Here is a 288,358-nt window from a genome sequence, read left to right as displayed (position 1 = left end):
AGAAACATTCTAGGTTTAACTTGAAATTTCTCCAATAGTTTGTCAGTCCATTTTCTGAAATTATTATCAATACCAGAGGCATAGTACTTTATAAAGAAGAGAGATTTAATACATGATTGATTCCAGTTTTGTATGGGACTTGGGGGAAGGAGGTTCCAAGAAGCATGGCACTAATGCCCTGGAAACAGTTATATCCCAGCACAGCAGACATGTCACAATGAAAGTAGAAAGTATATAATGGGATAGAATGCTAAAGGAATTTGTGAGTCATTTTTCCTCTTTTATAACAATTAATTCTCAGAGAAACTAGGTTACTCCAAAAGACTCAAATTAATCTTTACTGAGAAGAATGCATCTATGATCTAATTGTCTCCTGGTAGTCTTTACCTATTAATTTTTTCACTACCTCCAACATTGTCACACAAATAATGAATACTTTAGGCCATTAGACTCCAGGGAGAACACACATTCAAACAATATCCAAACTGTAGCAGCTAGTTAACAATGTGGTCTATGTGGAAAGTGTCAAAGACCTCCAAAACCTCACTTTTTAAATATATGTGATTTAAACTTTCTTGATGGCAAAATTTCCAAATTTAGGCCTATTTTGTTAACATCGAACACAAACAAGCATGCACATAAATGTTAATGAATCATGATATGCTAATTACTTTGGTTGTTATATACAGCTTTTATTTGATAATTAAATATTTTTCAAACGGAGGAATCCAAATTATGAGAAACATAGCCTTTCATAGTTGTACTCAGACTAGTAAAATATTTTAATGAGCCATCACTAGGGCTATAGTTTTAAGTGAAAATAATTATAAACATTAAAATCAAAATAGCTTAAAGAAAAAGGAAAATGTTGGTTTGTATAACTAAAAATTCCAAAACAAGTTAAAAGTCTTGCAAGTCATTAGACTATGCACCTCATCCGTACGTGTGTGTGTGTGTGTGTGTGTGTGTGTGTGTGTGTGTGTGTGTGTGTTTTCACATGTGTATACACTAGGGATGAAACCTAAATTTTCAGTGGCATGATCTAGGCTTACAATTTAAAATAATTTCAAATGGTATTTTAAAATTCAAAAAATTGTATATATCAATGGGGTACCATGTGTATATTTCAATGTGTAAACATTGTATAATGTTTAAATCAGATTAAACATATTTATCTAATCAAACACTTATTTTTGTGGTGAAACTTTCAAGATTTTTTTTCCAGCTTTAAGAAATGAATACTCCATTATTTCTATCTATATTCACCCTACTCTACAATGACACAATAGATCTTTTCTCTTCTTTACTTGTAAGTACAACTAATCAAACTTACCTATGACCTTTATTCTCCACCCTTTAATAAATACCATTATATTCGCAACTTTGATGAAGTTAACTTTTATAATCAATGTATAAGTGAGAACATATGGTAATTATCTGTCTATGCCTGGATTATACAACTCTGAAAAATGATCTCTAGTTTAAACCATATACGAAAGGAATTTTTTTATTCTTCATATGACCAATAATATTCTATTGTGCATATGTACCATAGTGTCTTAGGAACTTATATTCCCTAAGATGACACGTCACTTTCTAGCTTCTGTAGCCTAGCAACTTGTTCATGAGTAGTCATTAAAATGGCACAGGAAGGTAGATTTCATCCAATATAAATATGCATTCATCTAAGCTCGTAGTTTACCTTAAAATATATAGAAAAAAAGGAGTTGCAAGTTGTTATACTATTTAGTCAGGCATAATTTGTAGCAAAAGTATTAATAGCTAGGATAACAAAGTCATTATGAGATTGAAGTGAGTTAATTTATACAAATCCTTTTTATTTTACTTTTTTTTCATTTTTCTTTATTAAGAAATTTTCTACTCACTCTACATACCACCCACAGATCCTGCCTCCTCACTGCTCCCACCCCCCAGCACTCCCTCCCAAGCCACCCCACATCCCCACATCCCCCAAATCAAGGTCTCCCATGGGAAGTCAGGAGAGCCCAGCACACTGAGCCTAAGCAGATCCAAGCCCCTTCCCCCTGCAACAAGGTTGCCCAAGGTATAACACCACAGGCCCCGAACTCCCAAAAGACTGCCTATGCACCAGAGACAGATCCCGATCCCCCTACCTGGGTGCCCCACAAACAGTTCAAGCCAAACAACCATCTTCCATATCCAGAGAGCCTAGTCCAGTCCTGTGGGGGCTCCACAGCCACCATTCCATGTGGTTCCACTAGTGTGCCCAGTTATATCTGCACGTCTTCCCATCATGATCTCAACGTCCCCTGCCTATAGAATCCCTCCTTTCTCTCATCTGTTGGATTCCCAGAGCTCAGCCTGGTGCCTGGCCATGGATCTCTGCATCTGCCTACATCAGTCACTGGATAAAGGTTCTATGATGACAGTTAGGGTATTTGCTAGGCCAGGCACCAGAGTAGACTAGTCCAGGCACCCTCTGGACCACTGCCAGCAGTCCAAGGTGGTGTCATCCTTGTGGATTCCTGAGAGCCTCCCCAGCACCCTGCCTCTTCCTAATTCCATGATGTCCTCATCTATCATGGTATCTCCCTCCCTGCCCTCCCACTCTGTCCCTGTTCCAGCTCAACCTTCCCATTTCCCTATGGTCTCATCCCCCACTCCTCGCCCTCTGCCACCCTCCCACATCCAGTCTGCTCATGTAGATCTCATCCACTTCTCCTTCATTGGGTCATCCATGTGTCCCTCCTAGGGTCTTTCCCTGTTAGCTAGCCTCTCTGAAGCTGTGGGTTGCATTCTGGCCATCCCTTACCTCACTTCTAGTATTCACTTATGAGTGAGTACATACTGTGTTTGTCCTTCTGAGTCTGGATTACCTCAGTCAGAATGATATTTTCTAGTTCCATCCATTTGGCTGCAAATTTCATGATATCATTGATTTTTACTACTGAGTAGTACTCCATTGTGTACATGTGCCAAATTTTCTTTATCCATTCTTCAGTTGAAATGGATATTCAATCAATTCAAACAATGGTTGTTTCCAGGTTCTTGCCATTATGAATAATGCTGATATGAACATAGTTGAGCATGTGTCATTGTGGAAAGATTAAACATTTCTTGGGTATATGCCCAAGGGTGGAATGGCTGGGTCTTAAGGAAGATTGAATCCAATTTTCTGAGTCAGCACCATATTGATTTCCAAAGTGGCTGTACAAATTTGCACTCCTACCAACAGTGGAGGAGTGTTCCCCTTGCTCCATATCCTCTTCAATTTAAGCTGTTATCAGTGGTTTTGATCTTAGCCATTCTGACAAGTGTAAGATGGTATCTCAGGGTCATTTTGATTTGCATTTCCCTGATGACTGAGGATGTTGAACAATTCCTTAAAAGTCTTTCAGCCATTTGAGATTCTGTTGAGAATTCTCTGTTAAGCTCTGTAGCCCATTTTTTAATTGGACTGTTGGGTATTTGGAAGTCTAGCTTTTTGAGTTCTTTATATATTTTGGAGATCAGCCCTCTGTCAGATGTGGGGTTGGTGAAGATCTTTTCCCATTCTGTAGGCTGTCATTTTGTCTTATTAACTGTGTCTTTTGCCCTACAAAAGCTTCTCAGTTTCAGGAGGTCCCATTTATTAATTGTTGCTGTCATTGTCTGTGCTACTGGTGTTATATTTAGGAAGTGATCTCCTGTGCCAATGCATTCAAGACTACTTCCTACTTTCTCTTCTATCAAGTTCAGTGTAACTGGATTTATGTTGAAGCCTTTGATCCACTTGGACTTGAGTTTTGTGCATGACAACAGATATGGATCTATTTGCAATCTTCTGCATGTTGACATCCAGTAATGCTAACACCATTTGTTGAAGATACTTTCTTTTTCCCATGGTACAGTTTTGGCTTCTTTGTCGAAAATCATATATTCATAGGTGTGTGGATTTATGTCAGGGTCTTCAATTCGATTTCATTGGTCCACATGTCGGTTTTTTATGCCAGTACCAAGCTGTTTTTATTACTATAGCTCTATAGTAGAGCTTGAGGTCAGGGATCATGATGCCTCCAGAGGTTGCTTTATTATATAGGATTGTTTTAGCTATCCTAGGTCTTTTGTTTTTCCATATAAAGCTAAGTATTGTTCTTTTCAAGTCTGTGAAGAATTGTGTTGGGATTTTGATGTGGATTGCATTGAATCTGTAGATTGCTTTTGGTAAGATTGCCATTTTTACTATGTTAATTCTACCTATCCATGAGCATGGGAGAGCTTTCCATTTTCTGATATCTTCTTTGATTTCTTTCTTCAGAGACTTAAAGTTTTTATCATACAGGTCTTTCACTTGCTTAGTTAGAGTTACCCCAAGGTATTTTATAATATTTGTGGCTATTGTAAAGGGCGATGTTTCTCTGATTTCTTTCTCAGCCCATTTATCATTTGTATATAGGAGGGCTACTGATTTTTTTAGTTGATCTTGTATCCTGCCATTTTACTGGAGGAGTTTATCAGCTGTAGGAGTTCCCTTGTAGAATTTTTTTGGTCAGTTATGTATACTATCATATCATCTGCAAATAGTGAAAACTTGACTTCTTCCTTTCCAATTTATATCCCCTTGATCTCCTTTTGTTGTCTTATTGCTCTAGCTAGAACTTCAAGTTTGAATAAATATGGGGAGAGCAGACAGCCTTGTCTTGTTCCTAATTTTAGTGGAATCACTTTGAGTTTCTCTCCGTTTAATTTGATGTTGGCTGTCGGCTTGCTATAAATTGCCTTTGTTATGTTTAGGTATGTTTCTTGTATTCCTGATCTCTCTAGAACCTTTATCATGAAGGGGTGTTGGATTTTGTCAAAGGCTTTTTCAGCATCGAATGAGATGATCATGTTTTTTTTTTTCTTTCATTTTATTTATATGTTGTATTACACTGACAGATTTTCATATGTTGAACCATCCTGGCAATCCTGGGATGAAGCCCACTTGGTCATGGTGGATAATTTTTTTGATGTGTTCCTGGATTCGGTTAGCCAGTATTTTATTGAGTATTTTTGCATCAATGTTAATGAAGGACATTGGTCTATTATTCTCTTTCTTTGTTGTATCTTTGTGTGGTTTGGGTATCAGAGTAACTGTAGCCTCATAAAAATAATTTGGTAATGTTCCTTCTGTTTCTATTCTGTGGAACAATTTAAAGAGTATTGCTATTAGCTCTTCTTTGAAAATCTGGTAGAATTCTGTTCTAAAACCATCTTTTCCTGAGCTTTTTTGTCATTGCTGTTGGGAGACTTTTAATGACTGCTTCTATTTCCTTGGGGGTTATTGGTCTATTTAAATAGTTTATCTGGTCTTGATTTAACTTAGGTATGTGGTACCTATCCAGAAAATCGTCCATTTCTTTCAGATTTTCCAATTTTTTATAGTACAGGCTTTTTGAAGTATGACCTGATGATTCTCTGGATTTTCTTGTTGTCTGTTGTTATGTCTCCCTTTTCATTTCTGATTTTGTTAATTTGAATGCTCTCTCTGTGCTTTTTGGTTAATTTGGATAAGGGCTTGTCTATCTTGTTGATTTTCTCAAAGAACCAACTTTTTCTTTCATTGATTCTTTGTATTGTTCTCTTTTTTCTATTTTATTGATTTCATCCCTCAATTTGATTATTTCCTGGGTGAGTTTGCTTCTTCTTGTTCTAGAGCTTTCAGGTGTGCTGTTAAGTCACTTGTGTGAGATTTCTCCAACTTCTTTATGTGGGCATTTAGAGCTATGAATTTTCTTCTTAGCACTGCTTTCACAGTGTACCATAAGTTTGGGTATGTTGTACATTTGTTTTTATTGAATTCTAGGAAATCTATTTTTTTCTTTCTTTATTTCTTCCTTAACCCATCGGTGATTCAGTTGGGCATTATTCAGTTTTCATGAGTTTGTAGGCCTTCTGTAATTTTTGTTGTTGAAATCTAACTTTAAGCCATGGTGGTCTGATAAGATACAGGAGGCTATTTCAATTTTTTTGTATCTGTTGAGATTTGCTTTGTGACCAAGCATGTGGTCAATTTTGGAGAAGGTTCCATAGGGTCCTGAAAAGAAGGTATATTCTTTTGTGTTAGGGTGGAATATTCTGTAGATATCTATTAAGCCCATTTGAGTCATAATGTCTGTTAGTTCCCTTATTTCTCTGTTAAGTTTCTGTCTGGCAGACCTGTCCATTGGTGAGTGTGGGGTGTTGAAGTCTCCCACTACTAGTGTATGGGTTTTGATGTGTAATTTAACCTTTAGTAATGTTTCTTTTACAAATGTAGGTGCTCTTGTATTTGGGGCATAAATATTCAGAATTGAGCCTTCATCTTGTTGGATTTTCCCTGTGATAAATATGTAATGTCCTTCCCAATCTCTTTCAATTGATTTTAGTTTGAAGTCTATTTTATTAGATATTAGGATAGCTACACCAGCTTGCTTCTTAAATCTGTGTGATTGGAAAGTCTTCTCCCAGTCTTTTATTCTGAGGTAGTGTCTGTCTTTGAAGTTGAGGTGTGTTTGTTGTATGCAGCAAATGGATGGATCTTGTTTATGTATCCATTCTGTTAGCCTGTGACTTTTTATAGGTGAATTGAGACCATTGATATTAATGGATATTAATGATCAGTTATTGTTAATTCTTGTTTATTTTGGTGGTAGTGTTGTATGATTCCCTTCTTTGGTATTTGTTGGTGTGGGACTATCTATTGCCTGTGTTTTCATGGGTGTATCTAATTTCCTTAGGTTGGATTTTTTCTTCAAGTGCTTTCTGTAGGGCTGGATTTATGGAGAGATATTGTTTAAATCTGGTTTTATAATGGAATATTTTGTTACTCTGCCTATGTTGGTTGAGAGTTTTGCTGGGTATAATAGTCTACGTTAGCATCCATGGTCTCTTAGTATCTGCATAATGTCTGTCCAAGACCTTCTGGCTTTTAGAGTCTCCATTGAGAAATCAGGTGTTAGTCTTATGGGTCTGCCTTTATATGTGACTTGGCCTTTTTCCTTTGCAGCTCTTAATGTTTTTTCTTTATTCTGTATGTTTATTGGTTTCATTATTATGTGGCGAAGGGACTTTTTTTTTTGGATCCAGACTATTTGGTGTTCTGTAACCTTCTTGTATCTTTATAAGCATTTCCTTCTTTAAGTTGGGAAAATTTTCTTCTATGATTTTGTTGAATATATTAAGGTTAATTTCTTCTGTTTCTTCTGTGTTGGCATGTTTAGATCTTGCTGATGTAGGTTCTGATGGAGCCATATTGGTTTTTTTATTGTTGACTGTATTTTTGCACTGGTGTCTACCCATCTCTTTCTCCACTTGGTGCAAGTGGTGTCTGTGTCTGAGGGAGGCTTTCGTGGTCTGATCAATACTCTTAGTTCAGTGGAAGCTCTTGGTCTAGTAGGTGCTGATGGACTCTTTGTCTCTGGGAGCAGCTCTTAGTCCAATTGGTGCTGGTGGGCTCTGTCTCAGGGAGTAGCTGCAATCTTGGCATGTGGGTGGGTTGGGAGGGGTGGGGCTTGTGGGTTACAGGGTCTGATGGGGGATGGTGGTAATTTGACCTGTCTGCAAGAGGTCTGCCTGCTGACTGGCCTGAAACTGGGACTGCAATGGGTGGTGGTGTAGGGGCATAGGGTTGTGCCCCTGGACCCAAAGCCTTGGGGCTGGGGTGTTTGGGTATGAGGATAAAGACTCACCTCTTAGTCCAATCAGGTGCTGGTAGGCTCTGTCTCAGGGAACAGTTGCAGTCTCTGAGGGTGGGTGGGATTTGGGGGAGGTGGGGCTTGGGTTACAGGGTCTGATGGGGGATGGTGGTAGTCTGAACTGTCTGCAGGAGGTCTGCATGCCCACTGTTATACAAATCTTCTAAAGAAATTGTGACATGCAGAAGGCAGTTAAAATTTTTCATCATTGCTATTCCTCATGTTATCACTAATTCTTGAGATAAGTGACATATAGGAGAGATTAAAGTTTTTAAACCCTATAATTCATTGGAAATTGAAGTGATATTATATATACTGTGTTTAATGGATATGATAGGGAGGATAACACCCTTCTTCAAGAGATGCCTACTTCCTAATCTCTGGAGCATATGAAAATGAGATGTTACATAGTAAAGGGAACTATATTTGAAAGTGTAATAAAAGTTGCCAATCATCTCACCTTCAAATAAGGAGACTTCTCTAGATTACATATATATATATATTACTCATATATGAGTATATATATATATATGTGTGTGTGTGTGTGTGTGTGTGTGTGTGTGTATACACTAAACCATATTAGTATATTTTCAAGGTTCCCTAGATATTGAAGAATGAATTCATGTCAGAATGATATAAATATTTGAAACCATGGTAGGCAACTTTGATAAAGGAAGTCACCTTGGACTAAGGGATGCAAATGGCCTCTAGCAGGTAGAAAAATGCAAGGGGAACACATTTTAACATATATCCCCCAGGAATGACTATAAATCTTGCCCACACTTTGATTTTAGTCCAGAAAGACCCATATTTGTTTTAAGACACCAAGAACAATTGGATAAATTAATGAATAGCAACAATATTTTATTTTAAAATTATTTATTTTATTTTCAGTTATGTATATGTGGAAGTAGAGTGTGTTTATAGAGGATAGAATTTGGTCTCAGATCTCTTAAAGCTGTAGTTCCAGGTAAGCCACCTGATATGGGTGCTGAGATGTATTCATCAAGTCTAGCAAGCATTCTTAACCACTGAGCAACCTTTCTATGTGTTACACAGTAGGAACTCAATAGGCAATTTCCTAATTTTCTTTCTGTTGCTATGATAAGCACCATGGCCCAAAGCAAAATGGAGAAAAGGTTTATTTCAGCTTACAGATAGCTATCTATCACTGAGGGAAGTCAAGGCAGGAACCCAGAGGCAGGAACCAAAGCTGAGATCATGGAGGAAATCTTACTGGATTGTTTCCCATGGATTCACCAACCACTTTTTGATACATCCCAGGAACAACAATCTAGGAATGTACTGCTCACAGTGACCTGGGTCTCCTGCATCAATCAGCAATAGGGAAGCTGTCCCACAGGCATGCCCATGAGCCAATTTGATGGAGAAAATTCCTAAACCAAGGCTCTCTGTTTCCAGGTATGTTGACAACCAAGATTAGCCAACATAGCAGTGAAGCAGAGTGTTTTAAATTACTGTGTTACTTTAGAACTATAGAATCAGATAAGTTGGGTTTGAATATGGATCCACTTAATAGAATATTACTTTATGAGATTTGATCATCTCTGAGTTTTCATTTATTTTCTTTAAGATGGATATGTAAATAATAGAGAACACCTTATTTAGTTATTGGGACTGCCAAATATAAAGTTTTAGCTGAGTTTCTGGCTCATAGTAAATAGTCAAAAAGTATTAACTTTAATTTTATCTACATTTGACAAGTGAGGATCTTGAGTCACACAGAGGTGGTGAGGTCACCAATGAAATAAGGTGTCATGAAGAAGAAAGATTTTAAAAGTAGTTTTACCTTCATTTTGATGAGTAATATCCAGGGAACATGAGAAGTCATTTAGATAGCACTCAACATCACTGATTCCCCCAACAAAACAGAGTCGATGAAAAAAATCATGACTACTGTGAGACATGTATAAGTCTATGACAGCTATTATAGATCTGTTTTACCTTCACATAAATAACTTCTGCATTTTCATATCTGTGGTTAATATATTGTGCACGCCAATAAACTTATCTGGGGGTCAGAGAACAGAACAACCACTATATTAAACATAGAGGTTAGGCTGCCGGGCGGTGGTGGCGCACGCCTTTAATCCCAGCACTCGGGAGGCAGAGCCAGGCGGATCTCTGTGAGTTCGAGGCCAGCCTGGGCTACCAAGTGAGCTCCAGGAAAGGCGCAAAGCTACGCAGAGAAACCCTGTCTCGAAAAACCAAAAAAAAAAAAAAAAAAAAAAAAAAAAAAAAAAACATAGAGGTTAGGCAATGGTAGCACATGCCTTTAATCCTAGCATTCCAGAGGCAGAAATCCCTCTGGATCTCTGTGAGTTCAAGGCCACACTGGAAATAGCCAGGCATGGTGACACACACCTTTAATCCCAGCACTTGAGATCTCATGTCTTGCTTGGGAAAGACACATGCCTTTAATCCCAAGAAGTGATGGCAGGAAGCAGAAAGGTATATAAGTCATAAGGACTAGAAACTTTAGTTTTTTAAGCTTTTAGGCTTTTAATCTTTGAGGCTTTAATCAGCAGTTCAGCTGAGATCCTTTTGGATGAGGATTCAGAGGCTTCCAGTTTGAGGGAACAGGATCATCTGAGAAGTTGGCAAGGTGAAGTTAGCTGTGGCTTGTTCTGCTCCTCTAATCTTCTAGCATTCACCCCAATACCTGGCTCTGGGTTAGTTTTTATTTAATAAGACCATTTAGAAATTTGTCTGCACATATCTGCACAAATTTTGTCAATAATGAATAGATTTATAATACTCAAAATTGTAATGTGTAAGTTTGGTGTAAAGTAATATATGTGACTGCAACAAAAATAAATTCATAGTTTTTTAAATGATAAATAACCATGTATAACAAGCCTAAAAGAAAATATCTTAGAATTATAATCTGCCATGGACAATTTGCATTTTTCTACATTAAATCCAGGGTCTCTAAAATAGGACATATGGTAAGTTCCTACTCTATCATCCAAATGAATCTTCTTACAAATCTACTTTGTAATCATCAATGGTTCCTCAGGGCTTCAGAGTATTCAATTATAAATAATCTGCTAGATTGCATTAGATACTATGTATTTTTTTAGGTTTTTAATATTAACCAAGGAGGATCCATACAGTAATTCTAAAATGTAAGCAGTGGGTGTGTTGAGAAAAGTTGAAAAACAGAGACTGTTAGATGGAAAATCTTAAATTCAAAGCTTGAGTATGATTTATAAATTGGAAAGTGGGCAAGAACTTGGAACTGTGTAGGAAAAGCAAAGATGAAGTAAATCAGAAATGAGCAAGGAAGGACAAGGACAACTACTAAAAGCACTGTTGAGTAGTCTCAGCATAGGTTTCATGGCCTAGTCACGTGTGTGTGTGTGTGTGTGTGTGTGTGTGTGTGTGTGTGTGTGTGTGTGTGTGTGTCTGTCTGTGTGTCTGTGTGTCTGAGTGTGTCTGTGTCTGTGTCTGTGTGTGCATGTATATTCAGTTGTGTTAAATACTCAGGATCAAAAGAGAAACACTTTGTATTCAACTTTCTTTTATTTAGAGAGGAAGGCTTACTGAGATTCACGTGGCAAAACATATGTGCATTTAAGAATATTTTTGATACAGAACCACTGTTCTTTTTGTGTCCATTCTGCTGTTCTGCACACTTCCCTCTGGTCTAGATACTTAAACAAGAAAATTGTGGAAAATCTGTTTCATCTTCTGTGTTTATTCTTTCTTCTTTCTCAAGCCATCAAAGCTAATTATGAAGATGTCAGAGAAAGCAAAGAATACAGCCATGATAAATAATATGCAGTCAAGACAACTGAAATGACAGCATTAACTATTTTTGCCACTTTGAATAGCTCTAAAATATGATCTTGAGCTAAGTACATGGAGAAATTGTCCAACTGTTTTAATAATAGAATTATAGAGGTTTGCTCAATTGAAGAAGTGTCATCTGGTTTGTTTTGTCTTAACAACACTGATTCTCTATATATGTTGTTTTATTGTGGAAATTGTTTCACTTAACATAGTTTCCTCCACTTCCACGGGTTTGATTCCTTTACATGGATAATGTTCTACTATTTATATGCAACCATTTTATTTGTCCATTAATCTGCATATAAGCAAGTAGGATGAATCCTTACTTTAACTATAGTGAATAACACCACAGTAAACATGGAAATAAAGGTATCTCTTTGGTATGATGATTTTATTTTTTAGATATGTACACATAATGTAATTACTTCCACAAAGTCCCATAAGTTCACAAGCAATCCTTTAACACATGCACCATCAGGAATATTTCAGATTGAATCCATAACATCACAAAACCAGTGGTCAGTTCTTTTAAAAGCTATTTAGTGATTATAAGGTTTTATACACCTATGTATTTATCACTCAAAATGTACTTGTGCTTTTGTGTAGACCCAGCTTTCCATATATCTGAGGCCACCTTCCTTCTAATTTAAAAGATTATAATTTCTTATGGTTTAGAGTTATTCTTTGAAATTTCATATGTCTGAAAAATTTTTCATTTTTATATTAAGTAATTTTATACAGTGAATCTTTTTTTTTGGTTTTTTTCAAGACAGGGTTTCTCTGTGTAGCTTTGCACCTTTCCTGGAGCTCACTTGGTAGCCCAGGCTGGCCTCGAACTCACAGAGATCCGCCTGCCTCTGCCTCCTGAGTGCTGGGATTAAAGGCGTGCGCCACCAACGCCTGGCCCTTATACAGTGAATCTTGATCAGGTTTTTCTATCCCCCAAATTTTACATTTTGTCAGGTATTCCACACCTCCTTACCCACCTAACTTCATTCTCTCTCCTTTACTTATTCCCTTTCACTCTCTCTTACTCTCATTCTCTTTCAAAACAAAACAAAATTGTTTAAAAATAAAGAAACTAAAAAAAACACAAAAATACAAAAACAAAAGTCAAAACAAGCAAAATATGAATAAAACAATAGATGCCAAAACAAAGCAAAATTAAACAAAAAAAAAGTCATTACAAACCATGTAGCCTATAACAGCAACCCCCTGAAAAATATACTGGTACAATAGTGCAACTTATGTTATGGGAATAACCAATCACTTCTTAAACTGAAGTGAAGGACTACTCCATGAGCTAGAACCCATACCTGAAAATGCTAAAGTGGCCAAGAACCTGAGATTAGATAGATCATGGGCCTTAGGGAAATATCTACTATTATTATTCTGCTAAAGGAACATAGCAATAAAATTACTCCTAATGACATACTGCTGCACCCATATATCTATGCCTCACTCAACACTCATCAGAGAAACTTCTTGAAATAGTTGGGTATTAACACAGAGACCCACAACTTAACATTGTACAGAGAATGATACTTTGGAGTACTCAGAATAAATGGGATATCTTCATCAAATCCCCCCCATGCAAAGCTCAGGAATCTAAATGGAAGATGAGGCAGAAATATTTTAAGAGCCATAAGCGTGGGATGACTCCAGGGAAACTTTCTTCCAAAGTAGAACTGTTGTGTATACAAACTCACAGAGTAGAATGTACCAAGGACTGCCTAGTTTCCAACCAGATGGGGTCTCAGTACCAAGAAGAGGAAGTAGGTATGGGGGGTGGGTCTCACTCCTAACCAAGAATCTATATACAATTGTTACCCTCTGGCAAAGGGAAACTCTTCAATGCAGCATCACTGAGTATATCAACCACAGTCCAGGGCAGGCCCCATGTTCAAGGGTAATTAGCTAATACAAAATAAGCTCAATGGTATTTTGTTAACTTTTCATCACTTCAGCTTTAAAAGGTGTTTTTATGAAGTGAAAAGCATTTAGAAGAGTCATATCAAGAAAGAACTGGAATGGAAGGTTCCAAATGACACACACTTAAACAATAAAATGGACAGCATGCATAGCATAATTGCAAGTACTTTGGTATCTGTGGTGGTTTGAATGGAATACCTTCTCCATAGACTCATGTATTTGAACACTTCATCCCCAGTTGGTGGTGATATTTGAGGAGGTTGTAAGAACATTTAGGATGTTTAGCTTGCTAGAAATATATCACAGGGGGAGCATAGTTTAAAGGTTTGTAACCTTATCCCACGTCTAGTTCACTGTCTCATATTCCTGTATGATGAAATGTGATCAGAATCTGCCTGCTCCCCCTGCCTTCCTGACCATTGTGAACTTCCCCTTTGGAACTGTAAGCCATGATAAGCTTTTCCATATATAAGTTGGTTTTGTTCATGATATTTTATCATAGCAACAGAAAAGTGACTGATACAGGATTAAAAGTTTGTGAAATAGAAGTGGACCCCAGGACTAAGAAAGTTTTCCTTCACAATATAGTCTTGTGTCCAGATGACTGACTGAAGTATTGTCTGATCTATATAACCAGAAACAGCCCTGTCAACTTGTTGAATAACACTATTTGGGCTTGGTCATGACCTCAACACTATTTGCCAAATGACCCAAGAGGTGCCATGTCTATTTATATCTCATGTAACAGGCCTTCTCTACTTAATCCCAGGTGAAGATACAAAATTAGCATATGACCAAGCTCCAGCTCCAACCAGAGATGATACAAGAGCATTCCTACCCACTCAGATATGCAAAAAAATCTGTGTTTATGCACACTCTTTAGAACAGACATTCAGGTCTCAGAATAGGAAGCATATCTTATAATAGAAAAAAGATAAATTATATGATAAAACAGCAAATACACTTCAATATACACTTTTCCAAAAATGAAAGAGTAAACACATGGATAAACATTTGTTCCACATCACTACTAAACTTTTCTTAAGATATTTATTATCAGAAACACAAAAGACAACAAGTGTTATCAAGAATGTGGAGAAAAGGAAACTCATATACTGTCAGTAGCAATGTAGAATCATAAATTCAGTGCAGAAAATAAGGGGGTTCCCTGAAGTGTAGAAAAACAGGACGATGTTTTTATATGTTATAGAGCAACCCCACTTCCTGAACTGTCATGTTCATTGTAGCAGTGTTATTCAAAAAACATTTAAAGTGTCCATCAACAAACAAATGGATAAACAGCCTGTCATGGAAGCACACACCATTAATCCCCGCACTCAGGAGGCAGGTGGCTCTCTGGTCTATATAGTGAGTTCCAAGACATCCAAAATGGAGAAAATGGGACATATTTAAAATACTATTCATCTAAAAAAAAAAGATATCCTGCTGTTTGTGACAACATAGATATATCTGTAGAACAAATTAAATAATCCAGACACAACATGAAAAAAATGAAGTATGCTGTCAACTGTAGTGGGTAGCCATTCCAGCTTGGTTCTGGAAGTTCCAACCCCCATTGAGACTCTGGCAGCTCAGTCGGTAGAGCATGAGACTCTTAATCTCAGGGTCGTGGGTTCGTGCCCCACGTTGGGCGCCAGATATTGGTGAAATTATTTTGGCCACTCCACGTAGTTAAAAGGATATTTATTTAATGGCGTAACTCACAAATTAAGTAATGGGTAGGTCGCGGGGTCTGGGGAAGGTGTAATGCAGTCCAGCGGTGTTCTCCGGAGCTCTGCACAGTCAATCTGCACCGGTCAGCGTTCCGGCACCGAGCAAGCGCCCAGAGCGAGCGCTGGCCCATCCAGCTCTCGGGTCCCCAGGCGCCTCCCCTCGCCCCGCCTCGTAGGCGTGACAGTTGCCAGAGTCTCAATGGGGGTTGGAACTTCCAGAACCAAGGTGGAATGGCTACCCACTACAGTCAACCATATGTGAAATCTTACAAATATGAAAATGATAAAAGTACAGAGTAGAGGAATTGTTCAAAGGACAAATGATCACTTCAGGGTTCTGCCTGTTAAAGGGACATTATTATGAGTCTACAGGTACGCTAATACAATGGTTGTATCATGTGTTACATATTATTTCTATTATTTTATTACACAATTATAATTATAATATACAATGACAGAGGTGGAGTCAAAAAAGGGAAAAGGAATCACAGAAGGAATGATAAGAAGAATAGAAAGGAAGGACAGAGAGGAAAAGAAATGGAAAGTAAAAATAATGATGAGGAAAGAGAGGATTCAATACGCTGTATCTTGAAACTCATACATGCATCTTTCTCTAGAATAACCAGCTTTTCTTCAAGAGAAAGGAGAACTTATTATTTACCTGATCCTAGTCTAGATATTTCAATTAAGTCATAATCCATTAATGTTTTAATAAAACTTAATCAAATCTTTGGCTGAACCATTTTTATATCCAAGGATGATTTAAGGCCACTGATTGAATAAGAGATGAAAAAAGAACTATGTATTTTAGAAAATAAATCACCTATGGCACTTATTGGTTATTCTTTTCTGCTTAAAAGACATTTTGTAAATCATTAAAGTACCTTTAAAAATTCAATTATTTTCTCTCCCTAAGGCTTACAATGTGTTTCTGTTAGAAAATTAAGCTTAGTAGTAAACATTGGAATATTAGGAAGTTTTCATTTGGCTGGTAGCAGTGAATATATTTGTTTTTATTCATTAATTGGAAACAAAATTAATCATGCCTGACATGAGGAAAATTTCAACTATAAATCTAATGGTTCTGAATTATCTTGTATTTTAGTGGACATCATTTCCAGATTTTCACAATGCATTGTCTGGCTTTAAAAGTAGGTTGTTGTTGTTGTTTTTTTTTTCATGAAAACAAAACTTGCCATGTCATTGAGATAAGATATTCTAAGATTTGCCCTGGAAATTGCATATTCATTTTACTTTTATGTAGAGTTGGTAGGAAGATAACACTAAAGATTATGTGAAACGAATCCACAGTGGAAATGAAATCAAGTAGTTAAGTAGCTAGCTGGACAGGTCAATAGGAGTAGGAAAGGAAAGGAAGTGAAGCTAACCCACATACACAGGTCTCTAAAACAGGAAGACAGCACAAAGAGAAGGCTACGATTATATAGAAAAAAAACAGAAATAGAAATAGTACAGAGCCTAAGACCAAACCACTATTGTTACTGTGGTAGAAACCCTCAATATTGTCCCTTTTATAGTCAAGATCCTCGACTAAAGCACTAAACTATCTACTCCACATATTAAAATATAGTTGAAAGTGTGTTGTCGGGTTCTGAAACTGCAGATTCAGCTATGAAGTGGAACTATTTTAAAGGGTTGGTTAAGAGAGATGTTCAGCACTCAATGTTCCTAAACAAACAGTAACCAACATATACAGATAATCTTCGGGAAAAGGAAGTATGAGAAAAATGCTGGAGATCAGCAGCAGAAAATGTAAACCAATAAGACCCAGAGATGTTAGACAGTACTATAGTATGAGTGAGGTAACCCAGACCAAGAAAAACAAATATGGTATGTACACACTCATATGTGAATATTAGCTATAAAATAAAGGAAAACTATGCTATAATCCACAGACCTAGAGAGACTAGGTTAAAAAGGAAGGCTCAAGGAGAGATGCCTGGATCTCCCTGGGAAGGAGAAATAGAAGAGATTTTGTGAGTGGCCTGTGGATGGGTGGGGATGGGAACCTGTGTGATCAGATTGCAGGGAGATGGAGTGGGAAAGTACTCAATAGGACTACTGGAAAGATGGGGCATTTGGGGGTCAGGTAAAAACCTGCTAAAAGAGAATCTACAAGGATGACCCTAGCTAAGACTCTTGGCAATAACAGACAAGTAGCCTGAACTGGCCATCTCCTGTGACCAGGAAAGACTTCAAGTGGACAGATTGGGACACCATCCCAGATATATAACCTTCGACCTACAGTCTGTCCTACCTAGAGAATGTGCTGTGTTTGGTGCCTAGCCCAATTGTCATCAGAGAGGCTTCACCCAGCCACTGGAGGAAAAAGATGTTTATCCATGGTCAAAAATTAAGAGGAGCTCAGGGATCCTGAAGAAGAGAGGGAGAAAGAATTATAGGAGCCAGAGGGGCCAAGGATGCCACAAGAAAACCCACAGAAACAACTAACCTGGGATTGTAGGGGGCTCACAAAGACTGAAATGATAACCAAGAAGCCTGCATGGGACTGACCTAGGCACTCAACATATATGTTACAGTTGTGTAGCTTGGTCCTCTTGTGGGACTCCTAACAGTGGGAGCAGGGGATGTCTCTAACTCTTTTTACTGGCTTTTAGGATCTTTCTCCTCAGCCTTAATACATGGGGAGGTGCTTAGTATTACTGCAACTTTTTATGCCATGTTTTGTTGATATCCATGGGAAACCTGCCCTTTCCTGAAAAGAAATGGAGGAGGAGTGGATTAGGGGTGGGAACAGAGTGGGGTGAGTGAAGGGACTGGGAGGAAAGAAGGGGAAACTGCAGACAGAATGTAAAACAAATAAATTTTTAAGAATTTAAAAGTTTTCTGTAATGAAATATGAGAACACTCTCTGTAAACACAATTTTCTTTAAAAAATAAAAACCTCTAATATTTTTCTTTTTAAATTGTAGGAAGAAAAACATCACAATTTTTTACTGATAAAATTATCTATCTATCTATCTACCTATCTATCTATCTATCTATCTATCTATCTATCTATCTATCTATCAGATGTACTAACGGTCAAATGCTGAGGTTCATGAATGCTAGACAAGTTCTCTCCTAATTAACACTATTCAGGTCTCCAACTCTGTTCAGGTTTGTTGACTGCAACACACTTCTTTCTCATCAAGTACTACATTTGGCTGTAAGTCATTTTCTTAATTAGTGATTTATGTAGGATAGCCCAGCCCATTGTGGATGGTAGCCATCCCAGTTGTAGTTGGAGTTTTCTCCAGTCCTGCTCGAGCCCAAGTAAAGACACAGAAACTTATATTACTTATAAACTGTATGGCCATTGCAGGCTTCTTGCTATCTAGTTCTTATATCTTAAATTAACCCATTTCTATTAATCTATAAGTTGCCATATGGCTTGTGGCTTACAGGCACTTTACATCTTGCCATGGCAGCAGCGGCTGACAATGTCTCCTGACTCAGCCTTCCACCTCCCAGAATTCTCCTCTCTCCTTATCCTGCCTATGCTATACTTCCTGCCTGGCTACTAGCCAATCAGAATTTTATTTAACAATCAATCAGAGCAACACATTCATAGCATACAGAAAGACATCCCCAGCACTCAGTTCTATAAGAAATCAAGCTGAGCATGTCATGAGGAGCAAGCCAGTAAGCAGCACCCCTCCATGGCTTCTGCATCAGCTCCTGCCTCCATGGTCCTGCCCTGTTTGATTTCCTGTCCTGACTTCCTTCAATCGTGAACAGCAATATGGAAGTATAAGCCAAGTAAACTCTTTCCTCCCCAACTTGCTTTTTGGTCATGGTCTTTCATCACAGTAAAAAAAAAAAAAAAAAAAAAAAAAACTCTAAGACTTCCTCTTATGTGGCTTCAGTATAGCTAAAATTATTTACAAAGTAGCATAAAATAATGTATGTATTCCATTAACATATTATGTACTTTACTTAATATTTATATATATATTGCAGAGTTGGATCAGTTATCTACCAGTAAGAATAGATCTATGTATTCTTTGAAATTTCACATTGTATTCAAAGGTGATTATGAATATACCTTCTTTACTGGAATATCCTAATTAATACACTGATGGAGATAAATGTCTGTATCATATACAATCCTAAGATGTGGATCAAATAAATTATGTGAATACCATTTACCTGGGCTGTCCTTAAACAAGAAGTAGTTGAACTATCATGATGGCACATTCACCTTGCAGAACTGGAATTGCAAATGTGCCTTGATATTACATATATGATGTCAAATTCTTGCAATTTTGAACCCATGTAACTTTTTTTTACAATTTTTGTCATGTTTCATTTCTAGAACATTCTAAAGCCTTCACCTCTTTCTCAGCACATTTGAAACCTGAAGAATAATGAGATCTTGGGGAAAGTCCACCCTAAGCAACAAGCCGTCATTTAAATCTATCTTCTTATTACAACTAAGCATATGAGAAGGAACCAGTATGAGAATATCCCTCCCAGGATCAGAGCAACACAATCTTTTTTCTTCACAATGTCTAAGTGGGTAGAACTGCAAATCTAAAAGCTAGATACAAGTCCCAATACTAAAGCATAAAGCAGTAAACCAGTCTAATTCCTTCACCACATGAGCCTTTGGATCAACCAGTCTTTCTACTAATGCAATGATGCTTCCTCTCCATTGTGTCAATAATCATAAAATTGCTTCACATTGAGTGGCCAAATCTCTAGACTGTGTCATATAATTCCTTTGTCTCTCTGGTGTTGCTGCCTGATCCTGTAAGTGTGTCCCTAGTCTGTTGTCCTCCATATGCACATAGTGCATTCAATCCAATATCAAAAGTTCCCATAGTCTATAACAGTCTCAAACTTGTTTCAAAGTCTCTTCTGAGATGGATGGCAGTCTCTTAACTGTAATCGCCCTGTAAAAATTAAAATCAAAACACAGATTGAATACTTTCAGTATATAAAAGCAAAGGATATATATTACCATTCTAAAATGCAAGGAAGAGAGTGAAGCAAGAAAATACTGGACCAAAACAAGACTGAAAACCGGCTTGGCAAACTCTAAAATCTGCAGCTCCATGTCTGAGGTCAAAAGACTATTCAGGTCTCCAACTCTGTTCAGGTTTGTTGACTGCAACACACTTCTTTCTCTTGTAGTGGTTCCACTCCCTGTTAGCAGCTCTCCTTTGGGGGAGCATTTTCTTTCAATCTACTACATTATAATAATTTATTGAAAATGGGGATAAATTTACATGCTAATCAGATAAAATATTTATGTTTAGATAAAGAATTAAATCTTGGATCTTATACCTGGGCCTAATCTGTTAAGTGTAGCTCTCACCCATCATCAAAAAAGCTTCTCTTTGTAACAGAGGAAAATGATTACATCTGATCATAGGGTGCCATGCCACAGTTGATACATCTACAACACAACACCTACACCTAAGGCTCTGAGAATATCATAAAAGAGGCAGCAGAAAGATTGTTAGAGCCTGAAGACCTGCAAGTCTGCTAAAATATTGTGTCTCCTATAAATGACAGGGAAGTTTTGTCCTTAATATCTTAAGAATATGGTTGCCTAAATAAGACCTGAACAAAGACAAAACCAATTGACATGCTAAAGTGAAAGGCAAATGGGTGGTAATGGCACACATCATTAATCCCAGCACTCAGGAGGCAGAGGCAGGCAGATGTCTGTAAGGTCCAAACCAGCCTTGTCTATAGAACAAGTCCCAGGATAGCCAGAGCTGTTACACAGAGAAATCCTGTCTCGAAAAACTTAAAAAAAAATTGACAAGAGGAAATTTCATGGTAGTAGGGAGAGCATACCTAGACAAAGAACGAAAGCAGCACTAAATGGACCCAACAGGTTTCATAGATATATTTTGAGAAGGTGTGAGGAGAGACATGAGAGGATTTTAAAGGAGGAAGGGGGGTAAATATGTTTCTATATTGTAAGTTTTTAATTGCAAAAATTAAAAGAAAAATATTTAGATCTTAGCTGAGTATTTAATACTTCATATCATGAAGAATCTTCAGTGTTATTAGGGAATATTGACATTTTTATCTCTATCTATAATGCTGTGAAATTGTTTTATATAAATATATAGCAGAAAGTAGCAGAAGTGTATTTAGGGACATTTCAGAAACTTTAAGAAGCTCTGTCCTGATGTCCAACCAAAATATATTTAATGGTGTGTGTGTGTGTGTGTGTGTGTGTGTGTGTGTGTGTGTGTGTGTGTGAAAGAGAGAGAGAGAGAGAGAGAGAGAGAGAGAGAGAGAGAGATTCATGTCAGCAATTCCAATAGCAATTAAAAGAAAACAATTATAACACATTGTAACAATCCAGATATATAGTAATTTGATGGTTATGTGTTGAAGAATTGTGGTAGAAAAATATCAAAACTCTATTTTCCATGAATTCTTTCTTTATGTTCTATAATGCTTCCACATACATCATATTTTTATAAATGGAGGGAACTTTTTAGGTCCAGTGAAGAGTATTACAAGCTAGAACACAGATGTAGTCTCAAATCTGAGCATTTTGTCTAGTGTTTGTTATGTTGTTGGACATGACCGAACACTCAATGCAAAATTCGCATGTAGCATATTCAGAACCACGGCTGCAATGAAGTCATGTGATGTATCACCCATGAACACTGCCAAAGACACCTCAGATTCATTCCACATTGATTTTGAAATTGACTTCATGAGGTGCTGAGAAGAAGGTATATTTTTTGTGTTTGGATGAAATGTTCTATAGATGCCTGTTAGGTCCATTTGAGTTATAATGTCTATTAGATCCCTTATTTCTCTGTTAAGTTTCTGTCTGGCAAACCTGTCCATTGGTGAGAATGGGGTGTTGCAGTCTCCCACTAACAATGTGTGGGGTTTGATATGTGATTTAAGCTTTAGTAATGTTTCTTTTATATATGTGGGTGCCATATGTAAAAGAATTAGGATAATACCTGATTTTCCAATGTAGACCCTCAAATCCAGAAGAACGTGTATGTTTCTGTTCTTTGGATGTTATTTTTCACTCCTGGTACTATCAAAGTACAATGGTTATGGGGTTCCTGGTAGAGAATTGTTATGCAGTTTGACATGTGTCACAAAGGAATGAGGATGACCTAGAAGGGAATGCTAAAGGTGAGTAGGGAAGCACTAGGGAGACCCTGAGTTGAGACTAGGAGGCTGAGTCTTAAGGGAACACAGGTGGAACAGGAGGAGGGACTCAGGCCAGCAGAACTAAGACTAAATCTGTAGAACATCTGTATAGATATTCTACAAACTCCAAGAGACCCCAGATGTCAGCCTAGTCTACTATATATAGTAAAAGTATCATTTATAATCAGCAGATAAAGAAAAGATAGGGAAGGACTGTACATTTTTTCAAAGGAAGAAATTCACCAAGAAGATGCATCTAAACATTTATATGTCAAACACAGGGACATCAAATTTCATAAAAGAACCACTACTTGAGCTAAAGTCACATACTGACCCTAACACAGTGAAAGTGGTGATTTTAATACCTCACTCTCACCAACAAACAGGTCACCCAAACAAAAATAAGCCAAGAAACAATGGAGTTAATTACCATCTTAAACCAAATGGATATGACAGATATCTACAGAACTTTCCACCCAAACAGCAAAGAATAAACTTTCTTCTCAGCAGCCCATGGAACTTTCTCTAAAATTAACCACGTCAGAACACAAAGCAGGACTCGATAGAGAATCCTATCTGACCTCCCTGGATTAAAGCTGGCTGAATATGAATAATAGAAACAGAAGAAAGCACACAAATTCATGAAAGCTGAACCAATTCCCTACTGAATAAAAATTGGATCAATGCAAGGATCAAGAAGGAAAATAAAAATGTTTTAGAATTGAATGAAAACGAAAACACAACATACCAAATCTATCTACACAATGAAGGCAGTACTAAGAGACAAGTTCACAGCATTAAGTGCTACATAATATTAATAACCAATTTTTTAATTAATAACCATAATTATTTGTGTGTGTATTTTGTTTTGGTATTTTTGCCTTATTTATTTCTTTTGTTTTGATTTTCATTTTGATATTTTTTAAAACATAATTGTTGATTCTTTGGAAATTTCAACATCAAGCACCCCAATCCAGTTCACATCCCAGTCCCTCTATATTTGGCCCTTACCTTGGCAGTATGCTCCCCTAAAAAAATTGATTAAAAACAAAACAAAACAAACAAACAAACAAAATACCCACCTTGCCCCTTCATCTTTCCAACACCTCTTCATTCATCCTAGTGGCATCGGGAGCCATGGTGTGTCATGTAGTGTACCTTTTTGACCAATCAGCCCCAGACAAAATGTTCATTGCAATAAGTCATTGGTCTGGCTCAAGGCCTCTGGTTTCTGGTACACTATCATCACCAGGCCCTCATCAAAACTCTTCTCAGATATCCTGTTGTTGCCCCAAGTCTGGGAGATCCTGTGGTTATCATTACACAGGACAAGTCCCTTTGTACACTCCAGCAGGTCATAGATGGGGGCAGCTGTAAGGGCCAGCCAATCCAAGTTCCAGGATGTAGGTCTGAGTGTTAGCTGAGTTAGTTGGTCTGGGCCTTTGGGACCAGCCCCTCAGGTAAGGGGCAAAGAGAGCTCTCTTTTGCCTGTCGTAAGTAGGGCCGTCTTTCCTGAGAGCTGGGGTCAGCTCTCCCATGGGAGGAGGGGTGCCAGCTCCTCTGCTGTGGTGTCCAAGAAGAGTTAGGGCCAGCTATCCTGGTGACAATGAGGGACAGGGCTGGCTCAGCATGGCCCTCAGATTTAAACATGCATGGTTCTTATGTGGTAACACGAGCCATGGTCATTAGCCCTGAGCCTGGCTGCTGTTAGACACAGACCTAGACCTGGCCCATTACATCCCTCTGGGCCCAACCCCATGTGGCTATGCAGGCCACTTGGATTGGCATAGCCCCTGTGGCAGTGAGGCTCTCAGACACCAAAATAGCCACAGGTAGCAGCCCAGACCCCTGGCATCTTTGTTGCCCTCCATGGTATCAGGAACTACAGACATCAGCACAGATCTTGGCTGTTCTAGTGCCATCAGATCCAGACATGGCCATCAGTAGCAGCCCTGACCCACATGACACCATGACACCATGATCCCAGCTGCAGCATAGCCCTTGGACACCAATATGGCCCCAGGATGCGGGACCTAGACCCCGGGCATCCAAGTGACCTTTGGTGGCACCACAGGTCACAGAAATCGCTGACCCCAACTGCAATAGGACCAGGGACCTAGACATGATCCCTAGCCACAGCACAGGTTTGAATGTCACCACAGCCCCAGGTGGAAGTATGAGAGAGAAACAGAAAGAGAGACAGAGAGAAAGACTGAAAGAGGGAGAAGGAAAGAGATAGAGAGAGGACATGAATTTGAATAGGTAGGAATGTGGGGAGGATCTGAGAGGAGATGGGGGATGGAAAGAATATGACCAAAGTATATTGTATGAAAAAAATCATAAGAAGTCATTATTACATATCCACCTAAAATTACATACAATATATATATACATATATAAGTATACACATATATATTAAGATGTATATATGATATATAATATATGATATTTTTATATATATATATATATAATTTAAATGAAATTTAGATTTTCCCAACTGGGCTAACAATATTCCCCTCTAGAGAAAGACAATCTAACAAAACCTCTAACACAAGCAATAACCTATAATGTCATGATAGTCTCTTGGTAAACCCTGATCAACAACCCAAAACCTCTAACAAAAAAGAGGGAGATAGAGAAAGGGACCAAGAGACAGAGAGAGTTTTTGGGTTGTTGTCCAAGAGACCAGTGAAAAATTATAGGCTACTTGGTTTTCCCTTGTTTAACTTCCAGAGATGGAAAGTTAGTCCCTATTGCTGAAGACACTATGCATGTACTTCAGACACAGGATCTAGAGGTCTTGAGCTAGAATGGACATGAAATCTTACTCCGTAGGGACCAGTTTTCATGGTGCAAGAAGGTACTATGAAAGCTCCCAAGAGAGAGAATCAAACAACAGTAATGCTCAGGTTCATGGTGTCTATGAATGGTCACAGAATGATACTAAAATATGTAGTCACAGTGCAGGCACATACCTTGGGGAAACCATGCCTGGTACTGGAAACCTAGCAAACTACCTAGGGGTAGTGAACTTATGGATCTTGGAAAATCTATAACTGCTACTTTACTAAACTAAAATAATTTTTAACTACATTCTAAATGTTTATCCTTATACATCATTCCCACCCGTTATCAAAGAAACTTCTCTTGGCAAAAGAAGGATACCATTACAGCAAAACAAAACTGATCATAATGCAGTGACTAAGAGATCAGATAGTACTCAGTTGAAACTGATACATCTACAATACAATTCATGAACCAGTCTCAGAAATCACTGAGGAAAAGAGTGAAGAAAGATTGTAAGAGACAGAAGAAAAGGGAATTTTCATTGAGACTGTCTCCTAGAAATGTCAGAGAGGCTACAAATTCTAATCAATATGTATACCTAAACAAGACCTGAACAATACACCAATGGACAAGCTAACATGGAATGGGAAAAGCTCAACCCTAGACCAAGAACTACAGGCAACTGGTGGATGCTGAGAGTGATAGAAATAGTCTTCACAATGAAGAGCTCCCCTGTTTGTAAACCTATACCAAGCCCTGAAATCATACATATACATATAACATTATATGGACTGAGCAGGCTGTATTTATGTAAGACTATAAGAGTCTTGGAGAGCAGCTGAGGTGTGGAATTGTGAGAGGCTAGGAGATGCCATTGGTGAAAGCACAGCTTTGGTTACTGTCAAGACTGCAGCATATTTTAAATGCCAGGACTGCAGCAGCTGTGAAATAAATAAATCTGGCCTGAGCCTACAAGACAAGCTGTATGTGTTGTGGATGGCAGATCTGGAGACAGGGAGCTACCAAAGCCCCTTGGAGCCAAGAAGATTGTGAATCCTAGAAGCTATACATTTAGTTAAATAGGCCTGGGTGTTGGCTGTGCTTTGACTTGATTGTGACTGTATCCTGGTTCTTCCCTTTTGGAATAAGAAGTATTTAACATGCTTTTGATTTTATAGGAGCCCACAGTTGACTTAGGACTTCTAAAAAGACATTAAATTTTAAAATTAGCTTGCACTTTTAGAATGTTGAAAATTTTAAAGACTATGTGACATTTAAAATTTTTACAATATTGTTTTATTTTTTAAAAAAGTACTATTACAATACATTACATTATTTTCTTTCCATTTCTTCTTTCCAATAGCACTCATGCTCCTCCACTTGCTCTCTCTCTCAGATCCCTGGCCTCTCTCTCTCTCTCTCTTTCTCTCTCTCTCTCTCTCTCTCTCTCTCTCTCTCTCTCTTTCTCTCTCTCTTTCTCTCTCTCTTTCTCTCTTATATATATATTAAATATATATTATATATTATTCATATCATATATTTATTATAATATTTAATATATAATCACTTGGCCAAAGCTGCCAAGTTCTGCTTGATTGGACTGAAACCTGGTCCCCTCCTTGAATTTCATTTACATAAGCTTTGAGGTGTTGATGCATTCATTTGTTGAGTAAGCTTTCCTTTGCTTTAGGAGATTTTTTTATATAAGTCAGAAGCTTAGCTGGGTGAGCTCTTGACTTGAGGTCAACACTCTCTTTATCACATTTGGTATCAGTCATTTTTTTAAACCTCTCATCTCTTTGAGCATAAGACTTGGCTCCAGCATGAAATTTCTTGGTATTCTTTTTCTCCTCAAAATGTATATATTGTATCTCTTTTTGCCTGCTTTCTCTTTTTCATTGTATAAAAAAGTGATTCATAAGAGTGATCACTAATAACTACATGACACAGTCAGTACTAGGTTGTCTTGAAATCTCCTCTGTCAATGATATTAGTACAAAACTCTTTAATTAAGACTCTGGTAGAATTTTTTGGACAAGGGTGGAAAGCAGCTACATACTTTACCAAAATATCTAGACAATTTGTTTATATTTTGCCCCTCTGAGACCTCTTGAGCTGGGTCTTCATAGCCTACATTGCTCTCAGTCCTATGGTATTTTAAGCATCTACTAGGATGACCTATTAAGTCCTACTTACAGCATTCAACTGTTTTATTAATCCAAAGTCCCAAAAAACAGCATGGTCAGGCCTATCAAAGCAATACCCTAGTCCTTGGTATCAACTTCTGTCTTAGTTTCTTTTCTTCTATCATGACCAAGACAACTTATAAAGGCATTTAATTTGGGGGATTGCTTACAGTTTCAGTTGGTGAGTCCATGATCACCATGGTGGGAAGCATGGTAGCAAGCTGGCAGGAATGACACTGGGCCAATAGCTGAGATCTTACATCCTTATCTGCAAGCAGGAATCATAGAGAGTTAACTGGAAATGATGTCAGCTTTTGAACCTACAAAGCCCACCTCCAGTGACATACCTTGTCCAACAAAGCCACACCTTCTAATCCTTCCCAAAACTCTTCTACCAAGTAGAGACCTATCATTCAAATATATAGCCTATGGGGATTATTCTCATCCAAAATACCACAAGATCTAAATATTCTTCTATCCCAAAGACTCAAATACTTCTACAATCTTCCCAAAACCAACATAATCAGATCTATCACAATATCTCATTCTTTTCTACCAATCTCTATTCCAGATTGCTTTCTATTTCAGTGATAAATACTATGAACAAAAGAAAAGCAACTTGGATAGGAAAGGGTTTATTTTACATTTCATCTTATAATCCATTATGAAAGGAAGACAAGGCAAGAACTCAAGGCAGGAAATGAAGCAGAGACCAGGGAAGAATGCTGCTTACTGGGTTGTTCTCCATGGGTTCCTCAACTTGCTTTCTTATACAATCCAGGGTCATCTTCCCAGGTTTGTCATCATCCTCCATGGACTACACTCTCACTTCAATCATTTATCGAGAAAATGCACCATAGACTTGCCTACAGACCAGTTTGATGGAGACATTGCTCAATTGAAGTTTCTCTACCCATATGAGCCTGATTTGTGTCAAATAGACAAAAAAATTACAATAACCTACTGAGCTGCAAAAAAATAGTTCACTAAAGTGTCTAACTCCTACTTTTAAAAAGTGCAATGTGGGCTGACAAGATGGCTCAGTGGGTAAAGGTATATGCCACCAAGCCTGATGACCTGAATTTGATCCCTGGAGACCGTATCATGGAAAACCAGAATAAAATAGACATAAAGTTGTCCTTTGACATTTACATACATGATGTAGTACATTCACACACACGCACACTCGTGCGCGTACACGCGCACACTCGTGCGCGTACATGCGCACACTCGTGCACGCACATGCACGCACACACACACACAACACACACACACACACACACACACACACACACACACACACACACACACACAATGATTTTAAAGTGTCAGAACTAAGATAGTCCAGACACTGGTCAGATGAAAGAAGAACTTCATATTGGGACCTGAGCTACCAAAGGAAGTTCAGAGTAGAGGATGTAAAGATACCAGAGAAAAGCAATGCAGAGTCAAACACTAAAGATTCCACATGAACATGGTAGTCTAAACTTCCAAAGATAGGAATAATTTCAGGATGTTGGACTCTATAGTTAATAATATAAGCATTTGATTTTTCCCACTATTTATTATGTGTTCAGTGTTACAACGTTTGGCTCAAATAAGGAATTATATTACTTATATGGCCTTATTGCTCATAATGTATTTCCTCAATCATAAATATCTCTGGAATACGGATTTGAAGAGAAAATGCTTGTATTTTCTCATTTGCACAGGTGTGTGTTTGTGTGTGCCTGCATGCACGTGAGTATGTGTGTGCATGTGTGAGTGCTTTATCATAAGCATGGGTTATTTTTACATGATGTAACAATAAAGAAAATGCACTTTCTGAATTAAAATCAATTATTGTAGCTAGAGTTTTCCTGCCTTGCCCACAGTCTGAACAAATCTCTGTTACCCGCCAGTCCCACAGCCGCTCAGACCCAACCAAGTAAACATAGAGACTTATATTGCATACAAACTGTATGGCCGTGGCAGGCTTCTTGCTAACTGTTCTTATAGCTTAAATTAACCATTTCCATAAATCTATACCTTGCCATGTGGCTGGTGGCTTACCCGTGTCTTCACATGCTGCTGGTCATGGTGGCAGCTGGCAGTGTCTCTCTACCTCAGCCTTCTGCTTCCCAGAATTCTCCTCCCTCCTTGTCCCACCTACTTCCTGCCTGGTCACTGGCCAATCAGTGTTTTATTTATTGACCAATCAGAGCAATTTGACACACAGACCATCCCACAGCAAATTATTGATGAATAAAAAGTAATTTTACCATAAGTACTGGATGACGAACAAAAAAATCCATTTATCTATATGACCTCCCTCACTTGAAAATGAAACAACTTTATAAATTTGTTAAATGGCTTCATTGTTTCAATTACAATCTCTGTTATCATCATCCCAATCTTTAAACTTTAAATCACTTTGAATCATTTATCACACTAAATGTTGTTAGTGAATCACAGATGAATTTATATATTGTCAAAGAAGTCTAGATCTTAAAATATACATATTTAATCATGCTTATTAGAGAACTGTATGAAAATGGGGAGACAAGAAAAACATCCCCAGGAACTGAATTACAATTTTATTATAGAATGTGAGTGACTTCAGGAACTCTCCTGGTTTAAACTAATCTCAAAGATCTAGACCTCCCTGGTTAAATAAAGCAGGCTGACACATAGTTTTAGAAAACAGGTTTCACAATTATATCATAAATATAACTGTAGCAGGCTATGCTGCAGAGTAACTAAACTATGATATATTAAGCAATGCTACCATCTTATGGCCAAGAATGGAAAGTCCAACAAAAGGAAGTTGTTTGAGAGTAGGCCAAATGGAAAGCACATGAATCCAATTAAAAACAAAATATAAAAATATAAAAGTTGTTGGTTCAAACCTGAGCATATTAATTTGACAAAGCAAGTACAAGTAAGTGGGTGTAAATTTCTTTTTTTAAAAAGGGTTACAAGTTCTGCTGCATCCTGACTGCCTGAACCATTCCTCCCAGCCAACTTGGGACACATCTGCTTGGTGAAGACCACAGGACCCCGAGTTCTTCTCCATTATCCTTTTGACCTTTTCTTCTGGCCTATCTCCATTCCTTTGTGATTTCCATGGACCCATTGATTTCTCTCTACCAGAGACTCCCAGCCACCGCACAGGCTGGAACATAGATTAGTACATCTCAGCCCATTATCAGAGAAGCTTCTTCTTGCAGGAAATAGTAATTAACACAGAGACTCATAACTGGACAAAGTGAGGTGTATGAGTTCCTTTGGAGTACTAAGTGCTAAATGAGATTTCTTTCTCAAACCTTTCTCTTCAAGGCTTAGGAATCTATATATACCAAGAAGAGAAAAGATTATAAGAGCCAGAAATGGTGGTCGACACCAAAGAAATGGCATCTTCAGGACACAACAGATCTGAAACACACATGAACTCAGAGAGACTGTGAAAGTACACACAAGACCTACACAAGTACAAGCCAGACAAAAATCCCAGTCCTGGAAAGGAGAAATTGACACAAAGTTCCACTACTAACCAAAAATTTATTTCCAACATACCTGTGGTTGATATATTGTGCACCCCAATAAACTTGTCTGGGAGTCAGAGAATGGAACAGACACTATATTAAACATAGAGGTTAGGCAGTGGTAGCACACACCTTTAATTCTAAGCATTCCAGATTCAGACATCCATCTGGATGCCTGACTGATGGATGTGAGTTCAAGGCCTCACTGGAAACAGTCAGGCATGGTGACACATACCTTTAATTCCAGCACTTGAGATCTCAGGTCTTATTGGGAAAGACACACACCTTTAATCCCAGGAAGTGATGTCAAGAAGCAAAGTATATAAGGCATGAGGACTAGGAAATAGAGGCTTTTAAGCTTTTAGGCTTTCATCAGCAGTTCAGCTGAGATCCATTTGTATGAGGACTCAGAGGCTTCCAGTTTGAGGAAACAGAATCGGCTGAGGCGTTGTATAGGTGAGGTTGGCTGTGGCTTGTTCTGTCTCTCTGATCTTTTAGAATTCACCCCAATACCTGGCTCCTGGGTTTTTTTTTATTAATAAGACCCTTTAAGATTTGTACTACAGATAAATACTTAGAACGGGAAAAAAAATCAGTTTTCTCTCTGATGGAGTGTTACTGAGTATATCAACATCACGCCTGGGCAGGACCCACTACTGGGAGTAGTTAGCCAACAAAAATTGGACTCAATGTTTTTTATGTTATTGCTGTTGTTTGTTTGTGTGTGTGTGTGTGTGTGTGTGTGTGTGTGTGTGTGTGTGTGTGTGTGTGTCAGAGAGAGAGAAAGAGAGAGCATTTTGTTTTGTTTCATTGTGATAATTTTTTGTCACATTGGGTTTTTGTTTGCTTGTTTTGACTTTGGGGTTTTTGAGATATACACATGCAGGGAGGGCACACGAAGTTGAGTGGGTATGGAGGTGGGAGAAATTGGAGAAGGGGAAGATTACGGTCAAAATATAATGCATGAAAAACTAAATAATTAAAGGTTACATTCAAATCGAGACTATGTCTCAGCTATTTCATGACGTTAGAATAAGCAACATGTGTTCATTCAGAATCCTGTGACTTAGCACCTCGTTGCAAGGCAGATTCACCAGATACCTGAGTACTTGTGCTCCCTTATAGAAGAAATAGTGACACCTCTTAAATCCACTCTCATTATTTCTCTCCCATCATAGCCACTACCTCCCGCATGAATATCACCCAGAATCTACTAGGAAAAAAAATCAAAACAAGGAAGTATTCCTTAACCTCTCATTTCTGGTAAGTTCCTCACCTGGAACCCTTAGGTATGAAATGTGATTCCTGCACTCTAGGGCACTGATCAATGAACTGTTTTATGAACACAATTTCATGCAGAAACTTACTAGAAATTAGGAAAACTAAGAGAGTTTTCATGATGAAATATGCAGTGCTCTGAAGCGCCAACTCTTTGTTGTCCCCTTTGCCTTGTACTTAGGCAGCTCAGGTTGCAAAAAATGGGTTGAGACTAAGATTTCTTCAGGGCCGGGCGGTGGTGGTGCACGCCTTTAATCCCAGCACTCGGGAGGCAGAGCCAGGCGGTTCTCTGTGAGTTCAAGGCCAGCCTGGGCTACCAAATGAGTTTCAGGAAAGGCGCAAAGCTACACAGAGAAACCCTGTCTCTAAAAACCAAAAAAAATAAATAAATAAATAAAAATAAAAAAATAAAGATTTCTTCAGGTTATAGGGGGGAAGGTTCATTTGAGTCTTGTTTTCATAATGCAGAAGGTTGTAAATAAAGCACTCTTTGTGTTTTCTGATCTGTGGTCTTTTTTCCTCTTTATCCATCTGTAAGATGAATCTTAAAAAGTCTTATTAATTCAAAAAAGCCTCAGGAGCCAGGTATTGGGGTGAATGCTGAAAGATCAGAGAGACAGAACAAGCCACAGCCAACCTCACCTCGCCAACTTCTGAGCCAATCCTGTTTCCTCAAACTGGAAGCCTTTGAGTCCTCATCCAAATGGATCTCAGCTGAACTGTGGCTAAAAGCCTAAAAGCCTAACCAGGTTCTAGTTCCTAGACCTCATGCCTTATACTACACCTTTCTGCTTCCTGCCATCACTTCCTTGGATTAAAGACATGTGTGTTTCCCAAGCAAGATATAAGATCTCATGCTGCAGGCCGCAGGAATGTATCATAAGAGCTCAGCTGGTTATGGCAAAGTCACTACCTGGAGGGAATCAAGTATTTCCTCCAGAGGAAGCCAAATTCCAAGGAGCTTTTGGTGTTACATGGCTTGTCATATATCAGCTGTTTTCTATTACAAAAATCAAGTGTGGCTTCAGAGTTATCTCAATTGATTTTTCCCTAAGAAGGGCTAACAGTGTGGACTGATTACTCTCTGGACAAATACATTTCAGGTATTTGGAGAACTGCCTCAGGAAAGGCTTTCTCTGGAATCAGATATCTCCCTTGGCCACTTTCAAGAACTAGCAGTAGTAACAGTCCACATGCAAGTCTCCTGATTTAAGGTAAATTCCACAAGGAGACACCACCTAGGTCAGGTGGACGTTAAGTAATAACTTTACACAATTCAGCTCGGACCCTCCTTTCTTACAGCCTTACTAACTTTATAGACCTCTAACTCCTTACCTAACCACTTCTAGGAATATTTAGATAACCTTCTGCGCTGACAGCTATGCTCAGCCAGAACCCCAGTTAAAGCCTCCCTGTAATTATCATCATTGGCAGCATCCGGCCAGGTCCATCCCCAGATGGAGGAAAGTACCTTATCAGAGATACCTCTGTACTCTCTAAGAACAGACTTAACCATCCAGGCTACCTGTTTGAGAAGGCCTGGCGGATGTGCTAATTAAGCTTTACTTCCTCCTCTCCCAAATCTTAACTCTAGTTCCAGATCTCCCTTTAACTGTCACCAGAGGCATCTAGCTATACACAGGTTACCTAGCAACTGAGCACTTTCCTCCACCCTGCAGAAAAAAGGCAGATAGCTTGGACAGATAGGAGCCACAGGAAAAAAGAAGACAGTTTTATTTTCTCCCATTGACCTAGCAATGTACAGATTCTTAACATTTTCTACTAATCACGTTTAAGACTATAGTTGAGCACATAAGATTCCCTCTTCTTAGATATTACCCGAATGTAGCTTTTAGTTAAATGATTTCCCCATTGGTCACTTCCCTTTGGGGTTGCAAATGATAATTAGTGGTTTTGCCCCCTATGTTATTTTTAATCACCCCTCTGTTTGACCCTGGAAGCCTGGCTTTGCACTGCCAAGGGATTACTGCTTGTAAGTGTATATATACTAGGACTCCCAGGGCACAAGGGGACAGAGAAGAGAAAGGAGAATTGAAGAACTAGGCATGTAAGAACTTGAGAGGAACAAACTGAGATGGGGAAGAACTAGACTGAAGGGCTAGAAGAGAGTACTAGAGGAACGAGATGGAAGATGAGGAAGAGCCAGATGGGGAAGTACTAGCTGGGTAAGAACAAGATGAAAAGGACCTAGATGAGGCAGAGTTAAGATGAGAGAATTAAGATAGAAATTAGAGGGAGCAATAGATAAGTATAGAGAGAAATCAGGCAAGAAAGGAACTAGACATGAGAACAGAACTGAAGCTGTGTATAAAGGATGTTATGCCAGAGGAATTAAAGCAAGTGGACTATAGAGCTCAGTGTGCTGAGATTCTATTTCCCGAAAACAGTCCTCGCCGTTAGTAGTTCTCTCTCCTGAGCCCCTGGGATGTATAATATTAAGGCTGGTCCCTCTAATATTATACAAGAATCTCAAGTGCTAGGGTTAAAGGTGTGTGTCATCATGCCTGGCCTCTATATCTATCTAGTGGCTATTCTGTTCTCTGACTCCCAGGTAAGTTTATTTGAATGCACAATATATCAAGCAAATCCATCTTTATTAAAAACTACTTTCTTAGGACACACTTAACTAAAATAAACTAAATGAATTTTTTGTATTAGTTACATTTTTAAATCCATGTATACTCAGGTGGATAACATCTCAGAAGAGCAACAAGAACACAGAAGTAGGACAGTGCAAAGTGGCCAAACAGAGACACTCAGGACACTCTAGCTTTCCAATGGAGGTGTATGTAGCTTCAAGTGACCACAAGAAACACTGGATTCCAAGAGTACAAAAGTGGAAAGCCACTGAAATCCGAAGTCCTAACACATCAGCATAGCATAAGAAATTAAAAACCCCAATCTCTGCTGTTCTCTGACTGGTGACAAGGACTGTCCCCTCTGTGTAAGTAAAGGTGAAAAGTGACAGCCTGGCAAGCTATCCGTTCGGTTGCTGGCACCTGGACAGCTTACAGTCTGAATGGGCAAGAGAACTAAGATCTGCACATTCATATCACAGTAAATTTTAAGGATGCTGTAGGAGAAAAAACATTTTAGAAATGAACTATTTTTGTTTATTAAAGTTTGAGTGTCCTAGGGATCATAAGGCCCTGTATAGTCCAGTCTCGGACACCTGACATTCATTCTCTGGCACTGCCTCAGCAGCATATTGTCTCCCAGGACAGACCTCGCTTAGTGGACTGACACAGACACACTCCAGATGGGTATTAGGAGCACAGAAGAGATAAAAACTATTATTGTTCTACTAAGTGGATGCAGTAATAAACTGACTCTTAATGACTTACTGTTATACTGTTATGGCCACATCACGAGACCCCGAGCAAGACCACCACAGAGCCAATATCTGAAGCAAAACATACAAAGGTTTATTGATAACAAGCAAGCTCGGGCTTGGTCTGCATCCAACACTCTGGCTAGCCAGGTAAAGGAGGACGGCCCTGAGTTCTCAGGGTGAGGGGTTTTTAAAGGGAAAAACCACAAACAGGATGGTACAAGCCTTGGCATCATATGATTGGGTGAGGGTGTGTAATCTTTGAATTTACTGGTTGGGGGTTACAGTTATCATTTGGCGGGCAGGCCTGGACAAGTCCCAGGCTTTGTCCTTGAGCTGCCATGGGGGCTGGCTGGCCTCACACATTCACATTGACCCATGCACGTAGCTCTAAGTTGGTGAGGGGTCCCAGACAGTAAACAACTGGCTGAACCTTGAACTGATATCTGAGTAGGGGCAGAAAGGGAGCTACTTCAAGGACTGTGTCTTTTGTTCATGGCCCTCCCAGAAACTGCTTCCTTAAGTCTCAGGAAACTGAAATTGAGGCCTGATTTCTGAGAGAAAACTGAGCAGCCTGTTACGGCATCTGTTTTGGCCTTTCAATACATGTAGATTAATGCATCTCTGAACCACTATCAGAGAAGCTTCTATTTGTAGTAGATTGTGATTAACACAGAATCTCAGAATTAGGCAAGGGGCACAGAAGAGACCACGGAGTACTCAGTCCTAAACTGGACTTCTGTATCAATCACATTCCCTCCTTCCAAGGCTCAGGGATCATTGCGGACGAGCGAAGAAGGCTGTAAGGGCCAGAGGAAGTAGTTGAGTACAAGAGAAGAGTGTTCTCAGGATACAGCAGGGCAACTGCACACAGGAATTCACACCATGTGAAAGCCTTTTGCCAGCTCCAACCAGACCAAATCCTAGCATGGAGAAGGGAGGTGGTCTCATCCCTAGACAAGGAGCTTTACCGATTTGATAGCTGCTGACAGAGGAAGAGTCAGGTCTCTTTAAGAACGGAGCCCCTGCTCAGTTGGCCATGCTCCAGTGGAAGGGTACACATCGGAGAATGTACGGACAGCACAAATTGGACGTGGTTGGTAAAGAAAAAAGAGGACTCAAAGTTGGGTGAGCAGGAAAGAGGGGTGAGTCTGAGAGTAGTTGAGAGAAGGGTGAATCTGATCAAAACACACTGCACAAAATTCTTAAAGAACTAATAACAAAACGAATGAAAGAATCTCTAATGGCAGTGGAATTATTCCACTCTCGCTCATTCCAGTGAGCAGTTGAGCTGAAAGGAATTCCAGCCAGCTTCAGCTGCTTGTGATTTACTGCTGCTAGATTCCAGGCAGGACAACTGAAGGGGAGTGACCAAGGCCCTGCCCCTAGGGCTAACAACTTAAGATACCCAGAAAAACTTTGTTGTTAGAGCAATAATACAATACGCTCTTACTTGCTCTCCAGCTGAGAAGAGTTTTATTTTTCCTTTTCTCTGTTTGATGTGTTTAGTTTGGTTGTTTTTGTTTGTCTTAGGAGGTGCTGGAGATCCAGCATAAGCTTCACATATAGTGAGTTCATGCTCTGACATTAAGCTAAACCCCCTGCCAGATGAGAGACATTGAGTTCAGCTTCAACCAGCACCCACCCCTACTCAAAAGTGGCAGGCACTTCCAACTTAAAGAACTATAAGAGATATGCCCTCAGCTGGACAATGGTCCCAGCCATGTCCAGCTGCTGATTGAGGACTTGAGATGCTGCTGCCAGGCAGACACACCAACAGTAGCAACAGGGAGGTATAACACCACTGCTGACACACTTACAGGAGACCTCTTTATCAGTTACAGCCACACCAATGACCATGCCTGCAGACAAGACTGGTTGTGACTGCCATGGAGAAGAGGCTGTAACTCTTGACCCTCCATCTCTCCATACAACACCTGGACCCACACGAGTTGGCAGGTCAGAGACCAAATACTTCATACCCTTGCCAAAGACTAGCAAATTCTGTCAAAGAAATTCCTCCAAGTAACAGAGCTATTCCAAAGAATACCTCCGGAAGGCCTCATACTCAGACAAGGCTACCACTCTCATCATAGGAGTAACCATAGAGGATAGATCTTGAATGTACACTATGCTTTCCTAAATTGATAAAGTGTCCCAATTCCTGAAAAACTTGAGGAGGCAGTGCATCTCTCCTACTGTACCATAGAGACTGTGCCCAAACTTAATAACCAGTGCCAGATAAGCTACATGAAGCCCTGGATTCCATCCCCAGCAACATGTAAACTGAGCATGATTGCACATACCTATAATCCAGTACTCAGGGGCATTGAGGAAGGAGGCTTAGAAGTTTAAGGACATCTTCTGCAGCAAATTAAGTTTGATGCCAGCCTAGGATACATGATATATGTGTGTGTGTGTGTGTGTGTGTGTGTGTGTCTTGTAAAGATATAACTCATTAACAAAGGATTCCAAAAATATAAAAATAGGTGTACTGCCTGATAATTTAAAAAAAATTAAACTTGATGAGATTCAAGAAAATTTATGTAAACTAATAAATGAAATTAAGAATACAATGCAGGATACCAACAGGTAGTTGAGCAAAGAGGTGTGGATTGAAAAAGAACCAATCACAAATTTAGGAAATAAGTGCTCAGTAAAGTCACACACAACACCAGTTAAAATCCTCAACAGAAGACTAAATCAATAAGAAGAAAGAATATTAATAAAACTCAGCCTGGGTTGCAATATATGGCCCTGTCTCATAAAAAAGTGGGGAGAGGAAAGGGAAAGATGGAAAAGGGGAGAAAAAAGAGAAAGAAAGCAAAGAAAAAAAGAGAATAAGAGAACAGGATTATCAGGGCTGCTGCGGTTATTTCCAACTCCCATCCCAGTGGACTTCTGCCACTGAACACAGACCAGCCAGAATGGGATGGTAAACAACCTATGAGTGGAACGATACCCCTCCCCCAATTCTATCCATGGAGACCTTTCCCCAGGCCACCACCCTCCCAGCTTGTCCCTGGCCCTGCTGCTACTGGGCCCCCACCACCCAATTACAGTGGTTTTCCACCACTGAGGCACAGAACACACCAGCCAGAACCAATGAGTGACTCACCAAGCAACGGATCTGCACCCCCCACCTAGATTCTGCTCCAGGCAATCATTCTCCAAGGCCATGCCATCACAGCTAGTCCACAGCCCTAGGCTGGGCACTCCTCCCAACCCCAGAACACTTCCACCAAGCCGGCCCAGGCCACACAAGCCAGAACAGGTAAGCGACCTCCACCTAGTAGCAGAACCATATCTCTCCCTGGATTCCTTGCACCTCAACCCTTACCCAGGCCAATTTCATTCAAGGTCTGTCCTGGCCTTGCTGCTGCTTGGCCCAGCCCCCAAATCCAGCTGACTTCTACCACTGAGGCCCAGACCATACCAGTAGCAACTGCCCTCACCAGTGGACAAGCGACCCTTCTCTAGAGCTCCAGCAGATTTCGTAGACGCAGACAAAGTCCACATCAGTTGGAAGAACAGATGTAATGGGCCCACATACAGAGTCACACCATTTGACAGAACAACTCTAGCAACTCTACTGGGTGCCAGGTTAGTTCTAGTACCCCAGAAGATGACTCAGGCTTTTTTGAAGGCCAGGCCAGATCTAGAGACCCAAGAAGACTTTGGCTTTTCTAGAGGCCAGACCAGATCAAGGACCTAAGGCCCAAAACCCCTAAGCAGATATACCCTACTGAACCAGAAGACTAATCAGTCACCAGAACCCTTCACCACTTAGGCCAGAAGAACATAGAGGAAACAGAAACCAAGGAACAAAACACACATCCAACAAAAACAAACACAGGAATCAACACCTAGACCTATAACCACCCCAAATCCAGATGCCTAAACACCAGTGTAAGAACCTAATCAGTAACATAAAGGGCAATATGTCACCACCAGAACCCAGCTATCCTACAACAGAAAGACCTGACCATTCCAACATAGCTGAAGCACAAATAAATGACCTTAAAAATAAATTTATGAAGATAGAGGTCCTTAAAGAGGAAATGAAAAAAAAAACTTAAAGAAATGGAGGAAAAGACAAACAAAAATTGGAAAAAATTAGTAAATCCATAAAAGAATGTCAAGAAAAACAAGGGAAAAAAACAAAAACTATTTCTGTCAATTGACAGAAACAAATAAAACTGTTCAAGACCTGAAAATGGAAACAGAAACAATTTTTTTTTAAAAAACCCACAAACTGAGGGAATTCTGGAAATGGAAAACCTGGCTAAACAAACAGGAACTACAGATTCAAGCACCAACAACAGAATGCAAGAGTTGGAAGAGAGAATCAGATATTGAAGATAAAATAGATTCATCATTCAAAAAAATGTTAAATCTAAGAAATTCCTAACACAAAACACCAGGAAATGTGTGACACAATGAAATGACCAAACCTATGAATAATAAGAACAAAAGAAGAAGAATCTCAGCTCAAAGGCCCAAAAAATGTATTCAACAAAATCATAGAGAAAAAAGTCCCCAACCTAAAGAAGATTATGTCTCTAAAGGCACAAGAAGTTTATAGAACATCAAATAGACTGGACCAAAAAAAAAAAAGTCCCTTTGCCACATAATAGTCAAAACACTAAACATACAGAATAAAGAAAGAACATCAAAAGCTGCAAAGAAAAAAGGCCAAGTAACATATAAAGACAGACCTATCAGAATTACAACTGACTTTTCAGTGGAGACTCTAAAAGCCAGAAGAGCCTGGACAGACCTCTTTCAGACTCTAAGAGATCATGGATGCCTACCAAGACTACTATACCCATAAAAACTTTCAGTCATTGTAACACGAATCTTAACAGGTCTTATTAATAAAAACAAACCCAGAGCCGGGTACTGGGGTCAACTCTGGAAGATCAGAGAAGCAGAACAACCACAGCCACCTCACCTCGCCAATTCCTCAGCTGATCCTGTTTCCTCAGACTGTAAGCCTCTGAGTCCTCATCCAAATGGATCTGTTGAACTGCTGCTAGAAGCCTAAAAGCTTAACCAGCTCTAGTTCCTGGTTTTCATTCTTTATATACCTTTCTGCTTTCTGCCATCACTTCCTGGGATTAAAGGCGTGAGTCACCATGCCTGGCTGTTTCTAGTGTGGCTTTGAACTCACAGAGATCCAGATGGATCTCTGCCTCCCAAGTGATAGGATTAAAGGGGTGTGTGCCACCATTTTCTGGCCTCTATGTCTATCTAGTGGCTGTTCTGTCCTCTGATCTCAGATAAGTTTATTAGGATGCACAATATATTGGGGGACATAATATATCACCATATTTCCCCATTTTTGTCTAAAATAATAAAAGAAGATTACAGTCAAGATTACAGTTAATGTCTAGTCCATTAACATTTGACAGATTCAGACAAAAAATTTTCAATACTTAGCCTATTTTAAAAAAGTAGTTCCTTTTTAAAAGTAGATTCAACAATTGACATTTTTTCTTATCATATCCATAAATCACCATAGACAGAAAAAAGCAAGATACTTCATGACAAAGTCAAATTTAATCAATATCTAGTCACGAACCCAGCTCTACAGAAGGTACTAGGAGAAACATTCCAACCCAACGATGTTAACTACACCCAAGAAAACACACAGGCAATAGATAATCCCACACCAGAGGGAAACACATACACACCACCACCAACAACAAAAACAACAGGAATTAACAATCATTGGTCATTAATACCACTCAATATCAATGGACTTAATTCAGCAATAAGAAGACACAGGCTAACAGAATAAATATGAAAACAGGATCCACCCCTTCTACTGCATACAAGAAACACACTTCAATATCAAAGAAAGACATTACTTCAGAGTAAATGGTTGGTAAAAGATTTTCCAATCAAAAGGACTGAAGAAGCAAGCTGGTGTAGCTATTCTAATATCTAACAAAACAGACTTCCAACAAAATTAATCAAAAGAGATGGAGAAGGATATTTCATATTCATCAAAGGGAAAAAATTCACCAAGATGATGTCTCAATTCAGAACACCTGTGCTCCAAATACAAGGGCAGCCACGTTTTTAAAAGAAATATTACTAAAGATAAATCACATATAGAACCCCACACATTTATTGTGGGAGACTTCAACACCCCAGTCTCACTAATGGACAGGTCATCCAGACAGAAACTAAACAGAGAAATAACAGATGTTATGACTCAAATGGACCTAGCAGATATCTACAAAACATTTCACACACCAAAGACTATACATTTTTCTCAGCACCTCATGGAACCTTCTCCAAAATCAAACACATACTCAGTCACAAAGCAAGTCTTAAAGATACAAAAAAATTGGGATAACCCCTGTATCTTACTGGATCACCATGGATTAAATTTGGAGTTCAACAACAACAACACAAACTACAGAAAGCCTACAAACTCATGGAAACTGAACAACTCTCAACTGAATCACCTCTGGATCAAGGAAGAAAGAAAGAAAGAAAGAAAGAAAGAAAGAAAGAAAGAAAGAAAGAAAGAAAGAAAGAAAGAAAGAAAGAAAGAAAGAAAGAAAGAAAGAAAGAAAGAAAGAGGGAGGGAGGGAGGGAGGGAGGGAGGGAGGGAGGGAGGGAGGGAGGGAGGAAGGAAGGAAGGAAGGAAGGAAGGAAGGAAGGAAGGAAGGAAGGAAGGAAGGAAGGAAGGAAGGAAAGACTTCTAGAAATCAATGAAAATGAATGCAACACATACCCAAACTAATGGGACATAATGAAAGCAGTGCTAAGAGGAAAGTTCATAGCACTAAGTACCCTTATAAAGAATTTGAGAATTTCATACTAATAACTTAACTGAACACCTAAAAGCTTTAGAAAAAGACACTCAAGAGGAGTGGGTGGCAGGAAATAATCAAACTGAGAACTGAAATCAATAAAATAGAAATAAAGAGAGCAATACCAAAAAAAAATCAATGAAACAAAGAGTTGGTTCTTCAACAAAATCAACAGAATAGACAAACTGTTTTCCAAACTAACTAAAAGGCAGAGAGAGAAAATCCAGATTAATAAAATCAGAAACAAAAAGGAGGACATAAAAACAGACCCTGAGGAAATCCAATCAATCATTAGGTCATAATTTAAAAACTTGTACTCCACAAAATTGGAAAATCTAAAAGAAATGGAAAAATTTCTTGATAGATGCCACATAACAAAATTAAATCAAGTTCAGATAACAATTTAAACAGACCGATAACCCCTAGAGAAATAGAAGCAGTCACTAAAAGTTTCCCAAACAAAAAGCCCAGAGATAGATGATAGATGGTTTCAGCACAGAATTCTACCAGACTTTCAAAGAGCTAATACCAATACTCCTCAAATTACTACACAAAAGAGTAACAGGAGGAACATTGCCAAATACTTTTTATGAGGCCACAGTTACCCTGATACTCAAATCACACAAAGACCCAACAAAGAAAGAGAATTACAGACCAATTTCCCTAATGAAAATTAATGCCAAAATACTCAATAAAATACTGCAAACCCAGTCCAAGAACACATCAAAAAGATCATACACCATGATCAAGTGGGCTTCATCCCAGAGGTGCAGGGATGGTTGAACATATGAAAATCTGTCAATGTAATCCTCCAAATAAACAAATTGAAAAAAAACACATAATCATCTCATTAGATGCTGAAAAAGCTTTTGACAAATTCCAACAGCCATTCATGATAAAAGTCTTGGAGAGATCAGGGATGCAAGGAACATTACCTAAATATAATAAAAGCAATTTACAGCAAGCCAACAGCTAACATCAAATTAAATGGAGAGAAACTCCAAACAATTCCACTAAAATCAGGAATAAGACTATGTTGTCCACTTTCTCCATATCTATTCAATATACTACTCGAAGTTCTAGCTAGAGCAATAAGACAACAAAAGGAGATCAAGAGGTTACAAGTTGGAAAAGAAGTCAAAGTATCACTATTTACAGATGACATGATAGTATACATAAGAAACTCCAAAAATTCTACCAGGGAACTCCTACAGCTAACACAAAAATCTCAGTTGCCCCCTTAAATACAAATGATTTAAAAGGGAGGCTGAGAAAGAAATCAGGAATATAACACACTTCACAATAGTCACAAACAATTTAAAATAGCTTGGAGTAACTAACAAAGCAAATGAAAGACCTGTATGACAAGAACTTCAAGTCTTTGAAAAAAAAATTGGAGAAGAAAGCGGAAGATGAAAAGATCTCTCATGCTAATGGATCAGTAGGCTTAACATAGTAAAAATGACAATCTTACTAAAAACAATCTACAGATTCAATGTAATCCCCATCAAAATTCCAACACAATTCTTTACAGACCTTGAAAGAACAATATTCAACTTCATATGGAAAAAACCAAAAACCCAAGATAGCTAAAACAATCCTATACAATAAAAGAGTTGCCAGATGTATGTCCATTCCTGATCTGAAGATCTACTACAGAACTATAGCAATAAAAAAGCATGACATTGACATAAAAGCAGACACATTGATCAATGGAGTCTAACTAAAGACCCAGGCATAAATCAACACACCTATGGACACTTTATTTTTGACAAAGAAGCCAAAACTATACAGGGGAGAAAAGAAAGCATCTTCAACAAATGGTGTTGACATAACTGGATGTAAGCACATAGAAGGATGCAAATAGATCCAAATCTATCACCCTGAACAAAACTCAAGTCAAAGTTTACACTAAACATGATAGAAGAGAAAGCAAAGAATAGTCTTGAACTCGTTGACACAGGAGACAGCTTCCCAAATAGAACACCAGCAGCACAGACACTAAGATCAACAATTAATAAATTGGACCTCATGAAACTGAAAAGTTTCTGTAAGGTAAAGGACACTGTCAATAAGACAAAATGACAGCCTACAGAATGGGAAAAGATCTTCACTAACCCCACATCTTACAGAGGGCTGATCTCTAAAATATATAAAGAACTCAAGAAACTAGACATCAAAAAACCAAATAATCAAATTAGAAAATGGGGTACTGGCCTAAACAAAGAATTCTCAACAGAAGAATTTCAAATGGCAGAAAAACACTTAAGAAATGTTCAACACCCTTAGTCATCAGGGAAATGCAAATCAAAATGACTCTGAGATTCTATCTTACACCTTTCAGAATGACTAAGATCAAAAACACATATGACAGCTGTTTTGGAATATTGTTTTAACTAGGCAAGGATGTGTTTGTTACATATGTTTTTGCTATAGATTATTACTTTAACTGTGTAAAGGTGTGTTACATTTGTTTTGCTGTATTTGCTTAACAATGTAAGGATGCGTGTTTAATTCTGTAAAGATGTGTTGCATTTGTTTCACCTTGCCTGTCTATGGCCCCTGATCGCTTGAATAAAAAGGTGAACAGCCAATAGCTACGCAGGAGAGAAACAGGTGGGCCTGGTGGGCAGAGAGAATAAGTAGGAGAAGAAATGTAGGCTTGAGAGATGAATGAAAGGAGAAAAGAATGAGGGAGAAAAATGGGGAGACACTTGGGGCTAGCCAGGCAGCTGCCATCCCGACACAAGAAGCAGTGAAAATAAGATATACAGAAGGAAACAAAAGGGAAAAAACTGAGGCAAAAGGTAGATAAAGAGAAACAGTTTAATTTAAATAGAGCTAACCAAAAAGAGCCTAAGCCAGACTAGCATTGATAGCTAATAATACCTCTCCATGTCATGATTTGATAACTGGTTGGTGGCCTAAAAGAATAAGCTGGTACAGACAGCTTATGCTGGAGAGGATATGGAGCGAGGGGAACAGAACACTCCTCCATTACAGGTGGGAGTGCAAACTTGTATAGCCACTTTGGAAATCAATATGGGATTTCTCAGAAAATTCTGAATCAATGTACCTCAAAACCCAGCAATATCTCTCCTGGGCATATACCCAAACTATGTTCAATCATACCATAAGAATACTTTCTCAACTATGTTCATAGCAGCATTATTTGTAATAGCCAGAACCTGGAAACAACCTAGATGTCTCTCAATCGAAGAATGAATAAAGAAATTGTGGTGCATTTACACAATGCAGTATTACTCCACTGTTAAAAACAATAACATCAGGAAATTTGAAGGCAAATGGATGGAACTAGAAAAAAAAAACATCTTGTGTGAAGTAACCCAGACCCAGAAAGACAAGCCTGGTATGTATTCACTTATAAGTGAATACTAGCTATAAAGTAAAGGATAACACGCTACAATCCACAGACCCAGAAAGACTAGGTAACAAGGAGGGCCCAAAGGCGGCTGCATGGATCTCCCTGGGGAGGGGAAATAGAGAAGATCTCCTGGGTGGACTGGGGGTGGGTGGGCATGGGAACTTGAGGGATCAGACTTGGGAGGGATGAGGGGAGAGAGTGCTGAGAGAGGTGACTAGAAAGGCGGGCTTTTGGGGGTCAGGTAGAAGCCTGATGTAAGGGAAACTCACAGGAGTCTACAAGGTTGGCTCCAGCTAAGACTCTTGGCAGTAGTGAATGCATAGAGTAAATTGGCCATCCCTTGTGATCAGATTGGTCCCTTGGGAGGGGAGAGCTCATGGTTGGACTGGGAAAATTCCAATTACAAACAGCTTCTTGGCTAGAGGTTGCTCTCTGTGACCACTTTGCTTTCTCTGTGTTGAGGTTTTATTTGGCTTGAACCTTGTGCAAGTCTTATATACACTGCCACAGCCTCTGTGCAGTCATAAATGTATCAGCCCTATTATTTCTGGAAAACAGTTTCTTTGGAGTCATCCATCATCTCTGGCTCTTAACTGGCTCTTAAAATCTTTCTGCTTCCTCTTCCATATAGATCCCTGGGCTTTAAGGGAAGAGTTAAGAAAAGAAAATTTCCTAAAAAAATAGAACATTGGATGAAGTACTCAGGTGCATATTTACTCAGTAGAAAGGGCAAAAATAGTCCTAGACCAATGCACTTTGGTAGCTTGTAATTTCATCTAAAAGGTTTTCAAAACAAACATCAAAATATCCCAATTATTTCCAAGGAACTCCATTGTGTTCCATAACAAAGTTTTAAAAACTATCTAGAAACTAACAATGTGTAAAACTTATAATATCTGGCATCCACTCAAAAAAGTAAGGCATGTAAAACATAAGAAACACAACCTATAAGAAGAAAACTAGGGGGCTGGAGAGATGTCTCAGAGGTTAAGAGCACTGGTTGCTCTTCCAGAGGTCCTGAGTTCAATTCCCAGCTAGGCCTTGTCAGCCCTAGGCGACGTTTTCTGTACAACCTTCCTTAGACTCAAGGGAAAGCTAGTGATCATGTGTCTCATTCCTGTCTCACACTCACAAGACTGTGGAGAGGGATGATAGTGGGTTTTCTTTCTTCCAATGAGTGATGCCCTAAGCTCCTTTATCAAAAATCTCAGTATCACGGATAGCTCTCAAATAACACCCAAAGAATGAGATCCCAGTTGGTCTATCCTTCAGACATTCTCAAAAATTCTTGAGTGTGTCCCTATCCAATTCTATTTTTGGAATTTCAGCAAATTCTTACGTTGGGATGTCTAAAACCTTTTCCTCCAAGCCCTGAACTAGCAATTGTGTATTTAGAAACTATCTTTTCAACATAGTATTACTTACATTTTTATTATCTTTTATATTTATTTATTTTATATTTTTACATTCTTAAATGTAATTACCTCATTCCTCCTTCCCTTTCCTCCTTCCAGTCCCTGCCACATTCCCACTCTCCAACCCCTCCCTAGTCCCTTCCCAACTCTCACATAGACAGCCTCTTTTTCTTTTATTATTATTGTTTGATAGAGAGAGAGAGAGAGAGAGAGGTAGATAGATAGATAGATAGATAGATAGATAGATAGATAGATAGATAGATAGATAGATAGATAGATAGATAGATAGATAGATAGATACATAGATACATAGATAGATAGATAGACAGGGACAATACATACATACAGCCTGCTGAGTCCAATATATATATAGTTTCAGGGCTGAGCACTTTGGATTGGGAAAAGCTACTTCTCCTCTCAGCAGTCATTAGCTGCCTGCAGCTCTTTGTCTAGGATTGGACCTCTATGAGAATTCCCCTCTCCCATGTTAGCATGCCTGCTGGTATTGCCATTGTTCAGATGTTGTTGATGAGCCATTTCTAAAAGAGGTGGTCACACAGCCGACTTCCTGGTATTCTGACACTTTCTACCTGCTTCATCTGTTAATGTGTGTTTTAGGATTTAAATCTATAGGGTAGAGTATGATAATTGATATACACATACAGTGTATAAGGATCGAAACGAGGAAGTTAAAATTTCCACCTCCTTAAACGTTCTATTTTAAAGATTTTGGCTTAAACATAACAATTGTGCATAACTCTGGGTCACAGTTGCATATTTAAATTTCTTATTTTAATTTTATTTAGTATTATTGTGTGTGTGTGTGTGTGTGTGTGTGTGTGTGTGTGTGTGTGTGTGTGCATACAGGACACAGGACATGAAGAGGTCAGAGGACAGCTTATGTGAGTAGCTTCTCTTCTAGCATGTGGACCCAGCAGATGGGACTCAGCTCATCCGGATTGCTCAGAAAGATTCTTGAAGCACTGAGCCATCTGCAGTTCACACGTCTCAATTCTTGTATACAACATTTACTGAGCAAATCAGTATAATTCAAGTTTCCCTCTATCATTACTTTCCTTTTTGAGCCCTGAAGCTCCTCTGCTCAGTTTTAGAGGAACTAAGAGTCATTCTTTGCTTTGTCCACTAGAGGTCAATACATCCCTAAACTTTGGTAGAACAGGTTTTTGTATAGTTTCCATTTTCAAATGTGAGAGTTTGGTACAGGTTTAAGCTATACTGAGATTTATGAGAATCAGAAATAAAAGTCATCTGAACATGCATAGAAGCTTGTTTTACTTTCAAAAACACAGTCTCCTCAGCCCTTTAACTTCAACCTGCCTGGAAAACACATCTTATTTCTGTCCTTATACAACTATAAAAGGACTCAAATGGTTACTAAATGCCAGACTCTTGTATGCTTAATTCAGTAGCTGCTTCACATACTTGTATTATAAGTTGCAAGATTAACCATTTCAATAGTAGTAAAAAAAAATTACAACAGCCAAACAATCTAACATTGTTTCATTCTGTCATTAACTTTATTGAACTTAATATCCCTCTTTCTGTCTTTGTCCTTCTGTTTCTATCTGTCTGTTTCTGTCTCTCTATCTGTGTGTGTCTCTGTGTCTGCCTCTCTCTCTCTCTGCGTGTGTGTGTGTGTGTGTGTGTGTGTGTGCAAGAGATAGAGCTAGGTGAGCATATCATCTCTAAAGTACATACCCAGCCTTTAAAGATTGTCTCTGTAGCATGTTTGAAGCTTTAAGCTTGAATGCTGATTATAAAACCAACTCTTCCCTAATAAAAGAGCATAACATAGCAGTAAAGAAATGTTGTGCCAGCAAAATGATAAAGACTTCATGTGGTATTGCTGAAATGTTCTGTTTGTTCAAATTACATTGTTGACATTCATTTTAAGTAGCCTTGTTCAAAAGAGGTCTGTGCTCTTCTCTTCTGCTGAAATGATCAAAAGGAAGCATCTCCTTTAAAAAAAATTATATCACTGGCCTCTTTTCATTTACAGGACAGTTTATGGAGAGAACATATAAAATACTTATTAATATAAGGAAGGTATATTTTGATGTTAAGAGAATGAACAAAATTTCTATACAAAGTCTGACATAAAATTCTTAATAGAATCAATGATCAGATATGACAGTTGTACTAGGATATCAACCAGGTACACCAAATAGTACTGCTGAACATTAGGTTACAGAACATTGTAAGCACCCTGACTGATAAGGTAAGGGCAGCTGCAGAAGTCCCAAAGGGCCATATCACTGAATCCTTATTCACAGCTTCTTTGGACATCTGTGACCTGCATTTGATTATGTGCTTTGTTTATAACGCTAGCCAGGATCCCGGGTTGGTTTTAGAAACTATAATTCTGAATCGTTGGCCTACTTTTCAAACTGACCTGCCACTCTGTTCAACACAGACATCTTTCAGCAGTATGGAATATGGACATGGTTTCAACACTGACACTGTTCTCAGACGGCTCCTGGGTTCTGGAAAAAACGTTTAACACCCTTTATATTCTTGTTTGTCACTATGGTGTCCAAAAATAGAAGACGAATGACAAGATAAAGAAAATCAGTGAGCCTCTGGAGGAAATATTGCAATAAGCCTTACAAACTACAGAGAAAGCTTGCCTATGCAGCTATGTTTTATGAGGTGTTACACTTCCAAATTGTATTCAATGAAACATCAGTACGTTAGTTATGTCGTTTTAGTAGTTGATCTAATTTGGTCTTGGATTCTATGCCTGGAGAGTAGCTATGAATTGTATCCTTACCCTGATGTGTCTTTGGGCAGGAGAAGTAGCTGTGAACATTTACCATAAGACAGCTGACTTGAACTCCTGGGTGCTCATGGACTCTAGACTGACAGCTAGGGAGCCTGCATGGGACTGACCTCTGCATATGGGGGACAGTTGTGTAGCTTAGTCTGTTTGTTGGTCCCTTAGCAGTGGGACCAGGATCTGTCCCTGGCTCATGTGCTGGCTTTTTGGAACCTATTCTCTATGGTGGGATGCCTTGTTCAGCCTTAATGCAGGGAGGAGGAGCTTGGTCCTGCCTCAACTTGATATGCCATGCTTTGTTGACTCCCATGGGAGGCCTTACCCTTTCTGAGGAGTGGATCGGGGGTGGGAGAAAGGAGGTGGGATGGAATGGGAGGAGAGGAGGGAGGGGAAACTGTGGTTGGTAAGTAAAATAAACTTTAAGATTTTAATAAAAATTAAAAGACACATATTTGCCTCTGTGCATAGCTTAATTTATAAGTAGGTGCCTGGCATCTGGCCAGTTGTTCCTCTTGCAGGAAAATTATTTATACTGGCAGACGTCCTCTGACTGTTGTCTAACCTATACCTAGTTTAGTCTCAAGAAAATAATTTACTCCCTAGGTCAGTACTGACCAGGAGTAGCATTATGTTTGGGTGTGTCAGTCAAGTGAGGCAAAGTGGGAGCAACAGCATGAAACACATGAGCTAGCAGAAGCAGTATACTTCTCTGAGGCTCCAGGGAAAGGAGCAAGTCTTACAGAGCCAAGAGAAAGTGCGAAAATATCCTGTATATACATGTTAAATCAGCTGGTAGGGAGCAAGTAGGAGAGGGCTTTGTGAATAAAAGCCTTTATTTGGGCTGAAGGTGTTGCCTAAGCAGGATTTCCTCTGGGTTCTCTAACTGGTGAAATGAGAACAAGTGATGCTATGACTGAGAGGAGTGGTGAAATGAGAACAAGTGATGCTATGACTGAGAGGAGTTATTTTTGTCATATCTCTCCACTCCATCTAGGGGGATCTGATGGTAAGTGAGGCAGGTCAAGTAAACTGAACCTGGCTGTTCCATAGGAGGTAGTCTGGGATTGCCTTCTGGAGGTGGTTGTCATAAGGTAGGTGTCTGGTTTATACACTTTGTGGAACTGAGAGGAAAAGAGCTAGAAAGTCAGTCATATTCAAAACACATGTCATGGCAGCACAAAATTTCACACACTTTTTAAATATGTCCAAATAGCTACTAAGTAATTCTTGGATGTGTAATAAGCATTTCAAATTAACATGCTTTCTAAATGGAGCTAGTAATTTCTTACCACCAAAAACAAAACAAATCATCTTCCTCCACTGATTCTTATTTCAGTAATGGCACTATTGAGAATCAAATACTCAATTCACTAGCTACTGATAATAATTCTTTATATGCAGATAAATATCCTACATTTTGTAAAAAGCTGTACTATGAAGGGTCAATGAGATAATATGTCTCATGTATAACAGAAATCCAATCAATGACAGGCATTTGAATGACCATAATTACAATTCTCAAACATTTTCAGGGTAAACAACAAATTCTATGTTTGACCTTCCCAATATATATCTCACTACAACAGGTGTCAGGGTAGACTGTGATGTCATTGTGCTTGGCACTTCTTCATTTGTGTGTGCAGCAACAGATTGATGGATGGAGAAGATGGACATAAGGATACAGAATGGAATGTAGAGACATGCTATAAAGATTTACACAAACAATAACCCAGGGATGAGTGCAGATAAATGAACTCAGGGAATATTCTCTGAGTTTTTAGCACATCAGTCTTTGCTTTCTTTACTAAATATTTTATACCTCTGTAGCATCTGTCTGACCTAGTGTTCTTTACTGGTCATGAAGTTGTCCTGTTGAGATTCCTATGTCTCTCAGTTTTCTAAGTGCTAAACAGCAATGGTGAATAATGCTTGCTTGTATGGGGTAGTTAACTAAGTGTAAATGGAATATGAAACCAGAATAGCAGGGCTAGTACAAAGGATAAAATGTGACACCATGCCATCACAATCTTACCTGTCTTAGAAACGAGTTCCTTTTTGAAATCTATGGCAAGGTTTTTCAAGAAGCATAAAAAACTTTTAAGTAGGCATAATATACCTTGGGAGTAAGGAGAATGTCATTGGTGGGATGCACACTGCATGAATTGTGGTATTCTAGAATGTCTCATGTCATATTGTGAACCTCTTGAAATCCCAGGGTTCATATAAAACATTTTAAATATGTACTGGCCTATCAAGTCAGTATGAGAGACATACAGGACATGTGAGTAGGTTCATCTAACCGTTTTATAATGCATGTTTGTCTATATTTACTTTCTAAACTTCTGGTGGCCTCTGGATCTTTGCCAAGTGATATTCTGGGTAGACACGAATCCCTGCATTCCTCGTGCATGTGGTCAAGTCAAGTACTCAAATAAGTAGTTCACAAGTCCAAATGGCAGCCATGGGATTATAATGGAATACCAAGCCTGGGATAAAGAGCCAGGGTGGGTTGAAACTGATGTAACTGAACAATAAAGTGGAAGAGGTGTAAACACTTTTATTGGTAACAAATCAATTGGTGTTCATAAGTAAAAGATATGGAGAAAATAATTTCTGGCTTCTGACCCTCTTAGTCTGTTCTTTTTGGGGGTCTACTTGCAGTTAAAATGTCCTTCACCTAGATTAGTTGGCAAATCGTTACCTCTGGGCAGAGAAGACAGCCATTTGGTACTATCTCATGTAGAAACTTGTGCAGCCAGTCCTCTAGAAAACAAATCCCAAAGAGTAAGTTGAGATACATATTGGTTACTTTGCTGTTGCTGTGATAAAATACCATGATCAAAAGTAATTTAAGGAAAAGGGCTTATGGTTCTGGAGGGGTTCTGTCTATCGTGGTAGGGAAGACACAGCAGCAGGACAGTGAAGCCAGACCAGTGATCAGAAAGCACAAAGGTCATGTTTTATCCATACACAGGAGGCAGAAGAAAGAAATTGCTGATGCATAGTCATTCCCCAAGCCACAAACCAAATTGTATTCTATTTTGTATAAGTTATCCTGCAGGCAGCATTCTGTTATAAACAGCAAATAAAATTTACTAAGGTAAGCTCTTCCTTGTATCTTAATGTGAGGTGACTTTGTTTAGGGCATTGCTAATATGCATTCCCCTCTCCATTGCACCTCATTATCTAATGAGCAGCTATATACAGTGTTAAATTGTTCCATAGAAAAGAGCCTAAGTATTAATTTCCTTAATGTTATAATCCACTCACTAATTCATGTGAACATATTAATTATAGCACTGTGCTAGAAAATAGATATACAAACTCTACAACGCACTTGTCTTAAATTATACCTATAACAACCTAGGAATCCAACCCATGAATCAAACACTATATGCACGATGTGGGGAAACATTTATGTATCAGTTCTTAATGAGAAGCAATGCTTAGCATACAGTTTAACAAAATTACAAATTAGCACATCCTAACTCCTTATATCATTTGTTTATAATTTTCAAGACTAAAGACAATCTAAATGATCATAGTAACTGGTTGCTATGGTTTGAAACGTAAATGGTCCTCACAATGCTAGAATTTTGAATGTTTCCCAGATGGTAGTGCTATCAATAGATGGGAGGCAGAATAGAGAAATTCCTGGTACATAGCAAATGTACTAGCAAATTGGAGAAGCTGTGTAACCTTTAGAAGGTGGGAATTAGCTAAGAGGAGAAAGGGACTAGAGATGGGCCCTTGGTGCCTCCCTCATTCTCTGTTTCCTGATTTTCTGTGATGTGAGGAGCCTCCATATTCTATTCTGGTTGCCAGGATCTAAACTGCTCCATTTTCCCCTCCCACCCATGATGCTCTGGAACTTAAAACAAACCTTTCCATCCTCAACTGTTTCTGTCAGGTATCTTGGTCAAAGTGACATGAAAGTAATTATACGGTAGTTAACATTAAAGTGTTTGTGTCAGTGAAGTTAATGGAATAAGGACCTTCAAAAATTCTCTTTTCCAAAAAACAATGTGAAAAAACCTGCAAGAATCAACATTTTTAGGATCCTGAAAATTAACCAGAATATTGCAGCAATCTGAGGAATGTTGATTCCAAAAAATAGGTTTCAATCAGTTACTAGAAATATTTTTTTAACTAAAGGGAATTTATTTATAGAGATAGTTAAAATGGCAACCTTTTCCCCAATAAATTTGCAGATTTAATGCTGCTCCTGCCTATTATTATATGGAGGAATAAAGTCCTCACAAATTGCTGTAAGAAAGGTAAAAAAATAGCAGAACTACTTTGGAAGATACACAGTTCCTCAAACTATGTAACAAGGAGTTAATATATATATATATATATATATATATATATATATATATATATATATATATTTATATTTCAGCAATTACAATAAAATATATTCCCAATTAAACACATATGACCACTTTGAAACTGTGCATAGCAGTGTTTATTGTAGCATTATGGGACGAGAAAAACAACCAACCAAAATGTTATTGAAAATGGATAATTGACAACATAAAATAGTATACAATCTATAAGAATGAATAATCAGCAATAAAGGTGAATGAAGTGATGACACATATTGCAACATGAACAAATCTCAAAAATATTTCAAGTGAAAATTTCAGAAAAAGACATATTTTATGATTACATTTATATGAAATTTTAAAAATAGGTAAGATAATAGAAAGCAATACCAGATTGCTTGTTGACAGGTACTTTGAGTAGAGAAGTATAGAATATGCATATTAATGGATATGAAGTTTCTTTTTGGGACAATGAAATATTCTTGGATTAATGGTCATGATACCACAATTTTCTGAATATGTTAGAAGCACTGAATTATATGAATTAGAAGATTAACTTTATACATGAATTTTATCTCAATCAAAAATTCATAAGGCAATAAATAAAATATTTCACATGGTGAAATATTCACAAATATGAATGAGGAAATATTTTATATATTGATTCCAAGCAATATTAAAAATATGTTGTGAAGTGAAAAATGTTATGGTACAGAAGACTTGTGAAAAAGAAAGTGGGATTGCATAATATGTCCATAGATATGTGTATTCTATGTGTGCATGCACATACATAATGTATGTAAAGGACTCATGAGAGACTGGAAATGCAAGATGCCTGCAGTCAGAAGACAACTTCCACAGGAAGATACTCTGTTCCTTTGGAAACCTAAGCAATGTTAACGACTAATATTTAAATTACAAAGGCCAAATGCAAAATGGGAAAACATTTTAGAAGCTCATATAAACCAGTGATAATAACATTAAGAACCTTATGAAAATATTTATAAAGCTTACAGATAATTCCTAGAAGAGAAAATGCAAATAACATAAATATATTAAAAAACTCTTCCACATATTAGTCACTTTTCCCCATTTCTCTGACAAAATGCTTTGCAAAAGCAGCTTAAGGAGAAAAGTTTGTTCTGGGTTACAATTTTAGGACAGTAGTTCATTCATTTCAGTTGTCACCTTGACTAGATTTAGATTCACCTAAAAAATACAGTTGTGAGCTTGTGTCTATGAGTCTGTTTCCAGAGAAGTTTAAGGGGAAACTAATGACTTCATATACTAGTAATTCAAAATAAATCAAAATTATTCTTGGTCCATAACACATGCATTGACTTTTTTCTGTTTCTTTTTAATGAAAATATAATTATATCATTTCCCCTCTCCTTTTCTCCCTTCAGCCCCTCCCAAGTCTTCCCTTTGCCCCCCCCCTCCAATTCACGGCCTCTTTTTCTTTGTTATTGTTACACATATATAGAAACCTGCTCAGTTCATCTAGTTTTCTTTGTCTGTATATGGTTGCACAGCTGACCATTCTGTATTGGATAAGCAATAAACGGCCTCATCCTTGGGGAAGACTATTTTTTCCCTGCTCTCAGCATTCCTTGGATGTCTGTATTTCTTTGTCTAGTGGTGTGGCCCCAGGAGATTTCCCCATTCCAAAAGCATGTCTTTGCCACCATGTCACCCAAACCAAAAAGGTTGAATTTGAATATAACTATTAGTAACTTTTTATGGCTAAATAAGCCCCTAGTGAGCCAGACTGAGATTCCAAGTCTGTCTCAGATTGATATGCAAATGTCCCTCAATCCAATCTCATTCTCCATCATTTATTTCCAATCTTCCCTATACTGAAAAAATGCCCTGGGCTTGACCTCTTTTGACAAAAGAGTATTCTTCCATCTCACTTAAGCAGGTCCGATCAGCCCCTGCCATCTTCTCTTATCATTAACATTAATCTCTGCTATTAGCTGCCAGACCACTTAATGGCCTCCTATGAAGCCTTGTTAGTTTGTGACATAGTTTTGTAGAGCACTACTAAATGTCCTCCTTCCCCACATCTTCCTAATCTCCACACATCACCCTCAAGCTGGTGGCCAAATAGAATACAGTGTTTCCGGGCATTTCAGTTTCTCATGTTATCACTGGGACCCCTCTCCAAACAGGCAATGCTTTATAATCATTCTAAGCATCCCCAAATCTAGGATATTGTGGTCATATAGCCAAATATACAACAAAGGATTACTTCCAATGGCATCAATATGTGAAATGCTTAAAACAGCACCTGGACAATAGGATTTTTCAGCAGAAATGTCAATAAAGTCAAAATTCCAACTGCAGAAACGCACGGTAGAAGTTCCATATATGGCCACTAGATGGCAAAATTGCAAAATCATAGCAAGCAAATTGGTCTCTGGTGGTTCACGGAAAGACAGCAATGAGCAGAAGAAAGAAAGCACTATAATATTGAAGAGCGGCATCGGCTCCTGAGACTGAGGCCAAGGTTAATATCAGAAAAACAATCTGCAGAAAGCGAAGAGACAGGGCTTTCAGACAGGCAATACCTAAGAGATATGTGGATGACGCATACAAGCAGCAATATAGTCCCAAAAACAATCATAAAAATTACACACTGAGAGACAAGGAAATAAACTGTAGCTAAGAGGGACTGTTTTTTGAGGCTCTGGGATCAAAACCCTTGGCTTTGCCCTTATATATGTTAGAAAGTTCCACGGTAGGAATTGAGGAACGTTAGAGAATAGGAAATTGTTGTTTAATGAGAACAGAACTATTGCTTAGAGTGATGAAGCAGATCTGGAATGAAATAGTGGAGGCAACTGTAGCAACATTGTGAATGTATTTACGGCACTGCATTGTGTGTTCAAGAAGTGAAAATCTACTAAGTTTTAGCCAGGTGTGGTGGCACATGTTGTTAGCCCAGTTATTCTGGAAACAGAGGCAGAAGGTTCATGAGCATGTTTTATTATGTATTTTCTTCAATGTAATTTCTTCAATATGAGAAAGAATGGACCAATAAATACAAGTCAGCAGGATCCTAGCTTAGAGTAGATGTTGTCTAGTTCCTCCATGCCATAGCGTAACAGTCTGCCACTCATTTTACTTCACATAAAATGCTCAGCCAATAGATAGTTCCCTTTATTCTCTTGAATCACTACATCAGATCAGTTAATAACTCATCAAAATATTTAATATGTATTTTTAATCTCACATTTCTGCTTCATTTATCATGTAGATCTGAACTTCCGACCTATATTTTTTTCTGCTTCAAAGAACTTGTCTTGTAGCTCCTTACAAGGCAAAATATACGCTGGCAGTAATTTCCTCAACTTCTGTTTGTCTGGGAAATCAATCTCTCTCTCTCTCTCTCTCTCTCTCTCTCTCTCTCTCTCTCTCTCTCTCTCTCTCTCTCTCTCTCTCTCTCTCTCTCTCTCATTTCTGCATCATATTTTCACTGGATCCCGAATTGTAGGTTGTCAGTTTTTTCTTTCAACATTTCACTACACTCTTCTCTTGGTAGAGGATTTCTGAAATACAATACAATGTAATTCTTATCTTTCTTCCTTTGTAAGGTAGCTTATTCTGAGATTTCATCGCTGCCTTGACTTTGATATGTATGCTGTTGTTTTGGTATCGATTCTCTTTGCTGTTCTTGAAGCTTCCTCAGTTTGTAGCCTGCCGTTAACCTTAGAATATATTTAGCCACTGGTGTTTCAAATCTTTCTTCTGTTTCTTTCTCTTTTCCTCCTCATAGTTTCCATACTTGGATCTTACATTGTTTATGTAACCTTACAGTTGGACATCATATTCTGGGGGTGGGCCTTCATCTTTCTCTTTGTGATTCAATTTGGGAAGTTCTGTTGATGCTTCTTAAGAAGTCCGTGTGTGAGTTCATCAACAGTATTTTGAATTTTGATTACAGCATTTTGTTGTAGTGATTGAAACAAATGAATCAGTAAGTTAAAGGGTAGCCTTCTACTCCTGGGCTCCAAGAGCCTACTGCCTGGGTGGCTCTTACTACAGACAAAAAGCTAGTTAACTATTTTTATTCCTGGAGTTTCCTCGTTGTGTGTTTGTGAGCAATCTAGGTTACACAGAAAAAAAGATATTGAAGCACAGTCCCTTGATTCCTTCTTTGCCCACATTTCATATCCTCCCTGATAAGCCTGCAACAACTCTATATCAATGCAAATCCAGAGTGTACTTTACGGCTCACTCCGTGTTATAGTTTTATAAATTTTGACAAGTCTATAAAAATGTATATATATAACCATAATACAAAATTAGCTATAGATTCACTAGGCTAAAATCTCCATGCTTTAAGTATTCAGTCTTCCATTCTCCCTAATCCCTGAAAACCACTGATCTTTCTCTATCTGCAGATTTGCCTTCTCTGGAACAGTACATAGTTGAATCTCACAATACCTAATGTTTACAGATTGTCTCATTTTAGTCAGATACACAAAAGTTTTCACTTTGTCTTTTCAGGCATGATAGCTCATTTCATTCAGTGTTGAATTTTCCTTCGAGGTCTGGAGAGTCTACAGACTTCCCACTCATTCAGTGAAAAATATCCAGCTTAATTACAAGTTTGAGCAATTATGAGTAAGTTGCTATAAATATCTAATGTAGGATTTTGTGTAGACATACATTTTCAACTTTTGGATGAATGCCAACGAGAATAATCTCTGAATTGAACAATAAAAGTGTATTTTGTTTTCTTGGAAACTATCAAACTGTCTTCCAGAGAGTGTCTGCACAATTTTATGTTCTCGAGAGAAATAAACACATATTCATGCAAACATTTCTTCTTGTCAGTATTTAGATTTGTTTCTGTCTGATAGGCAGGTAGTCACAGTCTCCCTTGATGTTTATGTTCTATGTATCTCCCTTGGTAAAGATTTTGTACAAATATTTTGCCTTTTTAACATGGGTTTGTATATTTTCTTAGTGCTAAATTTTAAGAATTCTTTCTTATATTTTTTTTGTATTTTGTCAGGATAGTCTTTTGCAATTTATTTGTTTATATTCTGGCTTGTAAAAATCCTCTTTCAAATCCTTCTTCATGTGTCTATCTCTCTGCTTGCTACATGTCTATTATTACATATTGTACACTTTTTCTATTTGAAGACTAATACATTAATCATAGTTATCAGAAATTCCCAGTCTGATCATTTCAATATCCCTGTGTCTTAATCTAGTTAAGATGATGATTTATCCCTTCAAAACCCTTTTTTTTTCTCTTGTAACATATACCTTGAAGAGTTTTTGGTTGAAGGCTAGTCGTTGTGTATTTAGTAAAGGGAATTCAAGCAAATAGAACATTACTGTAAGGTTTGTGTTTATCTACGAGTACAGTAGTCTTTCTGTTTTCTTTAGCTGAAGGTGTGTTAGAAGCTGAAAATTACTCTAGGGTCTTCTTTTTTATTCCACTTTTGTGTTTGGATTTCCCTAGCGACCTCTTCTTAAATAGCATGTAAACCTTGAAGTTCTTGATTTTGCCATGTCTTTGTAGCATAGTAGAAGCCATACTGTTGTAGAAAAGATTACAAATGCTATGGTTAAGTCTCCAACATTTAGTGAAACTACTTATTTCACAAGTGTTTCTTAATTCCCTCCCTTGGGGACCACAGGAATGCTTTGCAGTCTCAAGCTGAGAATTTCTCTTCATCCAAATGGGGAAGTGGATGCCAATTAGGTTTTTATAATATAATTTCTGTTAGTGTGGACATCTTTAAGAATGCAAAGGTCTGGGCCTATACTGAAATACTTCGATTTCCTCCCCATGACAAGACTGCAAAGGGTTGTTTTTCTGCTTTTCATTCTGAACATCAGATAAGGCTTCTGGAGATAAAACTTCTGAAAGTATGAAGGTCCCTAGAGAATGATTCCCGGGGAATTTTATCTCTGAAGATAATCAGTCACCAGTTTCCATCAATTCTCTGATCTAAGAAGAATTTCTGAATTTCAGTCTTGTCAGATTTGTGAGGACAAGAATGGCAACTTCCAAACTCTTTGCATGTTAGAACTTGGTTTTTCATTTTGTTTTATTCATCCACTTTAAAAGTCACTGTTCTTCTTAAAATATTTGAGTAAGCATTTGGAAAGAAAGGACCCAAATGTACACTGTACACTAAATGAGAACGTTTCTGTGTATTCTAAAAACGTTCCAGAGTAGATTTTTAAAGTACAAAATAGATGTGTCCATTGTAAAACTTGAAACACTATAGAACAAGCAGAAAGCTCCAGTCTCTTCCAGTAGTCTCTTATTCCCAAGCTGATCACTCTGAGCATCTTCTTGCCATCCTTTAGTTGATGGAATAAACATAGACAAGCACATTTGCTGTATTTTTTCACAAATGGATCAGACTGCCTTTACTCTTCTCTAGTTTGCCTCTCTTTCTTTTTATTTATTATAGTTGTGATTATATGTGACACAATTTTATGTACTTCTTTTTAACTTTCAAGTGCTTAACATCATATTTCATAAATATTTATTCATTCAGTCATTTTGATGTTGTGGGTTGACCCTAAGCCCTTATATTTGCTAGATACATGTTGTACAGCAGAGTGAAGTCCTCAACCCCCATTCCCCTGTACTTAAAGTGCTAATAGTTATCTTCATTATACAAATGCACTGCAAAATACTTAATTAAGTCCACTTGTTAAGCACTGAGTGTTTTCTTATTTGTTTTTCATTTATTCATTTAAGAAATATTTGTTGAATAGTTACTGTATTTGTGTCACAGCAAGTATAAAATTTTGTGCCTCTCTGCTTGCATATACACGTGTATTGCGAGCTTCATGATGCTTAAATTCAAGCTGTTAAAAATAATGCTGAAGAATACATCAGTACCTGACATTTCTCAGTATTCCTTTTGTATTGAATACTGAAAGTGGAATTACCAAGTCAGAGAATATCAATAATTTGAAACCCTTAATATAAATTGCTAAATATGTTGTTAGAAAGATCGAGTCATTTTATTAGCTTGTAACCGTTAGACAAGCAATATTCATGGCTACCTTTTTCATGATATGCTATATTACCACTACATGAAACAGTGCTTAGTACATATCAGATGGTTGCTGCATATTTAATAATGAATATATAAAATCTGATCATGCTTCACTTTCTTATGAGGTTGTTGTAATGATTAATAATGCTAATTAATCAATATAAACCTATGTGGGTGTATATATGCATTCTACATATGCTCCAGTTTTTATTTTGTGAATATCTAGTATGACATTATCTTCCTTTCCTACTGGAAAACTATGTTAAGGTCAGTCCTAATGCTTTGTATAAATCTCTCCTTTGAAGTAAAAATAAGCAAATGAACCTTGAGCTGTGACATCAGATGCATAAGACTTTGAACTTAGATTCTACCATTACTTTTGTGAGCTAAATAGACATTCTGTATCTCTCTTATGTCATGAAGGTTACCTAACACCTTTCTGTAAAGAGTAACTGACTTCTTATAAAAATACAGTTTTAAAGTTACAAATAGGTAGTAATGGCTCTGCCAGTACTAGGTTTCTACCTCTCACTAAGACAATTGTGGCTTCTGTTTGTAAATCCAAAAAAAAGTCCATTCCTCAAGCTGGACTCTGATGTCTTGTGTGTGTAGTGGTCACTTTCCCATCTCCACATGTTTTCTAGATTTCTCTTGTCACTTCTTTCACTTTGTTTATTCCTAGAAAAAATTCATGCAATTTGGTTCAAATACTATCTGTTCCGAGCAATGTTTCTGGATTTCCCAGATGATCTGGGGGTGGTTATTACCTTCCCTGAAGCCACAGTGTACCATTCTGCATACTTGTGCTATATTTCATGGAACAATAAGCCACTTAAAGTAGGGAGTTTGTTTCTGTTACCCTCCAGTGTGAAACACTAAATACATTCTCTATATCAACTTGTTAAACTGAGGTCCCACTGTTTCCAGGCTTATTCCTCAGAGTTCCCATGTTACTTGGGTGAAGCGGGGAAAGAGGTGATGTCTAATAGGAAGAAGTGAAAAGATAACTTACAGAGAATGCTTTTTAAGTTGTGTTTTTCTGATTAAAGTATTGGTGGGAAACCCACCATGTGAGCTGCTTATATCATAGCCTGCTGCTTGGTTCCAGATATTTAAAACATCTCACATTGATTTATTTCTACTCATTTGGCAGGCAAGAGAGGAAAGGAAAAGAGAGCAAATGCACAGACTAGAATGGGTTAAGAAATTGCCACACACTTTACAAAGATGCAATAGAGTTAGGAGAGTAAAACAAACACAAAACAAAAACTTGATTGAGATTACCCAAATACAGAGAAAACCACAAAATCCCCCCTTCTTCCCACCCTGGTAAACTTACATGAATCACTCATTCATCTCCCCTTCATTCACTTGTTCTGTTCAACAAACCTTTACTGAGTGACTATTATAGAAGGAGCTGTATTAGAGACAGAGAGCTCACAGTCTGGGAATGGAGGTGGCTATATAAATAACAATCATACAAGGAAGACAGCATAAAATATGTATCCTGGAATGTAAAGAGAAACAAGGGTCCCAGGGCTAAAGCTAACTCACAGAGCCCAGCAAACAATAAGCTTCTTTCTTCTGCCTGCAGCTAATGTTAGTAGCTCAAAATTCATTAAGAGTATATCTGCCTGACATTTATGTATTTTGCAAATTTTTTGACCAGTTCTTTTCATATAACTTCACCCCTAATATGGTGAGGAAAGTTGGGAATAGTATTTACTTCTTTCTTTGAGTTTTCTTTTTTTCCAGTCCTAGTCACCAAACTCGGGGACTTATGCCTGCTAGGCAAATTTTCTATCACTAAGTATTATCTCCAGCCTCATCATTTTTGTCATTTTAGCTATTTTTGTTATTTTCTGTTTTAATTTTGAACTAATTTTATTTGTTCTTTATGTGTTCCCTGCTCTATTATGACTTCCCCAATATCAAAATAGAAATATATAAGAAAATATAGATATATGTCTTTTTTTCTTTTTGTCAGTGTTTGTGGTACCATTTACAGATGCTTTTCTTATTATGAAAACCAAATTGACCAGTTATCCTATCCATATGATTACCTAATTTATTGAAAAAGCAGTATTCAAATAATTTTTGTACAAATAAGTCTCCTTTAAAGAAATGAGGTAGGGTTGTGATAGGAATCTTATGCTTTGTGAGCCTGTCAATAGCATTTATGAGACAGCTACAGGATGGCTAAGGACATGTCAAGCAATTTGAGGAAGTTCTGAATAGTGTATGCAGCCCTGTGCAGAAATAGCACAAAACACTCGCAATTATAACCAGCCACAGTCAACAAAAGATAAAGCAATAAAGCAAGCTAGGCCAAGCTAATTGGGCTACAAGGCAGACCACTGTTTGTTGGGCAGCAGTGTCTCCTCACAAAGGCAAATGACCACCCAAATTATAGCAATCTGGTACCTTACAAATAACTGGGACACAGATCTTCTAAGCCCTCTGATGTTAGGAGACAGCACAACAGAAATATCGCTCTCTACTTTGAAATCAGGGTAATTATGATTGGAATTCTGGTTCTGCCACTTATTAGCTTTGTAGCCCTGTGTCACTCATTTTCCCTCTCTCAAACTTCAAGGCAGTAATTGTCCCTACTTCGTGGGATGGCTTTGAAAATTCAGTGACATTATACACACAAAATGCATGGGCAAAGAGTTGCTAACAAACACAAGTATGTTGTTTGAATTGGGAAGATGTCATTCTTTTTGGACTTTTGTTGGGTCTTTCGGGCTCCTCAGGCTTCAGTTTCTCATCTTATAAAAGTGTTGGAAAGGCTCTGCAGCAAAAAGAATAGGAATATAATAGCATTCAGAAAATCATAATCTTCAGTGGAAATGTTAGTTGTTCTTGTATGTATGTCTCTGTGTGGTGTGCCTGTGTGTGTGTGTGTGTGTGTGTGTGTGTGTGTGTGTGTGTGTGTGTGTGTGTGTGTGTGTGTGCAGATACACCTGGCCATAGAGGACAGAGGTTCATGTATTCCTCAATTACTCTTTTGTTTTTAAAATTTATTTGTGTGTGTGTGTGTGTGTGTGTGTGCATATGATGTGTGTACATGAGTGTACATTCACAAATGCTGTAGCACACATGTGCCACAGCTAATGTGTAGAAGTCAGAGGACAACTTGCTGGATTCTGTTCTTTCCTTCAACAATGAGGTCTGGGAATGGAACTCAGAGCATCAGCCTTGTATGGCAATCACTTTTATCTGCTTTGCTCTCTGGCTGCTCCAGCTTATCTTTTGAGGCAGGGTCTATCATTTGAACCCAGAGCTTATCAGCTTGGCTAGGCTCCACAGATCTGTTTGCCTGTCCCACTTTCCTGGCACTGGAGTTACAGATACACCAGCCTCCAGGCCTTGTTTTCCTGTGCATGCTGGGAGCCAAATGCTTGCATAGCAAGTCCTTTACTGACTGCCGCATCTCCTCAGCTCTATATGGTATTATTTGTCCTTTCAGCAGCACTTCTTATTGTCTGCTTATTACCACACTGAAACAACATTCATTCAGCCTTCCCCTTCCTAAATGTATTTCCTAATAGAATGAGTCAAACCTACTACTGTTGCTAATTAAAATGCTCTTATAGCTGAATGAACATATCAACCATCCTGTGTGGAAGGAGAGTGGTTGAGGGCGTATGTTAGAGCCTGAAAGGTCAATCCACTATTTAAAATACTTCATTTCTTGGAACAGTGAATTTCAGGCCTTTTTTCCTTTCTCTAAGGGACAGGGCGAATTAATTAGATGTGTGTTCCTCAATGTACCACACTCGCATATGTGTACATGTGTTCCCTTTTCTTATTATTGTATTCCTTTTGCAGAAGGGATAGTACCACATCCTGAAAATTAAAGAAAAGAAAAATAATCCACTGTATTGATTTACCCATTGGTAACTGTTTGGAATTTCAGAAGCTATACCAAGTATATTTTTTCCTTCCTTTGTGAAAGTGGAAAGAAAATTCAAAAGTATGAAAAAATACAGCTCAATAGAAATCAGATTTCCCTAAAAATGGGAGTTATTCAGGAAAATCTGTGCCTAGTGATTTTTCTCCCTGCTCCCAGTGAAAAGGGCTCCCTAATATTCTGGGTACCAAGTTTCTTTCAAAGTGTACTCTTAGAAACAATTGCATGATAACCACCAAAAAAATAAAAATAAAAACGTGTTGGAAGTGTCACAGACAAATCTATGAAATTAGAGCCCCCAGCATCACCAGGAGCTTCTAGGCTACTCTCCTGTCTCTGCTTCCATCAAATTCTAAGGATATTCAGACTGCAGGTGCCAGCCACCACATTTGGCTTTATTATGAAGGCTTCATGATTAAACTAAGGGAATGCAACTTTTACAGCAAACACTTTTACCTACTTACTCATCTTTTCAGCCAGAACCACAGTTTTTAGATGTATTTTTTTTTGGTTTTTTGAGACAGGGCTTCTCTATGTAGCTTTGTGCCTTTCCCAGATCTCGTTCTGTAGACCAGGCTGGCCTCGAACTCACAGAGATCCGCCTGGCTCTGCCTCCTGAGTGCTGGGATTAAAGGCGTGTGCCACCACCGCCCAGCTTAGATGTAATTTTAATGTATTTATTTTTGGAAATTAAATCATACCTACAACATTTTCATATTACCTTTCTTCCTACCAACCACTCATGTGTATCCCCTTGCTATCTCTTAAATTAATGACCTCTTTGTTATTATATATATATATATATATATATATATATATATATATATATATATATATATATGTAAACATATGTCAAATCTGCTCAGTATGTACAATGTTACTTGTATGTATATGATTTCAGGGCTGATCACTTGTTTTGGATAAACATTTGGAGGTTCTCACCTTGGCAAGACTTTCTCCCATTCTCAACATTGCTCAGTTGCCTATAGTTCTTTCTCTAGGGTTGAAGCCTCCATGAGATTTCCTCTTTCCATGTTACCATGCCCTATTAGAGCCATCTTTATTTAGATTTTGTTTAGGCAGCTGTGATGATGAGATTTCATGGCTATAGTTTCTCTGGATTTTCTAAGAGATGAAATCTTGTGGCAAATTTTCTATTCCTCTGGCTCCTACAATGTTTCTGCTTTCTCTTTTTCAATGATCCCTGCACTGTGGATGCAGGAGTTGTGTTGTAGATATATCAGTTTGGGACTGGAAACTACACTATAAATTGTTCTCTGCATTTTCATCAGTTATAGTTTTCTAGAATGGCCTTTGTCACAAAGTGAAATTTATTCAATGAGGGTATGAGAACTACACTTACTTGTAGGTATAAGAATAAGTATTTACCATTTAGTTATAAATTACACTGGTTTAATAAAGTAGTCGTTGTAGAGTCCCCTTCAAGATTCATAACTATAGTAGGCCTGAACAATTGGCTAGGTTTCCCCTTAATTGGGTAAGCCTTAAGTCCAAACAATGAGCTGTTGGGTACTGTGAATGTATGCAGACCACCATGGCACTCTTCCGGTTGCCATGCCATGCTAGTCTTTGTTGTAAAGAACTGCATTTTAATAGACTCTGAATCTGATTCTACATGTGATAATGCAGATGAATGTCATAGGACAATTAGATTGATATAAATATTTCCAGAAAACATACACATATTGTAAAACTTGCATTGCTTTTCTATCAAACAGCTCAAAAAATATACAACACAGTTAAAACTTCCAGGCCAGGTGTGGTGGTACAGGCCTTTAATCCCAGAATTTAGGAGGTAAAGACAGGTGGATCTCTGTGAGTTCAGGGTCAGCACTCAACTCTGAGTTCCAGGATAGCCAGAACTACATAGAGAGATCTCATCTCAGAGAGAGAGAGAGAGAGAGAGAGAGAGAGAGAGAGAGAGAGAGAGAGAGAGAGAGAGAGAGAGAGAGAGAGGACGAGAGCAAGTTGGGGAGGATAGGCTTACACTTACACTTGCACATTTCTGTTTGTGGTTGATATATTATACATCCCAATAAGCTTATCTGGGAGTCAGAGAACAGAACAGCCACTATATTAAACATAGAGTTTAGGCAGTGGTAGCACACGCCTTTAATCCTAGCATTCCAGAGGCAGAGACCGATCCGGATCTCTGTGAGTTCAAGGCCACACTAGAAACAGCCAGGCATAGTAACAAACACCATTAATCCCAGCACTTGAGATACCATGTTTTGCTTGAGAAAGACACACGCCTTTAATCCCAGGAAGTGATGGCAAGAAACAAAGTATATAAGGCATGAGGACCAGGAAATAGAGGCTTTTAAAGTTTTAGGCTTTTAGCAGCAGTTCAGCTGAGATCCATTTGTATGAGGACTCAGAGGCTTCCAGTTTGAGGAAGCAGGATCGGCTGAGAAGTTGGTGTGGTCAGGTTAGCTGTGGCTTTTTCTGCTTCTCTGATCTTTCAGCATTCACCCCAATACCTGGCTCTGGTTTTTTTGTTTGTTTGTTTTTCTTTTTTTGTTTTTTTAATAATTCATCTTACAGCTGTTCATCAATGAAGGAATTCAGGATAGGATCTCAAACAGGGCAGGATTCCAGAGGCAAGAATTGATGCAGAGACCATGGAGGGGAGCTGCTTATTGATTTGCTTCCCCTGTCTTGTTCAGCCTGCTTTCTTATAGAACACAAGAATAGAATAGCAGCCCAGGGATGGCACCACCCACAAACGGATGGGCCCTCTCACATTGATCACTAATTGAGAAACCACCTTATAGCTGGATTTCCTGGAGGCATTTCCTCATCTGAGGTTCCTTCCTCTCTGATGTCTTTAGTTTGTGTCAAGTTGACACACAGAACCAGCCAGTACACATAGTGTCTCTGCAAATTTTCCAATTTACATTTCCACTAGGGGTGAGCAATGGTCACAGTTTTTCCACATCTTCACCAATGCTTGTTTTGTTGACTCATTCTAGCATGTGGTGTCTCATTATGGTTCGATTTGTATTCTAATAGTTACTGTATGGTGTTGAACATCTTTTAGTATGCCCTTTGCCTGTTTGTCTTCTTTAGAAAAACATTTATGGACACATGTTATAAACATTTTAACCTTATTTAAATTGACTAAAATAATTCAACTATTTCCTGAATGTATATATAGTGCATTCTGTTTACCATCACTCTAACCCTCTTTCATTTCCTTCCTATTTCCATTATCCCCATACCTGCCCTTTCCTTTTCACACAAGAATGCCTTTCTTTGCTTTTGTGACCCTCTTCATTTTTTCCTGGACCATCAGTGTGACCACAAGTTTGTAACTAGCCATCGCAGCCTGGTGGGCTTTCCATTTGCAACATAACTAAAAGGCAACAACTTTCCCACCCCCAGAATCCATCAGGTGCCAGTAGTTTACCAGGGCAGAGTAGGGACCCATGAGCCCATTCTTGATCAGTGATTGGTTGTTTAAAGTCTTCTGACACACTTGCTGCAGACAAACACAGCTGCATGCTATAACATCATGATTGCAATGTCTATGTCATACCCTGAAGATAGCATTTCCCATTTCTTCTTCCTGTCCTCTGACTCTCACATTCTTTCTGCCTTTTCCTACTTACACAGTGTTCTCTGAACATCAGAGGAGGTGGTATGAATGTCTTGTGTAGGTCTGAGCACTCAACCAATCATTTATTCTAAGCATCTGAGTAACAATGATTCATGACATTCACTGCCAGTCACTGCAAAGAGAAGCTCCTCTGGTCAAGGAAAAAAGTAGCATTTGTCTATGGGCATATATATAAGTACTTACATCACAGTGAGGTTCCCATTTGGGTCTATTCTACCCTTCCCCAGCAATGGGTTTGGGACTGGGTTTAAATTACCAGGTATAGAGTCTGCCCTATAACACAGACCTCAAATACAATCAGGAAAGGGTTGGTTATCCCATAAAGGTAATGTATCAGTGGGCACATCATGCCTGGCAGGGTGACATTTATTGTATAAGAAACTTTTCCTGGGGAGAGTCAATATACACATGTCCACTCTATACAGAAAAGAAGTCAACAACAGAAGAAAGACACAACTTTTTCAATGTCCAATTTGGTGAGTCAGTGTATTTTTTAATAGGGGTTGCTAACAGATAAGTGAGAGGATATATACAAGGAGCAGCTGCATCACAAAAATGCCAACCCCAACATGTGGGATGACTCCAGAAGATTACAACCCTGGAGCTGTCCAAACATCTTTTTCTTTTGGAAGCTTTGCTGACCAGTCTCCCTCCAGAGAACTTCCTTTTATACTGTTGAGTAGGGTCCCTCAAGAATCTTCCAAGTTTTTGTTCTCCCTTCATGTGATGTTTGTGAACTTTTGTTTACCTCTTGAGGCTTATTAGCCTCTCTTTCCTCCTGGAGGAAATGTTTCAATTTACAGGGAATGGCACAATTTGGAGGAACATTCGGCATAACAGTATTGTAGTTGATAGGGTTCACAGTTAGGTTAGACCATTGATACCTTATCTGCCTGCAGCCTACCTTCTGTGCCTGCAGAGAACCTTCTATTACTGTGAAAGCTAAATATGCCTTGGGTTTATTGAAAAAGATAAAGGCATTGATTATAGTGTCCTGGCATGTTTTATAAAATAACTCTTAGTTATAGATGATTCTACTTTCAATTTACAACATAGAAGATCTGCTTAATTTCTTTATTTGGTAAATAATTCAAACCTAAACAAGAACCAAAGTCTTTTTATTGTAAGGCAAAAGACAAATGTTTCTTGAATCTTGGTTCTAAGTTCTCTGTATATTCCAGATATTAGTCCTCTGTTGAATGTATAGCTGGCAAAGAGTCTCTCCTTTTCTGTGGGCTTTCTCTTTATTCAGTTATTTCTTTAGCTGTGCAGAAGCTTTTTAGCTTAATGAGGTTCAATTTGTCATTTACTGGCCTTAATTCATGAAGAAATGGAATCCTATCCAGAAAGGTCTTTCCTACACCTATATTTTGTAGGGTGCTGCCAATGTTTTCTTCTAATAGTGTCAGAGTCTCAGGTTTCATGTCTCCGTCTCATTCATTTGGAGTTGATTTTTCGTGAAGGGTGATAGTTTTTTTAACAGCCAATTATAGTCACTTAAGAGCATTTCTGAACTTTAATGTGGAAAAGACATTACATTTTATCTAATTTACTAAATGTAGTTGCTGCAATGAGGTTGTTACACACTTTTACTACTAAGATGACAATCCTTTCTAAAGATAAACTGAAGAAAAAAAGCCGAGATAGAAAATGCTAGACCTAGAGTCTGCTCTAGACCAAAATCCAAAAAAGCTGTTTAACCTTTAGAAAGAAGGTACTTTCTTCAGACCATTTCAGTGAGGAGAGGTACCTCTTGTGCTTACACAGATAAATTGCATACAGTAAGAGATTTCATTCTGACTTATTTCTCCAAGCATGCCAATTACTTTGATCATAACCATCAACCAGTATCCTATTATCCTTTCATATCCCCCTCTCCTTGATCTCCTTTCTCTTCCCCAGTAGTAACAAGGCTAGCTCTTCAGGGAACCAAGGCAAGAGGGCCTTCCTAAGTTTCTGGTCCTCATGTAGGTTAGTGAATAAAATGCATCTTATTAAATGGAAATCTGAAATTGATTTTAAATTACACCAGCAAATAAGTTGAGTAAATGCATGAGAGAGGGCCCACGTTGATTCATAACAAATTCCTTGTATCATAAATGAAAACTGCCTTGTTAAAAATCAGCTATGAACAGAGTTGAAAGTAAGAACTTAAGCAGCTTTTTTTTTCATGACAACAAATTGAATCCTAAATTCACACGTACTAGGTCAGTACTCTTATCACTGAGCTATACTCCTTGCTCACTCAGAATTTAGGTTCTTTTAACTATAAAATCTCAGCTTATAAGATAATCCCTACCACTTTATTAGGTTTTCCATTTTACTGGGATAAACAAATTGTAGCTTTACTCTCTCTCTTTGTGGAAGAAAAATGAAGAAAAGGCAGACTATGCAGAACCTGCTGTAGAACCAACATTCATTGCACTCAGTCTGAGATTCTTCACTCCTTCACTACACACACACTCACTCACACACACAGACAGACACACACACACACACACACACACACACACAGGTTCCTTGTGCTTTTAACAAATTATTTATGTTTTCTCTGTTTGGAAAATGCTTCCATTTCTTTGACAATCTATCATAGGTCCAAATGAGGGCAATCATAAGATGGGTTGCATATAAACAAATTAATATCAGAGAAAGCTGAGTTTAGACATTAGCTTAGCTTTTCATAAACTGTGTGACCCAAGATGATTTACTTGGCCTTTTTAAAATTTTATCTCCATATTAGAAAAAATATGAGTAACAAGAGTTTCTAGTTTACAAGGATGTCATGTTATTTAAAAAAATTATAAACATAAAGGTCTTATGTCAGTACCTAGCATATAAAAATCACTTACAAAGCCATCATTACTATTATCTGATGGTTTTGTTTGGAGCTTCATTCTCATCCCAGACTATTGTTTACAGTTTTTCAATGGCAATTTATTTGAACATTTCCTGTCTCATATTTCCTACATTCAACATAGTATTCAATTAATTTTAAAATGAATGAAGTTGTCATATGTTTTTTTGTTCTGAGGCATCCAAGAAAATATAAATTGACATTTTGAGCCCCTATCTAATGAGAACACTTTGGACAGATTTCTTTATATGGTATGCATCTTATTTTATAAAATCTTCTGGGGGAAACACTAAATATTGGTGATGACAGAGTGACATCGTGGTGCTCCTACTGCTTTAAGGTATTCACCCAAGACAATCTGAGATCTGGCCTCCACAGACTCTGAGCAAAGCCATAAGCAAAATAAGCTCCGAGTTTGTGTGTGTATCTTGTCCTGAAATAAAAAATTCTATTGACTTGCCATATATCCTTACCTCATTAAGGGTTTAACAGCTCAAACTTTGCGAGCATCCTAGGGAGCAAGCAGGCAGAGGAAAGGACCTAGAGAATAATGATCTGGTATACGTCTTGAGTATTGAAGTTTGCTAAAGGCAAATGTACCTCAGCTACTTTCCCTGGTACCTGGAAGCTTTAGATAATGATTTTCAGACAGTCTTACTCATAAACAATGGCTGCATAAGTTATGCAATGGAATGACAGAGGGAAAAGGAAAAGTCTGCTCCTTAATGAAAAGAAAAAAAATTCTTCTAGTGGCCACACAAGGTGCTTGAAATGCAAATGTTATTAAGGCTGAAGTAGAAGTGAGTGCCGGAGAGAAACAAATTGCAGGGGTACATTTATCAAGTTAATCAGCTGTTTAATGAGACTAGAACAGGGGACTGATGATTTAGTCAGAGAAATAGGAAGAGATTAAGTGTTAGCTTGAATGAGGAATTAGGGAGATAAAATGGATTCCTGAGAAAGCTGATCTTAGAAGCCAGGGCAATGGATTCGAAAGGGTGAGGACCTTCTAATTTTAATTGTGCATAGCAATGAATTTTGATTCTCAATCAGGGCTGAATACACTCTCAACCTCCACATTTAAAGGAGATTTTATTTACTCAAAAAAGAACTCCATTCATAATGGCACATGCATTCATTTCTCTTTATCTAATTTTGTGGTATTTTTTCATTGCTTGTTTTTCCTGTTGACAAAGAAAGAGTAATACAGTCAAGAAAACATGATGATGAGCATTGATCTTTCTTCCATACTGACCTTTCCAACCTTCCAGTGAACTGTAAGGCTATTTTTTTTTTCAAATGAGACAGGGTCTCTCTCTGTAGCTTTTTGAGCCTGACCTGAAATTCACTCTGTAGTAGCCCAGGGCTGGCCTTGAACTTACAGAGATCCACCTGCCTCTGCCTCCCAATTGCTGGAATTAAATGCCTGTGCCACCATTGCCCAGCCTGTAAGGCTATTCTTTAAGAAGCAGAAATATGAAGGCCTTTTTTCATTAACAATTATGATGAACTAGTACATGCAAGTTAAAAGAAAGTTCTCAACAGCTGACTTAACTAGTACAAACCTGTTGAGGATTATATCCCCTGTAAAAATGATCTCTGATTCTGATTTTATGAGCTATATCATTTCATGGTACTGTCAGTTCAAAAGTATTTAATTAACTGTTTTGAGATAATTATAGAATGGCATCTTATGTGTATAGTGATATGAAATGCACTCAACACATTCTCCTAAGGATAACAGCTTGTATGCTGGAAGACATTATCATAGCCAAGCTACTGATGCTGTTACACTCAAGCAACAGAGTACTTGGGCTAAAGCAACATCAATCATATTGTTCTTTTACAGCTGGGCCAACTTCTTTACTGCTACTTCCCTCTCAAAACCCAGAATTCCACATCTCTATAATTTTGTCATTTCAAAAAATATTTTATTAATAAAATCATACAATGTAGAACCTTTTGTAATTGGCTTTTGCTCTCAGCATAATTCTCTGAAAATTCACTACAACTGTATGTATCATTTAATTTCTTTTTTATTGCTAAGTAGTATTCCATGATATGAATGTTTAACTAATAAAAAATGGTTTAACAGTTCACTCATTCAATGACATTAAGTTTGTTTCTAATATCCAACTACTATGAAAAAGGTAGCTATAAGTATATGTGTATAGATTTTTTTTTTGTTTTTTTTTTTTTCAAGAGAGTTTCTCTGTGTAGCTTTGGAGCTTATCCTGGAACTCATTCTGTAGACCAGGCTGGCCTCAAACTCAGAGAGATCCACCTGCCTCTACCTCCCCAGTGCTGGGTGGGATTAAGGCATGTACCACCATCACCCAGCTTGTGTATAGATTTTTTGTGTATGTTTTCATTTCTGTGGATTAAGTCTCCAGTAGAGAAATAGCTGGATCACATGGTAGTTTTGATCTTTAAGAATCTGCAAAATGTTTGAGTGCCTGTGCATTTTTACACTCCTATCAGCAATGTATTAGCAATACTTTCTTTGCATGACATCTTTTTATTAGTGCTGTACTTATAGGTATGTGCAGTGGTGTATCTTGTGACTTCAACTTGCATTTTGCTTATGGTTAATAATTTTTGAATTTTTGTATATCCTTACCTTCCATCTGCTGTGGGATGTTCTGTATGTCCTGTGGGAGCCCTTCTTGGGTTCTTTGTGGCGTTACCCAGCAGGTCCGCATAGAGGATGATTAGGACCATGGGCCTGAGTGCAGGTGTCTGAGATGGTCTGCACTTGGCTGTGCTGGGGGATGGTCTGTATGTCAAGTTGTTCTGATTGATCAATAAATAAAACCTGATCGGCTGTGGCTAGGCAGGAAGGATAGGCGGGACTAACAGAGAGGAGAAATAAAAGGACAGGAAGGCAGAAGGACTGACTGCAGCCGCCGCCATGACCAGCAGCATGTGAAGATGCCGGTGGGCCACCAGCCACGTGGCAAGGTATAGATTCATGGAAATGGACTAATTTAAGCTATAAGCACAGTTAGCAAGAAGCCTGCCACGGCCATACAGTTTGTAAGCAATATAAGTCTCTGTGTTTACTTGGTTGGGTCTGAGCGGCTGTGGGACTGGCTGGCGGGTGGCAAAGATTTGTCCTGACTGTGGGCAAGGCAGAAAACTCTAGCAACATCCATCTCTATATCCACTTTAGTGAGATGTTTCTTCATGCCTTTTTCCTATTTATTAGATTGACTTGGTTGCATTTTAAGAGGTCTTTACATATTTTAGACATTAGATCTTGGCCAGATATGTGGCTTATAATTACTCGACCCAACATGTAGTTTTTATTTTCATCTTGTTGAAGTCTATCATAGAACAAAATTTTTGTAGATTTTCAAATTAATTCCTTCTTTAATAATTTCAGACACGTATGACCCGATCCCACATTTTTCTATTTGTTTGGTGACCACTGTGTTTAAACAAGGCCATCTGTGTGACCATGGATTTTGAACAATCCATTGGTGCCTGGTGGGCTAACCAATGGGTACTCAACTGATGAAACTGACTCTAGCTCCCCTTGAATTAATCAGTAACCAGTAGCTCAGCACAGAGGGGTTGTACACCCTGAACCCCTACCCCATCCCATCCCTGCTTGACTGTTGACACACTCATTCTTATTCAGTCCCAGCACCAGCAAACACAGGTGCTGTGATGTGAGTTCATGATTGTGTAATCATCATGTTTTGTCTTACCCAGAGCTGGTATTTCCCGGCCTTTCTATCTTTCATCTCTTACATTCTTTCAGTTCACTCTTTCACAACGTTTCCTAAGCCATAGATGATATTGCATAAATGTCTTGTTTAAAGGTGAGCACTCCTTATTTGTCATTTACTCTTGGAACCTCGAGAAGCCATGAGTCTCTGTATTCACTGGAGGGGCTTTTCGGATTAAGTATGGCAATAGCATTTGTTGTAATATAAATGTACATATTTAGTAGGTAATTTGATATACCAATTTAGCTAAACGACCATATTAATTCCTACTTCCTTGGCAGGGGTGGGTGTATGACTTCCACAGTCATGGGTTTTTGACCTGGTTTACAGAGTTCTGACCAGGTATTGATTCCCTCCTGTGGAGTGACCCTTGAATCCAATAATTGTTGTTATAATACTGAACATGTGTACACATCTTACATGACAGGTATTGTAGTTGGTAGAATTCCATAGTTGTGGTATACTGTTGATACATTTCCTCCACCCCTACCCCTGAAGCCTAGATAGCACTTTCTGTCACTATGAAAAACAGCCATCAGGGTGGAAGCTGCCAGTATTATTTAGGGGCCTTTGTTGGTAACCAACAGCTTTCTAATTGAATGCAGGGCTTATTCAATAAGAGGGAAATCATGCTTGGTACTGGAAACCTAAACAACTATCTCGGGATAGTGAAGTAATGGATCTTGGCAGAGAACCTACAATAAATACACAAGGAGGTATCCCACACTTGGCATTGGGATTTTTGTTTAATAACCACAGCTTCCAAGAGCAGCATTATCTAGCCTTGCAAGGTATCTCCCTTTAAATGTTTTTTAAGTTACATTTTTATAATTAATTCAAATATAAAATAGTAGATTATAAAAGTGTCCAACATCATTAGACATCCGAGAAATGCAAATAAAAACTACTTTGAGAGTCCATCTTACCCTAATCAGCATAGCTACCATAAATGAGTCAAAGGACAACAAATATTAATTAGTGAGGATGTGGGGAGACACCTGTACTCAGTGTTGGTGTGAGTGCAAATTGCTTTGTTTAGCCATTATGGAAACCTGTATGGAGTTTTCAAATACAATTGAAATAAAACTACAATATGAGGCAGTTTTTAACACTCCTGGACATATACCCAAAGGGCTCTATATTCTACTACAGAGATACTTGCTCAACGGTGTTCATTGCTGCTCTATTCATAATATATAGGAAATGCAATCAGCCTCTATACCCAACAGATAAAGAATGAATAATGAAAGCATGGTACATATGCACAATATAATTTATACAACTGGATATTATTTAGCTGTAAAGGGAAACAAAATTATGAAATTTGCAGGAAAATAGATTGATGAGGAAAAATCTATATTGAATGTAGGTACAAAAAGGCAAATGATTCATGTCCTCCTTCATATGTGGATCCTAGCTTACAGTCTCTATTTTTGTGTGTTCATCCTGGTATACTTGAGAAATATAGGCAAATAGAAGGAAGCCACTATGGGGATGCATAAAGAGGTGAGGGAAGTAGAATATAGGTGATATAAAAATATAGAGGGGAAAACACTGAGCTTGAATAGGTTTAAGTGGGGAGTGTCATGGAAGACAGGAAGATGGAGTATGGAGAGGGAGGGTTAACCAAATCAAAGTTGTTTTTTTTCCTTGTTGATTAGACTTTTTCTAAAAATTCCAAATCATTGCCTAGGCATAAAATCTAAAGATTTTCTCCTATATTTTTCAAAACAATATTATACTTTATATTTTGAATTTACATCTGTGTTGGCTAGTTTGGTGTTAACACGAGGAATCCTTTGGAAAGAGGACCTCAGTTGAGAAAATGTGTCCCCCCTCCCCCCCCAGATTGGACTCTGAGTAAGCCTGTGGTGCATTTTCATGGTTGATGATTTGTGGAAGGACCCAAAATACTGTGCTTGTGGAGGTGGTCCTGGGTGCTACAAGAGAACAAACAACATAAGTACAACCTAATCAAACTATATGTTTGTATACATTTTCAGGACTGGCCAATTGGTAATGAACAACTAATTGGTGGTCTTCCCTGAGGAAGACTATTTCTCCTACTCCCAGGATTCTTTAGGGTTATATGTGAGGATTTGGAGGGGCAAAAGGGAAAGGGGGGATTGATGTGATTATATATCAAAAATAAATGAAATAATTTTAAAGAAATCAGGCTGAACCAGTGAAAAGGAAAAAGCCTGTAAGCAGCATTCCCCTGTGGGCTCTGTACATTTATACTCACTGCGATGATTTATTTTCAGTTTCCTTCCAGAATTCTTCTTTGGCCCATAAATTGTTTACCTTTAATTTAAACTGGTACATAAAAATTGCATGTATTTATAGGGTATCATTATTGCTTCAATCAATTCATGTATTGTGTCAAGTTCAAATCAACACATAGCAATCATTTTCACCTTTTACTGTGAAAATGTTCAATCTTTTCTTTTGAAAATATACAGTACTTAGGTTTTATCAATAATTACCCTATGTGTTCTATTGTTTACACATTTTTCTCCAAAACTTCCTGTCATAATTTCCTTAATTTCTATTGTTATTTCATTGTTGGTTGATAGCTAACATATTTTCACTAATTTTATGGTTTTAAATGTTTTGAGATTTGTTTCATAGATGGAACAAATTGTCTAATTTGTATATATGCTCTGGTGATACTTTAAAGCAATGTGTATTCTCCAGTCTGAGGACGGACTCTTATATAACTGTAGCTCTTGTTGACTGACGACAGACACTATTGAGTTTGCCTCTCCCTTGCTAATTTTATCTTTACTTGTTCTTTTAAATGTTGTGAGGTTTGCTGAGAGTTGCAAATATAATTGGGGATTTTCTATAGTTCTTTTACGTCTCAGTTTTTATTTCTGTTTTGCACGTTTACTATTTGATGCATACATATTTAAGATTTGTATTTCTCCATGTATAGATTGCCTTTTATTATAGCATATTCAATATCTAATATATATGAATATACACACATATATTTCCAATCTTTTATTTTCAACTTATGCTAACATATACCATCATATCTTAAGTAAATTCTTTATAGTAAAGACAGTGTATATGGTTGAGTGAAGTTTCTGAATCAACATTGATAATATGCTAATTGGCACATTTGATTTACGTTTAAGATTCTTAAACTGTTAAACACTATTAGAATTTACGATTATTTTTTCTTTTAATAGGTATTTTATTTCTTTATTTTTCACAAACAGAGTGCTGTTTCCCCTCCTTCCTCTTTTCCCAATCCCTCCCCCCATCTCCCCTCTGCCTTCTCCATGGATATCAACCAAACATGGCAGATCAAGTTGCAGAAAGACTAGCCACCTCCCCTCCCATTAAGGCTGGACAAGGAAATCCAGTATGAGGGTAAGGGTCCTAAAGGCCAGCAAAGGGTCAAAGACAGTCCCTGATCCCAGTGTTAGGAGCCCCACAAGAAGACCAAGCTACACAATTTTCACATATATGCAGAGGGCCTAGGTGAATCTCATGCAGGCTCTCTGATTGTCGGTTCTGTCTCTGAGAGCTCCTATGAGAACAGGTTAGTTGATTCTCTGGATATTCTTGTGGTGTCCTTGACACCTCTGGCCTCTAGAATCCTTCCTCCCCTTCTGCAGGTCCGCCTAATGTTTGGCTGTGGGTCTCTCTGCATCTCTTTCCATCAGTTGCTGGATGAAGAGTCTCTGGTGACAGTTGGGCTAGGCACCGATCTATAAGTATAGCAGAATATCATTAGGAATCATTTCATTGATTTTATTCATTCATTTATTTTTTTATTTTTTGTCAGTCGTGTTTGATTCTGTCCTAGTTCTCTGGGTCCCGGCCCTCCAGGCATATCATATCCCTCTGATGGCATGGATCTCAGGCTGGACACTCCTACACTCCCACAATTTCTGAGCACAGCTTGTAGGCAGGACAAATTATAGGTAGAAGTTTTCAGCCTTGCTTGGTTACAGGAGATGACCAGTTCAGGCTCTATAACCCCCATTGCTGTAAGTCTTAACTAGGGTCACCCTCATAGATTCCTGGTAATTTCCATTGCACTAGGTCCAGTTGTCTCTCCCAGTACTCTCTCCATCCTTCCCCTCACCTGGTCCCTCCTGTTCCTGTCCCCCCACACCCTCTCCTCACCCTCGATGTCTATTCGATTTCCCCTTCCCAGGGAGATCCAAGTGTTCCCCCCTTGAACCCTCCTTGTTACTTAGCATGGGTATCTGTCTTCCTACATTCTAGGATTGTATATACTTTTAATTATTCCAATTTATCTGTAGTATTACTGAGTGTACCTGTATGAATTTTAGTGGTAGCTCTATGCATTATATTTATATAACTTAAGATTAAGCTAATGTCATTTTAGCAGATACCATGAAGTTTAGAAAATTAATCTCACATAACACCAATTTAGTCTCTCCACAATTTTCTTCAGTATTTTTCTACCTAACCACATGACAATGTTATATTTTGCTTCAAAAATAAGGCATAATTTATAGAGCTTAAGTCTATTGTACTCATGCCTGTTTTTTTTTCTTACTGTGTTCTTTCTTCCTTCCTAATAATCATTCAAGATTCCTTCAGTTGTGCTTATCACTGCTTCTTGCATCCTTTTATTCTAATCAAGGCGTTTAGATGGGTCAGATGGGTCTCACAGCACTGCTTTCCTGCTGTCATCGTCTACTAATCTACTGTCTTTTTCCATACACTGCAATCTTTTTAATATCATTTTTATTGAAACCTGAATGTTTTGTGTTGTGAGACTCTGGATTTGACTGAAACTATTTGTTTTTATTGGGTTTCTGACACCACTCCAACACAGAAAGTAAAGATGCCACCCACCCCTTCAGTGCCAGGTGAAGGCAAAATCTTGGTTCCCCCTTAGCCTCCAATGAGATCTAAGGAAATGGTAATCCTCAATAGTACTGGTTACAAGTAAGAAATTACAGCTCTTGGGCTGGTTAGATGTCTTAGAGGATAAAGGCACTTGTCAGCAAACCTCACAACCCCAGTTCAATCCCCAGAATCTGTGTAGAGAAAGGAAAGAACCAACTACTACAAGCTGACCTCCACAAACATGCTATGGCATGTGTACACCCATATATGTACACACACAAAGGCATACAAAGTAAATACATAAATGTAAAAAGCAAACTGAAAAACACAGATCTTCCAACCCTTCATAAATAACTAACACACTGGCTAGAGAAACAGTGGGTTATGAATAGTCCACACGTAACATTCACTAATGCCTAAAAGGGAGGCGGGATTGCCTCAGTACACTGCTATTCGATGGTGGAAGCTGTGTCTTCTCTAACATTACCCACACAATGGGTATGAAGTTGCCTCATTGATCAAGGATTTAAGTGGTAATATAGACTTTATCTCCCATTGGACAGTGAATTGTTATTACAGATTAACAGGAAATGAAAGGCTGGTCTCTCCATTCCACCCGGACTGAAAATGATAGAAGTTCTGTAGTCTCTCACAGCATAGGAAAGGAGAAAATGTAGACTTTCTACATAACTCTTGGTGGCATAAGGATGGATTGGCAGTTATCTCTGGTGATGAGCCCTAACACAGATCTTAGGATCAAAGGTTTTCTATTCTATTAACTCCTCTTTTCCTGATACTTTGGTGATACAAACAGGATTTTGTTGAGACTTATGGAGTCTATCAACCTGATATCACCTCCAATGTATTTAAAATAACTTCACTTATGATTTTCTTTGTTCTGTTAGTATAAAACTTCCATTAATCAGTTACTACCCTGGAACAGATGTGAGCTAACCTCAGTTTGTGTTCCCAGGCCATGGTCACTCATATTTGTCTCCAAAATAAAATATCCTTTATCCCTTTTAATATGGGAATTGTTTTTTCACAGATATTTGACTGTCTTTTTTTCATATTTAGTTTGGCAGAAGACTCTGACACTTTATTTAAATAATGATGTATCATCATGTTCCCCTTACAAAGCTGAATAAGAAGAAATATTAATTTTCTGGTTTATGTTTTATATTTCCAGAAAGACTAATTCTTCTCTGGTAAGGCTATTTTAATCCACTATCAACCCACTGATGTTAATGAAAAGCCAACTATTAGTTAAGCGTTTTTCATCTAAAAATTATATTTGCAGTTCCTATTTGGATATGTATTGCAATTTTATGACTTTTTTCTCTCAGTTTACTTTGAATAACTGAATAAACAAATTGAACATCTTGGAAAGGGAGTACTAGAGTATTGTTTTTTGTGCATTCTTTCAGTTAAAAACGTTAACATTGGAACATAAAGATTTGATACAATATCAACTGATGTCTTAGGCTTTCTATTGCTTTGATAAAACATGACTAAAAGCAAATTGGGGGGAAGGGTGTTTATTTCATCTTATAGCTTGTTATCCATCAACCAGGGAAGACACGGAAGGAACTAAGGGCAGGAACATAGAAGCAGGAATTGGAGACTAAATTTCTGTCTTTGCTAGTGTTTCTTTTGCTGTGATAAACACCATGACAAAAAGCAACTCGGGAAGGAAGGGTTTAATCTCATTTTCACATCACAGTCTATCATTGAAGGAAATAGGGCAGGAAATGAAGGCAGAAAGCTGGGGGAAGGAACTGTTACAGGGGCCAGGGAGGAATGCCGCTTAATGGCTTGCCCCTTGTGGCCTACTTTCTTAAACCACCCAGAACCACTTGTCCAGGGGTGGCACTGCCCACAGTATTCTTGGTCCTCCCACAACATCAATCAAGCAAATGAATCACGACTTGCCTACAGGTCAGCCTGGTGGGAGCATTTTCTCAACTGAAGTTTCTTCTAAAAGGACTCTAACTTGTGTCAAGTTGACATAAAACTAGCCAAACACAACTGGAATTACTGAAAGTTATCTAAACTTAATTTCAGTTACCAAATCTACAATAACTCATAGAAGAATCATGGACTGAAAGCATTATGTAATTTTGTGGGAAGAAGCTAATAAATCATGTCAAGATTCCTTTAAATTAAACTTGGAACAACAATATGAAAAAAAAAATGACAAAATGAAATAAAAGATACCACAAGTAAATTCTATGTCATTTTAAGGAAAAGACTGTTAGTTTTAGAACAATATTTAGAAGTTTTAAAATTTACATAATTTATAGGTTATAGATTCTAATGTACTTACATGTCACTAATTCTGTATTAATTATACTTATGAAACAAAGAACCTCATATAGAACCAAAAGTTAATATCTTATTCAAACCCAATCTAATCAAATGTGATAGAAATACATTTGTGCTCAGCTTCATACAGCTTTGAACAGTCTTAAGAACCAATCTAAAATACAATTCTTTGTGTGACCCTTTCTATAAAATTAAAAACTGGTCATCAAGTTTTCTTTGAATATCAATACTCATCTCACAAGTGAGTGTTCTCTATGCATGAGCAGGTGTATGTACCTATATAATGAAAAGCTGGTGGCAGTCCTATGATTAAATATATGGATGATAAGGCTAATTCTTAAGCAATGTTACAATATACTATAGAATAGCCAACCTAACTAAAGCATTTGTGTTGGTTTCCTGAGATTACATGGAGATACAAAGGAGTAATGTAATCTTGACAGAGAATGTCACCTCTTATGAAGATGTCAAATGTGAAGTCTCATTTCATTAAAAACTGTGCTCCTAAAAACTCATTACTTGCCCAGGTGAAAATTTCACCTTTCAGGAGACAGAAACACAAGAAATCTGACACTCTAAATTAAATTTTGATCACCAGGGGAAAACTAGTCAGTCAGATGAAAGTGGTACAAACGTTGAGAACCAGGTTTCATATCAGGTTGACATTTGTGATATTGAATGAAGAAAATACTGGGAGATAGTCATGCACATATTTTAGATATAAGAAGTCATCTTAGAAAAATTCACAGATAACTTTGTCAAAATATATAAAGTATAGAAGAAAAATGCAACGAATATTATAGGGGAGTCAGCTAAAATCCGAAATTAAAAAAGAATGATTGAAAGGGAGATTCTGATGAACTTATGTATATAAACAAAATGATATGCTCAAAAACTAAAAATTAAAGATTACATTTTTAGCTGTAGACCTCATTTGAGTTTCATACTTAAAATGAGTTCTTTTTTTTTTTTTTACTCCCTTCTTTCATCTTTTGCACTCTCCTGCTGAAATGCAATATATAGAGATTTTGTTTGGCCAGGGTAGGATAAAGTAGATTTTATTTTTAACATGCATATAATAAAGGGCTGGAAGATGAGGAGCACTGTGAAACACTGGCCTCTGGAATAACATGGCTGTTACACACATGAACTCACACAAGACCTCCACAAGATCAAGAGTTACAAATTTCAACATGGAGTGTGTGTGTGTGTGTGTGTGTGTGTGTGTGTTCCTGAGGTCCCACCCCCTACTTAAGGAGTTATTGACAGTTGATGTCTTCTTAAGAGTCATTTTTCATTTTTCTTTGGTGGGAGTGGTAACTGCTAAGTTTCTCATGCCCTAGTGGGTGACCCCGTACATATGCACATACTGGTGTCACTAATTATTTACTGGGTTATTATTTTAAAGTCATGAAGTGTGGAGCCACTTGGGAAATATGTTGGGGTGGTGGTGGAGAGGAACTGGGGGAAGTGTTAGATATGACCAAGATAAAATATACACGGTTTAAATTTAAAAAAAAAAAAATGCTTACAACAAAGTTGGTGCTCTTGTGCTTTTTAGCACATTTTTTTAAATATGTAAGGACTATTAGACACATTGCTTATGGAGTATCATACAATTTAAGAATTCATGGCATGGATTTTCTGGCTAACATCTTGTCTATATTTTGTTTACCAAAAATAACCAGCTTCATACTGGAAAGGTGAAGGTAATAATAATTGAGGCATCAAAAAGAAAATAAAATGCAACATGTAATCCCTATGCTATATTCTATGATCAAATATGATTTAGCAAATTCAGGGTTTGGCAGCTTGAACATACACTAAACTCAGTTGAATAATCACCTTGTTAAATCACAGGTTGCTGGATCCCAGCTTCCACTTCTAGTAAGTTCTCAGATGAAATTACTGCTCTTGACAACTACTGTCTAAAAATAAATGCTTTCTGACATTTCTGGGAAGAATGCAAAATAGCCTAATGTCAATGGAAGATATTTTGGCAATATCTTAAAAACAATTATTTGTGATGGCTAATCTTTAAAATGTCAGTTTTTTTGAGAGATTGAACTACCTGGGAGACAAGGGCCTCTGAACATGCCTATGGGAGATTATTTTGACTAGGTTAATGAAGGTAAGGAGATCTACTGTGGGTGGCTCCATTTCCTGGCCTGGGATCCTGTACTATATAAAAGGGAGACAGTGAGCTGAGAATAAACATTCATTACTCTCTGCTTGACTGTGGATGCATGTGGCCAGCTGCCTTCCGTCCCTGCCTTGACTTTACCATGATCAGCCAACACATGTCCTTTATCTCTTAAGTTGCTTTTACTGGGGTATTTTTATTACAGTAACAGGAAAAGCAACTAAGACAGAACTTATTAAATCAAGAAATCCGGACTCTAAATTTTTATATTAGGGTAAATAATATACAAGTTGGGGATACATCAACAACATAAAATGTATGTATGAACTTTACTGTACATTATTTGTGATTGCAAAACATTGGAAACTGTCAAAGCATAGGAGCTTAAATAAAATATAAGAAATATACACAATGAAGAAACATGAACCAGAAAACAAGAATATGAAGGATACCTATAAGCTAATAATTTCAAAAATACATTGAGTAAAAAAATTGCAGGAGAGTACAAAGTCTGAGACCTTTTCTAATGAAGAAAGGAAACTGTGGAAGTGCTTAGCTTTATATAAAGAACATGAATCAAAAAACGATGTTAGTTACTGTTATGGTTTGAATCTGCAATGTTCCGCATAGGCTCAGGGTTTTAGTCCTTTATTTCCAGATTCTGGCCCTACTTGAGACTGTAGAGACTTTGAGAGGCAGGGCCTGGCAGACAGAAGTAGGAGTAGGCCTCTGAATGTTCTATTAGCTTCTGGTTCCTAGTCTACCAGGATGTAACGAGATTTGGCATGTATTTTCATTGGCACAAATTGAGCTACCTTGTCATAGACTGAAATCCCTATGAAGCTGTGAGCTTTTCCTCTTTTAGTTGTTTCTATCAGAGGTTTTGGTTACAATGATGCAAAAGTTACCTAGAGGAGGTGTGCAAGGATACAGTAAGGATGACATCGATGGCATGTTTAGTATACTTATCTATGTAGTGATAGCCTTCAGAACTATGTCATTTTCTACATAGTAAACAAACAAACGATTAAATTAGAATGAATAGGAAAAGGAGGTTAATATAGAAACTTAGAAATAGAAATTAACTAAAAATGAAAAACTAAAAAACATACAAAAGACACAATCAGAAAAGTTAATCAAGGGACTACATATCATCTAGAGTTCTTGGTCCTGAAGTTACATTATAGAAATAGATGCAACTTTAGGTATTCTCTAGGGAAGACTGGGATAGTATATGCATTTTATGAAAGCATACATACTTAAAATGGGCATGCATACATGTTTATTATTTAAATTTCTATTGATGTCATGAAATAGAATGGTTAAAAACGACTTATGGAAGAATTTATTTTGACTTACAGTTCCAGAGGGAGGAGTCCATCGTGATGAGGAAACATAGAAGCAAGTGGTAGGAGATACCTTCTTCCAGCAAGGCTGCACTTCCCCATAACCACCTCAAACAGTACCCACCCAGGGAACAATTCTTAAAATGCCTGAACCTATGGAGGACATTTCTCATCTAAGCTACCATGATACAGGACAGATACTGGGTAGGCAAAAAGAGAATAGCCACTACCACTCTGTTTGCCCTTGTATAGTACATCACATTCCATTAGAAATGCCCTATCCCTTTCCAATTTCAGTCAAGTGTTCCTTAGTTAACTCTACTCCTAGGAGCTAGGCATGAGAGGAACTGAACGTTAGACCTGTTATTTCCATTTTGGAATCATGCTGAGTCTGACTATGGGTTAGTTTCAAAAATATGGTTGAAAGATTGAGGAAACAATAGTTCCACAACAGTGATCAAGACATGAAGCCAAACAATAAATTCCATTTGTATGTTAAACTCATGAGTTAGGTATTAGCATCTGTAACCAAAAAGATCTTCAAACACATGCTGTAGCACAATGTGTTAAATCATTATTCTCTTCAATGGTCCACCATAAGGTTGCTACTGTATTCTTTTTTAAATAAGCAATCAAAAGTATCTCTTGAAAAATTAGGATGCTTGTCACATAATTATTTAATCTGTTGTTCTTTTCTTGCCTCTCCTATTAGAAGCTCAGATCTAAATTTAATGCTCAAAATTAATGATCTGATAGTTGTAGATATTGGCATAACTCTCATTTTCATAGCTTTGCTGGAGTGTTTCATTTTTAAAAGCCTTATTTGTCATTATTCAAAAAAGTTTAATCTTTGTTTAAAAGAAAATCAGCAACAGTATCTGGCACAAAAATACATGACACATTTGTTGAGTAAAATTGCATCTATTAACAAAGAATTCATTTTGTTCAGAAACTGGGTAATCTGTTATCAAGTATGGTAGCTTATTTAAAAACGTTATAAACAAGATAATCTAAAATAGCTATGTTCAGAAAATATATCAACTGTATCTGAGAACGCTGAAAGGGAAGGAAGAAAAAGTATAGTGTCTAATCAACACAAAAGCAGGGAGACTGGCAAATGCAGGAAGGAAAGGCAAGGCTTCCGAGTAGAAGGCTGCCTTGTGCTTGGGTAGAGAAAGGTTCGAGGATCCACACAAATCCTATGAGAGATAATAACTGTACCTTCAAAAACAGGTCCACAGTATTTTCAACCTGTTGCTTCAAGTAAAAGGGAGAATACTATGGGAATCAAGGGGACAACAAACTCTAGTCTGCTTCTTTTATCCTTTTCAATCAGGCTGCGAGGCTGACAACTTCCCCAAGACCCACTGGCTAAAACTACACTCCCTTACTTTATATGAGAGAAGCAAATGCAGAGCATATTTTTTTAAGGTAGCCAGTGGGAAAGCAAATTCTACAGAGTCCCCCAATCAAACCTGGGATATGCCCTGCTTACCTCTAAGAAGCTTGGAAAGTAAGAGGTACATGAAGATTTTGATCACTGCATAGGAACTTACGTTTTACAGGTGTACAATGTAACATGCCATTGCTTCTTCTTCAGTTACATTTTTGTATTTACTCTAAGCATACAAGAATTGGTCAGCACTTGGAGACAAATATTAATGCTCCTACTACAGAAAAGCCTGTCACTTTAACTTGCAGATAAATGCATTCTCTTGATAAGATATAAAGTATTGTATATCTGCATGCATATTTTCTTAAATATTTTATTTATATTTTATCTTATAAGGATACTAGAATAAGAATCTTAAAGGAAAACAATATTACAGTTCTGGAAATATCAAGGAATATGTATAACCAAGCAATATTTTTAAACAACTGTTATATTTGGCTCCAGAATCTTGTGTATACATACACATTCATATTCTCTCTCTTTCTATCTCCCTCTCCCCACTCAATGAATTGTGTGATTTAGCTATGTATTCGATAAAAGCAGACAGTTTTGCATCCATAAATGATCAAGCAAGGTCAAGTATAAAATGTTAGGAAGTTACAGCTTTTTTATTTAGTACCCAGAGAATGCCAGTAATTTAACATAATTTCTTGATAATTGTTGCTCACAGTTTTAACAAGAACAAAAATAAATATAACTTTATGTCATCTTTGGCATGTTGTAAATTCAAAAGGATAGCCATTTCTTTAGCAGCAATGTGAGGTAAAAGAATACTGAGGAATGCACTACTAAATCTAATCTTACAAGATGAAAAATGTACAATGAATGAAAACATCAACGTCAAAAGGAAGTGTCTTAAAGAAAAATATTTACGAAATAAATGATAGTATAAAGCCTATACTAGTTTGGAAATACTAGTTTATAGCAACCTGGGGACTTTTTCGTCAATCTCAGCTTTTAGATTTTTAAGTTCCTGGGAAGTAAATCTATATACAATTTTTATTTAACACCATTTCTGTTGAAATGTGCAATGAAACTCTAGTGAATATAAATGCCTGTAACAAAACAATAGGTACATGAATTGCTAAGTGTTTGGGAAGTGTCAGAAAAATGAACTTTTTAAAGATATGGCAGTAGTAAACTATGTTATTTTTGCATAAATCCTGGCCAACTCAAGACTAGCAATAGCACTTCTGTTTTGCCACATACTTTTTTTTCCTTTATATTATGGACTATAATGAAAGATAAATTTACAAACACACAAACCATGCTAGGACTTGAATATTTAATTAAAAGTTTGTGTACAACTTTTTAAAGTGGTAGTTTCTTCCTAGATTGCTTTCCTGGTAGTGAAAATAACTTTACTGTACTAAGAAAAGTTTATACTTTTGATATAAATGGTATGAGTTTTAGAAACAACAAATTTTAAGCAAGAAGTAAAATGCTTTCTGAGCAATATTAGTTGAGTAAAAGAAAAAGGGAACAAATTAGTCAAATAATATCAATTAATAAATTAATGCACATATTAATATATTCTCTAGAACTGTCTCACATAAAATTGGATGTTTAATAACCATTTTCAAGAATAATTAATAGTTATAACTAATCAAAGTAAAATCAAAACAGTCATTTTCCAGGTGTCTATGGTTTAGAAATAGGAATATAGAACAAACCTTTACTTGGTATATGTTCAGATACATATAATAAACATTTAGCTCAAGGTTTTTTTCCTAATCAATTACTAAAATGTATATATTTTCTAATACAATGTAAGCAATCTTGAATTTCTTTGTTTTAAAAGTACTTAAAGTACTTTTCTTTTTGTAACTTTCTTAATATTCCAAAGAAACATGTGCTTGTTATCTAAGATTTATTGTATATCCAAGTATAGGTCTTCTAAATATTAGCAGTTAAGTTGAATTTTAGATGATAAAGCAAAATTATTTTACAGAAATTATAGAGTAGACTCCATTAGATTGTAAGACTAAAAGCAGGAAAAAACTACTCCATGAGCATAATGGGTATTGTAAATAATCACTAACACAATACTTCATCATCATCTCAGCAATCACTGATCTCAAGATAAAGAAGAAAAACTCCTTAGCAAGCACTGGAATGAACAAAAGGACATTAAATAAATTTAAATGTAACTGGTCAATCTGGATTTACTATGGCTTGAATTATTGTTGCAAAACAATGTAATACAATGGATCTCTGGGTCTTAAAATCTAGACAAAGAGTCTAGAAAAGGAATCCATTTAAAAATAATTTTTGCTGGGCAGTGGTGGTGCATGCCTTTAATCCCAGCACTTGGGAGGCAGAGGCAGGCTGATCTCTGTGAGTTCGAGGCCAGCCTGATCTACAAAGCAAGTCGAGGACAGGCTCCAAAGCTACACAAAGAAACCCTGTCTCGAAAAACTGGAAGAAAAAAAAAGAAAAAGAATTTTCATTTGAATTTCTGTGCTTTTTTCTATTAATACAATTGTGGTTTGAATAAATGTCCTTATGTTACTAAATATGCATTGTGAGAAATTAAAATATAGAAAAATATGAGTTTAACAACATGTAAAGAAATGACTTCCAATACCTTTCTCTCTCTATACCACTTTGTTATAGAGTAGTTCAGTATATGAAAAAGCTTGGGATATTTTAAGACAAAATACAGAATGCCTGGAAAGGAAGGAACTCTACAAATATGAGAACATTTTATTGAATGACTTAACCCTGGGAACTTCTGGAAACTCCTTAACTCCAAACTTCAACAATAACTGAATTTAAAATTATTCTCATGTGATGAGATTGCCTGACATTCCTGCAACTAGAAATACATTTGTCTAGTAGCAATCTTCCTTGAAAAATGCGAATTCTCTACTAGCCACTAATAAAATGTGAATTAATTTAGTGATGCAGCTTTCCTGCCATCTTATTAGCTGAACTCCACTGTTCTTAAAATGGAAGTCTTGATTTGTGGAAAAAAGAAAGGAGTAGGTTCTTTTGGAATAATTAATCCTTCTGAGGATTTGGGAAATCTTAATGGTAAAAACCTGCTTTGAGGTGATCAAGTAGGATAGTGAGCGGTTTAGAAAGCCACACGAAAGAGAATGTATGAAATGGATAAACTGTCTAGTGTCAAGTCTATTTTTTTCAGTGTGCCTTTGTTGGTTTTCTGTTTTCTTCTTTATATATGAAGGGTCTTCTTCTAGCCCAGATACTACTAATCAAGTGATATTAATGAGTTTCTATGAGCAATATTATTTTAACATGTTTCAGTGTAGAAATATCAATACCAAGCACCATTGTTAACTTTGTGGATTGCCAAACAAATTCAATCACTAACCAAAATTTCTATTAAAACATCAGAAAACAAAAATAAATAATAATAAAAAACAATATTCAGGCATTCCTATCAAAACAGGTCAAAAGTTTGATACCAGAAAATCAGTCACCAACACTGCTTTCTAATTTTCTTGGAAATGGTTTCCTGAATATTCACTCATGGTACTGTGTGCTTTCAGACAATGGATTCTTAGTCCACACCTTATTGACCTAATGTTTTCTCTTCAAGAAAAATGAGTTCAATATCTTCTCCTTTCCAGAAGAGTAAAACACCTCAAAGTTTTAGCTCAAAATGTGCTGCTGTTAAATACTACCAAATAATGCAAAATAGTTCTTCATGAACCCATTAGGAACTATATAGTATGCTAAAGTCTTATAGAAAGTTTAACTGGTCACTCATTTATAGAACCTTTTTTTGAGAAGTATTTGAACCTTCACTCATTCTATTTGGATTTATTTTAGCCAAAAAGGACATGATTAGATACCCCACTTTTACAAAACAAGGGTATTATAATGTCTTTCTTTTATAATAATGTTGTCTCTCTACTACTTTTGTTAAGCTAGTACATTTGAAATTTCTAACAGCAAGTTTCTCACAATTAGGTAAATACTCTAGCATGCCTGTATCTTCTGCACAGTAAATACTCACTGGGTGATAAGGAAGTATGATATTCATTGCTTATTCCTTAGTGTTCCTTTCATATCAGGCTGTACAACACAACCCTCTGAGCAAACAATTGAAAATCATGGTAATCTTTTTAACCCATTCATTATACAAAGGCTGAAGGGCATTTTATGATGATTTTTCATTTTCCAGTTTCATTTTTCTCTAATTTTATTAGCTGGAAAATAGATATGGAAACAGTATGTGTCCTAAAAATTCAATAGCAAAATTACATCTTTGAGTTTGACAAAAAAAACTGATAAAAATGTGTAACTGCACAAATGAGACAATGACAGGAACACAATAACTCAAAGTATATGGACACAGATTTTTAAATGCAAGTACTTAATGTAAGAAAGCAAAAAAAGGGGGAATGAACCACATTGGAACACCAAATTCACAAAATAGGACACTAAGACTAAGTAATGCTATTATGTGGCATCAAATCAGCTGTTACTTAATATTGTTCAATTATTTTAAAAAAGACATCTCAAAGAAAGAATACATCCTTTTATATATCAAGCATAGGAATCATATTTATGCATGAATACAGATCTCTTACATTTTAAAGAGAATACATATAGTTTGTTTTCTTAAATACCAACATTACATGTCTCCTAGCCTAAAACATATACTCAGTAATCAGTTCTTTCTGAACTAAGCAAAGTAAAATGCACAGCAAATAGTACACCCAGCACAAACAAGTATACATTTCTATTCACTAAACAAAACTGACATCCTCCAGTTTACATTCATGAGTTATTTCTGTCAGTAGTAATAGTTAACGGTATTTTCCTGGACAACATAAAATGATTTTTTTTTAAATTTCAGCACTCAAAGAAAACAATACATTAATTATACAGTGGTTCTGAATCATAAATTTAGTAAAAACAATTTGGCTGGTTTACTAAAAATATGATTTTTAAATGTGCTCAAATTTCTGTGTGAATCATAAATGTTGTTTTCCTATTTAAAATCTTAGATTATCTTCTTGAAGTACAACTATTATGTAGAATTGTCTAATGCTTACTGAAATGCATTATACGGTTTCATATGTGCTAAGTGCACAAGTCCACTATAATAAAACTTCAACTACATCACCATAGGATTCAAGGGAGATCAATCAATACACTACACTGTAGCTCAAATACATGGAAATCAGAAATAAAACAGTGTAGCTCCATTTATAAAGGGGAAAGATGATCAAGAAATTGAACTGGTTAACTTCAAAGTCAGTTTATGTAACACTAAGATCACATCAACACCATCTACTTAATATTCAAAGACTTAACTATGACATATTTAGGAGATTAAAGACTAACATGAAACCTTTGAATAAAAATTTCTTCACTTTTACTACAATTCCATTAGCTGTAAAACATTAGAAGCCTTATGAAAACTTTGTCTAGATGAAGTCACTTACAGATAATATACAAACCTGTCTGCACATATTATTAGTGATTTAATTATTCTATCAGAACTTTGGCACCAACCATATCAGGACTTCATGTATTAGCACAAATGGATTTTACTCTGACACCAAACTACTTTTGCTACATTTAGCATCTAAACAGACTCAAATGAATGGAGTGCTTTGGCTATGCACAGCTACTAGAATACTTCTGTTTTTCTTTTAAACACAAAAAAGTTTTTCTTCAGGATATGATATTAAAAAATACTGTCATTGTTTGGCATTATAATATTTATAACATATGAAAAGCATCTTGATTACTATTAATGACTCCCTAAACCAATTTTGTGTAAAATAATAATAGGATAACTTTGTTTGAAAGGAATTTGGAGAGTTAATGTGCAGAGAAGTTGTTAAGACCTTGTGGGCATCAATTATATAGTTAATCATTTGGATACTACTGCAAAATGACATAGTATGAATATTATGGACCTATGTATGTTTGTTTATAAATCGAACCTCCCACAAAGAGAGGCTTAAATAGAATATTCAAGTAATGTGAAAGGAAAAAAAATACCTTTGATATAAGATTAGGCAAAAACAAAACAAAACCAACCCACAACACATTTAATTTTCTCTTCATCCAGTTAGCTGAGGAATAGTATGAATCTTACAAGGCAGTTGATGTTCGCTTTTTCATGCTCCGTCTCTGAGCTAAACTTGAAGCAGCAACAGGCTCTAGGACTGGTTGGAAAGGCTGGTGAGTCAAGGCAGAGTATGTTGCAACCATTGCTTCCTAAAATAATGACCAAACATTACAAGTTCAGTAACAATCTCTGTAGGAAAGAATTATTTAATAACACACAGCCAGACCTCTACCTATGAAATTTGCCCTTTTATATAGCTGATCTAGCAATGGCCCAAGTTATAGAACCAGCTAAGTTGCTTGTACGTTAGTTTTATTTAGTCATAAAAAAGAACAAAATTATGTCATTTGCAGAAAAATGGGTAGAGCTGATAATAGTCATGTTAAACAAAATAACTACAATCTAAAAATAAACACTGCACACTTTTTCTCATATATCATATCTATGCTTTAAAAAGATAAAGGTACTATTACGAATGTAGAGCAAGATAAAGGGGATGAGAGAAAGGGATATCAGAGGGCATTAGAGAGTAAGTATGATCAAAGTACATCATATGTATATAAGAAAATGTCACCATAAACCCCACTAATTGGGGAAATTCATATAAGCTAAAAGATAATTTTATCATAAAAGACATAGTAAAAAAATAATAGTTCATTAATGTTTACAAAAAAAATCTATCTTCAAGAAATAAAGATACTTAAATAATCAGTGGGTTGTGCCGGGCGGTGGTGACACACGCCTTTAATCCCAGCACTCGGGAGGCAGAGGCAGGCGGATCTCTGTGAGTTTGAGGCCAGCCTAGGCTACAGAGAAATTCCAGGACAGCCAGGGATACACAGGGAAACCCTGTCTCGAAAAACCAAAAAAAAAAAAAAAATCAGTGGGTAACATGAGATACATATTAAGTGTGTGTTTGTTTTACCGTAACAATATATGGTATATCATCTGTCTTTGGCTCATCCCTCGGCAACTGTTCTCTGTGAGTTATCCAAGAGTGCTTTAATACTTCTCCTGCAGTATAACGCTGATGTGGGTCCATGTGAAGCATATGAGAAAGCAAATCCTAAATGGATACAGAAATTAATATGAAAATATATAATTCACATTTCCTCAAAATATGAAAGCATCAATAATTTTAATGTTTTGTTTTCTCAATACGCTGTACAACTAACTCTCTCTCTCTCTCTCTCTATATATATATATATATATATATATAGAGAGAGAGAGCATTATATCTCTCTCTCTCTCTCTCTCTATATATATATATATATATATATATATATAGTCACAAATTTGAAAGGGAAAAGATGGAGAGAGAAGGAAGGGACAAAAGTGATGTAGATGCGGTGCTCATGTATGAAATTCTCAAAAAAAATCTATAGAAAAAAAGATAATCTTGAAACAGATTTTTCATTATGTAGTAAAGTTTTTATTTTATAAATCAGTGTATACCAAATTTCTAGAACTAGGATTTGGTTAGTAATGAAAGAGGGAAAAAACACTTAAGATAACAGGAGTTTCCCTGGAATGTTTTTCAATGGGCAAGAAAACAGCTATAGAACTTTTGTTAGAAAGTTAGACTCCAACATATAATGGTTGTATATACAAATAAAATACAAAGGAGAGGTTGTTATGTAGTTAGCTAATCCACTCAATAAGGGCTGAGAATAGCAAAATATAAATTCAATGTCAGCAACTAATGTTTTGATAATGGTCCAGTCATCATAAGTCTTTAGCAAATTAACTTTGAATATTTGATTTTGTTAAAATTATAACTGTTATACAACATAACTTCATAGAAACATGCAAGTTTAAATACACCAAAGCATGTATGTAACACTTTGAGTAAACTACCTTTACTACTTTTAGGAGAACAAGTAAAATCCCCTCAACAAGAATTTCCTAATAGATAAAGACATTATTTGTGCAATCTTTCATTACCCAGAATAATGAAACTAAAGATGATAGGTAATAAGAACAGATAAAGGAGTAATACTCTTGTATTCTCACAACTCAATAGGCTGAGCTACGAGGGTCACATTAAGTTAAGGCCAGACTAGGCTACATGGTAAGTTTAGCACCAGCACTGTTTGACCCTGTTTTTTCAAAAAAGGTGAAGAAAAAATATAATGTTAAAAAGATTTCAGGGCTCTGGATAATCAAAATAACCAACTTGGAATGGAACAGATATGCAAAAATAAACAGACATTTAATATTAAAAATGAGACAAAGGGAGTAATGGGAAGGGGAAGGATGATAAAAGGGAGTGTGGGGTTGGGGGTACATGATCAATATATATTAGATATTTGCATGAAATCTCCTTATAAAACCATATAAAATGAGTATATGAAAATAAAATATAATGAAGATTTTAATAAAATATACTTAGTGAATCATAAGAATTAGTAAGTCACTCTTATTTTATTTATCAAGCCCATTATTACACATGTAACCAAAGGAATTAAAATCAGTATGTCAACAAGGTATCTGTACTACAATATTAACAGTAGCACTACTGACAACAGTCACAGATTAAAAACTCATCCTTCCATCAACTGTTAAATGCATAAAGAAATGTTGCATATATAATACATGGTAGTACATGTATATATGCATGAGTGAATATTATGTATATGTATGTAAATGAATTTATTTTATTTTTATATATGCACAAGATGGAATACTATTCAGTCACAACAGAATAAAATCCTGTAGTTTGTGACAACATGGATGGAACTGGAGATCATTATATTAGTGAAGCAAGCCAAGCATAGCAACATAATTATGATATGATTTCACTCAGTATGTGGAATGCTAAGGCAGTCAATCTCATAGAAGTGAGAGTAAAATGTGGGTTAGCAGACATGATGCAGTATAGTGGGGAGGAGAGACAGGGAATTTTGATCAGTTAGAGTTGGAGAACATCAAGAATTTCTGGTATGCTACCACAGAGAAGTGTGCCTACAGATAACAACAAACACCTAGGGGATTTCAATGTTTCATTTAAAAGAAATGATAGGTGTTTGAGGAGATAGATATGTCAACCTACCTTAAGCATTACACAATGTATGCATGTATTAATGCAGTGTAAGTTGTGTATCAGTTAAATACAAATATAAAATAAGCCTGGTGAAGTGTCACATACCTGCAACACCAGCACTAGGAAGGTAGAAGCAGGAAAGGGAGAAACAATGCCAATCTCCTATGTTTTATTAAATAGCCATATCCTTCAAAACCAAACAAGAAGATGGGGGAAGAAAGATATCCTGTGTCTCCACTAATCTACAATAGAGCATTAATTGTATTGGCTACAGGCAAAAAAGGTTGATGACAAGAAAAAGTAAGAGAGGATACTAGCAACCATTAGACAGAGATGAGGTAGAATCAAGGAATGTTCAACTTTAGATTTGTAAAAGAAACAGACCCTAAAACAGCAGAAGAGGGAGAGCATCTTTCCCAGCAGAGCTTTAAGCAAAAGAGGAAAAAGAAAGTCTGTGAGTTCCATAGATACACAATATGGACCTCTGCAAAACAAACAAACAAACGAATGAAAATAAGAGATCTGCAGCCAAGCATTGAACTACAGGCTTGATAGTAAACAGGCACTGAACTACAGGCCTCTATACTACATGCTCACTGGTGCTCAGAGGGTAATCATTTTGAGGTTTTACAGTCAAAACATTTTGACCAGAGAGAGCAGATTTTTATTACCCTCAAACCCCCAAAAGTTCCCCTTCTTCAATAACTGGGCAAGTAAATATCCCAAGAATCAGTACGGGCCCAGGATAGTTGTTGTAATCCAGATGCAGCTCACAAACACAGGTCTGCTTAGCTGAGAAATACAGGTATGACTACAGAAGAAGGTTGATTAAATCTGGAGGCCTTCAGCTGGACCTCTGGGAATAAACCAGCTGTGGGAGAATACTAGTAGAGACCAGCATAGCTAGATCATGCAGGACCAGTCAGTGTTCCGTGCTTGACCCTGTAAAGTACATATTACTTTGGTCTGACAGATTAATATAATCTCAGAGCACTGGAAACATTTGGTGGAAACATAGCCTGCCTCAGGCATTTTTTCCTGCTCACACATGCACTGGCAAAGCATGCCTGGTATGAAGGGGCATCCAACTGTTAGGATATCCCTGGGCTCATCTAGCAGAAGCAGTTTAAGGGCAGGTCCTATACACCTGTATTGCCTGGCCTCAATGAGGAAAAACACTTTCAGGAATTCAGTTCAGCCAGGGTCAATCATATATTACTGTTTCTTGGTAAAGGCAGGGTTTGTATCAATCTGCTACCAGCCTTTTTTTTGGCCCAACCAGGGAGAAAACAATTAAATACCTAAATGCCTCCAATACCAAAAAAAAAAAAAAAAATCGAAACATAAGACTGAGACCTCCACGTTATGTATCTTCAGGAACTAAGAAATGTTGGCAATTTTTATTTCTTTTCTTGTACTTTCTTTCACAACACTATTATTTCTTAGCTTTCATCCCATATATGCTTCTTCTTTTCCCTGTCTTCCTTCTTCACTCTTCTATCCTTTCTTCATCCACTTCCTTTTCACTACTTAATTATTCACACTTCCAACTTCAGTAAATTTGAAATTCCTAGGGTTTATTTTTCTTCAAGAACCCTAACTATCCTAGCTCCTTTCTTCTCTAGCTAACCTTTTATATTGGAATTGACACTTCTAATTGTTTTTTTTTTTCTACATTTAAACACTTGGTTTGCTTTTGAATTGCTATTGTCTGTTTTCTCTCCTTTGAGTGGTAATGGGGATTGGGTTTTGAAGAGAAGGCTGTTTGGCCTTAATTTCAGCACTTGGGAGGTAGAAGAAGGAGGGTCTCTGTGAGGTTCAAGGCTTCCTAGAACTACATAGTGAGACATTGTCTAAAAGGAGAGAGAAGACTGTTCATTAAGAGGATATCTATTAACAGAACAGAAAGAGGTATTCGTGCCACTTTCAAGAGACTGAACCTGAAGATCAATCCATGACGTAAAGAAAGGAAAGAAAAGATACCCAAACTAAAAAGACTGAAAGTCTATTAAATGAAACTACAGCAGGAAAATTAAATAGTGGGAAAGATACATATATCCAATATAAGAAACATTTAAAACCCACACGGATATGATCAGAAAGAACTTTTCCATCTTATATTATAATGAAAATACTAAGCAATGAAAAGAAAATATTCTTGACCTTTAACAGATGTGTCTCTTTACTTTTAATCACCAAAATATACCTCAACACACAAATCGCCTACACAGACTTCAAACTTCACAAGGGAAAACAAAACAAAACCTTCATCTGCTCATTAAAGCTGATCTGAACTTTTCTACTTGCCTAGGGATTTTGAAGGATTTTTGAATGGTACAGATAGTGACAAAAATAAAGCAATGAAGAATAATTTTAGGAAGGGCATGTCTGGAAATATTGAAATGTACTGTCTTAAATTTTACTCAGAAGGCTCTCAGTTGCTGATTATCTGCCATACAGCACACTACAATCATATTCTCACTAAAAACTTGAGCATTTACTAAGTGTCACATATGCAACCTATTTTGAAGTACACACAATACTGATATAACATATATAAGGTATTTATTCTAATAACCCTGAGGTAGGTACTACTAACATCACTTTTTGACATGGTAAGTGACATATAAATAGATTCGACAACAGTTTCAAAGTCACAAACTTACTAAGCCATAGTCAGGCAATGCAGTCTAAGTACCATCCTAAGTCTTTATTGTTAGTCTGGATGACTTTTCATCCTTCCCCTATTATACTAAAAAACTGATGCGTGAATTTAAATAATTACTACAAATTTCTTTTTTGTTTCTCTGCTTTCATTTTAGAAACAGATTCTCATATGCCCTAGGCTAGCCTTCAACTTTCATATACCAAGGTCATCCCGTTCAGGAATGACCTGGAACTTTTCTATTATTTCTTCTACCTACCTAGTGATAGGAACAGAGGCATGTGCCACCATGTTCAGTTTCATGTGGTATTGGGGAGCAAGCCCATCGCATAAATATAGCAATCATTCAATATTGGTAGCATTAAGTTATAGCAATTATGAATAAAGTAAAATCTCTTATATTTTTGGTTCTGAGCCTAGCCTTTAATGGCTGAGCCATCTCTCCAGCCTTTAGACCGACAGCTATGGAGCCTGAATGGGACCAGACTAGGCCTTTTGCATAGTTGTGTAGCTGGGTCTGTTCGAGGGGCCCCTGGCAGTGATGATCAGGATCTATCCCTGGTGCATGATCTGGCTTTCTGGATCCCATTACCTACGGTTGGACACCTTGCTCAGCCTTGATGGAAGGAAATAGGGACTTGGTCCTGCCTCAACTGAATGTACCAGGCTTAGCTGTCACCCCCATAGGACAAAACTTTCATGATATTAATGGCCAGTTTTTGAAAAATTATACTAAACTATAACAAAGAACAATCATGTATAATCAGCTGGGTATTTATACTTAAGATAACATTGAAAATATGATCAACAAAATTAATAAATTCATCTAAACTGAAGCCCTGAAATTTTTTCTCATCTATATGCACTTTTAGTAAGCTTTATAACCTATATTAAAACAAAAGCACAGCAGATTTTCTATTCACTTCACAATACTCAGATGTCAAATTCACCAGCTATACATAGTAACAATTTATGAGCTTTCAGTTTTGATCAAATATTTCTATTCAAGTTCATTTGGTATATGTGATGTGTAACAGAAGCTACAACCAAAAAAAATATCACCAACATGGCTCTCCAATATGTCCTTAACTGAATGACACCAAGAGACATGCTAACATGGAAGAGGAGAAACTCACAAGAACTTAACCCTATCCAAGAACTACAGGCAACAAAGAAATACTTTGAGCAAGAGAAATTAGTTTTTCCCAGAGAAGAGCACACCAATTAGTTATCCAATACCAGATCTTCAGCCCTGAAAAGATACACACAGGTAACATTATACAGACTGAGCAGATTAATTTTCACACACACACACACACACACACACACACACACACACACACACACACACACACAGCACAACTAGCAAGATCACCAACACTTAAAGAAAAAGAGGCCATTAATTTAAAAGAGAAAAGTGGGTTAAATGGTAGGTATTGTGCTCTAGGATATCTTTCTGTATGTTGTGAAAATGTGTTGCTCTGATTGGTTAATAAATAAAGCAGCATTGGCCTATGGAAGGGCAGGATGGAACCAGGCAGGAAGATCCAAAAGAGATAGTGGGAGAAGAAAGAGGCAGGAGAAAAGTCAGCTTGTTGCCCCCGTGGAACAACATGCCAGCAGACCAAAACATTTGGTAAAACATAGATTAATAGAAATTGGTTAATTTAAGATATAAGAGCCAGCTAGCAAGAAACCTGAGCGATATGCCATCCAGTTTGTAATTAATCTAAGCCTCTGTTTGTTTACTTGGGTCTGAGTGGCTGCAGGACTAGGTGGGACACAGGAAAACTTACAACTACCAAGTTGGATGTAAGAACATGAAGGGAAAAATCAAGTAATTATAATTTCAACAAATAAAATTAAATACTGACATGACAACATAAGAATAGACATGGGGATATAGTTTCTGGATTTTAATAATTTAATATGAACACAGTAAAACTGAACATATTTATTATTTATACCTTAGCTCCATCTGAAATATTGTCCCAGTTTCCACCACTCAAAGAGAAGTTCCCATTGCCTATACGCAGGAGTATTTCTTCAGGAGTATCATTGGGACCATTGGAAAATGGAGTGTAGCTGTTAATAAAATAGATTTTAATAAACATGAGAAACAAAGGTACATTTTATACATAATTAAAAGTGATGACTATAAGTCTATATTCAAAGATGAAAAGGAGCCAAGAACATTACCTAATATTTCCCTTTACTGTTAATATGAAATCTCAATGAATTTAATCCTAATAAATTATTTAATGAAGTACAGAATTTTGCTGATTACTTCTATGCTTCCTTTGATAAGCTAGTAAATGCAAAATAAGGGTGGACTTTTATATAAACATACAATATTATAATGAGACCATGATAAACACAAATATTCTATTTTGATAGGCTTAAGTTAGCAAGGAAATATATCTACTATGAAGAAGTTTTAATTCTTCCATATTTATAATGTATTTATTGTGTCAATTCAGCTTATTCATTAACATTTTATTCATTCATTCATTCAGTTTTTTGAAACAGGGTTTCTTTGTGTAGTTTTGGCACCTGTCCTAGATCTCGCTCTATAGACGAAGCTGGCCTCAAACTCACAGAGATCTGCCTGGCTCTGCCTCCTGAGTGCTGGGACTAACGGCATGTGCCACCACTGCCCAGCTAACATTTTATTTTTTTTTTTTTTTATTTTTATTTTTATTTTTTTTTTGGTTTTTCGAGACAGGGTTTCTCTGCGTAGTTTTGCGCCTTTCCTGGAGCTCACTTGGTAGCCCAGGCTGGCCTCGAACTCACAGCGATCCGCCTGGCTCTGCCTCCCGAGTGCTGGGATTAAAGGCGTGCGCCACCACCGCCCGGCAACATTTTATTTTTATGACTATGATTAGTGTAAACAAGTTAAAATTTTTAGTTAATACATATGAAAAATAATTGTATTAATTATTGATGTCAATGTAATAAAAACCACAGCTGCTGAATTATGTACATAAAATTATTCATGGGTTGAAAAGAGATTCATACATTTAAGGTAGATTTTAAAACTTAACTTGACAAAAGTGATCATTTTTGTTCCATGTTTTTAGATGTAACTGAAATTTCTTTATATTGGGGAATCAGAAAGCTGACTTATGGTTAAAAGTACTAGGAGATAGATTTATGCAGTAATTTTTTCATTCCTTCATCTAACAATTGGGTTTAGATAATATCAAACATATGTTTATATATAATAATTTCTTGTTTAGCCATAAAGCAAACATTTAAAAGCAGCAAGCAATTATATCTCATGTATTGACTATAATGACAAGGTATACCATTCTATAAAGAGCTTATAATATTTAAAATCCTGATATATCAATTATGCACAGTCAATTAACTGTTTAACATCACTTTATGCTACTAATATATTTTGTTTTTATATAGCAGTTGAATATTTAAAATGTCATACCTAGCTGATAGTTACAAGTTAAACATTCCTGTTTTTTAAAAAATGAGAATATATAGAACCATAAATATTCACTTTTAAATAAAAGTGCTGCTCTCTATTAAGAGTAAACTATCATTTTCATTAACTATAAATTATAAAATTAACACAGTCTAATTATTATTACAACTGTTTTGAGCTTATCCTTGTCCTATTAATGGTGGACATGTATATACATGCTTCTCTAGGTTAATATTGTTAAGTATTATATTTTTATCAATCATTTTACTAAATCTTTGTTGCCCAGACTTAAAGCAATTTTTTAAATAAAATTATCTACTCAACAAGTCCAGTGGACATGCTCCTATTATAAGACACATCTACTTTATAGTCTAGTAAGACTATTAAAAAATAAAGCACTTAATATAAAAGGTTTATTCTAAAGCATCTATTATATATGAAAACTTTTCTATTTCTGTATCTTATTTTACAAGTAAAAACTATAGATTTGAAAATATTAATAGGATGTCTTACATTATTTTTTCTGTACTCTTCTGGATGAATATATTCAGTAAAGTTCAAATAACAAGAGTTTATAAGTATCTTACCCAGCCAACATAGTGTACAAAAGGACACCTAAGCTCCAAATATCACAAGCAGCATCATATCCCTGTTGAGTGAGAACCTATGAAAAAAAATACACAAAGTTTGAACTATTAATATATAACGTCACATTTCTTTTGAGGGATATTGTCTGGATTCTAATAATTTTATAAGTATTAACAATATAAAAATAAAAAACAATTTCTTAAATTTTTATGTTATTTTATACCCTTTAAGGGTAAAGGTAAAATATTCTCCAATCAGCAAACACTGCATAACCTGGGGTTACTCTAAGCTGGTAAAGTTATATGAACTACACACAAAAAACAACAACTATGTAAGACATAAAACCTGACCTCAACAATCTTTCATTCTTCTCATTTCAAATTGGATATACAGACACCTAAACGTAAAGCTGATATATACAGGTGTTTGATGGAACTATAAATAGTACTGAGGTATTAAAATTGTGATACTGTCTCTAAAGATGAGCCTGAGGGAAATGTTAAGTAACTGGCCAAACATGATAAAACTGGTTAGTACTGTAGAACAGGAATTCTTACTAAAAGGCAGTGCTTTTCAATATCTATGAGAACTGCTTCATTTTTTTTTTATGAGATAGGGTTTTCTTCTAAAGCCCAGAATGACTGAGAACTCATTATTGTAGTCCATGCTGCCCTTAAGTGTGTGGCAATCATCTTGCTTCAACATCCCAAGTGTTGGAATTATTACATAAGATATGAGTCATCACATCTGGCTTGATCACTCTTTGCTAGTGGTGTGTGTGTGTGTGTGTGTGTGTGTGTGTGTGTGTGTGTGTGTGTGTGTGTGTGTATGAATATTTTGTAAAAGGGCTCCACATTATACAACAATGAACTCTAATTATGATTTATATCTATGTAATGTGGGTATAAATTTGTAATAAAAATGATATAACAAGATAAGAAAAGTTGTGATCTTCTGAAATAGTCTGAGACACAAGGCTGGTATCTTGAAAAAAAGCAGAATATTTCTGGTAAATTCCCAGCAGCTTTACTACTATTTATACAATAATTTGTGTAACTATTTTGTTTGAGGGCCAGTATTAATAAAAACAAAAACTATTTTTACTATAAATTAATGTATGATCTCTCTATGAACCTCAACAGCATTTGCTAGAAAAATAAAGGGATGAGGGGACAGTAAGATGGCTCAGTGAGCAAAGATGTTGCTTCGCCGTTTGATAACCTGAGTTTGATCCTTACTCTTCCGACCTCCACATGTATGCCATGCTGTGCATTCTCCTCATGCACAAAAGCACACAAAATAAACACATCAATGTAATGTTTTTAAAAATGGAAGAAAAAGATAAAATGAGGGCATTTTTTAAATTAAAAAAATAAATACACTGCTAAAGCCTATGGCATAAGAAACAAAATTTAAAGATTATTAATTCATTAACACCGAAGGCTACATAACCATCAACATGGTCTTTTCATCTATAAAAGGCTAAAAATATTGTAGTTTTGGCTTTCACAATTATCAGACATAAATAATAAGTAACTTGCTTAAAATACATTTACAATTCCAATGAATACATTTATTTATATAAGAACATGCATATGGTTATGCATGGGGATGCATGCTTTTAATCCTTGCAATAAGGTAGAGGCAAAATCAGGTCGAGTTCAAGGCCAGACTTGGCTAAATGTGACATTTTCTTAGAAGAAAGAAAGGACACATGTGTAAAACTGATATGCTATGGACTACAGAAGCCCTAATGAATGCACTGCTTTTACTCTTGTAGTCTTTCTCATTTCTCATCGCCTCTTACAGTTCTAGGCATTCCATGTTTACTCACTTTGCCCTACTCATATTTGTATTTTATGCTTTCACAGTCTTATTGGAAGTGGTGGTTTGTCAGAACACGATCCATGAATGAAGCTGCATGAGGAGGATTCTGAGAGCTTGTGAGGAAACTCCAAGGAAACAAGGCAAACGTCTTGTAACCTCTGTATCTCTGTAACGTACGCCTTCCTGCCCCTCCCAGGTGCAGTAAATAGAAGTGCGTTTACTTTAGATTACCCATATCTTACCCATTATTATTCAAAATGATGTTTCCAAATATAGGTTATCCTTGTGACTGTATACAGCCTAAACTCATGTGACCTTTGCTCATTTGACCTTGCTTAACCCTTAGAATATAAGTTGTCTGATGCTTGGAATAAAATTGGCTATTGCATGAGACTTCAATCTGTCTCATTTTAGGTTCTGCTTGCCCATATTCATGCCACAGCAACAGTAGTAGTCCTAGATACTTGGGAGGCTGAGGTAGAAAGACTGCTTAAATCCAGAAGCTTGAGGCTTTTAAAAAAAAGGTCCAGTATTTCTCTATCTTTTCTAAGTTATGAGAAGAACACAACTGGGCAGTTGGTGTCACAATGTTACAGCTTATCATCCAAATCTCATTTTTGATTTCCTACATACTTAAATACATTCTGAGTGGGTAAAAAGAGACAACAATGAGACAATTTATTTTTGGTTGTTCGAGACAGGGTTTCTCTGTGTAGCTTTGCACCTTTCCTGGAACTCACTTGGTAGCCCAGGCTGGCCTCGAACTCACAGAGATCCGCCTGCCTCTGCCTCCCGAGTGCTAGGATTAAAGGCGTGCACCACCACTACCCGGCGAGACAATATTTTTTTGTTCTATGATTAGTCTTCAATGTCCTACAATAATGACTATATGAAACAAGCATGCTTGCAGAATTAATGAATGAGGATGGTAGTCAGCCTGCATTTTATATCTCTTCACTTGGATAAAGATAAACTGAGAAAAATAAAAGTCACAACTAAAGTAGTCCATTCCATAAGTCTCTCTTTCATTTGGCTTTGCAAGTCTGCAACAGGTAATATAGACATTCTCATTCCCTTTGCACTAAGTTTAATTCATATTCTATACAAAATATATGACCGCACAGGCCAGAGGAAAGTAAGGTAAATTTCAATACTATATTATCAGAAGTTATGAATCTATCATTCTTCAAATTTGTTTTAAGTTTGATTAATTCATGACCATTCTAAGACTTCATTACACATTTAATATCAGTCAGATAATATAATATTCACATTTTGCTTTTATAAAAGTAAATAATGGATATTTTAATTTTAATTTTAGTGAGGCAAGCATAAAGAAATGCATATCTATGAAGTAAAACATAAGAGGTTGATTGAAGTGATACATATCCCAAAACTGAGTGAATATTGTTTTTTTATTGTTATGTGAAAATTGCAATAACCAGTGATTTTTCTTATAAAACCAGGATTCTTTATGTACTGTGATGAAATTATGAAAGTACAGCCCTATAAATTTTATTATTTCTTAAAATACTTTCATGGCTATTTCAATCTTTATGATTCCACTTTAAAATGACTAGCATATATATAATTTGATACTATATTTTGACAGAATCTGAATTTTAAAAGAATAATGTATTTCATTTATAACAATTTAGAAATATTTACAAACTTTTGGCATGGTCTTCAGGACTTGATAAAATATGTCAAAGCACTCAAAACACACAGTGTGAGCTAAAGGTAGTTCAGATGCCAGTTGTGGAAAAGCGGTCTCCACAAGCCCACCTGAAAATTCTCACTATTACAATAAACAAAGTGTCTTATTGCAATGGAAGTCTGCTACGATTAAAAAGCAGCAGTGTACTGTATCATACTGTGTACAAATATTCATTGAAAATGACTGCCTAACCATTAATCTTAAAATGTTTACCTAACCATTAACCTAAACATACATACACTGTGAGTTTGTTCATTTTAATTTATTTTTTGGGGGGAACACATTCATTCCTACACTTTTTTCTTGTAAGTTTTTATAAAATACAAAAAATAGAACTATACAAAATTAAGCCAAGATTAATAATTTACCCATTGAAATAAGTAGTTAATACATTATTATTTTCATTAAAGAATCTATTTAGAATATCTATGGTGACTATGTCCCTTACATTTAACAGAAGATAGCACATTTCAAATATTCTGTTTTATACTATTAAAAACAAAGTCTAGAAAAACTAAACTTTTTTTATGTAAAAGGTATTATCTCATACATGTGAGGGCAGTCCAAATAAAATAACCTCTTTGGTAATATGTGCCCCAGGTTTAATTTTGAAAAGCATAGTTTCTACCCAGTATAATGTGGTAAAAAAAAAAAAGTACATTCATTATATTTTGAGTTTCATGAAAGTACAGAATAAACCAGTTGTATAATTTGATATAGGCCAAATCATATCTTAAAGAGCTTATAAAAGCAAGCATTGTATCTATACCCCAATAATAAGATCTTAAAACAAAATTAAAAAAAAAACAAAATGAGAATTGTTCATTAATAAAGTTACTTTTCTATATTTTCATTTTAGGAAAATTATTTTCCTAACAGCTAATTTAAAATATAGATTTACAGGTAATAAATATAATATCTGCTTAAAATGATCAATTATTTGATAAAAATATGTATGAGATAAGAATTCACTTTCAGATCATCTTATGACTCTTTTCTGATTTGGCAAATTCAATTTTTCAAGTTTTAGATATGTGGATTAGTATGTAATAATTGCCATTGGTTATCAACATCTATAACACATTAATAAAAATTCCTGAGTCATAAACAAATGTGATAAAGAACTTTACATAGCCAATGCAATCCCTGACTGATTTTTCACCAATCTTGTCTTTATGGCTTCCGGAGGTACTAGTATCAGAGAGCATCCCAAATGTGCAATCTGTACCCCTCAGCTTTTCTAGCCTTATCTTTCCTTACTCTTCATCCCCCAGGAACAATGATGATTTACCAGGAAAAAACAATGTTTCTATTTAAAAACAAATCAAAAGGCAATCTAGAGCTGTATCTCAGTTATAAAATGCATGATTCTCAGCAAGCCATGGTGACACATGCCTGTAATCCCAGCCATCAGGAGACAAAGAAAAGAGACTTGCTGTGCATTACAGCTATGGTGAGTAACAGCTATGTAGTGAAACCCTGTTGTGAAATCATATGAGTTCTATATTAGTATAATGCCAAATAGAACAGACTACTCTGATTATAAGACATATGTTTGTTTTAGATGCTAGTAACCACCTGACTTTATATCATGAATTATTATAATTCAAATTTTAAGTTTTCTAGTTGTGAAAAAAGGCAAGTCTGCTTTTAACTGTCTTCACCAAACAACATGACATACTTGTCATCACATAGACTCAATTTAAGGAAAACAATGAACAGGAAATAGTAAAATGTAAAGAATACCTCAGGTGCTACAAAGTTTGCAGTGTAGCAGGGAGTTAACAGAAGTCCATCTTCTCCTCGAAGTTGTTTTGCAAACCCAAAATCACAGATCTTAATGGAATCCGCGTTCGCTGATTCATCCATATACAAAATATTACTGGGCTTAAGATCACGATGAACAACCTTAAACATAAAAGAAAACATGTTTTTTCCCCATGATCTTGAGTCTATTTCTTTTCTTATTTTTTCATTTTTCTTTATTAAGAAATTTTCTACTCATTCTACATACCACCCACAGATCCCACCTCCTCCCTCTTTCCACCCCCCAGCCCTCCCTCCCAAGCCACCCCACATCCCCATATCCCCCAAATCAAGGTCTCCTTGTATAACTAAATTTCTGTTAAAACATTTAATATGTTTATAGGAAAAAAAAAATCTTCCCATTATTTCCCCAACCTCTGGCATCAAAAATAATGAAAAAAAGTATTCTGCTAGGTAGACATTTCATTATCTACCAACTTTGTTAAGTATTTCCATCTACAATTATTGGTTCTACTTATGGATATAACAGACTGAAGTTTTATCCAATGCCCCCCCCTCATGCCAACTATTAACTCTTGATATAGTACAAAAGTTAAGAGCCTGCAGGTCCAAGAGAATTTAGAAAAGCAGAGAGACACTGATAAGTAACACATCTGGTTCAAGGATGAAACCAAGGGAGTTGTGGGTAGGTTCTCATATCTGTGGCTTTTACACTAAGAACTAAGAGCAGTCTCTATTATACACCAAGGTAGTACACATTCATTTGGAAAAAATAGTTTTTCTGTTTGAGAAGAACAGAAAAGATATAGCAGAAAAGAACAAAATCAAAGTGGGGAATATTACACAGCAAAGAACCAGTGCTGAAACATAAAACAAAAATACTTGTAAAGGATTTAAGATTTTATATGAAAATAAAGGATATGAAGACATCAAAGCTAGCAAACAAAGCAAGGAATTTTCAGTTCAAACTCAGCCAAAAATTATATTTAAAATAATAATTACTCGAGAATAGTAACAGAATATAAATATCTTCATTACTTTATATCACCATAGGATACAATCCCAAACCATCTGATTTATATAAAGAACACAAGTAGAACACAGCCACAAGAAAAAAAATAATCCAGGTCTGAGTGTCAGATGAACCAAGTTATAATTTATAGAATTTTAATAGGTGTTGTGGGATGGTCTGTATGTCAAATTGCTCTGATTGGTCAATAAATAAAACACTGATTGGCCAGTGGCCAGGCAGGAAGTAGGTGGGACAAGGAGAGGAGAATTCTGAGAAGCAGAAGGCTGAGGCAGAAAGACACTGCCAGAGGCCACCATGACTAGCAGCATGTGAAGACGCCGGTAAGCCACCAGCCACGTGGCAAGGTATAGATTTATGGAAATGGATTAATTTAAGCTATAAGAACAGTTAGCAAGAAGCCTGCCACAGCCATACAGTTTGTAAGCAATATAAGTCTCTGTGTTTACTTGGTTGGGTCTGAGCGGCTGGGGGACTGGTGGGTGACAGAGATTTGTCCTGACTGTGGGCAAGGCAGGAAAACTCTAGCTACAAATAGGTTATAAAGAGTCTCAACTAAATAAAAGAAAACGTCTTACAATGCATGAAATTCTCAAGAAAAAAAAAACTAAGTAGAAAAATAGAAACAATGAAGAAGACCAAAATAATTGGTAAACCTGTTGAAATTCTTCAGGTGATGATTTTTCTGCTTCTACTATCCATTCAATCTAGTTTTCAGATAAATATGGATTATATCCTACAGTGATATAGAGTTATGAAGATATTTATATCCTGTTACTACTCTCCAGCGGTTATTATTGTAAGTATAATTTTTGGCTGAGATTGAACTGAAAATTCCTTGTTTGGTGTATTACTAGCTCTGATGTCTTCATATCCTTTATTTAGCAATGTACAACAATGTATGCTCTTTAGGGACAAAGGCAGAATCTTACTTAGTATTTAAATCTGTAATGTGCTTTGCTTACAATGCCTGTCATGTATAAATGTTCAAAATGTCTGTTAAGTGTTCTAAAAACAAGATTTATAAGGAAATAAATCAAACAGTAGATGTTTATCATATTATATTTTAAAAATTCTAGTTTACAAAAATGTCTATGATCCTTTAAAGTGCTTGCAAAGAGTCAATGAATTAAATTATATTAGAATCATAATATTCCTTTAGTATTATGCAATTTATTTCCAATGACTGAAGTCTTATCCTTAGGTCACATACATTATTACTTTATTTTATTATTTACAAGTGTGGCTTACACATAATTTCTACTTTATCAATCCCAAATTGCAGTTTGTATTCTTTATATTTCATAGGTATTGTTCAAAGTATATTCTCCACAAAATTTAACATATTGATATTTCAAATGTTTAGAATAATAACTTATTGTCAAATTTAGGGCAGTTGGTGAGAGTCAATTTATAGTTTTGGTGCTAGAATATAATAGTTACAGAATAATTCTAATAATACTTGATATTCATGTGAATATTCTTTTTTATTCTTGTTAGCTTTTAGAAGTCTAGGCTTGCATGGAACTCACTATGTAGTTCAGGATGGCCTCAAATTTTAACAATTTATTTGCCGCAGCCACCCATGTGCTGAAATTACAGGTGCAAGCCACCAAAACCCAGCTTGGCTTGGATATTTCTTTGATGATTCACACTTTAGTTTGATTAGGATTAATAATGTGCGCGCGTGCGCGCGCACGCGCGCACACACACACACACACACACACACACACACACACACACACACACACACAAACCACTTTCTATAAACTTCACTATAACACAGACATATTAGGCTATCCTGTATGAAAATATACAAGAAACACAATATAGGTCCCATAATTGAAGGAAGAATTCAATTATAACTTACTCCTTGACAATGAAGATATTCAACTGTCTTTGCTATTACATACAGTACTTCACTAGCTTCCTGTTCTGAGAAACACTTTTTCTTGAGAATACGATCCAGTAGTTCTCCTCCTTTCATCAAATCCGTAACAAGGTAAACATATTTCCCATCATCAAAAACCTAAAAAGGAATGTGTTTTAAGGTTTTATTACTTGTAATCATTATTCTATTTTTTTAAAGTTATATTCACTTTGCTTTGTTAGTACAACTCTAGAATCAAAGCACACACATTATTTCTTTCTTCTTAATGTAGTACAGGCTGCATTGAAGAAAGAATTGGAAAAATAATCCCCTATGCAGTTCTGTAAGGTAACATCACACATGGAGTTTGATAACATGGAGTTTTGAAGTTGGAGGTTAGAGAGTTCATCAAAATCACATAAATAAAGGAGTTCTTTTCACATAACATGTATATACTTTTTAAATTATATTATAAATACTTTTTCAAAAGTAATCATCTTTGTGATAGTAAACAAAGCATTTATTAGTTAATTGATTAGTATGGTATTATAAACAAATGTTGAATGCAAATAGTGCATTAAAAGAAATAGATAAGAAAAGCATTTCTATTTGGTATGTGATATGTTTTTAATACATGTATATACACAAACTACTGTTTACATATAATAAACCAAATTATATATCATATTATCTGAAACTGATCAAGATGATGGCTAATAGTTTTGCATATTCACAAAAAGAGCCTTTTTCTAATGTAAAAGTCATTATTCAGAGATATACATCAATATATGTGTTGCATGTTTATTTTACAAAACTGTGGACTAATACTATTTTCAAGGAATGATCCATAATTCTACAGCCAATTACTCTATAATCCAGAAAGTAAAATTTCCAGAATCAATTTCTTTTATATTTATAGAGATGAGAAAATATTTTTAGTTGCATTATTACTGAGTTAACTATTTAGAATATATTCAGATTGTTAGGATATTCTTTTATCAACAATCATAGTTCTTTACTAAAATCTTTAAAAAAAGAACACATGTATTGAATCACTGAAGAATGAAAGTAGGAAATTGAGATTTGGCGACATAGCATTGTAAGTATCACAGTTATAAAGTTCTAGTCCATATCTTTATTAACTTAGGTAATACTTAGATTTTAAAACTTACATCCTTTAAAGTGATAATGTTGGGATGTTGTCCATAGCGCATCAGAATTTCAATTTCTTCTGAGGGGTCTCGTTTATTTTTGTCAATGATCTAAGAAACAGATCAGAGAAAATTCTCCAAAAAAGTCAAACGATTTCCTTTATCAAGTAGAAAGAAATATTTTCTGGCTGGGTGGTGGTGGTGCATGCCTTTAATCCTAGCACGCAGGAGGCACAGTCAGGCAGATCTCTGTGAGTTCAAGGCCAGCCTGGTCTACAAAGCAAGTTCCAGGACAGCCAGACCCGTTACACAGAGAAACCCTATCTCGAAAACACCAAAAATAAAAAAAAGAAAAAGAAAAGAAAAAGAAATATTCTTTTTATCTATCTATCTATCTATCTATCTATCTATCTATCTATCTATCTATCTATCTATTAGAATTTTGTTGTTATTGTTTTGAGATGGATTGTGCTATGTGGCCCAAGTTGTGCTGGGACTCATTATATAATTCAATCTGGCCTCGAATTTATGACAATCCCTGTACTCTTCACTGCTGGAATTATACGTATGGACCACCATGCCAACCTTCAATTGAGTTATATTATTAAAAAATACTTTAAAAATATAGAGCATCATTCTCTAATTGTTTCAACCTTAAAAAATCCATACAATGGAAATTTGACAGAAAAAAAACTAAGCTAGACCAAGTATATTGACTTTAACTAAGATTATACTAAAACAATATGTAATTTCTACAGTTGCTCAGTCTTAAACATAGATTGCTACAGATTAGTCAGAAAACAAAATATAACAAAATAATGCTCTTTCTCCAAAATGAAGCTTTGCAAAGAAATTAAAAAGGAAAACATAAAATCACACACTGTTTTCTCATCATCTGATTTGTTTCTCCTTGTTCCAGTAAAACAGGGTATGAGCTAATCTGTACAAATTACATACTGCAAACAATAAATTAGGCTCAGAAACAGTACCTTCACTGCAAACTCCATGTTGGAAGCTGAATGTATGCATCGCTTGCAAACAGAGTAAGACCCAACACCAATATCCTCTTGCAATTCATAGACTTCACTAAATTGAGCAGCATTTCCATTTATCTGTTTTTTTAAAAAACAAATACTAAGGAAAATGAATTTCACATTTGCTTCATTTTGTCCTAATAAACACATATCTTAAAGGTTAAAAAATACAAAAATTCTAGAAATTTTACCAATATTTAAAAATTACCTATATAAATTCTGAAACAACTCTATATTGTAGGGTTTCTAAAATCCCAAAACAATGTGATGAATTGACTAGTATATAAATCACTCTGACAGTTCCCTACCAAAAACAGACATATAAATATCATTAAAGGTAATTACTATCTGCTTTCCCCCGAAACATACAGAAATAACCTTTAACTCAGTTACACTGATAAAATGAAGTCATTAACAATTATCTTTTAATAACTATTAAACATCCATTATTAAGAAGTGAGGGAAATACTTATCCTGAAACTAAACATTGTGATGATGATACAGAATTTACCTGGATGATTGGCAACACATTTGCACTTGTAACAGGAGTGATTTTATATTCTTCTGCAATGGAAGTTGCCACAAAGCTGAATCCTTTGAAGAGTTGATGAGTATTTGCACTGGCTGGCAGACCAGGAGAATCTAATATTTAAAAAGTTTATATTTTACTAGAATTACGCAGAATTTTATGATTACAGAATCAAGAGATTTTTAAAAAAGGAAACACTAAATGTCACAGTCTGACACACTATAAATATGACTCATACTTTCTCTTCATTCTTTGTAGACAGACACATTTTATGTGTTCAATCATTTTTATTAATGGATGCATCCTCACTACCAAAAAACACATAGTAGGGATTCAATATTTCTTGAATGAGTACATGAAACAGATGTAAGTAAAAGTAAATTAGATCAAATTCTAAACCAAACCAATGCATAGCTCATGTTTTATCTCCTACCATTATCTAGAAAATTATTAGCCTGTGAAGGAATTTCCAAAAAAACAAAAAACAGAAAAAAACCTTCCATATTTTCTCTTTCTCCATACTTCTGTGATAAATATTTCCCAGTCAAATTGTAGCAATGCTGGATATAAGACCTACATTTCCACAAACACCAAACTAATTTTCTACCAACATATTTTTTACTGAAAAAGTTAATTTATTTAATAATTACTAGAAAAAAAGCTGTGGTTATGAACAAAAATGTATTACCTTTAGGTGTTTTGGTAGTAAATTCAGGATCAAAACAAAAAGTATCATCTGGTTTTCCAGAAGCAGGTCTGAAAGGAGGCTGGACTTCTCTTCTATATAATTTCTAAAGGTAATGTAGTAATGAAAAAACATTTACCATTTTAAAATTCAATAACATAGGTTGGGCATTCCTAATACAACACTTAAAATTCAAATACTCTAACATCTAAAAGATTTTGAATGTTAACACGATAGCATAAGTGGACAATCTGTAGTTAAAAAACAGACACACTAAATTGTAGTATGAAATTATCTTTGAGTTGTATGAATGAGGTATATATTAAACACAAAGTAATTTTATATTACTTGGGTTCTAATGTCAAATTCATTCACTTCCTTTCATATATATGCACACATATATACAAACTCAATACACACACACACATACATACAATAAATTCCAAAACCCAGAAAAATCTTAAACATTTTGAGACATGCAACCTAGACTCAGTTTGAGAAAACATCACATGATATTGACAATCAGAAGCCTTGAAATATTTACACAGTTTTCAGATAACTATTAACCAAATTCTGTAACAACTGAGATGTAATGTCCAAAATCTAATGAAGCCAGTGAACATATATGACATTATAGTAATATAACAGCTTGCACTGTAAACAGGTAAAGATGTTCACTTCTGGATATCAAAAGAAATTCTCCCTAGAGCCATGGCCATACAAAGAATATCACAATGTAAAAATTTTGAGATAATTAACAAAATCAATAATTAGACTATTTTTATGAATATTACATCTAAAATAGTTTGTTTCCATATAAGATTAAATACTCTCTTCTTACTTAATAGTCTAAGTTCCTAAAATGTGTATGTTTTAAAAACACAGATGGGTAAACAAGATCGCAGCTGAATAAGATGCTCTGACAATCTCTTATCCATAAACACACCAAGTGGAACTGCCATTCACTTACCAAGCCAGCTTCAACAGAGATAAGGAAATGAAGCAAGTGATCATAATGCAAAATAAGGACTCATTCAAAGATAAAGGCAGGAAAGAAAACTGCATGCTGTTTATAACAAAGCCATTTCACCATTAACAACATGCAGAGAGTGAAAATGAAGTCATGGAGTATAACAGTTCCTATCAATTGAATTGATAAAACAAATTCTGAGTGGCCATACATCAGATAAAATAGTCCTAAGTACTAAAAACAGACAAACAAGGTCTTTATATAATGAGAAAGAAGTCAAGTTAGCAAGAAAACTGACACAACTAAATGTACATTGTAACTAATACTAAACAAATATATAAATAATAGTAGCTCTAAAGAGAGACCAAGCTCACTTGGAATAACAGTCAGGAAGTTCATCACTCCACTCAACCAACAAGACACAATCATGTTAAAACTTTCCCTATAATAAATGGACTAAACATATATCTACCAAAATTTCACTGAATAGCTTCAACTAAGCACGGTGGACTTTCTCCAGAACAGACCATAGGACAGGCCATAAAAAACAATTCTTAATGAATTTGGAAGCATTTAAATCACATAAAGTACCTTTTTCATAATAGTACAATAAAACTAGAAACCAGTAACAACATGAATTTTAGAAACTTTGTAAATACAAAGTTTTCAAATATTTTACATTTGAACAATTAATGGACTGAAGGAGAAAATCCAACAAGAATTTGGAAAATTTGAAACTAATGGCAGAAACAAGTAACAAAAATACTACCTATAATGCCTATATTTAAAAATCAAATAATTTTCAAATAAATAACCTATTACTATATTTCAAGGAACTAGAAAAGTAAGTTCTTCTAAGACAAGATTATCAATCTTGGCATATAAATTAAAATATAATTAATTTATCAGAATTTCTCAATGTTTTTATTTCATATCATTCACAAACTTAAGTATCTAAAGATTTTTAAATTTAATTTGTTCTAATGCATAACAATGAACAATCTGAAATTAACGAATACCTGGGTTTATTATTATTACTTATAAGAATCTGTCACAGCATCACTCATTTTTCCCTATCTTATCCTCTTCTCATCTAGAGTAGAAGTATAACATTAATCACATTATAACAGTTACAACAAATGGCAAACAAAAATTACTATTTCCATACTTCTACTACTTGAAGGTATTGCCAATCTATGTGATAACTATAATAAAAAGGTCAGACTCAATATAAAATAAATGTATTATGTTTATCTACAGTCTCTATTTTGCCACTGTTTCTCAAGAAGTTTGCTCATTTTAATATAACTTATTTACTAACATACTTATATTCTACTTACATTCCAGTCAATAGATGCAAAAAACCCATGTTTTTTGACTTCTTCAACTCCTTCTGATCCTATAATATGGAAATAATTTTAATGGCATCATTTTTTTAATCTTTCTAATTGGATTCTATGCTATTAGATATAAACAAGACTCTACATTTCCCCTAGATTCCTTATAGTGAAATTTCTATGATTTCTTGTCTTGTATTAATTTGTCCTTTACCTACTATTCATAAAAAAGAACTTGATGCACACAGCGAACGGCATAAGTCAAGACAAAATACCAAGTACTAAAATGTTTCATAACAACTACAATTTATTTAACTATAATATTAAACTAAGTAACTGTTATTCATAATTCAACTTATGTCTCATATTCATATACTATGTTAAACTCTGTAAAAGAGAAACTAGTACTGTAATTTTAACACAAGGACATAGATATCAGGATCTAGGAAAAGAACTTTGAAGTTTCTTAGAAGAGGCAAAATATTCACTCTCAAATATCCAAAGGGATTATCAATACACAGTAAACTGTATTTTTTTCAAAAGACAAACTATATGATGTACATGATACTACATGTTGAACAAAACTTTTCATTAACTAGACTATTTCATGTTTTAATCATAAGCAATTTTTTTATTTTATATAAATTACTAAAAGTCCACAATTCCAACATAAATATACAGTAAACATAAATGAAGTTAAACTAGAATATATAAAAATACAGTTACTTGTTTAGTATATGTAGTACATTGTTATAAAGGTTAAAGAAGATTAATAATACCTAATCTATTCGCTGGATTTCTTTTGAATAACATCCTTAAAAGACTTTGTGCTTCAGCACTAAGAAATTGAGGCATTCCAAGTTTTGCTCTGAAAAACATTGTGAAAAATTTCACTTAAATCTATACACAATAAGTCAATAAATCTCAAAGTTAATTTTAAAAATTTAATGAGTCCCCAATATGTTAGAATAAGAGAAAAACACAAAAATAGTTTAAATCTTTGCTGAAAACCACATTAAGATTTTAATACTAGAGGCAAGAATTTTTTCCCTTTATAAAATAGTGTTTCTACTTACTTCAGTATCATATTCATGGTCTCATTTCTGTCTTTACCTTGAAATGGCAAAGTGCCAGTAAGCATTTCAAACTAGAAAATGAAATAACAACAATTTATTACAACTTAGAATACCTAATTACATTTGTTTTAAAACACAAGACTTATGGTACATGATTATTAAGTCATGCAGGATTCAGATGACAGTGGCTGAAAACACAATTAGAAATGAGAACAAGCCTGCTAGCCGAGTGGTGGTGGTGCATGCTTTTAATCTCAGCACTCAGGAGGCAGAGGCATGCGGATCTCTGTAAGTTCGAGGCCAGCCTCAGCTACAGAGTGAGTTCCAAGAAAAGTTCCAAAGCTACAAAGAGAAAACCCTGTTTCAAAAAAAGAAAACAAAACAAAAAACAAGCTGGCTATGTATATCTCTATTTAGAGTTCAACAGAGTTGAGCTGCAGCAGATGGAACCAACCACTTTTATTTGACTTCTAACATGTCTAAGTTCTCAAACTAAATGCAACCTGAAAATAAGTTGTTTAACAAACAAAGGTATTACTTAAGCAAATAATAATGGAAAAATAAAACTTGCACCAAAGGATCTGGGATTTACTAAGGCCAAGAAAAATTTTAAATAGTAACCATTCCAAATTCCTTTTAATCCCAAAACAAAAATATAAAAATTAAGAAACAGAATTCCAAAATTAGACGTAAGGCCAGGGGTAATGTCATTTATTCTTGAGTATGAAGTCAAAGAATTACATGTTCAATGCCTGCCTGAGCTACACTGTCAGTTTAAAGCCAGCCTGGATACCTTTAGAAGGGTCTTACCTCAAACTAATTTTTTTAAAAGGTCTTGGGACATGAGTCAGTGGTAGAGTACTTGTTAGCAGAAGCAAGACCTTGGGATTAAATCCAGTACCCCAAGAGGTAGGAAAAAAGTAGAACATAAGAGGTACATATACATGTATGTTTGTGTGAAATAATACATTTTAAAAAAGAGACATTTGCCACACAGTTTGGATCCCCAGTACCCAAATAAAATCTGGGTGTGGCAGGCATGCATCCTTAACCTCAGCACTGTGAGAACAGAAACAAGTGAATCTACAATTGTACCCCTGGAGCTTGCTAGTCAGCCAGTCTAGCTAAACTGATGAGATACAGGTCCAATAAGAGGCCCTCTCTCAATAATAAAGTTAAGTTCAACTGAGGAAGACACGTTGTCAACTTCTGCTCTGCCCCCCGACACACACAAACACATACGCACACAAACATACACAAACACACGAATATTCACCCAAAAATTATAGCACTAACTGCTGTGGAACAGTCTGTATGTCAAATTGCTCTGATTGGTCAATAAATAAAACACTGATTGGCCAGTAGCCAGGCAGGAAGTAGGTGGGACAAGGAGAGAGGAGAATTCTGGGAAGCGGAAGGCTGAGGCAGAGAGACACTGCAGCCGCTGCCATGACCAGCAGCATGTGAAGATGCCGGTAAGCCACCAGCCACGTGGCAAGGTATAGATTTATGGAAATGGATTAATTTAAGCTATAAAAACAGTTAGCAAGAAGCCTGCCACGGCCATACAGTTTGTAAGCAATATAAGTCTCTGTGTTTACTTGGTTGGGTCTGAGCGGCTGTGGGACTGGCGGGTGACAAAGATTTGTCCTGACTGTGGGCAAGGCAGAAAACTCTAGCTACAAATGGCGCCCAACGTGTTGGCAAGAGTTTCTACCTAAAACCTGAGAAAAGATTCTAAAATGGAGCTAAAAACAGCTTCCTAATTGTCTCTCTCAAATGAGCGGCAGCCTGCCGGTTTGAGCTACTGGCGGGTTCCTGGCGTGGGAGCTCGATCTGCAGTATGGCGGGAATGAGGCCTCTGCAAGTGGCACATTAAGCTGCATGGTGGATTTAGCCTTTGCTAGTACAAAACAAAAAGAGGTTTCTGGGCTACACACTGCTTGGATAAAAGCATTGACCCAGGATGGCTCCCAGAGCTGGCGGAAAAGGTACCACCGCCATGTTGGGAAGCTGAAGTGGGCGGAGCCAGCAGCCACAGCGCCGTTTCAGGCTTAAAAGGCTGCAGTTTAAGCAATAGGCTCAAGGTAATATAAAAAATAAGCCATGTAAAGATGGCTACCACACAGAGAATCTGGATTATGTTCTCTTTGATATTTGTAACTGAAGAAAAACATTTGATTGCAAAAGCTGTTGAGTTATGCCAAAATGTGTATTTTAAAGGTACCTTGACTTCAAAACTTGCATATAAGGATATGTTGCTTTGGAAAAGAGGCTCTGGTTTTGTTTCCACAGAAAGCCAGAGGCTATGGATTTGTTCCACATTAAGATACATCAGGTTTGACCAGCCAAGACCACCTGAAAGTTCTCTAATGACACCATGACCCAGATGATTCAACATCCAGATTCGTTTCAAGGCAACTGGCTCAGATAATACGGTCTCACGGACTACTCCATGATCCTAAAATTTTCTTTGTGTCCCCATAAGATACAGCGCCCCCCTCCAGCAGGAAGTAGTAAGAGAAGCTACGCCCAAATTCCCAAATATACCAAGCTGACTTTGGAGATGTGTAAAAGTTAAAACCTTCCTTTTAAAAAAAAGAAAGGGGAAGTGCTGTGGAACAGTCTGTATGTCAAATTGCTCTGATTGGTCAATAAATAAAACACTGATTGGCCAGTGGCCAGGCAGGAAGTAGGTGGGACAAGGAGAGAGGAGAATTCTGGGAAGCGGAAGGCTGAGGCAGAGAGACACTGCAGCCGCTGCCATGACCAGCAGCATGTGAAGATGCCGGTAAGCCACCAGCCACGTGGCAAGGTATAGATTTATGGAAATGGATTAATTTAAGCTATAAAAACAGTTAGCAAGAAGCCTGCCACGGCCATACAGTTTGTAAGCAATATAAGTCTCTGTGTTTACTTGGTTGGGTCTGAGCGGCTGTGGGACTGGCGGGTGACAAAGATTTGTCCTGACTGTGGGCAAGGCAGAAAACTCTAGCTACAACTAACAATTATATTTCAAACTAAAATTGACTAGTGCTTTTGGCGTCAGTTCCCTTTCATTTAAGCTGAACTCATAACCTTAGTTACTTTATGCATTAATCTCTCTTATACCATGACAATATCAAATTGGCTGCTCCAACCTCATCCTCTCTCAAGAACTACTTTTCTCACCCAAATCTATAGTAATAGTTTATATGATGGTATACATACAAAACGGGAGAGAACATCTAAGAACTCTACCTCCTCATAAAAAACACTTGGTTAGGCAGCGTCCCCCTCTCAGTGTTGTATTATCTTTTCAGTCTTCAAATGATTCCAGTTTTTTCTTCAGTGTCCCTCTTTACTAACAGTTAACCTGTGCTACATGTCAACGCATTACTTCCCTATCAGTTGCCATTAGTTATTTCTACCAGTTTAGGTCTTTTATTAACCTACTATTCTTTCATATCCCTAAATTCATATTTAGAAGTATATTTTAGAGGTATCATTATCTTTGGATCATCCCCTTCATTTTATCTGTATCATTCAGTCAGCTACCAATGTTAGTTATATGTTATCTGAAATGCTTTCAAAATTTACTTTTTCATACATTCTAATCTTATGACAATATTGAAAGATTTTATTTTCCTGTTTCTGGGGATTTTTTCCCTCCCCTTTCCAATCTATTTATAATGCTGCCAAGGTTGCTCTTCCTAAAATATAAATTTCCTTCACCACCCTGATTCAGACTATAGTTGACAAATACCAAAAGAATCGCATGGAAAGTGCACAGGTTTTAGACCTGCACTTTCACCCTTACTCTTGACTCTAGTCAAACCGGTTTCCTGAAGACTTGCTAATCAATACGATCACAACAGTCGGTTGTTCTTAATAGCAATTAGGAAACTTTATCTATCCTTCAAGGCTTAAGTCCCACCTCTTTCATCTATATCAACTTTAAATTAAGTGTTCTTCAAACTTTAAGATACTTTTGGATAGTTTCCTTAGCTAGATCTTGTGTGTTCTGTAAATCGAAAACAACGCTGTGATTTAATTAGTTTCTACACTACTGCTTTCCGTGAATGCCTCCTTTTACCAGATATTTAGGATATGGCAGTGTCGTGTCATGTATCATTCCATGATACATGGGGAAAAATGGGTAATCAGACTTCCTAAGAAAACTGCTGAGACTCAAGTATAAATTAATATAGTATCCCTGTATTTAGAATTTATATAAATGCCCCTTTATTAGTTTCTGAGTGAGATAAAGAAAATGTTATAGGATACAAAGTAAGTATTTCTAGGACAGGTGTGAAACAATTGGACAAATAAGATGGTGATAAATTCTGTGATACCTAATAAAACAGCATATAAGTGTGGTAAGAGCTAGAGTCACCCAGAAGTTTTCTAAAATTCAGATGCAAATAGTTTATATAGAAATCATGCCATTTACCTTTTCGATAGCAACATTAAAAGGAAGACATTAAAACCCAGACCTTATTGCTTGCCAATCACAACACTGTAAACATTAGTCACGAATTATCAGAAGAAACCTTTTCTGAGCTGACACAAAAATTTAACTGAAAATCCTAAATAGTATTAACTATATATTGAAATAATGAAGGAAAATAATACAGCTTACCATAAGTACACCATATGACCACCAATCAGCACTCTGAGAATGGCCTCGTCTATTTACCACTTCAGGAGCCATGTACTCAACAGTACCACAAAATGAGTATGCCTTCTTTTCTTGATCCACTGACTCTTTGCTAAGCCCAAAATCTGTTACCAAAAATAGAGGTTGTAAAAGCTCAGGAAATAGGAAATACCAAAAGACAAAATAATGAATTAAATATTCAAACAATTTACTTTGGCCTTTAGAAAGATAATTTGAAACAACAGAAATCAGTCGATTTTTTTTTTTTTTTTTTTTGGTTTTTTGAGACAGGGTTTCTCTGTGTAGCTTTGCGCCTTTCCTGGAGCTCACTTGGTAGCCCAGGCTGGCCTCGAACTCACAGAGATCCGCCTGGCTCTGCCTCCGGAGTGCTGGGATTAAAGGCGTGCGCCACCAACGCCCGGCAATCAGTCGATATTTAATGTTGAAACTCTTTAAGAATATTTAAAGATTGTTGAGGCAAATCTCTCCCTCAAAATAAATTTTATTAGGTCTATAATTTTGAGGGATGAAAAATTTAACCAAAGCTGTCATATTATCCTAAGTATAATATAGTAATTTGTACTTTAAAAATACTACAAAAGAAGTTTGTATGGACAAACTTGCATTTGTGTCTAAAGCGTTCACAGAACCAATGGTATCAATATGAAATCAATATTCTCTGTAAAAGTAATAGAAAACTGGAAATTTGAATTTAAAAAGCAGTATTATAGTACCACTAAACACCTTGCCAATAGCTTATCAGCATACATAAGATATATGTAAGATATTTATACTGAAAACTAGAAACATTGATGAAAGAAATGTCATTCTAAATAAATGCAAAGATATAGTGTGTTTATACACTGGTGATTCAATATCGTTAATTTTTTAATTCTTCTAACAAAGACCAACAGAATCAACGAAATGTCAATAAAATTTCTAGTAAGATTTCTTTGGGAGAATCAACAATATAAAAATGCAGTCGTTATATGCTCAATTATCTGAACATGTAAAATAGTGTTCTTACATTTACTTTCTACTTTTTTTATCATGTGGATCTGAGTAAACATTTCAGTGGTGGCTCTTGTTTTTTCCCTAAGTCCTGTAGTTTTTTTTTTTTAATATGATTTTGGAAAATGAAGTGATTAGGGTCACATATATCTATCATATAACAAAATTGGCTTCATTTCTGGTGAAAATGAAAAGCAATTCCATTGAGGAAGAGCAGCCATTTAAACAAACAGTGCCAGAACAAATTTGTATATAAATATAAACACATTGTATTTATATCATAACCGAACCTTAACTGAAAATGCATCACAGAATTAAATATAAAAGTTAAAACTACAAAAAGAAAATAGGGAATAAAATCTTTCTGATTCTGTGTTAGACAAAGATTTCTTGGGCCTAACACCAAAAGTAAAATCCACAGAAGAAGAAAAATTTAATGCACACCATTTCATCAAAATAAAAAGAATGTGCTTAAAAATAACTGTGGAGATATTTTCAATTGTTCGCCGCTGCTGAGAGAGAAGAAGACAGCTGACTCTAAGAGTATATATAGTCTTGGTAGGTTGACTACTCTCCAGGGGAAAACCACACATCCATGAATATTTTGACAGTGCTAATTGGTCTTGAAGGATTTTTTTTAAAGGGGTACAAATGTTTTAAAAAGAAGGGCACAAACTTGAGTAGGTAGGAATGGGTGCATGGATCTGGGAAAAGTTGGGGGAGAAGGTTGAATATGATTTAAAAAAACTATATGAAACTCTGAGAACTAAAAATTTTGAGATACATTAAAAAATAAAAAACAGGACTATAGACATATTTGTATATAGCATTATCTACTGATTTGTATTTGGACCATTAAAAAACATCTAACATTAACAAGAAAACAATCCAGTTTTTAAAAATGGTCAAAAGATCTTTGTAAACATTTTTGTAAAGATATAAATACATGAAAAATGACAGTATCATTAGTCATTAGCAAAAGAAAAACATGTTGAGAGGTGTGCTTTTTAGAAGATCTAAAATAACTATCACACTTTCAATAGATTTGGAAAATGTACAACCACTTTGGAAAAGAATCTGGAAGTTTCTTATTAAATATATACTTACCATAAAAGTAAGTAATAGTGTTCTTAGCAATTTACTCAAATAAAACTTCATTAATGCTTATCCAATTAATTAATTAATTAATTGCTTATTACAGCTTTATTCATAATTGCTCAAAATATGAAACAAGTATCCCTCAAATGGGAAACACCAAGACACCATCATAAATTCTAGTTTTTAAAACACTAGTAAATAATTTTAAAGAAAGCAAACCACTGAACATATTAATAAATATGTCCTAAGACAAACGCTAGAGTTAGAAGTCCTAGAAGTCCTCCATGCTCCACCTAGTCATCCCTCTCTAGTCCTCCCTCCCTCATTCCCTGGAGAACATTCATCTTTCTCACTATCCCTCAAAGCTCCGCTTCAGTAGTATACCATGGAGGACTCATAGTGTGTGACCATTTTACCATAGCTTCTTTCAGTTTAGCAACAGGTGTTCAATGTTCCTTCATGCACAGTAATCACTTCATATTGAATTTCTTTTTAAAATTTCATTTCCTTTAAATTTTTAATTGACATAAAATATTCATTAACAGGTTATGGTATTAAATGTGATAGTATATAGTAAATCAATTATTAAATTACAGTAATTAGAATTTTCATTTCCTCAAATATTTTAAATGTGTTAGAATCTTCTAAATCTCCTGTGGTTATTTTGAAATGTATACTTAATTGAATGCTATAGGACATTAAAATTGCTTTCTCCCCTCTAAAAAAGGAAAATAGAGTTAAGGATTCATCACCAGAAGGATCAGAACAATGGGTTTTACTGTATGCAAACTACTCCCAATTTCCAAAATGAAAAAAAAATATAATCCCAACGTATTCTCTTCAGTTAATTAATTCAGGCTCTCAAAACTGAATTCCAAACCATGTTCAATATTTTCATTTAGACAATCACTTGAATAAGTTTGTGATCTTATTAAACTATCTCCATTCTCTTCATTTCAGACATAATGCATGCCTATAATTAGAGCACTTAGAAGACGAAGGCAGGAGCTCTACAAGTTCCTGTCTCAAAACAGATATAAGGAAGAGATGGAACAGGATATATTTGAAGCACTTGGAGGTGTGTACGCTCACCTTCATGTTTACTTCAGTCTACAAAGTAACAGCTTGATCCTTTTTTTTGATATTTCCATAAGAATCAAAAAGTTTATTTATATATATTTCAAAATAAATGTATAATATATACTGTGTTGTATTATATGCCTATGTATATAGGAATGGTTTATATTTATTTTTTTAATTTAATTTTATTTTACAATACCATTCAGTTCTACATATCAGCCACGGGTTCACCTATTCTCCCCTCTCCCACTCCCTTCCCTTACCCCCAGCACACCCCCCATTCCCACCTCCTCCAGGGCAAATCCTCCCCCGAGGACTGGGATCGACCTGGTAGACTCAGTCCAGGCAGGTCCAGTCCCTTCCTCCCAGACTGAGCCAAGTGTCCCTGCATTAGCTCCAGGTTTCAAACAGCCAACTCATGCAATGAGCACAGGACTTGGTCCCACTGCCTAGTTGCCTTTCAAACTGATCAAGCCTATCAACTGTCTCACCTATTCAGAGGGCCTGATCCAGCTGGGGGCCCCTCAGCCTTTGGTTCATAGTTCATGTGTTTCCATTCATTAGGCTATTTTTTTCAATAATTGAGTAAAACCGAAATTTATTATACGCCATAGTCGTCCTAGGGACCTCCATGCTATATATATAGCCTCCATGGTTCTATGGGTTGTGGTCTGATTGTTCTTTATTTTATATCTAGAATCCACTTATGAGTGTGATCCTTTCTTTTTACATTGATACATTATATTCCATAATTTAGAGTGACTTAACTTTAAAACATTACCAATTCAAACTTCTTTGTAAAAAAATACATCTTTATATTCTTGGTTATAGCTTTTCAAAACTTAAACATAGAATTTACTATGTACTGAAAACACATGTAACTTTTTGAGATTAACTCACTCAATATAATGCCTTTGTCATCTACCTAAATTATTGGGAAATCAATGGTTCCAGCCTTTAATTGCTCAGTAGCCCATCACAAGGAAATAACACATGGGTTGTTTATTTATTAACCCCTTAAAAACATTAAGGTCGCTTCCAGTCTTGAACTATTGTAAACAGATGTCCTGAGAAGTGCAAATATCAAATGGCTCCACAAAACTGTGTTATATAACACTCTCAAAATAACAAAATCATTGAGATATAGAACAGAAAATTTATTGAAAAGTTAGAGATATATAGGAGTTTATCACTATTTTTTTTCAGATGTGATGAGTACTTAGTTAATTCTTTTAGTATAGAATAAAACTAAAATCTACTATTTTTACCTAAAATAATTTTAATTAGTACAGCACCTCCACTGTAGAATTCTGAAATGTATACAGAATACACTGAAATTATGTAACCTTTAAATGAATCTTAATAAACTAAAGACAAAAAATGCAACTTAAATAAAGCCCAAAACAGATTGTAGGTTTAGAAAAATATGTACCAGAATGATGAAAAATAATTAAATAATAGGCTCAATAGTATATAAGAAAATATGCATACCTGTTAACTTGATATGTCCTATTTCATCAAGCAAGATGCTGTAAATAAAAATTCATATTAAATATGATAAAATCCAAATACATAAAAGTCATAAATGTAAAGTTGGTTATTATTTTCACATTCAGCATTTTGAAACCAAATATATAAAAGTGATAAATATAAAATTACTCACTATTTGATATACTGGGAAATTTTCAATTATTATTTTAAAAATAAAAGTATATTATGGAGATTATTTTAACAAGTAAATTTTATGTAACTACATCATGCATCAAAATTTCAGAATTTGTAAATGCTTAATAAAATATGACAAAATATATTTGAGTTTAAAAACTGTACCGTATATATGTATAAGGATGGGGAGACAGGTAGGAACTTGCAACCAAGACTGACAGACTGATATCTGGCTCCCACATACGGAAGGAGAGAAGACTCCCAACAAGTTGTCCTCTGACCTCCATATACATGTCATAGCATATACATGTACATGATCACACATACAAACACAATAAGTCAATGGAAAAAAATCTTCAAAAGTAATATAGATAGCATAGATACAAATGGGAAATAGAACTTTACTTCTCTGGCTTCAGGTCTCTATATACAATTCCCAATCGATGGAGATGATCCAAAGCCAGGGCCAACTCTGCAAGGTAGAATTTCACATCTTCTTCTGTAAAAAGAACCTAAAATAAAAGAGTAATTCATCACTTGATATTTCTTCTAATATGTACTTTTTAATTTACTTCTTTTAAAACAAGTAGACAGAAAAATCTGGGCATATAGTAAGAAAATAGACATAGTTAAATCCTATTTGATTGGTACAGCCATTAAGTATACCAGAGAAATTTTCTTGATAAATGATAGGTCTTTAAAAATTCTTCTCTTTAAAAATATTAGCAATTTATGTATTAATTCTTTCTGAAACACATTTTGTTTATATATCATCTTACATTAAATGCTCTTCAAAAAATTTGGGGTTTTAATGAGTCTTTTTAATTTTGGTACACTGCACTGGCATAGTGGCTGTGCTCACTCAGAGGAATTGAAGTATTAGGGCTATTTTGTTTTTATACTCGTACTTCCATTTTTCCTACAATTCTCTGTTGCCACCTATTCTCAGTAATTTCACATTTAGTTCCACTAACTCTAAGCTTCTAAATCTACCACTACAAGTTGTAAAATTAATAAACCTTTTATCAAAATTATAAGCTTACATCTGACCTAAAAGGGATCCACCTCTTCTCACCTGTAAGTAAATTTTATGAATTTAATGACAATGGATTTCTCAATCTTTGTGTGTTAGGAAATAAAGACGTTAAGACAAATTGAAAAGCATATGAAACTTGAAGTCAGAATTAGAGGTTCAGCATCAGATATGCCACTTAACATTCTGGACCTGAATTTTTAAATTTTTAAAATAAAACAGTATCTACAATATTTAACTAAGAACATTGTTTTAAGAATCAAATTCATTTAAACGTACCCAAAAGTGCAACTGTATGGTGTTATTAGTACAGGTACATTTCTTCATTCATAACTGAGTATTTAATCTTTACACACATATGTAACTACTCAATCACTAGACATTAGTTATCAAGGGTTTTCAGATTGGCCAAAATACTTTTTTCTAGAAACATGCTATTTTCACTAAAGAAATCTGGCTTATTTGAAAGGCTCAAATTTGAATAAAATACCACACAGTTAAAATCAACTTGCCCATTTAAATTATAGTCACTGTATTTCACAATGCAGATTCATTCTACTACTAAAACTGAAGAAAATGAAGAGTTAATATTATTTGTTGTCTAAGTTTCAGGGACATTTCTTTGAATACTCTAATGGTAAAAGTATAAGAACATCAGTTTCAACTTCTTATTATGAATAAAAGTACTTGTTACTCCTTTAACTTCTGTGGAAGAACAATCCAAATGTTCACTGAAACCTAACACATGACAAAACTCCAAATACTACTTATAATTTTGAGGAAGAAACACTGCCTAGGTTACTTACACATTATGTCAAACAATCTTATCCTGATGTTGTCTTGGTAGAAAGCCTCATGATGGAAATAAATGATAAACTTGCTAAAAGGCAATTATGCACCAGACGCAATTAATGATGTGCAAGCACTACATATTCTTTGTTATTACACTCTTCCAAACAACTCTATACTGTACGATTATTAACATCTTACATATGTGAACAACAAGACTCCAGGTGACTAACTTGTCCAAAGTAACCAGTAAGTAGGAAGCATAAGATCTGAATTCAGGAATACTTGTCCCAAAAATGACCTTTTCCCGAGAACAACTTCTAACTCACTTATAGTATATATTTCCCTATGTTTTAGTTCACAATCAATAATGCTTCAATATTTGGTAATTATCCTCATAAACCCCCCTCAAAAGTGAAAAGTCCTCTAAGATTCCAGTACAAGGAAAAGCATTTTTAACCTGGGGCCTATTAATGTGTGTACGGGACTATGTATGTTAAGATACTTGAACCCTTACTACATAGATTATACAGACATCTCCATTATTCCTACTTAATATTATATGATAAGCATACTCCCATATATTTCAAGCTATTTTATGAACATTATTAAATAGATGCATATCAATCATATTAATTCACCATGATTTATCTAAATGTCCTCATTCTGCACAATTAGAATATTTCTAAAATTAACTCCTATAAATATTATAACATTCTATATTATAAATATATTAGCAAATATGTATAATTCTTCGTATTTTGCCAGAATGGATGCTTAAGTAATAAAACAGGTATTTACTGGGTCAAGGAACATAGTCTGGATTCCTGACATATACAATAAAATTACTTTACAATAAGGTTACAACAGTTTCCGTGCCCATCAGCAATTTTTTGAATACATTAGCCTTACTACATCTATGACAGAACCAAATTATCTTTTAATGAAATTTTTAATTTAATATATAAAGAGTATAAAATTTGATTTGATTAAATTTATTCATAGGCCAAACAGTTTTTCATGTCCTGTGGCCTTTCTTGTTTTTTGAACTACAAGAAATTTGTTGTCTATTTCCTACTATTTTGTTCAGTTGGTATAAGCCCTTCAAGTATTAAAAATGCCATGTCTTTATCATATTAATTACAAATATTTTCAAATATGTGCTGGTTTTGATGAGTAGTTCTTAATTTTATAGTCAAAATGATTTTATACTGTTTGTTTTTCCCTTTATTTTAAAGGGTACCAAATGTCTACTCAGAGATTAACTAAATACTCACCTGTATTTTCTTTTAGGATACAGTGATTACTTTTAAGATACAGTTTTTTTTTCTTTTTTCTTTTTTTGGTTTTTCAAGACAGGGTTTCTCTGCGTAGCTTTGCGCCTTTCCTGAAGCTCACTTGGTAGCCCAGGCTGGCCTCGAACTCACAGAGATCCGTCTGGCTCTGCCTTCCGAGTGCTGGGATTAAAGGCGTGCGCCACCACTGCCCGGCCTTAAGATACAGTTTTATCATATAGATAAAATTTATTTGGTGTGTGATACAGATGGTGTTTTACATTAGTTTTGAAATATCTATTCAAATTCTCATATACTATTTTTATTGAACAATCAATCTTTTTAACATAATATATGATTCATCCTTTAGTCATAATTGTATGTTAAATAATATATAATAAGATTCATGGCTTATACAATATGTTCCTGATGCTGTGTTGAAACTATGATATTTGGCTTACAGAAACTTTAAAATATACACACATGTGTATAAAAAAACAGGTATAGTAGAGCACACCTGTAATCCCAGCACTTAGGAGGCTGCAATAGGAAAGAGTCTTTGTCAAGACCAGTTGGCTCTCATAGCTAGACTCCTCAAAAACCAAATGAACTAAAAGTACATTTTAAGGAAGTTTTATCAAATGACTTTTTTTTCTGGCATTTGTTTACTTCTCTAGATAAACTGTTAAACTACGCTGTAAATTTTAAACACACACAAATTTCTATTGAGAATCTGTCTGAAATTTCATTAAACTAATAAATGAATTTTGAAAGCACTGTTAGCTTTAGAATAATGAATACAAGATATTTTCTTGATATTAGCAAAAAAGAAAGACCTGGCTTAAAACTTTACGTGTTTATGTATGGATTTATTTGAGTTATGTTTCTGCATTTTGAGAGAGAAATTTGGGAGGTACTTTTAAAATGTAAGGAACAAGCATTATAAAATTTCTTAATACATACTAAAATGAATTTAAAATTCTGTTTCTAAAGCACAAATACTTCAGTTTGGATTACTCAATTTTTTATTCACAAGTGAAATATAACCAACAATCAATTACTTATAATATGTTGCCTATAGAATTAATCACTGAATCAGTTTTTTAAAGTCTATTCAATGAATAAACTAATTTATTGTCTTTGGGGAAATGCATTTAAAATGCTTGCTCTTACCTAATATTCCAGACTTAGGAATCAAAACTTACTGACTGCATCTCTGTGCTAGTATGAGTTTAGATAGTCCCACATCGAGAATGGAGGTCTGAAGAGTTTAAAAGAAAATTAGAAATGACTACAGGTAAGAATTTTTCAAAAACATTTGTGACACTTCTATAATCTAACACAAAAAAATAATGAATGCTGGAGCCTTGATATACCATTGTCCTTCTACACTTTCTTTAAAGACTTTCTTTGGATGAGATTCATAGACAGATCCTATTACATACTAAATTCTGTCCTAGACTACAAAATAAACACTCATGCATGCCAAGTTCTGCACTGGAGTTAGACAGACATAAGCCAGAGACCTTAGGCACTTAAGCACTGACTATCATCTCTAAGTACATTGTTCCTTTATCACAAGTTCCAAAGCTCTCCTATACTTAACATCATAAATTCTGTAAGTTAGATGTTGAAATACAGTCATCCAATTAAATCTCTGCTACCAGACTACCATTTAAAGACAAAATGAAATGGACAAGGACAAAAGCTATTTTCCTGCCAAAACATCCAAAACACAGGACAAAATGTATGAAATGATATTTCTTAAGACACTGGACATCTAGCAACAAAAGACAGTGAGTACTGAGCTATATACAAATGTGGTATGCCCTATAATTTTCCTAGCTTACTACCTGGAAAGTTTCCAAGTGGTAGTGTAGAGAGGTCTAACTCAAGTAGAGCTCAGAGATTTTCTGAAGTAATCAGTTAGAGCCAAGAGTCTTAAAGAAGAAAATAATTCACAGAGGACTGAAGCAAAGGAAATTACACAACAACCTCTCAAGATATGTAATCATTCCCAAGTAATCAGCTGCGAATGCATAGTATTTAAGCATGAGGACACTATGCTGAACCAGAACCAAGGGCTATACAAAACAATCTATGCCACTCACATTGGGCAAGTGACAGTTCCTCTTATATTTAGGTAGAGCAGGAAAGATCACACACACAGAATCAGAATAACCAGAAGGACTTTGTTTCAATAATAGATCAAAATTAATCCCGAATAAATGATGTTCATGTCCATTCTAACAAATTTTAAATTTAAAGAAGATATGAAACTAGTTCTAAAAGCATCAGTGTATTTCTAGAAGCACAAAAATACTCATCATCTAATACCTTAACTTTCACAAAGACTGCCAAGAAACAAGAAATTTCCAATCATGGATCAAAGGGATCTACCTGCCATCAAGGGAAAAATATAGTCTTAAGGGATTAAAAGAACTCACTAAGCTCAAAGAGATGAAAGCTATGCCTCATTTGGAAAGCAAGATAATAAATCATTGTAAGTCAAGGATGTTGGTTAGAGTAATTAAGAAAGGTCATTGTTTGACTAGTGAGGAAAATTAACTCCATACTAAATGCTGTCTTAGTCTTAAATGAAACAAACTTAAATGCAAGACCTAGAGTTGGGGGTACAGCTGAAGTGTAGAGTGCATCCCTACCATGAGAAGCTCGATGTTGATTCTCCAGCACTAAAGATAAAAAAGTAAGATCCTAAATGATAAAAATGACAAAACATTTAGCATGTAAGAAAGTTAAATTCACAGTATCTGCCACCTAATACAAATAGTCATAACTATGTGTTAGTGCACACCTGTAATTCCAACACATTGAAGGCTGAAGAGGAAAGATTTGGATTCACATCCAGTTTAGGCTACACAATTATACCTACCATGCCTTAATAAATGAAGTGAGGGATGGAGGGAAAGAAAGAATGAGAGAGAGAGAGAAACAGAGAAAAGAAAAAAAAGAAAAAATTTTGCAAGTATGCTGTCACTGAACTATGAAAGAAGTCATAGAAAATACTTAAATGTTTGTAGCTTTGTTTCTATAAAACTTTAACTTATAAAGAAATGGTCTGAAGATAATATATCCTTGATCCTGAGTCAAAAATTCATATTATAAAACCTAATAGAACTATACAATAACAAAGCAATGTTAGTTAATATTGCCAAGCTAGCAGAACTAAAAATGTAATTGTAACAGAATAACTGATTATAATGCATACTTGAAAGAGTTAAAAACACCAATAATAAATTATATTTACAATCTAATAAGTAAGATGGAAGATTTAACTACTACCATATCAAGATATAAAATTACATGTTAAATATAGGAAGTCTAATACTGTACTCTAAAAAATCATACATTTTCAGACTGGATAAAAATCAAGGATGTCATATATACTTAACTGCTACATGGAAAAGTACAAGTAGTTTCAAGTGAAGACAGAAAAGAAGGTATACTGAGCTCATACAGCTATTTTAAGAGAGTCATAAGCTAATATTAATGCATTAAAGTAAATCATTTAATAATGATACCATTTCCTTATCAAGAAAGAACACCACCCATAAAAAGGTCCTTTAAAATTTTGGTAGAAATTAAAGAAATACACAAATCTGTAATTATAATAGAAGATTTCAGGTGTTTCTCAAATATAAAAACATGAATAGACATGTATCAAATTCTCAATTAACAAACCCGATCTAACAGACATTTAATGAACCTTTCACCACCCAACAGGAGATTTACAAACATATATCATGTTCGAAGGAATACAGTAAGTATAAACAGATTTAGGAGGATTCAGGTCATGAAAAGGTATCCTTTATGATTACAGTTATATTGGGTTATGAAACAATATTAGAAATATATCTGGAAAATAACCACATATGGATAAATTAGATAACATGTTTTCAAATACCCAATGAGTCAAATAAAGGAAATTAGAAAGTATGTTAAACAAAGCAAAAGTGCCACATTACAATATATCAGGAACAAATGAAAACAGCACTTCAAAAATTTTTAACACTAAATCGTTACAGAATAAAAGAAAGGCTTCAAATCAGTAACCTGTTTCCATCTAGGAACTAGAAAAAGAAAAAGCTAGTAACTACAAAATAGTAATAAAGATTAAATAAATGTAAATATAACAAAAATCAATAAGGCCAAAAGCTCATATAATAATAAGAAAAAATAAAACTGATAAACCTCAAGCAATGCCAAGCAGAACTATAGAAGAAAAAGACAAACTACCACCATCAGGAGTGAGAGCCATCCATAAATAAGGATTCTACAGCTATGAAAAAAGATAATAATGGAATATAATGAACAGTTGTGGCTGGAGTGAGAACTGTCTCATAGAGGCTCATGTTGTTGTCACTTAGGCCCCAGCTGTTTGCACTATTTGAAGAGGTTATGAACCACTTAGGACAAGAAATATTGCTGGAGAAAGTCTACCACTGAGGGCAGGCTTTGAGCATTTAAAGCCATGCCCCACTTCCAAACCATTCTGCCTGCTTCTTAAGTGTTAGGTGACATGAAATCTTTCAGCTTCTTACCCTGCTGCCATGCCCCTCCCCCCGCCCCATCATTATGGGCTCTCCATCTGGAACTGCAAGCTAAAATAAACTCTATCAGAAGTTCCTCTTGGTCATGGCATTTTAACACAGCAAAAGCAACAACAAAATAACTAATATAAAACCTATAGCTACAAATTTGATGAAACTAATAAATTCCTTGAAAGATACAAGCTAGCAGAAAAACTCAATCAAAAAGGAACGATAGTCTTAAGTCTATTATATAAATTGACTTTTTGGTTAAGCACCTTGCCAAAAAGAACTTCTTTTAGCCAAACACCTTACCAGACCAAACTGCTTTCACACATGAATTCTATCAATCATTATTAACAATTAATACTTAATCTAAAGTTCTACTGGAAAGTTGAAGAAAAAGAAACTATCCAACTTAGGAAGCAAGAATTACTCTTTATAGAACAAACTAATAAATGAAGAAAACATGAAGCAAGAAAATAAATATTCCTTCTGAAAGTAATTGCAAATATGGAGAGATGGTTCAGCAGTTAAGAGCACTGGCTGTTCTTTCAAAGGAGCCACGTTCAATTCCCAGCAACCCCATGACTGGTCACAACTATCTGTAACTACAGTTCCAGGGGAATCTAATATCCTCTTCCAGCCTCCACTGGCACTACCTGAGCACGATGCCTAAACATACATTCATGCCAAAACACCCATAAAAACTGAAGGAAAAAAGTTAAAAAGAAAATAAATTTGCACAGATCATCCAATAATATTTTAAAATAATTATTCTGGATGTCTATGGGGGATTCCTTCACAAATGCAAGATTGGGTTACCATTTCACTTTCATTTAATTCACTTTCTTTTAATTTCAAATTAATATGCTTCATTTAATTGACCATATCAGAAATTAATCAGGAAAAAAGTCTCAATTAAATGCATGTGACGGTTTGTAACATCTATTAAAACATCTTTCCACAACTTAATAAGAGATGGTAACTCAACCCAATAAAGTACACATAAATATACAGCTTTAAGTTTTAGAATGAAATTAAGCTTCCCTCTGTTTTGAATCACTAACAAGACAAAAATGTCTGCTTCCCATCAAATTTATTCAACATCAGAATGAAAATTTAAGCTAGTGTTAACAAGGTTACGAATAAAAATGAATACATGATATCCAAAGTGGAAAGAAGTAAAGCACTTTGTTAAGAGTAATTAATATAAAAGCTTTTGAATCTATACAAGAATCAGCCAAAATATGTAATTCTACTAGATTAATTGATACAAGCTCAATATCGAAAAACTCTATTGTTTTTCCTACTGAAACTGAAATTAAAAGAACAATTTCACTTACATCATTAAAACAGGAAGCACTAAAAGATAAATCTGACAATAGTCGTGCAAGACCTATATGCTGAAAATAATCATTGCTAAACTTAGGCAACTTCTAATGGAGTGGAAAGAGAAGCCACGAAGTCAATATTTTTTAAATATCTATCTTGTGCAAACTGACCTACAGGTTGGATGAAATGCCAATCAAAATCCAAGTAGGCTTTTTTTAGAAAGTAAAAGTTGACTTTAAAATTAATAAAGAAACGCAAATGACCTATAAGAACCTAAACAATTTTCACAAGAAAAGCAAAGCTCATGGATTAGAATCACTGACTTCAAGATATATTCTAAAGATTCAGTATCAAGACAAAGGGCACTAACATGAAGATAGACAAATGAGTCAGTGAACAGAACAGAGGATCCAGAGATAGGCAGGTCTTCACATATATGAAATCTGATGTTAAATGAAATTACAAGAGAATTCAGTGAAGAAAAGATCATTCTTCACAACCATGATGTTAGAAGTGAATACCTCTATGAATTTTAAAAAGATTTCAGCACATACCTAAGTAGCCACATATTAAAATAACCCAAAATGAATTAAGAATACAAATGCAAATATAAACTACAGACTCCTCTAAAATACACAGGAAAAATCATCACCCAGAATTAGGTAAACATTTCTTAAATTATTAAAAACCATTAATTTAATGGGTAAATTATAAAGCATACTTCATCAAAATTAAGAAATTCTGCTTTCAAGAGATATGAAATTAAGAACAACCTACAAACCAGAAGAAAATATTTAAAAACAACATGTATGATAAGAGACTTCCATCTAAACTATATGAGAAACTCTGGAACCTCTATAAGAAAACAAATAATTCACTTCAAAATGGGCAAATGTTTAAACATTTTATCAAAGAAGATAGACAGCAAATAAAGGCAGGAAAAGATGCCCAATATAATTAGTCTTTAATGTGATGCAATTCAGAACCACAATTAAGTAACACCATATACTTAACAGATGTTCAAATTTTTTTTTAAAAAGAAAAATAAAGACTGATCATACCAAGTGTTGGCAAGGATGTGAAGCAACTGAAATTCTTATTTGCTGCTGTTGGGAGTGTAAAAATTATACAAGCACTTTGGAAATCAGTTTGGCAATGTCTTTAAAGTTAAAACATACACCTACCATGTGACCCAGCCATTAAACTCCTATATATTTATTCATGAGAAATGAAAACATATGTCAATACAACCATTTGTACATGAATGTTTACAGCAGCTTAATTGGTAATATCCAAAAACTGCAATAACTCAAACATTCATCAAGTAAATAAACAAAACATGGCACATCCAAATAATGGGTACTACTCACCGATAAAAGTAAATGAACTGATACACACAATATGGATAAAGCAAAATAATTAAAATGATTTAAACCAGACAAAAAGAATGTGTATATATGTATATGTACATATATACATACACATATATGTACATATAAATATATATATATATATAAATAACGGTTTTACTTTTATAATCTCTTAGAAAACACAAATAGTGGCAGACAGCAGATTCAGTAGAGGTAGAGTGGGAAGAATACATTATAAACTTTTGGCAATAATGTTATTTTACTTTAATAATGATTGCACAGTTACATGAAAAAGCAAAAGTTATCAAATAGTTTTAATCGTTGTACCACTTATTGTATGTCAATTATAACTTAATATATCCACTCTAATTAATTAAACAATCCACCAAGAAGCAGTTAGATAGCTTGAGGAGCCAAAGTCCTAGGGCTTGCTGCTATATATTTCATTCAGTTATTCATAATGCCCTTTTGTCTCAGAGAAAAGTAAAAAGAACACTGCAATTATCTAAAAGACACACAGACAAACTAAATACTATATACAGTGATTTCAAATTTCTACAGAAAAATTATATGACTTTTTAGCTTTGTTGGAATAAAAAATACTAACAATTTTATAAGGAAATTCTCACCTCTTTGGATAATCTTGTGAAGACATCTCCCCCCCTGAGGAAATCCAAGATTAAATACAGCTTTCCTTCAGTCTGAAAGGCTAATTAGAAAGCACAATGTTATAGCAGACTAACCCTAAAGACTGAAAAATTTACCATGCTTTTATATTAACATGTTTATAATTTTATTATCAAACATTATAAAACAATTACATATTAACATGGACCATTGGTAGATAAAGTATCAAAATTAAACCCACTGTTTAATCAAGTGTTAAAATAGCTATAAACTTCTTTCCAGAATATATTCAATGATGCATGTGGCTTTACAAAATCTCCTACCACTAAAATTTTCCCGTTAAGGAAGATTTTTGTTCTAGTGCAGTTGCTTAAAATTTGTCTCCCAATCCCATCTATTGTACTCTACAAAGCTCAAAAAGAAGGTCACCTCTTCTAATAAGCCTCCCAACTTTTCACATTTCCCTGTAGCATCTTTAATCTCCCTCAAAATTATCTACTAATACTGTTGATGTTTAATTGTACTTCATGCCTCTTTTGTGGTATTTATTTCACTTTCATTTGCACAGTTTCACTCTTTTTACATTACTAGAAATTAGAGATTATTTCACTTCAGTGTCCCACTTCATTTAATATGGTATTTTGCCACAATAAGAGATTACTATTAATCTCAAGGCATGTGAGAGACTCAAAGACATTCCATAATACTGCTATTTTTATTCCATTACATTAAAAAGGAGTTAAAGGGGTCAGAATTTCTTACACTGTTTGTATAAATTGGGTAAATATTTAAAATAATTTTTTGTCAAAACTTGCACTAAGAATAAAATCAATATGTGCTACATTTTAAATGCACAGAATGAAATGGTATCATAAACGGCATTAATGCTTTATTTTGGTCTATGTATTCCTCAATAAAATCATATCTACAATCTCCTTCATATATTAACAATGGAGACATGATTCAAATTCATAAATGTCTGACTCCAAAACTCATCCCCCCATTATTTCTGCTGCTTCTTATCGATCTTGCCTCCTACCTAATATTACAAAACAGTTCAAACTAACATAACCACATAGCATTCTTGATTAGAACTGGAAAATAAAAATAGTATTACACTTATAAATAAACATCTGAATGCTTTACATAATTTATCATAGTAGCCTATGATCACTGGAGGTACTATCTCACCTCATCTAGAAATACTACTCATCAAACAAGTTGAAGGCATTTTCATTTTTCATTGCTTGGGAATTTCATATATACATATAATGTGTTTTCATAAATACAAAACTTACCCCCATTTCCTTCTCTCCAACTGTTCCCATAGCCTCCCAACACTATTACCTCCCAATTTCATTTGCTCATTTTAAATTGATAGTCCACATAGAGTTACTAGTATGTGCATGGGTACAGGTCCATCTACTGAAACATGGGTAGTCTCTAAGATACTGCATAGCTGAAGAAAACTGACTCTACCACGCCAGGCGGTGGTGGCGCATGCCTTTAACCCCAGCACTAGGGAGGCAGAGCCAGGCGGATCTCTGTGAGTTCGAGGCCAGCCTGGTCTCCAAAGCGAGTTCCAGGAAAGGCACAAAGCTACACAGACAAACCATGTCTTGAAAAACCAAAAGAAAAAAACAAAAACAAAAACAAAAAACTGACTCTACCAGTAGTCATCAACTGCCAATAGTTCCTCAACTTGGGGTGAAACTTCATGACCCCCCTCCTTGATACTTGATGGGGTTTTGGAAGAAATTATCATGTTACCTTAAGTGAGTAAATAAACTTAAGACAATGAAATTCAACTAAAAGGTAGATATTGATACATTAAATAACTTTGAAGTGTTTATTTGTTGTTGTAGTATCTGAAAAAATGCAGTTCTTTAATTTAATAATGAAAGAAGGGATACATACCATAGTGTAATTTGACGATAAATGGATGGTTTACTTCCACCAGAATATCCCTCTCCATCTTTGTGCGAACTCGGTCTCGAACTAAAATCACAAAGATTGAAATGTTATACTCGTTCATATTCTCACTAAAGACCTGTCATTTACTAATCAAAATATAAATACATAAATAATTTTATAAGTAACCAATGTAATTAAATCTGTGTGGTCCTAGATAATAATAACGATTTTCAGAAACCAGCAGATTTTGTTTAGATCTACAAAGAGGCTAAAGTAGCATATTGGGCTAATATGTATTTCTTGAATTTTTCATGGGAAATAAAACTGAAATTAGTTATAAACTTTGTCCTCTCTCTTTCCCCCCTGCCTCCCTCCTTCTCTCTATCACTGGGTTTCAGAAAGTCCATGCTGGTCTTGAATATGTTATACAGCAGAGGATGACTTTGAATCCACCTCTGTGAAGCTAGGATTACAGGTACTTATCATCATATCAGGGTTAGTATTAGTTTTCTAAGACTAGAAGACAGTGAATATAAATGTATGGAGGAGTTGTGCTTTCCAAACATGTAACACCCAGACAAAAGAGTAAAAAATAAAAATGTTGAAAGAAAAGAGTAAAGATTTTAAAAAAATGTTGAAGTTCAGACTGAATTGAATAAAATATGTCATATTTCCTGATTTTAAACTTTTATTCAAGTACACATTCAGCAAATTAAGTTATATGACAATACAGGACCCCAGAAGTATAAATTTATACTAGAAAACTGTAATAATTAACAATGGTAAAAGCAACTCCAACTATTCTCCTTAAAAGCAATACACAGTGGATTTCTTAAAACAAGTTTTGCCAAATTATATTCTAACACTCTTTTTAATTTGATACCTTTTAAACAAGCTTTTCTTAACACCTTCATTGCATAAAGCTGCCCAGCATCAGGACCAGTCTTCTTTCTAACAAGAAAAACCTAATAGAGAAAATATTTTTAAGTGAAATTTCAGTTGAAGCCACTTCATCACTTTAAATATATTTTCTTATATATTCATATCAATTTCAAACAATGCATTCTAATTACATCCACCCACTATGCTCCCCAATTTGTCCCACACCCATATCTTTCCCAATGTTATGTTCTCTTTTTATATTGAACTTAATCCAAATAGTGCTTCTATCATGTGCACAGGTTTAGAGCCAACTATAAGAACATGAGCAACTGACTAAGCAAAACTGACCCTCCCAACCACATCCCTGTGGAATTTTGACTGGCTTGATACTGGACTTAGACAAGTTTGTGGCTCAAGAAATTAATAACAAAATGAAAAAGAGATTTGAGGCACAGATTTCCTTTTAAGACTTCATTGCCTTAATAAAGGCTGACCAAATGCTACCACCATGAATATTCATTTGCTTTAGAAGTTCCTAGATATTTTCTTTTATAACAAACAATAATCAAAGGCAATGCTTACCTGCCAGGTAAAATAATCATAGCGGTAAAATAGCTCAAGAAAAAATATGAACAATAAATCCTAATTTTACCAAATTAACTTAAATAATATTTTTTCAAACTGAAACGATGACTCATAAAAGCTAGAATTTTACAATGCTTTATATAGATATAGATACAATTTTGCAGCACACTTCATACACTGTAATCAAGTAGTGTCACTAAAATTGGAAACATACCTAAATAAATAAGTTAGCTTACAGAAAATTACAAATGGAAGAGCTGTTAAATAATTGGCATGCCTCCTCTTTGACAAGTATATCTGGAAGCCTTTTATTCTATATCAGCTATGTAACAATTACATAGCAACAAAATCCATGACATACTATATATACCTTTCTTTTTTTATTATTATTATTTATTTTACAATACTATTCAGCTCTACATAATAGCCACAGATTCCCTTGTTCTCTCCCTTCCTCCCCGCCTCCCCTTCCCCCCAGCACACCTCCCATTCCCACCTCCTCCAGATCAAGGTCTCCCCCGAGGACTGGGATCGACCTGATAGACTCAGTCCAGGCAGGTCCAGTCCCCTCCTCCCAGATTGAGCCAAGCATCCCTGTATAAGTCCCAGGTTTCAAACAGCTAACTCATGCAACGAGCCTAAGACCTGGTACCACTGCCTAGATGCCTCCCAAACAGATCAAGCCAATCAACTGTCTCACCTATTCAGAGGGCCTGATCCAGTTGGGGGCCCCTCAGCCTTTGGATCATAGTTCATGTGTTTCCATTCATTTGGTTATTTGTCCCTGTGCTTTATCCAACCTTGGTTTCAACAATTCTCACTCATATAAACCCTCCTCTTTCTCACTAATTAGACTCCCAGCGCTCCACCCGGGGCCTAGCCGTGGATGCCTGCATCCAGATTCCTCAGTCCTTGGATGGGGTTTATGGCACAACTATTAGGGTGTTTGGCCATCCCATCACCAGAGTAGGTCAGTCCCGGCTGTCTCTCGACCATTGCCAGCAGTCTTTTGTGGGGGTATCTTTGTGGATTTCTGTGGGCCTCTTTAGCTCTTTGTTTCTGCCTTTTCTCATGTGGTCTTCATTTACCATGGTCTCCTATTCCTTGTTCTCACTCTCTTTTCTTGATCCAGCTAGGATCTCCCGCTCTCTTTCCCTCGACCCTCGCCCTTCATTGCTCCCACTCATGTCCAGGCTGTTCATGTAGATCTCATCCATTTCTCCGTCATTGGGTGATCCCCGTGTCTTTCTTGGGGTCCTGTTTTCCAGGTAGCCTCGCTGGTGATGTGAGTAGCAGTCCAGTCATCCTTGATCCACATCTAGTATCCTCCTATGAGTGAGTACATACCATATTTGTCTTTCTGAGTCTGGGTTACCTCACTCAGGATGATTTTTTCTAGATTCATCCATTTGCCTGCAAACAGCCTACAGAATGGGAAAAGATCTTCACCAACCCCACATGTGACAGAGGACTGATATCCAGAATATATAAGGAACTCAAGAAATTAGACATCAAAACGACCAACAGTCCAATTAAGAAATGGGCTATAGAACTAAACAGAGAACTCTCAACAGAGGAAACTCAAATGGCTGAAAGACATTTAAGGAATTGTTCAACATCCCTAATCATCAGGGAAATGCAACTCAATACAACTCTGAGATACCACCTTACGCCAGAATGGCTACGATCAAAAACACTGAAGACACTTTATGCTGGAGAGGATGTGGAACTAGGGGAACTCTCCTCCACTGCTGGTGGGAATGCAAGCTTGTACAACCACTTTGGAAATCAATATGGCGCTTTCTTAGAAAATTGGGAATCAATCTCCCCCAAGATCCAGCTATACCACTCCTGGGCATATACCCAAGAAATGTTCAATCATACCACAAGAGCACTTGCTCAGCTATGTTCATATCAGCATTGTTTGTAATAGCCAAAACCTGGAAACAACCTAGATGCCCTTCAACTGAAGAATGGATAAATTGTGGCACATATACACAATGGAATACTACTCAGCAGAGAAAAACAATGACATCATGAGGTTTGCAGGCAAATGGATGGATCTAGAAAAAACCATCCTGAGTGAGGTAACCCAGACTCAGAAAGACAAATATGGTATGTACTCACTCATAGGAAGATGCTAGATGTGGAACAAGGATGACTGGACTGCTACTCACATCACCAGTGAGGCTACCTGGAAAACGGGACCCCAAGAAAGACACGGAGAAATATATATACCTTTCACTCATCCACTATGGTTGAGCACACAGCTACCTATGTTTTTGTATCTCATGGGAGCTCTGCTTTTTTCTCTTCGACTGTACCTGAAGGATCACTTCAAGGTACAGTTTTACACTTACCCAGGGTGGTACTTTTCACATATTCTGAGTACAAGAACCAGTATTTTGGTTCCTTTCCCCCAATCTATTGCAGATCATACTTTTACAAAACATAATCAAATGAATTTAGAATAATGAAATGTAAAACTATATAAAATACAATCATTACTATCCTACAGATAAAAAATTACTCTTAAGGAAGTTGTTAAATGCTTACTCTCTCTTTTTAACCATCTGCAATAATGAACTACTAACTAAGGGATGGTAACCACACTTGGAGTAGACTAATGAAGAGTCCACACATTAACAAATGGAACAAATATTGGTGAACAGAGAAGCTTCAACGTTAAACCCAATTGCTGTGGGATGGTCTGTATGTCAAATTGCTCTGATTGGTGAATAAATAAAACACTGATTGGCCAGTGGCCAGGCAGGAAGTAGGTGGGACAAGGAGAGAGAATTCTGGGAAGCGGAAGGCTGAGGCAGAGAGACACTGCCAGCTGCCGCCATGACAAGCAGCATGTGAAGATGCCGGTTAGCCACCAGCCACGTGGCAAGGTATAGATTTATGGAAATGGATTACTTTAAGCTATAAGAACAGTTAACAAGAAGCCTGCCACGGCCATACAGTTTGTAAGCAATATAAGTCTCTGTGTTTACTTGGTTGGGTCTGAGCGGCTGTGGGACTGGCGGGTGACAAAGATTTGTCCTGACTGTGGGCAAGGCAGGAAAATTCTAGCTATACCCAATCACATTTTGCAGATCAATATTTGTTGTGTATTAAATGAACAGATTAAAACTACTATAGTATGTCACTTTTTTATTTCAAAACTAATCTGAATGAATCCAAGCAAATTTTCCCAGATAATGTACAACTTAAAAAAATGTGGCTAGCACCACAGATATTTCAAAATGGCTGTTCTATTTGTTTCTTTTTCTTTAAAAACAATAAGCATTTGAAAAAATTGTGTCAAAATCAGCACACCCATCACCATCAGGACCATTTATAATGGAAGCAAATTAAAGTCTTATAATCTATTAATGCTGAGTCAGTACTTTTAATCACAGAAATGTATTTTTAAAGCTGGTATACAGAATAGACCAAAGAACTTGTTCAGTTATGAAGACAAGATGTCACATAAACCCTATATTGTTTAAGGTAAATAGTTACAACTCCAGAAGTATATTTACTCATCTAAGTTTTGGCCAAGATTTGTCTGTCAGTGAACAGATGGGTATGTGTTTATACAACTGATTAAAGAGGTACTCTTTACCACCTTTAAAGCAGTAGGTAAAATGGATTTTCATAACTAAAAAAATAAACTGCAAAGCAAAGCAAATGTCATTAACCCTAAGTACCAACCTCAAAGGTTTCAGAGTTTTACTAAGTATAGGAAAAGTTTCCTGTTATATAATCAAAATCGTATGATGAGGAAATTCCAAACCAAGAAGCCAACTCATCTGACAGGTTTTGATTCCACCACATATGAAATTATGTTTCATTTTTATAGAAAAGCAGTTTTCTCAATCTTTGGAGCTTAAAAACATCTTTAAAAAAATTTTAAATTACTGAAGACTCCAAAGACTTTGACTGTGTGGGTTACATCTATTCATATTTACCAAATTAAAATTAGAAAATAATATTGACTATGTATTTATTAATGGAATAACACTAAACATGTTATATGTAATCATATATGATTTTTGTTTTGTTTTGTTTTTTTGAGACACGGTTTCTCTGTAATACAGCTCTGGCTGTCCTGGAACTTGCTTTGTATACCAGGCTGGTCTCAAACACACAGAGATCCACCTGCCTCTGCCTCCGGAGAGCTGGGATTAAAGGCATGCACCCATGTTCATCAACGTTTTTAAAGGTAATTGTATTTTCCAAAATAAGAAAGTAAATGAGAAGTGTGACACTGAACTACATTTTGGCTAATACCTATTATCTAGCTTAAAATAAGACAATTGGATTCATATATCTGCCTCTATATTCAACATGTTGAAATCAAGTTGTTTTGCAGGAAATACAGTTTTGTTTTGTTTAAATCAGTGTTCACGAGTATGATTTGGGAAAGAGACAATTTTAATTTTTTCTTATAATTGTGACTTCTGATAAAACATCAGAAATTGGCAACTAGCAGTTTCTTTAAATGTTTCCTTATGAACAAGAATCTGAAACCATATTTATTTTATCTACCTATGTCCTGTTACACAAAAAATATACTGGTCCTTCTTGCATTTTCAATGTCTTTGGTACCCATACTTGATTTGATGCACAGGTCAACTGAAAAACACTGATTCACTGAGTTACAAATACCTTCCAAATACTGACATAGCTATCTCATCAGAAAATTATATAAGCTACTGAAATATTATGGTTCTGTGGAAGAAAAAAACACTCTACTCTCAAGAGTAATTGGACAACATGGGTTAGATTCCATGGGTTTATAAACAAAGCAAGAAAAACTCAGAAGTTGAGTGGGTAAGAAAATGAGGGTGGATCTGGGAGGAGTTGGGGTAGGGTAGTTATTATGAGCAAAATAAATTCTTATGCAATTTTTAAAAAAATTAATACAGAAATATAAAATAGTGATCCATGAAAAAAAATGGCTAGTTTACCTCATAATTCAAAAATTTACATTTGTATTCTGCTTTGAAAAAAACTTGTTATGTGATCTGCAACTAAAATGCTTTATTGTATTTTCTGTTCAATATAGAAAATGAAAAAGATGTGAATTCAATGGTTGAGATATAATAAAGGAAATAACTGATTATATCTCATCAAGGACATTCTTAAGTGTGAGGCAGTAAAGAATCCGATGACAAATGTACTATTGGGAGTGTCTTCCTTTATTGTGCCAGGGTACAGCAGTTCTAAAAATATTGGGATTATTATGAAATCATTTTGACCTAAGGACTCCGTGAAAGGGTTTGGAGGTGTGCCTAGCGACACACAGACTGGAGAACTACTCTTGTAGAACACAGTCATTAATAGTATTGCAAAGAACAGCATATAAAGGAAGAGGCAGTTAAGGAAGGGTAAAAGAGGCCCTGATTCAAGAAAGAAAATGTTGTACAAAGTAGTCATTTCTCATAGCTCTTCAAGTGTTCCCTGATATTCCTAAATGTCAAATAAAAGATATCATCATTCATAATCTGAAAAAGTGACTGTTTCCTAATTCCATAGTATGCCATTTTCAACAAGAAAAAACCTAGCTCTATCTTCTCACAATCAACTACAAATATAGCTACTGTATCTATCATGATCTTTCTAGGTACATTAGACTGTGGGAACCCGTCCAGAAGGGAAATGAGTGAGTTACCTCAAAGTATTTTTTTTTCAAACACACGGACTTTTATATTGTCCATTAAGAAGTACCTAATAAACACTTGGAGATGAATTAGATCACATATACTTAAAAGTTGATTGTGGAGAAAAGACCAACTATAGACTATTTCAAGACACAACCATGTATTTTTTAAAAAACTATCACTTGATAATTGATCAGTTATATAAAAATAAAACAGTTCAATGCTCAAAATTCATTTAGTCTTATATTTAAAGGCTTATCATAAAAAGAAATATTATTTGATAATCCATGAGTATATGTATTTATTGTATAATTGATTTGGCCCATGCAATCTAGTCTGACAATGCCAGATTTTTATGTTTGTTTATATTTATACTACCTTTCATTAGTGCTCATAAGTAATATATTTCACATGATCACTACAGAATTCCCCATACATTCTTCATGGGGATACTGCTCTTTCTATATTTTACTCATAAAAACAGGTTTCATTATGACATAGTCATATATACATAGTATGATGTCTTGTTCTTATTCACTTCCACTCTGACTCTTCCCATCCCTACTGCCTCTTGCTGGACCTCAGTCTCCACTCAAGCAGTTCTCTTCATTTGATTTAATGGCACATATCTTTTATTGCTCACTCTTTTTCAACACGCTCTCCACTCTTTGAACTTCATCCCTCTTTACCCTCCCTATTACACAACATATAGACAAGCACATACATGTTCTACATATGAGTGAATACATAAGGCGTCCATCTGGTACTGGACATTTTTATTTAACTTGGTAATTACTGCTTCTCATTCTTGGTATAGGTATATTTGCATTGTTTGTGTACTTTTGGTTTAATTCTGGTAAGTTATATGTCAATCAATTCATCCATCCATTTCTTCTGGATTTTTCAATTTATGAGTATAAATTTTTAAAGCACTACCCTAAAGATTTTGTGAATTTCAGCAATTTGTTGTCCCCTTTTCATTTTTACTTTTATCAATTTGGGTCTTCTCTATATTTCTATTAGTTAGTTTGGCTAAAGATGTGTCCACTTTTTTTTTTACATTCTCAATGAATCAGTTCTGCTTTATAACATTTTTTGAATTGTTCTTTTAATCTCGTCCCCCTTTCTTTTTTTTTTTTTTTTGTGGTTTTTCGAGACAGGGTTTCTCTGTGTAGCTTTGCGCCTTTCCTGGAACTCACTTGGTAGCCCAGGCTGGCCTTGAACTCACAGAGATCCGCCTGGCTCTGCCTCCCGAGTGCTGGGATTAAAGGCGTGCGCCACCACCGCCCGGCTCTCGTCCCCTTTTCATTTCTACTATTATCAATTTGGGTCTTCTCTATATTTCTATGTTACTTTGGCTTAGGATTTGTCCATTTTGTTTACATTCTCAATGAATCAATTCTGCTTTATAACATTTTTTGAATTGTTCTTTTAATCTCTATTTAATTAAACTTGTTTCATTAATGTGCAGTTTTTCTATGACTTTGGCATTAGTAGGATTTTGGTCCCATTAAATAGACTAAAACATTTAATGTCATAAAACTTTATACAATCTAAAACTCCCCTTGCTTGGATGTTAACATTAAAACCTTTGCTGAAAAACTTAAGATTGTACAGCCCCAGGTTTCTTTTTTTTTTTTTTTTTTTTTTTTGGTTTTTCGAGACAGGGTTTCTGTGTGTAGCTTTGCGCCTTTCCTGGAGCTCACTTGGTAGCCCAGGCTGGCCTCGAACTCACAGAGATCCGCCTGCCTCCGCCTCCCGAGTGCTGGGATTAAAGGTGTGCGCCACCAACGCCCGGCATATCCCCAGGTTTCTGATTTACAGCACTGGCCAAATTCTTGAATATGTTCAGCATATTCACACACAAGTCACACCCACACAATGCCTACACAAATGATGCAATATTGACAAGCAAGTATGTTCATATCATAAGAAGCAAAACAAAAGCTACCTTCTTAATAGTTTTGGTTGATGAACTGCATAGATCTCACTATTCTGCATCTTATTACTATACATTTAAAAGGGGTTTCAACAATGTCTTTGTTACAGAAACCTTTTTACACAAAGTATTCCCTAAATTAAGGACTACACTGACAATTTGTTAGCATGTTGTTAAATTTAACATGAAGATAATATGAGAAAAACTCATTTTGTTATACATTATTTTTTACGAAGAGCAATAAAAATTTTTTTCTGGTCTGTTTAATATGTTTCTACCTTAAAGATATTGTTAATACTAATGCATTTGAATATGTAAGCTTTTTTATGATGGCTACCAATCTTATATCTGGCCTGCTTAAGAAAGGCTTCCAGGCCTTATGTTATACATTTGTAAACAACAGTGTACAGATCAGACTTTATCTAATCTTTCCTGCTCTGATTTTTCTTTTTCAATCTACATTGCCACTTGTTTTTAGTCTTGTTTGTGTTTGTTTTTGTTCTCCTGTCTTTGACTTTTGGATTTGTTTGAAAATGGCTCTCATTATGTACCCAAGCCAGGCTCAAACTACTTGGTAGTGCCCCCAGGCTGGCTTTAACCCCAGAAGCAGCCTATTTATTCAGCCGCCTGAGTGCTAGGGTTATAGGCAAACAATACCATATCCAACTTGTGCTACTTGCTTTCAATTTTGATTGTTGTTTATCTATGTAATTCTTAAATCTTTTATGAAACAAAGCAAGAAATGAATGCACAGATGAATATATACATATATTATACATATATATTATATATTGAGTAACAAAACTTTTTTTTTTTTTTTTTTGGTTTTTCGAGACAGGGTTTCTCTTGTGTAGCTTTGCGCCTTTCCTGGAACTCACTTGGTAGCCCAGGCTGGCCTCGAACTCACAGAGATCCGCCTGCCTCTGCCTCCCGAGTGCTGGGATTAAAGGCGTGCGCCACCACCGCCCGGCCAAGTAACAAAACTTTTAATAACTTGAAATGTTTCTGTGGTATCATTTTGTCAAATAATTAAGCATTTGGACTTTGAGATATAAAAAAATTATCTTTTCTAAATATATCTCAGAAACATTAAAAATAAAATTATATAGCATACACACACACATACACACACACACACACACACACACACATATATATATATATATATATATATATATATATATATACCTAATTTACAAGTTAGTATTATAATACGTCTTTAGATGTGGTGGGATGAAAGGGTAGATTAATGAACCTACTTTTAGAGAATAACAACTTGTTTAGAAATGTTTTACATTGCTATAGATTTTAGTTTATTGGTACAAGTTTAAACTTAATTTTGTTATACTGAATATATTTTTCTACTCTCATTTGAGGTATTATGTTTATGTAACTCATTTAGATTGTAATGAATAATTAAGAAATACAGAATAATAATTAGTCTTCTGTGATAGTCAAACTTGTAGCATGTTAGTTAAGTTTTCTAGGTATACATAGATATATTTCAGATAGATAGGTAATCTTCAAACACTTCAAAGACCTACAGAATATGGTATTTAAAATGTTTAAAAAATTTAGACTTTCTGGACAGTGAGACATGTCTGTTCCTCGCAGCACCATTTACTTCAAAGAGAAAAATGGGCATCGAAGACACTCCATATGGAGTTTATCTTCTTCTTGGCAAAAATAGCCATTTGGGCAAGAAATTGTTCTTGCCTGGACTACTTAAAAAAATGTATCAATTAGCCATGCAGGACCCATAGGAAGGTGACCACTGAACTTGGCAAAATGGTCCTTCAGGTTCCTGCTTCACAGAGAAAACTGCCAGACATTCTAAAAGACACAGAGAAAAGTGACTGAGAGACTCTAGGCCTGTGGACTGAAGACAGATGCCCCAACTATACAGAAAAACTTTGGATGACTGTCCAGGCTGCCAGCTGTCTCTGTCTACTCTGGCTAGACTCCAGAAAGTTGCTTGCGTCCTTCTCCCATTCCTCAGGTAATATTATATCCTTTTGAGGTCTTTGATGCAGTTGAAGACTAGTTATGATAAAAGATAAGTTAGATATGAAACCTTAGACTCACAAATATAGGATAGATAGGATATCTTCTTTAATTTTGCCAAATACAAATAGACTAGATATTATAAATAGACTAGATATTGTAACTGTAATTCTTGCTTGATAATTGTTTTGTTATATGTAATTTTACTATGTTAAAGTTAAAACCTTCCTTTTTTAAAAAATAAAGAAAAGGGGGAAGTTCTGTGGATGATTGATTGATAAATAAATGCTGATTGGCCAGTAGCCAGGCAGGAAGTATAGGTGGGACAAAGAGGGAGGACAATTCTGGGGAGTGGAAGGCTGGGGGAGGGAGATGCTGCCAGCCACCATGATGAGTAGCAAGATGTAAGTTACTGGTAAGCCACAAGCCACATGGCAAGGTATAGATTAATATAAATGGGCTGAGTTTATGTGTAAGAGCTAGACAGTGGTAGGCCTGATCAAATGGCCGAGCAGTTTAAGTAATATAAACATCTGAGTGATTATTTTATAAGTGGGCTGCGGGACTGCAAGGGCTTGGCAGAACCCAGAGAGAAACTCTCCAGCTACATACCTCCTATACCAATACCAGCAACCTATTAATAGGCCCTTCTAGTTTTCTTTCCAGGCTACTCTTTACGTTTTTATCCCTGTCTGACTTTATTTTCTGCTACTATGATAGGCACCATAACAAAAAACAAAAACAAAAAAAAAAATTTTGAGGGTCAAAGGGTTTATTTAGCTTACACATTATAGTCCATCATAGAGAGAAGCCAGGGAAGGCTCTCAAGGCAGGAACTGAAGCAGAGATCATGGAGGAATGTTGCTCACTGCCATGCTTCCTCTGCCTTGCTCAGCTATTTTCCTTATACAGAACAAACTCAACTATCTAGGGATGGTACCACCCATAGTGTACAGGGCCTTCCTATACCAACCATAAATTAAGATAATACCTGACAAACATGCCCATTGGCCAACCTGATGGATGCAGTGTTTCAAATGAGGTTCCCTCTTTCCAGGTGTGTCAAGTTGATAACCAAGATCATTCCTCACAATCACTTTGTCATACATTGAAAAACCATAAGCCATCTCAGTTTGTCTTTTGTATCCTAAAAATATTTCTATGTATTTCATATATTCTATACCATATATATATTTTAAATATTTTAAATATCATGTTTTTGTTAAATATATATACACCAGACTACATTCAAATAATTAATGTCTAGTTTGTAGTCACCAATATATTTCATAAAACTACTGTGCACACACTAAGTACTCAGTAAATATATTTTCTTAAAAATGTCTTAATCACTGTATTCATGACCAATTGCCTTAATTTTCCTCTTTGTAATGAACTCTCAGCTACTGTGATATTTTGTTTCTCCCATCTTTCTCCCAACAAATAGTGATTGCAGCTGTTTCCTAAAGGCTATTTCTTACTGTATGCATTCAGTAATTTTCATGTCTTAGATTTTAGGTATACAAGCTATAGGATCCATATCCGCATACTTCCTTTCTGAGAACATATAACCAAATACTTACTAAGCAAATACAATGAGTATATGCATTAATTTTTCCTCAAAGCAAGAATCTCATATCATTTCCAAATCATCTATGCTAATTCTACTTTACTGTAAGAAATGGTGGGTTAGCTCCTGATTCCATACATAAATTATAGCATAAACTCTAAATTCTCGTACAGAGCTAAGAAACAGAGATAATATTACCAGGAGATAGCCATCTATGTTAGTGAACATGAAAAATGACATACAAAATATCTTCATAAAAATCAAGTATGTGATTTAGACAACCAGCAATGAACATGCCATGTTTTTTACCTAGAGAAATATAAGTTCAGGTGATTAGAAAACATTGACTGCTATAGAACAGTATAAAGAAATCTGAATAAAAAACAGAAATGAAACATATAAAACTAAATAATCATTTTTGCATCCTTTGAGAGCCATAGAAATGATTTCTATGGATGCATACACATTTTTTTGTTAAATATCAAGAAGAAAAGCAAATGTAGGAAAAAAGTATTTATTACCTTTCCAAAAGATCCCTGACCAAGAACCTTAAGCAAGTCAAACTGTGCAGGATCTGCTTTCTCATATCCTTCTTTCACATGCTGTGTAATAGGGATTTCTTTAAGATCTTCATTCTGCAAAAAAAAAAATAATAATAATAATAATTCAAACAATACTAATGTACAGTTCCAACATCTTGTGATTAGTTCCATTTCAAAAAAAAAAAATCACACCATAAATTATACAATAATAAACCCTATCAGTCTAGCAATTCCCAACTCCTGATATAACATAGAGATATAATTTCATTTCTTTTGTTGGTGGGTTTTGTTATTGGTGTTATTCATTTGAGGCAGTCTTGCTATGCATACCTAGCTAGATTGGAACTTGCTATGGATATCAGATGGGCCTCAAACTTTTGACAATTCTCTTGCCTCTGCCTTCTACCACCAAGCCCAGCTCCTACTACATAATTTCATGTAAATGAAAGCATCTGAAATGAATTTATGCAACAGCTTTACAAGGAGATAACAGTAACAAAATAATAGTAAGAACTAAGACTTATTTATGTTTTTTATTTGTGATTTTTAGATGACTACTGTATTTACATAATTCCCTCATCCTTCCTCCAACTCCTATGTACTCCCTACCATGCTCCCTCTCAAATTTATGCTGCTGTGGGATGTCCTGTATGTTGTGAATATATGTTGCTATGATTGATTGATAAATAAAAAAACGATTGGCCAGTAGCCAGGCAGGAAGTATTGGATAGGCAGGACAAACAGAGAAGAGAGGCTGGGAGGTGGAAGCTGGGAGAGAAGCCAGCCTGCCATCCAGGGAGTAGCACGTAAAGGCAGCAGGTAAAGCCACGAACACGTGGCAGCATATAGATTAACAGAAATGGGCTGAGTATAAGTGTAAGAGCTAGACAATGGTAGGCCTGAGCTAATGGTTGAGCAGTTTAAATAATATAAGCGTCTGTGTGTTTATTTTATAAGTGGGCTACAGGACTGCCGGGGCTTGATGGGACCCGAAGAAAAAAAACTCTAGCTATATTATACCGTGTTTATTATTATTATTATTATTATTATTATTATTATTATTATTATTCATATATCCATATAAATATATAAATAAACCTGCTGAGTCCATCTAGTGTTGCTCATATGTATATGTTGTTAGAGTTGGTGTCTTGGCACTGGATAATCAACTAGTGAACTCATCTGGGAGAGGGAAACTTATTCTCCTCTCTCAGCAGTCATTCATTGCCTGCTGCACTTCATCTAGGGGTGGGACCTTGTGAGATTTCTACCATCTATGATGGCATGTCAACTAGTGTTATCATTGTTTAGGTCTTGTTTATGCAACCTTACTGTTGAGATTTGATGGGTGCAGCTTCCCTGTCCTATATAGAGAACACTATCTTGCATCAGACAATATCCCCTGACTCTTATGATCTTTCGAACCATTCTTCCATGTTCTTTCGGCCTTAGGTGTAGAAGTTGTGCTGTAGATGTATCAACTGGGGTGGAACACACCAGTCAGTTGAGAAACTAAGATGTTTAAGCTCCTCACTGAAGTGCAACTTATGAGACAAAGACAGAGGAAGTAAAGATAAAAACTTGTAAATCGTGAGAAAGCAAACATAAAAATCTCAAAAGTCCTTTTGAATAGTAATTTACTATATTCTTAAGTATTTTAATACCCAGATCAATGCACAGGAAACTCACAAAAATATAATTTACAGAACTCAAAATGTTCCCATTCTAAGAAGTTTTATTAACAATGTGAATATAAATGATATACAAGTTTCCTACCATCTATGTTAGAAAGAAAGAAATCCTCTCAGGAAATATTTCTGCCCCATAATAGAAGACTCCTCTCAGGTGTTACGACTACACTCAAATGAGTTGTAATACTAGTCCCTATGGAAAGCACAGCAACTAACAATTTTTTTAATCTGCATGAATTCCCTATCACAAAATAGCAAAATATAACCTCTGATCCAACCCCATCACTGTCTAGAAAACAAAATTAACACACTCAAAGCTTGAGTTCTACAATGTCAAATCAAATGTTCCTTATCTATTGGCCCTTTGATTATCTGATTAATTAATGGTGGCTGTGGCTAAAGTGGACAAGAGAATAGTCCCAGAAAGCTAGTCTTGACAGCTAAAATCACATCAATGTCACAGAAAGTCAGATATACACACTCAAGAGTGTTATGTTGAACTGAGTATTACTGTATTAGGGACATTTAAGAAGATGATTAAGAAAAAAATAACATCATATGGCTATGCCCTAATCCCAAATGACTGATAATCTTACACACAAAAAGCCTGTGCAAGTAAGCATGTGTGTGTGTGGGCACACACACACATACACACACATACATACACATACACACACACACACACACACACACACACACACACACACACACACACACACACGGGGCATAGGGGGTGTGAAGCCATAGACCATCTACAAACTCAGGAGAAAGTCCTCAGAAAAATCAATTTTGCCAACACCTTGATGTCAGACTTAATAGAATTCAGAATTGTGAGAAAATTAATTTCTGCTGCTTAGGATACTCAGTCTGTGGTCCTTTGTTAGGGCAGTCCTAGAAAATATATACAGTGCCTATTCTTAGTTGATCTGTGAAAATGAAGTTGTTACTGTAAAATAAACATTTAATAACTTCCAAACAGTGTTCACTACTTTTTTCACATTAAATGACAAATCTGAGGAACAAGTGTCTACAGGGTTAAGTACTTTTCCAAAACTCTAAAGTATATTTAATATTAAGAAAAAATTAAGGCTGAAAAACAACTTCTATATTCTGATCATTTTTGTTTTACATAAAAGAAGCCAAGAATGCTGTTAACACTAGTAAAATGCACTAATAAACACAAAACAGTTAATCAAATACACTACTGCTTCATTCATTTGACAACCGATTTGCTTATGGGGAAGAGCTCAACTGTTAGAGGATAAAAAGGAGAGGAAGAGAATCTAGTAGCAGTCTATTATACCTCAAATACAGAAGGCTCACAAGACTATAAGACTAGCCTCCAGAACAAAAGGCTAAACAAAAAAAATGGAGGGATATTTAAAGACTAAATACATTGGGGTTTATAATAATGCAACATCAATCTGTTCAAGCATTTGTTTTATTTCAAGGCAGAAAAGATATTTTAGTTAAAAAAAAAACCTAAAATTCAAAAAGAAGCCATTTTTTTGTGGACTTGTGAAAGCACATGCGGAGACACAAAAGAACATGCAGGGGATACTGCAGTGTCATTAAAAGCCATGCCAGTATCAATGCTCTCTGAACAAAGGCTAACAATAGTGATAATAATGTAAATAATGCAAATAACAAAGTGCTACTAGCTTGAACTAATCACATCAAAATAATGAACACGTTGGAAAATAATCACAGAATTCTTATACTGCAAAATTTTATACCGATGACTGTAGACCAAAGGATGACAGCAAACTAATTCTTACTTAGGTTTGTTTATTCTAATTACATCAGTCTTGGTTCCCTCATCTATAAAATGAAAATAAATCCTCTATTTCAGATCTCAGTCACATAGGATCTTTACAAAAAAACAAAATATCTATAAAAATAAGTTACTGAACTTATATGTATCATCTTTGTATACTTTATTATGAAGCATAAATTCCACCTAATAGTAACTGTCCAACAGTATTGAATTGTGATTATTCATGAGAGACTTTTGCACATTTGTAGTAGAAGAGTTTTTAAGATTTTGAAAGAAAGGAAGTTGAATAGAAAGAAAACTGATTACCACCACTGTAAGAGAACAAAATACTGAAGCACAGTAAGGATTAATATCCATCAAAAAAGAAAGGCAACCAAGCCCAGTGGTATAAGTCTATAATCCCATCTACACAGTAGGCTAAGCCAAGATAACCACAAACAAATCAAAGCCACCCAGGGCTACAGAGTGACTTCAAGTCTAACCTGAACAATTTAGTGAGCTCCTATCTGAAAATAAAAAGCGAAAGTATAGCTAGGTCTATAGCCCAGTGGTAGAACACTAACAGCTACCTAGCAGGTATGAGGCCCTAGATTCAATATCCAGTATTACCCAAAAGGAACAGAAATGAAAACAGACAAGCAAAATCTACTACATATGAAGCATCTATTACAGGCTTGAAATACTCTGTATCTAATGTTTTGTGTGAATTTAAGTAAAACATACTTAAGAAAGATTATTTTTGAAAGAAATATGTCTGAGAGACATATTTCAAGCATGGTTTTTAATTTTTGAAATTTGGAGCTAAAATATGGAGAAATTTACTGGGGGTTTTCAAGTACATTTTTAGTTAAATATGATATTTATATTTCTGATTAATAAAAAATAAATACATGATCTTATAGGAGTGGCATCAACAAGATATCTAAAAGTAAACGTTCTTTAAACTCCCTAAGGTATTGGCAGCACTAAGTAAGAAATATTTTATGAAGCTGTAAAAAGTAAACATAAGCCACATAAATTGAGCTACAGAGATGGGTTGGTGGTTAAGAACACTTGCTCTCGCATAGGACCTGGGTTCAATTCCTAGCACCTACATGGTGGCTAACAGCCATCTGTAACTACAGATCCAAGGGAACCAACACTCTCTTTTGACTTCCAAGGGTATGCACACAGTCCACACACATGCGTGCAGACAAAACACTCATATAAAATAAATATAAGATATCATATTTTTAAAAATAAACATAAATGAATCACAAACTACCAAATGCATAACTATGCTTATTTCAACAACATGTATGAAGTTAATTCATGTCAGCCACCTAGTAATGAAGAACAAAATACTTATACTTTTAGCCTTGATAATGTTAGAAGCAGAGGACTAGGTGGTAAAATGTTATACCAGATACCTTTTATATGTACTAGATATTTAGAGAATCTAAGAAACACTTTATTTAATTTTCCTTGTTTTAACTGAATAAAAGATATCAAGTGAATGTGAAAGTCTAAGGTACCAATAAATGAGATAGAGTAAATTAAATCTCTAAATGACTCAAACACAAAACAGCTTTAGACCACATAGGCAATACTAGCAATTTAATTTTGTGTGTGAGTGTATGCATGCCTGTGGTATGTGTTTAATACTGGGGATGAAATACAAGGCTTTAGAATGAAAGCATATATTTTACCACTGAGTTATATTCTCAGCCCCTCAGGTTCATATTTAAAGAACAACCTTTAAAAAGAATCAATATATTGCACAGCAGCCTCTACTCTCCCACGCTATTTTAAAATGACAAAAAGTCAACAACAAAAAAATAGCTATGAACATTCCACTGAAATCCACAATCATAACTCTTAAATTCTACATTAAAAACACTCTAGTGATAAATTTATATGGCCTATTACCACCTATGTAGTTTTAATGATACAAACTTTTATCAATCAAATACCAAAGTACATGGTTTTAAGTTTGGTTCACAAACTAAAACAAATCTCTATACATTCTATTAAGATTGACAGTATGCAGCAAATCATATTTGTATCTAGTAGTGTATATATTAAATGTCTTCCTACTAAAAAAAAATACTTTCATATTGTAATTAGAAAGGCAAATATCAGCCAGGCAGTGGTGACACATGCCTTTAATCCCAGCACTTGGGAGGCAGAAGCAGGCAGATTTCTGTGAGTTCAAGGCCAGCCTAGTCTACAAAGTAAGTTCTAAGACAGTCTTGGAAAGAAAAAGAAAGAAAGAAAAAAGAAGAAAGGCAAATATCTGACACCTATAGGCCTATGATTTGAATTTTATGTTAACTACATATATACACACATACACCTACATACATACACACTTTTTCCTGTCCTATGGTGTGGAGTTTGGTGTCCTTGCTGATCAGTGCTAAAATATGAGCCATTCTTTTCCAATGCCTTTGTAGATACTTATAATTCTTATCTTTAAGAAAATAGAAAGATAAATATCACTATAGCCTTTAATGTTCATATGATCTGTACATTTTTAGATGTTCTTGATAGGAGTTTAAATTGTATTATCCTCAAAATTAAAATGTTACTGATATTAACTAAGTTGTAAATGCCAAAGTGGCATCATACTTTTCATCTTGTCAACCCTAACTGAAAGGGATGTCTCAAAGTCACTGTCTACTGAGTTAGCAGCAAAGAAGATTTCAAAGGGCAGTCTTCAATTCAATTTAAATACCTCTGCTGGTTTCTATGAAATCAATTTACTGCTGGTCACGTTTTTCTAAGGGATTTCTTGACTATCTGCAACACTACGTAAGAAAAGAATGGTATTCTTATCTATATACTACAGTCACCGAATAAGACAGATTCTTACCTCTCTAAACCTCAATAAACAAATCTATACTGTGAAGAGAAAATAACAGAATAACTTATTTGAAGTTCCTTCTAAATAAAAAAGGCTATGAAAATACCTAAAAAGACGATAACTATAAAAGCATAACATTAATGGAAATGCCTATATTAGTCTGACAGTCCTGAACATCTTAAGAATACTTTCCCAAAAATTAGATCTTATAGATTATCTCTTTTATACAGGTCTTAAATACAATGACCTAATGGGTAAACAATATTTAAAACTAGTTAGAGACTTCTGAACTACTTTAAATACAATCCTTTTGAAATATAGAAAATGGATTTTAAATATTTCAAGCTATCTATAGTCCAATTGTGTTAAAGATAGAACTTTCTATTCTGAAGTTGACGATAATCTCTTTTAATTTAACGCAGGGGATACTGCATTTAAATTACCTACTTTTCTTATATACTAATAAGTAAAAATGCCATTTGTTATACTTAAAATTGGTGATTCTTATGGCCTGTATATTTTCAACAAAGCTGCTTTTTGAAAAGCCACACATGGGGCAGGCTGAATCCAGAGGTGTGTTACAGAGTGAGATTCCATATCATCCAAAAAAAAAAATCACAGGCATGGGATGGAGCTCTGTAATAGAGTATTTACCTAGAAAATATTTTTTTTAACTTCAAATATGAAGTATGGTGGCACATGCCTGTAATCACAGAAATCAGAAGGCAGAGGTTAGAGCATCAGGAATTCAAGGTATCCTCAGCTATAGGAGAATATTTTAAGGTGTGTTGCTTTTGTTTATATTGTATTTGTTTAACTCTGTGAAGCTGTGTTATTGTGCCTGTGTAAAACATCTGATAGTTTAATAAAGAACTGAACAGCTAAGAGCAAGGCAGGAGAAAGGATAGGCAGGGCTGGCAGGCAGAGAGGATATATAGAAGGAGAAAACTGGGAGGAGAGATCTAAGAGCTAGGGGCCAGAGAAGGACTCCAGGGGCTAGCCACCCAGCTACACAGAGAGCCACAAAGTAAGAGTAAGATTTACAGAAGAGAATGGGAAAAGCCCAGAGGCAAAGGGTAGACGGGATAAGTTAAGAAAAGCTGGCTAGAAATAAGCCAAGCTAAGGCCAGGTATTTATAATTAATAAGTCTCTGTGTGTGATTTATTTGGGAGCTGGGTGGTGGGCCCCCCAAAAAGACCAAAGGCCAACCAACAACACTCAGCAACATTAAGTTTGAGGACCACTGGAAGCACATAAAACCGTCTCAAAAAATTGACATTTCCTACCAACTTCCTTAAGTAAATTTCTGTAATTCATTTTCTTTCTTTATATGCTACAAATGATGTTCACTAAATTAACCTGAGTACTTACCTGGCCAGGTGCCGGTTCTCCCTCTTCCATTGGCTCCTCAACCATTCTAGGATCATTTACCTGAAGAACAGTTTTCAAAAAGTGAAGTTCAGTGCTATCAAAACTAGAATAATAACAAAGAAAAAATACAACTCTAGGCATTTCTCTTCACAATCTACTTACCAAAAAACAAAAGGTCAAGGGTACAAAGAAATTATTTAGAAATGGAAATTTATACATATAGTTCACACATTGTCCTTAAAGCCTTAATTTTTCAGAGCTTTGTTTCACTACGTTTCTTAAGGCTATGCTATATGACCAATGACCTTACACATACAAATAAATCTCACAAACATCTACCTTAGATACATTCAAAGAACGTTAGAATATGAACAATTTCATATGATTGCACAATGGAAAATCTCATATGCTTCAATTTTAAATTCGTAAGATACCATACAGAACAAAGCTTAAATTACAGGAGATTTGAGCAGCTATGGAAACATTTTCACGTGCAAAGCTTTAACAAAAAAGTAAATATAGAAGGCTTTGATCAAGGATCTATAACTATGACCCATAGGCCAATCAGGTTAGCTACCTGGTCCTGAATAAATGCTATGGAAATACAGTCACACTCATTTATTTCCATATTATCTATGATGGCTTTCACATTACAAAAGCAAAGTTAAGTAGTTGTAACAAAGATACTATAACTATAAGGTGTTAAATATTTATTGTTTGGCCTTTTACGGAAAATGTATAAAAAGATCTCACTGATCTAAGGAGTTTCCAAATTAAATAAATAACAGGAAATTGGTCTAAATAAAAAGGAATTTAACCAATGCCCATTTGTAAGATATCACAGAAAAGTAAAACTAGATGGAGGGACAGAAAGAATGATGAATTAAATAAAGCTACCAGTGTCACCAAAAATAGAATAAGCTCAATAAGTCTACCTCTCCCCTGATTATCAACTAAAAATCCTATTTAGAATACTAAAGAAACCATCTTGGGACTCTAGGAAGTAAACACTAACAATAGGAAAAGATACCAAAATTTGAAAAACAACTCAAGAGTTTATTTTCTACCTGTATCTCCTGACTTTGGCCTGTGGGGAGACTGAGTCATAGAACCCCTCTACTATAGGCCTAAACAAAATTTCCCAAGAAGGATATAGTTCTGAGGTAGTTAGCATAAGGATAATACTAACTTTCTAAATTTATCCATACTTTTCCCTTTTCAATATCCAACCACATTAAGGCATGTACCAATCAAAAGGAAAAAAACCTCTCATTAGAGGAAGCAGGAAAATAGGTTCCTGTGCTAAGAAAGGTATAGGTGTAATTCCTTTTTATTCACTGTCTTTGTCACTAAAGGAACAATTCCAACAGTACAAAGCTATGTGAACTAGGGCTTTGAAAGAAACTCCTATTTCTGGCCAGAGGAACAGATTAGAGCCCCTGGAAAATGGATAATTTAGAAGAAATTACAACAGAGCTATTTCTTGATTCTAGGGTTGAACAAATGCAATTATCGGCTCCAACAACAAACTGTATGTGTAGGGACTACAACATCAAAATACAAGAACATCTTTGAAAACTGAACTACAATACTAACCAATACTCAAAACTCAGACTAACCATGAGTGAGAAATTAGATTCCAGTAAACAGTGGAAGAACATTTACCTAAGACTCATGTTAGCAAATGTGTATGCAAATCACAGAGCAGCTTCATTAGTAAATGTCATAAATTGTACACAATCTGTGTGTCCTTCAAGCAGTCCTGGACAAGCACTAAAAGATCACATGTCAACAAAAAGGAACAACTACTGAAACTTCTGACAGATCACATAATTCCTTGGACACATTTGGCCAATTCAAAGAAGCCAATACCTAAGTGTTCATTATTGAATGGATGGCTCTAAGAATGCAATGCTGAAAAACAAGCAAACTGTAGGGGATCAATAAAAAATAACTGATATAAAAATTAACCAGGGAGCCATTCTGTATCAGTTCTTTACCCAGGGTTCCCAATTTCCATATAGGACACCACTGTCTTATACCTTGCCTCAACAGATTGGGAAATGTGGTATTAAAAACACAAGCTATAAATTTATCATTAACAATCAACTTTCAACAAACAATACAAAACCCAGGAAGATAGTATCCTGATAGTCAAAATAAAAATAAAGTGATTCTCATATTTATCTATACATAAACAGTTATGTATACAAAAAGGACTATCTATACAAAAAGGAAACTACGACTATGACTTTCCTCTGTTATCTAGCTAGTGGTTACAACCTAGTCATATCTTAAGACTAATTTATCATGATGCTGTTAGTCTGGAGGAACTAGAAAGAAAATGAATCGGGATGAGTCAAAAAATGTCACTGCATCCTGGGAATCATCCCAGTCACAAACAGAACACCTAACTTTTCCTACTTCATCGACCTTCCAAGAGCAGGTTTTCAATATAAGAATATTCATCTACAGAATACCACAGAAGTCACTGGTGCTTACTAAAACCCAAATCATTTTCACTCATGGGAAAATATTTTGCCCCCAATAAGTATGAAATGGAATCCCAGCCTGGACCTGTAATCAAAGCACTTCAGAAACTGAGAGGAGAATTGTGAGATCAAGTCCACTCTGGTTTACATAACAAGATCTTCTCTCAAAACAACAAAAGAATTAAATGGCCAAAAACCTAAGTGAACAGCTCTCATCAGTCTAATAAGGAATATTTTTAAATTATCTTAATTTTCTCAGAAAAGAATGTTATCACTTTCTAATAGTCTGGAAACACCATAAAAATAAAGATATACAAATAAGAAAGAGGCTAATGATAAGGTAAGAAATAATAGATGATGTAAATTAATAATTTTATTAACAAAACATATATAAGTTATCAGTTTTCACAACAAATATTATAGTATTATTAACTTGCTAATAGTCTCCAGGATCTCCCAAAATACACCTACCAAGGAAAATGACTGTATGCATATAGTATATAATATTAATACACTAAGAATGTGATAGTCTAAAGAAATTATGTTCTCAAATAACCTTCATGACTACATGTTAGGTACTGACAGCTTCTGGAAAATGTCAATTATTATTATCGGCTTCTAGAAAATGTCAATTATTATTATTATTATTATTGTTGTTGTTCCATCTCTCTTCTTCCTCTACCTCCTCTTCCTTCTTAACTTAAAACAAGTGGAACAAATTAGATCTAAATTTAGAGGTACATTCACAATACCTAGAATAATAATAATCTATGTCTGCATATTGAGTCAAAACCTTGACAAAACTGACAAACTTCCAAGTTATTCAATATAGCAAGCACAATACTCCCCATGATCCTCACCTCAACATGCTCATATTCATGCATGGCCTCCGTTGTCCTTGGAACAAACACAATCTGTGGCTGGATTCCAAAGAGAAAGAATAATTACAAAGTTGATGGGATTTCATCTGTATGGTTACATTATGCCAAAAAAAAAAAAAAAAAAAAAAGTCTAGAGACTCTCCTTATTGTCTTGATTGAACTAAGTGGTCATGTTGAAACCCATATGACAAAGAACTATAACCATCTTGTTGCAGTACTAAGTAAATTGAGGGAAGCCTCCAGCCAATACTCATCAAATTGGCCAGGCTTTTGACCTTAGAGGTACATAGAAAAGAACTGTGCCTAAAACCTTTGAGAGTTTAAACGTAGACCATCCCCAGTGAAGCCTCCAGATAAGAATGCAGAAGAGCCAAAACCTTGATTACAGGTTTGTATGACTAAGCATAAGACTTAATTGAGTCATGCCCATATTCCCAACCCATACAAATGGAGTGATAATAAATATATCTTTGTTTAATCTGTAAATTGGCCATAGAGTTTTATGTACCAAGAGATATTTATTATAACCAATATTACTGTTCAAAAGTGCCTAGGATTAAAAGTTCTCTTCTAAAAGATTTTCTAGGGAAAATTTTTACATCTTTAATATTTTAGAAATATCTTTATTAAACTCATATCTTTGTTCTCATTTTATAGACAAATTGTAAATTACATTCTTACTATCTTACTAAGTAACCTAGAAAAAAGCAGCTAAAATTTCAAAACATTTGCATGATAGTTAAGACTAAGAAGTTATGTTGTCCTTGAATGCTGTTTTCTTAAAAATAAGTTAGTAAGTTAATAAGCACAGTATAGCACACATGTCACATTTCTTTCATACTCACAGATGCTTGAGAAGTTGAGGCAGGAGGACTGCTATGGCTGTGAGGACAGCCTGTGCTGCACAGCAAATGCCAGGTTAGAATGGTCTACAAAGTGAGATCATTCTCACTATATCGTTCTTTCTGATATATTATTCATTGAAAGATAAATTATAAAAATCACAAAAATACAAGTTCAATTAACAGCAGACCTCAGAACACATCCTAGAATTTGCTTTTTAAAAAGATAATTCCACCATAGCTACAGATGTAAATAAACTGGAACATCTGTATAGTGCTGTTCACTATGTCAAACAGCATAGCTGCCATAAAAATATAGCTGTTCCTCAAAAAAATAAAGCAGAATTAGCATATTATACATAACTGTACTTCTGGTTGTGAAACCAAAGGAACTGAAAGCAAAGTCTCAAAGACATTTTTGTGTACTGCATGATCAGAGCAGCGGCATCCACAATGGGAAGAGGACGGAAGCAACCTAAGCATGTCAGTATTTACATGAACAGCAGTGGAGTATATGTATACAATGGAAAACTATTCACCTTTAAAAAGCAAACAATCCTGGCACATACTACAAAATGGATAAACCCTATAGAGATTATTTTAAGTGAAATAAAAGACTAACAAAAAGACAAATACTTTATAATTTTACTTATTTGAAATGTCAAAACAAGCCAAATTCATACAGACAGAAGATAAAATAGCAGTAGAGGCAGGTGGCCCTCTATTATTTCAAAGCCAACCTAGTCCACATAGAAAGACCCAGGCCAGACAGGGATACACAGTGAGACACAGTCTCAAAACCAAACAAGCAAAAAAGAATGAATTCAGTCATATGTAGAGGTTTTAAAAAGCTGATCCTACAAAAATAGAAAACTTGTCTTAGGACAACTTATAAGAAGTTCTTTCCTTCTACTATATGAGTCTCAAGGATAGAACTCAGGTCATCAGGCCTGCTGCACTATATGACTGGCCCACACTTATGTCTTTAATCTTTTAGACTGAATTCCATAGTCAAGACTATTGTAGGAAGCTAGATAGTACCTAAAATACTCATTTAAATAACTTGCCTATATTCTTTCCATATGTCTAATGATACTATACTCCTATATGGTTTCTATCCCAAATTCTTGGTCCTTTGATACACACAGTGCATCTAGCCATGGCCATTGCTTTGAGATGAGCTTTAAAAGGAGCTATTTTGTTTCAAATAGATATGAAAAACTTATCTGAAAATAGAATCTAAGGACACAAAACAAATACATACAACCTCCAAGCTATTTCCTTAGTCAGGTATTTAAAAGCAGTTACAAGGCTTTGCTGTGAGATATATTAGCTGATAAAATATACTCAAGGCACAAAAACAAAATTAAAGATGTATATGGTCTTTGAAGTGTTTACTACTTTAGTTACCTACCCTTAGCATGACAGCTCATTTGTATCAAGTCATAAAGTCACACCTTCTCCTTTTCCCTCTACACAGACTAAAATCAGTCTCATAGTAACTGCCATGCTTTCTATCAAGAAACACTAATTAAGCAGGTATGGTGGCCCATACTAGTAAGCTTAGCACACTTGATGTTGAGACTAGTTTACTGTGAATTCAGTGCCAGCCTGGGCTACACAGTAAGTTCCAACTGCCCTGGGCTAGTATGAAACCTTGTCTGGAAAAAAATAAAGGAAAGAAACAGTATCTTGTTAAATAACTCATTTCATAAGTTCTAGAGCAAAGATATCACATCTTATTACCCTATTACTCCACAATGTAGAACATTACCTGGAAATAGGCCCGAGATAAATATTTGTGAAAAGGAATGACTATATTTGGAATCTGAATGAATTCAGCTTATAAACTCAGTCCCATAATAACTGCCATTATTTTCTGACTTGAAACATCTAAAAGTTTCTCTAGCAACTAATTACATTAATTTCCAGCAAGTCATTTTGCTATCAATTCTGACTTAATCTTAGAACGATTTATTTATTTATTTATTTATTTATTTATTTATTTATTTATTATTTAATCTTAGAAAGATTAACATATGGGGATATATGTACAAGTCTGACTTTAGGTGTCCAGAGTCCAGAAGAGACTGTCCAATCAGATCTCCTGGAGCTAGAGTTACAGGCATTTATGAGTCACCCGACATAGGTGCTGAGTGAGAATCAAACCCCTGTCTTCTACAAGAATAGAACAGTTTCTTAGTCAAAATCACCTGTATGAACCCTAATTTTCAATTTTAAAAGCCAAGAGAATCCAGCTCATTCAAAACATTTTTTTTAAATATAGCTTAGGTTAGCCACCACATAATTCTTACAAATCATTCTTTGAATGGCAGTTATTTCAACATGTGATAATTTTTTAATTTGTTTCTTTTGTTTGTTTATTTGTTTGTTTTTGTTGTTGTTTGTTTTTGTTTTGTTTTGTTTTGTTTTTGAGACAGGGTTTCTCTGTGTAGCTTTGTGCCTTTCCTGGAACTTGCTTTGGAGACCAGGCTGGCCTCGAACTCACAGAGATCCTCCTGCCTCTGCCTCCTGAGTGCTGGGATTAAAGGCGTGAGCGGCCTTAATTTATTTCTTAACTCTAATGTTTGTTAGCAAAATTAGTATAAATGTTAGGGAGCACATAATATAGCCCTTCATCTAAACTATGGTCCATGTGTCAAAATTTGCCCATTTTCATCGGTTAACAAGACTTGTATAATTTTACATTCACAACTCTCCCTAAAGGTATAGAATATGTGGCATATGTTATGTGTGGCCTAGAGTTATCTGATCCCCTGTAGAAAAAGTTATCAATATCCAGTCAATATAATTTGTAAATTATAAGCATAAATTTAAGGATGTATAAGAACAGTAAAGTGTCTTCCCAATAAAAGAATAAAAATTATCTACTATATGTGATTATAAATTGCACAGTATACATAGGATATTGTTTACTCATAATACACCTAATTTCATAAAAATAAACCTGCATTTTCTTTGTGTGTTGGGGGTGGTGATGGTGCTACAGGCCCTTGTTATATAATATAAATGGCCTGGTACTCCGTATGTATCCCAGACTGGTCTCAAACTCAAAGAAATCCTCCTGCCTCTGCTCTCAGATACCAATATTACATATGTGCCACCACAAAGCATATCCAATTAATTTTCTTTCTTTTTTTTTAAGATAGCATTTCACTATGTAATTCAGGCCAGTGTAGAATTTTCTATGTACTCCATGTTGGCAATGAATTCATGATGCTCCTGCCTCTGCTTCTCAAGAGCTGGGATCATAGGCTTGTACTTGGCTGAACTTGTAATTTGAACTTACTTTTCTGTAGTGTTTCTTAAATAAAAAATATACAAGAGACAAATACTGTGGTACACACTTGTAATTCCAGCACCTAAAAGACTAAGACAAGAGCATCACAAATTCCAGACCTTAAAAAAAAGACCACCAAAATGGATTAAGTTTCAATGCATTTTAAATGCTAGCTAATCATAACTTTAACTGCAGAAAACTGCAAATGTATCTCCCTGAATGTAGGAAAATCATTGCATTAGTTTTTGAAGCTGTTAATCCCATTAAGAAACTAATGGGTTAAGAATATTTAGTTTAATTGTTGGAACCAGCATTAATTCAGCCAAATCACTTTCAATATTTTAGTTGTGGCATAAATTTCAAAAGGATTTAACACCAAAAAAATATCAAACATGCTGCTTTCAAATAATGCAGAGCTTAAAAATATAAAAGCTAAAAATATGATTATACTTAACTTTCTATCATATGTCATCAAGTTGCAACATTCATCTGATTTCGATATCTTGCCAAAACACTACAGCAATTCAAACTACTACCTTCAGAGACAGAGATGCTGTAATTTATAGAAAAGAAATGGCTACTGTGGTCTTAACAATCTTCCTGAATCATAGCACCAAATAGTTTAAAGAAAATGGCTGAAATAAAATTTCATCTCTGTGTTATCTAACCAAGGTCATATCTAAATCTACCAAGGACTGCTTACACATATCTCCCAAGGCCTTGGGTTCAATACCTACGGTTTCTGAATATATAAATAAATAAACAAACAAATGAATAAATGCAGCAAAAAATATGACACGCTGTCACACAACATTCTTTCAGCTATTTAGGAGGATCACTTGAGACAAGGATAATGAGATCACTCTGGCAACATAGTTAAACCCTTCCTTTAAAGTCATTGTTCATTTTAAAAACTTCATTATAAACTTATGAGAATCAGCATAAATGTTAAAATCTACTGTTATTCCTACAATAGCTATTTATGTCTTCTGCCATAATTTCTGCATATACTTCTCCAATTTGGCATGGTATGTATAAAATCAAATATGACTAAATTAAAGAGTTAGCATTAGTTCCAGAATAGCTTGTTAACTTAGAAAACAAACCTCTAGAATTATTATTATTTTCATATCCAATACAGGAAGTCTAGTGTACCTATGAGAGCTGTGGCAGTCAATCTCCATTGTTAGCCTGACTAGACTTAGAATCACATAGGAGACTGGTGAGGCATATCTGTAAGTGTACCTGTGAGGGTGTTTCCAGGCAGGATTAACTGAAAAGTGGGTGGTACCATAGAATAGGGCCCAGGTGAATAAAAAAAGGAAAAGGAGATCACCAGATTTATGACACCTACCATCCTCTGCTTCCTGGCCCATGTGACTTAAACTTAATTGTCTCTCCCATACCCATCACCATAATGGACCAACCGCCTGAAACCTTAAGCAAAATAGGTCTTTCTACCCTTTATATTATTTCTGTTATTTTTTGTCACAATAACAAAAAAGTAACTAATATAAGATCCAAAAAGAAATTCATTAGTAAAAATAACTTTTCTTGCTGGCGGTGGTGGCACACGCCTTTAATCCCAGCACTGGGGAGGCAGAGGCAGGCAGATCTCTGTGAGTTCGAGGCCAGCCTTGGCTACAGAGTGAGTTCCAGGAAAGGCACAAAGCTACACAGAGAAACCCTGTCTGGAAAAACCAAAACAAAACCAAAACAAAACAAAAAAACGTTTCTTTCATATATGGCAGTAATAATTTTAGAACACTGAAAAACAAATCAAGATGGGCATGTTTCTAAGCCCTCTCAAGAATAATGGAAATAATGTAAGGTAATAAGGCACAAACTGAATTGAAAGATGTACACTGAAGCTGCATTTGCTGCTTTTAAAGCTCTATTTTCTTGACAGCTTATTTAAGTAGGAAGAAATCTACTACTACTACTTTTTAAAGCAAAAGAGTAAAATGCATCACTTAGTCTATGAGTAATGGCATAGAAACTAAAACATTAACACCTCAGAAAAATACTTTAAAGCTTTCTGTAGGCCAAAATTTGTTGGTATTTATAACATAATATACTGTCTACTTAGACATTTCCTTGTGATTATAAATGAATGAACACACATACACAAACATGTCACTCATCTTCAGTTATAAAGGCAGGAATCTGGAACAATACCCAATGAAGCCTATAAAGCAACTATCATTACGTTATGCCTCATAAAAAGATAGCACTCGCCGGGCGTTGGTGGCGCACGCCTTTAATCCCAGCACTCGGGAGGCAGAGCCAGGCGGATCTCTGTGAGTTCGAGGCCAGCCTGGGCTACCAAGTGAGCTCCAGGAAAGGCGCAAAGCTACACAGAGAAACCCTGTCTCGAAAAAAAATAACCAAAAAAAAAAAAAAAAAAAAAAAAAAAAAAAAAAAAAAGATAGCACTCATTTGATAAATAAATGAGTATCAAATAACATTTAGAATTAATTAAAACATCCAAAAATCATTATGCTTTCAAAAATACTACTACTTATAGCAGTACTAGGTGGCTGTTGAATAATACTAAGCATATCCATACAATATACATTCAAATGTATTTGGAGATCTTCTGGGTTTTGTAATTCATTTAATCACACAATTAAAAAAATATCTGCTTTCTATATGGGCTTAGCTGACATCAGCGCTAATAAACAGAACACATCTGAACAGGTTCAATGTATCACAAAAGCCAAGGCATATGCCATCATGCCAGTCTCATAGGGCTATGGCATGCACTTTTGGAAAGTTTACTTGCAAAGAACACATGTGTGATATGTGGCACAAATGAGTACATATATACATAAAACCTGTCTATATCCCTTTAATAAGCTCTTAGAGATATAATGTCCATATAATTATAATGTCTTGAGAATATGTAATGAGTATAAATTGTCCATTGTTTTTTTCTCAAAGTTAAAGAATTTTGCTATGAAAGACATTTTTGTTTTGTTCAAAAACTCTATATTGTTCTTATCAAACATATGTAAAGTACAACTGCTCTATTTCTATCTCAAAACAATCATAAGTAAACTAATTAACATCTTATAAATGAAAAATTTCAAGTAACTAACACCTGAAAACTTACATCAAACCAATCCCAACCCAAGTCATAGTCTGTAAACATAGAATACCATAGTCTATTCACCTCATGAAAAAAAAAATGATAAAAAAAGGATAAAAGCTATTTTAAAAATAAAATAAGTTTCTGAATGAAGAAAACTACTACAAACTATTAGCTTAAGATGAAGTCTTACCCAAGATGTTTTTCATTAGTAAAATTTTGTTTTTGTTTTTGTTTTTGAAGACAGGGTTTCTCTGTATAGTTTTGCGCCTTTCCTGGAACTTACTTTGTAGACCAGGCTGGCCTCGAACTCGCAGAGATCCGCCTGGCTCTGTCTCCTAAATGCTGGGATTAAAGGCATGCGCCACCCACGCCCAGATTTCATTAGTAAAATTTTGTGTCAAAATATTAACTGGAAGAAATCAGGATTCTAGTCTATAGGAAATAGTAGCTTAGGTAACATAACAAACATATTCTATAAAAGCAGCACCATCCTCTTATAGAAAGAATAAGAAAAGAAGTCTTACTCTAACTAATCTGGCATAAAATATTTCAAAATTCAAGCCACATAGAAAATCAAATATGAAAGAAACACTGATTTGTCAATAAAATGCCTCTAAGGAAAAATTATAATCATTTCACACACAGGATACTTACAATCATCTAAGTACAAAAGCCATCAAATAGTTAATTTTTTAATTTGAAAACCTATTAATCTTCAATATTTGGACAGCAAATGAGAAACAGTTAAAAGCATTATTTTTTTACTGAATTCCCACAATTGGAAAAAGTACCCTTCTGAGTAGTTATATATATTATGTTTTATCATTAATCCCAATTGTACATATAAAGCAACTAAGTTAAGCAACTTACCAAAGGTCACAAAGTATAGAAACAGAGAAGATGGAACCCATATTCAGGTAGTCTAGCTTCAGAGCACTTACTGTAATAATATTATACGTTCCTGAATTCCTAGAGAATCTGAGAGGCCTAAGTAATACTTTACTTTTTTCTAAAAAAAAAATGATATGTACATTATCAAATTCTTCTTGAACAGTATTCAGTGGAGAATAGGTAGTATTTTTAATAATGGCATAAGAATACTGGATATTGCCGGGAGGTGGTGGCGCACGCCTTTAATCCCAGCACTCGGGAGGCAGAGCCAGGCGGATCTCTGTGAGTTCAGGGCCAGCCTGGGCTACCAAGTGAGTTCCAGGAAAGGCACAAAGCTACACAGAGAAACTCTGTCTCGAAAAACCAAAAAAAAAAAGAAAAAGAAAAGAAAAGAAAGAAAAAGAAAAAAAAAGAATACTGGGTATCAATATGGGAAAAAAGTGAACCCATCATTTATAAAATTTAACCCTCATTTATAAAAATTAATCACAAGTAGATCAAAAGTCCAAGAAAAGCATACACTTCAAACATAACATCAATGAAACAGGAAAATTTCATGACCTTGGATCAGGCAAATTTTTCTTATATATAATACACAAAGTAAGATTCACAAAAGAACAAATTCATAAATTAAACTTCATTAAAATAAAAAACCTCTATTCTTCATTAAAAAAAATAAAAATGCAGACCACATAATGGAAGGAAAAGGTCATAAGTCAAAGTCTGATAAAGGACCTATTTCCAAAATTCTCAAAACTCGTAAGAAAGAAAATAAGTCAATTTAAAAATAACAAAAATTTTAAAAAGACAATTCACTGGGAAAAACATGTGCGTGACAAATATGTTTCAAAAAAGCCCCAACAATATTTTTAATAACAGAAATGGAAGCTCAAAAAATAATGTGATGCCACTATACACCTATCAGAATGAATAAATATTTTAATTTTAACTGGCAATATCAAGTACTTACACAAATTTAAAGAAGTTGGAACTTTCACATGGTAACTTCATTCATAAGTATTTGCCCAATGTAAATGAAGTTCCATTCAAATCAGTATCCCCCCACAAATTTATATGACATTAGTCATAATTACTACAAACTAGTAACAATCCAAATGTTTTAAGCTGAATAATGGATAAGCCAAACTTATTAAGACCACATAACAGAACACTGTACAAGAGTGAAAAGAAAGATTTGGACACATACAGCATCACACACAAGGAACAAATAAAATCGAATTAATACTGTTTAAAGATCTGATCGACTAAGTGATCCTATCTTTTCTGAATATCTATGTCTCCTCTAAAAGGTTCTCTAAGCATTCATTTATTCTTGCAGTCTTGATTTGCACACTCTCAAAGCAATGAACTGAGCTGCTCTATCATGTATTCCCTGCCATGACAGACTGAAATCCTGACAGTGTGAGTCAAAACAAGTGATTACTCTACTTGTTTAGCTAGCTAATACAAATGAGATATGTGTTAATCAAATTGGCCGCTATTCCCTTACTTAACTAATATTCTGGGCTTTGGATCTGAAATAACCCCCTAAAGCCATATGCTAAAGACTTGGTTGCCACGTGAGAATGTGGTATGAAGGTGGCGGAAGCTTTAGGATGTGACACCTAGTAAGGGGAAGAAGGTGGCTGAAAGTGCACCTGACAGTCTTACTTTCTCATTCCCTTTTCTTTCCTTCTCCCTCTCTTTCTTTGCTTCCTGGCAGCCACACAGAAAGTAGCCTTCATCTACCATGGCCTCCCCACCACAATGTTTTACCTGGACACAAGCCCACAACAATGAGACCAAATGATTGTGAACTGAACTCATGGAAACTGTGAAGCAAAATATCTTTCCTCTTTTTAAGTTATTTTCCCAGATATTTTATTAAGTGACAGAAGAATGACTAATACAACTTTCTAATTACATGGCCACACTATATCTACAATTTTGTTTTTCATGCAATGGAAAAGTAAACCACTTTAAACTAAACAGCGCTAGCCTATAAACCGCTCAAACATCTCCTTTGGTCCCAGTCACATCTTCAAAAAAAACAGAACAAAAACACTCAGAAGCAAATCATAGTTCACAGAAAATTTATTTCTCTAATTGCTATCTTAGGAATTGACTTTTTATCTTATTGCTTAACAAGAACTACAGCACCATTTTTCTTTTTACTTTGGCCTAGAGTTGTTTTCTTTGCAATGTCTGGATATCATAATCATCTGGAAAATGATGCTGAGGTCCTTTCCAAAGCAGTTAACTATCAACATATCTAAGAGTACAGCACTGGCATGGGCAACTTAAAAAAAAAATCCCATTGTTAATCTGAAATACAACCAGAATTGAGAACAAAGAAACTGAAGGCCAAATTTTATAATTCAATTCTATTAAAATGTAGAGCACCCTAAAGTTTGCTTACCTGTTCTATTTCACCTTCTACTTCCACCCCTCTCTACCCTTTTCATATATTTGCTATTTCCATTTTAGTAGCTAGCAAAAGTTTATTAATTATATTCCCTATAAACCATCTCAAATACCCTGTGAAATAAACCTTAAGCCGCAAGCTTGCTTTCTGTCTCTCACACACAGGGGGTCGGTGGGGGCAGATGACTTCAAATGTTCAGGTTAAAACACAGCAGTAAAATCAGTTATGCAAGATACCTGCAGGAAAACTCAGAACATACCTCTATGATGAGCAAAAGCTAGATTAAGGATTTTATCCCTTAGATCTTTTTCCTGTGTAACTCTTTTTCCATCTAAAGAAAAAATTTAAATGCATATATAAAATAACTATCAACAAGAACAGCAAATAATCCTTAGAAATAACATAAGGAAGCATATGTCAAATGCTGACAAAGTACTGAACTTTGTGTGCTTACTAAGTCGTTAGAACTATCACTAAATACAATGATAGCATCAACTAAGAAAATAATCTCAGGAAGAAAAACATCTTCATTGCCTTCTCTAAAGTAGAAATGAGAAGACTATGAGTGGGTAGTTCTAAATAATGTGGCCCAAGAAAGCAGCTGTACCATTGGTAGGTCCCATTATGGAACATCAAGGTAGTGATTACTTCTCATGATGAATTAATCAAGGTAGGGAAATGTAGAGGCCCTGCCCTAGAATGAACTGACCTGAATATTTCGAGACCAGACTGCCTTAAAGATAAACTTGGTAGAACTGGGAAGGGACCTGCATGAGAGAGAGGTGTATTTGATATAAACTTGGCAAAAAGTATATAAAAAATGCAGGTGTTCCTCTTTTTCCTAGATTCTAGAAAAGCATTCTGCATACATGACTATTCACCACTTCAAACAAATATTGGTGAAACAAGAATAATGTACACAAGGATCATTTTAAAAGCATGAATAAATTTGGTTAATAATAAGTACATCAGTACTAAATATTTTAAACCATAACAAAGATGGCCAAATAGGAGCAGTCTGCTATTATTCAAGCCAATACTAGAGAGGAAGGATGTCCACCTTACTTTTCTTTCTCTTGCTACTTGAAAGATGTATTTATCTCTAGTAGTCTGCTGGCTAGCATAGATTTGCATTAGCAAGCACACATTAACTACCTGTTAAACTGAATTAATTCCTACTATCAGGCTTCTAATGCCAGCTGTTCTGTCTACTCTCTTTTTTACCAACATCTAATCAGTTACTATGCTCTACCTATTCTTCTTCTGCAAGATCTCTCTGATCCGTTTTCTTGCTACCCTGTAAGTTCTCCTCCAAAAAATCTCACTCTCTTTCTATGAGTACATCAGTCTCCTAACTGATATCCGCACCTTCAGTGCTTCCCCTGTTCCAATCTATCCCCCACATTGCCACTGGTCATTTTTCAAAGCATAAATGTGATGTTATGTAATGTCCTAAAAATAGTTTACATTTATAAAATAAAATTTTAGCCATAAACTTGCTTTAAAAGACCCATACAATCTGGACACGTGCAATTTCACAAACTAGCCCCATTCCTAGAACACAGACTCATATCCCAGGGATACCAAATCTCTCCTTTCCAAAGTGAGTCCAGTTTTGCTTATAAATGTCACCATCCATTTCAATTGTTTCTTTCCCCACTATGGAAGAAATATTAGCACTCTAAAAAACCTCCGATGAAATCCGACCTCCTTCACAAGGCCTTAGCAGATCTATCCCTAAACCACCATTGCCATCACTGCACTCCTTTAATGGTCCTGGGTCATTTACAATAACAATTTCTCAAATTCCTGTCTTGTTCACCTAAATTAAAAAAATGAGGGAAGACTATAATTCAGGAATGCATCTTCAGGCATTTCACATGATTGCACTATGTGTTGTCTATACTCAATACACACTATAAGAATTCCAAACACAACCACCACCACCACCACCTAACAAAACAGAAGGTCAATGAAATACCTCATTAGCCACTTGCAGGAATAAAATTTGTCTCTTTGTATCCCTCTAAGTATTCCTAAGTATGAGCTCCTATTTATTTCTGTATCATCTTATCTGTGATTACAAAGATGCACAGTGAGAACGTCAATACCTTTGACAGAAATGATCAGATTTAGGGAGGTCTTTAAAAAAACATCATTGTAGAAAGGCTGGGGCTATGGTTATAGCTATCTAAATCCCCAGGTTTTTTATACAAATGATAATAAAAATTTAATGGGAAAATAAAGGGAACTATTATATATTAGACACATTCTATATGAAAGTCAACTTGCTAAGTGTATTAAATCCAGCACTGAATTTCTTTTACATAAAACTTTTGAAAATATTTTTTCTTCCCATTTATAAAGGTAACATGTAATATAACATATCTATTTGGGGGATGGAATACAGATTCATCTGCTTTCAATGCTCATGTTCTTTCTTTTATTACTACAGAGTATCATAAAAATTAATCAAAACTTGCAAGTTTTCTCAATCTACCCTGGTTAAAATTTTAATGATTATAGCTTTAAGCTCAAACTGCTTTTATCAATGAATTAAATTACTCCCCAAACTAACTTCCTTAAGCAAAAACATATCGATAACATATAAATACCAGAATTCTAGTACAATATTTATTATATGATATGCAAGTTCAAAACACTATAACCAATTCTTCCATAAGGAACCAAATACTCCCTCACCTAAAAAAAAAAACAACAACAAAAAACAAAAATCAAAAAACAAACCCCACAAACTACTATACAAACTGTAATGCTCATGGAACTAATTCATGAAGAATTCATGGTACTCAAGCTGTTCTTTATGACCCTTGCCCAGGAACAACCAATACCATCTCAAGTAACACCTCTTCCCAGATCCTGACAGAATCCAGGCAAGAGCTAAAATTGCAGCTGCCTGAGGGGTGATGCCCTTTGAAGTTGTTATTCCCAGCAGACCTAATTGAGACAGTCCCTGCAAGGGCTCTCGCAACCAGAGCTTCTTGCTTATCTCATGTCCCTGTTTCTAAGAATTTTTCCCCAGGAGCCAATGGAGCCCATTTTTCCTTTCTGCAGGCCCATTTTCTACTTACTATTCACTGGAACCAAACTAGTTTTTGATTGAAACCTTGACACATTTTCCCATAGGAAAAATTTTCAAACAGTAATTAGGCTCTTCATCTGTATGGCTTGCTCTTGTGCATTGATCTAAAACTGTTACTGCCCATGGTTTTCTGGTGGGAAAACATGTTAAGATTCTGAAACAATCAATTTACACACTGCTGAAAGATAATTCTAAAGTTGTCAACTGCTCATATAAGCAAGAAAGGTAAAAGACACTGAAAAACACTCTGAAATATATGCGTGGCTATAATTCTATAATTTAATAATTTTTATTTAATCTTACCAGTATTCAACACACAGAAATTATTTCTTTTGACATCAGAATTAACCCTACATTTCCTTCAAGGATTCTAGCACATTTTATATATCCCATTATATATAATAAATATAGCCACATATATAACACAATGAAAATACCTTTGTTCTAAAAACTATCATAGTTGAGGAATGTAAAGTTCAAACTTAAAAGCTTCAATTTCTAAAGTCAATATCAAAAGGTGTGATGAAAATAAATATCAATTCTATAAAGGAAAACTGGTTTTTTCTTATGAACAGAGCATCTGTACAAGAAACAAAAACAAAATGAGGTTGCCAACATGTAGCACTAAAATTTCACCCCGAATATTTTTAATAAAGTTCTTTGCTGGGTTCAATCTAACCAATCCTAATGGTTTTAGATGAAGAAAGCAGCACATTGCCTTCACCTTTTGTATTACCTCATAGGTTTACCAATCTCTACTGGAGCAGTTCTCCAAACAGCAGAGGTAGAGAGACCTATTGTTAAATATCTACAACACCTAAAACATACTGCAAATTAAAAAAAAAATGTGTGCTAATTACAATTTACAAGGTAGTACATTCAAAGTTAACCAAAAATAAAAATAAAATAGTAGACATTTGAAAGATCCCGACCTCCTATATAAATTAAATACTTGTGAGTCATGAATGAAACAAAATCCCCCCACCCCCATAGTCTGGCTGGACATTTTCTACATGCAGTTAGAATTTCCACATTTTAAGAAAAATTAACATTTTTCATTCATCTCACTTTTAACCAATTCTTAAGAGATATAGAATATTAAAACATTTGGGATCAATTAGTTTAAAAATATTTATCTGTATAAATGGTTCCACTCCACAGTACTTCTCAATTTATTTCCATAAAATCTCTTGTTGCAAGTTATTCTCACAATGTAATCTAACTCTAGTTTAAATTAAAATAATGTAAAGGGAAAAAGGACAAACAACCATAAAATAATCCAAAGTATGTCTTTCTAAAGCTGGAACAATATTTGAAGACAAAGGCTCATCCTTGAGATTTCGAGGATTCTGACTCTTACCTCAAAACAATTCTGTTGTGAATCAAACTGGTATTCAACAACTATTTTAGGAGGTGTATGGTGGCCTCTACTGGAATACTATGCTTATGATTAAGCAACTAGGAAAGGATCCAACTTTCTGTCACAATAGGTAGGTTTTTGTGTTTAAACGTGGCTCGTTTTTTGTAAGAAAACAATAAAATACCTGTGCACATCTAAGTTCTCACGGCCCAAGTGCAAAACACAGCCAGTACAGTTTCAGATGAACGGCGGGAAAGAGGGTTGAACGGAAGGATTTTGGTTCAGCTAGACTAAGCTTTACCAAAATCGGTCTTACAAAGGTCTGGGAATCACTTTGCCTCTGGTACCCACCAACGGGTCAGGTATGAAGCCTGGGAAAAGGTAAAGGGTCGAAGTAGAACTGCAGGAGTAAGGGGAACTGAGAACAGGCAGCAGCAGATCACCTACACACATTGACTGCCAGTTCCACTTAAGGTACAGAGAAAGAAGCAGTCTGCAAAGAAATAAGAATGCTGTTACCAAGGAACACTTGTCCTTCGGGGTTAAAGTCCCCAGAGTTAGCCACCTTGGTGTGTTTTTGTTTCCCTGAGTTCATAAAGCACTGGAGTTAAACAGCAAGCTCGGGTCCCCAGCTCCAATTCTCAGAAAGCAGAGGCAGCATGGTGCGAGAGGAACGCAGAGTCAAGTAAGGCACGGCGCGCGTCCCCAGTCCCGCTTCGGGTTGGAAGTGAAGAAACTTAGAACAAACTCTAGCGTGGCCGCACCTCCGGAGCTCGGAGCTCGGGAGGCCAAGCCGCATCTGGGAGTTGGGAGCTCTGCATGCTGGAGCCCCGTCCCCTTTCCCGCCCTCATGCTGCTAGAGGTCTGGGCCCCCCGGGAAGGGGGTAGGGGGCTTGCTTGGCACCCCCGCTCTCCCGCCCGGCCAGGATCTCCCGGGACACAGGGCTGCAGACTTCCAGCCGGTCCCGCCCACCACACTAACCTCGATGCCGCTCACACTGCCGCTCGCACTGTCGCTGCGGAACACCTCCATTTCTTGGTCCCAGAGATCCTCCAGAGGAACGAATGGTAGCATCGCCACTTCAGGAGCACTCGAACAGGAGCTGCCGGTCTCCAGCACCACCACGCATCCCGTCCGCGGACCTCGCTCGATGCTGAGTCCGAGACTCCGAGCCCCGTACTCAGTGATCGCTGACCTCCTCAGCTGCGGGTACCTCACAAGCTGGGAGAGTGGGGGATCCGCTGCCCGCTGTTGTGCCCAAAAAGAAGACAACTCTGTACTGCCTCCCCTCGAGCAGCCGCACGGCTCCCGCCGCCCGCCCAGCAAAGCTCCGCGGGGCCGCCCCCCCCACCGCACGCACCCCCCCGCGCCGCCCGCGCCGCTCGCCCCCCCCCTCGCTCCCGGGCCCCCTCCCCGCTCCCTACGCCGCCAATATGGCGGCAGCCGCCGCGTTACCTGTGCGGCGTTTGGAACCCCCCGCGGCGGCGGCGGCGGCGGCGGCGCGCGGCGGCGTCACCGGCACGTCAATGGAGGTTCCCCAGCCCGGAGTGGAGGGGGGTAGGGGAGGAGGGGCGGGGTGGTTGCGAGGAACGCGTGCTGGGGGCGGGAAGAAGGGGAGGGGGCGTGCTGGGCGGGGGAGGCGGGCGAACCGTAGTAAAGCCCACAGCTCGCGCCTGCTAAACCTGCCCACTTCACAGAGCATGCGCGGTGTGCCCTACACATGCTCAGCAGGCCCTCCCAAGGCTACCGAACAGCCTGGCTGGCGGGAGCATTCCCAGAGAGGATGAGGGGAACCCAGGGGCTCTGCAGAAAGCTTCAGGAGTCCAGACTCTGCCCCAGGGCCAGCTTGCTGGACCCAACAAAACTCAGGTGTTTAACATACAAGGCCACGCCCATTTTAGTACCTAGTAACCAATACTACTAGGGCGGGGATTTTAGACTATTATGTCAGCCACCTGGAAGCTAGAAGCAGCAGATAATGCATTAAAAAAAAAAAAAAAAGAAATCAGTATACCTGTGCTCTCCATCCTCCCACTCCACCCAGTTTGTCTCACTTAAGATGTTCCTGAGAGTCGCCCTCCCAATAGGAATGAACTCACAATGGTTCAGTCTCTTGTGTGCCCCAACACAAGAGTACACAATGCATACACACACACCACTAAGCAGATTCTACCCATTGTCAAAAAGGCAAGGTATCTAATTCTAACCCCTCCCCACCTCCCTGAGAATACACACATGCTGTGTGTGTGTGTGTGTGTGTGTGTGTAGAGAGAGAGAGAGAGAGAGAGAGAGACAATAATGTTTCAATCTTCATGCTGTGCTTTACTCCTTTGCTACTCTATGTGCTGTCCTTAGCTCTAGTAATGTAACAGATGAATTGAGTTCCATCTTATACATGGAGTAGATGATCAAAACCGTCAGCAAAACATTTTAATACTTAAAGTTAAAAAAAAAAGTTATTTCACCTTTTTACACCTAGAGACTTGAAAGCATTTGCTATAGCAAGAAAACCAGCTCAGTACCTTGGAGAGGTTTCTAACATGTTGCTTATACACACACCACCTACTTGCCCCTTCTACATTTAGAGCTGTTGTGCTGTGCTACTAAAGAATACTGAACTGTGCCTTCCATTTATTTTACCATCTGCTGTGGAGTGCTATGAAAGCAAAGAGGTTACAGAGGTTGGCAGTGAATTCAAATAAGAACTACTAATGATGCTCTTAAACTATGCTTAAAATCCACAGCTTTAGGAATATCGCTCTGCAAAAGTGATACCTTTGAAAATGAGAACTTCATAAGGCTACAAACCTTGAAAATATGTGTGTTTGTGTGTATGTGTGTGTGTCCATTTATGTTGGCAAAAATGACAGTGTTCTTAGTGAAGTCCAATTCTGTTGAGCTCTGAGTCTCATTTTCCTATTGCTTACCAGCTCAGTTCTAGAATTCTCCTCTCTCTTTTCCACATCACCTATTTTTTCTCTTTCTATTGGATTATTCCCATCAGCAAAACATAGTTTCTAACTTCTACTTACTATCATTTGGTTCATTTTATACCTCCCTGTTCTTTTAAATATTTTCTTCACTTGGCCTCAAAAAAAAAAAAAAACTGTGTACATTTTCCTCCTACATACTGATTTCTTGTCTGTTTTGTTCTTCATCTTTATAATCTCCAACCATTGAAACTTCAATACTCAGTCTCTGACTCCTTAACTGACCTTTCTGAATGTAAGCTTAAGCTAGCTCTTGCATATCGACCCAGTGATTAAAGTTCTTGAAAGATTCTCCATCTTTTCCAAACCTCTTAGCTCTGAATGTAAATGCTTTGTTATCAACCTCTCTTTTCCACCTTCATAGTAAAGTTCACTATCCATGGTCACATACTCTAGTAAAATCCACACATGTGTATTGCCTCTTTCCTTTCTCAGACATCCTTATGTAGTTTAATATTTTTCTTTTCTCTTTTACATTTCTATTTTCTTTCTTTATTTTTATTTTATTATCTTTTGAAAAAAGTCTTAGAATCACTCTGAAGGCTAGCTTAAATTTAGTGTAACACAGGTTGTCCTCCCATTGACAATGATCCTCCTGCCTCAGCTTCCCAAATCTGGGATAATGAGCCATACCTCCTGCAATTTAGTCTTAAAAACAACCAATACTAACAACTCCCATCTGTGAAAAGTTACTATCCTACAGGTATATTATTTTCACAAATTCACCTAGCATTCATAACAATTTTCAAAGATGTGTTTTGGGAGGCTGAGGGAGGGGGACTACTTCAGTTTAAGGCCAGTAAGTGCCAGAGCAGCGAGGGCCATATAACAAAACCTGGTCTTAAACACACAAATAAAATTTCTATTTTCTGTATTTTTAACAAAGAATCAGGGCCTTGTAAAAGTTCAACAATTTTTCTGTATGATATCACAGGTATTATGTAGTATAAATTGTTAGAAGGTCTTATTAGTAAAAACAAACCCAGAGCCAGGTATTAGGGTGAACACTGAAAGATCAGAGAAACAGAACCAGCCATAGCTAAACTCACCTCGCCAATTCCTCAGCCGATCCTGTTTCCTCAAACTGGAAGCCTCTGTGTCCTCATCCAAATGGATCTCAGCTGAACTGCTGCTAGAAGCCTAAGAGCTTAACCAGGCCCTAGTTCCTGGTCCTCACATCTTATATACCTTTCTGCTTTCTGCCATACTTCCTAGGATTAAAGGCGTGCATCACCATGCCTGGCTATTTCCAGTGTGGCTTTGAACTCACAGAGATCCGGATGGATCTCTGCTTCCAGAATGCTAGGATTAAAGGTGTATGAGGCACCACTTTCTGGCCTCTATGTTTATCTAGTGGCTGTTCTGTTCTCTGACCCCAGATAAGTTTATTAGTGTGTACAATATATTGGGGAACACAATATCACCACAGTATTTAAAATGGGAAACCTCAAATTAAAACAGGTCTAATTGAAGCCTGATCTTGCTCACTCTGATGCTCTCAAAAACACCTCTGCTATTCAGTTCCTCTGTCCATAAAGTCCTTGCACTTGTCTCCTACAGAAAATCTAGTCATTTCTCTTCTGTATTTTCCATATCTTTAATTATTCCTTAGTCTTTTTCTTGAGTTTTTTGGCACAGTGAATTAATAATATATTAAGATTTACATTCATGACACATAAATGGTATCCAATAAATGCGATGGATGGATGGAAACACTTCTGTACTCTAACTATACATTGTGTTAAAATTGTGGACTGATATGATCAAACTGATCAAGACTTAACTCCTTGAAGTTTAATAGTTATTTAATCCATGCTGACCATGGCAAAGATGTGTTGTGTGGTTTTAATTAGTAGTAAACAGGGCTCATGAAACCTCAGTTCTACTGGCACAAAAGGTACTTGAAATGTCGGTGAAATTATAAAGGCATTTTATTTAAGCATAAAAAAGCAAGTGTTAGTGAAGACTTGAGCTGTTCAGTCTTCTGCAAAGTATATATTTAAGAGACGGTTACTTTCTTTTCAGTCTTCAGGAAGTTTTTATTCTGAAATTGTCTACTTGTCTGCATTCTGGGTTTGCAATTAGTATAGCACTGGAACTTTAAAAATGATTGGCAATATTTTAGTAGTTGTAGGATTATAATACACTATATCTAGTTCTTAATTAAAAATTGTTATCTAGAAAGTTGACAATACAGGCTCTACCAGCATTTTAGTGTATTTTCAGAGTATTTTCAGAACTAGGGATAGGGTACACTTAAATTTCCACACTGATTCTTCTACTCTGACAAATGGCACACATTGGATGACCTAGGTCAGAGGTGAAAGGGGGTGGTCACGTAATTTAAAGGAAAAAAAAAACGGTTGACTGACCCATCTCGGCCTCACTCCTGGGTGTGTGTGAAATATGAAGCGATGGTCTTTGATCACCAGCTCACAGACCACCCACAGATCACTGTGGTTCTAATTTCTAAACTTTGACATATACAAGGTAATATTTAGTGGCTGGTTATAGAAAGAGCCACATTACCTTGCATTATACTCTGACTATTTCTACAAAGATTTTAATGTAAATAATTAGAAAATAGTGCATATATATATATATATACAGATCACTAAAATGATACTAGAAAATATTCAAATATCTTATTTTAGAAATATCCTAAACAAATTATTTGAAAACATGTTTATTTAGAAATAAACACACGAGATTTGTATCTAAAAAAATAGAAATTTTAAGTATTTAAATGTGAATAAGTACTCAATTATCCTTAAATCATACCTTAACAGTTTCAGAGAACCTTTACTTTAAATATGCTAATATTAGGTCTCTAAAAATCAAATTGCAAAAAGGAAAGGGACTCACACTTACTAGTAAAATGCAAGCTCACTATTGTCTGCACTATAGAATGAATGATATTAAACAATAAGTAAGTTATAAATAAGATAATAATTTAATAACATTTCATCTTTAGATAATTACTAAAGTATATATTATGTAGAAAGTAAAATTCATTTGCATTATTGAAGTCAGTAAAGAATGGCAGAATGGTAACCCTCATTTGTTTTCTATTAAGACTTTTAAGAAAGGTACTTATATTATGTGATTTAGCTAAAAATTCACCCTCGCTTCATTCTAATAGTAACATTTTTACAACATAATTCTATATTATATATAAACAAAATATGGAAAACCAAAATCTTGTTTTCTCTTTATTTTAAATCTCTTTAAGTCAGAACACAATATATGTTTCTATTGTTATTTTCTAAGTCTCCTGGTAGTAGGCTGATCAAATGTTAGAATGATTGATCTACTGAACAGGAAATGAATTTCTAGTATGATATAAATAAAAATGATAGCAAGCCATATTTCAAAAAATAGATACATTTTTATAAGTCAATGCAATAACATCAGATATAAAGCTAATCTGGATGCAATATCCTTTACAGCATTGTTTACTGAAGTTGAGTAAAGAAACCTGGCAGATTATTCAGTCAGTGTCTCTTTCTAAACTTACTGTTTGCAATTTAAGACTCTTCAAAATCTTGACTTTTACTGGGGAAAATTCTGAGCATTAACCATTCCTTGATTAAGAATATGGGAGTAACTATGTAACCTTGTGCAAGCATATCTCCTAAATCTATAATAATACAATGAAGAATATAAACATTTTAACTACCAACTTATCGCAATCCTGATTGTCTTTTACATGCAATTTACAAAATTATTATCACCTAAAGAAAATATATCATTAGAATTCTCACTACTAGCCTGGTTGTACATGCTTTTAATCCTAGCACTTGGGAGGCAGAGGCAGCCAGATCTCTGTAGGTTTGAGGCCATCCTGTTCTGTATAGAGAGTTGTAAGCCTACAAAGTGAGACCCTGTCTCAAAAGAAAAATTTCTCATCACTGAGGCTCATTGTTGAAACACTTACCTAAAATCTCAGCCCTCAACAGACAAAGGCAGAAGGACTGTGAGCTCCATACCAAACTGGACTACACAATCTCTCTCTCTTCTCCCTTCCCTTCCTCTCCCCTCCCCTCCCCTCCTCTCCTCTCCTTTCCTTTTCTCTCCCCTCTCTCTATCTCTGTCACTCTCTGTATCTCTGTTTCTCTCTGTCTCTCTGTCTCTTTTTGACACACATGTGCATGCACATGCATGTATGTACACATACACACACAGACACATACACACAGAAATCAGCATTTTTAATTGAAGAGAATTCTAATCACGGCTCAGTAAGTTTATAAATAAAACTTAAATTAGACCGAACCATATAATTTCAGACTTATTAACATGTTATTCTAAGTGATTGGTAAATATGTGTCAGGATCATTTGCAAAGCTCATCAAAACAGATTACTGAGTACATCCCCAGTGTTTCTGGTTCATAAAATCTAGGTTAAGGACTGAGATTTTACAATTCTATCAAGATATATATGGTGATTTTAATACAGCAAATAGAGTAGAATCTAAGAACTGTTGTTCTAAGTCATAATTAGTCAAAGTAAGAAAGATACTCTAGAAAAAATTTTGGTTCCAAAAGCATAGATTATTCAGTCAAATTTCAGGTCTTTAGAACTCAGCAAAAACTAATAGGAATTTGTATAATGAGCACAAATTTAAACTACAAAGGATGTTATAAATAAAATATTTTATAAGAGCAAACACTATAAACACACTTTGAGACTCCATTGTACAAATTGTTGGTACCTTATATTACTGTATGTAGCAGAACATAATAAAGGTGTCTTTTATTTCTGATGTCCTGGTTAGAAATTCAACTGGGAAATTGGGCAAAATTGGATGTGTCTACAGAAGATAAATACAAACATACGCATATGTATATATTCAGAGTAGTAACAGACTGGGTAGGTGATAGATAGGTTATTTATGGCCAATGTGTCAGAGATAGCATGTTGAAATATAGAGCAAAATTAGAGGGATTTTCTTTTTGGCCAGTGTTAGGACAACTTCAGGGAAGTGTAGTTTAGCACCCTGGATAGCTCCTTGAAAGAGACTCAATTTTGAATCCAAGCCTTACTTCCCTAAGTACCCACCCACCCTTTTTTTCCTTATCAGAATCTTTATGTTAAAGAAGGCCAAACATTTATATAATGTTAAGTTCCTGGGAAATCAAAGGTAGAAGTTACTTTCATTTCCAAGCTTTATACAGTGGTTCTCAACCTTCCTAAAGCTGTGACCCTTTAATATAGTTCCTCATGTAGTTGTGGTTACCCCCAGCCATAAAATTATTTTTGTTGATACTGCATAACAGTAATTCTGCTACTGAGTGGTGTGTCAGTTCCTAAGAACATTTGGAATATGTGCTTTTCAATGGTCAAGACCCACAGGTTAAGAATCACTGATCTAGAATATCAAATGAAAGGAAAATATATGTTAGTGTAACTTGAGCAACACAGAGGTATTCACAGTCCCAAAGAGGCCTATAAGAGTCTTTAGGCAAAACAAGACTTTTCAAACTAAGTACTGAATTCATCAGTGTGGCATATACATATAATTCCAGCACTCGGAAAGCCAAGACAGAATAACTGTAGCTAGTTCAAGACCAGCCAGGGCTATAATGAGATCTTGTCTTAAAAGCATGGTCGGGGAGGGCATACAACTGAACATGATGATGAACACTTGTAATCCTAGCATTTGGTTAACTAAAAGAAGAGAATCCCATGTTTGAAGTCAGCCTAGGCTATGTAGCAAGATTTTGTGCTATAAATAAATAGATAAATAAATAAGTAAAAAGAGATGAAAATAAAAATTTTCTCTTTATAAAACCAAATACATGTGTCTCTCAGTATCCATGGTAGTTTAATGTGGGACCTTCCATAAATAAATACTGAGGTTCCTTATATAAAATGGTATTGTATTTGCACAAAATGTATATATGCTCTATGTACTTTAAATCATGTCTGAAATATTTATAACACTTCATGCAATATAAATGCTACATAAATACGTATGCTATATTTCTTAGTAAGTACAAAGAAAAAAATCCCACGTATTCAGTACAAGCACATATTTTTTCAAGATTTTGTATAGAATTTGTGCACAGAAGCTATGAATACAGAGGCACATGGATATTTAGTAATTCTGCACTTATTTGGCTGTGTGTGTGTGTGTGTGTGTGTGTGTGTGTGTGTGTTGCATATCAGCCCCAAAGCCTTTCATAAACTATGGACATACTATACCACTAAGCCACATGCCTAAAGCACCTCAAAGCACCTTTGAGTTGACTTAAATTCCAATTTTGGATGCCTTTAAGGTTAATATTACAAAATATAGTCTTATAATATTCCTCAAAAAATGCACCCTATTTTTAAAACATGTAAAGGCAACAGAGCTCCTGTTTAACTTCTCTGCTGTATACACTTTTGACTGGCCTATTTGAATGGAAATTTAATAGAACAAAGATGAAAACCTACTCTCCAGCAAAACTACAACAGTAGTATTTCTTGTCTCATAAATTTTAATTCATTTGGTGAAAATAATTTAAGTAAAAGTCTTCTTATAGTAGTTATTGAATTTGAATTTAAAACCTATCATATAACACTTCATTGTTTATCATAGGACAATAAAATGAGGAACTATATTAAAAATAAAACTAAATTTACAGATTAAGTGGACTTTTTTACAAAGTAAAATATTGACATTGTAATATATCTTACAGCTAGAACAGATAACTAGCCTTATATGAAAGAATACCAGTATAGTATCATAATAAACTAATTCTCCCTCAGCTATCTTTTTTCAAATTCACTTTTTAGAAGATATAAATTAGAGTTACACTTTATTTTACTGTACTGAAAAGTGGAAAAATCTTTGCTTCCTAACAACACCCACTTAGACAAAAATATAAATAAGCAATGAAATCATAGCATTCTCTTTTCTTTTCTGGTGGCCATGTGAATCAAATCTCATGGATAGACAACCATTCTACTACTTAACTTCATTCCAAATCCAAATAGACTTCAACATTCCTCTCTTGAAGTGAAGAAAAAGACCCAAAATCATTAAGGATACAGATCTAAATAATTCTCTCAATCAACTTGATCTGATTGACAGTTATGGAATAGTTCAACCAAAAGAAGAATGCATGTGCTATTCAAGTGTTCATGGGATATTCACAAATATAGATACAATCCTTGGTCACAAAACTAAATTTTAGCCATTTCAATGTTTGAACTAATATAAAGTATGCTATAAAATAACAGTGGAATTAAATTTAAAACCAGTGCTTGAAAGATCTGGAAAATCCCACATATTGAAAGTTAAAAGTTTCTCACTAAGCCATCAATTAAAAGGAAGGTCAGAAAGGTGTTTTTTAAAATAGTTGAATTGAATACAAAAGAGAGTAGGACGAAGGACATAATTCAGCGGGAAACTGCTTGCATAGAATGTTCAAGATTGAAATTCAATCCTCACTACCTCAAAATCAATACATTATTACATAGAAAAGGAATACATTATAACTTGAGGAATTCATCAAAAGAAGTCCTTGGAATGAAATTGACAATATTAAATGCTTTGATTAGAGAAGTAATATCTCAAGTCACCAATTGAAAATTTTACCTTACAAAAGTAGAGACAGAAGAAATTCAAAATGAAGTAAGAAGAAGGAAGGAGAAAATTAGGCCCTTTATGAATTTAATTCAAAATAGAAAACAAAGAATATTAATAAAACTCTCACCTCTTTGAAAAGATGAATCAAATAGGAAAACAATGAAATCCTTGCCAACAAACACAAGATACAAATTGCCAATATCAAAAAGTGAAATAGAGGCTATCATTACAAATTCTTTAGATGTGAAAAGAATAAGGGAATATTAAAGACAACTTCCATCCTATAAAGTCAACAGCTTATAACAAGCAAAAAGTGTCACTAAAGATTAGATTTACATTTAGTGTGATATTATGTAAAAGAAATAATCTACTAACTCATGACATAATATGAAAGAAAATTGAAAATATTATACTAAGTGAAAGAAAATGTGCACAAAGAGTACATAGTATATTTTTGTTTATATAAAATGTTCTAAATAGTCAAATAATAAAAACAAAAGTAGTGGCACAAAAGAGGCACACAGCCCAATATAAAAGAATAGAGAAATAAACCTGTAGAGCTACAGCCACCTGATTTTTGACAAAGATTCCCAAATACTCACTGGGGAAAAAAGGAAGCCTCTTCAACAAATGGTTCTGGAAACAGCATATGCACATCTCTCAACTTGCACAAAAGTCAATTCAAAATGGATCATAAAGTCCTTAATATGAAACCATAGACTTTGAAACTACAAATATTTCAAGCTACAAATGTAGCCAGGGACTTTGTGAATGAGACTATAGATTCTTGGGAAGTAGTAACATGAATTAGCAAATGGGAATGCATGGATGAGGCCTACTGAATGAGAGGAGATTTTTACTGGTTATTCATTTGCCAGAGGATTCATATCAAACGTAAAGAACTCAAAAAAGTAAACACCAAAGGAACATTTAATACAATCAATAATGGAAAAATAAATTGAACCCAAAAATCTTAAAAGAAGTTCACAGTCAGGAAATACATTAAAAATGTCCAACATCTCTAGTCATCTATGAAAAGTGAATGAAAACTACACTAAGATTCCATGTCACCTTAGTTAGAATGATTATAATAAAAATATCAAATACATACTGGCAAGGATGCTGAAAATGTGGACCCTATATACTACTTGTATGAGTACAAATTAGTGTAAGCACTGTAGAAATCATTAAACAGGTTCACAAAATTAGAATTACGGTATGATGCTTTTCTACCACTCCAGGTTATATCTCTGAAAAATCAAACTAGAGATACCTGCAGCATCCGTGTCTGCTGTGCACCATTCATTATAGCCAAGTTATGCACTAAGTCTTAGCATCATTTGTAGGAACCTGGATGACATCATAATAAAAGAACTTACTAATCTATCCATATATATATATATATATATATATATATATATATATGTCATCCAAATATATATATATTTGGATGACATCATAATAAAAGAACTTACTAATCTATCCATATATATATATATATCCATATATATATAATTTCTCTCATCTATGGAACCTAGAAAAAGACATTAAGTTAGAAAGAGGACTATTTGGGTAGAACAGGATTAGTGTGAGTGGGAAAAGTGATCAGAGAGAGAGAGAGACATAAGAATATATACAGACTCAATCGGATATACATAAATGGAGATGCAATAAAATCTATTATTTTATATAAGTGACACATACTAATGTAAATGTAGACAAATCAAAACTTGAATGGATTGTACTGTGAAACTTCAAGATTTTGTAAGGATGGATTAGTCACCAGATTGTACCATTTAGGCCAAGAAATATTAAGGATAGAATAAAGGAACAGAATACATACACAGTCAGTTGACATTAAACAAAGTGAAAATGGCAATTTAATGAGGAAAGGATAGACATTTTGATAAATCACATTATGAAATTGGATATCCATGTGGAAGACAAAGAACTTGGATCCATTATTTGCAAATATACAAAGAATAACTAAAACAAATTAAAAATGTATGTGTACAATTTAATATCTATAAATTTTTTAAAAGAAATGGTGCAGAGAAAAAATATGATCTTTAGTTGAGCAAAGATATTAGATTTGGCAGTGAATTCATGAAGAATTAGACTTTATTAAACTTTATAATATGTGATATTATAAAATATTAAGAGAAAGAAAAAGACACCCAGGAGGAGAAAATAATTTGAAATTAATGCCATTTTTATGTTTAAACAATTTGACAATCCCTCTACAGAAGATGATACACTGATAAGGGGGAAATAAATAAGGAAATATTAAACGTTATTAGTAATTATGGAAATCTTCATTAAACCCACAATAAGATACCACTACGCACTTACTAGAGTAACTGAAAAGCAAACCATCAAGAAAACTCAAGCAATAAAAAGTTCTGAAGAGTGTGAGCATAGACAGAATTCTCTTAAATTGTTCCTGGAACTGTTAGTGGCATGGTCAATTTGGAAATGTGGCTGCCTATTTCCTAAAGTGTGAAACATACACTTATATGACTTAGCATCCCACTCCAACACATTCACTCAGGGGAATTAAAATGTCTGTTCCCACAGTAAGCAGTATGTGAATGTTTAGAGGCTTTAACTTGCTTTTGTCTTGCTTTGTTTTCTGGGGCTGGAGATGGAACTTGGTGTCCCATGCATGCTAGATCAGTGCTCTATCACTGCGCTGCATCTGTGCCTCTTTCAGTATTTTTAAATGTCTCATTAAATTTCCCAGTCCAGTTTGAGTATGCTGTGGGGCCCAGACAATCCTTGAATTTAGGATCCTCCTGCCTTAGCCTCCAGAATAACTTGGGTTACAGGTTTAAACTATGACCTTTGGGTGTATGTGAAAGTATTTTTTTTAGCAGCTTTTCCAATAATCCCCCAAACTGGAAATCCCCAATGAGACCTTTAAGTGGAAAATAGATAAACAATGTGTGGAACATTAATTCAAATGAATACTAGTCAACAATTAAAAGGCTGGAACTAAATGGAAGGAAAAATGGCAAATTACAAATTAGTTCTTTTCACGTGAAAAAAATCACACTGGAAAAGCTTCATCCTCTAAATTATGGATGATGTCTTGGAAAACAGCAAATTCAGAAGAAGAAAGAGGCTAAGTGGTGGCTGGAGACTGAAGGAGAAGGTTCTTACTCAAAGGCCTGAAATTTGGTGGAGTGATAAAAAAGTTCATTTTCATGTTCAACTACATGTTGTAGTTACATTACTGTAGGCATTTTAGTACATAAAAAGTATTCCTTAATAAGCCTGTCATATAATACAGTCTAGTTCATAAACAAAAAGGATATACACACCCAGATACACAAAGTATGACTAATAATTTAATAAAAGCCAGATGTAGCGACATAAACCTGTTATTCTAGTAATTGGGAGGCTGAGACAGGATTGTGAATTCAAGGCTAGCCTAGACTGCATAGTAGGCTGTGTTTCAAAAAAATAATAAAAGGCAATGTCGATAGTGTTGATGATGGAGTAGTGAGTAAAAAGAAAAAGAGTTTGCAAGAAAGTATTCTGAGGTCCAAGCAGAAGATTTCAATGGGTAAAGATGTTTGTAACCAAACTAGCTCTTGCAACCATAGCTATGGGTGGAGGTGTTTATGTCCTGATTGTATAAGCACACTTCCACTCCTTTTTAGCAATAGCCTGTTCTGTCACCTGATCTTTCCCTCCCACTAACATACTGAGTCACTGTCCTTTCAGAGTTTCTATGCAACACAAGCAACAGACTCCCTGCAATTGTACAGAGTGCCTGAAAATTGAAGGCTGGAGTGATTGCCCTGACATGCTATTTCCTAGAGATAGTCACTCCACCTAAAAGATTTTGATAGATATAGTAAAAAATAAATACATATATGCAAATTTACATATTTTAACGTATATATTTTATTTGGATGTGGCCACATATTCTTTCAACTGTTTAATAAGTAATACAGAAATTACTTACCATCCTAAACGTTTTACTGGCTTTCCTTTAATATTATACAAGAGAAACGAGAATAATTCTTTGAGTTCTCTTAGATTTATTTATTTTCTTTGAACTCAAAGAAATGTGGCATATATATATACATATATATGTGAAAACCATTTCTTTGAAACGCAATATCAATATGTGATATTTTGTAAATATAAATAACACTAATGCTGGTAAAAAATACAAGATAATATTGCTTATTCTGCACTGATTTTTATAGTTTCTTATGACCATTTGGGTCTGCTATGGACTTTTTATTGTCACATAATTACACTGTAACATTACCACTAATTTGAGATGGAAGTATTTCCCAAAAAGTAGTAGTACTTTAAACATCTTCAAATAGAAATGACAGCCATAAGACTAGGTTGCTGCATGCTATTGCTAATTATCCAATTGCTTAATCTAAATTACATCTGTTTTTTTGTGAAGCAAATGAGTAGTAGAAAAGGTAGAACTATTTATTAACACATTTACACACACACACTCTATATATATATATATATATATATATATATATATATATGTATATATATCTTGATTTCAGCTCCTTCTGCCCTTTCTTACTCCTTCTTGACACACTTACATCCTGCTGACCCTAAAGAATTCCCCCTTTCTATTCCTTGAATTATCTCCTTACTAACTCACTGTATCCTTACCAGGCCCAGTCCCCAACTCTATGTCTCTGCTGCCTTTATTACCTTGTCAATTTTTCTGGTTCCCTGTCCTTCCTCTGATTTAAGGGCCATCTATCAATAATTACCACCTATTAACTGGCACTATCACATATACATTTCAACCTCCTTTTCTGGGTGTCTTTTTCTTTTAATTTCTGAAGTTAAGGTTATTCCAGAGTAGACACTCTAGTTTGCTGGAACTTGTGAAACTCAAGCTACTCACCTCTCATGGCCTTTGGAACATCAGGGCTTTGACTGACTTCCTATTCTGATTTTTTTAAAGTAGTAAACATATTCTCTGCTATTCTCCTTGTAATACTATTAAGTTGGGGTGATAGCATGAGTGTGCTTAATAAAGCATATAATGTATTCAGAACATATCATATGATAAACAATGTTCATAAAATTTATAGCAAAACATTTCTTTGTTGATCAAGAGCATGATTTTAGTCAAAAGAATAGGGTTTTGAGTTTTTAAATATGACAATATCTTGATTTTAATAAACAAATGACTGATACACTACCTACTTATATATCATAATTTTCCTATTCTACCAATGTCCTACAATAAGAATTTCTATTATGTGGCTGTGATAGTACTGTGGAATATTCTTATATACTTATTGAAGAATGGGTAGTGACTAGGCTACAGAAAGAATAGCAATGATCTGTATTTATAAAAATACATAAAATTTGAGAATACATTCATGCAAGCCTCTGAAAGTATGGTGGCTAATATATTATCTCTAGTAAATCACTTAGAGCGGCAATAATAAGGTCCAGTAACCTAAAACTGTTAATACAACACATTTATTCAGTAAAAATATTAGGCCTATCATCAGAAAATAAGCAGGGGTCTTCAGAGTATTAGGCTACATAAGCTCACCCCTAACTACCATCTGTTACAGGCAATAGACAGGCTCATCCATTTACTCAGCCACAGTTTTTCTTCCTAGAATACTGAGTCTCTCTTATTCTTATTCAGACAGATTCAGGCTCTTGTTATTTTATAAACCATACACAAATGACTAGATTGGTGAGGGGAGCCTTCAAAATTTATCTATTCAGTGTTTGCATTCATGTTAACATCTCAAATAATGATACTTATCAGTCCTAATTGTCTTCCTCTAATATGGCTATTTACTCAGACCTGAATTACTGTCATACATTTATTTAGTGTGTTGTATAGAAAGGGAACAGTGCACTATTGATCTCAATTTGATTAGAACCAACACTTGAACACTTACTAGAGGCATGAGACTCTGTTTAGATTAGATTATCTCCATCTAGCATAGAAGCTAATATGCCTCCAATTTTAAAAGCAGATTAGTTTTGCTTTTCTGCTTGAATTTCTAAAATAATCTGTATTTTTACTTCCATGTATAATAGGTAAAGCAGAATTAGGTCTATTATATATGGTGCATCTTCTTTACTTGAATAAGTATCCTGCTTTAGAAATATCCATTCATCATGATAAATAATCCTGTCTTGTTTTCTGAGATAAAAATCGAAGTGCCAGAAAATATTTAATCAATCTGACTTTATAACCATTATAAAAATGAACTGTGTATCATCACCTATACAGACTGTAGCAAGTTTTATTTTTTCAATATTGGTAAGAAGAAGTATTTCTGGCTAAACTATTTACAAATGTTTCTTGCTTTAGTCTGCCCAAGAACTAAACAAAATGAGCAAGTATGGCTTAGATAAAGAATATAAAACTTATTCTATATTTCTGGCACTTTCCCCCATTGAGCCTGAGTTATCAATATGGGGCAAAAAAAAAAACCAGTGCTGCAAAGAGCTTGGCATGATCCAAGATGATCATGCCAAAACTAACAACTCCCAATCCTGCAACTCTCTTCCCTGCTCTGAAGCTTCTCTCTCAGAATCTTCAGAATGCTTTCTTTCCTATGCCATATTTGTGATGAGGGCAAGTGCTGGAACTGTTGTTTCCAAAGGCTGACAGAGTATATTAAGGAAAGTCCTTAGCTACCCTCCTGCCAGCAATATTTGGTCACGAATTTATGTCAGCATCATTAGTGTATACAGGAAATTTTACATGGCAACATTTGATCCAGAATCATCTGTTCTTCCCATAGAAGCCACAAGTCAAAAGAAGACATGTTTGTTAAATCTTAGCCTGCATCCATATGCTTTCCCTTCTTGTCATTTCTCCTTTTTGACCCAGCCTAAGACCTAATATACAGGAAAAATCCTAGCACTTATTGTGTGTACAAGCCCTTGTGTTGTTCATCTCTATTCGGTAAAAATAAGTATAGGATATCAGGCTGGACAGGCAGTGCAGTATACTGAGAACCTGGCATGCTCAGAGCCTAGGGTATAGGGAAGAGAGATGGAGTGAGAAGAAAGAAGGTGGAGAAGGAGTATGAGGAAGAGAAGAGAGAAAGGGAAGGATTCTGAAAAAGCCTTACAAAGAATATCAGATGACAGAAATTCAAGGAAGTAATCTGCCATTTAATTATTAAATTTTCTGTTTCAATGAACCACTATTCCAGTTGGCATTCATTGTCACTTTGAACATCTAATTTTATAATAGGTATTTTAATCATAAATGATAAAATATGAAGTATACAATTTCTAAGAAGATTAAGTCAAAAGTTGTTCTATGGTTATATCAAGGGAGATAAAAATCTATCTCTGGCAACTCTTCCCTAAATCACTACATTTGATAATATTTTGAATATCATCATATAACAGTATATTCATTTATTCTTCTATCTATTCAACCAGTATTTCCTGAACATCTGCAGACACTGTCCTCTACCCGTATCTTCATCAAGGCTTCTTCAGCCCCCCTATACTCCTTGTTCCTTATTCTATTTCGCCAGGCATTGGTGCCAGCAAAGCAACATGACAAAAGAATACATGTTAATAAATAATATAGGACATATATCACATAGAAGGTAATATCCTTGGTGAGAATCTGGATCAACAACAGCAAAAAAAAAATGCCCTAAAAACTAAGATCTGAAGAAACCATTAATTGTAATTAGTAGCTATGCATGGATGTCACTTGTTATAAATATACCATATTAATAAAAATTTTCACTAAAATTTGGAACCAACCTAGGTATCTGCCAATAGATGGATGGATAAAAAATATACTATACATGCACAATGGAGTTGTAGTCAGTCATAAAGAGTGAAACTATGCCATTTGCAAGATAATGAATGAAGTTGGAGATTTTATTGACAGGAAAAAAGCCAGACTCTGAAAGATGAGTAAAAAGTTGTCTGTTAAATGCAAACACACACACACACATACACACACACACACACACACACACACACACACACACACACACGATGTGAAAGTAGAAAGGGAGCCATCCTGGATGGTCTAAAAGGAGGGAGAAGGGAGAAAGGAAGAGGGAGGAGGGAGAAATACAAGAAAGTAACAGACAGAAGATAACTATCTTATATTTTTCTCATATGAAGATTCTCAATTTATATACATGCATATATGGATATTTACATTCATAGAGATATTTAATGATGTAGAAAGAAAATTATTCATGGGAAAAAGGAAAGCAGTGAGAGGGGAGAAGGGGGAAAAGGGAAGATAATAAGGAGCAAATTTGAATAAGAACAATTTTATACACACACACACATATATAATACATACATACATATATATGGGAGAATGCCATAAGGAAACTCTTTAATTGTATATAAAAACATAAAAAATAATATAGAAAAAAACATTATGTGTAGGATATATATCCTTTATGATATCTTAACTATTTTCTATAATCTTAAGCTGTAAATAAACAAACATATAAGAAAAAGAAACAAATTAGTGGGAGAGAAATAAGGGAATATATGAGCTATATTTCTTTAATAAAGTTTATAATGAAAATATGTGTAAGGTAAGTTACAAATATTTGGTGATATATTGTGTACCCTAATAAACTTGCCTGAGGATCAGAGGACAGAGCCGGCCACCAGATTAGACACAGATGTCAGGCAATGGTGGCACACACCTTTAATCCCAGCACTTGAGATCTCATGCCTTTGCTTGGGCAGCACACATGCCTTTAATCCCAGGAAGTAATATGGCAGGGCAGAGAAAAGTATATAAGGCATGAGGAAACAAGAACTCACTCTCTTTAGGCTGAGGATTTCGTAGAGGTAAGAACTAGTGGCTGGCTGCTCTGCTTCTCTGATCTTTCAGCTTTCACCCCTGATACCTGGCTCTATTTATTATTATTATTATTATTATTATTATTATTATTATTATTATTATTATTATTATAATACCATCTAGATTCAAACAACACAAATACAGAAAGAACCAGAAATAGTTTGGCACTCTCATAATCCCAGTACTTGGAACGTGAAGATAAAAGTATCAGGACTTTAATGGCCAGCATCAGCTATATAAGTGAATTCAAGGAAAGCCTGGGCTACATGAGACTCCATCTCAGAAACATTCATACATACACAGAGGAAGACACATGAAGGTAGGTATTAGTGGTGTACATCTGTGATTCTAACATTTGAGAGGCTGAGACAGGAGGCTTGTGAGTTGGAAGCCAGGTTAGGTTAAAAAGTCAGACTTTCTCTCAAAAATAAAACAGCAATATTCAAAAAGAAAAAAAAAACAGCCATCTTCTTGCTGCTCTATTTATAATCGCTAAAAATAGAAACAACTCAAATGTCTTTCAAACTCAGTGGATAATGAAAATGAAGTATGTATACATGAAGGAAAACTATTTAACTGTACAGAAAAATGAAATCATGAACTTTGCAGGCAAAATGGATGTAACTAGAAAATATCATACTGCATGAGGTAAGCCAGACCCAGAAAAATGAAATTCATATGTTCTCTATCATTAGAGACCCCTAGCTTCAAATCCTCAGATATTAGTATACAGCCTTGAGTGACTACAGAAACCAGGAAAGTAAACTAGAAACACTGCCAAGAAATGGAGGGCTGAGGGAACAATAGAGAGAGAATAGCAGGATAGAAATGATCTGATGGGGGAAATGGAAAATGGGGAGTTCATTAGGGAAGGGAGAAAGAGATAAATGCATAAAAATATCAATAAGGGTAAAATAATAGTAATAATGAGGGTGTCTGAAAAAGTCAGAAGGAAGTAAACTATTATTAACTATTTACCCACCTTAAAGGGCCTATAATACAAGTTATTCCATGCATAAATATGCATATAGTTTTAATGAACCTTTCTCATCTGGGCTAACGTGCTCCTTCCACAAGGCAGAGGTCACCTAACCAAACCTCTAATAACAGACATGAGAAGCCTTTATTTGAGTTGTTGGCTAGGCTATCCAAAAGACTCCCAAAACATACAGCTTACTACTTGTTTACAGCCCTTTCCTCCAAACTCCCAGAGGTAAGTGCCTATTGCTGATGACACTACTGTATTTCAGAAACAGGGCTCAGAGACCCCTGAGCTGAAACTGACCTGAATGTCCCCTCCCTGAGGACTAGCTTTTAGGGTACAAGAAGGCACCATGTAAGTTTCCAAAGGAAGGAGACAACCAACAGTCCTATCCAGCTATTATGCCTATGAACCATATCCATGACTAGCATGGGACAGTAACCCCAAGGGTGCGTTTGTGAAACTCATACTTGGTGGTAATTAATAACTCTGTATTTGGACTAAATACCTGTTCAACAAGAGGGAAACCATGCCTGGTACTAGAAACCTAGCTAACTACTCAATATTGGTGAAGTCAGAGTTTTCAGAGGAGAATCCACAACCACTAATTTGCTAAACCAGCAAAATCGCTAACAACAATCTATAAATATATGTACTTGTGTCCACAGATAATTGTAGTCTTCACCTCTCATCAAGGAAACTCTACTTTGCAACAGATGGAAACAACCACAGAAAACCATAACCAATAAAAATTCAGAGTTGTAGATCTCAGTCCCGATGGATACATCTACAAAACACTCACACACCTGAGGCTCAGGGACATTTTTTAAGAGCCAGAAGACTGGAGTGTTTTCTGTGATATCCTGTTTCCTTATAATGTCAAAAGCTACACCTATAAAATCTTACCAACATGACTGTCCAAATGTGATCTGCTAAGGATGGCATGAATGACTGTGCCAAAGAGGACAGGGAAAAGCTCATGAGGCCTCAACCCCACACAGGGGAACTGACAAAATCTGGGAGTCAGGGAGGTAGCCTTCCCCAGGGAATACCACACTAACTAGTTGTCCAGTGCCAAATGGTCAGCCCTGAAATATACATACAATCAACATTACATGGACTGAGCATATTATATTTAGTATATATGTATATTCATGTATATGATATATGCATATACAAACACATACATATATGCATACAATAACAATTAATGATAAAAGATCCACCAATCTGAAGGAAAGTAGGCAAGGGTGGGTTGTGGGAGGATTTGAAAGAAGAAAAGTGAAAGGAGAAACGCTATTATTATATTATAATCTCAGAAATTTTTTAAATAAAAGAAAGTAATAAATAAACAGAAAAACCAACATAAAGAAAACAGCATAAAAGGATGTAATGTGATTGATAGTGTGAGTGAGAGAATAAAGGGCTGAAAGTGAAAAGAAAATATGGCTATCATGAAATATGTTTTTCCTGATGTTTAAGTGGGAGGAGAGAAATGAAAGCTAAACGAAGATAAGGATGTCCTAGAAAAAGGAAAGGACATATGGGAAGGTCCTCAGTTGTTATAAAGTCTACAAATTTAAAGAGAGTAAAAATATTTGTTTGCCTTGGAGGAAGGGGAAAGATGATATGTACTATTGCATGCTTAAAAAATATTTCTGAAAACTATGGATTTAAATACCACCAATTATGCTTTTGTATAGCAATTTGACCATTTTATTTTGATAGATCACCTGTTCTGTGTTATTCTTGTGTTTTTCTAAGCACATTTAATTATCTAAATTATTAAATTATTAAAATTATCAATATTAAATCTTGGCCTGGTGGTGCATGCCTTCAATCTCAGCAGTTGGGAGGCAGAGGCAGGCAGATCTCTGTGAATTTGAGGCCAGCCCAGTCTTTACAGGGAATTCCAGGAAAGAAAGGGCTACATAGAGAGACCTGTCTCAAAAAATAGCAATATTTGTTGCTCAGTTGAGATAATCTACTCGATCCAGACTGAATGGTCAGGTAATTTTTCAACAAAATAAATTAAATATTAATCTAGAGGTGAACTTACTTTAGAAAGAGTTCAGATAACTGATGATTACTGATTCCTTTAGGAAAAATAACTATAAAGGTTTTTGTCAGTGTGTTCAGTGATAACATCAGGACCTGGGCTAAATACCCAAGCATAAAAATAGGGTCTGAGTATGTAGCTTGGTGGTAGAGCATTTAGGTAGCATGTATGAGAGCCTTGGTTCAATCCACCAGTAACACTGAAGTAAATAATCAGAGCTTCTTAAAAAGCTGAGACTGGAAGATGACTTAAATCCATGAGTTTGATGCCACCCTGTATGTACAGTAAGAAATCATCGCAAAATATAAAACAAAATATGCATCAGCAGCATAGTAATCCATTTCAAACTGCATGCAAAAGACTAAAACCAGTTACATTTTACTATACTTAATCTTAGTCTCCAGTTCAGTAATTCTTTCATCTTCATGTTCCTTCCTAACTTTCTGACCCATCCTAAGTCTTTAATGATGACTCTTTATCTAAGCAGCTCTCAAACATAAGCATTATTTTCCTTTCACACACACACACACACACACACACACACACACACACACACACACACACACACACTTTCTCTGTATCTTAGCATCTGTCATCTACCCCTACAACTTCAGCTGTCTTATTTTCTACCAATGATCCTTGTCAGTACTCCCATTCAGACCACACACTTGAGTTCTAAGGATGCTTTCTGAATGTCTGCTAAACATCTAAGAAACATCACATTCACTTTAATTCAATAAGTCACAAAATAGATTAATCAATTTGCCTGTCATAAGAATTTCACTATTGGCCTTTGTGCTCACTTCTGTTAATGCCATCATCTTAGTCATAATCCTTTACACTAGAAACATTGTTGTCTTTAATTCCTCCATCTTTCTCAACTTTCACATACATTAGTTAAATCATCAGTTCTGTGCAAATAAAGCCAAATTATTGGTAGTTTTCTTTTTAAAAAAATCACTTGGTCTTCAATATTTCACCTACAAAATCCAAATTCTTTAAATGGTCTGAGGCTTTGCATTTAACTTTATCCTCAGTTTGCAGTGTTTTATATTTAATGTTTTTATCCATACCACCCCTTTTCTATGGTCTCAGAATTTGTTCAGATAATTCTTTCTCATATATGGAGGTCCAACACACAATCTTCTTTTCCTATGAATATCTTTCATAACTCTTTCCCTTCATCTAGATTAAGTACTTGGAAGGTACCCTGAGTTTTATATTTGTACCACTTATCAATAATGACTAACACAAATAATACATATTAGAACTTGACTTCAAATTGTAGCAGTTACATAATCAGTGCTTAGCACCAACAAGTAACACCATTCCCAAGTGCTTTGAGAAAAAAAAAACAGTATTTGTCTTGTTGGATTGTATCTTCAGCATTTATATTGGTCTCTGACCCATAGGAAATATTAATGGCTATTAGCAAAGGAAAATTCACAAATGAGTGAATTTCTTGACTGTTTGCTCTCTATTCTTCTCTGCGCTGCTTCTAGCTTACTCATCCATCATTTCTCACCTAGACTATTTTGAGGGCTTCCAAGTGGACTTCTTGACTTTTCTTTCTTGACCTGAGCTGTGATTCTAGCTTACAAATTTGCTAAGGTGTTTCTCTTTTAATTTCTCTGGTTCCTCACAGATGTTGTACTCTTCTAGATAGGTTAGAAAGGAGACGGAGATATTTCCTGACTTTGAGAAGTTCATGGTCTCATATAGATGAGAGACTCACGTATTAGTAATATTGAAAGAAAACAGACTACATGCTGTCAGTATAGGGAATGAACTATTTTGGGCAGAATACAGGAATATTAAAGATGGGATTTTAGAATTAAAGTTTTAGATTGGGTTTTGAAATAAGGGTAAGATAGCTTTCTTAATACTTACATTTGTTTGGATATAGATAGACATGTTTCCTTCTAGCTTTAAAAAAATTCAAATATAATTTATCACATTCAAGACCAAATCTAAATTCAGAAGCATACAAGTTCTTGTAAGAACTGTTGTCTGCATCCCATTCTAGCATTATCTTCTGATAATTTTATTTAGTATTTTGTATTATTCCAACAATACTACCATTCGTATATCTCACCCTTTCATTCTGTATCCACTCCTAATAACTCCTGTGTTTCTGTGATAGGCTATTTCAACTTGCCTCTTAAGTCTTCATATTGACAAACTAGCTAGAATTTGTCTGCTTTTTTGTTCCATTAGTATCAGATATATTTTCTTTAACTCCTCTTTTCTCATAAGCCAGTAGTGGGATGATGTAGCTTCTGAGAGACTTGTATGAAAATTATGGTTTGCACCATATTCGTATAACTGTAGTCACTTTTGTTGTCTTAGCTTTCATTTTTTTTCAATTTCTAAACTTATTTAAGTGATTATATGTATTGTATAGAGTACTTTTGAGAATTATAAAAGATAATGCCTACCATTACTTTGTGGGGGGAGGGAGTTGATGATGAAGGGTATTTTATAAATTCTTAATTATTCCAATTATTCCAATGGATAGCCATTTTGTCATTGGTTTGTTTGATCACATGTGGCCAAAGTTCATATAGTCCTATGGGCTGTTTCTTATGGTTTAAACACATCTTCAATTCCAAAATTCAAAATTCATTGAATCTACAACTTGTGCCATAGTCACACTATCAGGGTAGATTTGCCTTCCTGGATTCCTGCTTTTCTAAATAATGATAAAAAATTAATTATGTTGCACTTTCTATTGCAAGCACTTTCAGCTATAAAAGAATATTGTTGCTTCATTTTTCTTCATAGTTTCAATTAACTGACTTTGGAATAAAAATGCATGTTTGCAATGTGGAAGGGGTCATCTAATTATTCAACCACCCCTGTTTGTAGCTCCTTATTAATAGGCTCCACATTGTTTGTCTTGCTTCCACTTGAAATGCTAATTTTAGAATCCCATTTTCATTATCAAACACCTTTAGGAAAAAATCTTAACAGTTAAAAAAAAGAGACCTCTTGAACCTGTCATGTTTCCCTCTTTCTTAATAAGTTTGTTCTCAAAACAAATTTTTTAAATTCATACTTATTTTCAAACAATATCTTCCTTCTCAAAAATTAGTGGATCCCTCAATTCATTAGTTATCACTAGTTTCAGACTATATAAACCAAAGGAGAAGTTGGGGATTTAAGCAGTTTTCTGAATAAATGTAACATTTGTAAATATTTAACACTAACTTTTTTTCCAGTTTTCAAGCAAAATTCACAGTTTGCTTAAAATATACAGGTACTATAATTGAGGTCAAAGAGGTCATCTTTTTGTTTGAATCATGTAGATAATTGCTTCAATTCTCCACTTCACTTTGTGTGAAGTAAGTAATTGAGTGAAATTTCAACTGAACATTTTAGTGAAAAAAAAGTCAAAATGAATGTTGATTATCTTTAAGCCCAAACAAGTAGCTAATTGCCTGAAATTACCAGTTGCTTGGTCATGCAACCTTGGTACATTTAGATATATCTATGATGAAATTGGAGAAAGTCAAATAAACATCACTTCAGCATGCCTACCAAAGCTTTCAATCACATGCACTCGATGAGTTAATAGCACACTAAAACCAGCCACTTTTCTCCAATTTCTGGTTTTATCTCCTAAAATAAATGCTTTAAGAACTTATGTCTATATAGAATAAAAAATTAGAGCAGCTTAGGAGACTAATTTATTTCAACAAATTGTCACAAACATCTGTTTTGCATACAGAGAAAAATTATGAAGGTAGAAATCTAAGTAAGAACTATAGTAATCTCATAAAACAGAAAGGTGATGATTAACTAGAAATATTTTCACATATTTTTATTTTGCTAGAACACAGCCTTGCAACTTAGGATAAACAAGTGAAATATGTGTAGGCACACTGGAAACCAGGGTGCGGGGGAGGGTTGGTGTTAAATATTTACAAATGGAAAAGAGGTCTGGGAAATCTTCAAGTCTATGAAGCTGTTTAAAAACACCCGAGGGCAAATGCTATCAAAATTCTAATGAGAAACAAAATGGATGTTTAGGAATCCAATTTTCCGTTTTGAACTGGTGAATGAACCTTATTTCATAAACTTATATTACTTAAAAGGCTTTCTAAAAATCTACTAATAGACTGTCCACTTTGCTATATGACCAGTCTGTACTAAAATCATTTCATAATGGAAGCTTTCTGTTTAATTCTGACAAAGCTCAAAGGGGAAATTTTTCATCTTTATTTCAAATAATGTTAACATTTCAGTATTTTGAAGTGAGAATTATGCTACGGCAAAACAAACTTCTGACTTACTCTACTATATTAGTCATCTCAAGTCTAATTTGATTGGAAATGTTTAGGGGCTATGTGATCCATTCCTTCTACCCTAATATGATATCTCTCCAACTAGTTGAAGACTTGTGATTAAACTAACCCTCCAGGTCTTTTACTTGTCTTTTATAAGGACAATTTTCTAAGAATTTGAAAGAAATAACTTTGGCTTGCTTTCACTAGCCCTTGTCCAAGACATCATATCTTCTACAGACAGGTCATAGATAATGAAATTGAGCACATTACTCCCTATGAAAGGCACAATAAAAACTTAAATACAGAATATGTCAAGGTTACATCCCAGCCCATATATATATATTAGACCATGTTCATTGTTTGTGACCATAGGACATTCTATTATTGGCATGTTTGACCTATAGTTCCCATGGGTTCTACACAATTATTTGCTATATTTATACATACACAGTTCAGGACCATCTTGTACTCATTTCTGTAATCTGGTATTCCTCTGAATTTGAGTTTGCCTTTAATAGACTTTGTCATGTTTATTTTTACCCACATCAGCTTGTCAAAGTTGTTTGGAATCCCAATCTTAACCCATTTCCCCAACTCCCAACTCTGAAAAGGCAGAACTGGCTGAACGTATATAAATTCTTTAGAAAAAGTCTTTGCACACAGTTGTGACACTCAGACATTCTGCATTCCCCACTCTTCTGCCATTTAGTCATAGCCTAACAAAACTCAATACCATATTTCTAGATATTCTTACCCGACTGTTGAGTCGTCGACATCTAAACAATGGAAGGCAACAGCATAGGCTTAAGGCAGAGCTGGCCCTACGGCCAGATGCCATACGTTGTGTCCTTCTAGAATCCGTCATGCTTCAAAGTTGGTCTGTCTATAAATGTGTAGTACAATCTGGAAAAAAAAAATACGACTTGGGATGAAACAGTGAAAGATCTGAGAAACAGCAAGCAGTTTAATACATGAAGAAGGAAAGGGCAAATGGTGGGAGAAGTTCTCAACATTTGAAATTTCACTGTAACCCCTGCTCTTTGGGGATTCTGTAGTATATTTTCTAAAAATACAGCAACTCATAAGTTACCTCTTTTCTTGGAAAAGATGGACAAAGTGAAGAAGAAATGGTGAATGAGTGACGAACCCCTACAAAACTTAGCCTTCATATGTCCCTCAGACTCAGAAATAAGAAAATAGGCCACATTATTCCCTCTTCCTCTATTTTCTCCTGGGACATTCATTTACCCTTTCTTATTTAAATTCCTGGCATTCCCATCTCAGAACTGTCTCTGTCCCTGGGCAGTTCCTGTCATAAATATACCCTTCCACATCAGCTCAGACCTTCTTGGCCACCAGCCAGTTGGCCAGTTTTCCTCTACCAATAACTAGATTTTCCCTAATTATACAGCATTTAGATGCTACAAATATCAATATGAGTAATCAGTTTGAATGATGAACCCAACTGACATCTAGTGTATCATTAGCATTAAATGTATATTGTCTTAATAAGCCAGTCTATTACTTTATCAACATATAAAAATATTAAGGACATGGATAGATTGAAAATATTACCCAATTTAAAACATACTTGGAACATGGCATCATGATGCATGCCTGTAATTCTAAGACTCAGAAGGCTGAGGCAGGAGGATCACATGTTTGAGTTCAACCTGGTCTACATAATGAAATGTTGTCTAAAAAAACACACCTAAGGGCCAGGGATGTAGATTAAATGTAGACTATTTGCCTAGGATGCACAAGGTCCTATATTGGATCCACAGCACTACATAAAAAAAGAACAAGGAAAACAAAAAGTATTTGTTTGCTACTTGAGTTCAGCAGTGGGGATGTAAGTAAATTAAATTGTAATTTACAGCAGTAGGACAGTGCATATGGTACAGATGCTAAGCAGAGTTTGATACTAAAATGTTTTACTTCATCTTTCCTTGTGTTTCTTTCTTTCTCCTTGCTTTTTAATCTTGAAACAGAGACTCACTATGTAGTTCAGGTTGGCCTCAAATTCTCAACTATCATCCTGCCAGCTTCTCAAGTGCTGACATTAGAAATGTGAAGCTTTAGTAACACTGATTTTATGTTTTTTTATTTATAATTTATACTCTGCTGATATCTTTTTTAAAAAGGATTCAAGGCAGCTGACATTGAACTGGAGATCACTATAATCAACCATATATCAAATATTTTTGTTAAATTTTTTTTTTTTTGGTTTTTTGAGACAGGGTTTCTCTGTGTAGCTTTGCGCCTTTCCTGGAGCTCACTTGGTAGCCCAGGCTGGCCTCGAACTCACAGAGATCCACCTGGCTCTGCCTCCCGAGTGCTGGGATTAAAGGCGTGCGCCACCAACGCCCGGCAAAATATTTTTAAGAGAATGGCTTTATATATTTTTACTATTGCTATATTCATATAAATGACCCCAAATAACAAAACTGATGATAACTTTTATTATTTTAAGGAATTTTTGGTGATGAGAGAAATTGAGAAAAAACTTCTGAAAGGTCAGCCTTTCAGTGTAAGGACAGTATAGATGGTAAAATAACTTCCTCTATCAACCTAATGCTTGTCTATGTCTCCCCTTCACATATATCTCCAATAATGTGATGTAATAGAAAAATAGAGGCCTCCCCATTAAAGATAAATACTGTTACCATTATAGATGGTGTCTTTTTACCCTCATTCTTCAAAGTTACTCTTTGAGCACATTTCCTTACATTAGCTGATAAAATCGATTACCAAAGCCACCAAATTTGTGGCTGTTGGCTACTCTGATATAACTTAATAGTTATCTATAAGATTTGTGGCTTATAGGAATTTCAAGTATAGTTTTATAAACTAAGGTGATTAGATTCAAAGATGAAAACTCAAGGAGAAAAATGTATTAGATGTTTTTATCCATATTATGTCATTAAATCCTTAAAATACTACAAAGTAGGAACCATCACTCCTAAATTCCAAATAAAAAACCTAAATACAAAGAAGTGTCCATAGATAATTTAGTAGCATATCTCAAACTACAATTGAAATTTTCTAAGTCCAATTGCTTCATCTCTCTCACTTCTCTAACTGTATTAAAGGATAAACAAAATGAAGACATGCACAAAAACAAATTATTTTCCAATAGAGCACCTACCCATCCTTTTCTCCTCAAATTTTCTACTTTTCTCTAAGAAAAAAAAACTAAGTTTCTCTTCAGTTACAAAACACATTTACATACTTGAGCTGCACCTAAATAACTTATGTTCATAAATTTAGGATGAGTTGTGCATTTTATTTCATTCAGAAATAAGAGCCAGACAAAAAAGGACTTCCAAGGATGAATGTTTAAACAGTGATTCTCAACCTTCCTAATGTTGTGACCCTTTCATAGAGTTTCTCATGTTGTGCTGACCTCAACCATAAAATTATTTAGTTGCTACTTCATAACTGTAATTTTGCTACTGTTATAAATCATAATGTGAATATCTGATATGCAGGATATCTTATATGTGATCCCCAAAGAGGTCACGACTCACAAATTGAGAACCTCTGGCTTAAAACCATTTATTTGGCCAGGCAGTGATGGTGCATGCCTTTAATCCCAGCACTCGGGAGGCAGAGGCAGGCAGATCTCTGTGAGTTCGAGGCCAGCCTGGGCTACCAAGTGAGCTCCAGGAAAGGCGCAAAGCTATGCAGAGAAACCCTGTTTCGAAAAACCAAAAAAAAAAAAAATTTTTATTTGAAGCATTAGTAATCTAGTCATTTGAACTGCTATGTAAACTCTTAGGCATCCATTCTAAAAATAAAATTAAAAAAAAAAACTGTCAGAGTAAATTATCAACGATTAAACATGAGCTGTCATGGTTAAGCATTAAACTTCTAACACCAATACAATCAACTAAAGGTCTTTATTGGCTGTTTTCACTGGCTGACATCTTGATGAATTTGGTAAATAACTACAAGATTTTATATCTAGCACGTGTACATGATAGTTTATTTCAATCTTTAACAACTTCCTAGAGGGGTAAGTCTGTCCATTCTTGAAAACAGATATAATCTAAAATTTCTCACTTTTGCTGGAACTTTTCTTTTCTTTCTATGGTCAGATTTCTCAGACAGTTTTCTTGAGCATAGTTTTTTAAAATTTTTTTTGATTGATTGCAGTATTAAGAACTGATCCTAGATGCCTCACTCATAACTCAGCATGTACCTTTCCAATGAGCTGCATCCCCATTGCAACACACTCTTTCTGTGTAACCTCTTCCTACATAGACCTCTTCACTAGTAATTTAGTTCCCCTTGCCAGAGCAATTTCATTTTCAGAGTTCCTAATGATCTTTTTGTTAGTAAGTCTACATTATCATTTTACAGCACGTTTGTTTTCATATAGTATTCAACTTGAAACTCTTTCTTTGGCTTCTGTACTTGATCTCAGTCAAAATGCCAAAAAGTGGTGCTTTTTTGGCTTCTGATTATCTTTATTATTTGTTTTCCTATTGTGTGGAGGTTTTATTTATATTTCCTTCCACACATTTCTGTGCACTTAGCTTTTTCCATTGTTCCTTTTTAAAGTTTTCTATGTTTTCATGATTTTCTAAAAGCTGTATTGATGGCAGTGTAAGATAAATCTTCAGGACTTTTTCCAGTCTTCCAAATCTTATTGAAAATGCTTATCTAACTTTTAATTACTACTACAGAGCCCTCAAATACAAATAGAACCCATAAACACTCTTCTTCTAACTTCAGCCTCCCCAAACTATAGTATCTCCTACTTATGATTCATTATTTTTCATTATTCCTTCTATGAAGTCAATTACCAGGTCTTTCTAGATTTTCCTTTCTCCATTCTCATATTCTTTTAAGTTTATTGAAAAAATTAGATTAATTCAGAACTAGTACAACATACAAAGCTACCACCAGCATTTGCATTGGGCCCCCTATATCTCACTAAATATAAATTTATGTTTTCTCCTATTGTTCTACTGCTTGTTCTAATATACCAAATACTCAAATACTTATATCCTGACCTTTGTCTGTCAAGTCCTTCCTGTTAAAATCGTAGTTTCAGTGATTTGGGATTTTAGATTTAACATTCATTCCTTTCTAATGCATGTTTTTGATCCTTTCAGATAAGACTATATAACATATACAGTTGGTTCTACAGGCAATGAAAATTTACTAATGTTTACATAATTCGTATTTGTGGTAAAATGCCCTATGAAGCCCAGTCAAGGGAAAAAGAGAATAGAGACTACCCCTGTCTCAGCTTTTTGATCATCCTAGATGTCATTATTCATTGCTTAAATTACTCTTTTTTTAAAAAATTTCCTTGCTGTTATTCATTGCCCTTAGACAGCATGAATATGATGAAATGCAAGCAATCTATCAATCTAAATTTCTACTTCTCTAGCTGTACAATGTTGTGCTGTTAAATGACGTTGGAGAAAACAGTAAATTGGTTTGATGCAAATTCTTGGTCTCTAATCTCAACTTGCTTTCAAGGTTACCTAGTAACATTTCTTCCTGCCTCTCCTTATAAAAGCTATTTTAAGCCTCCTCTACTCTCTTGTTATCACAACCCATCTGTTTCTTCATTTAACTTATTCACTTCATATTGTGTGGTACTCATAAGAGAGCCCCTCAAATTTTCTGGCATGTCACCTATAATCATACTTGCTCATCACTTTCCTCCCCCTTTTCTCTTTTCTGAAGTATGTAATGGAAATGACCCACCTCTGATATAAGGAGTTGTTAACACATATGTTTTTCTTAATCTTGACATCTTAGAGTTGTCACATGAGGATTGCCACTTGAGATGTTTCCAGCTCACCCCAAGTGCTCTCTCTTGATCACTCTGTTTATCTTGCTTGTCTTGTAGCTTTAAGACCTTACCCTCTCTACTACTTGTTTCCAAATGTAATAGAAAAATGCTTTTATGTCAAAAATAAAATGGCCTCCTTTGATATGTACCTGCAAACAGCCAAATTTATTTAAAGAGGTATTTTTATAGTCATTTTTCAGTGTACATCACTCTCATTCACTCTTAAATTCGCTATAATTTTATTTTTTCCTCATTGACCCTTGAAATTACTAAAGCCAATGATGGCTATATGGTTAATATATTCAATAGTCACTCTAATCTCTGCTACTTTCTGAAATACCTCTTCCCATTTCTTTGGTTCCTATGGCATTACTATGTGTTTTCTCCTATCTATATTTCTTGATTATTCTGTCTTTGTTTTTGTTAGTTTGTTTTTGGTGGGAGGGGCTCAATTTCATTAAAAAGTTCTTTAGATACTGCTAGTTCATAGTATTTTTTTCCTCAGCCCTCGAGAGCTCTTATTTTACATTCAATTCTGCATGTAATTTTATTCTTGTATGCTAATGCCTTACAATTTCATCTCCAACCCAGATCTCCTTTCTAAATAAATAAATCTCTCACTTTAACATCCCTTAAGCTATTTTATTCAATATATTCCATGGGACTCAGGCAACAAATCTGCATTTCCAAAGTCAAATTGCTAAAATCAACTGTTTGTTTCTTTTGTTTCTTAATTATAGTAAATTATATCACCATATACCTTAATTTTCTAACCCATAATAGTACTTGATATGTTTCAAATTCACGTTTGTTTTCCTGTTTACCTAGAATATTTTCTATTCATTTTACACAGGTTATTCTTATAAGTTTTATATCAGGAATCCCTCCCATGCTTCACTTTTCTGAGCTCTCCTCACAACTTATTTCTATCTCCGTTTCATTTAGTAATCTATACTTTTCAATAGACTGTAAGTACAAATGACCCTCAACTTACCATGGGTAATGGCCAGATAAAGCCCTTGTAGTTTGAAAATATCATAATTTGGAAATATATCTAATACACCTTCCCTATAAAGCAACATAGTTTAGCATAATTCACATGGCTGACACTGATATCTTAGCATTGCAAGAGAGTAGTCAAAGAAGAGATGGAAGTTTGAATTGTGAAGCATCATTTCTCCTGAATGTAGATAGCTTTTGTATCATAGTACAGCTGGAAAATCATTTGTCTGAACTGTTGTAAGCCAGGGACCATCCGTAATGTGATGGATGTGTTTTGTTCTTGTGTCTTCACACTTACTTCAGTATTAACATTGACACTTAAAAGTGGTTATTGAATATTTCTAAAAGTATCAGAATTTATAAAAATAAGGCAAAAGTAAGGGCTAGAGGAAATCATCACAACAGTCTTAAGAAAAAGATAGAGAACTGTTTAACCTATAGACACTAGAAATTTTCCCTCTCATACTCAGCATCAACCAGTGTAAACTAAAAGATAAATTTTAAAAGAAAGTAATGTCTCAAAATGTTATCATTATTCAATTATTATAATAAAAAGTTATGACAAGTATAGCAGATTCCTCACATATTTATGGTTATCTTTCTTCATACTTCTAAGAGACTCAATCTTTCTTACAGATTTCATTCCCACAAGTTTCTTATTATGTTTTCAAAATAGTGTTTTAAAGGATTGTTTTGACTAATAAGTTAGAGATATTAGTAAATTGTCTTAATCTGTAGGGTTTTTGTGTATGTAAAATAAATTTAATGGAAGATGTTGTTTGGGGCAGACCAAGATTTACACTGCTTTAAAATGAGGTTGTAGAAATTTTCTTCTCTCCAAAGACATTCATGGTTACACAAGACAAGTGACCCATATCTCCCTTTCCTCTACATAAACTTCATTCATTTTCTTGTAGACAGCAATTATGTTATCCCTTATCATTCTCTTCTTCAGACAGAATAGGCTTAATTGTGTTATGGCCTAGTCTCCATCTTGTTTATTAATTGGGTCTGGTCTGTGCAGAATCTCTCCTTTTTTTAAGTCTTAAACAAAACAGAATGATATTTGGTATTTCCACAAAGCAGAGAAGCCAAATTATTATTTGATAATAATAAAAGACATCCAAGTGATAAGATGAGAACTTGCATGTTAACAATGAAGTGTGAATGCTTTTGTGTTTTTTAATCCTCTATTAAGGACCAAACGGAGGAAATTTCTTTTTTCTCCTTGTTAAGCCATGCCTCAAAATGAGAGGGTTTGGGGATTTGAAGCACTAATGAATTACTCATAGTAACAGTATACAATTTGCCATCACTTTTTGCAGTGACTTTTTATCACTGTCACTCTTCTTGTTCATAGCCATATTCCATGCAAAGACATTTAAAGATTAATAATAAAGTATTTCTGCAAGCTGATTGATTTCTCACTGAATCGCTCTACTGGATTGAGGATGATATTTTTTCTTCAACTTCCACCTACACCATAGAGACCAAAGAATTTCTCTTCATTTTTACATCTAGCACCTGACTTTTCACAGAATCAGTCTCCCCCCACCCCCAGTGACGCAATTGCTTCCAATTAATTGGCATTCTGTTCCACTCTTTCTTAAAATTTTCTCTTCAACTTTATAGTCCATGCCCTCAGGGGAACACAATACCCTGGCCTTCTGTGAACCAGATTCATTTATCTCTTTTTCTTGTCTATGACCCAGAAAAGAAAGGAACCAGAAAGGCAGAAGTTATGGCCAGTGGTTGTTAAATGCCATGTTGCACTCTCATGGCTGTCCTCTGTTAAACAAAGCCTGAAGAAAACAGATGCCATAGACATAAAAACCCTGGACTAGACTGGTGTACTCTGATAAACAATAAATGAGGAAGGTTGAACTTTGTTTTTGTACTTGTGTCTTCTTCTTCTCTTCTTCACTTCTGACTCCTTCCATAGTCCTTCTCTGCTTTTACATCTTCATCCCAGTTGCTCAGGTTCATACTTAAACCCACTGAAACAACCATCTATACTCTGGACCTTTCTCCATCTATTTCTTACTTTATCTATTATATTCCCCCCCACCTCCCAGGCCCAATGACTTGAAATCAGTCCCAGAAGATAACTCATATTTAAATAGCTTAATTCAATGATGAAGACCAAGTGAGTTTCTGCTTACTAAATGAGGATGGTGAAAAGAGATTTCCTCATCTTCTAAACTACAAAATATGACATTTGAGATATTATTCAGGGGCAATTTCAAAGAACAGATTTGAGGCCTTCTCCAGTCATATCCCACAGATGGCAGCCAGAATTTCTTGAGCTTTTGATACATTCTTTTTTATTTCCTCTTTATTCATATCTATCAAATTCCATGCCCTGTCAGACAGTGACAGAAAAAGACTTCTGTGGTTTATGAAATATTGCCTGGGGATACCTCTCTTCTTTCCCTTCACTAATAATGTGATTTTCCATGTTTGGCAAGTGCTTAAGTGTCTGGACAAAGAGACCCGTGTTATTAATTATGTATACATACTCGAGAGCCTCTGAAATAGGCTCCTTTTCCCAAAAGAACAAGTAAACCAGTAAAAGGATCACATTGGTTAGCACTTAGGGGCAAATGGACATTTTGGGTTCTGTGCCCCTTTCAATACCACCCTCCCAGCAATACCCAATTAGTGTGCACTGCAAGGAAAGGCCAAATGCAGCTCTGCCTCTTCAGACCTCTGCACAGCCCTTGTAGAGATCCACTCACCACTACACTAATCAAATCATTAGGCTGCACTCTGCAAGTTACATACATGCTAGGGATGGCACTTTAAAATGTTAATGCCATGGCTAAATCCAAACTCATTTGAAAACTGCTCAGATGCACAATTGAAAGCACTAAAGTTCAAAGCACGTTTAATTATTTCCCATAAACACAATCCTGAAAGCTTTTTTTGTTTATTTAAAAAGGAAGGAAATCTATTTTCTCTCCGCTGTTATTAACTCAAATAATGGATGGGGGAAAAATTTTAAATTTGCTCTTTTATTACCTCACCTTGGATTTTTCTACCTCAAGATGTGGTTTATTTAGCACCAATCACAGAAATTTGAAAACGTAAAAGCCATACAAATCATCCAAACAGGGTTTTTGAAGGAAAAAATATTTGATAGCATTACGCACAACAATTTCTCTTTAGTGACGAGTTAAATGGGCTTATTTTATAGACTGTTACCCATTGCTTTTAAAATTACTTCTATTTTTATACTTGCTATGAATCACTATTAGTTCTCCATCTCCTTTTCTGTCTCTTGGTCTCCTTTCTCCCTCAGGCTCACACCTACACATTCATTCACAGTCCAAAATGTTGGAAACTACGTGATCATTCGTTACAATTGCTGTAGCCAGTGCTCCTGATTCTTCTGAGTCATAAGGAGGCAGCTAGAAGTGCTACAACCTTTCCTACCCATCTGCCTAATTACTGACCAAGCATTACATCAGAAATTGCAATAAATAATAATAAAAAGAAGCGAAACTATCAATTCTCTTCTGAGAGAGTAAGTAACTAGGCAGGGATTATAGAGCAAGCTTCCATTGGGTTTTAACTGATATTTGTAATTAAATGATCAGTTTTTAAAAGGTGGCCAATGGCTTATACCTGAGCTCTGCAGTGCATTTTGCAGCAACATTTCCTAGCACCCAGAAAAATAGAATGATATATTGCTGCAGTAAAAATGAAAATGCTAATGCACATATGAGTAATGTTTTTCTCCTCTGAGCAGTATACACTAACTCAGGCTCTGTGGAATCATTTACTGATGCATGCCCTGATTTAACTCCAAATATCCTTTAAAATTAACAACCTATTTAACATTCCTGCAAAGATTATGGTCATGAAAGCAAATGTTATTGTCTCTGTTGAAGAAATACTCACTCAATTGGTCCAATCTCTTAGATTTGTAATTGAAATTAGAAATCTAGTATAAGCTCTTATTTGAAAAATAATTGACAACACACACAAACTCTGTGGCTCATTTTTTTATCCCAATAAGCTCAGTATGTACATAAACACATATCTCCCCAGCTTCACTATTTGTTTAATGGATGAGATTCAAGCTTTTGGTTTAGTTGGAGGCTTTGTGTATCCAGCCAGTCATACATTGCTAGGGTTTTAGGAAGAACAGTTATTTTGGGGGTAGATATAATTTTAATTAGTTTCTAGATTTTTACTTATTGTTTCCATAACTGCAATTCCTGAGATGATTAAAAAGTGGACTCTGATATGAGACATGAAGAGACCCCAGAGGAAAAACTGGATTGAAAATACTTGTTTGAAAACAGTGACACCAAATTCCCTTATGAGCCCTTCCTCCTTTATTCTACTTGCAGAGTAATAGAAATCACTTAACAGTGACTACTACTATACACCCTATGGAACTGACCGAAGAAAAAGTAGTCCACATCTTAATTGAATACTTAAAAAAAAATCTCATCTGCATTATGTGACCAATAAATAGTTGTTGACAAGAGTCTCATTTTTCAAAAGAAAACACAAGCTCTAAACTGAATTCTCACACTGCCTTTTTGCCCTTATGGCTTTGTCTTCTCAAATTACAAATAGAATCTATTCCCTAGAGCTGAAAAAAATCAAATGGTTCATGCTTGTGAAGCAGTAAACACAAAAGGACCTAAGGATAAAGCAATCCACAAACCAGAATTCTTTGTTTTCTAATGTACCTAAAAGCTCAGTTTACTGTAACAAGATATGAAAGCATAAAGAGGTAGATAAAGCAGTTCATTATTCATCACTTAAGGCAGTCATAAAAGGACACATTTTCATTAACAGTGAGTTGAATTATTAGAAAACCTGAGCTACTCAATCCATACTCAGTGCTTGCTCTGTTCTGCTCTGCTAAGCGAATACTGCGGAGGTGGGTAGATTGCTGTTAAATAAGATTCCAATTGAGAGCTTATTTTTCTGAGCCCCAACCAGGAACACAAAACTTTAGAGGCAGTTAATTTTGATCATCTTTTTAGCAATACAAAGCTTCAAGTTTAGCCCAGAGTTTTCAGGTGTCTTCAAAATGTGCCTCCTCTAACAATAGCTTTTAATGATTTTGAAACAGTAAATCATTCCCTTGTATTTTTCAAGAATGTGTTGCCCCCTAATATGGTATTTGTGATAGTTAATATTGATTATCAGCTTGACATAACCTAAAGTCACTTAGGAAAAAAGCTTTTGGGTATATTCATGAGGGACTTTTTGTAGATTGCGTTTACTGACCTGGGAAGACACATACTAAATGTGAATGGCACCATTCCACGGGCTGTGGTCCCCGGACTGAATAAATGGGAGACAGTGAGCTGAACTCAAACATTTTCTTGGCCTGATTCTTGACTATGGACCAAATGAATTTAGTTTTTCATTCTCCAGTCACTTGACCTATCTGCCATTAGGACTATAAATGAAATTGGGAGCCAGTAGCTTTTAGGACATTGCTATGCAAACTGATAGTGGGGAAGGTATTGGTGTTCTTATCCATCTGTGAACACTATGCACTACAATACCCACCTACAAGAGAAATGTGCTCACATGTGCAACAGTGGCATGAGTGTAATGGGGGTGAGCAACCACTCTGTGATTGGATTTATGGCTTGTTCCTTGGGAGAGAACCCATAACTTTTACTGTGCAACTAGTCCAATTCCCATGCCTGGGGAAGTCCCTGGTGTGGGAAGCATACTATAATGTTTATCCTGTCTTTGCTGTGAACAGCAGTTAAATAAAAGATCCAGGGCTACCAAAGCTGCTCTGAATAAGTGATGTTTGAAGGTTTACCCCTAAACAAGACATTTATACCATTCCCTCTAAGGTTCAGGGAACATTGTAGAAAGTGTGTGAGAGCCAGAAGAAAGGGAGAAGACTGTGAAATGCCATCCACTAGATATGACACAGCCATTGTAATCGTGAACTCACAGGAATTGATGTTATTGACATCTGACCTGCATGGAACCAGCCCTGCCAACACAGCCAGACATGGATGCAGAGGGGTTCATTGGGCTCTATCACTCCCTGATGAACTATTGGACTTTTATAAATTGTAGAAGAGGGGAGCGATTTTCTCTGTTGTGTATCTGTGTCTGTGTGTGAGCTGACCAGGCCCCAGTGGATAGTTCCAAACTCATGGTCACACAAATGACACTGGTAAAATGCAATGAATCACTAACAAAATATAAGTAAATGGCTGAAGAAAAGAAATTAGTAGGAAAGTAAAGAGTGGAAAGAGGAGGAAGGGAGATGAGAGAGAGTGAGGAATTAGAGCAATCAGATTGCATTATACACGTAAATAAAATAAGAATAAAATTCAATTAATTAAAAAAAATGTGGGCCCAGAGAAATGGCTCAGCAGTTAAGAACACGTTTTGTTTTTCCAGAGGTCATGAGTTTGGTTCTTAGTACTTGTGTAGGGTGGCTCACAACAGCATGCAACTCCAGCTCCAATGGATTTGGCACCCTCTTCTGGCCTTAAAAGTCATATACCTGGCAGGTGGTGGTGGCGGCACAGGCCTTTAATCTCAGCACTCGGGAGGCAGAGCCAGGTGGATCTCTATGAGTTCGAGGCCAGCCTGGTCTACAGGGCAAAACCCAGGACAAGCAACAAAATTACACAGAGAAACCCTGTCTTGAAAAACCAACAAAGGCACACACAAATCTCTCTCTCTCTCTCTCTCTCTCTCTCTCTCTCTCTCTCTCTCTCTCTCTCTCTCTCTCTCTCTGTCTCTATCTCTCTCTCTCTGTGTGTGTGATGAAAATAAAAATAAACCTAAAAGAACAAAAAATAATGTGAGCCTAAACAAACATATCCTGTCTTAAATAGTTGAAATCATGTATTTTGTTACAATGGGAAATTAGCACAGCATTATTGCTTTCCACTTGTCCAATTCCCTGTTTTCACATCTTTCCCTCATTTTCATAGTATCTCTACTTTAGTATCTTCTCATTCAACTCTCTTTGGAATCTGTGTTACAAAGTCTGACAGATTTACAATGAATCGTTTTCTTTACTGAATAATTATATTTATTATTTTAATTTCTTCTAGACTATTGGCAGTGCCAGTTCCATGGAGGTCACATGCCAGTAACCTCAGTTGTTTTGAGTTCAGAACTTACCTCAGGTCTTACTATTATTGGAAGGAATATTAGTTGTGGTGGAGATACCAATATTTTGTTCCTTATCCTTTATTCCTGGTAAATACATTAGAATATTAACCCATCTGTCAAAAAACGTTTACCTCTGTTTCCTAAAGACCACCACTCTAGCCGGGCGGTGGTGGCACACGCCTTTAATCCCAGCACTCGGGAGGCAGAGGCAGGCGGATCTCTGTGAGTTCGAGGCCAGCCTGGTCTCCAAAGCGAGTTCCAGGAAAGGCGCAAAGCTACACAGAGAAACCCTGTCTTGAAAAACCAAAAAAAAAGACCACCACTCTAGGAATTTTTATAATTTATCCATATATTTTCCACAATAACCCACTCTATCTCTTATTGTAGTTTCCCACACTTTAAAAATCCTACTATTATTATTTTAATCTAGTTTATTATGTGTAATTTCAATCTGTTATGGTTTACAACTGGAGAGTTTCATAACACCTTTGCTTACTTGCTCAATCTTCACAAATGACTTTGATTGAAACAAAAACTAATTTAAAATAAAGCAAAGACAAACTTTCCTAGTACTTCCTAAACATTTTCTTTGGGCAAGTTTTGACTGAACCTCTCATTATGAAAAAGATGTTGTATAGTGAATATTATTTTAGTCACTTTATATTTATAAAAGGGTAATATACTACATACCATGAATCATAAATCATAACCCCTTATACATATAAAGCAGCTGAGATAAAACAGAATATGTCCATGTGTTTTCTTTCATTCCCCTACTCTTTTTTCTCTCATTTTTCCTTTCTTGGTGTGATTCTCCATAACTAGTAATACTAATAATAACATCCCCTCAAAGTACAGTATTTTAAAATTCAAGTGATTTGGGTCAGCTGTCCTCAACAGTAAGGCAATTACACCCAAAAGCCTTACCTATCTAGTCTCCAATTCATGTAGACTAAAGGTTAAAGGATTGGCTGCTGTGGGATGTTCTGTATGCTAATGGTGATGTCACTCTGTATGCTCTGAATGTGTTGCTCTGATTGGTTAATAAATAAAGTGCTGATTGGCTAGTAGCTAGGCAGGAAGTATAGGTGGGAAAAAGAGAGAGAGAATGCTGGGAAGTGGAAGGCTGAGGCAGAGAGACACTGCCAGCTGCCACCATGAGAATCAACATGTAAGTTACCGGTAAGCCAAGAGCCACGTGGCAAGGTATAGATTTATAGAAATGGGTTAATTTAAGATATAGTAATTAGATAGCAAGAAGCCTGCCACAGCCATACAGTTTTTAAGTAATATAAGTCTCTGTGTGTTTGCTTGGGTGTGAGCAGCTGTGGGACTGGCAGGTGAGAAAGATTTGTCCTGACCACCAGCTGGGACACAGAAAAACTTCAGCTACAATTGGCAGGTCAGGCAGTATTTCAAACAACACAATCCTTTCTAAGGTTTATGGAAAGATATACCAGAGGGAGACAGCTCAAGCAGCAATCTGGCTCAAGAGGCAGAAAACCCTTTAGCCCAATGACTCATACTCTGCTACATTACTGCAATGATAACAAGATTTGAATCAAATATCGTTGTTCTTCATCATGGAATAATTGCAATTTTATTCATTTTGCAATGATTTTACAACTCCTCCAAAGCTTCACGGCATAGAGTTCGTTGATAACTAAAAGCATTCTAAAGAAACCACAGTAACTCTGCTTTAAACTCTAGTTTCTTCAGGTAATCTAAAGATTATGCCTAAAAAGGAGAATAGTCCAGCCTAAAACTTACTAATAAGTGTTATACAACACATTAGTTGACATAATGGATAGCAAAGTACCATCTACAAGAAATGTCAATGAATTAACATTAAAGACTTTCTGAAATTAAAACTGGGATTTACGCAGAGCATTCTGCTACATGCAATGTCAGGCTTGACTATATGAGAATCTTGTCTAAAAGAATCATAGCAACAACACAAATTGATCTAGCACAAATTCCAGTCTCAAAGATGCCCTAATAATAATGACATCCCTGGCAACGATATGCCTGCTGGTGCAAGAGTGGCATGAATGCTACGGGAGCAACTAAACACCTACTGATTGGATTTAAGGTATGACCTACAAAATGAAATACATAGCACCATTATCAGGTCCAAGAGATTGTAGCTAGTTAGACAAAAGGCCCTAAGAGAGAACATCTTCCATTATTCTACTAAATAGACATAGTATAAATACAACTCATAGTGACTTATTCCTATTTCCATAAATTAGTGCATTTCTCAACCCTCATCAGTAAAACTTCATCTTGCAGTAGGTGGCAATTAACACAGAGACCCACAACTGGTCAATGTGCAAACAATAGAAACTGCAGAATGTTCAGCCTGAAGTGGGACATCTATATGACACCTTACCTGCCAAAGCTCAAGGATGATTGTGGAAGAACTGTTGAAGAGATTGTGAGAGCAAGAGGCAGTGGATAACTAAAGAAACAGTGTTTTCTGGACATGATAGGGCAGTTGCACGCATCTACCCACACTGATTATGACAGCAAGAACAAGACCTCTGCAAGTTTAACCAGACAAAATCCCAGCATGGGGTGGGGGTGGGCATGAAGCCCCACCCCTAGCTAAGGCGATATGGGCAATTGATAGCTGCTTGGGAGAGGGAGAGTCAGTTGTTTTATACAGTATGACCCTGGTTAATGTACCACACTTAAGAGCAGCCCCCCCATACACCCCGAGAGTATTTGGGCATTACAAATTGGACTTGTAGGACTTAACATAAAGAACATGAATTTCTGTGGGTAAGGATGGATAATGGAGGACCTGGAGGAGTGGTGAATTTGATCAAAATACATTTTATAAAATTGTCAAAGAATTAATAAAATATTGCTTAAAACAAACAAGAGCACAGGAAAGTGCTGTCTCGAATTCTGTAGACATTTCATATCTACCAAAAATTCTAGAACTACTCAAGTTGTGGCAAATTTACAAATGATGAAAGGGGGCAATTTTAAATTAGTTGAAATAGGCACTTCTTTACTTGGTGTGGTTTCAAGAGGATTTGAGAAAGCATACATATCACAAACTGCCTTTTTCACTAATGGTTAAAATTCAGTTTTTATGGACTTATTTTAATAATATCTTATTTTTATTTGTTGTGGATGAGTGTTTTGTCTGCATAATATATATATATTACATTTGTGTCTGTTGCCTGAGAAGTCCTGAAAGGGTCATTAAATATCATGGATCTGGAGTTCCTGACAGCTGTGTGTCACCATGTGGGTACTGGAAACTGAACCTGGGTCCTCTGCAAGAGTAGCATGATGTGGAATATTAGTTTAAGATGTTTTACATTTGTTTATGCTGTGAAATATTTGTTTAATGATGTTACATTCTTTCATGTTGCATTTGTTTAACTCTGTAAAGCTGTGTTACTTTTCCCTAAACACTTGATTGCTCTAATAATGAGATGAATGGCCAATAGCTAGGCAGGAGAAAGCATATGTGGGACTGGCATGCAGAGAGAATAAACAAGAGGAGAAATCTAGGGAAAAGGGGAGGAACAAGAGAAGGAGGAGAGGAAAATGCTAGGGGCCAGCCACTCAACCACACAGCCAGCCATGGAGTAAGAAGGAAAAAAGATATATAGTCTAATGAGAGGTAAAAAGTCCAGAAGCAAAACACATTAAAGAAAAATTGGATAATTAAAGTTAGAAAAGCCAGCTAGAAACAAGTGAAGCTAAAGCTGGGCATTTGTAGATAAGGATACACCTCCATGTATTTAATTGGGAGCTGGGTGATGGGACTACAAAGAGTTAAAAAAAAAAAACAACTACAGCAGCAAGTGCTCTTAATTGATGAGCCATCTCTAAAGCCCTTTTACATATTTCTTAATTCAAGGATTTCCAGGTTTTTGTTTTTAACACTTTTCATATTTCCAAATTAAAATATAATTATTTCCTAGGAGGTTCAATGGCTAATCCTTCTGAAATCATCAGTTATTAATCCTGCAGTAATTTATTTGCTGTATTCGCAAATCTGGCCTTAACCATAGGAGCTATAATCTATATTGCAAAGGGTCCTTATAGCAAAACTGCTACATCAGAGGAGAAAATAAAAGAGGCAATGTGAAAATTTCCCTACTTCATATATTGCAAATTAACCTTGCCTGTAGAAATGATGAGATATGAAGCAAAATTTTTATAAAAGCAGAATAATAGTAGAAGTAAGAACATGAATGTAATACATAAAGAACTCTTACATTGCAGATATGAGAAAAGGCAGTGATAGAACAAAGTGACAAGAGAGAGATTTGCCATGGTGAGGTTGGGGTCCATTATTTACCAATTTCAATATAAGGACATTAAAGATGGAAAGTGAGGGGGCTCAGGTTAAAGTTTGTTATTTAAGAATACTAGAGAGAATTGGAAATTTGGCAGAGGTTTGTAAAGATTTTCAGTTTCCTACATTTGAATATCCAGATATAGGAAAAGAAAAAACATACAGAAGCATCAGATTGCTAATGACAAAATATCTTATGGCTCACATGAAAGCTGTAATTCAACCAACGTTTTTTTCACATGAAGACAGAGAGGTCATTCAGACTAAGAATTAAAATTGCTTCCAAACTGTCACACTTGAAGCAAACCTTTTAGAGCAAGTATGATTATAATCTATGTAATAGTGTTGGGAAAATAACTACCTCTATACCTCCAAAATGGAGAGTAGGAAATGGCCTGTGGTTTCCTTGATTATACTGTAACAACCTAATGGCAAAATCGGCCTTGAAAGTTGAGTTTCACTGTTCTGAGTTATACTGGTTTAGCAAAGATTTTAAATGCAATGCTACAGCGAATTCTCTTAAGGCTAAAAAGAGCTTGCTAAGAGGCACTGAAGAATTTGATGATAATTTAGGATAGTGATGGTCATTAAATATGGTCTTTAAAAACAGCATTAAGAATGAACTTCTGGGAAAGACATGGCCTGGGAGCTGCCTCCATGTGACCCAGTTTAGAAGGGTCAGTATAAGAACAAAGAGGCTCTATTCCATATACATTATGATAGAGAACTGAAATTCACAAATACAGGTATAAAACAGCTGAAAAGAGCTCAAAAATGCCAGCTATTATATTAAAAAGAAGCTAAGCTACACATAGTTCTACCAGCCCAGATCCCCAATAGAGGAAGGGGAAACAGAAGAACTTGCAGAAGGTGAACCTCGTGAAAAAAGACTTGGAGCTCTAAGCTCAGCACAAGCCTGTAGAAGCCTGAAATCCTGCTGCAGGTTTTGGTGAAGCCGATTCCCCCAGTGAATGCAGCAGTGGAGAAGAATCTCCTATGGATTTGACTCTGAGCGCAGCTGCCAGGCAGCATCTTGAGAGTGGTTGTATTGTTTAAAACTAAGCTACTCTGGGGGTCTAGAGAACAAGGAATAACCTTAAGTCAGAAAGCTTGAATTTAAATTACCATGGCCCCTGACAGTTTCTATATTTCAAAACTCTAGAAAAAAAGCTACTCCAACACTTGTTGTTTTTAACTCTTACACAGGCTCCCTTTTCTTTCTGCTATGAATTTAGTAAAAGATTTAGCAATATGATTTATATTTTTAAAATGTTTTTTAAATTTTTTTAGATTATGATTACATAATATACTCCTTCCCTTTCTTCTCTCCAAACACTCCCATATATCCTTCTTTGTTCCTTTCAGATTCATGGCCTCTTATTTCATAAATTGTTGCTATGTACATATATTTGTATGTGTATACATATATATTCCTAAATATACACATACAACCTGATATTTAATTTTTCATACTTTTAAACATTATATTTGTTTGTGGATTTTAATTATTGAACAATCATTTTTCTTTTTTCTTTCCTAATTTCTTATTTGTTCTATATTTTCCATTTCTCCTCTCGCTACTATACTTTCAGTGGTAATTTGACTTTCTTTCTTTAAAAAACACTTATATGTTAATTTTTAAAAAAGATTTATTTAGTTATTATATATACAGTGTTCTGTCTGCATATATTCCTGCAGGCCAGAAGAGAGCACCAGATCTCATTAGAGAGGGTTGTGAGCCACCATGTGGTTGCTGGGAGTTGAACTCAGGACCTCTGGAAGAGCTGTCAGTGCTCTTAACCTCTGAGCCATTTCTCCAGCCCCCATATGTTAGTTTTATTTTATTCCATATCTTATATTAATTTAATTTTGCTTTGAACTTTCTTAGTGAGAATTTAAAAAAGAAATTACAAAGCAGTATTACCTTGTTCGTTAATATTGTGCAAGATTATTTTAGCAAATCAGTCATCTTAATTATAAAAAGAAATGATGCTCATTTTTTGCTTTTCTGAAATGTATAATGAAGAAAAGAAAGATCCTTTTCCTTATATAAACTCTGCTACTGTGTTGTCTTGTATCTATAAGAACATGGTCGAGTGATCATGTGCCTTGAAATACTAGTAAACCTATTCTTTACTCTTCATAATGTTATACATTTTCTTAAATAATTTTGTTCTTTGACAATTCCATACATGTATTTAATGTTGTTTGATTATTCTCTCCAACCCACCCTCTTATATCTCTCCCATTCATGTCAGCTTTTCTTCCCTAAAAGTTTCTTCCTCGCATTCATGACTTTGGTTGGTTGGTTGATTTATGAACTACCAAGTATACTCAGGGCTTTCTGTGTAACTCTAGGTTTGAAAATATCCACTGGGGCCTGGTCAGCTCACACACAGACATAGATACACAACAGAGAAAATTGCTCCCCTCTTCCACAGTTTATAAAAGTCCAATAGTTCATCAGGGAGTGATAGAGCCCAATGAACCCCTCTGCATCCATGTCTGGCTGTGTTGGCAGGGCTGGTCCCATGCGGGTCAGATGTCAATAACATCAATTGCTGTGAGTTCATCATTACAATGGCTGTGTCATATCTAGTGGATGGCATTTCACAGTCTTCTCCCTTTCTTCTGGCTCTCACACACTTTCTACAATGTTCCCTGAACCTTAGAGGGAATGGTATAAATGTCTTGTTTAGGGGTAAACCTTCAAACATCACTTATTCAGAGCAGCTTTGGTAGCCATGGATCTTTTATTTAACTGCTGTTCACAGCAAAAAGAACCTTCTCTGATTAGGCCTGAGAATATTTGTCTATTGATATAAATATAAATGTCTTTTGTCTATTGGTATAAGTATCAAGAAGCCAGTTAGATGCTATCACAATTTAGCTAAACAGCATAGTAAGCTTCCTACCTCAAGGGACTTCCACAGGGATTGGAATTGGACCAATTGTACAGAAAAGCTTATGGGTTCCCTCCCACGGAACAAGTCAAAAATCCAATCACAGAGTTATTTGCTGTGGGATGGTCTGTATGTCAAATTGCTCTGATTGGTCAATAAATAAAACACTGATTGGCCAGTGTCCAGGCAGGAAGTATAGGTGGGACTAACAGAGAGGAGAACTGAGAGAACAAGAAGGTGGAAAGAGACACTGCCAGCTGCCACCATGACAAGCAGCATGTGAAGACCCCGGTAAGCCATGAGCCACATGGCAAGGTATAGATTTATGGAAATGGATTAATTTAAGCTATAAGAACAGTTAGCAAGAAGCCTGCCACGGCCGTACAGTTTGTAAGCAATATAAGTATCTATGTTTACTTGGTTGGGTCTGAGCGGCTGTGGGACTGGTGGGTGACAGAGATTTGTCCTGACTGTGGGCAAGGCAAGAAAACTCTAGCTATAGTTATTGGATACACATTTCTCTGAGTAGTTTGCACAGCACCTCCTGGTAACATGAAAAGTAGATATAAGGGCAGGGGGTTCTCCTTTGTCCAAATTGATGCTAGTATTTCTTATTGTTTGTTTGTTTATAATGATCTTTCGTACTGGAGTGAGATGCAATCTTAAATTAGTTTTAATGTACATTTTCCTAATGACTAAGCATATCAAATGCTTTAAAATATTTACTAGTCAGTGTTGCTGCTATCATGAAATATCCAAAATAGCAACTTCAAGGGATAAAGAATTTATTAGGCTTACAATTCCAGGATAAAGACTGTCAAGTTAGGAAAGTTTAGGCAGGAACTTGAAGCATCTAGTCCTATCCAGGTTAGGAATAAAGTGATAATGAATGTATGTATACTTGCTCTCAGCTTACTTTCTTCTATTTTATATAGGCGAGGGCCCCGATTCAGGGAATAATGCCACCTATATTTAGGCTGTATCCTCCTACATCAATTAATTTAATCAAGATAAATCCTCATAGACATGTCCAAAATCAATATAGTCTAGATGATTCATTAAAACTATCTTATTCCCAGGTGATTCTAGGTTGTGTCAAGTTGACAATTAAAGCTAACCATGAGAGTTCCATAGCCTATATATTAATTGGATCGCTTGTTTTCTTGGAAGTTTACTCGTTTGAGTTCTTCCTATATTCTAGACACTAATCTTCTGTCAAATGTATAGATGGCCACAATTTTCTCCCATTCTGTGGGCTGTCTCTTTACTGGGTTGAATTTCCTTTGCTGTACAGAAGCTTTTTAGTTTCATTATACTACATTTTTCAATTGTAAGGCTTATTTCCTATGCCACCAAAGTCCTATTCTGAATTGTCCCTACTTGTTTTGTTTTGATTTGTATTTCACTTTTTACTCTAGTAGTTTCAGATTATCATGTATTATGCTGAGGTCTTTGAACTATTTGGAGTTAAGTTTTGTACTGGGTGAAATATAGATCTAGTTTTACATTGATCTGTGTGTCTGTTTTTATGTCAGGCACATGCTATTTTGTTAGAATAACTCAGTAGTATAACTTGAAATCAAGTACAGTGTATCTTCTGCTACACTCTTTTTGTTCATGATTGCTTTGACAAGTCTTGGTCTTTTGTGCTTTCATATAAATTAGATTTTTTTCTGACTGTGAAGAATAGACTTGGAATTTTTATTGGGATCTTATTGAATCTGTATATTGCTGTTGGTAAGACAGTCATTTTCAGATCTGTGAGCAAGGGAGATCTTTAGATTTTTCTAGTGACTGCTTTAATGTCTTTCTTTGTTGCATTTAAGTTTACCTTGTAGAACTCTTTTGTTTCCTTAGTTAGATTTATTCCAGGTATTTTATTCTTTAGGTAGCTATTGTGAATGGAATTATCTCCTTAATTTCATTTACAATATGTTTTTATTGATATATGAATACTGTTAATTTTTCTTTATTAATTTTGGAACCCAGGAATCTATCTTGGTATATACCAAATGGACTGTAAGTCAACATATGACAGAGATACTTGCACATCCATGGTTACTGATGCACTACTCATAATAGTTAAGAAATAGAATAAGCCTAGATGTCCATCAGCAGATAGATAAAAAAAATCATGGTGCACATAAACAATGTGTTTTTTTTAGCAGCACAAGGAAAAAGGAAATCAAGATATTTTCATTAAAATGAGTGGAATTAGTGATCATTATATTAAATGAAATTAGCCAGGCTCAGAAAGACAAATACCACATGTTTCTGATTCTATGTGGACCCAAGATTTAAGTGTGTGTGTGTTGGGGTTGGGGTAGGCCATGCAAGTAGAAAGGGACTATGAGGTTGAAAGAAGAGACGTTAAGGGAGGGGTGTAGATGGAAAGACAAAATAATATAATTCATGTGAAATGAAGAAAGAAGAGAGGATTATTTGTGGGGAGAAAGGTTACAAGTGAGAAGGCATAAAGGGGGACTCAGTGGGAGGGAGATGAATCAGAACAAAGTATTGACAAATATATGAAAATGATACCAGGAAGCCCATCATTTTGTATGCTAATTTGAAAAGTTAAGTTTAAAAAAGAGAAGAGTAAATCACTATTATTTTGAATTGATAAAATACTGTATCTTTTAGAAAAACTAAAAGATGTTTTGTTTTCAAAATATAGAATAATAGAGGCATATATTTAGCTTAAAATAAATGTGGTAATTCTTAAAATGCATTGGGCTAAAATAAACAGTCCCAAGATTTAACCATCCAATTAAGAGAAATTGGTATATGAGACACAAAGAGTCTATTTAAAACAAAAGGCAAGACCTCACCATATCTGTTTCCCCAGTAATCAGCTTCTAATAGAGCTGATAACTCTATGACTATGCTTGATCATAATTATAATAGGAGCTGAGAAAGAACTTTAACAAGAAATCAATAAAGTCTGGCCAAGTGACAAAGAATTTGTTCGTTAATAAAACCTCTACACAGTGACATATTCAGATGTGGCTACTAAATGCATTATCTCAGTTTTAAACAATACTTTCATAAACTGCTAAGTGTGTTAAAAAATCATCTCTGCTAGTCATCACAAATACTCATGTAAGATTGGTTTCCCATAGACTAGGAAGTGTGCCTAAGTTCACAGGGACAGAGCTTGCACATGAAACCTGAACCTGACCATCAGTTTCCAAGACCATTTCACTTTGTTGTACTACAGTTGTCTTATAATAAATATATTTTAAAAACTTTTCTACAAAACAAGTACTAAGTATATTCCTTTGGCAAAAAGAGAAATAAAGTTATCAAGCATCAATTTGAAAACTACTAAGGGTTTAGAAATCTGGATACAGATCTTGTCCTGGTAACAACAGGTGGCATTTAAAGATACTATTTCATCTTATCAGGATTTTTCTACTAAAGAAACAAATCATTGCAATAATATAGGACAAGTGATTCCATATTTTAAAGATTTTATACCATATCAATCTGAGGGGCTGATTTTTTTATGTTTTAATTTCTTAAACAATAGCACAAATAAAATCCAATAACTTTCCCATTTATGGCTAAATGCAAAGTAATAATGCATCATTTTAAGAAATAATTTATTTTTTGCTGTTTGTATTTGGATCCTACTAGAAGTAAATTTTTCCATTCTCATAAAAAATTCAGAAAAAGACAGGACTCAACAACAAATCTACACTTGGAGATTGGGATGGAGAGATGGCTCAGTTCAGTGGTTAAGAACACTGATTGCTCTACCAGGGGACTTGGGTTTGATTTCCAGAACCCACTTGACAGCTAGCAGCCATTTGAAACTCCAGTTCCAGAGAAGCCTATATACTTTTCTGACTCTGTAGACACCAGGAACTCATGTAGTGCAAAACATACATATAGGGAAAGTACCTAAACACATAAAATTTTTGAAAAATATCCATAATTCACTGAAATTTGTGACTGTCAGTGAGTAACTTCACATCTGTAAGCTTTACTTCTGCTTGCTGCAAATAGGAATAATAATAATAATTACCAGCTATAGGTTAAATGAAAATAGCTAGCATATAATATATTGTTTTTCTAAGTGTATATTGTTTATAAAAGGTAATAGATTTCATTGTGCCATTTTCATACCTATACATAATGTAGTTGGGTAATACTCATCCCGTCACCATTTCTTAAACCTTTGCCCTTTTATCACCTTTCCTATTCCTACGAATTTGTGTTCATGTGTGTGTGTGTGTGTGTGTGTGTGTGTGTGTGTGTGTGTGTGTGTTAGTTTGGATAAATCAAGAAATCCATCCATTTCTTTTAGATTTTACAACTTAATAGAGTTAACTGTTCCCTTATAATACTCTACATTTCTTTGGTGTCTATTGTAATGTTTCTCTGCTTATTTCTAATTATGTTAATTTGATCATCTCTTTCTTTCTTTCAGTTAGATGGGCCAGGGCTCTGTTGATCTTATTTATCTTTTCAAAGAACCAGACCTTACATTCCTCGATTCTTTGCATTGTTTTACTCATTTCTATTTCATCAGTTTTGGGGTTGAGTTTTACTGTTTCTTACCATCCACTAGGTTTGGTTTGTACATGCTTTTCCAAATTCTTGAGATGCATAATTAAGTCTTTTTTTTGTGTTCTTTCTGATTTTTTAATGTAGGCATTTAGGACTATAAACTTCTCTCCTTGAACTGCTTTTAATGTACCCCAGAAGTTTTATTGTATTGTTGTATTGCATTTTTATTTTCATTTAGTTCCATGAATATTTTTACTTCTTTGACTCATTCATCATTCAGTGATTAGCTGTTTAATATCTGTGAGTTTATAGTCTCACTAGAGATTATTTTACTGTTGATTTAATATTTTTTTGGACAATGGTCAGATAGGATGCATGGAATTGCTACTTTTTTATCTGTTAAAACTTTTGTGTCCCAGCATGTAGTCAATTTTAGAGAAACTTTCCTATGTTGTTGAATAGAATTTATTTCTATGGTGTTTGTGTGCAATCTTATGTATATATCTGCTAGGTCCATTTGGGGGAAAATATCATTTAATTCTGAGGTTTCTTTATTTTTTTTCACAGATTACCTATCAGAGAAAGTGGGGTGTTGAAATCACTGATTATTATCGGGTTTGTTTTAGTCTGTGAATTTAATTTCATTAGCATGGGTTTTATGAAGTTGGATGCACTAGAGTTTGGTGCAAATATGTTAAGTATTGTGATATTTTACTGATTAATTGTCTCTTTTGATTAGTTTGAAGTCTTTTTGCCAGATAGTAGGATGGCAATTTTTACTCGCAATACATTTTTTTCATCTTTTCATTTTAGGGTAGTGCCTATCTTTTGAGTTTCTCAAAACAGTGTTCATTTTCCCTAGTAATTAGGGAAATGTAAATCAACACAATTCTGAGACTTCATCTTACCTCAGGCAGAATGGCAAAGATCAACAAAACAGCTGACAACAAATGCTGGAGAAGATGTGGGTAAAAACGATCTTTCATTAACTATTGGTGGGATTAAAAACTGGCTCATCCACTCAGAACATTAGTGTGAAGAACCCTCAAAAAGCTAAATATAACTGTAACATATGATCCATCTATACTACTCATCAGCATATTCAGGAATCAGCACTCTACTCCACAGATACTTGGTCTGTGGGAGCCCGTTCTGGGGTTCCTCGTGGCTTTACCCAGCAGGTCCGAATAGAGGATGATCAGGACCACGGGCCTGAGTGCAGGTGTCTGAGATGGCCTGCACTTGGCTGTGCTGGGGGAGGAGGTCTTTTGCTCCACCCCTTGGCGTCTCTATAAAAACCCTGGACCAGAGACAGTCCGGGCACGTTGGAATAGGTTCCAGGCCCTCTCGAGGCTATCCTTTATTTTCTATCTGTTTATCTCCGCAAGATGCTCCGCTATAAATCCTTCTATCTAATATTTCCTGCTGATCGCACTCAAGAAAACTCTGGGGAGCTGGGGGGGGGGGTAAACGCCCCACATTGGTCAGAAATGTTTATTGCAGCCTTATTCACAATAGCCAGGAAATGTAAATGACCTAAATGTCTCTCAATAGATGAATGGATAATGAAAATGGTATTATGCACACAATACAATATTATTAATTTGTAAAGAAAAATGAAATCATGAATTTTTTAGGTAAATAGATGGCCCTAGCAAAGATTATATTGACTAAGGTGACATGGAGAGACAAATGTCATGTGTTCTTTCTTATCTGTAGTTCCTTGCTCCAAATCTGCAGATGGGAGTATAAAACATGAAGCAAGCACAGAAACCAGTAAAGTATACAGGGGACCAATGATGGTGGTAGTTGAGGGGATAATTAGTAATATACAAAAGATATGAATTGGGAAGCAGAAAAATGGGAGGGGGCTCCAACTGGGAAGGAGGAGGGAGGTCAGCACTGAAGGAGGAGGGACAGGAATAAATAACAGGGTTATTCTTTAAAGCCTCAAGGAATTGTAGTATTTGATATTTGCCTAAATTACACACAATATATAAAACTATATATGTACACATATTTGCATATATACATGTACATGTGTATACATGTATGTATTGTGTATATGTACATGTGCATGTATGCATACACACACACATCTTAAAGGAATTTAAGTCACTTGGGCTGACAATGCTTCTAACAAGAAACATAGACTAACAAAATCCCTATTAGCAGGCACAAGAAACCTCCATTCAAATGATTCAACAGTGTACTCTATCCAGATGATTCCCCAAACAGTATAAACTATTGATATAGCCTCTCAAGGATTGAAGGTGAGGCCCTGTTGCTTAAGATATCACACACTTAGGACACAGGAGTCAGATAATTTGAGCTGATCTGACCTGGAAGCCTCTTTGCTGTGACCTAGCTCCATGATTCCAGAAAATAGATGCAAGCTGCTAAGGGAAGAAAACAAAGAGTCCAACCTAGTTGTAACACCTTTGAACCACAACAATGACCAGTATGGCAAAATATTAGTAAAGTTGCAATAAGTGGCACACACATGTTGGTGGTAAACAACAGCTGTCTAATTGGACTTAAGACCCACTCAACAAAAGGGAAGTTATGTTCAGTACTAGAAAGCTAGCTAGCTTCCCAGGTATAGTGAGGTCATGAACCTCAGAAACAACTCAACTACCACCACTTTACTAGACTAGAATAATTCCTTGCTACATTATAAGTGTTATCCTTATACCTACAGATAAGTGTAGCTACTACCCTTCATCAACAAAGCCTCTCTGTACAACAAATGGAGACCAGCACAGAAAACCACAACTAGGCACAATGAGGATCCCAACCCCAATGGATACATCTAGATCACAGCTCCCATATCTTGGGATCAGGGAATATTGTGGAAGAGGGGGCAGAATGATTGAAAGAGCAAGAATACAAAAAAATGAGTCATCCGGTTGAATTTGTATATAATATGTGCATTCGTGCATGTGTGTGCATGAACATGAACATACACACACATATCTAGGTATACATGTTTGTAACAATAATCATAGAAGAAGAGGCTCTTGACTTGAGAGTTGAGGGGGAAATGGGAAAGGTTGGAAGAATGGTATCTGAAAAGGGCTGGAGTGAAAAAATGGAGGACAGAAAATTGACATAATTCTATTTCAATTAAAAAATACTTTTAAATAGAAAACAGTTGATCTTAAAATAACACTAGTGTTAGTAGTCTTACATATTAGACTCTGCTATTAAAAGCCCATTCAGAAATTGCTAGCAAGCCTCTATGAATGATTATAAATTGGACCACTTTCAGAACATCTTTCATTGATTCTTTTTATTTGTTTTCCAAAATCAGCCACAGAAACATGTCTGTTCTTATAATATTTGGAGATTCAAATTCTGAATAAACTAACTTCACTATCTGACTTTTTTTTTTTTTTTGGTTTTTCGAGACAGGGTTTCTCTGTGTAGCTTTGCGCCTTTTCCTGGAACTCACTTGGTAGCCCAGGCTGGCCTCGAACTCACAGAGATCCGCCTGGCTCTGCCTCCCGAGTGCTGGGATTAAAGGCGTGCGCCACCACCGCCCGGCAACTATCTGACTTTTTGAAGTTTACTTTATGATATTTGAAGTTTAAATATCATATGTGTATTTCTAATTCTCCCTATATACACATAATAGAAAATCCCTACCAAGCAATTTATTACTATTTTCTGTTATGAGAAAATATCATAACATCTCAGCACCAAAAAGAAACAAGTATCCTATTCTTAAAACTATAAAGTCACTGGGATTCTCTGTATCTTAGCATGTAGCTTAACAAACATGATAGTTGCAGAAATTTGTCCAGATATCTTTGTGCAACAAAAACAAACAAAAATGAAATATCCTAATTTTGTGGTTAAGTTCCTTTAAAAGTCAAGGCTCAGACAACTTATTATAATAATAAGCTTCAGTAGAAGTAGGGAATGGAGACAACTGTAGAAACCTTAACACCTCTAGAGAATAAAGCCTTACTCAACAGGACTACTAAATGCAGCAGATCGAACACCAAACTTAATTTCCACAAATTAGAAGCTGGTCAAGAAAATGCCTCTGGGATCTTCTCAAGTTAAAATAAACAAGAGAACCTACCCTCTTCAGTAGTAGTATATTGCCTCAAAACTTGCTCCAGTAACTGTTCTGACATGACTCATATCAAATAACCTATATAAAGTAGCCCATACAGTATGATACAATTTCCTGCAATTTATCAAGGGAAAATATGCATACAAAGAGGGAGCACATCATTCAATCACGTGGGTGGGAACACCCATGCATTATACACAGGCTCACTAACGATTTTTTAAAAATATCTGATTGATGTGGCAGCTTAGAAACCAATTGTATCCTTGTAGCTTCAAGTTGCAAAAATCAATTTTGTACTGATTTAACAGATTGCTTTGGCGTGGGAGAAACAGAGCAATCAATGGTGATGTCAGCAGCCTCTTTGTCATGCAGGCCTAAAGGAGTTGGCTATAATCAGTCTGAAACAAGGAGCAGCTACTGCTGCCAATATTAGCAATGGATGTTCAGTTTCTCTGGTACTGAAACTATCTCAAATAAACAAAGGGAAGGAACCTGGGGTTTAAAATAAAGCTAAAAATAAAGTATGTGTGCTGCAAACAGGAGAGATTTACAGCAAGAGAAAGACTTGTATTTATACTTTTCAAATATAATAGAAAGCGAGTTGGAATTGACGTGGAGTCCTCAGAGAGAAATAGCAGAGCTGGTGGTAGAGTGCTAGAGGGATAACGTGTAAAGAAGCAAATTTCAATAATTAGTATTTGGAAGGATTATATGTTTAAGGGGGACTCATGTGTAATAATAACAGCTAGGAATGAAAAGGAGAAGGAGAAAACTATTTTTACAAGTCTTTGGCAAAATTCACTTACTGTATTTGTAACGTGTTAATAAATGGGGGAAGAGAATAGAAGTATTTATCCATTCAGAAATTTGTCTATATTGAGATTACTTGGTATATACTATTTCTGAAGGTTATGCAAAAAATAAAAGGATGTAATTGTTCAGGAATGAGAGAACTGGCTAGATCTTACCTTCCTTCCATTTTCTTCCCAAAGCACAGCTTCATGACACCGCACTGAATTTATAGTTTTTCCTTCTGAGAATCCTAAGTCATGTCAGGCTTAGGATCACATTTATTCACTACCTATATCTATTGGAAAGTTTTAACAAGTAGAAAGAAGGAAAGACCTGATTATTTTATAAACATAATGAGTTTATACTACCTATACAGGTAATCATAAGAAGCTAATAATAAAAGATAGACTGGAATAAAACTAAGGTGCATATATCTCAGAAAAGTGGAGTGGTATTTCATTGAAAATACACATATCTTTTTCTCAGATAATGTGACCTTTTGAAGAGTAGCTAATCAGAATAAGCAAATATCTGAAAAAGAACTTAAGTAGAAGGACTACTTTTTGTTGATGGCCAGTATCACTTTAATATTATTTGACTGTATGAACTGGGGAGATTTTATGAGTTCCAAAAACCCACTAATTCTAAGTTCTGAACATAAATTCAAAGCCCAATCTAATTTTATCTACTTAGGAACAATTGGATGCCTATCACATGCAATGCGCCATAATGAATACATTAAAGATGCCAGCCATGCCTTTTTGCTTGAAGTAGCCCTTACACTAATAGTAGGGCTGAGACATGCAGGCACACAAATAACAATGGAGCAAGAGACTAGAGAAAGATAGGAGGCTATTAAAACACTGCAACAAGTCTTTTATTTTTAAAAATCAAACTGAAATATGAACTAGTATGGTTAGCAGTAGAATTAGAAAATAATAAGCAAATATGAAAACTGTTTCAGAAATAGACCTGGCAACTAATTTTACTTGATGGATAAGAAAAGAAAGTTAAAGATGACTTCCAAGTTCCCTGTTTGGGTTACTAGGAGAATGATATTGATAGAAATAAATAGTTCAAGGGGAATGGTAGGCTCATGAGAGGAATGGAGGCATTTGATTTAAAGCATGAAGACTATCTAAAAGAAATTGTCTCTACATATAGTCTTCCAAAATAATGATCTTTAAATTTTGTGTGCTGTCCATAAACTTTGCATGTGGGTTCCCCAAATTAATAAGCTGGTTGTATTAATGTATCAATCTGGGCATTAATATATGTATACATATATATCCCAAAATGTAAAGACTGAGTTAAAATTAACTAATAATACTACACTAGTTTAATTCCCACACTTCAATAGATTGTTTTGCATAGTCCCTGTTCCTATTTGTAAAATTTGGCTATATGATTTCTTTCCAATTTGACATATAAGAAATATTGATTTTTCTAACCCAAATTAATGATAAGAAATTCATATTATAGGAATATAACATAATACTTTGCTATTGTATGATAAAATGTATGTATATGTGTGCATATTTGTATTCAAATGTTCAGTATTACCTTATTAATAATGTCGACATAACTTTGGAAGATAAGGAGAATCTGATAAACTATTGGGTTCACATGCACATCTTTAATTTAGGAAATGTTACAAATTAAGATTCATTTGAAAAGGCTCAAAAAATAGAACAGTAGTAAGTGAATCCCTGTTGAGCAATTCCTCTTCATTTTTACACCTTTTTAAAGAATGCTTTGAGAGTTTAGGGCATATCTTGACTTAACCATCACAACACAATTCACTAGATACTATCTGTGTTTATAAAAACAAAACTTAGGATGTAGGTCCCATGAATAATAAATGATTTGTCCAAGGTCACCTAGCTAGTATGTGTTAGCTCAGATTTGATTCCAAGTCTTGATGTTGAGTTATTCTGTTTTGATTACACTATAGTTGCCCTAAGTCATTTGGCTTCCTCTGTTTTTCAAGGCTGAATCAATTTTATGAATATGTGTTTTTTAAATTTTTACCTTGTCTCTAACACATACTCCCAGAAAGGAAAAAGTTTACTCTTGAAAGGGATAGGAAAACTGGGAGACTAATGTTCTTTTTCCTCTTGTCAACCTTCTCTCCTAACAGATCAACATCATATTCTCTCAACACTTCTGTCTGTTGTACTGACCTGTGGGTAAGTTTTGTATTTAAAATGTTTGATTCTGAAACAGGAGTTCTGTCATTTCAACTCTGAATTCTATTTTGGAGGATGGTTAGTAAGTAAAGATATTCTGAACACTAGGGGCATGTGATTTATTTTTGTTAACTCCAGATAATGTAAACTGGCAAGACAGAGACCATTTAATCTTCAACAAGATAGCATGGGTGCAGACACACAAGTCAGGCCACACTAACCTTATTTCTGTTTGGAAGTGTAAATAATCCTAGAGGATCCTAGGATAATAAAATAATCCTAGAATGCCTTGTAGCTAGAATATTTGAATTGAACAAAATACAATGTCCCTATGGTTAAGAGACTAAATAGGATTTATAGTTAGGAGACAAATTATTCTCACCTAATTGTTAACAACAAGGAAGCTTTATAAGTTGTTCTTTCTTTATTCATGTTGTGATCAGGGTCACAACTGAAAACAGAAAAGGAGTCCTTTTAAAGTTGTCAGATGACAAAACTGGAAAGGGAAGCAATTTGGATTGATACTGGTTTGAAAGGAAGGACAAAAACGTTACCATATAATTCTTTTAAAGAAACAAAGACAAAATATACTAATTTAGTTTCAAAAGGTAAATATATGATGGGACCTGCCTTAACAACAATATACAACTACATTTATGAGATGTCATTGAAAATATTCTTGCTGATCATGAACTTCCTGACAGAAGTGAATGGTGGCTGCAAAGAAAAAAAAACCCAAAAATCAAAAATGAAAACACCATGCTGGATATATGGGTCAGTAGATAGACTATTTACCTAGAATAAACAAAGCCTTATCTTTGATACCCAATACTACATAAAGCAGATGTAGTATTGCTTGCTTATAATCCCAGTACTTGGGAAGTAGAAACAGGAGAATCAAGAGTTTAAGGCCAGACTGGCTACACAGCAATTTTGTAGCCAGCCAGAGCTACTTAAGACACTGTATCAAGAAACAAAGAATAGAATAAACAAATAAATAACATAAATAAATCACAGCCACCAAGCAAAATAAAATGTCAACACAATTTAAAACAATACTAATTTCATTTAAAACACTATAAAATCCAGACACAATTGTAACACACTTTTCTGTATGTATGATACTAGATGAAATAGGGGGGGGTTATTGGACACACTTGAAGAATATTGGCAAATTTGTAATTAAAGGAAAGCATAAAAGCTTCTTAGAGGAAGAAATTGCAGGCCAGAGATGGTACTGTGGACAAGAAACAGTTAAAAATCTACTTCTGAAATATGAGCTTTCAAAATTTTAAGGTCTTCAATATACTGATTGTTTTGCATAGTCCCTGTACCTATTTGTAAAATTTGGCTATATGATTTCCATTTTGATGAAGCAAATATTAAATTATTAATTAATACATTTATTGAATTAATTTCATTTACTGAATCCTGAGACCTAAGTGAAGTATTGTAATGAAATTTCTCCAACATGTATGTCACTTACTGATTGCACATGATGTACTTTTTGTGCTCTCTGGTACTCTACTTTTATGCTTTCATTTAGTTTTCAACAATAATGACATCTCTCAGGAGCTAGAACAAATCAAAGTTATGGAAGTTTCCAAAGTGTTTTTACTTTTGAGGCTGGATCTCACTATGTAGCCCAGGTTGGTATTGAACTCCTGGCAATCTTTTTTGCGTCCTATGTTACAAGTATTGTTGTTGTACCTAGTTCAAAGGCAATTTGCAATTTACTTGACTCCAAATAAACAAAACCACTACTGTATATGTATGTAGATTAGGGTGCCCTTTTACAAGTAAAGAGTAGGAAGATTTGGATTGGATAGAATCTGCCCTCAGACACCTGTGTTCAATAACTTGCCGGATAACAAGTTCACCCCTAGCAACTTGAAGAATTAAGGAAAATCATCCCATGTCTGCAGTGTTTCAAGTTTGGGGTTTGGGGGATAACAAAACAAATCTGAGAGTGAAAGTAGTTATTTATAGGTCAGCCTGATAGTGTACCCATGAAGGTTGTTCTTGGCTGCTTTGCCTTGAGGCAAAGTAGGGGTGGTTCCAGAAGGAAAATGGGATGCTATGTGTCTCCACATATATGCCTCAGCTACAGAGACTTAGTTGGTGACATGCTTTCCTCACTCTTTATGCTCCAACAAAGTGCCTGAAATTTCAGATCTATGGAGATCAGTCACATTGGTCTTTTTTGAGCTAATTGACATGGAAAGAGAAAATGCCCATTTTTAAAGCTCATCTTAACAATCAGAGTAGAACTTAAAAAATAATTTGAAGAGGTTATCTGCTCAATCTGAGTCACCAAGTTTGGGGGTGCCAATCCTGATGCTGTCTAGAAAAAGTAACCAGAGCACCAGCGGCTGTCTGTAAAGAGAAGTGAGTCTTGTGGTCCTCACTAGCTATGAGACTCACTGTTTACTGACAATACTTTGCAGCAGAAAAAACTACAAGTTTAGTGGGGTCACCAGCAAAAAACAACAAAAATGGACATAGTCTTATTTGAGAAATCAGCAACTTGGACTAGGGTCACTCAATAATAGAGCAGTTGCCTGGCATGAGGAGGCCCTGGGTTTGATCCCCAACACTGATTAAAAACACAAAGTACCAATTCTGTGCTTGTAAAAGAAGAGGCTGACTACTACAGAAGGGAAATTTGAATTCTGAAAAGTTGTTTAGTTATACTGAGTCACTTTAGCCAGGCTTAGAAGTCCCCAGGAAAAATCAGTGACAAGGTAGTTTTTCACTCTGAGTTTTCTATGCCTGTTGTGAGAACACTTGCAAAGCTACTCACCACAGAGAAACTAGCCCTTCACATTCATCCAGAGGATGCCAACCTGCTGCATTTCAAGGGCACAGGACCAAGAAGCAGGAACCCTGGTTTTGGAGTTCCACGTGGCTCTGTCACCTACTTGCTTTGTGACCTTGCAAGTTCCTTTACCTCTAGCACCAGATTTAACCACCTTGCAGAGGTGCTGGAAGAACCTCATGAAATCACAGACCTGGAGGCACTTTGCAAAGCAGAGAGCACTGCGAAAGTGTGAGGGATGATTATCCAAACAGCTTTCATGCTAAGCCTTCTGGTATCACCCTGAAGGCCTCCTCAGCTTTGGCAAAGGTTTTTCAATTCCCTGGTTGCTCCCTCCAAGCCATATCTGGCTTGGGAGCAAGAGCCCTAACCCTCCCTTCTCTTGCCAGCTTCCTCTTTAATGGACGCAGCTGAATATAGTTATTCTTCATCAGCTCTAGGCTATCCTGGAGAGGCCCAGTTTTTCTCAGGAAAAAGCTCTACCTTTTAACAAATACCAACAACTTTTCAGAAATAACCTATCAGTGATAGGTGTGAGACAGGGGATAAAAAAAAATTGGAGCAATCTTCAGCTTCAGGGAAGAAGTAATCGATTTGAGTGAGTCTTGCTCAAGGAGCTCAGAGTGCTCAGAACCAAAACGCATGCATGTACGCACACACACGCGCTCTCTCTCTCGCGCGCGCGCACCCACACACAGGCACGCACCCCCCACACACACACACAGAGTCATGCACACGTGTATACACATACAAATCCTTAATGATTTCACAGTCCACATACTACAGCAACAAGAAATCTTACCTGAATGCTGCTTTCTGCTTCTAAGCCTGTGCTGGCCACTCTGTCTGCCTTCTCTCTACCACCTGTGAAGATTCTAATTCAGTGCTGCCCATTTATACCCTTCTGGGAGTGGCAGGACTCCAGGAATCTCTGTCCTCACCAATCACAAGTGAGAACTCCTCAGTCTTTGGCCATGTCTAATTTAACCCTGTCTATGTACACATTATATCAGTGTTGTCAGCTTCCTAACTGGGAGGCCGACGTGGCCTCAAAATTAAGGAGCTGCTGTCTTCTGCCTGCTGTGGAGAAATTGTACCTGATTTCCTTAGTTCTCACAGACAATTTGGTGTGCCAGTGAGGCAGAAAGAATATTCTGGTGAGCAAGTCTTACTCATAGGCAATATTCGGATAATAGGGAAGAAGAAATCAACTGCTGTGGCATAAAGAGCTCAAGACACAAAGGGTAAAACTAAGGTCAGAGACTGGTTCACTTGTTAAAATGGAGAGAACAGGATATAGACAGAGTTAAAATAGGCAGTGGGCTTAATGCTTCCTGATCCAAGCTTGGCACAAAAACACATACCAAAGCAGGGTCCTAACATGCAAGCAAAACTTGGTAACTTGTCATCCAAACTGGCATGGATAGAAGTGGAGTCTGAAGATAGGACACGGACAAAACTGAAGGCAAAAACTGAGTCAAGGAGGATGCCCTCAGCTCCAATACATCCCCCAAATACTGGCAGCAGAGAAGCTATTGTATGTCTGAAATTCTTAGGCTAGAAAGTACAGTTTTCAGCAACTTGACTGGTATGAAAATGCAAAATTAAAGAAGGGAATCAAAAGGCATCAGAACTGAAGTTGCAGTATGCAAATACTGAGGACAACATTAAGTGTAACTAAATCTTTCCGAGTTACAGATCGAAGTGTCTCAATTCATATTCAGTCCTGGAGGGAGGACCAGAGGGCAAATTATTTCTTCTTTTCTCATTTGATGTTCTCTGCAATGGTTTCATCTCTTAAAATTTATTCCAAATCCAGGGTATTTGTTACAGAATGTACCCCAAGACCTGGATTTACATGTTTTTAAAAAGTGTACTTTGCTTTTATTCCCTACAACATGCAAATAGTGGCACAAGGTTAAAACACAGGGGAAAATAGTATTAGCACTCTGCTTATATGCAGTGCCAAACTGATCCCTTTCAGCAGTACCTGGGGATCAGTGGTTCTCAACCTGTGGTTTCACAGGGGTCACCTAAGACTATCAGAAATCCCAGATATTTACTTTATGATTCATAACAGTAGTAAAATTAGTTATGAATTAGCAACAAAATAATTTCATGGTTGAGGGTCACCACAACACAAGGAACTGTTTTAAAGGGTCACAGCTCTAAGGCACGCTTCTCATTCATAAAAACAACTAGAAGCATCACTATTCACCATGAAAATGGAACAGATGAATGGCACTGGCATAATGAGGCCCAGGTGGTAGCAAATATTGTGCCAAGGACTGAAGGTGTGAAATGGTAACCAGATGTTGAAAGGGACTGTGTAGAACATCACAGGAAAAGAACTAAATGTGTTCTCAAGTGTCTCCATTTAAAATAATATTCACATGAAATTTTCCTTTTGAGATGGCATGGTGCCTACTTAGCACAGACCCTGGCACATAGAGAGCACTCAATAAATTGTTGCTAATTGAATGAATCATAAATTATACAATAAAACATCCAGACAAAACTTTCCAAGCTCTTTAATCACAGCTGGTGAAAGATGCAAAGTTGTAGTAAGAGTCTTCATATATTAAATCAATTACTTTAAGGAGTAATTTTACATTTCTGAAATTTTATTGTCTCCTGTCATGGTTTAAAGGTCTCAGTTTTTTACAAATATTTTCTTGGGTGTGATGGGTAAAACCATCAAAGACTCACACAGAATTGTGGGCAGTGGGAAAGAGGAAGCCAACCAATTGAAGGGAGAAAGGATAAAACCTGAAATTGGAAGAAAACTATCCTTCACCTTGTTAATGGAATCATAATTTTTTAAAAAAATAAGTGATATCAAAAAATAAAAAGAGCTTGGGGTCTCAGTAGCACAATGCTTCCCTAGTATGGGCACCCTAACTGCAATTTCCAGTAACACGATGAATGAATGAGATAGTCTGATTTCTACTGCCAGTGATTGCTATTATTTCATCCAATTTAATTTCCTTTTCATTAGATAGTGTCCTAATACTTTCCTATGTCACATGGAAAGAAGACAGCAGGGTGTGTGTGTGTGTGTGTGTGTGTGTGTGTGTGTGTGTGTGTGTGCAGTCCTAAGCTAATGTGCAGGCTGGCTTTTGAGGTAAGCAAGGTCCATAGAAGTACAAGTCTGAAAGTTGGTAAAAAAAAAAAAAAAAAAAAAGCCACGGACAAACCAGCTGAATTAGTGTTAATCTGAGAGTAGCAACTACTGTTTCTGTTTGATTTGAACCTGTTTTCAGGGTGACGTTGTACTGGCATAAATCACAGCTAGAAGAAATTAAGAGACCTTTAGGTGGGGGCTAGGGAGATGTCTCAGTGGGTAAGAGCACTTGCCATCAAGCAATATGGCCCAAGTTCAATCTCTGGGACCCACATGTTGGAAGGATGAACTCACTCTTGCAAGCTGTTCTCTAACCTGTACACATAAAATTAATAAATAAATGTAATAACAAATTGTAAAAGAGAATCCTGTAAGTGAACTTGGCCATTACTGGAAAGCCAGGGAGAAAAATGGAAGACTCAGTCCTATCTCTGTTTCTTTGCTCCTTTCTTTGCAAATGAAACAATCATCACTCGGAAGTCTCCTCAATGTCATTTTGGGGAACCTACCTTCTTGCTCATTGCCCTCAGTTTGCTGTCTTTTCCATTCTGCTTTCCCCACTGGGCTATTTTACTCTGTTTCTACCCTTTCTGCCCAACTCCCTAACCACCTTTCCCTGTGCTTTCTGGAATATGTTAACATCATGGAGTTATTGAAAATCATTTTCTCTAAAGTCATTTAAACTGAATATATCAGGATGCCCTTGGTTCATTGTTTACTTGTACCAAGTTGACAACAAAAATTGCAGAAAAATTCAAACCAACTTCAAATGTTGAAAAACAATATCCACCTACCTGTGTACTAATTTTTCTAACTTTAAATGTATTTTAATCTATTCTAATTATGAAATTTGGACATTTGGTCATTTTTATGTGATTTTTTTTCAATTTTATGAAGAATTATCCATTCTCCAATTGTACTATGTATCAATTAGACATTCCACATGTGTTGAATATTTGCATGTCTCTTAAAGAGAGGAACTGTCACTAAACGAGAAGTTTTACCATAAATTCTAATCTCTATGTCATTTTATTCTGGTATAGCCTTGAATAAGTGGTTCATCTTCCTCAGCATATGAATAAACATAGTAATAGTAAATGTATATTGTTTGCTATATTATATGCAGGGAGTACTTTAGGAGGCATATTATAATATTTATAATATCATTACAAAATAAAAGCTAGTATAATCATCATATTATAGATTTAAAGTTTAAAGAAGTTGAAAAATTGCTCAATGTTGAGAATTGAATTCCAAGCAGCTAATCAATGTCAAATCTAGAGTTCAAGTCTGTTTGATTACAGAGATTACTCTTAACTACTGTGAAATAATATTGGTTTATATCATTTTATTGAATCTTATTTTTCTCATTTATAAAAAATAGTTTCTTAGGTAGATGCCTAGGGTGTTTTTTATTTCTAACTATTAAGGGTCTAATGCCATGTAATACCGTGATCTCAGCTATTGCGGAGGTAGCAATAACAGCAAAATGCTGGGAATAAACTCTTGCCTTTATATCAAATGGAAATTGTCTTGACAAATTATGTCTTTCCTAATGATTTTGAGAAGAAGGAAAAATATACAACATCAACAAGGCTCTGTGTTACATGGTTCAAGGTGGGTGAAAAGACCAGCATTTCAATTAGTAAAGAAAATATCTGAGAGAAACATTCAGTTTCTCAGTTCATGAATCTATGTTTGGCAAGAAGAAATAGACATTCTCTTCTAAAAATGGAAGAGAAAAATCCCCAAGCCTATTAGTAACCAATAACAATGAAGCAAAAAGCCTCTGAACTTGCTGAGGAGAATTCAGAGAGGCTTGGCTTTAAAGGAGGAAAGACATGGTATATTAATTTCAGTGTCATAAATAACAAATTACCACCAGGGAGTAATATTCCAGAAGAGAAGTACATGCCTCTGGTTGACATACCAAAAAGGCATGGAGCACTAGTGTGGCCAAGAGTTATTCCTGGAGTTATTTTCCCTCCACATTCTCTTCCTTTAAGATCTTGCCCACTGCTGTAGCTTCAACTTTCTATGTGGATGACTCCCAAATCTATATCTGAAGTCCAATCCTATCACACCAGCTCCAAATCTGTATCTCAGCTGCCCCTTGGACAATTCCACTCCGACATTTTGACGCCACTTCAAGCCCTTGAAATGCCAATCCCAATTCATTTATCTTTTGTTCAAAGCCAGTTCCTGATAAAGTGAGGAAGGCATGTTACAATCCATAAGGGCAATTATAAATATAAAGTACTCCTGTTTCTGTTTGTCTGGTATGGGTTTCTGGAAACAGGGTCTTTTTGTGTAGCTAAGGCTGGCCTGCAACTTTTACTTTCCTGTGGCAGCTTCCTGAGTGATGTAATGAGTACTGTGTTACAATTCATGGAGTATATTATTATTCTTACTGACTGTCAATAATAACAGTGTTGTTCTAGGAATCTAAGCATGAGACTTCAGAGTACTTGTCCAAGTCTAAGCACTTAGCTAAATCTAGTAAAGTCTTCCTTTGTAAGATCTTTACATTCGCAACATTATGAATCACCTCCACACTGATGAATCTTCAGTCTTTATTTCTCTCCTTACTTCAATGAATGCATATTTGTAAATCACTTGTCACATGGTGATCTAAAACTTTCTGACAAAAACCAGGCATGATGACACATATCTGTGATTCAGTATTTGAAAGGTAAAGGTAGTGGGATCTGAAAGTCAAGACCAGCCTGAACTTCATGAGACCCTGTCTCAAAAATATTAGATGTACTTTCAAATACCAGACATCTCTACTTAGGTGTTTTTCTGGCACCGCAGTCTCCAAATGTCCTGAATTAAATGAGTTTCCTTTGCTACATCAGCTTGTTCTGACTTCTCAATATTAATTATTAAACACTACTGTCTGTTCAGTCACTTAGGAAAAAAATCTAAGGAGAAGTGTGGAAATGGAGCTAAGTAGTAGAGTGTACATGCACAATACCCTGGGTTTATTTTTATCATCATCATCATCATCATCATCATCATCATCATCATCATCATCATCACCATCCCTAGAGGGAGATAGATGCCTCTGAATTTCTTTCTCTTTCTTGATACCTACATCTAGTATCCTCTGAGCCACCAGCTTAAAAAAAAACAGCTTTTGACTCAGACATACCTAGATTTAAATTTGGTTTGACAAGTTACTGTCTGATGTTGGACAATTTTTTAAGCCTTTTTGAGCCATGATTTCTTCCTTTGTAAAATGGTGATGACATACTTATTTCATGAGGTTGCTTTCTTCAATAAATGGAATTATTGTGTGTACAGTTCTGATAACAAAGTAACTCAAAAATGTATTCCCTCTCTTCACCTCACAATTGAATTACAAGTAGCTTCTTTTCTCTATTTCATTTATCTCTGCCATAGTATGTATTTCCTTTCATCTACTGGCTTTAAGTTTAGCGTGGTCTCCTTTAAGTTCCTTAAGGTATAAAGTTAGGCTGTTGATTTGTAATCTATCTTCATTTTTTAAAAAATGGGGCCTCACTGTACTACCCAAGCTGGTGTCAAACTCTGCAATTTGTGACCCTCACAAGTAACTAGAGAACAGGTGTGAGACCCTGCACTGACTCCCTTTCTCGATTTTGTAATATAGTAATTTATAGGTACAGATTTCTCTCAAAGTGCTATTTTCACAATGCCCTATATACATTTGGAATGATGTTTTGCATTTTGATTATTGTTACTAAAGTATTTTTGAATTTGCATATTGATTTATTTTTTGATCCATGATCTGTTTTTAAAATGTTTGCTTTGTAATTGTGAAGTGTTTCATATCCATGTAATTGTGAATTTTTAAATTTGACTTTTATCTTTAGTTTTAAGTTTGTTTTGACTGATATTAATATAAACAGCTTCTCCCATTGCTATTTGAAAGGAATGTCTTTACAGTTTTTCACTTTCAATCTACTTCTGTCTTTAGAGCTATAGTAAGTATCTAACTAGGTATAAGGGTGCACACATGTAATCCCAGCATTTAGAAAGCAGAAGCAGGAGAGTTGCCATAAGTTTTAGGCTAGCCTGGAATACATAGAGATTTTCAGGCAAGCCAGGGCTATAAAGTGAAATCCTGTCCCCAAAGAAAAGTATCTTGTAGGTAGCATATAGATGGATCACAGATTTCTTGCTTTTATGCCAATATTTATCTTTTAATTGTATAATCTATTTACAGGTAAATGTCAGCAATATTTACGGGCTTCTGCCATTTTTGCTATTAAATATAGTTTTATTTTTTCATTAAGAATTTCATATATGTATACAATGTATTTTGATTATATCTATCCCACAGTCTCCCCCTCTACTCCTCCTAAATGCCTCCAATCATGATTCTTTCCCAACTTCATGTCCTCTTTTTTATAATCTTCTAAGTCCAATTAGTGCTGCCCATATGCCCATATGGGTTTAGGGAAATTCTAGAAGAGACTAACTATTGGGGGGGCACATTCTTGAAGAAAACTACCTCTCCCTTCCCCTTTGTTTATACCAGTTTGTGTGTGTGTTCCTATTATATTTTTTTTCCTTTGGTTTTTCGAGACAGGGTTTCTCTGCGTAGCTTTGCGCCTTTCCTGGAGCTCACTTGGTAGCCCAGGCTGGCCTCGAACTCACAGAGATCCGCCTGGCTCTGCCTCCCCAGTGCTGGGATTAAAGGTGTGCGCCACCACCGCCCGGCTTCCTATTATATTTTTGTCTTTGATTAATATTTTATAGTATACCCTTTTGATTTACTCTTCATTTTCTTTTCTGTATATGTTACAGATATTTTAGTAGTTACCATGGGGATTATAGTTAACACAGTAAATTTATAATAAACTAGTTTGAATTGGTACCAAATTAACTTTGAAAACTGAACATTAGCAATGCTCTACTCCATTTCCAGCTCCTGTTCAGCTCTAGCTCCATTCTTCTCCCTTACGTGGATTTAATTTTTGTATGTATTTAACCTTTCTGTATATACTCTTGAACATTGATTGTGATTCCTATTTGCATTTGTCTTTAAATTGTATATGAAACAAATACAAGACTTACAAATAAACTATAATACAAAGGGACTATGAATGTGGCTACTATCCTCTATAGTCTCCTTATCTCAGGATGCTTCTATATGTCTTACTTTTAAAAGACAGTTTTCCAAGCATAATATTTTCAGTTAACATATGAGTCAGAAATACCATTTCTAGGTATATAATTGAAGGAATTGAAAGCAATATCTTCTACAGAAATCTTCATAATGCTAGAGTAAAAAATTGAGGAAAATTAATATTTGAATATTAATAAGCTAGAAGAAATGAGGATCTCAATAAAATTAAATTAATTAAATAGAAGAAAATTCTATTATAATCACAGTAAGTGCAGAGAACAATGACAAAGAAATATACTTAAAGAGAAAATGATACAGAGGAATAACAAAGATGATCTCATAAGTACACTATAAAAGAGAATAATGTCTACAAATGAAATAAAGCATTAGAAAAATTAACAACAAAAATTCCTAAACTAATGCAAGAATTTGATTTGCAAATCTAAAGGCTATACTCTGTATTTCAAGTAAATTTGATATATTAACTGAAAAAGTAGACTCCTAATTGCATCATTAAATGTTAAAGAAGACAGCTAAAAACAGAAAGCAAGTTGTGTACACAAAAGAAAAACTACCTGATATCAGATATGTTGCATCCTTTCACATACAGCTAATATCAGAAGGCAAAAGAGAAGAATCTATAAAACATAGGGTGAACCAAAAGTACTAGTCAAGTTGTTTGATTATGTAAATTTCAGTATAAGTGGTAGTAGTTCTGTGGTGTGACTATGACTGTTTATGATGTCTGTGTATGGAAATGTGTGCTGCTGTGCACATGAATGGAGGTGAAAGGACAACTTGTGGAGTACTTTCCTTTCACCTTTATCTGGGTTTCAGGTATGGAACTCAGGTGGCCACATTTTTGCAGCAAGTGCCCACTGAACCATCTCACTAGCAATTTCTTCCTTCCTTCTTTCCCTCCACCCTTACTTCTTTACTTCTTTTATTTCTCATTTTGTAGTTTTCTTTCTTTCTTACTCTGTTTTTTTTTGTTGTTGTTTTTAAGACAGTCTTACTATGTAAACCAGGCTGGCCTCAAAATCACTGTCCTCGTTCCTCAGTTTACTAACTGCTTGGCTTATAGATGAAAGTCCCTACATTCGATTTAGTAGGCAATTTAAAGCCTGAAATAACTCTCAGAATTTGTAACAACCCTGAATCCTCCTTGGGGGAGAAAAAATAATTACTGGATGATTAAATATGTCATTAACATAGTTAAGGATGAGTGACTAATCAACAGAAAAGAAGAATGTGTCAACTATAGAGAAAATATTGGTAGTGAATATTTATTCTGCTTAATTATAGCCTCAAGAATAAACTGTAGGGTTTATGGTTACACAGCAGGCTATAAAGGTAACATAACTTGATAAAATTGTAAATGATATGTATTGTGGTTACTTGTGCACATATTATATATAACAGAAGCAAGTGTGAAAATATCACACAATCATAAAATGATGGAAGAAAGTACAAAGATGTAAGAGTATTATTTTCTTCATCTTTTATGTCAGGGCATCAAGATATATTATGTAAAACTGAAGCATAAAATTAGTAATTCATGATTATGAAATCTGCTTTTAATTCTATGTTTTTACTTTGGCTATTCATCAGACATTCCTATCTCCCCAATTAATGTGTGATTATTATGAAGGTCACTAACCCCCACAAAGAAAGAAAGTGTATTAGAAGGCTAGAGGTAAGAGCTGTAAAATTCCAATTAAAGATCTGCCATGTACTAACAAACTCTATTACTACATGGTAGTCCCTAAAACGTCATAGTCTTATTGGGACCTAGAAAACAAAGGGAGATATTAAAAGTCTGACTCCCTAGAGACTTAAATGGGTGCATTAACTAGATAAATAAATCACTTTTAAGTAGCACTGAAGTACATTAAGAAGGTGAATTCAGAATTTCTTATTGTGTCCAGGAGTGGAAAGAATGCCATTTAAGGAGAATTGCTAAGAGTACAATGATTAAGGAGTAGTTATAGATAAACTCTAGGGCAGGGATAAAAGCTAGATGAAGGCAGATGACCAAAGGTACACAGACAAGGTATATCTTCACAGGACAAAGTTCTCTTTGGAAACTTCCAGAGCAGTAAACTATGAGGTAAGTCCTGGTTCTACTGCAGCTTCGCTAGCTACGTGACTTTGGACACATCATTTAACTTCTAAACTCTAGAGATCTCTATTTTCTGAGCACTATGGTTATTCTTGATAGTTTTACATTGCTGAGGCTCCGATTCTCAGGATCCCTCTCTGCCAGGGCAGGCTGCTTGCAGAACAAAGCTTTCTAACCAGCATTACTAGACATAACATTTCCATTCATAGCCTTTGCCAAGACTATGAAACTGGCAAGGCTTATGATTAAAACCTTTCCATCTCCCCGATTCCCATGGAAACTCTTCCACATTCTTAGTTGGATGGACACTCCTCATCCTGCTGCTTGCTTCAGTTCCTCCCCTAATCCTCTACCAACTAATCTAAAGTCCTTCAAAGATTGGCTGACAATAGCGCCAACGCTAAAGGAGGGGAAGAGATTAGAGAAGCATTTAAGGGGAGGAGAAGTTTTAACCTAGTGGGATTATGTGGGCAAAGGGAAGAGTCCAGTTTGCTGGACACACCAGCTAGATTTCTGGGAGAAAGGCTTTAGCCAGTTTAGATTAGGGGCAAATTGCGGGGACTTTGTCCCACAGGGTTGATGCTTTTAAAATTAACTTGTTTGACAATGAGGAGGTTTTCAAAGTTTTGTCCAGGGGCTGATATGATCAGGATCAAATGCTGTTCTCTAAAAGTTCCAGTTAAAATGTAAATTGTGTTCCCAGAGAGGGCAATGCTTTCGTTCATTAACACTTATTAACACCAACACCTTAGAGAGATTCATTATCAAAGAGCAAGGTGCCTTAAGGGACTGGGTCACAGGCTTGGGACAAAGTAATATTGATTATGAAGGAAAAAGGAGCAGCTCTGTGACTAGGATGGAAAGACAAGAACCTCTCCATTGGTGTCAGACCACTTCTTTAGTGTCAGAGTTATGTTTGATAAACAAATAATAATGAATTATAGTTCTTAACCTCATCTTTCTCATGTCCTCCTTTTTAATATCTAAAATGAGAATAATGCCTATTTTGTCGAAAATACATTTGGGATAAAAGACAAAACAAAGAAAGTCAAATGAGATGACAGGTGTTACAGCATGTTGCAAGTGACAAATTGCTGGAATGGTATAAGTGATACAGCTTGCTTTTCAACCTCATAGTAACTAGCAGATAGTTGGGCACTTTGTAATATGTATTAAAGTTTAAATAAATTAATGTATTTATTATAGTTTATAAGAATTATATGCAGCTGAAAATCTCTTAAGCAGTAAAGACCAAAATAAGGAAAACAGCTAGTGGTCAATGTAACTTAGATTACAGAAGACATAAGGATGTTTAAGAGATAGAACAATTATTTACCTTTACTTTTGCAATAGCTTCTGAAAGGTCTATGAGTGCATTGCTAGTATCCAATATTTGAAAAAAAAATATTTTTCAGAAGCTGTTGCAAAAGTAAAGGTAAATAATTGTTCCATCTACTGCATAATTAAATACAGGCACAGAGTACTGTTCTGTGTGATTTAACTTTAAATAAGTGGTTGGGTATTATTTGCTTATTAAAATAATTTATTGTCTTTTTTTTGTTTTGGTTTTTGGTTTTTTAGAGAAGGTTTTTATGTATAAACCTGACTGTGCTGGTACTTGCTCTGTAGACCAGGGCAGCCTCAAACTCAGGGATCTGCCTGCCTCTGCCTCCTGAAGTGTTGGGACTAAAGGCGTGCGCCACCACTGCCCAGCTTTGTCTTTGGTTTTAATCATAAGAACTGTTAAATTATTTTGCTCAAAATACTTTAAGTATCAAGAGTATCAGTTTCACTATACCTGGTTATATTTTTTGCTGAAACTATGTGATCATTTGAGGATGTTTGTGTAAATTTAATGGGGATAATATAAAGTCTAAAAATTTTAAAATTATAGTCTAATTTACAAGCCAAAATCTAACAGGTCCTAACATTGGATATTGCAAAGTGCCCTGATGGTAACTTGTGCTACAGTGGATTTGTAATGATTTTATTCTTTGTCTTCCTCCTGCTTGTCTGCCTCCTTAACGATAGCTTAACCTGTTTGAGCACACTTAACTTCATAAAACACTCTCAAATTGATAGAAATCAATGAAAATACATAGGAGTTAAGGAAGAAATGAGATTGACCTATGGAGCACTCAGTTTGCAGAAAATCAAGACCTAAGCACTAGTCCTGCTTAGATACTTACTGTTTTTGCTAAGTCACTTACCTCTTCTAAGCCACAGTTTCTCTATTGTGAAGATAAATGACATTAGTAGATTATATTGAAGACATCTTCTACCTTTATCAGTTGAATTTCCATGTATGAGAGCATGTGATAAAATTCTATTCATTGCCCATAGTGAATGATATCAATAGGCATAGAAATATGTAGGTGCTGGCCCTCATAATTCCATTACTTCATATAGAACTCATGCCAAAATAATAAGAAAGATCATTTGACTAGGTACTCAGTTTGTTGGGTTGGGGCATTTTTACAATGCACTAAACCTTTCAAAACACTTGGTATTTAAGTCTATCACAACCCACACAGGAAGCCACACATGATAGCACATACTTATAATCCAAACACCAAGGAAGCTGAGGCTGGAAGATCTTGAATTCTGTGCCAGCTTGGGCTGTATCATGAGATAGAGTGTAAAAAGAAAGTATAACTCCGAGATCAGTGTCATAGGAGTTGGTGGATGTTTTATTATAATGCATTTTTTTTCAGAGCTCCATTCCAGACCCCCCAAATAAGAAACTCTTGCAAAGGTAGAGACTGGGAATTTGTACATCAACTAGCTAGCTCCTTAGCTCAGTTCTAATGCTTTGACTACAACACAGTATTTGCTGCAGGAGTGTGAGTGAGTGAGGAGATATTTATTCCGGGCACTTGGTACTGGAAAACAAAAGCCCTGTTTGCAGAACAACGTATCAAAAAACATATAATAGTTGGACATGGTAGCATATGAGGCAGTGGCAAGGCAATTTATGTAAGTTCAAGACCATCCAGGACTACACATTGACGTCCTATTTTGACATGCGATAATAAAAAAAATTAAAAATAACAAACATGGTGAACTTGAAATAAGATTACCTGAGAACTGGCCTGAGTGTATCTCAGTTGGTAGAGCACTTTCTCAGAATGGACAAGATCCTAACTCTGACTCCAGCACTGAAAAAGAAAAAGAAATATTGTACAGAGGAGGAAAGTGACATTTTAAAATTTAAACATAAAAGAAATACCTTATAATAAAATATACGAACACTTTAGTCTCCTATATAAAAGTACTATATTTGCAATTAACCTGCAAGTATCATCCCATATACTTTAAAACATCTCTAGATTACTTATAATACCTAATATGTAAATTCTCTATAAATGGTTATTATACTGTATTGTTTAGAAAACAATGACAAGAAAATAGTAAATACATGTTCAGTACAGATTCAATTAAAAATACATTTTCAGCCGGGCAGTGGTGGCGCATGCCTTTAATCCCAGCACTTGGGGGGCAGAGCCAGGCAGATCTCTGTGAGTTCGAGGCCAGCCTGGTCTACAAAGTGAGTTCCAGGAAAGGTGCTAAGCTACACAGAGAAACCCTGTCTTGAAAACAAACAAACAAACAAACAAAAAAAACAAAAAAAAATTCAGTGAGCAATCAGTTTAATCCAGTAATGCAGAACCCATAAATGGAGGGTGTATAACCATATCCATTGCATTTTCCTAGAAGACAGGACCGTGACTCTGCCTTACACAAGGTGTTAGAATTTTCCGTTTGAAAAGTGGGGTTTCTTGATAGTCTTTCAAAGCCAATTTGTCAGCAGCTTCTCTGTGCTTGAGGTGCCTGGTAGGAGAAAGAGTGGAAAAAAAACAGAAGAAAAAGGAAAAGAAATCAGAGAGAGAGAGAGAGAGAGAGAGAGAGAGAGAGAGAGAGAGAGAGAGAGAGAGAGAGAGAGGAACGGCGAAAGGCAAAACTAAGTCATATACAAATTAGCGGCTATGAGAGATTAAATAAAACTGGAAAGGATTGAGAACCAATAGGCAAATGGCTTTTTAGTTAAAGTAATTTGTCATATAAGAGAAAAAAAAAATGAGTTTGACTTGGTGTCTAACCTGCGACAGGATCCACTGGAGGTCTTGGTGCTCACACAAATGACTCTTCATGAAGTGCAGAGCCCGTTTCAGGGGAGCTTTCGCTTTAGACTGTTTTTAAACAGGTGGTGCTTTAAAAAAAAAAGGCATCCAAAGCCTTTCGCATACAGCTATATACTAATTTACCAGACTGACAAATCCTCTGGGTGACAATGTTAGCCCAAGGTACAATGAAGAGCTCTATCTTGTGACTTCAGGACAAAGGGACATCCCACCCAGAATTATACTCCTTACTAGGCTATCTAAAATTCCCAGTCTCTGTTAAAATGCAAATATCATTCCTGGAAGCAGTAACACATTAACCAGTTCACACCATTAACATTAGTTTCCCAGATGAGTTTTAGCAGGTTTTCTTGCAACAAGGTTCTACGAGCATGGAATAAATCCCAGGAAACTTAGATTTTTGTTTGGGAGGAAGGAGAGTGGGTGGGGGTGGGGATGGTATTGAGAAAAACGCTAGGAACAAGGTCCTTCCAGACGGAAGGTTTTGGGCTGGCCATCTGGGTTTGTGGAATATGTTGGAAAAAGGAGCAAGTAATGGAAGATGATTAGGGACAGGAAGATGAGGTGGAAGGAGAAAAAGCTGTGAAGACCAATTTTTTTAATAACTTGGTATGAGCTCTCTAGAGCTCAGTATTTTTGTTGATAAAATAAGGGAGATTGATGAGATAATATCAGAGCTCCTTCGGGGACATACATTCTAGGATTTTTTTGCCTCACAACTTTTTTTTTGCTCCCCGATGAAGAGCCTTTAACTATGGAGAAAGTTGGATTCCTAGGACCTTGGCAGGTAACAAGCACCGTGATTAGAAATGTGTGACCAAGAGAAGACTTAGATAATAACTTGCTGCCTCTTTGCTGATAAAATTCCAATATATCACCCATTGGTTTGGGATTAGTAAAGAAACTACTCTCACAGAGTTCAGTTGCCTCAATATAGGGATGAATAACTAGAAAGAATGTATAAAGTTTTGCAGTTTTGACTTTTCTTTTCCAACAAATTGGACTGGTGAGCCATAATGGCTCTCCCTGAGCAAAGGCTCAGAAATTGTCAGTTTGGTGACTCTACCAAAATTCATTAAACTCACAAAAAATTTCTTGGCCATTTCTATCAGAGTCACCTCACAATAAATAATGTCATTCTAATGTATATGAGATAAGAGCTCCTTCAGGGAATTATGTTCTAGGATTTTTTGCTTCACTATATTTTGTTCCCCAAGAAAGGACATTTAGCCACAGGTTAAGTTAAGTTCCTAGGACTTTGCCACGTAACAAGCACTGTGGTTAGAAATGTGAAACCAAGAGAAACTTAAGTAATAATATAATATAGTATAATAATAATAGTGATAATAATAATAATATACATTTATTAGTGTGTAATAAAATCCCTTAGTGTTTGTAGTTTAAAAAAAAAAAAAACTTTATGTATGTATACAGTTCTGCCTGCATGTTCACCTACACTCCAGAAGAGGGCACCAGATCTCATTATAGATGGCTTTGAGCCACCATTTGGTTGCTGGGAATTGAACTCAGAACCTCAGAAAAAGCAGCTTGTGCTCTAAACTTCTGAGCTGTCTTTCCAGCTGCCCCTGCTTAAAGTTATTTATCTTTAAAAAGTGTCTTTAGGCCAGGCGGTGGTGGCGCACGCCTTTAATCCCAGCACTCGGGAGGCAGAGCCAGGCAGATCTCTGTGAGTTCGAGGCCAGCCTGGGCTACCAAGTGAGTCACAGGAAAGGCGCAAAGCTACACAGAGAAACCCTGTCTCGAAAAACCAAAAAAAAAAAAAAAAAAAAAAAAGGGTCTTTAATTTCTGTTGATATCTTTGCTGAGTTCACAAGAAATAAGTAGAAGGGTAATAACTTCTGATTCTCTAATACAAAATGAAAGGTAAAGAAAAAAGTCTTTTATTTCCAATAAAAGAAAAAATGAATTATTTCTTACAATGTTGAGCTATTTAGTCCTACAGGTAGAACAGTTCTATAAACAATTTAGCTCAACCATTTCATTAAACATCATAAAGTGATCCAGATGCAAAGCAGATCTGGTTTCCTTCAGGGACAACATGCCATTATGGAGAGAGCTGCAGGTAGGGGTACATACACCCAAATTATCACTTCCTATGCAGATGACCTATAATCAGTTATTAAACATTCTTAAGCCTTGTTTTTGTTATTATTGTTTGTTTATTTGTTTCTTGTGCGTATAGAAGTTCTGATACTTGTAATAAAGGATCTCTAATTCATATATTGAGAAATTGTGTAACAACCAAGTGATTAAGGAAGGTGTTTTAGATGCCTCCGTGGTTGGGGATGGGGTTAACAAACAGAATAAGGGAAATAAAAAGTATAAAAGTGTAGAAAACATATCCACTTTTAAGGAAAATTATTACTGTGCTTTTTTTTGAGTGCTGCTAGGATTCTCTCCTCCAGCCATTTTTTTAAAATACAGGGCCAGAGATCAAACTTGGGGGGCATGAACATGACAGGTAAGCATTCTAAGCTCTGGGCTGTGCTCCCAGTCCTTAGTGATGGTAAGTCTCCCTCTGTTCTGAGCATTCAGTAAAGCATAGAGATAAATGAAATCCACAAGAGAGGAAAAACTCTCTGTGCGCCTCAACCACACAAGCCATTCCATGGGCAGTGGGTCCTACCTGGGTGCAGTTCCATGTGGGATTCTTGTATCCTATAAGACATTTTACTTTCCTTCTTTACATTAAATATCCGACTCTTAGGTAGGTTCTTAAAATTAATTTTCTTTCTTTCTTTTTAGATTATTTTTTTAAAAAATCACACTGTAGCTTAGGGTAGCCTACAATTTACTGTACCCCTGGCTGGCCTTGAACTCATGACAATCCTTCTGCCTCAGCATCCTGAATGCTGGGATTGCAGGTATAAGCTGCCAAGCTCAGTGATTCATTTACAGAGTTGTCAGTGATTAAAACAAAGGACCTTCCTAATCCTTTCCAATGGTACAATTCAGGCACTGTCTGTAGGTAATCTTTACTCTTAAGGTAGGTTCACAGTAGTACTTAAATGTAACCTTTCCTCATCGAATATTTTCCAAGAGCTTTGGTCAAATGTTTAAACTCAAGATATCAAAAAGTTAAGATTTTTGCTTCTATTTCCTCTGAGGAAAACAGTGGACATTTTGAATAGCATTTGTGCATTAAGAGTCAGGGTGGCTTACACTCAACCATTTCATTTGTTTTCAAATTGCTTCCACTGAAATGGAACTCAGAACACAAGAAAATATATCAGTGATTTTCATTTGCCCCAACCTTTGCTATGATGTGTGAGTCACTGTGTTCAAATTGCTATTTTGCTAGGCAACCCAAGCCTGTCTGCTTTTCTCTCATTGCTTTAGTCATTCCAGCAAGGCATGACTTCCCCTGAGACTTGGGAATTGCAGTTTCTGTTATAACTGACAGAGTTGTCAGATGGATTTGTAGAGGCACGCTTTTCACTGTCCTGATTCAGGCCACAGTGACAATAAACCAGGCCAGTGGAATGTATATGTCAACAAATAGGCTTTGAGACTATGAAGGAGTATCAATATCTGTTAACATGTCACCACTCTTCCAAAATGAGTTTAGATTTTGCACCTGAACCAAGAACTGAGAAAAGCAATAAACCATTTCCTTCTACAAATTTATCTCTGGTCTTGACAATGATCTGAAAGGAAGCAAACAATTGTAACTTCAAAACAAAATTAAAGAACTTAAAATAAAAATAAAAATCTACTTAGGTTTCTCCTGCTCCTCAGAACTGTAAAGAAAAAAAAGAGGAGAAGGGGTATCCTGTAGGATATGATTTCAGGGTACAGTGAGAAAGCACTCTTTCTCTGAAAATACCTTCCCTTAGTAAATTGCTAATGACCCAGTATTTATCACTTAATCATTCCTCCATTTAATAAGCACTTGTGTCTCTTCTGTGCTGACGCTAGCAGTAGAAGATGACGTAGAAGATAATGGTGGAGGAGGAAGTGAAAAACAGATATCACCAAAGGAAGAAAAGTTCAGAAAAGAGAACTATGCCGTGCAATAGAAATCTCATACCCTGGAATAAGTGACTTTCTAAGGTAAAAGATTTGCTTTCTAGGGGCTGAGTATGTAGCCCCGTTGTACGGTGCATGCCTACCATCTGTGTAGTCCAGAATTCAATGCATAGTACTACAAAAAAATGCTTTCTGAATTTTTTTTTTGTATTCTAGTTAATAGACAATGGATTTCTTCAGTTTAAACACGAGCAATTTGCTTCTTAGCTGTTACCACAATATAAACATAAAGCCCTTTAAAAGACATAAAAGAGAGGATTTCTGAAAAAATATTTACAGCATATATATGCTTAATGAAAAATCAAAACCTTAATAGTGGTACACTTTTAAGCAGTTTTTTTTTATGGCTGTGAAAGTTGTGAAGTTTGCTATACTACACAAGCAAATGCCGTTGGACTAAGTTAAGTTTTACTACTGTGTTTTCAAACAGCGGAGGTCCTCAAAATAATTTCCTTCTCAGTTGGAGCCCCCATGGGACTGGACTAGGCCCTCTGGATATGGAAGACTTTTTGGGGGGCACCCAGGCAGGGAGATCGGAATCCATCCCTGGTGCATGAACAGGCTTTTAGGAGCCCAGTGCCGGTGGCGTGACGCCTTGTGCAGCCTTGGTGCAGTGGGGGAGGGGCTTGGACCTGCCTCGGCTCAGTGTGCCTGGTTCTGCTGACTCACCATGGGAGACCTTGATTTGGGGGATGTGGGGATGTGGGGTGGCTTGGGAGGGGGGGCTGGAGAATGGGAGGAGGGAGGAGGGGGAATCTGTGGGTGATATGTAGAATGAGTAGAAAAGTTCTTAATAAAGAAAAATGAAAAAAAATAAAGTTCACCGATTCAGATCAATGATGACCCAATATGAAAAAACAAACAAACCCAAAAAACAAAGGGCCTTACTCATGTTAGGAAAGTGAGATACTGCTGTGCTACATCCACTAATCACTGCATTTTGAATGGAAATGATCCACATAGGGAACTAAACAACTGGTTTTGACTTCTTTCGAATGGAACATATTTGTTTAAAGAAAATAAATTGATTTTGACAGATTCCCTCCCCATAGCACCGGACGGTCTGAAACTCACTGTGCAGACCATGCTGGCCTTGCACCTTTGACAGTTGTCCTCCAGCCTCCCTCTCTGCATTTCTAGGATTACAAGCATGTGCCACCACCCATGGCAGAAGAACTTCGTTGTTGTTCCTGCCGGGTTTTGTTTTTGTTTTGTTTTACTTTGTTTTTGTTGTTTAGACAGGTTTCAATAAGTAGCCCAGGCTGGATCTAAACTCTCGCCAGTCTATTCTCCTGCTTCAGTATCCAAGTCCCAGGATTAGAAACTAAGAAATTAATACTGACTTAGACATGGTAGCACATGCCTGTAATTCCAGCACTTGTGATGTGGAGGCAAGAGGATTAATTCTAGGCCAGCCTCTGCTACATGATACCCTATGTCAAAATCAGTAATAAAATAAATTAGCATTGGTATTTTAATTCAAATTTCACCAGTTTTCTGAGTTCATAGGAAGACAGTGTAAGGGAACTCTTTGCTCTTTCATTTCACCCACATTACCTCCAACCTATCAGCAAGGCAGAGAGTAAAAAACTTACAATCATAGCAACAAGAAATAACAAAATAACATAATATTACCTGTGCAAAGCACAAGCTAAATGCACTGCCAGGTGTGTCCCATTTAACCTTCACGGCAACCTCCCAGTGATGAAAAAACCGCAACTGTTTCTTTCCATTGGGAAGATAAGGAAAGTTGAGCAAAGATGAAAACGATATGGGCCTGGAATGCAGGACAGTCTGGCTCCAGGGTTAGCACTTAACTACTAGGTTAAACCGCCTGAAGATAGGGCAGCGTATCAGTGAGATTTTAAAGTGTACAGAGGGTAAAACTCCGCACGGACCCATCCTAGTGTTGCCAATTGCCTAAGTTGGTAGCTTTCACATTATTTTCTAAAGCCCACTTACAAAAAAATCACCCAAGGCATTTGTTAAAAATATATGTCCCAACTGAGGCCTCCTACATCAGAATCTCAACAGGGTGCTATGTGTGTTAATTGTTTTTTTTTTTAAACACAACTATTGCAATTGATTTCTCCGTTTGAGAATTTTTGGTACAAATTACATGCTCAGTTGTGCCTTGAGTGGATGTAGGCACAGCCTGGCCACTGTCTCCTGCCAAACTTCCCAGTGAGGAACACTGTTCTTTTAATTTTTTGGTGTTACAGTTCTATCAGCTTGTATCCTCCAAGCAGATAGAATCTGATTCTATAAGAAAGACCCATTATTTTTTACTAAGCTACTGAAATTCTCATCATTTCTTTCCCCACCCCTGAGCTTTTTGGAGCTTTCAGATCAAGTGAAATGATGTTGTTCCCTGTTATTTTGTATTTCCTGTGAGTAACTGCTAAATACTAACAATCTGTTAAAAAGAATCGAGTTTGTACCCTAGTGTTTAGAATTATTCCTGAAAACCATAACAGATCTGTAACAGCAGCTGTTTCAGAATATAAAACTTCAATTTTGTGAAGGCAGAAAAATATGATTTAGGCAGTACTAAAATTTACAAATGTTGGTGATACAGTTTTGTTAAATTGTCACATTGCTAATAGTTCACCTTTAAATGGACTACATCTATTCCATTGGCTTATTTACCTTTCTCCCTTCTACTTCTCTTTTGCTTTGTAGTGTATATGAGCTAGTCAGGCATTAGAAAAGCCATCTAGTGGCTTTATAATTCCAACAAACAGCTTCATCTGTATATTCTGTATCTCCACGTCTGGTTCTAACTATAACAATGAAGAGTATAGACTTATAGGACTAAAGAAAAGCTACAGGAACCCCGGTGAAGACTACTCTTAGAGTCCACATGCTGGAACCACCCACAGCCACTGTGAAACTCCAGGGCTCCAGACTTGGACAGGTGCTTTCCAAGTATCCAAGAGGCACCCCAGCAAGTTGCTTATGTGGTTGTTTCTATAAAACTTGCTAAAGCAAAATGATTGATAACTACTGTTTGTAAAGACAACATGCCTTATTTTAAGTTTCAACTTATAGAAAATATGGATCTGGATCTTGGTCTACCATATCACAAGCATTTCCTATTTTCTAAGTAATCAGGAACCTGTGAATTGCATTGCAAATAGACATACTTAGAGAGAGAGAGAGAGAGAGAGAGAGAGAGAGAGAGAGAGAGAGAGAGAGAGAAAGGAAACATATCCTAGGAAGACGAATAACCGTCACTTACCTGAAGAGAGACTTCAGTCTGCAGCTGAGCTCAGACCACAAGGAAATCTTCTTCTTTCTACACCAATGAGGAATGGCTGCCTTTACCTCATTGGTTGAAGGCTACTGTGGGTTGTCTTCTGCCCTTTGGAGTCAGAGAGGGATGTGGCTCATGCAAATAGTCCTCTGTTTCACCATTCTCCCAATTTCTAAGCTCACTCCTTACAAACAGGAAGGGTCATGACCCAGGCTCAAGCTCTGTTTTCTCTTATGTCCTACTTATCAGTATTTAATCAGGATCTGGGCTGAGATGAATGCGTTTGGTATCCTCCATGCAAGGCAGAAATGCACAGTAACAAATACCAGTGTTCCAATCTCATCTAGAAGCAATGCCAGCATTATTTTCTTCCTTGTTTTGTGAGCAGTGCCTCTGGACAAGTTTTAAATGCAAAGAACTTGATTCAGTACTCAATATGTACAATGGCAAAGGAAATAATGTCTGCACATATGTCCCAAAAGAAAATTACTTGTAATAAACCAAAGTTTGGTCTTTTATTCTGTCAAGGTTTCAGAGCTACCTGCTTCAGTAACAAAAACATTTTTTGTATACTCACTGGGCACATGGTATTATGCTAGATGTGCTCATGATTTGATGTTGTTTAGGGAAAATTGGCCTCCTGCTTTTTGAGTAGAGAAACTCCAATTAGGAGTAAAAGCCTCACAAGGCTGTTCCTAGGTCAGTAAACACAGAACTGAATAAAATCAGAAGAGAAAATTTCTCTTTATAACTTGGTTCAAGCAAAATAAAGACGCACAGTGCTGAATTATATTTCATTGTGTATATAAAATAGGAATCCATGTATAACAGCTCCCCTATTTGATATTATTATCTGTAACATAATATAAGCAATTTTCATTATTCAAAATTGGAAAATATTATACATCAACTCAAAAAATAATTATTTTAATTTTAAATGTAGCTAATAACTTCATTGGCATATTTTACAGAACTATACTGAAAACTAAATATATTACTAAATTTGTAAAAAATATCAAACACAAGCTCATTTTGTATAAACAAACTAATGAATAAGTAAATAAATAAAAGTATATATTAGTAGAAGTTCAGCTAGTAAGTAGAGGAAAAAATGAATGTAAAAATTATTACTTTGAAACTTACACAATAATAACTATTTCATCCATGTATGCAGAAATTAGTGGACAGAATCATTATAAAATAGAATACTTTCATAACTCCAAGCTATAAGATAACTATTAACAGAAAAAAATAATGACTTTAGAACAGAGAAACCAAATGATCTAAGTTAACATCACTTGTAACAGGACATATAGACATCATTTGTTTCCTGAAATGATATACTGAGCACACAATAATACTTTTGTGATATTCCTAGCAAAAATGCAAATTCTGACCACAAACCTAAGTTGAAGAACATTCTACCAAATAAATACCAATACTTGTTTAAGGTGTCAAGGTCCTAAAAGGAAAAGGAAAAGCTTAATGCCACTTCAATTTAAAGAAAGTAAAGGCAATATATAAGGTAGTATATGATCTTGAATTTACATGTTAGATTAGAAAGAGATAATTGCCAGGCTTGGTGGCACCAGCCATTAACCCTAGCACTTAGGACACAGAGGAAAGCAAATCTCTGGGAGTTCAAGATCAGCCCGGGTTCCATAGTGAAACCCTGTCCCAAAAAAGAAGTTCACTGGTGTGAGCATTGGTAGATTTTAGAAAAGGTCTTTAATCCTTGAGATCAGATACTACTATGCTATCATTAATTTCATGATTGTAATAATTGGGCTACAGTTACGAAAGATGGCAATGACTGGGGAATTTGATATAAGTATTTAAAAATTTATTCTGTGGAGCTGAGGGTATAGCTTAGTGGAAGAATGCCTGCAAAGTCCTAGGTTCAAAACAAAACAAAATAACAAACTAACAAAACACTCACTTGGGGGGATCATTAAAGATTCAAGGACATCCTCTGCTAATTAAGAACGTTACAGCTATCAAGGTCTCTACTAGATTCTGTCTTTTAAAAAGTTGTATAATTTTATTTAATTATTATTTTTTATTTAATATTTTTATTTTATACTTAATTTCACATATTCAGGCACGGATTCCCCCGTCTTCCCTCCTCCTACCCCCGAGGCTTCCCCTCAATCCACCCCCTATTCCTACCTTCTCCAAGGCAAGGTCTCCCCTGGAAATTCAGCTCAGCCTGCTAGATTCCGTCCAGGCCGGTCCACTCCACTCCTCTCTGCACCAAGGCTGATCAAAGAGTCCCAGCATAGGCCCCAGGCTCCCAAAAGCCAGCTCACATACAGGTCCCGCCTCCACTGCCTGGGGGCCTCCCAACCAGTTCCAGCTAATCACCTGTCGCACTTATCCAGAGGGCCTGGTCCAGTTCCATGGGGGCTCCTCAGCCATTGGTTCACAGTTCATGCGTTTCCACTATTGGCTATTTGTCCCTGTGCTTTTTCCAATCTGGATCAGGAGCAAAGTGGGAGAACAGGGAGGGAGATACCATGAGGAATGTAGACCCCAGGGGAATAAGAAGAAGCCGAGTGCTAGAGAAGTCCCGAGAAATCCACAAAGACATCTCCACTGTAGACTACCGGCAATGGTCGAGAGAGTGCCTGAGCTGACCTGCTCTGGTGATCAGATGGCCGAACACCCTGCCTGTCAGGATAGAACTCTCACCCAGTGTCTGATCGGAGCAGAGGCAGAGATCCACGGCCAAGCCTCAGGTGGAGCTTCGGGAGTCCAACAAGTTGTATAATATGTATGATTTTTTTCTATGGCTGAAATTACAAAAGGCAAAAATCAAAATACAAAAATATTTTAAAAGTTGAATTGCTAATGAATACAACACTTGTCTTTGTTTCCTTTTTAACTTGCTCCAACATTTCAGATAGATGGGATGATGCTTTGTAATACTCACTTGGAAAGATTCAGTATGTGTTATGTTGAACACTTCTCATCTGCTAGCTACACAAAGGCATGGAAGATACCAAAAGGAGATCTATTCTCTAATTTCACTGTAATAGACGGTAAAGACATACTCAACTAAAACAAAGTCCATGATTAGTGCTATAACAGACAAGCAGAGAGAGTGATATAAACACTCAGAAGGAGTTTAGTTCCAGCTTGAGGGTCTCAGAAAAAGGCCACTGACAAATGAATCTTTGCATTAGGCTTTGAGGGATAGCAGAATGTTGACAGTTATAATTTGGGAGTTATGGTGGTAAAGGATGTACAGGACTAAGAGAATGAAACATAATAAACTTCAGAAGAGGAAAGAAAGCTCAAAGACCACCCTCTCGCAATGGCTCAGCATAACATATGTGCGCTTTTTGTTCTAAGATACAAATTAGTTTGATTATTCTGCTTTTTGGCTACTGATGAAATTTTAGGCTCACACATGCAAAATGGAGATTTCTTAGGAATTTAATGACCTCATTTTGCTGCTGAGGGAAATGAGGGGGCAACAGTAAGGCTAGGACTCAGGGTTTGTCTCCCTCTTCAGCGATCTGTCTCCTGTAACACTGTGGAACTTTCAATGAGTGTTGTGATCAGTCAGACATCTTCGTCTTCCTACTAGATTCTCCAAGTTCTTATCACCCCAGAACTTAGTCATATTGCAATTCGGCTCCATTTCTTAGTACCAATCCTATCTCCATGATGAAGCCTTCCACTGAATATAGGCACCGAGGAACAGCTTCAAGGTACTCTGTGACAACCAGCAAATAGCCAGCTATTAGCTAACGTTGACGTTCTATTCTCAGGTAAGCCCACTCATGTGTTCATTTCTTCTGGTTGTAATTGGCTGATGAATCATTCTTTAGTCTGAAACAAAACAATCAACAGAAAAGTCAAATTATCCTGTCATTTGTATCTTTTCAGGTGAAGTCTTCTTCGGCATCCTACACACCCCTCCCTCAGAATCATGTGCTTGCTTTCCTTTTCGAAAAGATGACTTACAAATTCTAAAAATGCACTTGCTGAAATAATAATGTCTCCAGAAGGCAGGAAGACAGGCCAGGGCATGAGGGAGGGAGTTAGGTCAGAGGCTGGGAATGAATAATTTCTACTCCTTACCCACCCAACTGTCTGTGTGCTCACTGAATGAAGGCTTATCTCTAACAATTTGCTCCTTGCTGTAAAAACATCCCTATCATCCCTCAATATATCACTCTCATCTATGTGTATGTAGGCAAGATTTATGTGCCTAGCATAGACATTTGCTAGGGGGAGGGAGTGGGGATTTAGAGATCTTCTCACCTCACTGCTCACTAGGCCTGCCAAGTCAAAGGGACAGCTAGAGATCCTTCTGGAATTCTAAGCAGTTTGCCAGTAAATCTTGAGGTTCAGATTGTAGGAGAAAAGTCCCTGTCATGCCCAAAGACAAAGTTAAACCCATTTAAATTTGAACCCAAGTATCCAAGCTGGCCTTGAATATCAATGGGAAAAGCACAAAGCACAAAGGGATGATATGGATGGAAGCAAGACATCGTGGCCTGCTCAGCAAAAGAAACACTGAGGTTTCCTTTGTTAATGAGTAATTAAAGGAGGAAGAAAGCAGCTAGTTCTCTAACTCTTCTGTTTAGAAGCAGCTGCTATTATGATCAGGACCACAGCCAGAATAGGTGCAGACCCTGACTTTTAGTATGAGAAGCACATATCTACCAGGTTATTCAAGATTGCAATGCCTGTTGCCGTTCTTTCATTTGGCAAGTATCTCCAAGATTCCTCTGCTCCACAGGCCAGTTCTTTCTCATTGGATAGGTCTGAAGAATGATATACTTGTCTTCAATTTTCTTTATCTATTTAACACTGCTGTCTATTTCTTCCTCTCCCACCACCAAAATGTGTCTGGCAATTATCACGTTTTGCCAGGACACTGTTCAAAGAACTTACTTAAATGGTTGAGACTGATGATTGGGCACTGCATTCCTCATCATAGAAACATTTATATTTTAACAAGACCCCATGATTCTTTATAAAGGAGTTATAACCTTCAGATAGAGCAGAATAAGATACCATATTTTAGGTGATGGCTGTTTTGAAACAGTATCTCACTGTAGAGCCAAGACTAGCCTTGAACTGGCAACCCTCCTGCTTTTTAACTGCTAGAATTATGGGTGTGCTCCACTATAGCCAGTTAAGATACTTTAAAAAATAGAAGATTAGGCTGACTTCAAACTCACCATTTAGCCAAGGTTGACACTGAACCCCTGATACTACAGCCTCCACCTTCCAAGCGTAGGGATTACAGACATACACCATGACAATTGACTTTAAGACACCTTTTATAGCTTTTCACATCACTGACTGAAGCAGGTCCTGGCTAGCTATTTTATCCCATATATATGGACTACCTAGTACAGTACAGTAGAGAACTGTGTAGATGGTGCTGTAATAGCAAACAGTATACTTAGTTTATATTCCATGGAAATAACCTTCATGGGTTAATAATATAGAGTACAAACAAATTAGGTTTCTAATGTGGGGTTCACTGAGAAGATGAGCAGTTACTAATTTAACTATTTCTTGAATAAGCTATCTTCTTCATTCACATACCTCTCCTGTTACTTCCCCTAGGAATGCTAAAATAGCCTCCAATATAACATTCATTATCCATCCTGCTCAAACCCACACCACTCTGGATGCTGCTAATTAGCTCTCTTTATGGATGGACAGCATCTGAGAATTATATAATGAGAACAACCACGAGGTATGTGACTTTTACTCTTTAGCTCATATAGCTGCTTTGTAGACATTTCTAGCCATTCTGAGCCAGTGAACATCTTCATAATTTAGATGCTATCAGAAGAATCGGATTTTCTGTTTTATATCTTGGCTAAAAAACAGTTTCTGAGATGGCAAATCAAAAATTGGAAGCCACTTCAAACAAATTAAACATCATCATAGTCAATATGTTTTTCCTTTCCTTTTACTGTTTCTATAATAGGTTCAAAGTCACAGAGTTGGGCTTCTCAGCCCCAGGGAAGCAAATTATCTCCAGGGACAGCATGACATTTTCCAAAAGGAAATTATCTTTAATTTTAAGCTGAAGGAAATAAATATTACCCAGACAAGCATTTTTAGGAAGCAGGTGGGGTCATGTGTGTATTAAAAACTCAAGCAGACGACAAGGTTGTCTTGACTTTCCCCTATATCAGAAATAAATAGAGGGAAATACGTAGGTAGGGAGAAAGCTGAGGATGGAGTACTCTCAACTAATTCTCTCAATGTAAGAGACTCAGGCAGGAGCGGAATTAAAAATATATATCTTACACAGTCATCTGAAGGTCAGTGCCCTAAGCAGAATCCTTTCTGCAGTGGAGAATTCCAAAAGCAAAAGAGTTATTTTGGCTTAAGGCAGATCAGAACACTCTCAGGAATGAGTGACAGGTATACATTTTGGGTGACAACAAGAATGGAAATACCTGTCAAGCAGCTGTGTGTGTGTGTGTGTGTGTGTGTGTGTGTGTGTGTGTGTGTGTGTGTGTAAAGAGATCCAAAGAATGAGAGATGTATAATTCACCCTTGAAATCAAAGCCCAGGGGGTTCCACTCTGCCATTTTGTGTGAGGGTATGGTTTACAATTAACTTGTTTTAGGAGGCAGGAACAAGCACTGTAGAGTAATATGGTATGGAAATCCAAATAACAGTGAAAATGTACTTATGAACAAAGATGTATAGTTAGCTTGTGTGACAGTTTAGGGTATCATTGAAAATGGCTAGTGTAGGTAAAAAGATTAGGGTTAAGGTATAGCTTGTGATCTTGGTTAACTATATATTGTTGGGCAATTCTTATCTTCTTTCTAAGCATCTAGGAATTATAATCTTAAATTATTACTACACACAAAGTCTAAGTCATTATAAATATTCAGGTTGATAGTGAAATAAACAGGAGGGAGAGAGGGAGGGAGGGGGGAAGAAACAAGAGTCAAGGGAAGAAGCAACACATCTCCAGCATAACCAGGGGTGAACTATAGCTGATTGAATGCTCAAGCAGGTTCGCCAGCACAATATTATTAAACTTATAAACCATGCAATCTTAATAAGAGCCTAGGAATTAAAATGAAACAAACATTTTTCTTCAAAAAAGGAGTAGTTAGGAAGAAAAACCTAGGGCTGTATAGGTGGTTGCTTGACACTTTTCCTTAACAGTAGATTATTAAACAAAATAATAGTCCTATAAATCTAAACATAAAAACTTACATCTTTGTGGGTGCTTTGGAAGTTCTCTACTTCACCAATATCTCAAGTTTATTTTCAAAGAAAATGTGATTTTTGAAGCTCTTTTCGGAAATCAGACTAACTTTGTACTAAAGGTCAGGCTGAATGTCATTGTAAAATTGGGCCTGACATTTTTCTACTTTGCTCAAATAGAAATTTTACACAGCCATGAAGGGAAAGTTCAGAAAGGTTCTTTAGGAGAACTCTAGATTTTTTATGGGCTTTCAAAACAAAATTATTATGCTTTGAATGTGCTATGTCCCAACAGGCTCCTGTGTTTGGACACTGGCTCCCCAGCTGGTGCTTCTGTTTGGAAAAGTAGTTGAACCTTAGGTACAGGAGGCCTAGATGACAGATGTTCATCACAAGAGATAACTTTGAAGGTGATACCCACCTTTGGTTTTGTCATGAACTTTCTGTTTTCCTGGGATCATGTTGTATTACAAGATTCTGTCACAATGAATGTAGCTAACACAGCCAGCATTCCTTTTCCAACTAATGAATGGATTTCCTCTAAACTGTGAGCCAAAATAAATATTTTCTCCATTAAATTATTTATGTCAGCTATCCTGTCACAGTAACAAGAATGCTAGCTAACACAAATGTGAATTCATCTGTATTGCTGTATTGCCCTTTGTAGAGAATGCAGACAAACCACCAATTAACAAGGGCCATATCATCCCCTTCATTTCACAAATCAGCCTTTGCCCAATCACTGAGATGAATGAGACATAAAACTTCAGGCTTTCAAAGACAGAACAGTGATCAATTACTCACCATAATCATGGTGGCCTTTCTAAAGGTTGTATGTAGATGGGGATATCAGAATGGCTCTTCTGTCAAAGTTGATAGATCAGTTGAGTCACACAGCCAACAAATTTGATAGATTCTTTTCACGTCATGACAGAACTGATTAATTATTTTGGTGTCAGTAGATTTAGCTTCAGTATTATCAGGAATTCATTTTTGAGGGCATCTAAAAGACAAAAAAAATTGTTTCATTATATTTCAGAAGAAGAAGCATATTTAGAGAATGTGTGGCATTATTTTATGAATGTATACACATGTATACACCATCTTCTTCTTTTGCTTGTTTGTTTGTTCTTTGAGACAAAAATCACAAAGCTGGCCTGGAAATCAGCATGCAGCCCAAGCAGACCTCAAACTTATGGCAGTCTTTCTGCCTCAGCTTCCCAAGTGTGATCTAGTATATCTCATTTGTATTATCATTTTTATATTCTTGATTATAGCACAGAGTAGATACGTTATTTTTGATTTTTTTTTGCCTAAAAACTGGAAAAAATATCAAATTAGTATGGTCTAGTTATCTGAAAAAAAAAACCCAGAAGATTGTACTGTTTCTGTTTAACCCATAGTAGAATGTAGTTCTCATTGTGCAGATTAAAAGTGAAATAAGGAACATAACAGGTGTAACAATATCAGTTCTTACTACCTAGGTACACCATTTATCTGTTGGTAGAAACTGTAGGAATGCCTTTTAAAATAATGTGCTTGTCCATGCTATCCAAAGCAACCAAATTATTCAGCGCAATTCCTATTAAAATCTCAAGAAGAGGTTTTACAGAAATAGAATAAAGACATTAAAATCAGTATAGAATCCCAAGGAACACTGACTTGCCAAAAAATCCTGAAAAGAATGGAGTTGGAAGGCTCACACACATTGATTTCAATGTGTATACAGAATGGTAATGAAAACAATGTGTTATCAGCACAGATTCAGACATATTGATCTATAGAACATAACAGAGAACCCCAAAATAAATCTTTGTATGTATGATCTATGGCATGAGTGTCAAGAGTAAACAATGGGGAAAGAATAGTTTTCTTCCAAACCTGGTGTTGAGAGCTTGGCTACCCACATGACATAAAAGAAGTAGTAACCTCACTTTATACTACATACAAAAATTAAAGATTTAGGACTAAATTCTTAAACATACAAATTTATAAAACTCTTAGAGGAAAACATAGAAGGAAATCTTAGGAGAAAACACTTGTCACTGACTTCAAGGACATAGGCAACAAAAGCAAGACCAGGCACGTAGGACTGCATACCAAAAGAAACAGTCATCAGAGAGAAGAGGCAATCTGTGGAGCAGGAAAACAACCACAGGTGGCAGATATCTGCAACAGAGGACCATGGGTGTGAAGGCGTTCTGGACAACAAAGTGAATTCAGGGTCACTATGGACTAAAGTAAGAGTTTGTGTTTTGACAAACTTCCCTCCTAAGCCATATACTTCCTATAACTCAACAAAAAAATGGTTAATCTAATAAAAATGTTCAAGGAGCCTGAGGAGATGTTTCCTGAGAGAAGAAATACAAAATACCCAGCTCATGCACTGAGAACAGGCCCCAGTTCCACTGCCTGGGGGCCTAGGCTGAGACACTTTGATCAGCCTTGATATAGGGAGGAGGGGACTGGGCCTGCCTCATCTGAATCTGCCAGGCTCTGCTGACTCCCCAGGAGAGACCTTGCCTTGGAGGAGGTGAAAATGAGGGGTTGATTATGGGGAAGGCTGGGGGTGGGAGGAGCGAGGACAGGGGAATCTGTGGCTGATAAGTAAAATTAAATTAATTATAAAATAAAAATATTTAAAAAAGAAATACAAATACCCAAAAGGTACATGAAAATATGCTTAATATCACTAATCACTAAAGGAAAAATTAAAATAAAATTTGCAGTGAGGTATGATCTCACATTAGATGGTCTACCAAGAAGTAGGAACCCATATGTTAAATGTGGAAGAAATTGCTGGGCGGTGGTGGTGCATGCCTTTAATCCCAGCACTTGGGAGGCAGAGCCAGGCGGATCTCTGTGAGTTCGAGGCCAGGCTGGGCTACCAAGTGAGTTCTAGAAGAGGCGCAAAGCTACACAGAGAAACCCTGTCTCGAAAAACCAAAAAAAAAAAAAATAAAAAAATAAAAAAAAATAAAAAAAAATGTGGAAGAAATTGAATCATTGTGACCCTGGTAGAATTGTAAAATTGTGTAGCCAATAGGGAAAACTGAAAGGGTTTTTTTTTTTTTTTTTTTTTTTTTTGTGTGTGTGTGTGTGTGTGTGTGTGAATATAGAATTACCATATGATCCAGTTTCGCTTTGAGCTTATATTCAAAAGAATTAAAAACAAGTACTCAAAGAAATTACGTGCACACACAGGTAAATTTAAGTATTATTTACAAATAGCCTAGAGATATAAGCAGTCCAAGTGTACACTGATGAATGAATGACTGGATAAAAAATATAATGCATACATGATCAAGTATTATTTAGCCTTACCATAAGGAGAAAATTCATTATTATGTTACATACTATGTGAACTAAGCCACTCACAAAATTATAAATACTATATAGTTCCATCTCTATGAGCAATATCAAGTACAGTAATTTCTTATTTTCCATGAGGGATACATACATTCTTTTTTACATATATACCTGCCTATGACAAAGCTTAATTGATACCTTAGGCACAACGACAGATCGCCTTCTGTTTATGAGATAAGATCTGTCTGTCTTGCTCTGGCTGAACTGGAATTCATGACAAATCCAGGCTTGTTTTGAACTTCCAGGGATCCCCCTTCCACCTGTCCTCACAAGTTTTAAGATTATAAATGTGCGCCACCATGCCTAGTTACGATCAGACATTAACAATAACTACAATATAATGAAGGAGTCATCCTATTATACTACAATCGAAATGGCTGGAATCACTGCTCTTACACGCTGAGAAAACTGCTTAGTAACTTAGCATTTACTAAAGCACAAGCACAATGATGCCACAACACTTGCTCTGGTCACTGAGAAAACTACCAAGAAGTGGGGGGGAAAGAATGTTGTATTTTCAATGCAGGCTAGTGTGGGATGACACAATATTTCAACAAGTTACTCAGAATGGTACACACACACAAATTATGAATTGTTATTTCTGGAGCTCTCCATTTACTATTTTAAACTGCAGTTGTGTGTTACTGAAACCATGAGACAAGAAAACAGTGTTGATCCCATCCTTGTAGGGACTGGTAGTCAAAGTCACAGAAACAGAACTTCAAACGTGGGCTGCTAAGAGCAGAGAGAAAGGGAAGATAAGGAGTTGCTGCTGCTCTGTGCGTATGGAGCTCCAGTTTCATCAGCTAAATCTTCTGAAGATTTACAATATGACAACAGTGACTACAGTTTACAGTACTGGATTGTATGCTTGAAAATGTCTGGGGGCCAGCCAGATAGCTCAGTGAGGAAACATGCTTTCCTTGCAACTGGAGTTGATCCCTAAAACCCATGCAGTGGTGGAAAGAAAGAGAGAGACAACTTCACAAAGCTGTCATCTGACCACCATACATGAGCTGTGGTTCTCTCTCTCTCTCTCTCTCTCTCTCTCTCTCTCTCTCTCTCTCTCTCTCTCTCTCTCTCTCTCTCACACACACACACATATATATTATGAAATGTACCTTCCAAACAATTTTAATTGTTTTTATGGTGTGTGTGTGTGTGTGTGTGTGTGTGTGTGTGTGTGTATGTGGTATACACATGTGACACTGTGTGTGAGAGCAGAGGTAACGCAGAAGTCAGAGAACAACTTGCAGGAGTAAGTTCTCTCCTTTGGCCATGCTGAACCCAGGGATTGAACTCAGGTTGTCGGACTTGGTAGCAAGTGCCTTTACCTGCTTAGCCATCTTGCTGTCCCCCTTTATTACATTTTTACTATAATTTAAAAAAATATTCTAGAGTGATAAGATTATTTGAAACTATTTTATTAGTGATAAAATAAAGAATTTCCATGGGATGTCATGCTGCCTGCTCCCAAAGTAATTTTAATTAGGTATTTTAAAGGTTCACATCTTGGCATACATTTCTAATATATTATATTTTAATAATTAAAATATGACTTAATTGTGACATTTTGCTCAGTCACACGATCTGAATAAAACTATTTTATTTCTGTAGTTCAAGATACTACACTCAAGAGATACAATGTAGCTCTCTCAACATGCTTTATTTTATATCCTCACTCTATTTTTGGCTCCCTGCATGTTGGGCCTCATGAGCATCTCTTTTGAGAAAGTCAATAGGAGATCCTCAGGGACTTCAAATTCTGTTATCACAAGTCAATCCCCAGTCTCTTTCTACCTTTTTCTTTAAGGTGATAGAATACAAAAGATTACATTCTAGGCCATTATAGGCTCTCTCATCTACTGGTGGATGATGTACCATATCTGGGTTAAGCAAAATTAATTTTTATCTTAAAAAAGGTGTTGGTACTAAGTGTTGGGACTGTACAGTTACCAGTGTGGTGTTCTCTTTCAAGTAATGACTTATGCAAGCTATATATTTTTCTCTAATGATGGCGACTTCACAATGTAAAAACTTTTCTGGTAATAGCCAGAAGAGCCAGTTTATAAGCCTTATGAGGAAATCAGTTCCACCACTCTACAGTCACGACTTGTATAATGTGCAAGACAAAATGGCACAGTCAATTCTCTCAGTGGGAACTCTTCTGACATTATCTCCACACAGCCATTATAAATGAGGGAAACTTCTGACCTGGCTTTAATGTCCAACTGCTTCCTTAAAGTTTATCTGATTGTTTTCAGTCAGAAACTCTCCTTCCTCTCAACGTAAGAGTAGCACCGTAACACCAGTCTTAAAGCACTGAGGTCATACTGCTGAGTTAAAGTTAATTCTACTTCTTTCCTGCTTTTAGTCCCAAACTATTTAAGAACATGTCTCTTTGAACTTATATTCTCTTTGCACAGTAGTCTAAAAAATATCCCTTAGATGTGTACACAAGTGGAAGGTACTTTGAAAACTGAGTAAAGTAGTTTTCTAGATCTTTGTCTCATCTATGAAATGGAACACTAACAAATATATCTAATGCATAAAGATGTAGTGAGAATCAAACCAGAAGATCCAAAATTTATCATTTCAATAATAATCGTGAGCTATTATAAAATAATTAGTATTTTAGCTAATGGACACTATGGTGAAATAAAGATAACTCTAATATATTCCCTGAACTCAGTGAGTTCTAACCTTCACAATCTTTTATTAGTTTCTTTTAATTATACATATTTGTCTCTTCCACTACAATGAAAAATAAAAAGATGAGGATGTGGCCTGTCATAGCCAAAGTTGTGTCACCAGTAAATATTTGTTCAATGGATAAAAGAATGATTGGCAATTTCTAGTGGGAAAAAAATTGACAGTATTCACAAATATTTCCTGAGCTGATGTTGTGAGCAAGAAACTGGAGGGCAGAGAAGTGAATAGGAAGATAGAATATACAGAAAGGTGAGAGGAATTCTGTGAGAATCTGTAAGACATCATGGAGTGAGTGTTTGTTTTGGCGCTTGAATTACAGGCAGAGTTTGGACTATTAGAGATGACAAGAAAATATGTAATCAAAAGTAGCAGCATGAGTAAAGGCACTGATGCTGGGAGGGTAGGGTGCACTTGGCAAATACAGAGTCCTGTATAACGGGGGCCTATGATCCAGAGGAAGTAAATGATTGAGATCCTACTGTTCAGGGCTTTGAATGTCAGGATAATTGAGCCAAACCATAATTTGTCTGAATAAAGAAGAGTTTTGCACAATATTGCAGGGAGTCCAGGGTTAGACTTGATGACTTAGAAATTCACCCTCGACCCATTATTTCCTGACCTTTAATGTTACCAGTTTTGTTACTTTAGTTTAAAATCCAATTATAAGAAAGGTAGGGTCCTAGAGGTGAGTTTTAATCAAAGGTATTTTCTGACCCTGTAGAAAATAGTCCTGGCATTTGGGGAGAAGCTGTGCTTTTGCCAGCAAGAGAAAATCCGAAGTAAAATAGCAAACAGCAGAGAGAGGGTATTTCTCTGTTGACTGCCCTTCATGCAGTTGACCAGGTATTTGTTTGTTTTGCCTTGTTTTACTTCCCATAGATCAGTACAAATGAAGCAGTATAAAAATATGGCACAGAAAATGCAAATGAGATTTTGAGTAAATCCCTTTTAAAAGATTATTGATCAGAAAGAAGATGTAAAGAAGAAGTCACCAATGTGAGTTTCACCTGGTTATCCAATTTGAACAATAGGAGGGATATGATACAATTTTACAGGAATGATTCTATATGAACATAAATGTTCTTTTATTTGGCTGATTTGAACAGTGATGATTTTATTTTTCCATGCTAGATCCAATTTGGTTTTGCACACCGTAGCCTGTAAAATGTTTCAGAATAGGATCATAGCTCTACTTCACTACTACAGAAAATCAACACAAGAAAACAACAACAACAACAAAATAAACTGTTTTAAATGTTCTCTTCCCTGTACATGTACCCATACAACACTAAGTGTTTGCTATCTACCATTGTCATCCTTTCATTAACTCATCTGTCTATCCTGTGTGTATATACAGCCAATAAAAAACAAGATTTGCTCAGTATGAACTCAGTTCCATACACTCTGTCAGGCACCATGGTTATTGTAGTTTCTGTTATTTAAGTGATGTACATTTATTTCCATCATATTTGCAGGCAGTCCAGAATGGGTTTAGAAAACAAACCTATTTGCCTATGTTTATAGCTACCTAAACCTTTGAACACTTATGATTTGTTCTTAATTGATTAGTAATTCTCTGTGGCTGAATGCATTACTTTAAACAAATACACCAAGTCAGTTTGCTTGATGAGCTCTGCTAGTAAATAGATGAAATATTTCTTTTCTTTCTTTCTTTCTTTCTTTCTTTCTTTCTTTCTTTCTTTCTTTCTTTCTTTCTTTCTTTTGTTTTGGTTTTGGTTTTTTGAGACAGGGTTTCTCTGTGTAGTTTTGATGCCTGTCCTGGATCTTGCTCTGTAGATCAGGCGGGTCTTGAACTCACAGAGATCCACCTGGCTCTGCCTCTCAAGTGCTGGGATCAAAGGCATGTACCACCACTGCCCAGCTGAAATATTTCTTTTTATAGGAAGTACAAGATTCTCAGAGAAACTTGCAATCTGATCACTAAAAAGGTCATTTATCTACCATTCTTAGCATGATTTTTAGCGTTTATTTAATGATTTGTGTTTCTGTGTGTGTGTGTGTGTGTGTGTGTATACATGCGCATATGGAGGACAGATGGCAACTTTCAGATGTTGGTTCTGTCTTCCATCATATGTATTCTAGGAATGAAAACCAAACCACAGGCTTGGCAGTAAGCCCCTATCTTCTGAACCATCTTGCCAGCCCCCACTTATCTACCATATTTTATGGAGAAAGGGCATTATATTTACTCATAAATATGTAGTGTAATATTTTGTAATAGTATTTGGATGTAGAATGATACTTTTTTTTTATCTTATACAATGATAGCCAATGAAAGGAAAAAAATGAACTTAGAGAATCCTGAATTTTGCTTTCTGGACTTTTATTTATTAGATGTGATAGAGATAAATTATTTTTTCCATGCTGGTGATGGAAACATGTCCCTTGTAGGCAGGACTCTACCATTGAGTGCCATCTATAGTTCATTATGTCACCACAAACATCATTTACTCATGTGAAGATAAGAAAATAATGCTGCTTTGTTTACATCAGTAAACACTGTAAGAGTCTAAAGAATAAGGCCAAGCATTCCTGGTAAACTGCCAAATGCTCCTTAGGTATAAAAGCAGATCTTCTCTTTCTCATTCAGTCTCCATACCCAGAAAGACGCATATGATGTAATTCTATTCCAATTAAAAATATTTTTTTTTTGTTTTTTTCGAGACAAGGTTTCTCTGTGTAGCTTTGCGCCTTTGCTAGAACTCACTTGGTAGCCCAGGCTGGCCTCGAACTCACAAAGATCTGCCTGGCTCTACCTCCCGAGTGCTGGAATTAAAGGCGTGCGCCGCCGCCACCGCCGCCGCCACCGCCGCCGCCACCGCCGCCGCCACCACCTGGCCCAATTAAAAATATTTTAAAATAAAGTTAATGCATTGAAAAATTTCAAGGAATTTTTATAGAACCTAAGAAGAAGAGAGATAATTTAAGTGAAATATAAAAACAACAACCACAAGAAACAACAATGACAAATAAACAAAAAAATGAAAAAAGAAAACCAAAATTAAGCTGAGCACAGTGGTGTATTCCTGTAGTATGTGCATAGGGAAGATTGATCCAAGAAGATTGCCATGATTTTGAAATCAGCATTGGCTAGATATGTAGTTCTAGGCCAGTCTGTCAAAAAAATAAATAAGAATCACCTAGAAACCCCCAAAACCCTTCTCAATTACAGTAATGCATTAGGCAGACTCCAAATCAAATATACTTTAAAGTTTTTGTTTCACCTTTAAAAACCAGTAAAAATATAGTTGTTATCTCGTTGGTCTATACTCAGTCCCTGTGATACAAAGAGCACAAGCGTGCACAGCATGGTTTTACAGATAAGGATATAGGCAAAGTAGTGAGAAATGACTAAATTAAGGTTATGGAGCCAAAGAAGCGTTACAAGTATGGAAGGAGCCACACTGGAGAGTCAGGAGGAAGATTCTTGGTCTGTTGCACAAAGTAACTATCAAATTAACTATACTTCAATGTGGACAGTGTTTTATTATGTTTGTTTGTTTGTTTGTTTGTTTGTTTGTTTTGAAGGGATGTGTAGCGGTGGTACAGCTCTTGTATGCCATGACACATGGATGGAGATCAGAAGAAAACTTGTGGAACTTGGTTCCCACCTTCCACCATGTGTATCCTAGGGACAGAATTCAAGGTCATCAGATGCCTAATGTCTTGATCCACTGAGCCATCTTGATGGTTAAGAATGATTTTTAAAGTTCTCTAATCTTTGATCCATTGGTTTTCCATTGGATTCCAAACATTGGTGAACATCAGATTTGTTTCTGAGGAATATGAAAAGACTTTAGGTTTCCATGTATGTGATGTGAGGTGGTATCTCACCCTAGAAATTGGGAAATGACTTAGTGGTTGACTGTCAGGAAAACAGGTGATGGCACCTCTAGATGGCACTTAGAAGTTATTCATTGCTCATAAGCATATTCCAGACGCTTTAATAAATATTTATTCATTGATCTTAAGTGTTCTTTCTACCACTAAATAAATTTCCCACAAGGCGTTCTAAATGTGTAAATTATTTTATGTTTTCTGCTTACAGACTGATTTACTCTAAACACAAATGTCCAAGGTGGGGTAAAAGGGTAAGGCTGAGGTTGAATTACAAAACGGTACCTCTTTTGGGTTGCCTTACCCCACATGTTACAAGCCCTAGCAAGGAGTAGAGAGGCTGGATCACAGTTATTTATTTATGCTTTACCTGAGCATCTAGGTGTTTCATTCAAACTTAACCAAAGCTTCCATCATCACAGCATCCACCACCATTGTTCTTACTTAGAGATAACTCCTATCATGAGTAAACAGCTGTAGTAACTAGCAGTCTCCTTTTATCAACAATTCCCAAATTTTCCCCTTTGGACTATGTAAAGTATTGAAAATTTAATCTTTAATATTTCTTTTAGATGGAAATAACCAATTCCTATAACCCTCTCATTTGTTAAAAAGATAATATTTTCCTATAGAACAGTGCATTTTTTATTTAAAAACATTTTTATTCATTTTACATACCAACCATAGATCCTCCTCATAGGTGAGTTCCTAGGAGCTTGGTTCAGTTGTCTCTGTAGATTTCCCTATCATGATCTTGACCCCCCATTGCTCATAGAATCCTTCTTCTCTTGCATTGACGGGGCTCCCAGAGCTCAGCCTGGTGCTTGGTTGTGGATCTCTGAGTAAACTGGGGATGAGGGGGCAATAGAGGGCAATAGAGGGGAATGAGAACATGAGGGAACAGGATGGTTGAGCTGGGAGAGGGATGGAGTGGGAGAGCAAGAAAAGGGATATCTTGATAGAGGGAGACAATATGGGGTAAGGGAGACACCATCCACAAGGATGACCCCAGATTAGACTACTAGCAATAGTGGAGAGGGTGTCTGAACTGGCCTACCCTGGTAATCAGATTGGTGAATACCCTAACTGTCATCATAGAGCCTTCATCCAGTAACTGATGGAAGCAGATGCAGAGATCTAAAACAGTGCATTTTTAAAAATTTTATGATTTAATTTAATTTTACATATCAGCCACAGATTCCCCTGTCCTCCCTCCCCTCCTGTCCCCTCCCCTCTCCCTCCCCCCAAGCCCACCCCCCATTCCCATCTCCTCCAGGGCAAGGACTCCCCTGGGGATTCAGCTCAGCCTGGTAGATTGAGTCCAGGCAGGTCCAGTCCCCTCCTACCTTCACCCAGGCTGAGCAAAGTGTCCCTGCATAAGCCCCAGGTTCCAAAGAGCCAGCTCATGCACTAAGGATAGGTCCCGGTCCCACTGACTGGGGGCCTCCTAAACAGTTCAAGCTAATCAAAGGCTAGGCTCACAACCAAAAATATAACAGTGCATTTTTATGTGAATTCTATTTTGTGTTCAGGAAGTTCTACTATAGTCAGAATCAATAGTAAGTTGCTTTATAATATAGAGGTAGTTAGTAAATACAAGTAGTGAATACAGAAGTCATGTTTGCTCCTTTTATTTTATTTTAGTTCAGTTTGGTTTAGTTTGTGTTTTGCTGAGACAGAGTCACCTATAACCTAGGTGTGAGTCAAACTCCCTGTGTTGCTAAGGCTACCTTGAGCTCTTGCTCTTCCTGCCCTGACCTCTCAATTGCTGTGATTACAGGCTTGTGCCATTGCCATCCTGTTTTTTGTTTTTTAGGATTTGCCCTTGCTGGCTCTGCTTTTTTCCTAACCAGCTACATTTCAACTGGAAGAAGATAGAGTTAATCTTTTGGTGCATCAATCTCAGCTGTTCTTCTAGGCTAGGCTGATTTCATGTCTGATTTTGAAATCAAATGTAGAATTTTTGGAATGGACTAGGCCTGATGCACATTGCAAAAGTGCTCATTGGGGAAGAAAATTTCCCTTATCACCTTCAACTAGTGGAAGAGATTCCACAAACATAAAGGAGAATTGTTTTGTCACCAGGGGAGTAAAATGTGAATAAACAGGTAGAACTTTTACAAACTCAGAATTTTTTTTTAAGTTCATAGTTCATGTGTTTCAATTCGTTTGGCTATTTGTCCGAGTGCTTTATGCAACCTTGGTCTCAACAATTCTTACTCATATAAACCCTCCTCTTTCTCCCCAGTTGGACTCCTGGAGCTCCACCTGGGGCCTGGCCATGGATCTCTGCATCCAGTTCTCTCAGTCATTGGATGGGGTTTCTAGCACGACAATTAAGGTGTTTGGCCATCCTATTACCAGAGTAGGTCAGTTCGGGCTGTCTCTCGACCATTGCCAGTAGTCTATTGTGGGGTCCCCAACTGGATCAGGCCCTCTGGATAAGTGAGACAGTTGATTAGCTTGATCTGTTTGGGAGGCATCCAGGCATTGGGACCGGGACCTGTCCTCAGTGCATGTGCTAGCTGTTTGGAACCTGGGGCTTATGCAGGGACACTTGGCTCAGCCTGGGAGGAGGGGACTGGACCTGCCTGGACTGAATCTACCAGGTTGAACTCAATCCTCAGGGGAGTCTTTGCCCTGGAGGAGATGAGAATGGGGGGTGGGCTGGGGGGAGGGCAAGGGGGGCAGGAGGAGGTGGGAGGAGGGAGGACAGGGTAATCTGTGGCTGATATGTAAAATTAAATTAAATTATAAAAAAAAGATGCCTTGCTCACCATGTGCCTATGTGTTGCGCACCTAGAAGGCAGGGTCCAAATTAAAAAAAAAAAAAAAAAAACGAATATTTACGGGATTTCCCAGAAGGATTGACTTCCTGCTGACAGACTGAAATTCCTGTCACTTGATGTGCTCAGGTAGAAGTTTAAAGATTATGTGCTCCTGATAACTGAAGAGATTTCGTTGTTTTTGTGAACATTGACCTCAAAATGTTTAAAGTGGCTTCTGCCTTTGAGACTTTGAGACTCTATCCCAAATCTTCCCTCAGTGGATTTTGTCCCAAGGATCAGAAGTTATAGAGTAACACATCATTTGGACAAACTTTTTTTTTTAGTAACTATAATATGCAGGGTTTATTAGTTACTCTTTAAATATATGGATATCACAATATGCTATTAGATATGGTAACAGATTAAACTCTTCCAATCCTTTAGGTATAATATATGATGTATTTCCAAGACAGCATTGTATATTGTATATATTGTGATTCCATTTTATTTCTGAGAATTGTCAGAAAGTTCAAGAACTGTTAGCTTTGTTTAGTGTAGAATTGTTTGGTTCAGAGTGCTTAGCACATAAACCTAAGATTCTTGAATTCTATCCTCGCTCTTGAGTTCTCATCTGACTCTGAGACAAGCCACTTGTCTTGTGATGAAATTTCAGCAATATTCCTTCCTAAAATAATTCTGTGTTACTGTTAGTGTTCAAGTATTGTGCAGAGTCAACTATCCAAACTACACCATAGCAGACATCCTGTCCACCTCTTTGAAGTCATGAATGTAAAACTGAAGGACATTTTTTTTTTATTATTTAGACTTATAAACTGACTGGAGAATAGTCTAAACACCTAATAAGAGTCTTTCTGTTTGGTGAAGACCCAATCAACCTTATCAGTCTCCAACAGGTTGTATTTTATGGGAAATTAAAGTGTAACTGTAATTTTAATACTGTTATGAATTGTAATGTAAATATTTTTAGATAGAAGTTTGCCAAATGCGTCACATCCTGCAAGTTGAGAAGCACTGCTCTAGGGGATGAGGATATGGCTCAGATCTGATTTTGGATCCCCAGTACCTACATAAAAAGACAACAAACCAGGGGCAGCATGTACCTGTGATCTCAGTTCCAAGGAGGCAGAGACAGGTGGATCTTTGGAGCTCATTGACTAGTCAGCCTACTGGAATTGATAAACTCCAGGCCCAATGAGAGTTCTTATCTCAAAAAATAAGGGGAAAATGGTTAACCAGAAATCGACCTTTGGCCTCCACATGTATACACATACATAGATGCACTTATACCTGCATACACAGTGTACACACCCACACAAACACATACATTCATGGCATAGGCATGGATACATACACAAGAATAAAATAAAAGTAAAGAAGCTCCACACATCAGTGCTTACTAATGATTTATTTATTTATTGCTTATTTGAGGGGGCAGATTATTTGTTGGATGCAGTCTCACTTTGTAGTCCATGCTGGCCTCAAACTTGCAGCAATCCTCCTGCCTCTGCCACCCAAGTGTTGAGATACAGGCTTTGAGCCACTCTGTTTGGTTTATCTGTGACATTTTCATGTATAATTACCTTATCACATAGCAACTGGTAACCCAATTATTTTCCTAAATATATTAGTTAGTGACACTTTTATCTGTGAATTGTTGTTATGGGTGCTATGTGTTATTTATGCATTCTTTTTCTTTCCAGGATGCTGAATAAAAAATTCAGTAGGCATGCAAGTTTCTCTATAACAATTTTTTAGTTTATTATTTGAAAATTTCCTACAATTTTATAGTGTATTTTTATCATATTCATCTACTACTACCTCGATTCAGCTCTCCATAATGCCTGCCCCTTCTCCCTCCCAGCTGCTTTCTATCTATGTTAGTTCCTTTTGTTTTTCTTTTGTTTTTCTTTCTCAATGCTTGGGGTTGAACTCAGAGCCTTGTTCATGCTATGCACGTGCTCTACCACTGAGCTACATCTATCCTGAAGTGTTGCATTTAATAGAATTATAATGGTCCTTCCCATGGGGTCTGCATTTATTGTTATCAAGCATTGTTGTAGATTTTGTGGGCAGCAGGTGCTCCACTCAAATACAGAGTTCTTTCTGAGTTTTTGAAAACACCAGACAGATATTGATTTATGAGTAACAATTCAGTCTGGAGTCATTGCCATGGTGGTTATGAGGTAGTCATTTCTGCTAGAACAACTAGAAGTCTCAAGGTTATAGAAGACTTCAGTATTTAAAAGGAACATAAATTTTAGGCTCTTCATATCTTCAAAGGCAAAGGCTGATGGACATAAGTGAAGTTCTTAATATCATGGTGAATAGTAAGTACAATAGAAACGTAAAATCACAGGAAATGGACTATAAAGTCACTACTTGAAACTTCAATACAAAGTTTCTCTGAGTATGATATGGGAAGACCTTACATTAAATTCACTTGGGTAAAAAGCCAGACTAAAACCAAAAGAAAACAACAACAAAGAACAGAAAATGATAGGACCAGACATAAGAAACCTCCTTTGAAGTTGTTAAGGGAGTCCAATAAACTCCCTAAACAATATAGGCTATTGCTGTTGCCCTTGGTTGCTTCCCAGAACTTGAAAGTAAGCCCCTGTTGCTGAAGATATCATGCAGTTCAGACATGGGACTTAAAGGAATCTAGCTAGAAATTACCTGAAAGCTCTTCTGTGAGGACTAGCTTTCAGAGTATCAGAAGGTTCTGCTTTACCATTGAGCTACAACTCTCGTTAGTTAGTGTTGCATTTAATAGAATTATATAGTGGCTCTTATATCTTGGTGGTAACAAACAGCTGTTTAGTATAGTTAAGGCCCATTTAATAGGAGCGTATTCATGCCATGTACTGTAAAATAGGTTGGTGAAGCCCCAGAACCTAGAGTTATATCTTCTACTGCCATTTTCTGAAATCAATATAACTTCTAAGTATACTTACCTTATACTCACAAATAAGTGTAGCTATCAACTTTCACCATAAAAGATTATTTTTGTACCTGAGGCCAGACAGAAAGCCACACTAGCCAAAATGCCTAGAATAACTGACTATGAGGTGTCCATCTCCAACACTACCCCTCTACCTAAGGCTCAGAGAACATTTCAGAAGATGTACAGAAAGGTTGTAAGAGCCAGAGGACACCACCAATTGACATGCTACAAGAATTTATGACTACAGAGAGAGGGTGAACCAGTCTTCCCCATGAATGAAATCCCTAATTGGTTATCCAGTATATGATCATCCCTGAAAACATATACACATTAGCAGTGGTAAATTGATACTCAGCAGATTTTATTTACAGATTAATTCTTATATACACATAATTAAATATATATTTATATATAATTTATCTATATTTTATATAATTTAAATATATGTAATATATTTATATATAATTAGAGAAAAGGGGCATAAATTTGAAAGATTTGGGGGGGTTAAAGGGAGGAAAGAATGGGAGAGAAATGATGTATGTACAGTACACTGAAAAAATTGGGGTAAATTTTATCACTAGGAATAAAAGTACAAGAAATTCTAGCCAAAGGTTGTCAGAATCGCTAGACATGGGGTCTAAGAATTGATATTTCAAATGAACAGCCTCCTTTCACGATTTCTTTTAAAAATCATTTCTTTTATTTTTTTGAGATTATAACACAATTACATCATTTCCCTCTTCCATTTCCTTACTCAACCCCACCCCCAGCTCTTTTTCAAATTCATAGTCTATTTTCCATTAATTGTTGTTACGTTTAACTTTGAGAATCATTGCTTTAAGGAGGTAGTTTCTAGTTCAGTAAAATAAAGTGCTAGTCTATGATCCAGTATAATTGGAAACACATGGATCTGGTAGGAGAAACCCAAGGTCTAGTCCTAGTTTTAGCAGTTATTATCTGGGATATCTTGGGAAAATGCTATCACTGTCTCTTTGATCAGTAATTTCCTTCTTGGTATAATTCTGGCAGATTTGATCCAGAAAAACACCAGGCTATTTTTCAGTATTAACACTATATAAATCTACACAAAGAACAATAATCAAACATTCCAAAGGCTCATAGGACCTAGCACCCAGCTCTACAGCTGGCACATAAGATGAATCCAATAAGTACTAATTATATGAATGTTGTTATAAACTACAAACATGGGAATTAAATAGTAGTCAATAGATGAATATGTAATGGGCAGTATGGTCCTAAGGAAAGCTAATATGTTTGGAAGCTACCTTTATGCCTGTGGAGATAATCATAACTTTAATTTATATCCCCTCTTTGTTGACATCAGTGATTTATCTGTCTGAGTAGCTGTAGTTGGATCCAATCCAATTCAAATTTATATTTTACATTAAGTGATGACCCCTTATTGAGTTG

The 288,358-nt window shown here is 36.0% G+C and overlaps 1 protein-coding gene across 4 annotated transcripts; it reads right to left on the bottom strand.

Moving 5' to 3' along the window:
* Positions 1–78,384: 78,384 nt before the first annotated feature.
* Rps6ka6 (ribosomal protein S6 kinase A6) lies at positions 78,385–264,121 on the bottom strand. 4 transcript variants are annotated; one of them, XM_076562741.1, is made up of 27 exons: positions 264,032–264,121; positions 255,679–255,756; positions 207,421–207,569; positions 180,903–181,169; positions 164,884–164,943; positions 161,532–161,591; positions 153,826–153,939; positions 141,554–141,635; positions 140,674–140,754; positions 138,759–138,838; positions 128,184–128,290; positions 127,605–127,642; positions 122,907–123,049; positions 118,286–118,356; positions 117,989–118,077; positions 117,213–117,271; positions 114,906–115,008; positions 114,200–114,330; positions 113,644–113,766; positions 112,676–112,765; positions 111,504–111,662; positions 108,583–108,744; positions 103,292–103,368; positions 101,233–101,350; positions 94,483–94,623; positions 93,585–93,706; positions 78,385–79,115 (listed from the first exon to the last, which is right to left on the bottom strand). In XM_076562741.1, exons 3-27 carry the CDS (start codon positions 207,529–207,531, stop codon positions 79,067–79,069), a joined length of 2,637 nt encoding a protein of 878 aa, XP_076418856.1. In that variant the 5' UTR covers positions 207,532–207,569; positions 255,679–255,756; positions 264,032–264,121; the 3' UTR covers positions 78,385–79,066. The 4 variants fall into 4 exon arrangements, with proteins under 4 accessions (XP_076418856.1, XP_076418855.1, XP_076418857.1 ...); XM_076562740.1 differs by lacking the exon at positions 264,032–264,121 and adding an exon at positions 256,699–256,835; XM_076562742.1 differs by lacking the exons at positions 180,903–181,169; positions 264,032–264,121 and adding an exon at positions 256,699–256,835.
* Positions 264,122–288,358: the final 24,237 nt, after the last annotated feature.

This window comes from Peromyscus maniculatus, chromosome X (assembly GCF_049852395.1).
Source record: "Peromyscus maniculatus bairdii isolate BWxNUB_F1_BW_parent chromosome X, HU_Pman_BW_mat_3.1, whole genome shotgun sequence".
Taxonomy (NCBI): domain Eukaryota; kingdom Metazoa; phylum Chordata; class Mammalia; order Rodentia; family Cricetidae; genus Peromyscus; species Peromyscus maniculatus.
Note: the sequence above shows the minus strand (reverse complement) of the source record. Positions and strands in the feature narration are given on the sequence as shown.

Coding starts and splice junctions, on each gene's coding strand:
- Rps6ka6 (XM_076562741.1), bottom strand. CDS start 207,531: ATGACGGATTCTAGAAGGACACAACGTATGGCATCTGGCCGTAGGGCC. Junction 140,755..141,553: donor AAGAAAAGCTTGTTTAAAAG/GTATCAAATTAA, acceptor TTGTGATTTTAG/TTCGAGACCGAGTTCGCACA. Junction 103,369..108,582: donor CAAACTTTGTAGCACCTGAG/GTATTCTTTACA, acceptor TTTTTTTCATAG/GTTCTCACTCAACAGGGATA.